Source organism: Cygnus atratus, chromosome 9 (assembly GCF_013377495.2).
Source record: "Cygnus atratus isolate AKBS03 ecotype Queensland, Australia chromosome 9, CAtr_DNAZoo_HiC_assembly, whole genome shotgun sequence".
In the NCBI taxonomy this organism is placed as follows: Eukaryota; Metazoa; Chordata; class Aves; order Anseriformes; family Anatidae; genus Cygnus; species Cygnus atratus.
Genome location: NC_066370.1, coordinates 16670464 through 16881287, shown reverse-complemented (window position 1 = coordinate 16881287; position 210824 = coordinate 16670464). Strand labels below are relative to the sequence as shown.

Below are 210824 nucleotides of genomic sequence, written 5' to 3'. Positions count from 1 at the left end.
ACAGCCAGCGGGATGGCCGAGCAGGGACGGGGTCCCTGGCTGCTGCGCGGGGCTGCCGTGGGCAGTGGGAGTTGATGGGTTATAAATCTCCTTGCTGGGCCCCCCCGTGGCAGAGCGGCTCACGATATATATGTTGGGGATTTATCTGCAATGCAGTTTAATATTCCCAGACCTTTGCGTGTGTGCGTGTGTACAAGTGTGCGTGGCCCCCTCCCCATGCCGCCCCTTGCCACCCCCATGCCCACCCTCTCACCTGGAGCCTTCTGGGCTCCGTCTGTCTCCCATCTCCATCTCTCCCTCCCTTGCACCCACCCTGGCAGGACAGGATGAGCACCCTGGGATGCCCGGCCACGGCTGGAGGGGGGGGTCCGAGTGGCTGGGATGCGGCCAGCACAGCCCACCAGCCATGCCCACTCTTGCCCTTCCTGGGTGCCAGCCTGCCAGGGGGTGGCAGCAGGGTCCCCGGACGGTGAGTGCCAAGCTCGGTGGCACTGCCAGCCTTGTGCCAGCCCCCCCCGGGGCAGGAGGTCCTGGGGACCCCCCCCCCCCTCCTCCCTCCTTACCCTTCCTCCCCGCCGGCGGGGATGAGGTAAGGCTGGCGGGTGGCACAGGGCTGCTCCATTTGCATAATAATCTCGTTAATGGAGCCTGGCCTGCGGGAGAGCCGGGCTGGAGACGCCACCCCCTCCCCGCCCCGCTGCCTCCCTCCGGCCCCGCCGCTCCTCCAGCCGCGGCGCGGGGCGCGGAGCGGAGCGCGGGGCGCGCAGCCGGACGGGCACCGCCGGGCCGGCCCGCCAGCAGCCCCGGGCAGCCTGCTGACATCCCCCCGGCAAGCCGGTGAGCACCCCCGAGCACCCCCCCGAGCACCCCCCCCGAGCACCCCCGGGCAGCGTCCCCCCGAGCATCCCGGGCGGCATCCCCCGGGCGGCATCGCCCGGCGGCGTTTTCCCCGAGCGCAGCTGGGAGCAGCCCCCCCCGGTGGGTCGGTGAGCAGGAGCTGGGCACCCCCGAGCGCCCCCGGACATCCCGGGGAACATGCCCCGAGTGCCTCGGCGAGCAGCCCCGGGGAGCAGCCCGGGGAAGACTCCCCCCGAGGCCGGCTGGCAGCATCCCGCGAGCACCCCCCGAATAATCCAGGCGTTATTCCCGGGGAGCACTTCCCGAGCATCCCTCGAGCAACCCTCGAGCAGCCCCAGAGCACCGCGGGCAGCATCCCGCCGAGCATCCCCCGAGCATCCTGGGCAGCGCGCCCCGGGCACGCCCGAGCATCCCTCGAGCATCTCCCGAGCACCCCCCGAGCGTCCTCCCAGCACCCTGGGGACCGTCCCGGAGACCGACCCCCGAGCAGCTCTTGCAGCCATCCCCCAGCACCCCGAGCCCCCCCCCCCCCTCGCCGTGCCCGCCACCCACCCTGCAAACTTTCCGGTGGTGGTGACGGCAGCACGGCTGCTCTCCGGCACGGGCACCGTCAGGCTGCGGCACCGGGGCACAACTTCACCCAAGTTGCTGAGGGAGCAGGGTCTGCAGGGTGCTGGGGGGGCTGGGGGATGCTGCTGCAGGGATATCTCCCCCATCTCCTCCCTGAGCAGCTCTTTGTCCTCAGCGTGTCCTCCCCACACCTGCAAATCTGTGTGCTGATCTGCGCTGAGCAAGGAGTGGGGGGGCTCCTTTTGAAGCCCCCCCTCCCCCCCCCCCCAATGCCTCCACCCTCTTCTCATGGACAGAGCCCCCCTCCCCAGAACAGCGACCGCTGGGCACCGGCTAGCAGAGAGGTGCTGGGGAGGGGGATTGGGGTAGGGGGGTGCTGTGAGGTGTCCATAGGGGCCAGACCCCCCCCAGACTGGAGTGAACTTTGTGTGTGCACACCGCGCTGCAACACGCTTGGACGCAACGCAATGCAACACGGCACGCCGCGACCCACCCCAACCCAGTGCAACGCGGCACGGCGCAACACGGCGCAGGGCGTGACAGCACAACCCAGTGTGCAACAGCCCAAACCAACCCTGTGCAACGCCTTCTCCCCCCAAAAATCCCCAGGGACCCTCTTACCCACGCTGCTCACCCCTCCTGGAGAGGCTGGGAGTCCCATGCCCCCCTCAGCCCATCAGGTGCGGTGTGGTGCTCCCCGGACCACCCCAGGCACCCACTCAGAGTGGGTGCCGTGCCCACGTTGGGGAGATGGAGCATTGCCAGGGGCTGGGTGGGACTGTGCAGGTGGGACCTGCCCCATCCCCAGGTGGGGGGACCAAGGGACAGCCATGGGGTAGGGCTGCCACCAAGCTCCCAGCACCAGCACCACCAGTGCCACCAGCGGGGCGCACAGGCAGGGACAGCGACGTGGGCAATGATGACGGCAAGAAGCAATCCCCTTGCTCCTCCCCAAACACCCCTCAACCACCTCCTCTGCCTTTTCCAGGAGCAGCCTGACTCTGGGCACCTCCACCACCTCCAGGATGAACCGGGGAGCACCGGCACCTGCCCCGCGCTTTCCCTGAGCCCCCCCGGTGCCTGCGGGCAGCCCCAGCCATGGAGAAGACCTACTCGTTGACGGCCCACTACGACGAGTTCCAGGAGGTGAAGTACGTGAGCCGGTACCAGAGCGGCACGCTGCCCAACGGCTTCGCCCTCCAGCTGGGCGCCGGGGCCAAGAAACGCGGCGGGGGGCTGCCGCGCTGGAGCCGCCGGGAGATCTGCCTGCTCTCGGGGCTGGTGTTCGCCGCCGGGCTCTGCGTCATCCTGACGTGCATGTTGGTCCTCAAATACCTGGCGGCCGAAGGGGACAGCTACTGCCTGGAGGGCTGCCAGGAGAAGAAGGCCTTCCTGCGGGCGTCCCGCTTCCTCAGCGCCAACATGGACGCCACCATCGACCCCTGCCAGGATTTCTACTCCTTCGCCTGTGGCGGGTGGCTCCGGCGGCACGGCATCCCCGAGGACAAGCTGGTGTATGGCACCATCGGGGCCATCGCTGAGCAGAACGAGGCCAAGCTGCAGGCGCTGCTGAGCCGCCCCGTGCGCCGGCGAGCCCCCGCCTCAGCTGAGAGGAAGGTGAAGGAGTTTTTCCGCTCCTGCCTGGACCGAGCTCAGATCGACCGGCTGGGCCCGCGGCCCATGCTGGAGGTGATCGGGGAGTGCGGCGGCTGGGACGCCTCGCCGGGCCGTGGGGACCTCAACGAGCTGCTCTACAAGACGCAGGGGGTCTACAGCGCCGCCGTGCTCTTCTCGCTCACCGTCAGCCTGGACGACAGGAACACCTCCCGCTATGTCATTCGGGTGAGGGCACCCTGCCACCCCCCTCCTCCCCGTGGGACGTCCCCCAGCCAGCACCCTGGGGCCGGGGTAGCACCTTTGGGGTGGGAAGGATGTGGGAGGGGACGAGGTGGGGTCCCCCCTGTGCCATCAGCTGAGCCCCTCACCCCGGTGTCCTGGCTGCTGTCTGCACAGGATGGGGCAGTTCTGGCTCTGCACTGGGTGTCCATGGCTTTGTCAGCCATCCCCACTCCTGTCACCCATGTCCCTTGCCCTGTGGTGCCATCAGGGCATGGGGGGGCTGCTTCTGGGTGGCCAAGCCTTGAGCACCCTGGGTGGGCACAGCGGGGGCACAGCAGTGGCACTGATGGGGACACTGGGGGGGGGCACCAAGCGGGCATGGTAATGGCACAGCGGTGGGCACGGTGATGGCACGGTGGTGGGCACAGAGGGGACACGGGGTGGGCACGGCAGGGACATGGTGAGGGTGGCGGTGGCACGGTGGGGACAAGGTGTTGGGCACACTGGGGGGGGCATGAAGCCTCCTGGGTCCCCATGAGCTGGTGGGGCCGGCACCAAGGGTTGTGCGTGTGAGTGTGTAAGTGTGAGCGTGCGAGCCAGGGGACAGAGCAGGAGGTCGCCTGTGCCGGAGGGGTGTGCGTGTGTACACTAGAGGGAGCGTGTGTCACGGAGAAAGGCTTTGGCTCCGACGGGTGTGATGGGGAAGGCGCGGGTGTGCCAAGGGTGGGGTGCCACGGCAAGGTTTGGGGTGGAGGGGAGCAAGGCGGCTCCAACGCCTCGCATGTGGACGGGTGTGACAGGTGTGTGACAGGTGTGCATAGTGTGTGTGACAGGTTGTGCGTGTGCGTGCTGTGAGACGAGGTTGAAGGGTGTTTGGCGGGGGGGTACAGTGCGTTTGGTGAAAAGCGAGTGTGTGCGTGCACCACCGAGGGGTGTGCGAGAGAAGGGCTGTGGGGGGGGTGTGTGTGTGCATGAATGGGGTGCTGGTGGGGTGTGACACAGGGCAGAAAAGGTGCAGATGGGTGCACGTGCGTGTGGGTCAGTGGGGATGTCTGTGCAGCACTGCTCATCCCTGTGCTTCCCGTGGAGCATCCTGCACACAGGAGTGGGACCGGCTATGGGGTGGGTGTGGGGGTGTATAGCCAGGACAGGGCTGGGGGTGCCCCTCTCCCCACCCTCTGCTCACCCTTTGCCCCCATCTCCCCCCAGATTGACCAGGATGGGCTGACGCTGCCTGAGCGGACCCTCTACCTGGGGCAGGATGAGGAGAGTGAGAAGGTGAGGATTTTGGGGGGCTCGGGGGCAGGGGGACAGCACAGGTGGCACTCACGGACCTGTCGCTTGGCACAGATCCTGGCCGCATACCGGGTCTTCATGGAGCGGCTGCTCACCCTCCTGGGGGCCGAGCACGTGGAGCAGAAGGCGCAGGAGATCCTCCAGCTGGAGCAGCACCTCGCCAACGTGAGGGGGGTGCCTGTCCTGGGATTTGGGGTGTCCCTGCCTAGCTCTGGGGGACCCTATCCCTTGGGAACCTCCAATCCCAGCACCTGGGGACCTTCATGATCCCAAACCGTTAAGGACCCCAAATGGCAGGTCCCCAGGGACCCCCCCCCACCTCATCATCTTTGGGACACCCATGGGACAACCACTTGGGGACCCCCATTCCCCATCCTTGGGAACCCACTCCAGGTCCTTGAGGACACCATGCCCAAATCTTGGGGAACCCCAATCCCAGGCTTGGGGGACCTCTATGCCCAGTCCTTAGTACTGCAGCTCCTTGGGGTCCTCATGCCCAAGCCCCACAGAGGATGTGGGCCAGCAGCCCCTCTTGCCCCGGTGCTGTGCCCATCCCCGTGCCACCCCTGGGAGGACAGCAGGGAGGTGACAGCGGGGAGGTGACAGCCATGCCCACCCCATGCAGATCACGGTGTCCGAGTATGACGACGTGCGGAGGGATGTCAGCACCATGTACCACAAAGTGACCCTGGGCGAGCTGCAGCGCATCACCCCCACGGTGCGTCCCCCTGCCCACCCCCTGCCACCCCCATCTCCCCCCTGCCCTGCACCCCGTGCTTGTCCCTGTCCCGTGTCCCCAGGGCTGTCCTGCATCCCGTATAAGAAGCACAACACCATGGTGCCATGCCCATGTCCCTAGAAACATCCCCCACTGCCTCCTGGATAAATGTGCTCTGGATGGTGACGACTCTGTCCTGTACTGCCCTGGGTGCTGGGGGCAGCACCAGGACCAGGCGTGACCCCATGGGAAGGGGAGGGGGGAGGCTGAAAGCCCAGTGACACGGGGGTGACGTGCCCACCCTGCCAGCTCAAGTGGAAGCGCTTGCTGGACCGCATCTTCCACGACAACTTCTCGGAGGACGAGGAGGTGGTGCTGCTGGCCACCGACTACATGCACAAGGTGTCCGACCTCATCCGCGTGACGCCCAGCAGGTGAGGGGGGCTGGCACCTCCGTGCCCAGCCTTGGAAGGGGGTGGCAATGGGGTGAGTACAGGGGGGGAGCAGTGGAAGGACCCCCAAAACGCCCCACGAGGCCAGGCAGGGCATGGTGAGCCCTGGGGAAGCTCCTGGAGGAAGGCACCACCACGGTTCCCACCAAGCCCCCAGGTCCCCAAGCTGGAGATCACCAGACCCATCACTGTGCCTGCCGCGGGGACGTGCACGGTGCCACCACCCCATCCATCCCTGGGCCCCACGGGACATGGCCACCCCAAGCCTGGCATGAGCCAGGAGGTGCCCAGGAAGGGCCTGATCCTGCCCCGCCTCGCCAGGATCCTCCACAACTACATGCTGTGGCGCATCGTGGTGGTGCTGAGCGAGCACCTCTCCACCCCGTTCCGCGATGCCATCCACGAGCTCTCCAAGGAGATGGAGGGCAATGAGAAGCAGCTGGAGCCGGGCAAGGTCTGCCTGAGCCAGGCCAACAAGCACTTCGGCATGGCCCTGGGCGCCCTCTTCGTCGAGGAGTACTTCTCCTCTGCCAGCAAGGCCAAGGTAGGCGCCCTCCCGTCCCCTTGCCAGGGTGCCCACCTGCAGCCCTGAGGGCTGGAGGGTGGCCAGGATGCGGTGGTAGCATCAGCGGTGCCCCGCCATAGGTGCAGCAGCTGGTGGAGGACATCAAATACATCCTGGACCAGCGCCTGGATGAGCTGGATTGGATGGATGAGGAGACACGGAGAGCGGCCAGGGCCAAGGTGGCAGCCCCCAGCGTGCGCCCCGGGCCTTGTCCCCATGGGAGAACGGGGCACAGGGGCCCTGACCCCACTGCCTGCTCTGCCCCCAGCTCCAGTACATGATGGTGATGATCGGGTACCCCGACTTCCTGCTGAAACCAGAGGCCATTGACAAGGAGTATGAGGCAAGGGGGGGAGCCGGGGCCATGTGGTGAGGGGGAGATGGGCCCTATGCCTCATTAGGGCTCCAGGTAGACCACAGTGGGGACACACCACCCCAAAAGGGACCCAGGACACAAACCCACCACTTGCACTGGCACGACCACGCTGTCCCATCCCCATATTTCCCCCATCCTCAGCAAGGGCTGGGGGTGCCCCTACCCCTGATGGTCTGGGGTCCCCAAAGAGGTGACGGGGACGCGGTGGCCCCTGCGGGCCCCTCACCCCAGGGTGAGCGGCCACATCCAGCCCCTGGCCACAACCCCATATCCTCTGTCTCCATGCCTCATGGGGGTGGGAGGATGCCCCAGCACTGCTCCCCAGACTCAGGGGGCTGGAGTCTGGGGCTGGTGTCCCCCCCGACATGGCTGTGTGCCCCCCAGTTTGAGGTGGACGAGAAGACCTACTTCAAGAACATACTCAACAGCATCGCCTTCAGCATCAGGCTCTCAGTGAAGAAGATCCGGCAGGAGGTGGACAAGTCCGCGTGGGTATTGCTTCACCTGGGGGGGGGGACGGGGACATTGGGGTGCCCCTGGCTGTGTGAGGGGGTGGCATTTCCCTGTCCCTCCATGTCCCCAGCATTTCCATCTCTCCTTGCAGGTGGCTGCTGCCCCCCCAGGCGCTCAATGCCTACTACCTGCCCAACAAGAACCAGATGGGTGAGGCATTGCCTGAGGGGGGAAGGATTTAGGGGGCACGATGTGGGGTCCCTTGGTGCCAGGGGATGCTGAGGGGGTGGGGTGGGGGCCGGGTTGTCCCCTCCCTGCAATGCTTTCCTGTGTCCCCAGTGTTTCCCGCTGGTATCCTGCAGCCGACCCTCTACGATCCCGAGTTCCCGCAGTGAGTGTGGGGCTGCTGGGGGGACAGGGCTGGGTTTGGAGAAGGGGACAGGTCCCGGGGTGACCGTCACCCCTGCCAGCACTGTGTCCCCCCCACACCTTTGTTCCTCCCCCCCCCCCCCCCCCCCCCCCAGGTCTCTGAACTACGGTGGGATCGGCACAATCATCGGGCACGAGCTGACCCATGGCTACGATGACTGGGGTGAGTGACCTCCACCCTGCTGGGGAGGATGGGGGGGGGTCCTGGGGACACTCAGGTCCCCCGGTATGATGGGTGGTGCTGCCTGCAGGGGGGCAGTATGACCGGCACGGGAACCTGGTGCACTGGTGGACGGAGACGTCCTACAGCAAGTTCCTGAAGAAGGCGCAGTGCATCGTCAACCTCTACGACAACTTCACCGTCTACAACCAGCGGGTGAGATTCCCCCCCCCCCAGTGACAGAAGCCCAGAAACTCCTCACACCGCGTCTGGGAACACCCTCGGGGCCCCAGATGGGGGAAACTGAGGCACAGCAGCCTTGGTGCCCCTGTGGGGACAGGGGGGCATCGCTGCTTACCCCGTGCTGCTCCTCTTTCGGCAGGTGAACGGCAAACACACGCTGGGGGAGAACATCGCTGACATGGGGGGGCTCAAGCTCGCCTACTACGTGAGTGTCCCCCACCCTGGGGTGTCACAGCCCCCGCAGGGCCACGGGGCTGCTGCGGATGCCACCAATACTGAGGGTGGCCCTGCCTGCTGGGGGACACGGGGCTTTTTTGTCGGCCCCCCCCCCCCCCCAGCCATACTGTGGGCACCCCCTGTCCTCCAGGCCTACCAGAAGTGGGTGCGGGAGCATGGCCCCGAGCACCCCCTGCACCACCTGAAGTACACCCATGACCAGCTCTTCTTCATCGCCTTCGCCCAGGTGAGCCGGTGCCCACGGCCAACAGCGGGCCCCAGCCTGGGTCCTGGGCTCCATGGGTGCCCCTGGTGCAGGGCTCAGCCCCGCAGGACCACACCAAGCAGTCCCTGTGCTCTTGGGAATCCTACAGTAACAGCCATGTGCCCCCCATTTCCTCTGGAGCTCCCCCCCCCCCCCCCCCCCCCCGATAACAAATGGATGTGAGGTTTGGGGGGGGGACCCCACAATCAGGCAGCCCACAGCCTCAGAAGACCCTACAATAACAAGAGTACCCGTTCAATAACGAACATGCCCCTAAGCTTTCCCAGCCCATCCATACCTCATATGTAGGCTTCTGGGAGACCCTACAACAACAAACACAACGAGGGCACCCCTGCCCTCACCCCCAGCAGCCAGAAGGGCCACCCCAGTGGGTGCCAAGGGCCCTGGGGGTCCCAGCAGGTGCCAGGACCCAGGGTCCCCCCCGCTCTCACCCGCGGGACCTTCCTCCCCCCAGAACTGGTGCATCAAGCGGCGATCCCAGTCCATCTACCTGCAGGTGCTAACGGACAAGCACGCCCCGGAGCACTACAGGTACCGGCCCCGAAATGGGGGCACGGCGGGCGCCAGCCCTCCTCGTGGCTGCCAGCTGGGGCGGGCAGGGCTGGGGATGCTGGGGTGAGGGGCAGGGTCCTCAGCAGGCAGCCCCATCATGGGGGTCCCCAGCTCTGAGCTGAGTCCCCCCACGGCCCCGGCAGGGTCCTGGGCAGCGTTTCGCAGTTCGAGGAGTTTGGCCGTGTTTTCCACTGCCCCAAGAACTCTCCCATGAACCCGGCGCACAAGTGCTCGGTGTGGTGAGGCTGCTGTCCCTGTGGGCTGGCACCCTCCTGGTCCCTATCCCTGCCCGGGTGCCACCCTCTGCCTGCCCCCCCTCCAGGCACCAGGGGCACCCCCCAAAATAGGCACCTGTTGTAGGGGGTGCCAAGGCAGAGGAGACACCTGGGGGTGGGGTATGAGCGCCCCACCCACAGGACCCTCTCATCCACCTCCCCAAACCCTTCCCCACATCCAGCTGCTCAGGGCAGGGAGGGTGCCCCAGAGGTGCTGCAGGGCTGCCTGGTGCCAAAAGCCCCCCACCCGGTGCTCGTCCCTGTGCCAGCCCCGTCCCGTCCCCATCAGCCCCACCACCGGGGTGGGCTGGGGCGATGCCAGCCTGCCCAGGGGCGCGGGGACATGGACACGCGCTGTATTTTTCGCTGCTGTTTCTGGTCAATAAAGCACTGGATATGCCAGGGGTGCACGGGGCCATGGATGGGGATGGTGTGGGGAGAGGTGGCAGCGGGCACTGACCACGGCACCACGGGATCATAGAATTATAGAATATCCTGAGTTGGAAGGGACCCACAAGGATCATTGAGTCCAACTCCAACCATGGTGGGGAGACGCAGGGGGCAGGAGCATCCTCCCCATCCTCGCAGCACCCGCATGGCGCAGACACCTGCACGATTTGTTGCCACGTCTCCTACCAGCTCCTGCCTTTATTCAACATCAAGCACGGGGATTTGGTGCCCTGTGGCCACCGCATACCAACGGGGCATGCTCCAAAGAGCCTCTGCCGTCCACTGGGGCACAGGGATGAGAGGCTGTGGGTCCAGCAGAGTCCGCGGGCACCGCAGGGCCATGGGGTCAGTAGAAGAGGGGCAGGAACAGGGCGGGAAGGAGCAGGGCCAGGGGGGTGGCGTGGGCTGGGGGCGCGGCATTGCGCTGGCGGCAGTCGGTGTAGGGCTCGAGGCAGGCGGCATAGGCCATGACGTGGGCAATGTAGGTCTGCTCCTGCACCCCGCGGAAGAGGTAGGCCATGGGGCCCTTGGCCAGGATGGCCACATCCTCGCCCCCGTGGGATTCCGAGGCGAGGGGCACAGCGGACTGCTGCATGTAGTCATAACTCTCTGGGGGATGGAGAAGGGGGTGAGCCGGGCGGTGGGCCCCATCCCCACCCCACCACCCCACCACGGCCCTGAGCACTCACCAGTAATGTTCTCATTCACATCAGTCCGGTTGCCGCCCACATAGCCCGGCCCGTTCCCATAGAGGATGGATGTGTAGCTCTTCAAGTCGGTGGCTTTTAGGGGGGCCAGGCCTGGGGAGAGGAAAATGGGGAGCAGGTTTTCAGCCCTGAAACCCCCACATCACCACCCCGGAGCAGACAGCACCCGGCGCGGGGCTATCCCTGCTCTCGGTGCCCTACCGAAGATGGAAGTGCCACGCAGGGTGTAGCCACCGAAGGAGAAGACGTGCGAGTGGTCAGCGGTGACCACGGTGAGGGTGTCCGCCTCGTCCGTCAGGTTACCCGCCCGGCTGATGGCGTTGTCAAACTCCACCGCTTCCATCAGCGCCTTCTTGGCCATGCCTTCGTGGTGCCCGTGGTCGATCCTGCCGCCTGCAGATGGGTGCCCGTGGGGGATCAGGAACCACCACAGCCCCACAGCACCCCATGAGGTGGGCCCTGCCACCCACCTGGGGACCCCAGCCCCGACTTACCTTCCACGAAGAGGTAGAAACCCTTGGGGTTCCTGCTCAGGATGGTGATCGCTGCCTCTGTCATCTCCGTGAGTGATGGGTCCAGGGTTTTGTTGCGCACCGGCTCATACTTCATGTCCATGGGCTCGAAGAGACCTGGCAGAGGGGACATGGTTGGAACAGCCTCGGCACCTTAAAGTGTCCCAGTGGCTGCCACGTCCTGGCGCAGGGGACATTTGTTACCCATCAGATAATTCACGTTGGGGTCTGCAGAGGCATTCAGCAGCTCTGTCCTGTTCCAGACATAGCGGGCGCCCTGCGGGTGAATCCCAGAGGGATCAGTGATGCCTGGCCCCATGCCTGGGGCAGCGGTGAGCGGAGGACTGTCCCCCTCCATGTCACCCACCTGCCGTTCTTGCAGCCATATGTCGATGAGGTTCAGCGCATCATTGCGCATCCCTCTTTCAGTTTCATCATTGGGATACTCGGGGTCCGGCGTCCCCGCAGGGGTCATGTATTTCCGACCACCCCCCAGAATCACCTGGGGGGAGACGAGATAGGCACAGTGTTCATAGTGATGTCCGGGGGGGGATCTTCGCCTGCTTCCCCCCACGGGTGGGCACTCACGTTGATGTCCACGTTGTGCACCAGCTGCCAGGCGATGTCCTTGCAGCCCTGATCGATGGCCTCCCGGGGCATGCTGGCATCCGCGTACCAGTTGCGGTCCACCACATGCGCGTAGGTCCCCGAGGGCGACGCGTGCTGCACCCGCGTGGTCGTCACGATGCCCACCGACTTCCCTGTCCCACCAGACCCCACCATGGAGCCCCGCACCATTGGGAAGCCCTCGGTGTGACGTCCCTTCTCCCCACCGCCCTGTGCCCCACGCTACCAGCTTTGCGGGCTCGCTCCAGCACCGAGATCACTTCGTTGCCGTTCGTGGTATTGCACTGGGCGTAGCGGGCAGCAGCGCTCAACCCCAACGTATTGTAGTTGCTCTTCACCCCGCACAGGTAGGCTGTGGCCGTGGCTGCACTGTCGGGGACCTGCCGGTCCACGCTGTACGTCTGCAAAGGACATGCAGAGCTCGCTGGCACCCCGTGCTGTGCTCCTGCACCCCTGGGTGCTGCTGTGCCAGCAGCCCCGTGGACATCACCGTGGCCCCATGCTCCGCACCTGGGGGACTTACCTTGGAGAGAGCCGTGTAGGGGAAAGAATCCAGGGCAAGGGGGGTCTCAGGACCCAGCTTCCCCTGCAACTGCCCATTTAGGATCCGGGTGGCTGTGATGCTGGGGATCCCAAAACCTGGGTGAGCAGCGAGGGTTCTGGTCAGCCTCCAGACCAGGCGCCCGCCTGCTCCCCGCTCCGCGGTGCGCCGGCTGTGGTGGCAGCCTGCCCGCCGGAGGTGCCAGTGGGACTCACCATCCCCAAGGAAGATGATGAGGTTTTTGGCTTCGCTTGTCCTGGGCTGGATCTTGAAGCTGGCCTCGATGGCTGCGGCTGCCTGCTTGTTCCAGAAGGATGGGTCCTCCTCCTCAGCTGGGAGGGGGCAGCACCCGTCAGTGCCAGCACACTCAGTCCTGGGCATCCCCATGCTGGGGTCTCTGTTGGGCTCCCGCCCGTGGGAAGACTCCCCACAGAGGAGAAGGTGCATGAAACCCATGGGTCAGGGTGCTGGTAAAGGTGGGGGGAGCCCATGCAGCCTGCACCCACCCAGGAAGGCAGCGGGGTGGCAACAAAAAGGGATGCAATGGGAAGAACTGGCTGCCAAGTGGGATGGGGACAAATGCACAGGGGTAAAGGGGCTACAAGCACCTCACACAGTCCCTCCTCGGCCCAAAGACCAGCAGGACCCTAGCCCCACAGGGGAAAACTAGCTCAAGTTCCCCCATAAATCAGAGACAACCCCCGCTAACCCTCCCAGCTCCCCTCCACAAGCCCTGCACTTTGGCCTGCCCTGGGGCAGCCAGGCTGGCACCACACATCCCAGGACGCCCGCTGCAGCCAGCCAGCTGCCTGTCCCTGTCCTTGTCCATGTCCCCGTCCCCATCCCTACCTGGGATGACAGCAGCGCCAAGGCCTGTCCAGAGGCCCAGGCAGAGGGCGAGGGGTGCCAGGAGCTGCATGGTGGGATCCGGGCACCTGCAACCCCCGCTGGCAGAGCCTGCCTTTCTTGTAGACCTCAGGGGGGACTTTGAACCAGGATCAATCTTTGTGGGGCTCAGCATTTCTCAGATAAACTGTCATCCTGCCAGATGGTTGGCACAAAGGCCGTGGGGATGGGCCACTGGCACCTCATTGTCACCCCACCTTATTGCTGGGGTGGGGGGACACGGAGTGCAACCAGAGGGACTCGCGGTGCTCCTGGCAGCTCCGTTTCTGGCCAGCACTTCCCAGAGTAATAAATGCACGGATGGGGACTGAAATGCCCTGCGCAGCCCTTGCTGAGACAGGACCAGCCCTCGTGCCAGGCTGTGCCTCAGCAGCTCAAAGCTGTGCAAACGCCCTGCTTCATCCCTAGGGGGACATGGCAGCCCCTCACCCTCTCCTTCACCCCAGTGCCAGTCCCAGTGGGAGTGAAGGGCCACAACCTGGGGAAACTGAGGCACAGGGCAGCTCCTTAGGAGGCAGCCACAGCTGCAAACCCTCACAAGGCAGATGAAGACAAACATCCTCTGTTTTATTGCATCCCTCGAGCCCAGCCACAGCAGGGACTGGGCACCCTGGGTTGAAGCAGGGCTTGGTGGGGGGGGGGGGGGGGGGGGGGTCCTCTCAGCCCCCCACCATGTGGGCAGCCACGCAGAGGGCCAGGAGGGTGAGCAGGGGCTGGGGGGAGCCCTGGGTACCGCGGGAGGCCCTGCGGGGTGCCCTGCACTGGGGCTCGCCTGCGTAGGGCTCAAGACAGGCGGCGTAGGCCATGGCATGGGCAATGTAGTGCTGCTCCTGCACCCCGTGGAAGAGGTGGGCCATGGGGCCCTGGGCCAGCACCACCACGTCCTCCCCGCTGTGGGTCTCCAAGTCGAGGGGCACGGCCGCCTGCTGCCTGTAGTCCTTGTCCTCTGTTGGGGGGGAGCAGGAAAATTGGGGCTGGGGGAAGCTGCCATCACCCCAGGGACACCCGAGCCACGTGGTGGCACCGGTGCCCATAGGACATTGTCCCCCCACTCTGTCCTTTATCCCCCACCAGGCTCCTACCCACAGCAGGGAGGCTGGCGGCTGGGCGGCCCCCGTCACGGACGCTGTATCCTGGCCCATTGCCGTAGAGGATGCTGGTGTAGGCTCGCTTGTCCTTGGCCTTCTTGGGGGCCAGCCCTGGCACGGGGAGCAGGGAAGGGCACTGTCACTCCCTGGCACAGCCACCGGTGGGGGCATGGCAGGGGGTGGGAGCAGGGATGCCCAGCGCTCCTCCCCGGGTCCCACCGAAGATGGAGGAGCCGCGCAGGGTGTTGCCCCCGAAGCTGAAGACGTGGGAGTGATCGGCTGTCACCACGGTCAGGGTGTCGGAGGGCGCCGTCAGCTCCCCCGCCCGCGCCACCGCCCGGTCCAGCATGACGGCCTCCATCAGCGCCTGCTTGGCCCGGCCGCTGTGGTGGCCGTGGTCGATCCTGCCACCTGCACGGGGAACGGGGCCGTCACCGCCTCACCACCACCCCCTGTCCCAGTCCCCTGGAGCGCTCACCCGCTGCCGGGACCCCCTCCTGCCCCCCACCCAGGGTGCCCGGACTCATCTTCCACGAAGAGGAAGAAGCCGTTGGGGTTCCTGCGCAGGATGCGAATGGCTTTGTCCGTCATCTCCACGATGGACGGGTCCGTGGAGGCATTGCGGTTCAGCTCGAACTTCATGTCCTTGGGCTCGAAGAGACCTGGGGGGCGGGGAGCAGGGCCGGAGGCTGCTTCATGCCCACGCCAGCAGCCCCAGGGCAGGGTGGCATTGCCAGTGGCGAAGGCAGCGATGCTCTTACCCATGAGGTGGCTCACGGAGTCCTCATCGACCGCATCCAGGCCCTTCTTGTCCCAGACGTAGCGGGCGCCCTGCCAGCGACAAGAGAGCCGATGGCGATGGCATGTGCTCCGTGCCCGGACGATGGCAATGGCGCCGCGTCCCCTCCGCGGTACCTGCTTGGTGCTGAGCCACTCGGCCACCAAGTCGCGCCCATCCCTCCTGGTGCCGTTCTGAGCCGGGTCCTCTGGGTATTCAGGGTCCGGGGTCCGTCTGGGCGTCATATACGCTCGCCCGCCGCCCAAGATCACCTGCGGGGAGCGGGGAGCTGCCAATGGCACAGGGGGCAGAGCACCGAGGGGTGCAGCCCCCTCCCGCTGTCTCTCACGTTGATGTCCGTGTTGTGCACCAGCTGGTAGGCAATGTCCTTGCAGCCGTCCCGCAACGCCTCCTTGGGCATGTCGGCGTCGGCGTACCAGCTCCGGCTGACCGAGTGCGCATAGGCTGCCCCGGGGGACGCGTGCTGCACCCGCGTGGTCGTCACAATGCCTACGGACTTGCCTGCAGCATGGGACAGGGTTTAACGGGATTCCTATCCGTGCCGTGCTGGGCTCTGAGATGGAGTTGCCCCGTCCCCCCGTACCCGCCAGCCTGGCCCGGTGCAGGATGGAGTCCACCTCGTTGCCGAAGGTGGTGCGGCATTTGCCGTAGGCGGCCGCCCCGCTCAGCCCCAGCGTCTTAGCATTGGTCTTCACCCCACAGAGGTAGGCAGTGCCCGTGCCGGCGCTGTCGGGCACCTGCCGGTCGATGGTGTAGGTCTGCAGACGAGCGGGGGTGAGCGGGGCCCAGGGCAGCACGGCTGCCCCCCCCGGCGCTGTCCCTCTCACCTTGGCCAGGGCCACGTGGGGAAAGGTTTCCATGGCCAAGACGCTCTCCTCGCCCGAGCCGCCGGCCAGCTGCCCCTTGTAGATCCGAGCTGCCGACACCGTGGGCAGCCCCATGCCTGTGGGTATGGGTGACAAAGGGATGGGGCTGGGGACAGTCCTGTCCTCCCCAGAAAATGCCCAGGGCTTGCCATGGCCACCCATTTTGGGAGGAGGTGACCTGCCGGCCCCATCCTCTCGCCAGCAGCTTGAGGACAGCTTTGTCCTCGGTGTGCTGCTGAGCCTGGCCCCGCGGGGGACACAGCACCCGGTGTCCTGGTGTCACCATCCCCACGGCTCTGAGCTGCTGGCCTCTGGGAGAGGCCGTGGTGGCCCTGGGCACCCAGGCCCTGGGACAGCCGAGGGGAAGGAGGTGACAGATGGGAAACTGTTGCACTCAAGGGAGGACACACGTCCTGCGGCTCCCCAGCCCCGGGCACTCACCGTCACCCATGAAGAGGATGATGTTTTTGGCTCGCCGAGCAGCTGGCTGCAAAGCCAGGGCCGCATCCAACCTCCTCCTGGCCCCTTCATTCCAGTAGCCCGGGGTCTTCTCGGCATCTGGAGGCAAGAGCAGAGCCAGGGGCGTGCGGGGCCCCAGAGATGCGCCCCCCCCCCCCCCCCCCCCCGCCCCGTGTTCCATCCCCATCCCTCACAGCCCCCTTCAAGCTCTCACCTGAGGCCGCGGCGGCGAGCGGGGCGAGGAGGAGGAGGAGGATGCAGGTCCCAGGGGACAGCAGCCGTCCCATACTGCCCACCCCGGGGTCCCTCCCTGAAGGCCACCTGTGTCCAGGGCAGGGGGGGGGACAGCCCTTTATGGCCCTGCCCTGTCCTGCCGGAGGGCTGAGCCCCTGCTGCGGGTGAGACGATGGGCTGATAACATTCAGGGACATCTCCCAGCCCTGCCCTCCCAGTGTCCCCAGCCTTCCCTGGGGGCACCCGTCCCCCCCCACTGGCAAGGCAGGACCTCCAACGTGCCCCCGGGGAGCTGGGTGGCCCTGGGGCAGGCGGGGTCCCCGAGGCTGTGCGAGTACCTGGGGCTCTCCAGCTCCTCGCAGGGAGGAGGGGACCCTGGGGACAGGCAGGGAGGGCGCAGGGCAAAGGGCTGTTTTTGCAGACACGCTGGGCTGGGCTGGATTGGTCTCGTTTCCCAGAGAGACAACCTGAGGAGGGGACGCCGGGCTGAAGGGTAGGGGAGGACACCTTGCTGTTGGTGTCAGTGTCCTCAGGTCCCCTCTCCCGGGGGACACCATCCCATGGTGCCTGCTGCAGAGCAGGGGCACAGCTCGGCGTGGCAGGAGAGCAGAAAACCCACAGAGGAACAGACTGATGTGACCCCGACCCTTGCCAGCATTTTGGGAGAGGTGACACAAGGATGCCAGGGTCATGGCACACAGACGCACTCGGGATTCCAGTAGCCCAGCCCCTGGTACCACAAGGCACCGTGACAGCTCGCCAGCTCTCTAGGTACATGCTGTACCCAGCCCTGATCCACCCCAGGGCCCAATCACCCATCCTGACCCGGGTAACCTGGGCTCAGCCAGGTCCCTGCTGCGGCAAGAGGCAGTTGTGTCCGTGCCAGGGCCACATCTGTCACCACTGATGATGCGGAGCAAAGTGTGGTGCCTGTGCTCCTTCCCTGCCTGGCACGATGGAGCCGCTCCCCCTCCCAGAAATCGATCCCTCCGTCGGTCGCTGCTCACAGCTGCCTGGCCCACGGGGTGATGAAGCGGAGGCTGACAGAGCAGCGAGCACCATGGGGACAGTGTGGCTGATGGATGAGGCACCCCACAAAGCCATCCTCACCAGACTAAGCCGTAACTCCCAGGGCTGCCTCAAGTGCCCGGGATGTCCCCAACCAGGGATGAGGGCAGCTGAAGGGCTGCTTGTGTGTGTTAGGAACGATGCAGCTGCTTTCACCCACAAGCCCATCCTGCAGCCCGGTGCCAACCCACGGCCACAGGGAGCATCAGCTCTGGGGGCTGGTGTGGGACCAGGCGGGTTGGGGACACAGGGACCAAGAGACATTGGCGCTGGGCTGTGAGGGCTGGGTGCTTCTCTCCCACTCGGTAGGGAGAAGCTGGGACACGGCGCATGTTCCTCGGTGTCCCAGGACAATCCACCTGCGAGTGCCACAACGCGCCGTGCTGGCAGCAGGCGAAGCGCAGCCTCAGGCAGGCGCAGAGCCCGGGACAGCCCCAGCTCGAGCCGAAGAGTCCTGTGTGGGATTAGGCTGGAGGCCAGGGTGCAGGAGGCTGGAGCAGTCACGCCCAGTGACTGCCAGTGGGGGCTCAGACTGAGGGATTAGCCGCCGCAGCGCGGGCCGGGAGCACGCACCGTCTCCCTGATCCCCACCTCCAGCTGAGCAAATACCAGGGCTTGGATTTCGCAAGGCTCTGGGATGCGACAGGGGCACAGGAATCCCCAGGAGATGAGCTATGGCAGGATTGCTGGCTGGAAAAGGAGGCAAAATAAAACCTGCACACAGACCCAGCATGGCTGCTGACCTGGCTTTATTTCACGATACACAGCCCAGCCAGGAACCCTCCTGCGCAGCCCCTTGGCTCCCTCCCCATCAGCCCACCCAGGGACGAGCACCCAGTCTAAAGCAGCCCTTCCGCTCCTGGGGACACTGGTCCCTCACCCCAGTCACCCGCAGTGGTAAAGGCTGGGCACCCACTGCCTTTAAAAAAAAAAAAAAAAGCACAAAGCTAAAAATATCTTTTGAGTAGAAATACTCTGGGGAAAGCCCTGGACCCTGCTCCCAGCCCGCCAGGCTGGGTTAAAATCCAAACCAGAAATAAAATGACAACGGTTTTAAAAACCAAATCCCCAGACTCCTTGTGGGTCCCCTCTGTCCCCCGCGGGTGCCGGTGTGGTGTTGGGGATGAAGGTTGCAGCAGGAGCAGCAAGGCAGGGCACGCTCACTTCTCCGAGCTGGGTCTCTTGAGCAGGGCACTGTACTTGAGGGGGACGCCCTCTGACTTCAGCACGACCTCCACCAGCGTGAAAATGGTGATCACCTTCAGCGAGGGCAGAGAGAGAGAGAGAGAGAGGAGAGGGTTTCTCAGCGGGTTGGCATCAGACCAGGGTTTGGTTTGAGTCGCGCTGGCTTTTGCGCCTGCGCTGTGGCACCTGCACTGAGCATGGGGCCGCACGCAGCAGCTCCGAGAGCCCCACAGCTGTGCTGCAGAGCCAGCTGGGGAACCCAAAGCAACTGAAATGAGCCTCCCAAAAACACACCTTCACTTAGCCCAGCCTGGTCAGGCCCCGATTTGTCCTCTGTGTGCTCGGGGCAGGAGCACGGGTGGCTGCGCCCTTGCCTTTAGGTCCCCATCTCCCTAGCGCCTGCCTGTGTCTCGCTGCAGAACGCACAGCATCGCCAAATGCAGTGGCCTGGCCGAGTGCCAAAGGCGAGCTGCGGTGTCCCCAAAGGACACCGAGCGTTTTCTCGTCATCCCATAACGAGGGAATGACCGCCCGTGCCTGTACAGCGAGAGAAGACCCGGGAAGGGGGCATATTTGGTTGAGAGGGATGCGAGGGAATCAAGACTGGAGAAAATCAATTCCTCCTGCTCAGGAATGCGCCGCTGCCTGCCGCCGCCTCCCTGCCCCCCCCCCCCCCCCCCGCAATCGATCTCTTCATGCAATTGTGCAGATTAGAAACGTAAATCATCGATCAGCTCTGCTCCCAGCGTGGGGATAACGGGCTGGCTGGGACAGCGGGCAGGGGATGCATGTGACCACCGCGGGGCCATACCCTGGCGTGTGCGGGCTCAGCCCCTGCTCGCTGCCTGCCACGTCCCCAAGGCCCAGCAGGGCCATCGCTCCTGGCTTTTAGTGAGGAGGAGCAGGCACGGAGCCACCTGGGGTAACCTTGTCCTCCCCGCTCATCCAACGCCTGCTGCTCCCGATTCATCATTCCAAGCAGGAGAACCTCACCGAGGCTTAAATGCATCAAAGGGGGCAGCGAGGAGCGAAGCCCAGAGAAGTCCTTCTGCAGCCGGCTGCGCACATCGCTGCAGCAGCCCCCCCGCCCACCCCGGCTGGCAGGAGCGCATGGGGGAAGACCCCCATGTCTGGGGGGGGTCACGTGGGGATTATCAGGGCTCTCCCTTGGCAATCCCGCCTCGTTGTTTCGCTGAACTGCCAAGGAACGGCATGATTTCACATCAAACGTCACAGTCTTAGCTCTGCTTCGTACTCAAGCCCTGGTGATCTCCTGAAGTTTGGGGCAGAAGGAGGTGATGTGTGGGGTGGGGGCCCACGTCTCCCCTCTGCAGTGGGGCGGCCAGCCCAGACCCCTGCCCGGCTTCCTGCAAGCAGCCTTCCCACTCCTGGCTGGGGTGAGCCAAACTGGGAAGCAGGTGTCCAGGGCTGGGGCCAGGCTGGAGCAGGGGGTGCTCAGCGCCACGGTGCCAGGGTGATGGCTCCTGCCCTTCAGCGTGGCTCCTGGGCAGTCCGGCTCATCACAAGGCTGCAGGTTTATTGACTCGGGGATCTGCTGGCTCAGGAGAGCTCAGAGCATGCTCCCCAGGGAGGCTCTGGTGTTTTCTTAGGAGGCGTGGAGGACTCATGGAGGGGTTTCCCCCATTGCTAAGTGTTTGCTTAACCAAAATGGGCCCTGCTCATGCAGGGGCATCATTTTTCTTGCAGGTCCCTGCTAGGGTGTAAGTGATACCCACTCCTGTAGGAAAGGAGGAGCTGAGGCCACTTCAGACACATCCAGGGGCTTCTCTGAGCCAAGCTGGGAAATAAAAGCGCAGCTCAAGAGGAGGCCAGTCCTGCAGAAAGGCTGCGAGAGCCGGGGAGCTCTGCTGACTCTGACCCTCCCGAGCTGGCAACATCTCCCCTTGGAGGGAAAGGATTTTCCAGGACACGCATCGTGTCAGCTGGAGGGGTCCCTGCATGGGGAGTCCTCTCCAGCCAGCCCAGAGCCCTCAGTGCAGGACAGGGTTGAATTCAGTCCTCCCATCCCCGCCCAGGCAAAGATCAAGGCAATCAACACAGCTGTGATTTTACAGCTATGCCAGACAAAAGTTGGCAGAGAGGCACCACTTAATCAAGCCAGACAAATGCGATTGCTCCCTTTGATTGAGTCACCAAGTTAATAGATGACAGGGACACAAGAGAGAGATTTCTAGATGTTGTTAAACCATTTGACACTGCATCTCAGGAAGTCTGACTTAAAAAAAAAAAAATTGCTCCTAATTGGGTCTCAGCCCTATCACACGGGCAGAAACCCGATGGCAGGGCTGCGCCAGCAAGGGGGGCAGGGTCTAGACAGGAGCTGCCTTAGGTCTGATCTTACTTAACATCTTAATTGATCATCTGGAAGAAGGAAGTAAACAGCACGGTAATTAAATTCATGGAGGAAAGTGGACTGGGAGGCAACACACACAGTAGATAGGGCAGAGTCTGAAGGCAGTGGTGGGGTCAAATGTGGGGGCAGCGATGGGGTGGAGAGGGCTGGATGCAAGCCCTGCTGGGAGAGGAGATGGAGGCTGAGGTTGGGCTCACTGGGATGGGGGCACAGAGGGACAGCAGGACTGTCTATAAGGCAGTCGTGCCTCCCAGAGCCATCCTTGTGAAGATCATGGGGTCCATGAGTTGCACACAGCTTCCACGCCTGCCCCATGGTCTTATGAGTCTGTCCTGTGCTGCGGGGTCTTACCTGGGACAGAGATTCTTGCTCCGGCTTCTCTGGCTCCCACATGAGTGTCAGCTCCGGCTTCCTCCCCACCTTCTGGAAGTGGAAGCCCAGCAAGGGCAGTGCCTGCAGGCAGGGAGCACATTGATAGCAGCCTGTGGCCCCCAGCACCTTCAGCCCCGCTTCCCCCTCGACTGCGGCTGTGATGGGAGTTTGACGCTGCTTTTGCCCAGCACGCTGCATAAAGTCCTCTGCAGCTCTGTAACAGCCGGGATGCAGCAGCCCATGAGTCTGAGCTCAGCACGTAAATCAGGAGCTGCTGCGATACACAAACAGCCCATAGATCACGCTATATGTCCTGTTTAAAGATGTCATTGCCAGCCATATAACCAGGTTATTAAGAGAAGCTGCTGTCACTAACCGCAGGTGCTGGCCTACAGCAGTGCTGTCACAGCCCCAGATATACCGCGTGATTAAAGAAAATGAAAATCAGCCTCTCTCCCTTTCCTCCCTTCAGCCCCACGTGGATCTCCATCCTCACAAATCTGCCTTTATCCCCTTTTAACAAGACTAGATCACCCGCAGCACGCTGCAGCCGCCTCTGGTGAGGCAGCAACGGCGCTGCCAGCGTCAGGCAGGCAGTTACGGCGAGTCACTTACGTTGCAGTAGATGCGCTTCTGGACTCCAAACTTCAGCACCAGGACATCGAAGGCCTCGTTCAGTACGCCCATCACCATGGCCTCAGACTCCAGAGGACCGCACTCCTGCCGGGAGACAGCGCAGTCACTACACCAGCGTCCCCACCCGGCTGTCTCCACGGGGAGCCCCATCTCACTGTGCAGTGTCTGGGGGAGCTGAGCGATGCGCACTCAGCGTGTCCCCTCTCTGCTGGCCTTCCCCCTGGCCAGCTGGAGAGCCAGGCAGCCAGGCAGCCCTCTGCCCTGGTGGTCTAGGCTGAGCCTTCATGGCGATAATTCAACAAACACCTCAGGGGAAGACGTTCCTGGCTCCTACCCTGACGAAGATGGCAAAGAAGAGGTCAGCGCTGAGCTCCTGCACCCTCTTGGAAGCCATCTTGCGGTCGTTGCAGTGGTCTGCTTGTCTCTGGAGGGCATCTTTCTCCAGCTTGATGGGGGCGCTGGCACCTGAGAAGGAGACAAGCGACAACATCAGGCCCATATTCCCTCCTCCAGAGATGCCCCACAGCAGCCTGGACCCAAATACCATCTCCCATGTCCCCGCTCGCCGAGGACACCCCTGTGCCAGGGAGCTGCCCGGTGGGATGCAGACCCCAAGCACCCTGCACCCGTGGCAGGCGAGGCAGGGACCCAGGAGCCCTGCCTGTGTGGGGGCAGCCCCCTCCTCCCCTCGCAGCACCCGGAGCTGCTCGGCGCGGCGGCACCCACCGAGCGAGGCGGAGAGCAGACGGTGCACGATGACATCGGCGTAGCGGCGGATGGGCGAGGTGAAGTGGGTGTAGAAGGGCACGTTCAGGGCGTAGTGGCGGAAGAGGGTCTCGTCCTTCAGGACGCCGGTGCAGAAGTACAGAGCCATCTGGAAGGGGGCGAGAAGTCAAGGGAACGGGGTGAGTGAGGGTGGGGGATGGACCCTGCATGGAGCTGGTGGGGTCTCAGGCTGTGAGACAGAGCCTGAGCAGCTGATGGTCCCTCACCTGCTGCTCCGTTTGGGCTGCAGAGAGACAAGGCGGGTGCTGCAGGAACTGAGCAGCACAGGGGGTGAAGCCCCAGCAACCAGTAGCTGCCAGCAGACCCATGTCCCCTGCGCTCCTCGTGCAGCGCCAGGCACCCTGCAGGGGTTCACCCTGGCTCGCCCCAAGGATTGCATTGACCTTCAAGCCACGCGTGGGTTTAAGCAGCCTCCTGCTTTGACTCAGGCCGTGGGGCTCTTTCACAAACCCCGTGTGTGCAGAGGAGCAGAGTGAAAGGAGAGAGCACAGCTCATCCTGTGCCTGCAGCAGATGCTCTCCCCGAGCAGCTCCGTGCCAGCCTCTTTGGTTCTGGGTCTGGCCGCAGGCTCTGCACACCCATCTCCTCTGCTCGGAGAGCACCAGGGGCTGGGATGAGCAGCTCTGCTGCCCGAGGAGGAGGAGGAGACAGCCCCGCTGCCATCCCTGCTGCTTCATCCCACGATGACAGCTGGGAAGCCGAGCGGCTAGAGTGCCCAGCTAAACCAACACCTGGCCCCGCGCCTTCCAGCGGCCTCTTCAGTGGGAAGCTCTCCTGGCTGCACCGCCCCTGTTATCACGCACGTTACAGCTTTTATTTTCACATCTGTGAAACACCAGCCCTCGGGGCTGGGAAAACAACGGGGCCGAGCCCAGGCGGGGAGGGGAGGCTGCATGGGTCAGAGGGGTTGCGGAGGGGTCACGGCACAGTGGCGATTGAACGAACCCGTTTAAAAATCAGAGCAAGTGATTTAAAAAAAAAACAGGAGTAGCCAGCTCTGATTACAGAGCCGTCCTGGGATCCACGGTTTGGGCAGCTGCATCCTCGGTTCTCCAGCCCAGCAGCGCAGCCAGCTCCTGCTGAGCAGCTCCGCACTGATCCGGGCAAGAAAATAAAGCAGGTTAAAAAAAGCAGCATCGGTCCCGGCCTTATTATGAGACCCAAGAGCTGGGATAGGAGCTGAGATGGCTGCCAATTTCCACAACCCCGCATTAAATTGTTTCTGATGGACTTCACGAAGTATGGTCTCCACTCAATTAGCTCGGCTCCCTCCGAACGAGGCTCTGCGCGGTCGGGCAGGGACACACGCTAGGCTCTGGAGGCTGCTGCGGGGAAAGACAAGTGCCCTTGTGCTGACAGACAGCGCGGCGTTACGGGGGGGTTCCAGCCACTGCTGCCAGGCTCCTGGGCAGAGGGGAGGAAGCTCCCCACAATGCCAGGCAGGCAGGGAGGGATGTCCAGAAGGCAGAATGCACCTGTCTGATAGCACAGGTCGAAATTTTTGCTATGAGAAACCACTGGGAAGCGCCCATCCCTGCCCTACACCCAGCAGAGAGAGGCACCCCGTGTCTTGTTTCAAGCTGGAAAAGATGCTGCTTGCTTCTTCCCAAGAGATGTGCTGGCCAAACCCCGCTGCGGCTGGGGCCAGGCCTATTTCTGACACCCTGTTGACAGCTCACGACCCTCACCGAGGCTACGAACAGCTTGGGTACCGCAGCAAAAACACTCCTCTGAGCTGTGGCAAGGTTTCGCACCGCAGGGAGCCCAGTCTGACACTTGTCTGATACCTGTCCTCAGCACCACGACAGAGCTATCCGGTGACACCAGCCCGACACAAAGCAGATGTTTTCCCATTAACAGATTTGACCCACAAGTGGTCTCCAAGCCGGGGGTCTGATTGCTGCGGTCCCAGGAGAACCGTGAAATAAATCAGCCCCAGCCAACCAGGGGTGGCTTCGCTCTTATGGACAGATTGAATCCCCGAGTGACTGAGCCCCTGAAAAATTATATGTCGCTGCTCTTTCATCTGTTACGAGCCTCCTGGCGTGGCAATCCAGGCGCTCCCGCAGACACACACGTTACCAGTTGCTCCCCATCTCCTCCTCCTCCACAAGGCTGATGCCTTGACCACCGGCATGCAGCAAAGATGGAAGATTCAGGGTGACGTGAGCACAGGTTCAACCTGTGGGCTGCTTGTTATGGCTGGCTTGACTGCAGCCTTGTCCCTGAAACACCAGCTTCATCACTGGGGGCTGAGACGTGTGCAGGGACATGGGTCAGCCCTCAGCGCCCTGGGCCCCTCCACGCCATCTGTCACAGCGATGGCTCAGCTCTCGACACCGGCACGGGCTCTTGCATCTCCACGCTCTGCAGCTGCCAGCACGCAGATCTCTGCTCTCCCCCATTAGAGGCCATGGAGACAGGCAGGATGGGGCTGGTTTTCCTTCCCATCTGCTCCAATACCAGGGGCAGACAGCAAAAAGTCCTCTTCCCAGGGAAAGCTTCCGCTTTGTGGCTGCCTGCCCCTTCCGAGGGGCACTGACACGGCTTTGCACTGCCCATCCTCTGCACTTAGCAGTAGGAACAATAGTGGGGATCTAAATTGCTTGGGGTTTTGGGGGAGCTGTGAGCGCTTGCCCACCAGTCCAGCTCACAGCGAGTGTGGTCAGGGAACGCGGAGTGCAGAGGACAACACCGTCTCTGTCACCCTGGCAGCCCCGCAGTCCTTTACAGAGCAGAGATCCTATGGACACACCGCTGCACGCACGTCCTGGATCAGATTGGGAAGTGGCCCTGAAGATGGGAGGGGAGCATCTGTTAACTTGGCTGATGGCTCTGGGCAAGCCTGGCACTCCATTTACAAACCAAACAACGCCTCAGCTAACGGCCACGTGCATGTGCTCATCCCAGGATCAAGACAGATTTGCGCTCCTTCTGGCTCATGCACAGCTTTCAGCAAGAAGAGCATCCCATCGCACATCAGGGCAGGCAGGAGCAGCGCTCACCACCCAGAGGCTGTCCTGCAGGGCCGGTGGGCTCAGCTGCAAACTGGGTTTTGGCTATTACGCGAGCGTGCCAGACAGCGGGTCTGCCAGGAGAGAGGGGACTGCACAGCACACCTGAACACAAGGGCACCTTCAACGTCTGAGGAGGTTGTGAGCCTAGTTCCTGCCAAAATCCCGTGTCTTGTGGAATATCTCCTCTAAAAGCTCCCTCTCTTGTTTCTTCTTCCCCAAACTGTTACCTACTCCCCGGAAGACTTCATTTACTGAGCCTTCATACGTCTTCACATACTGCGTTAACTTGTTAAGACGTGGCCCTGCGAATGCAATAGGCACCGGGAGGTATTTCAGAGCACGCCCGCCACCTCTCTGATCACAGAGAGAAGAACTGAGCAAGTCAGTGGGTCCCAAAAAGCTCGTCTCCTCCTCCATGTCAGCACAGAGCCAAGTTCCTTCTGCCTTGCTCATCCCTCCCAGCCAGCAGCTGGGCTTGCTCCAGGTTTGCACCAGTCAGCAGGACCACGGAGAGACCCAAGGGAATGCGCGTCACCTGTTAGCACCTTCCACCAGAAAAGGAAGACGTGACAGAAGGGACCAGGACAAACCAAAGCAGGACACAGGATGTGGGACAATGCAGCCAGCTCCAGAGGACACTACCTACAAGGCAGCACTCCTGAGCTGAACACACACACAAGGAGGTGATTTACTAAATGTTTTTGGTCCCCAATTCCGCTTGCAAGCATTAAGTCACTAAAGTACAGCAGGACTTCAGGCAACTGCTAATGAGTAAATGGAGCAAATGAGCTAATTAGAAGAGTGACAGTGAAATGAGCGATGTTGGGAGGATGATTCATTCCTGCAGCGATCAGCAGGCCACAGCAGAGAGACCGTTCCAGCAACATGCCCCTTTTCCCTGTGGGGTAGGACTTCCCTCAGAAGAGGCTGCACTATGCCCAGCTGCAAATACAGAAAGGCAGATGCTCCGTAAAAACTTTTTTTTTTGATGGTGATAAGCACCCAAGTAAGTGTCCTGAGCTGCAGACGCATCAAACATGACAATCACTGGGAGCAGCACAACAAGCCTCCCCTGCACAGACCTTTACAGAAGGTTTCTTGGCCTGGAGGGAGACCAAAGGGTTTCCAGAGTTTTCCTGCTTCTAAGAGCATGTCTGGCACCAAACTGTGATCTGTGGCCAGTCCCACACCGCTGCTTTGTCCTGACTCCTGTTTCCTTCTCTGGACAAGAAGCCAGTTTGGATACCATGACATGAGGAGCTGGCACAAACATAAGCCAGCTCTTCATGGTGCCCACTGGGTCCTTGTGAGTCTGCGAGTGTCCTGCATATAACTTCAAAGTGTAAAATGCTGAAACCCCACAGGGGAACTGTGGGGCACGAGGAAAGGCTCAGCCTGACCCTGCCATCCAGTAAAGCTCTGCTGCCCGGGGGATATCCGCAATGCCAGCTGCATGGGGCTGAAAGCACTAGTGGAATCTGCTGGGAGCCCCACAGCACTGGGATCAGCATCCATTCGCTCTCCCTCTACGAAATGATGAGCTATGATAATGCAGAAAGGGCCAGGGTGAAGATGGAGCCACAGCAGAGAGCTACAGCAGATGTGTCTGACAGCACGGTGCGGGTCTTACCTGCATGGGCCTGGAGAACATGTTGGTCAGCACTTCTTTCCTGGCTTCGGAGTACTTGTCAGCCCCAAATGTTTCATTTAAGCTTTTCTGGAGGAGAAGAAGAGACAGTTTTCAGTCCTGGCAAGCAGTGGCAGTAGGGGGAATCAGACGGATCGTACTGGGGAGAACAGCAGCTCATCCGAGCCTAATTCCTCTTTTCCCTGCAAGTCCTCTCGTAAAACTAAGAGCCCATGGAAAGCTGGGTTTTGCTCTGGTCCCATCAGGCAGCACAGCCCCACCAGGACTGCACACAGAGCTTCTGAGCACTGAGCCACCTCACGGGGCTGCAGGCAGGGAGCACAGGGACCGCTGGCTGCCGTGCAGCATGCAAGAGCGCTCGTAACCCCTCTCCCGACCTGTGTCTGGCTCCCATCCAGACACCGAGAGCTTCAGCACACGCAGTAATGGGACCCTGGGGAGATGTGGGGATGGGAGGTCACCTCCTGGGGCTACCAGCAAGGAAGGGGCTGGGAGAGTTCAGAGCATGGAAGAGGAGCTGAGCGCGCAGCCCCGTGTCTGCTGACATTGCTTGGTCACAGCCAGCGAGCGGGGAAAGCAGTCCCAGCCGATGGAGGGGCGTGAGGGAGGCCAGCGGGGATGTGCTTAACGGAGGATTATCCACAGTCCAGTTGCAACGAGTAAAGAAAATCCTGGAACCTGCGCTGTTCAGCTGGAGTTCAGCCTCGGGACAGAGGATCGCTCCGATCCTTCCCATGCTGGCTGTGCCTGACCTTTCCCAGCACTGCTGGGAATGTCCTTCCCATTCCCCGTTCCCTCCCCTCCCTGAGATGTTCAGCAGTCCAGACAGAAACACCTCCTTACAGAGCCACCTCCCCTGCGGTACAGAGCAAGTGACCTGCCCAGGATCTCCCAAGAAGGCAAAGAAAGGAAATCTGGGTGTCCCAGCAGGTGCTCCTGCACCGAGACATCCTTCCTATTGCTCTTCTTTGCACAGAGAGGAGGAACTTGGGCACTTGCAAGGTCTCCTCACCCCGCTCCAAGCTCTGAGCCCAGCACTGCCTGAGCAGGACAAGCTGGGCCACCCCTGCTCAGCACTGGTGGGGTCGAGAGGGAGTGAAGGAGGTGTTTTGTTTCGGCATGGAAAAGCTACTGGCTCAGCTCGGACTCATCCAGAAGAGCTTGGTGGAGCCTGGGGTGACTGCACGGGTGCTTTTTGTCCTGAAAGCCCTGCCTGGCCCTGGCACTCCTGCCCTCCTTCCTCCCCTTCTCTCAGCAGCAACGCTCTCCCACCAGCGCTGCAGGGGCTGGAAGGACGGTGGCCTCTCAGTGCTCCTCGCACCGCTGCCTCGAGGGGGAGCAGGGAGAGACAGGGCAGGGGACAAACCCCACGCTGCAAACACACCGTCACACAACCGCCCCCCCCTGTAGCCCCCACCAGGCCAGCGCACTCACGTGCAGGGTCCCCGCAGTGCTGAAGTCGATGTCGAGGCCGACTTGGTTGCAGAACTCCATCAGGTCTTTCAGCAGCTTGGTCTGGGGCGGCGGGTGACGGCGAAGCAAGGCCTGCTCGGGGAAGGAGCGGTAGATCTGATGGGCCACGGCCATGTTCGCCAGCAGCATGAACTCCTCCACCAGCCTGCAGCAGGAGAAACACAACCCCGGGTCCCGGTTAGAGAGGGGATTCCCCTGGGACGCGAAGCGATTTATTAGCTACTGGCCAGTCCAGAGCAATGGGGACTAACAGGACACGGGGGGATGAGGGAGCAGCTTGCAGTGGCTGTTAAAAATGAAGATTAGATGCGAGACTGCAGCAAATCCCCCCCCAAATTCTCACTTTCTAGCAGCGGTTTCCCCAGGGACTCGGAACAGCCTGCCTTACTAGTACAGGCAGGCAGAAGTCAGCGATAAATTGACAGCTTAAATTAGGATAAAATAATCTCCCTTTAGGTCATTTTATCTCCTGAAACGCTCGACAAGCAAAACAAACGCTGTGCAAGAGATAGCACGGAAAACAAACACGCGCCGCTCTCTTCTCGGTCCAGAGAAAACAGCGTCTCGTTGTTTCCATCCCAAGACCGACATGTGTGGTCGGGGCCCGCCACGCAGCCCTGCCTCCGGCATCCCGGCGGTGCAAGGACCCTGGGTGCTTCTCAGTGGGACCTCCTGGGGGTTGCCCAGGCTGGGCTGAGCTCCCCCCTTCTGCCTCCGGACTCACTGAGTGGAAATCCCCAGGGCCGCACGCTGCAAAGCGAAGCAGCCCCAGCGCTGGGGATCGGCTGTGGAGCATTACGGGTTTTGCTGCCCGCTGTAGGGCCGTGCCGTGGGAGACTTGTTTTAACTGGGCTCAGATAAGCAACGAGATGTGCTTAACCGGGCTTCCTGCTATTTGCTGCACGTATTCCCAAGGCTCCTAACCGGTCCTAATTGCCAAAAAAGATAATAGATTTCCAGAAGTAACCTCAGGCTCCACGCAATGCCCAAGCGAGCTATTACTGACGACGCCAGCTCGGCCCCACTGCCGCCACGTAGCAGTTTTGTAGGGCTGCCTTAGGGCATCTGGGATGGAGCCGGCGTCCTGCAGCCCCCTGCCCCTGCCGGGGGCAACGCCCTGGTGGGATGTGCAGGGTGCTGCGCTCCCGGGGTACGTGCTCCAGCTGCCATGCGCTCCCAGCCCGGGAGAACGTGCCAAAAACTCGAAAGAGAAAGGAAATAATTAAAGACGAGCCCAGTGGAGGAATCAGCACACGCTGGTTGTAATCAGCAGTGGAAATGCACATCTTTAATGGGAAGGAGGTCCCTTAACAAGAGCTTTGTGGGCTCTCCCAGCACTGGGAAGCTTATTGCTGCCGAGAGGCCAACGTTTCAAAGCCTTTCGGGAGGGCAGGAGGGACACGCTGTGGCACAGGCAGTGTGGGGAGGCACAGCCCAAATGGGAAGGGACTGATCCCACCCCCTAAAGCACCAGCTGAACGGCAGATGCTACCAGACGGTCACGGGATGGGGCAGCACGGTCAGCGTGCCCGCAGCCCCACGCAGGAGTGCCGGGGCCGTGCGTGCTTGGGATGGGCGACTTCCAAGAGGGCCGAGCACAGCTCTTGCTGCTCCTGTGCAGCTAAGCCAGCAGATGGCAACATCGGTCCCTCTATGGTCACCGGCGCCTGGGGGCTGTGGGACAGCACGGCCCAAGGGTGCTGGGCACCCCGGCTGCCCCAGCCATGCGGCGCCCAGGGGTGGGTGGCCAGGGGGCTACAGCATCCCCGTCTCACAGGTGTGGGTGAATCCAGCAGCTCTCACCCAGCCACCGCGCTCGCAGACGGCACGTGGGGACCAGCGCACGCTTGCAGAGCCCCAAGGAGACGTGCGGGGCTGTGCCAGCCCACGCTCAGACCTGGGGAGGCCTTTCTGCCCCAACCCAGCTCGTAGCAATGAGCAGCGAACAGCACGGGCTGCGAACAGACGCACACATGGGCAAAAGCTGCCGATGGGGTCCCTGCGCCTTCCTCAAGATGCGGCCTCGAAGGAATGAGTTGCAAAACCATTTCTGAAGACAAAGCAATAAACACCTGCGAACAGGATCTCCTCTTGGCCACAGGCACAACGTGCTTATCTCATGTCCTGGAGATGAGCACCACCAGCAAGTGCTCAGGCAGCCCCCCTGGTTCTTCTTCCTCCTGTTGCTCGCAAGTGTGAAGCCTTTACCTCCTACCTCTAGCGACACTTAGGGCTGGATGCAATTTTCACCTGATTAATAAGTTTTGTTTTACCATTTTAGGGCTTTGGGCTTTTAAATCTTCTGGGCATATCCTCGTTCTGACATTGCATCTTCTGAACTGAAGCTAATACCTGAGAGCCTTCCTGTCAGAGACGCTTTTCCACCCAAAGGAAAACCAAGAGATTTTTGCTCTGCAAAATCCCTCCCTCTCTGTTCTGCACCTCCACACCTGGAGAATCAGCCCCATGACAGCACCAAAGACAGCCTGCATTGAGACAAGGTACCTAGCGCTTGGGCTGGATTGACAGCACGGGCAGGAAAACCTTACTGGGAAGCATCCACGGGCTTTGCACCCACGGCAGGGTGCAGGACATGATCACAGAGGTTCGGAGTTGAAAAGCTCCTCATCTCGTTCACTTGCCCAAGGCAGGGGCAGGCTTTGGGAGACACAGCTGGGGTTTGCCCTTGCGAGGAGCAGAGAACACAGATGAGGTGTAACACAGAGGACCCTTCCCAGCTCTAGATCATAGAGGGGCCAGCACCGGCTGCTATCTGCACCAGCAGCCACGCTGCCACCCCGTAACTCATCGGGAGGTCAATGACAAGAGGGTTTTCTTTTTTTCTTCTTCTTCTTTTTCTTCTTTTTTTCTTAGAACAGCCGAGCTCGGAGCTTGGCTCGGTGCGGCTGGCAGACAGGAGCGCAAAGAAAAATATTTCATGGCTAAAAAAAATGGAGACAGAAAGGCTAGTCCATCTGAATGTGCACCGAATGAATCCCATGTGAAATGCAGCCTAACGCCATCGCTACAGTTTCCTCTGGATTAGCTGAGCTATCCTTGGCTCCCGCCTCCATAAAATCCCATAAACAATCTGATCTGAACTTTTGCCCTTTCCGTGCTCATGCGAGGTTTCCTCCGCTGTCCCGCAGAGCGGGCTGGGGGCTGGCAGGTGGCTGTCCCTCGCGGAGGTGCCTGCAGATACCAGCTGTCCCGCTCGCCCGGGCTGCAGGAGGGAGCGTTTCCAAACCTGTTCCATGCACCATTTAGCGCGTGCACATGTGAGAGGGAGGGGAGGGAGGGGTGGGACGGCTCGAGGGCTCTGAAACGTATGTAAGCATCTTCTGCCGGCTCTTTCAATACCCAGTTTTTGCTCATGAATTATGGGCTCGGTGCAGGAGTTAGTGGGTGAAACTCTATACCCTGCCTTATGCAAGAGGTCAGCCGGAGTGTATGGGTTTCAAAAGAACTCGCCTCCGAGTCTCAAACGTGATCAAAGCGTGCCAGCTCCTACAATCCACCAAGACTGCAGGCTTCTGAGATGGTCTCAAAACACAGGACTCGGTGCTTTTCAAAGCACCTTAAATGATGATGGCCACGGCTTGTGCAAGGCAAATAAGCACCTACCAAACCACCCAGCTGAGAAGGACTGATGACACCTCGACAGCAGCCCCAGAGCCAATATGCTGGGCTGTACCTCTTCTTGCACAGCTCCTGACAGAGCCGGGCATCCTTGGGACATGGGGAGAGGAGCTGTACATTCAGACACCGGAGCTGCTTTAGTACCAGGGCTATTATCTGCTCTGTAAAAGGTTAGCTAGACCCTTTCCAATCCCTTGACGTCAACCTTGAAAAACTACTCGCATCCTCAGTGAGTTGTTTTGTTGATGGCAAATAAAATATTGGCTTCTCATGCCAAATCTCTGCAGAGCAAAGCAGGGCAACTTACTGTTTGGCTGCTTGCTTCCATGGCAATGTGGCCAGGCTATCCAGCAGCCATCGAAGTGCCCACTCTCCCTGATTAACTTGACAAATGACATTAGCTAAGCAATGTTCGCCGCACGGAACAGACAAGAAGTACTTTGTTTGCAATGCAGTAAGTGCAGGAACAAGGCAGGCAGCTTGATTAAAGTGAAGCGACATTAAAACATCTGCCCCTTCCACCAACCAGCCTAACAGACCCGCAGGCTTCAGAGCAAATGACAGCGAGGTACGGCCGCACAAATGAGCCCAGCTCTTCCCCCGTGCCTTCTCCTTTACCTCCCTCTCCTCCTGCAAGATGTAACCGCCGGCTGCATCCCAGGCGATGGAAGTGTTCTCGTAGCTGAGGCGCAGACACAGAGAAACCCAAATCACCACCTAGCTCTCCCATGGGAGGGTTTTTCTTACTTTTGGCAGACTGGAGAAATTGGTCCCCTCTCCATACATAGCTCACTGGGGCAACCTGCTCCCAAAGGGACAGAGCTGAACCGTCCTGAGCTGGAGTCCAGCCACTCAGGTGAGCTGCCGCCAGGTAAACCCCAGTATCTCTCCAGCATCACAGACTCAGGCCAAATGTGACCGAATCATTTCTGCAGAGGTTACCAAATTTCTTTTCCCTATCCCACTACAAAACCCCATCTGTTCATTTCCATGCCGTCTGCCCCTCAAAGCATTTGCTCCCCCTGCACAGGGAACAAACCTTTTGCTGTCCAAACTCCTTCCCAAGCTCTGAGTGACTGTGCAGATGAGATTTCTGTCCCTGCTCTGTGCTTCGGCCAGACATCAGGGCCTCTGGTTTCTCAGCCCACTGCTACGTGTCTGCTTGCCAGCTCCATGCCGGATCCAAACAGTGAAAGGGCAGAAGAGCTGTGAAGGCATCACGCTTGGTTTGCGTTTGAATTGAACATTGCCATGGGAAGCTGATGCACAGAAAAGGAAGGCCTGGCCTGTTCATGCGTATCTGGGCAGGCTCTGGAGACACTGACGGATATACATCCCCTACCGAGGGCACTACATTGCTGAGAGCCCTCCCTCTCTGCTGGCTTGCAGGGGATTATCGCGGCAGCACAATCTCATAACAAACAGATCTACAGCCACCTCCTGGGAATGTGACTCTAAATCCTGCTGTGCTCACCAAGAGAAAGTCACCTTCCGCAAAAGGCTGCGAGCAGCACTGCGCACCGCAACGCACCCCACAGCAGCAGCAGCTGCCGAAGGAAAGTGGTAAACAAACAGCATCACAGTTCTCCAACACATCCTCTCCAAAGCGTTCAGTCCAAAGATGCTGAGTATGGTACGACTTTTTCTTCTTTTCTTTAAATCACGTACGTTTGTTTTTGATTACAGCTCTTCCACGAAGCAAAGGAACTCGAGAGGTTTCTATAAAAGCCCTTCTGAGAGGAACATCAGCTAAGCCTGCACCTCCTGAGAGTGCAGCCTATGACAGAACCATGCTCTTTGGCAAGTAGCTGGACTGCAGCTTGCAATGGCCCTTTTCCATCAAAATCCAGCAAGAATGGTCTACCGTCCTCCTAGTGACACTCTGCCTACCCAACAAACAGAAGCATCTTCAGCCATGCACTGCTGCTTCAAGAGTTATGAAAATTAAAACCCCTGTTTTCCAAGAATTGGATCGCAGCATTATACGTGAGCCTTACAATGTTGGTGTGGAGATCACTTTGCCAAGGACAATGGCCAAAAGACCAAAAGCCCTACAATTTTGGAAGAAAAAGGAGTAAAAGGCAAGAACACCGGTGGTTCCTGGCCTGATGAAAGTCATTTGTGCTCCTTTCACAGCTAGTGGTAGCCTTGAACAAAGCAGAGCTGAATAATGGAATTACTCCACTTTCTGAGATTGCTCAATTAGCTCTTGCTTAAAACTGTTAACATTGAAACTTGATGAGAATAGCAGCTCTGAGGCAGTTTCAGATTCATTTCTTACTAAGCTAGAATGGCTTTTCCCTCTAATGAACTCCCTTTCTGGGGTATAATGAATGCCCTTTTTATTAGCTATGGTGCCTTCCCAGTAATGGATGCCTAAAACGCAAATGCACGGGAGGGCTTTCTGAATACAAATGTCATTTACTGGCCACTCTCGCACCTTTAGACTGGGAATGCCATGATACCACTCCCTTCACTTTATCCAAATTAAGTGCACTACAGTGGAAAACTTTAAGCTCCCAATCCTGAAGCTGGGCCACCGAAGGCATTTGGCATGATTAGAAATTAATTGCTTAAAGCCTGATGTACCGGGTTTGCACACAGGGATTTAAACCGCAAGGCAAAACCTCAACCATTTGCCTTATTTCCTTTGAAATTATTGACAGGGCTTTACACAGAAGAGCTGACTTCATCTGGCAGCACAACGTCAGGCCAGACGTCGGAGCGCTGAGGGCAGCACAAGCGGCCACGGGGCCTACAGTGCTTCCTGGTACTAGGCCGCGCCGATGGCAACTGCTCTCCTCCTGGCCTCATGCTCCTCAGCCTCGCCTGAGATCTGTGTGAAGGGGATACAGGCAAAGCCTGCTCCTGTCCCAAAGCCTCCCAGTCCCATCTTGGCCTAAGCGGTGAAGGAAGCGGCATCTAATCGCAAAGAGGCTTGCAGAGGACGCGGTCTCTGCAGGCTGTGCCTCTTCATTAAACGTTAATATGACTGCAGTCTGCTCCTTTTCATGCAAATTGGCGACAACCTTCAGACACCTGGCATGAAGCTGAAGTGCCCCTCTGTGTCAAAACAGCATCTTCAGCTGCCGCGGGCCAGGGAGGAAAGCTTAGAACAGCACCCACACCCTCAACCACACAGGACATGGAGGCCCACCTTCAGCAGCTCCCTCAGCCCCAGCTGCAGCGTTCTCCAAATTTTTCTCAGGACTACCAGATTTTTGAGGTCACTGCGCCTAAGCATTTCCCCGTGGCGCAGACAATGTAAAGGGCTTGCAGTCCCTGTGTTTAGCTCCAACAGCCGTGCAGCTCGGGATTCCCAGCCCAGCTTCCCAAGGACCCGTATCAGATCCGGGGAGCCACTGGCTCATGGAGATCTCATCTCCCAGAGGAGCCCCAGAAGGATGGTCAGGGCCCTGCTTGCTCTCCACAGAGGGGATAACTGGTGACCACTAATGCACACAACTAAATGCTGTGTTCAGCATTTAATGTTCTCTAATGGGTCTCTCTCTAATGGGTCTCGTAGGGGCAATCACCACTTGGGCTGGAAAACCTCACTTTCAGGAATACTTTAGGATGCTCCCCAGCCACCCAGAGCCTGAGCAGGGACACAAGACAGTTTTCTCCAGCCCATGGGAATTGCTGGAGGGCAAAAAAAAGCAAAGCAAAGTCAGGTCTGGGACACCAACCAGGAGAGGGAAAATACCCCACAGAAGCAGGACTGAGGGCTGGCAGTCCACATTCCTGAGACGTACAGCTTGATAGGTGACTGGCTCTGAAAGCAGACCTTATGACAAGAATACTTTCATAGACACATAATATTAATGTCATCCAGAGTCCGGCTAAGAGGGGAATGGAAAGAATTCCTGAAGAAATGCAGACAGCCCCTCTCCTGACGTGAAAGTCTCCGGCCCCACACATCAGCCCAGCACCGCCTGTTATCAGGCTGCATTTCCCACTGAAACAAGGAAGCAGGAATGAAAGGCACTTTTCCTCGCAGTTAAAAGTTTACGCAAGTGATTTATGGGTCAGAAAAATTAGCAAGTCCGTTGCTGAGTGCTCCATACAGCAGCATGTGTTACATGGCTGCTGACCAGAAATGCCAAGACCCATTAGGTGGAAGCAAAGGGCAGCACGATGGAAAGTTTAAGATGCTTTTTGCCCATTTAATTAATTAGTCAGGTCTTTTTTTCCATCCCCTGCAGCCTTCATTAATGTAACATTGAAGTGAAGGAATATTAACAATTCAGACAACACATTAATATTAACACAACACCTGCAAAATGCAAATGTAAGTCCATTAGGTAAACAGATGATCTTAAGCCACTGAGGCAGAAATAACAATCTGACATTTCCTAGCATGACTATCCTGCAGAGATGCTGTCCATCACTTATGCTCCATTATAAAGCCATGGCCCTTGTATGTAGGGGGCTCCTCATCTGTTACTGGCCCCTGAAAGGATGAGAAAAACTTACATTTCCATTAAGACATTTACCAGTTTCATATGGAAAGTGTCTTACTAACACCATGTCATGAACCAGAAAGATCAAAAGCAATTTTTAAAAGGATTTTACCTCTGTACTAGCAAGGGTTGGAGATACAACCAGAAGCTGATAGCTTGTAAATATTAACCTACACTTGGGACTGCTCCAAAATCTGAGCTTTCTATTACAGTGCTTTAATCTGAGACAAATTTTCGTTAAGGGAGAAACAAACAGTTAATCACCTGGCGAACTGATAGTGCCCCAGGGAGTCACCGACTGCTAGAACTGGCCTCCCTGTACCATGTCCCCCCATCACCTAATGCTCTACCAGCCATTGCAGCTAAGGAGACTTACACCCTACATGTATTTCTCCTTTGAGTCTTTGGCTGTGCTTTTTCCCAGCTTACCTGACACTAAAGAGTTGATTACTTCCAAAGCATGAAACAAACTTAAGGACAAGTGGGAAATAAAGTTGGGATGAACATCCCAGACTGGAAGCATACCCAGAGATGGCCAATGACTGGGGGGAGCATCCATCTACCAACCTGGGTGTGACCCAGGGACAAACAAGTAAGAGTCTGCAAAAGCTCATGAAGAACTGAACAACAAAAGCAAGCCAAAAAAAATGTAGAAGACCAAAATCATGCACAGTAACCTAAATAATCTGGCAGCCAAAGGCAGAGGTGGCACAACGACCCAACGTGTCTCCCCTGATGTTCATGAAGTGAAAACCAGGCAGTGACTTGCTAAATATCCTCTCTTTTGTTCTGCACTTCAGGTCCAACCTCCCGCTCAATGCAGGATAACTTCAAAGTTGGATCAGATCGGCTTTTTCCACTTGAGTTCTAGCAATCTCCAAGGATAACTACCTCACAGCCCTTCTGGGTCCTTGATCCAGTTCTTAACCATGCTTCTAAGTGTTGTTTGGGCTTATAGGTAAAGAACTCCAGGAGGAGCCATCACCCAGACTGGCCAACCTTTAGCAAGGGCCTTGCCTGAGACAATTTCTCAGGAGAGACTGGCTGCAGATCAAGGGAATTAAAGCAACCACCAGGACCACCAGTTCTGAGAAGATCCATGTCAGGAAAACATGTTCAACTTCACAAGGTCCCCAGTGGGCACCCAGATACATCTGCTGCCGGCTGTGGGGCGTGCTGCTGGGGCTGCTTTCCAGGCAGGGCCGTGGCCGTGCAGCAGGGCTCACAGTGCTGTCCATCATTGCTCCTTTCCGACCTCAGATTTGCAGTTGTAGCACTGAGTGTGGGCAGGTTAAGGGGAATAGTTGTATCAATATGGACTGAGGGATCCAGCTGGCTCCAGGCGTATTATTCTTGGTCTGAAATGATCGCAAAGCACAACACACGAACGCTCTGGTTACCAAGACTTTCAAAGACATGGAAACCCTAAGGGGAGGGGAGCAAGGTACACGGGACACGGACACCAGATCGGGGTTAAAACAACTGACAATAGTTGGCAAGGGGATGAAAGGCAAAGGGGCAACACAGGATTTGGGGGTGCTGTTTTCTAAACAGGGACTACTGAAATACGCTGGATAACTTCTGTTTTCAGGCAGCCTCTTGGCAGATTAAAACGTCCCAGAAGGTTTTACATCCAGCTTCTACAATCTTAAACTAAATATTAGGTGAGAAAAACATGCTTCTAAAGAAAAGTCAGGCATAGCCCTGAGTGAAAAACAATGAGCAGGAGAACTAACATATCAGGTTTATTGAACATACAACCAACAACAGTTTTCTTTGCCAAAAATATAGCCAAGGGAATGAAATGCAAAGAGATGAGTAGGATGGAAAAGCTGTAGGAAACTCAGGCAATCTCCCTCGACCCCACATCTCCCCCAGGCATGACTCTCACCCTGCCTGGCCTCAGTGGGCAGGCCTGGAGCAACGCCGCAAATTCCCAACAGTGCCTCATCCCCTCTGCAGCGGGACAGGCTCAAGGTACGATAGGTCTTTTCCATCGTAACTTCTCTCCCTTGACTTTTATGTGCATTGATTCAAAAGCTACTTGATTTACTGGCATGGGGCTGTGAAGAGTCTGGCTTGGTCTGAGGACAGCCTGAGGTTAAAGGCAGCAATGCAGTATCGCCACCCCGTCCATTATAAGAAAATGTTCAAGCCTGGATTTACAGTCACGTTCCAGCGAGCCCACACATCACGGCAGGCTGAAATTAGCCTCATTTACACAATGGGGTTGAGAAGAAATGGCTAAACATCCTCCTGAAGTTCAGCACACAACAGACAAAGCCAAGCAGCATGGGAGCAGGCATTTCACAGCACGCTTGCTGCCAGAGAAGCGCGAGAGGAGGGTGCACGGTTGTAGTGACAGAGGTCTGCTCTTCTCCAGCTAGAGCTACATACAGACAGACGGACAGATGAGGTAGCTTCAATGAGACTACAACAGCTTAAGGAAGGACGTCCTGGGACCTTTTGCTGTACGCAAGGAAGAATCATCTCCTTAAAGGCCAGAGATGGATATGATGACTCTGCAGAGTTGGATGGGTAAGAAAGGACTTTGTTTCGCACTCTCTTGAGATCATACAAAAGAGAGAACAAGCTCTATTCACACCAAGATCTGCAAAAACTCACATGCTGCTGGGTAAAGATAGCAAATGTCTCAGCCCCTGGCTGGCACAACAGGAGAGCTAACCTGGTTACTCCTGCTGCTTCCTCCACTGCCTCATGTGGGTCACTCGGCTGCATCTAAGGCAAAGGAACCAAAGCTAAGTCCATGACAACACTCTGAAACTGTTCCTTTGGGCCAGGGTTTTACCAGTTCAGAGGAAGTTTGGTTAAAACGAAGGACACAGGTGTGATGAAGAAGAGCCCTTGCAATGCCACCTTCCAGGCTTCAGAGCTGGGAGCTTGGGAGCTACAACCAGAGTTCAGCGGCGCAGATCAACCTTCTGAAAAAATCTATCATCACCAAAAAGCAGACACACAGATCTGTCAGCACATTTGTGCTGCTGAAACCAACAGATCTCAACACTGGATCATGATAAGATTTGCAATATAGTCATCTTGCAGAGCCTTGCCAGTGCCTTTTAATCCTTGGAAAAGGAGCACTTCAGGCATCAAATCTTGCCTTTGCATATGAGTGTTGCAAAACCAAAACAAGCTCTTTTGGAGCACGGGGCATATCCTAAGATGCCCCAGAGCTTTCTTGTCCTACAGACATTGCATAGTAATCTCCACATGACAAAACAGAAATAAAACCATATATCCCCATGTCTTGGCGAGCCTCCAGTCCAGGCCTGACAGATACCTGGCCCTGGGTGCTGCATCTCTCCAGACAGCTTAACCCTTGAATGAACAGGGTACCTCCGTATATCTAGAAGAAGGAAGCACAATGTTAAATCTGCCTTTTGTTTCTATGCCTCCATCCTGCACTGGATGGCACTGCCCTCCCCTTTCCCAGTGCCTGGATGTGCCAGACCACACGGAATCACCACGGAAAGTCACCTGCGAAGACCTTGCTGTTGGAATTGTGAGGACGGCTCACATCCTCACAATTCACTCACTCAGTGAGTGACTCAGGTCCTAATGGTGGTCAGATCCCAGCCAGCCACATTCCTGCCTGGCAACCCAGCTTATCATGCCTTCATACTTGGCAATCAAATGGGAGCAACTCAGGTCCTCAACCTCTCTTTGGCCACCAGATCTACCCATTGGGACAACCATTTGCAAATCTGAGTAGTGCCAGCCTGACACAGCCCACGGGGCTGCAGCGCGCTGCACCTTCCAAGCTCAGACTGAGCAGAGAGGGCCCTTCTCCTTCCCCTGAAAACACCGTGGGATGGGAGAAGAACAAGGGGCCACAATGCCTGCTGCCCCCCAGAAGGTCCCTGGTGCTCTGGTCACATAGGTGAGAACACATGGAGCCCCTGGGGAAGCCAAATGCAGTGCCATGTCTTTCCTGGAGGATGACACCAAAAAGCTGCCCAGATCTATCAAGAATTGTTCAACAGCATCAGAGTAAAAGGTTTGGGGGTTTATTCAAACTGATGGATAAGTCAATTCAGGAGGAGGCCAGTGAAGCTCCATCAGACACTCTTCACTGGCCAGGTTCAGCAGGGAACAAAACCACCAACAACCACTGCCCGCAGCACCAACGTGACTGTGCCAAGAGGTGTTGAGAGAAAGGGGTCTCGTGCCAGTTAAAGCACACAATCCACGTACCCAGGAAAGGGCAGGGCTTACATGAACCTGGTAACCCACCTCAGGGGGTACAACAGCGTCTGCTATTGCCCACATTTCCCATGCTCACTTACTGCTGTCAGGAGAGCAGCAGCTTCCGAGTGTGTCCTTCTGCAGCAGGAGTGGCTCCAACCCCGTTTCGGCTTGCTCCACAACACACCGAGACAGAGCTTGTACTGAAAGAAGTGATGCGTGGACGGGCTGAACGTCAAGGCATGGGAAATGCAGCTTCTGGTACGTGCAGCTCAGGCACACCGCATGGCCTGTGAAAGCCACTCTCCCATTGTTATTTAACATCCTGCAAGTTGCAGCCAGAGACGCAGTCTCCCATCCGCGCCCCAGACTGGCCTGGGAATGGCTGGGAAGAAGAAAGGGAGCTTGAAATGAACTGTGGAAAGATTTAAGTGCTCTCACTGCTGCTTTCCAATACGATTTTCCACTTGGGGCAGGGGAAGGGAAGGAGGAGAGCCTGACAGCAGTTTAGAGCCAGTCACATTTGTGACAGGTTCTTCTTTTCCATTTCCAACCAGCTCCCAGACAGCAGGAGGACTTTAACCTTCATTAATTATCACAGCCCTATTCCAGCCCAGGGTTTCAGAGAAGCAGTGACGAACTCTTAGGACCTGTTACGAGCAGGTTTTGCCTCAGATTGTGCTATTCAGCTCAATGCAGTAAAACTTCATCGTTCATGAAGAGCTAGCGCAACTCTTCCTACAGCACCCCAGTCTGCAGCCATCTTGCACAGGCAGTATCAATGCTGCCGGAGAAGAGGATTACACAAATGACTTCTTGCAATGCAGACTCTGAGATCTGGTTAATGACCACTTAACAGACACATCTGTTGTACATCCAAGCTGCGCACACATGAAAAAGGAAGCTTAACAGGTGAATACACTGCTTCTGCTTCCTCTACCTGGCTATCAGGGAGCACTACCGTAACACTACCACCGCAGGAAGTTTATTGCCTTTATCAAGACTGATCACTGATCAGATCTGCATCTTAAAAGTGTGTATGTGTTGGCTAGGGAGATAAGAACAGCTTGCGTACACTCAGCCCTCGTGTAGCTGGGCCAAAGTTGTTGTGAAATATTGCTATACAGTTTCTCCCACTGCTTGGCTTCGGTACAAACTGTCGAAGACCACTGTAAGAAATCTACTGTGGACAAGACGTGCCTGCATGGGGACTAAGTGTGCCCTAGATCAGTGTTTCAGCCCGCGCCACGCCACCCTGTGCTCCTGGACTTGGCACCCATTGACCGTGTTCCCTCCTGCCCCGCTGCCAGCCGGGCTGAGCCAACCTCAGCTGAACTCCCCTGCAGACACCCAGCCTCTGCTCCTACCCACGTGCGCTGCTGGCTGCAGACACCGTCCCTTCATGCTTGGTGATGAGATGCGTCATTCTCCCTTCCCCGGTGACTGAGGACCTTTGCAGAGCTGCCCCCTCTGACACTGTTGGCTTGCAACCACTCGCAGGTATTTTTAGGATTACCCTTTGCCAGCGGGTAACAAAACCAGAGAGATGCTGCTGCGAGGATGCAGTCAGAGCTCTTCCTGGCTGCCCCAGAGGCACAGAGGAGATGCAGGATCCTGCTTCGGGTGCTTTGTGGCTCCCAGCCAAACCCAGCCCGGTCACAAGCAGGGCAGTCGTTCCCCCACTGTGCTGCCTGGAAGAGCTGACAGCTCCAGCCACGACAAACATACAGTATACAGCAGGTAAGGGACACGGCGGCGTGCCTGTGTGCGCACAGACACGTAGTGAAGGAGAAAGCAGGGCTGGCTGCGAATTCAAATTTGCAGCGATTTGGACAGATTGTGCCGGGATGCTGCGATTCACGCACCAGCAGCCCGTGGCAGCTCTGCATTCTGCTCCGAGTTACACAGGAAGCAGCCTGGGGAGCAATTACTGGGGTACAAAACGCTCTTGAGCTGCAACAAAAGGACAGAGAAGAGTTTCTCATCAAAACCCCTGGAAGTCTTTATCTAAGCAGGGTACTTCCTCCTGCTTAGACAGGCGAAGCCTGGGCAGAACATCTGCTGAGAGGCACGAGATGCCGGAGGGGAAACGTCCAGTGACATCAATCAGCAGCGAGCAGCCACCGCCGGGGCACAGCAGGATTGCCCCACGAGCATCCCCCTGCTCCCCGTATCACCACTTGTGACTGGCAGAAGCCATGCTCCATTACCAACCAGCTGTTCCTCTAACTCAGCCCTCCTCACTCCTCTGTTACAGATTTCCCTGAAATTGTCTGGAACTTTGAGGAGCCCAATATCTTTTTAGACCCAGCTGCCATGCCCGGGCTTCCTGCATGTGTGACGGTTCAAGTGTGTAGAGGCTCAGGACCTGCCCTCAGCTCCCTGCCAAATACCATCCCCATCCCCACCAAAGCTGCTGGCAGCCAAATCCCCGAGCAGGACACCCGGCTGCCAGGGACACAGCCCTGCCACTGCAGCACTCCCTGCAAGCCCAGCCCCTGCCACCAGCACCCAGGGACCAGGAGGAAATCCCCAAACCCCAACGTGCTCTGAAAACCAGGTCTGCAGCACTAACAAACCCCCCACGCCTCAATCCTCCCTCCACATCCTCCCGCACATGTGAGCTTTTATTCTAGGAGCCCCGTACACTACTCTAGGACTGAAAGGTAACAACTAACAGCAAGCGCACACCTAGATTTTCATTTCCCGTGTGCTGACAGTCTCTCTTTAATCCTACTTTCCACGTTTAAGGTGTTAATGGGAACCTTGATGCATTTCAGAGGGAACACACGCAGAGAGAAGATAGATGCCTGAGTCTAAAACCCTGCTCCTAGATTCCACATCAAGTGCTGGATTTGTTTATATCCATACGATACAATCTCCATAAAAGCAATCAACCTCCACCGAAAGGAGATGTTTCAATATCTGCACTGCCTTCACCCAGAACAGGCATTAGGTTTGCTTTTACGATGCAGGATAATATAATGGATTCTTTCCACATGTTCCCAAATGTTGTTATTAAGTATTGCTTCTCTAACAAAATACGCTGGAACATACAGTAGTACATGATGTGGCATTTACACAAGTCTTTTCTCTGTATAGGACTTGCTGGCTTTTAAACAAATCTGTCTCTTCCATACAATACAGAAGCACAAGATGAGTAATTATATTCTCTGCTTAATAATGTTTTTGCACTGGCCAATTTAACAGCTAATCTCCACAAACCTCTGAGATAGTCCCCCAGCAGCTACATTTGCATGTTGTAATCAAGTCTTGCTATTAAATCATACTTTGCAACAATAGCTGAGCTGTCAAGTACAAGCAGCGGCTCTCGTGCTGGCACTGCGCAGATGAAAGCCCTGGGTAAACACACACGAAGCAGCATCACTCTGCCACCTAAGAGAGCATCCCTGTGCGTGTTTGGGAGCTCTGGGATGGCTGCACCCACCGTGGGTCTTGGGACAAGCATCCTTCATCTGTCTGCTTTCCAGAGGGGCTGTGCTCTGCCTTACCCTGCGGGCTGCCCGCTGGGGGGTCCTTCAAAAAGTGAACACTCCAGGTACAAGAGCTGCTCCTTGGTGAGTGGGACAGCTCGAGGAGCCGTGCTGGGACTCAGACCACTGAACCCTTCAGGGCTAACAGCCCTGCTTCGAAATATCCTGCCCAGTTTTCCAGCTGAATCCAAGTTGCCCAGGAGGCAGCTCCGACGAATCCCCTGCAGCAGGCATCGCTGCGCCGGTCCAGGCTGCTACAGATGCTTTAAACTCCTACTTTGAACCAGACCCTGCGTCTCTGCACTCCCCTGCAACATGCTGCAAGCACACAGTGAATAGCAGAGACCTTGTTGAATGCTGCCTTTTGCAGCAGCTGTACCACAAGGCACAATTTTCAGCAGAGTGATGCAGATCAGCTGCAGCCTGGCCATATCAATGATGTCTCTCTGTCCAAATGATTCTTCCTACGCATTAGCACAACAGTTATTTCCATCTTGCCCTGCGCTTCCCATTTATCCAGAAATCTGACAAGGTCTCCTTCCTTTTAACGTGGAGACAGAGGGAGAGGAGAAATTTCTTGCTGGAGTCGCCTCGCTCTGCGCAAGTAGACAGATCAATCTCAATTCAATCCGTCTCGCTAATTGCTGGGGGCTGGAGCTGACCCTGGGCTGGCCGAGGGGGGAGTGACGGGCAGCCCTCTGCACAGCCTCTCAGCTCTACCCTGCCAACAGTTCACAGCAGATCTCTTTGGGTAACACGGACCCTGCCAGCTCATCCTTAGCCTGCAAACTCGTGCCCAGCCCTACACTGCAACAGAGCCGCCTCTCCGCTTCTCTAGGTGCACGTGGTTCTTCCAAAGGACGCTTCCATGCCCTGGACACCAGCGTGTTTACCTGTATCACGAGCACATTGAGGACTGCAGCTCCTCAAACGCTCCATCAGTGCGGGTGCCCAGTGCAATTCACGTGCTGTTTGCTGCCCTGGGGGCTGCTGCACGTCCCCGTGCCCTGACAGCTGGCAGCCCACCTCCTCCTTACCTGCCTGCAGGTCTCTCTTCAGTATAAAGCACCTGTGGATGTCCGCAGGGCAGACCCTGGGGAAGGATCAGTCCTTCCCCTGTTCTTACACACCTGCCTCGACCAGTCATTGCTGCCTGCTGTCGGGAGGATGTCGGGCTGCACAGACAGCAGGGCTATGCCAGTGGGGCCTTTCTTAGCTGCCAGGACAAGTGCACGTGCAGCTGCTTGCTAACCCGATTACACTGAGGAGATCAGGGTCTGCTTCTACTCCTTTCCTAAATGAACCGGGATGTCAGCAAAATGAGGTTATGCCGGAGATCCAGCATATACAAGAGCACTGCCAGGGCTGGCTTTCACCAAGGGATAGGGGACGTGATGAGCAGTCGGGATGTCGATCTCAGCTCAGCTCAGTCAAGAGACAGAAGCAAACGTCTACAAGCAGCCCAGGAGGCACGAGCAGGCAGCGAGCTGACCAGCAAGAGATGCTCAGTAGCAGTTAACCACTGCTGTGTTCAGAGGAGCAGGAGGGCAGAGAGCAAGGAGAGAAGGAGGGGAAGCAGGGGATGTGGAGTTGTTCTGCTCACGGGATCAATGCCAGAAGACAACCTCTGTGCTGGGAGCTGACCCTGGACCTGCTAACTCTGTGTGCAGTGAGCTGTGAGCAGCCCAGTGGGGTCACCAGACAACGGGACATTTCCAGAGAAGGCAGAGGCAGAAAAACTTGCAGGACACCTTGGCCATTAATGATACTGCTCAGCTAAAAGCATTTCTGCTCATCAGCCCCATTTTAGATGAGAAAGGTGAAGGACACAAAATTTAAGATGTTCAAAGCTGATCCGAGGAATTTAGAACCATCTCCCATTAAAATTAATGGAAACATTAATGCAAAGTACACGCCGATCCTCAAGCAGGTTCCTTCCAAGCAAGATCTTTCCATTAACTTGAAAGGAAGTGGTGCCTAAATCCTCTTACATCGCTGTGAACGTTTCAGGCAGTACTGGCAAAGCCAAAGCCATTAGGCTCCAGCTTGACTAATGCATGGCTAATTGGAAGAGGTGAAAGTGCTGAGCTGTAATGGGAACCCCATTCAGGGTGACCTCAACACAGCACACAAAACATGCTTAAGATATGAAGCTCTTTTTCTTGATGCAGAAGCATGAAGGTGTGGAGGGAACAGAGTCCATCGATGGATTGATTTAGCTGCTCTGAACTTTGAAAAAAAAAGTTGAAAAAGCAGCAAGATCCAGAGCAAAGGATGGCAGTAAAGTAAAACCACTCACCCCTGCTGCTCGGGAGGAGGTAAGGAGAGAGGCTTCCTCTCTCACCTTTTGATTTGCAAGGACGTCATTCCAAGCAATAAGGTTATGTTGGATGCCAGCTTGGCAGACTACATGGGGAGAGACTGGGACTCAAAGCAAACGCCCTGTACTTCCAGACGCAGCAGCTGGCAAAACCCAGCTTTGCAGAGAAGTGAGCGGTCTCACTGCTAAGCTGGTCCCTTACCCTGACTGCAGCAGTGTGCCAGGACTTTAAGATGGGGAGGATTATGACAGAAGCTGACCTGCAGAGCCTGGAGGGCTTCAGGTCACTGCTGCTCTGGGAAATCTGCTGGCCTGTAGGGTCTAAAACATCTTCCAGAAGCGCACATGTCCTTGAGAGAGGGAGAATTCCCTGGTGTTCTCTTGGGATGCTTTGCCAGGGGTTAATCTCTCTTGCTTTCATTGTGTGCTTTACTCCTAGACTGAATGCTCCAGCTTACAGCCAGTAGCTCTCTGAGAGAGAGCAATCCCAGCTGGCCGACAATCCACCCAGTTGCTCCAGCTTACACTGCGGATCCCCCGAGGAATGGCAGTGCTTAGTGCTGAACAGACTGGAGAGGTCCTGCCCGCGGCAAACCGAAAGCCCTCGCTCTCTCGAGGCAGAAAGCAGAGATCAAACAGCAGGCTGGTGAGGGGGACAGGAAGGTCTCTCTCCAAACAGAGCATCGGCACTGCCAGCACAACACGTGTTCTGTGTACTCAGCATCCTATTCATTGTCCTTGTTCTTACTTCACTGCCTGACATTACATGTAACTTTGCATCGTTTGGACCTAAAGCACAGCCTAAGCAACAGGAGAAGGCACAGCACGTGCCCTTGCCTGCTGCTCCCAGCGCTCCCTGCTTGTAATGTCACAGAGGGAAGTGCACAGCAAAACCCGGACCCAGGGAAGCCGCTCTGTACCGTGACTGTGCATTCAAGGACAGAGACTAAGCCAAAAAAAGGGGCTCCTTTTCTGAATCTGTAATTAAAGATATGCCTAGAAACCCTGCTGGGAGAGGGATGGTTAGGGTGCCTGGTGATTCTCTAGCCAGATCTCAGCTCAGGAGAGGACCTTCCTGGACACAAAGTCAAGCCAGCAACCTACGTTCAAGGTAAAAGTGAGAGGGACTTCTTGTGGAAGGAGGATGTTTGCTTTTCCCCACATCCTGCCCTCTCCCACATACCTAAGGGCTAATCAGGGACTTGTCCGATACAGTGCTACTGAAAAAAAAAAACCACATTTTTTATAGGTTAGCAATTGTAGCTCAGATATAGCTCACTGCCTTGGGCATTAAACAGACATATATAGACCAGGGAAATAGTGCCGAAATGGTACTGAGGGCTTCCAAACATATTGTTAAGCAAATGGCTGTGTAAACAGATCTCCAGGGATGACACAGGGAGACAGCATCTCTGACTCAGTCACAATTGCAGCTGATTTTCTCACCTACTTGACTGCCACTGAATACCCAGACACCTACCACTCACAAGGAGGTTTTGCAGCTCCTCACCAAGTGAGCACGCTGACACAGGGGAAAAAAACGACTCCCAGTTAAACCAGGGAGAGCAGGGGCAGAGCAGGGAGCTTACACACCTGGCCGGGGTTTAGGAACCCAGTCCTTCCCCTCCCTGGAGAATGGGAGAACACACCAACTGTCCTGGTACCCCATGGAGATTTAGAGAGACATCTACTGGTACACATGGGCTTTGTGGCATCAGGGAAAGCTTCAAGTGTTTGTTTGGAAGGGGTCACATCATCTTCAAATCCCACCTGCTCACACAGGGGAAAGGCGGGTTTCCTTGGCCACCTTTGCCGTCTGCAGCCCCCACACCACAGCAGCACGCCAAGGAGCTGGCAGTTACTATTTCTACAGCTGGCAACCTGTTATTAAAGTAGCTGGGTGTCAGGAGGAGGAGGAGACAGGTCTGCGTTGAGAAAAGCAGCTAAGTAGTACCTTGGGCAGAGCCCTTTGTAAGAACCCTTCTTCCACCTCGAAATGTCCATAGGGTCCCTTCTGCAGGGAAAGAACAACTCCCTTCTGCTCAACGCCTCGGGTGACAAACGCAATTTCGCGGTGTGCCCCAGCAGTCTGTGGCTGTGGCATACAAAAAGCCGGGCACGTATCTTCAAGGCAGGAAGGATTATGTGTCTTTAGGAGTTTTAAAGGTCAACGTGCAGACTGGCTCTCCGGGACGATTTAGCCCATGCTGGACCTACGCCAAAACAAGGAGCACTGGTTGATCTCCACGTTCGGTGACACACTCATTTCCCAGCCTCGCCTGGCCAACTCCAGTGTTTACTCTTTGGCAGGTGAAGCATCCACATCACCTGCCGACTCGGACGAAGTTTGGCACTGAAAAGTCAAACAAATAACAAGACACGGTATCAAAAGAAAAACTCCATCCTGCTTACTCATCGGCTCGGTACAGTATATCTTCTCTGCAGCGCTAACTCATGTCCCGGCTTGCGTTTTGCTTCCACTCCCATTCTCATCCACGCAGGAACACCTTCCACTAGATCTTGGTAGTGCTGTAAGCCCGGAGTAGGCTGGCTTAGTCTCAAACGCAGGGGCTAGTTACAACCCAAGTGGTATTCTTCCTTCTCAGCAAAGAAAATACAGGCTTAGTTAACTCCAGCTGCCTCCGATGCTTTCTCATGGCCTCCAAACACGGTTAAACCTTACCGCAGCTTACCAGGAAAGAGTCACAGGGCAGTGCAGCTACCTGCAACACGACAAGTCTTAGGAAATGGCTGCAAAATCCTAGTGATGTGCAGAGTTGAGGCCAGGGTCAGGCACAGAACAGCAGGGCAGCTGGACATGCCTTGTCCCAGCTAAGCCAGCTTGCCCAACAGGGCACCCTAAGGTGAAATTTCCACCACAGAGAATTTGACATGAGCAACTGGCAAAGCAACTTTTAGAAATTGAATTAATTTTATTTTGATCTGAAATCTAAACAAGGCATTTCATAAGCTTCAGGTGAATAATTGGTACTGGACAGCATCCATCCAAGCCCGAGATGTCAAGGGATTACAAGTACATGGATTTCCCCCATGAAATCCCTGCCTGCGACAAGACAAACAAGACAAGATGCCGCCTTCAGAGATTTCCCTGAGCCATGCAGGTCAGAACAGGGCAGCGTACATACCACTAACGAGAAAATCAGGTGCCAGCAGGAGAGGCAGTTGCTTCCTTTACACCAATACCCTGCGCTGCAGGGATGCATGCCATGAAAAAAACGTGCAACAAGGCAGGTTGGGTACCCAATGACTGTGTGAGCTGTGCAGCAGTTCTTTGCACAAACACCCCACTCTGCAAGACTCGACTCCTCAAAACAATAATAAATAAAAAAACCCACAAAACATACTGGGAAAAACCTGCCAGCTCACTACAAACCCACCAGGTCCATGCTAAAGTCCAACGTGAGGTGTATACCTGGGAGCTACATCTGAAAACAAATCAGTTGTGCTGTGTCAGCTGGTTTACATATTTTGTTCCTAGCACTCCCACTGAATAGCTCTCCCAGCAAAAAATAAATAAAAAAAAAAATAAACCCAAATAAATTCTGCTTTTCTGTATTAAAACAAACAAACAAACACCAAAACCTCCACCCAAGCTCTGTTTATACCAAGCCTGCCGCAGCCCTGGCTGGTAGCACTAAATGGAGTGAGCTAATGTGCTAGTGACAAATAACCCGTTCAAACAATTCAAGCATAATTATAGGCTGGCTCTCCTGATGTAACATTGGGTACATCACTGCAGATATTATATTCACCTTATGAAAAGATTGCAGAGAGGAGCTCGGTTGGTAACCCAAACAACATTATATATCACTAACCTGTCAGCATCAGGAGTGCATGCACCCTGGCATTTGAAGTCCTGGTGTTTTAAGTGATAATCCAATGTACCAGGCATCATTGATCTCTATATAAAAGGGGGCACCACTTTTCCTATCAACTGGAGCTATTTTTCACTTCTCATCCTCAAGAGTTGTGTGGTGCTGCCCGCAAGTGGCTACACCGCACAGCAGCTGTATCCGTAACGCTCCGGGTCCCTGGAGAGGAAAAATGATCAATACTCCCAGGCTGCCTTTATAAGAGGTCTCTAAGTGGTTCCATGCAAGATGCTGCTCCTCTGGGTTTAGAAATTACTCCGAAGAGAACATGAAAGCCCTCGCTGAGAATTCATAATCCTGACACACACGCACAAAAACCAGCTGCAGCAAGGAATTAAAATGAAGTTCGTTGTTGAGGTGCAGGCTGGTATATCGGCAAAGACGGCACTCCTGGCATGAGGAAGAGACCCGAAGAAGAAAACAATACCTGGAGGCTCAGGGAGCACGAAAACCATGCTAGAGGAGAACCAGTGGGGGATGAGGAAGCATTACAATGTTCTGCAAATATGACCCATGTAACAGGAATCTTGACAGGGATTTGCAGCTCCTTGGTGTGTCTGGGATGGCAGGGACCATGAGCACCGCATCATCTGAGGAAGGTGGCAGTGATTAGAGAGTCTTGGGGGGCAAAGAAAGGCACTTGAAGGGTCAGGCTTGCTGTGGGTAGGTGAGCAGAAGTGAGATGGGATCCAGAGAAGCGTCTGGATAGCGATAGTGAATGTGGAGGAGACAGAATTTCCTGTTTCTTAGACACAGACAGAAGACTTCCAGGGGGATCTCAGGTTGGCTTTGGCTTTTCCTGTACTTGGGATGGAAGAAATGTTCCACGACTACCCGTAACCTTTCTCGATCTCATCCTTCCCACTGCCTGGCAACCTACAAGAGCAGGATCGGCCACGCTCAGGTGCCAGGCACTGCTTCAGCACAGCTGGCATCGCAGTCCTAAAGCTGGGATCAGTGAGTTTGTGTGTCGTAAGACAGGATTCCTGAGCCAAAGTGGATGCAAATGGCCTTGATGACCTTGTACTGCCTGGGTGGGTTCTGCCGCTGGATCCTGTGCAGCCTGGGTGGGAAGGAATGGCAGCGAGCCAGTCCCGGCCCAAACACCAGATCCGTGCTGCAGTCACGCTGCAGGAAGGCTGGCCAGGCTGGCCTTCCCTGCCTGTGACTGTTCTGGGGCAACGTGACGGCTGACAACGTGCTCCTGTTCAGCATGTCACCGTGCACATGTCACCAGGCTGTCCCCCGTGTCACAGCCTTCCCAAAGCAGCCAGGTACGGCAGCCCTGTCCTCTGTAGAATATCCTGACTGATCCCCGTTAAGGAGAAATTAAGTAACATGGCTTAAAAACGAGAACGGAGATGGCTTTCATCTGCGTGAGGTCAAGTAATTTCCTCCGGGGCCAGGCAGGCTCAAAGGGCTGGCAGCCAAGGAGAGGGAAGTGGCTGGGTCTGAGCAGGAAGCACAGGGAAAAAGATGTCCCCTGGTCTCCCCGTGACTGCAGGGTGGGCAGCGACGACCTCTCTCCTCAAACAGGACCAAGCACTGCACCTTCACCTCTGCTGGGACTATTTATTGCCATCACGTCCCAATATATCACAGCAGGGGACAGGGAGCAGAGCAGGTGAAGGCTCAGCACCTCTTCTAGTCTCAGTCCAAGGCTCCCAAAGACCAAAAGCTCCCCCAGATCTGGAGCCTACGCCGAGACCAGCTCTGCTGAATGAGGATGCATTCATTCATGCAACTCCTGCCCATGAACTGTGCTGGGGAGGAGGCACCATTGACACCAGTCTCCCCAGTGCCATAGTGCTACAGGTAGGCAGGGAATGATAAGCTGCCAGGAGCAGGCACAAATTCCTTGATAGGGTTTCATTTCAAAGAGAACAAACTCCAATGGATTGCCCTGGTAAGAGCCTGAATGGTACTTGCACTTCTAGCCTAAGCGATAGAAATTTTAATTGCTCTTGTAATTATGCTTTCAGCAACCTCCAGCCCTTTGTTCGGAGAGCAGAGGCCAGCATTCACTGTTCTCCGGTGGCCCCGTCTGGCTGCAGCTTGGAACAGCATTTGCCACCTGGAGGGGAAGGGACGCTCCTCTGGTGACCATGGTGGCACAGAGCCTCGCCATGCCAGGATGCACAGCATGTCACTAAGCATGTCTTCTCTGGGCTGGACACAGCTCCAAGACGTGGAGCAGGCACAGATGTTGTGGTGCTTTAACTTCTAGGTGCATCTTTTAAAGACTGCAGAAGAGCTCTTATCCCCTCGGGTCCTGATCAGCGCTGTTCAGTCCTCACCAGGCCGGTGAGAACACAAACTCTACAATTTACCCTGGGAAATTGCTAAGGAAGAAGTATCATGACAACTGCCACGCTGTTCTGTGGATACCAAATTAACCCTGTAAAAGTCCCAGTGCTGGAGAAACACGGTCTCTGCTGGGCTGAGAGAGAGGAAAGCAGCACCGAGTCAATGCTTCGCATGCTGTCAGGTTCCTAAATGCAGTGCTCTGGTGGCCATAAAGGTACAGCGCACGTGAACTCCTCCAAAATCACTGAGGGTACAACCGGAGCCGAGCACACGTTTGGCTCAAGGGCGTTTTACCTGCAAGAATACGTCAACTGTAGCACAGACCTTCACGCTTCAGTCTGTCGGACGAGCAGCCTCCGAGCCCCAGGGCTGCAGGCACAGGGCACAGGGAATAAGCCTGGGCTCAGATTCAGCAAGGTTCTCCCTGGCAATGGATATCCTGCTCCCCAGGCCCCTTGTTTGGGCAAGCCAGCTATAAAACACAACGTACAGGACCTTGCAGGGAGGTGTAATGACGATTTGGATTTGTCAGGCACGCACAAGGTTTGGGTTTGCTCGCAAGTGCACTCATCCTGCCTGCACCATACTTTGCAAATGCACGATCCTGGCTGGCACCGCTCTGGTGCCTTGGCTCCCCTGGTTGCCAGAAATGCAGGTCACAGCCATACATCTCTACAACGACAGCTGCCAACGTGCTGCAGCTACTTTGTCTCATGCTGGACCACTCACGGCTAAAATCAACGTCTCCAACTGAATTGCTATTGGCCTTAGCGCTTAAACAAAACAGCTCCACTCCCAGCCCAGGAGTTTCCTCAAACAATGGCACTAAACGCACACACAAGCCTGGGGAGAGGAGGGTTTGTGTCAGAAAACACGGCTGCTGATTTTTGAGATATACCCCACACAATTAGAAACAGGGGATCTATAAACATCCTTAACAAAACCCACCAGGTCTGGGGGTTTTCTTCTCCTCGCTGTCCATTGTGTACCGTTGCCTTATGAACACTCAAAACCGAATGCTCTTCCCGTGTTGATTTTATGCTTTTGCACTTAACTGCACGTCTCCCTGCTGGCTTCGTGGTGCTGGAGATAGCAGCTCTCTTCCTTCATGCCTGCAGGGCCAAGGTGGTCGTAATGGGATCGGGTACTGCACACTAATTGCCGACTCACAGGTGGGAAGGAAGGGCTTTGTGCTCTTCTCCCAGAAAAGATCCCCTTTCTTTTTTAAACACACATTTCTCAGCTTAGGAAGAGCTAGGTGCCGCATGCAGATTTATTTCTTCCTTGTCGGGGCTGTTCTTCGCAGCATTTCAGCGCAGATCTAATTACAGGGCGTTGCACTCATTGACAAATTCATATACCATCCTATTTTGGGCTTGCCTGCAATAACTGGCAAGAAGCACAACTACATAGGTGGAGGTAACCGGTTATGGATTTATGATGGTATTCATGCAAAGAAACCCAGCAAGAACACAGAAATATCCTGAACTGTGCTGCTGCCATCGATTTGATAATGAGAATGTGATTTGAAATAAAAACATCGTGGGTGCTAATTCACTATGGGGCTAGCAAAAATAGGCAGAATACCTAGAAAAGGAGGACTCAGCTCCAAACGCATGCAAAGCTTGAATATCATCATAAGGTACCTTATAAAAGTGGCTGCTATAGTGCCCACAAACGAAAGGCCACTCAGCGAACCCACAGGTGAGCTTGAGCAGAGAGGACAGGCTGCTGCAGCTCCCCGTAGCTGAGCGGAGGTGAGGGCTGCCCAGGTGTGGATGCTGACCCCCAGCCCGCTCCCCCAGTGTCACCCCTGCAAAAAACAGCCCCGGGGAAAAGGCTGGCTGAGTGCCAGAGCCCTCTGTACCCAAGTGTTGGCCTTTTAACCAAATAAAAGGAGTGACCGGCTTTTTCAGACACTGCAGGACGAAGGGGCTGCAGAGCCTTGTGCATTTTAAAGGCGCTGGTTTTACAGGAGCTGTTCCCAGTTTCAGGTCGAGCCTGAAGCCTGCTTTAATCTACTTTTAAGTGGTACAAGCAGCTGTGCTCCCCGTGCCAGAACACGGGGCAGATTCCTTTCGGTGCACCTTCCCCTATCTGCTGCGTGCAATCTGCCGCGGGACTTACTTGTTGCTGTCCCGGTACTGATAGATATAACAGCCTTGAGGCATCCCGCTCTCCTGGTCCAAGGTAAACGAGAGCTTCAGCTGCAGAGAAGGGGTGAGGGGAACAAGAAGAGAGAGAAAAAAAAAAAAAAAAGCAACATTTTAGGCTGTGTTCTCAGTCATCACAGCAACTGCGAGCAAGGCTTGTGGGAGAGAGCTAACTCGCCGAGACTGACACGCAAACACCGCGGCCTGGAACATAGCGCGGGGTTCCAAACCTCAGGGCGAAGTCACATGCGTTGCAGAAACCTCTCGCTTTTTCCACCCTTTGTTACTCTAAAGTGTTTGTGGTTCTTCTGAAATGCATGGGTCATAACGGCTCGCCCCTCCAAACCCACCCACACACACCGCCCCTCACCAAAGCGGCTGCGGTTGCCCTCAGACACCAGAGAAGCGAGCGCTCGCCATCGGCAGCTGCAGTTCCCACGAGCCTTTCTCTGAAAACCTTCCCGGCTCCATCCCGTTTCCCCAGCGCATTAGAACAGAGGAGAAACCACAGAGGGAAAGGTGACAGATTTTTCCTTCTGCGCGGAGTTATTAAAGAGCTGTTAGAAGGGTTTGCAGCTTGGCCCCGCGTCCGGCAGGAGGCTGTGATGGGACCTGGAAGCGACTCCAAGGAGGCGTTCGGCAAGGGCTTTCGGATTTCAAGCACAGCCTCGGCTCCTTTTATTTAAGGGGGAAAAATGAATCCTCTCTCCACAGGGCAGTTCTGCAGGGAGGCTTTTTCTTCAGGATTTTACATGCTGAACTGCCCGGAAAACAGCTCGGGGCTGACCCCCACGAGAGGGGGCCCGGGGGAGCAGAGCCTCTTTCCCCAGGGGAATGCTGCTGGGCCCCAGGGGAGAGAAGGGCAGGCTGTTCCTGCGGCCCCGAGGTGCAGCCCCTGCGCTCTGCAGAGGGGCTGCAGACCCTCAGGAGGAGCGAGCAGGTCGGGTAAGAGGGGCAGCATCCTTCGGAGGAGGTTGCTGCAGTTTTTACGCACTGAGTGCTGTAGCTTTTTGGGGGGACAGACTATTAACAGCAGGGCTATAACCACTGCTGGATCGTGCTGGATCATTTCAGGACTTGAAATGGTCTGGGAAGACCACAGCAAAGGCTAAAAGTCAAAAGAGGTTTGTTAGCATGAGCCCGGCCTTTCTAAACAGGGAAAGGAGGAAGCGGTACTGAGCCGCTCCTTTTGATCACAGACTCTCTCCTCTGGGGTCCAAGGAAATTGCTAACTCAAATTAACAGCCTATTCAGGAATGAACACAGAATTAAAACATCTTTCTCCCGTAGGCTGTTAAGAAACCCTGTGTGCTGAATCATTAGATGGTGCACCAATTTTCCCTTCCCTACAGGGTAGCAAAGTCATACGCTGTGCTCTCATTGACCCAAATAAAACTGCATACCATGAAATCACGGAAAACTTCACCATCTTGGTCACTGACTTAATAACCAAGTCCAAGGCTGAGGCCAAACCCAGCTGATCTGCTGGGACCTCCATGCCCCTAACCCTGTAAACCATCCCAAAACACACCCCTGCAGCAGCACGTAACACGTGCCTGCACTTTGCATGTGTCCATGACAGAAGCACCACAATCTATGCCTTCCTGCAGGCTCTGACCTTCTGCAGCTTGGCATATTCCTCAGTCCCATCTCTGAGAAGGGTGTTTGAGGCAGGACTAGCAGGGCCCGCTGGGGACGTTTCATCTTCCTTGACATCTCTGCAGCCAGGCAGCAGCTCCAGCCTCTCCAGATGCTCCGACGGTGCACGACAGATGCCCCACAGGAGCAGGAGCTCAGCAAGAAACAAGCAATTTCCCCAAGAGAGGCGAGTGATCACCTTGCTTTGACAGAGGCAAAGGTCACTTGGCTACAACCAGAGTCCCCCTGGTTCAGGGAACTGAAGGAGGGACTGGGAACTCCCCAAAGGCATTTTCCTGGGCCAGGTTTTCCAAAGCTTTCCTACTAGAGTATCAGAAGGAAGGTCTGAGCCAAAAGGGACAGCAGTTATCACAGCCACAGCTCCACAGGCCCCGGTGCTCTGAGGGAAGGGCATCGCATTGCAGAGAAGAAAAACAAAAGAAAGTGCAAAATTGGGCCGCTTTGGCTACTTTTATCAATAGATCTGGCTGGGACAAACTGAGGACTGCCTGAACCTCTCCTTTACAGCTCTCTCAGCTAAGTGGCCTTTCGGCTTGCACTAGCCACACACCTTTGGCTACAGCCCACCTGGGCTCCATGCCCCCTGCAGCACTCAGGGCCAGAGGCAGTTCTGTGCGAGGAGGCAAGTCCGGGGGACGGGAAGGAAGGAAAAGGGCTGGGAAGGAAAACAGCCTTGTTTGGACAGGCTGCATGGGAAAGCTCCGGGGGAATCAGGTACGGGAGGGTGACCTTTCCACTATCTGGAGGGGACAGGGTCGCATGGATCCTGCCTAGCTAGAAAGAAAAGATCACAGTTCCCTAAGATAATGCGTTTTCAGCTTTCTGTTATTTTAACCCTTCTTTCTCCGGCTATGGCATTCAAGACAAATACAACACACCCTGCTTGGCAGGCTCCATCCTCTCTGCTTACCCACCAGTGCCAGGAAGGGCTGAGGGCGGTGTAAGGGGGACCAAACGTGCCTTGACCGCCTGGGGCATTGCTGTCAGGCGGGTGGATGCTGCTGTCACCTGCAGTGACAAGACCAGCAGAGAAATGCCGGGCTCAGGTTGTCACACGGAGATGGCAACTAAAGCTCTGTCCTGGCGGCTGCAGCTCGAGGCAGTCGTGATGTCGCTGATGCACAAGACCTTGCTCTTCCGCAGATCTGCCCCGTCACGGCCAGCCTGGAGGGGCTGTGACCATCACACCCAGGCGAGGAGTCGCACAGACTCCTGAAGGACCAGCCGAGCTCTGGCCGTGCCTGCCACCTGCTGCGCTCCAGCTGCCTCTGCTCGCTTGGTGCCCTTTGGTCTCCGCAAGGAGAGCGGAGCCCACGGGCAAAACTTGTCACAGAGCGGCTGAGGCAGGGAGGGAAGGACCAGCTGAGCACTGCCAGGAGGCAAGCTGGGATGCAGGGACTGCTTCGTAAGCTTAAAGCTGTCCACACCCACCCAACACGGTGCTGTTGGGTCCCCTCTGCTGTTGGAGCCACTGGAGGCTGAGTCCTGCGCGGACCATCCTTGGACACGTGGCCACGTCTGCGCTGCCGTGTTCAGCTACAAGGGTGCTCATGTCCCCAGCATCTCAGTGCTTTGGAAGATCTGCTCCACAGGTTTTTCCTGCCACCACAGATCCCCGAGAACAAAACTCCAGCATCTTTTCCTGCCAGCTCTCTGCACACCCAGCGCTGCTGCTCCTTTCTGTTCCTGTCTCCTCCAGCAGCTGCCTTTTCCTTCTGCCTTTGTTCACTAAGCACATCACAAAACGTCTGCTTACTTCTGAACTACAGAAGGTTGCAGGGCAAGGCTGAGGATTGGAGAGATGTCAGGAGCTGATCGACCGCTTTATCATTCCTCCAATCTGACTTCCACTGCAGCGATGTCACGAGACATCCCGAGCCCCCCAGACAGACAGAGACCTACGAACCAAACAGGCTTTTGCAACACTCCCTCTGGCACAGCTCTAACTCTTAACCAACTTGACAGCATTGCTCCAACACTGCAGGCTGCTTTGAAGCTCCTTTTTGTGTGTGTGTCAGAATGCAAAGACTTGCCATAAAGCCAGCAAATAAATACCAGGACAAAGGAAAGGCCACTGTTGTTCAAAACACAGGATTTGATGCCTGCAGGGACAATGAGGGAACTCAGTTTTCCTACAGAAATGCAAGTGCAGAGTGACCCCATCACACGGAAGGCTCGTCAGCTGAAGGGATCTTCAGCATTAAACACAGGAGATCATTTAATTTTACAGGACACTGCTGGGCTCTGCTTGGAGAGGAGGGGGAGAGGAAATTTCCCAGCGCTGTGCGCGATTTGGCTTGCACTGCCCCCTTCAGTAGCATAGCCCCAAAGCTCACATGCTAATAAAGATCCCTTTCCACTCCGATAGCTCTGCACATAAAGAGACGCCCGGCGTGGTGTGTGCGTGAACTCGATGGGAAGGGGAGCTGGAACAGAGCCACGCTGCGAACAGAGTGCTGCCGCCCAGGCGAGCCCCATCAATAATTGAGACGTCAGAGGCATAGGGAGGTGCGCGAATAAGAGCTGTCAAAAGGAGTAATTGGGATCTGCGAGGATACGGTGATGGATAGGCTCGCTCGCTACCAGGCACAATTGCAATACACCCAAATTGAAGAGGAGCAGGGCGCTGAAATTCACAGGGCCAGGCAGTTTGATGGGCTGCATGTAGTTCCCTCAGTGAAGGAGAGCATTGCACCCATGGTACCGAACAGGAGTGGGCACACAGTCTGGCCACTGGTGGACAGAGCAAGAGAGTGTACTTACAGCACGTGGCCGATCCCGGCAATGTTTGGTGGCGCATATTGCAGGCTCGAGGTGAGGGTGATGCCACCTCCTTGAAGAAAGTCATCTCCTGCCCACAGTGGTGCTGGGCACAGAGGAAAATGGCTCCACTCTAAGTTGGCAACATCCTCCCAGTCGCTATCCCTATGTCCTGAAATCCAGCAGGGGATGCAGCTGGCTGGCAGTGGGACGGCCCTTGCTCCTCCACCCATCAGACACCGATGTGCTTCACCTGCTCTTGGGCACCCGAGGGTTTCCACACGCTCCCTTGGCAGCAGGGAGCAGGCACCAAACAGGGCACGGACACAGACAGAAGACATCAGGGAAAGCAGAAAGGCTCCGGGCAGCTGCCCCACACTGCACGGACAGCTCTGGGCTTCCTGATCCCTGCAGGGACCCAGTGCCCTGCTCCGAGCAGACAGGTCTTGGTGGGGTTGTAGGGGAAGCTGTCTGTATTTTGGGGATTCTCCATTACCACAGAGGCCAGAAAGGGGGAATGGTGCTTTTGCACTGCCTTGGACCTCCAGGCTTGCCTGGGCTTTGGTGCAGCCAGCAGCCGTCCTCGTTTTAAAGAAAGTTTTAGACCTGCAGCAATTAGGGGCCCAGTCATGCGATAAAGCCCGGTAGCTCCAACAAGGAGAGAGCGCGAGGAGCAGCTTTCTGGCTGCTGAAACGCTGCCAGTACCTATATTGACTCGGCTGGGCAAATTCTGCATGCCCCTTGAGTAAATGGTTTGGCTTGGATCCCCCCTTGGCTCTGAGCACCAAACCTCCGTCATTAGACTGAAAGTTTTCTCTGCACATGCACCATTTCAGAGGTATTATCAGTTCAGCCGAATAACCAGGTCAACGATTTCAAACGTCCTGGGTTTGGGTCAACACGAGGGCATCGTGCTTTTGCCAGCCTTGGTTCTACTGTTCAAGGTAATTCCCCCAGCGTAGTGGTATTCAGGCAGAAAGAGATCACCCAGGGCAAGGAGGTGAAGCAGAACATGAGCCTGCACAACAAAACCCAGGGGACTGGATCTAAAGATTACACCGAAAACAGTCTCCTGAGAGGCAGGGGGTCTCACCTGCCCTTGGCACTCCCACAGTTATAACCCCGTCTGCACAGAGGTCCAAAAAGACTGGTATCAGCTCCCTCTCGGAATAAAGGCTCCCCTCTCCAGCAAGCTCTAGAAAGCTTTTTAAGAATAAACTTAGTCATCGAGCAGGTTTTTATGCCCCTCCCAAACTTTGGTTTTGACCTGAAAAAAAAATAACCCTGAAGTCCTGACACTCACTTTTCAAACCACAAAAAAACGAGCCGTGCTCCAGTAACGTAATCACAGAGTTTTCTGGCACCTCGTCCCTTAAAAATACATCCATCTGCCTGCACACAGGCCATCAAACTCAATCTTGTTCACAATGGATTTCCCAATTCCTGCGTGCTGGAAGGGCTGCAGCAGTGCTGGCTGTGCTGACTGGACGAGCCCTTACAGAAGCACAGCCTGCAAACCTCACAGCTGTGTTTTCACTTAAAGAAGCTGCTCTTGAGCACTTCTCCCTCTGGGTCGCTTTTCGATTTGCACTGCAGATCAAAATTGCTGCAGAAAGACCCTGGGTAGACGTTGCACTTCTTCCTGGTTGCCCCTCTCTCTAGAAGGGAATGGAGGAAGGACAGGATGGGGTAGCAAAGGAGACATCAGAAGTCCTCCAGTGGATAAAGGCAAGGCAGGGAAGCTTGCTGCCAGCTCAACTAATGACCTGTCACATTGGGTTGGTGTGGTTCTTCCCTTCTGGCTTCACAGACAGCGAACGTTTGGCCAGTCTCAGCACCTAGTTACAGGACTGCTGTTGCTACTGGTTGGAAGTCCTGAACTGGTCCTAAAGTGGTCCCATCTCACCCACTGCCTCCTCGGTGAGACCTCTTGTCCCCATCCCTCAATGGGTATTTTCCAGGTGAAGGTTTTAATTCCCTAGGAGGCTCCAGAAGCAGTCCCTGCTGCCCCGTGTCCTCAGCACTGCCAATCCCCAGGAGACTGAGACAAACAGAAAGGCAAAACCAGCTGTCCCATGAGCCTGCTCCTCGGGGAAAGCGTGCTCTAGAGGGGACATCACTGGTAGCTGCTCTTCCTCCCTCTTCCTGCCCCAGTCATCCACTTGAGACATCCCAACCCTCACACTGCAATGCACAGTGGGCACAGGAAGGGATCAGCAACGATCATGCTGCACCTAGCGTGCTCTACAACAAGCCAACGCACATCCCAGAGCTCCTGTATGTGAGATGACAGCGCTGAGATGACGAGCTCCTTGTCAGCCTAAGCTAACTTCTCCCCTTTCACGGGGCAGAAGAACACCTGGGTGTAAATGGACAGCACAGCAAAGGGTGACTTGCGGCAATTCCTCTCCGTCCGTGTTCCTACTTTGTTTTCCAGTCTCGAGGTCTCTCGTACAGGCAGGTTCTCTCTTACTTGCCGCAATACAACACATCACCTCGGGTTTTACTCACTCTGCACCACCCAAGCAACACATCTCTCTCACGTCCCTTCTGTCACAAGACATTAGCCAGCGAGCTACATCTATTAACAGGCTCCAAGATCCATGCGTGGGGCTAAAGGAAAATGTCAACCTGAAAGCCAACCCAACCTAGGAAAACGAGCTGAAACTCCTATGGGGCTTTACTTCTGGCCTGAATCCCTGCTGCTGCCTGCAATCCACCCAGGCAAACACAAGCATATAAAACACATACACAGCCAGGGAATCCCTAGCAGAGAGTAAGATGGAAGATAGCATTTCTCTTGCTTCTCCCCCTTCTTAAACTAACTGACCTACTTGACCAGCCTGGGACCCAACGGCACAATGACTTACTACTAAATTATTTCTCAGGCTGCAGCAGATCTTGCTCTCCAAATATCTCCCCTGGGACCCAGCGAGGACTCCAGGGTCTTCCCCTCCCAGGAGCAGACACCAACGCACATTCCCTAGCACATACAGGTGCTGCTTTGCTGTCTCATAGCCCCCCAGACCTCTGCTGCAGGTAGCCAGGTAGTACAGAAATACCAGCAAGCAGCTTTTACTGGATCCTCTGCAAAGACACATGGATGCTGTCATCAGAAGGCAGGCTGGCATTGTATCCTTGGCTTTTATTTCGCAGCTGCAACTCAAAGCTGAAGAGCCCTTCTGGGAAGATGGGGCAGAAGACAACTTTCAGCACTTGGCACTAATATAAACTTCTAATGAGTTTATTTTTAAACGCTCACACTTTGCTTGCACTGGAGGTTTAGAACACAGCATGCAATATGCGAAGAAGTAAAACCAGATTTATATAGAAAGGAGAACTGAACACTTCCATTCACGTTCTTTGTAATTTATAAACTGGATGAGCTCATTCTTTAGATGCATGATTAGGAAACCACACGACTGAAATAAAGATTATACAATTGCAAAAGGGTTTACATTGGTGGATTAAAAATATCTTCTTCAGAAACTAACGAGTTCTGACACAGCACCGCATGCTCTAGACCACTAGGGAACTGTCAATGAAGTTAAAGTATTTTCTACACATACATCAATTTTAAAATAAAAGCAAAACATCCCTAGGAAATGCCACATAAAAAACTGTGACACCAACAAGATGCATGCCAAATTTCACTGCTTGGCTGCTTCATGTTACTCAGAGCCTGTCTCCCAGACTCTATAAAGCGCTCCCAGCTCTTGCTGAGCTCCCAGAGCTTTTTCCAGCCCTGCTGGTGCTCTAAAAACAACAACTGACGATTGGATTCATCGTGTGAAGGAACTTGTCGCTTAATAACATAATAGGTCCTTCACAAGCTGGGCTTTACCTGCCTTGATAGAGTTCTGTGGCTGCAGGAAAGCGTTGCGCATTGAAGACTGATGATGCCTCCCCGGCTTTTCCACAAGGGAAGAGTTGGGTCCCGCTTGTCCAACCGGCCTCTTCTTCACTGTGAGCTACAAAAATTCACTTGGGAAAGCAGGAACTTGGAAGAGGAGGAGGATGAAGACTCTGTTAGGAGACTTGAGTGCAATCGGGAACTTGAAACAACCCTACGGGCTGCTAGGGAGGCGGCACCAACCCTTCTCTGAGCAAACAGCTTGCCGTTAAGCAACGGCGCCCTGTCAATGAAGAAGCCGATGGCCGGAGGGCAGCGCTCTGACACCACGCACTTCATTAGAGAGGGGAAATCCCCCAGGAGAGGCCAACAGCCCGAGCAAAAAGCCAGAGGTCAGCTGAGCTGCTGGGACCTACAACGGGTGTGAACGGGAACAGGTCAGACCTCTTGAGAAGTGAGACGGGAAACGCAACGCTGACACCGCAGCGCCGAGTCCGCGAGCATCCGTGGCTGGAGCCCAGCACCACAGCACCGACAGCCTGCACCCAGCGCTGCTCCTCACAGCACGAAGCAGGTGCTAGGATGGAAAGAGTCCCTCGGCCTCCTAATCCCTGGTTCGTAGGAAAGCTCGCTGTACGGCCGAGGCTGGCAGAACAGCAAATATGTTCGCTGCTCTGAAAATCCTGAGGCAAACAGGTCAACCAAAGAGGTTAAAGTAACCATGAAAATAAAGGAAATACTTCTCACTGTTAACAAGGAGAGAAACTTCAAGCATACAACTGACGTAAAATTTCCCTTAGTCTGAGAAGTGTCAGCAGAGCGGACACGTGTCTCTGTACACAGCATCTGTGGCCCGACAGCCACTCGTGTCCATGACCGGAGCCATCCTGCTGCCACAACCACAGCTTTTTCACAGGATGGGCAGTACAAAGCCCCTGTATATGTCATTCTGATCTGATGAGGAAAAGCGAAGCCTGACCAGAAAGGCATCACTAAGGCATTCCTGTCCCCAAAGGATATTCGAGAGCCTGAAAAACTTAAGAAAAGCAGTCGGTGTGCTCTGTGTTTGCTTTAGATGAAAAGTGACACAACCGAGTGGAAACCTCCCTCAACTTGCTGCTCGGTATGCTGTTACTCGTGGGTACTGCACGTAGCAGGTCATTACCCCTGAATGCTCTGTTTTGTACACCTGACAGTCATCTCTGAACACAGGTCGCAATTACCTTTGCAATTGGCACTGCTACTCTGCGAGAGCCCGAAGTCCAGAGGGAACAGCGCTGCAGAAGGGAGCAGCTCCCAGAGAGGCAGCAGATTCAGACACTGATTGATACCCGGCCCCGCTCAGGAACTATCACCATGAATAACACACAGCTCGCAGGCAGTTCGTTTCATGGAAAACAACAAGAACACCAGCAAAGGTAAAAGTTCAAGACCAAAGAAAGAAAACGTGGATCCGATGAAGAGCAACAGGTCAAAGCACCCTTCGCAAAGCGCCTGATCCGTCCTGGTTTCCAAGAACTGCTGCAACCTCCTGACAGTGAAAACACAAAGCAGTGGATAGGTGAAGCAGGCAGGAGGATGGGACGCTGCCCTGGCTTCAGATGGCCCAAGCCACATGGAAACGCAAGGTAAGAGCTGGGGGTGCAGATGTGTTGGGGCATGGGGCAGGAGGATAAATGATTCGGTGTCTCTTATTGCACCTGAGTACAGAACAACTTTTTTTTCCCCCAAGTTTTTCCCCTTGGGGAATGCTGATACACATTTTACAAATCAGCCCTGACACTATTTTGTGTCTTCCCGTAATGTGCCCAGTCTTTGTCATTGCTGTTGGGAGGATACGAGGAGCCGAGGGCAGATCGAACCCAGCAAATCCTATTTTCTTAAGTTTGTTAATGCTAACTGCTTCCCCTGCTAAGCCCCTAATGGAGCTGTGAGAACCCAGGAGCACGGATTAATTCGGCGTCCAGGTACTATCTTATGCCTGGAGGGATTTCCGTAGAGCCGCATTGGAAGACAGACGAAAGCTTGTAATACCCTCCATAGAAGAGATAAACCCATTAAAATATGAACAGCCCCTGTGCCGACACGATAAGAGCTCTGCCAGGTAACAAGAGAGATCACAACAGCATTTCTAAGTTGAGTTATTTTGGCAAGTGGTTAAACCGGAGCAGGGACTGGGAAGATGCAGAACGCCCTGATTGCACTGTGCTGATTCCTGGTGAGGAGCCCCGCTGTCCTTCCCCATCCTTCTGGGTGCTGCATCTCCTCTGCACGCCACGGAACACCTCCCGGCATCCCGCAGTGCCAGCTCTGTCCTCTTCCCGGTTCCTTCACCAAATCCTCGGGGCGTGCCACACGCGTGTAGGAGATCCCGAGCTCTCCGAGGACATCCCTGCCCGTTCCCACGGATGGCGAGAGCAGGCTGCTGCCGCTCGCGCAACCGCCGCTGGCTCCGGGGCTCCGGTGGAATTCCTCTGGCAGGCAGTGACCTGCTCCCGCTCACTCTTTCCTAGGGACCTCACAGCTCCTCTGTCGCAGCCTGGGAAAAGACGGAAGCGGGAAGGGATGAGGGCCAGGAGACTTGTCCCAGCGAGGCGTCAGGAGCGGGGTGGGCACCCTGCCCTCCCGCTAACCCACGGCCGCTTCCCTCCAGGCGGCTCCGGCTCTGGTCTGGACGTGGCTGCGCTTCAGCGGGGAAGCGATTTCGGCGTGTGCACGCCTCGGAAAGGGCTCTGGCAAGGTTCACTCTGAAAAGGTACGGTATAAAATGTAAAGCGTTGCTGTACAGCCAAGTTGATGTCAGAGCCCGCGACGGCGCTGTCGATCACCGGGCTGGAGCACTGGGGGCAAGATCAGTGATCTTCTTCCAGCCCGACTGCACAGCAGGCTGTTCATAACCCTCTATTCCGCACTGTTATTTAACATATGGAAGGGGCTCGACATGGTTTATGTTCAGTAGTTGTGGTTTCCAAGCAGTATTGCATTTCTTCAAAATGAAGATACATAACATTTTAGAACTATTTTTAAAGCCGGTCGCAAATCTGCAATCTTTTACGTCATTCCTCCTTCCTCCTATCAAACCGAGACCGTAACACACAGTCGCAGAGTATCGGCAAGCTCACACGTGAGAGCTCAGCTGCAAGAAACCGTGCATGCTAACACACGCACACACACGAAAGCTCAAAACTGCAATTCAGTTCAATCGGTACAAGCCATGTTTAAGGTTTCAAAGCCATCCGGGATGTATTCCACTGCTCAGAGTCGTGGGTACCAGCACACTGCGTGCGGGGAAGGAGAATCGAAGAACTGCACCACCCCAGGAGGTATTTATTCAACAATCTGCCTCAGCAAGTGTAAGAAAACTAAAAGGTTTCCTGCCTCTGGGAGTTGAGCACAGCAGCAACCTGATCATGTATCATTCTAAAATCTCATCACTGCCTTCCCTTGCCAGGACTGACCCCATCCACTCCTACAGCGAGTCACAAGACAGCTGAATCTCTAATTCCAATTTTTAACCTATACCTCTACCCTGCAGAGCCAGCTGGGGCACAGAAAAATCTTTAGAAATCATCCTTAAAGCCCCGCTCCCCAGAAATGCCTGACTTCTGTGGACCGTGTCAGCTCTTGCAGAGAGCTCTCTGCCTTTTGCAGCAGTTCTGCATACATCAGACTTTCCAGCTTCCCAGCTGGACGGACTCGTGGCTTTGCTGGGTTAATTTCGTCCGGTCAGTCCTGGAATGGGAGCTGTCCGTACCAAAGCAGTAAGCTTTAAAGGCAGAAACCAACACCATATTTTACAGAGACAGCCTCTGTAAAATTAGTTATTTATTCCAACAATATTAAAAGGAGACACGCAGCTTTCTCAGTCGTTTTTCCATTCGTAGTATTTTGTTTTGTTTTTTTAAACCCATGAGCCTAATCCTTAATTTCTCTGTGGAAAGGATGGAAGAAAAAGATCACAGGGATGAAGGATCAGCCTCCTAGAGCATCCACTGCACCGCTTGCTCTTTGGAGAGCTTGCTGGGTTTGTTGCTGGGATTTCTGTTTTAAATACATTCTGGAAGTAAATAAATAAAAATATCTCCAGGGGTCTGTATTAGCTTCTGAAGGAGCCCCAGACAATGCACGGGAGGCCAGAAAGGAGCCAGTAAATTCTAAGAGTGTAGAACAGGAGAAGGGATTTAGCCTGGTGATTAAATTAGGCGACGCATGAATACGTTCCAATGCACAACATCACTCAAGCGCTGGACAAAACATATGGCAACAATGGAAAGCGCTGCCCACGAGGTCACCTTTAATGTGATTAGCCATGGACGCCCGGAACGAGCTCTCCCCAAGTACCAGCGTGCTGACCCCCACTGCGCGGGGCCGAGAAGCACCCCCGAAAGCCTTTGAGGCCCTGAATCCCGCACCAACGGCTGCTACGTGTTAAGGGATGTGCCCAAGTCCATTGAAAGGGGGACAAAACCAGGGCACCAGCGGGAGCTGTCCCCGGGGTGTCCCGAGTGACAGCCGGGTCACCCCGCGGGCTCCCCCGTCCCGCTTGGACTTTTCACCTCGGCTGGCACCGCATCCGCCGGCACGGCTCGCCTCTTTGAAGGGGCAGAAAGCGGCTCATCCATCACTGACACGAAGGGAGTTAATTCACTCCTTTACAACTGGAAAGGCTGCTGCTGCGAGCAGGAGGGAGCGCAGGAAGAGTAATGAAATCCAAAAGGGAGCCAAATGATGCTTTCCTCTGCGAGAAGCCAGCGCTGGCAGCGCTTGCTGCTGGCACGGCCCGCGGTGGGTGAAAGGAGACTCTTTTGTGGTATGCCATTAGCTACTTCCAAGGCTTCAGTTCATGTTTACCACAGCCACTGTGTTACTTCACTTGGTATTTTTTTCCAGTCCTGTTGATTGTACTGCAGAATTGACTGAGTTCCTTTGGAAGTCGCGCTCACAGAAAGCAGAAACAAATTGCTTTTCGGACTCTTTTTTTTTCTTCCCTAAACCAAGCCTCACACTGCTGCTTTCCCTAGACCCAACCTAGGGCTGAAATCTCTCCCCTTAAAGCTAAAAATCAAAGGCTCCTGTTGGCTCTGCCCATGCCAGTTATCACCCAGCTACTGCCACGCCGCATGGGGACGTTGGTGCCACCGGCATGGGGAGCACGGAGCGATGCTGCCGCGACTGCACTAGAGGGCATCTGGCACCCTGGCATTTCTCGACACGGTGCAACGCTGCAGCTAGGTCCCGTAAAACCCCGTTACAGCAACAGATAGCAGGTTGTCTTGTGGACTGTAATGAGAAGAAATGATCAATGAGATTCAAGATAACCTTGCGCGAGTCCCTTTGCCTGAGCGCCGTGCTGTAATCAGGTGAGCCCTTCAGACTGCTGAACTCTTCCCCAGTGGACCTTGGCGGACTTGTCGGAGCTCATGAGGTTCCTGCAGGCCTTTAGTATTTCAGATTCCAGGCAATGACTAATCAGGGACATGTGAGAAACGGGCCCAAGGGCAAATTTCTTCCACATATTTCATATATGCATGGCTAGGTGGGTGAAAGGCATGGAGACAACCCCACGAGAGACTCGCTCCGATTACACAGGTCCCAGCAGCTCCAAAGTGCAGTGACAAAGCAATGACAAACACGGCACAGGACCATTGCCAGCTGAGCTCCTGCTATTGCCAGGAAAAGGAAAGGATCCTCTCCTAAAGCCCTTTCTAGATTTACATTTCCAGGATGCCATAGCTGCAGCTCAACCCTTGGCAAAGCACATTCCAGGCATCAGTGCACAGTCACGGCTGACATTCAGCACGCTGCGAAATCCCTCCCTGGCAGAAGGAAGAGTCGCCAAGGATCCTTCTAATAGATCTAATAGACGAGGACCACACGGCCTTTGACAAGATCTATCAACACATTTCCAACAAGACAAGGCAGACTGGGTTGTATGCTAATTCTAACAACATGTGGGGTAGCACCTCCATGAAGGAGGGTAAGAGTTTTTGTTTTGGACAAACAATAAATACCCTCCTCAAATGCAGCTCTTCAAGACAAAAATTAATGATGGTTGGGTGATATAGCTGTTGTCGCACCCTTTTTTGGCTGTTTAAGCTCTTCTTAGCAAGTCTTCCCCCTTTGAATTGTATTTTGTACTCATCACTGTTATCATTATTACAAATGCTATTTTGTATGAAATACTGACCCTCGGTGCTCAGCCCAAAGAAAGATACAAACAGCAAGAGCAAGGATAAACCAGGCCCAAGTGCATACCGAGCCAAAGCTGTGCAAAACAAACAAACAAACAAAAAACACTAACTGAAAGAATTTGGTTGTAAGAGCTGCCTTTTCTTCAACAGTTTTCCTGGAGGGCTGAAGCCCAGATGATGTTACTTTGCTCAACTGCTTGGGGGCTGAGGTAAGTTTCCTCTTTGCTGCAGTGCTCAGCTGCAGATGCTGCCATGAATTCAAAAGAAAGAAGGTCATCAAGTTCCGCTGTGTCTCCCTACAAAACAGGCAGATAAGGGCATGTTTAACACCTCCATCTGCTGAATGTCTTCATGCCAAGAAGCCTGTACATCATTTTGTTGGTCCCAGCCTCTCTTAGTATTTACTGTCTGCTCAAGACTTTACCCAGCTTCTTGGGTAAAAGCAGCCACAGCAAGCCCTGTCCTGAACCGCAGCAAGATGACCGATAAAAGGGGATGGGAAAGCTCCCAGAGAGATGCTTAAAAGTCCTTGGGCACCGAGCAATAGCGTTACTCCTGCATGGAGAACCTCAGAGTTCAAATAGGAAAAGGACTGAACAAACCCAAGCAAGAACCCCCATTATGAGGATGTTCATCCCAAAGGGTTTTACATTGTTTTGCATTCTTTTAAGAAAAGACTCACCTGTCTGCTGCCTCAGTAGGGTGCAACAGCACCATGTTCACGATCTTTAAACTGATTTCAAGGAACCTGTACAAATGCTTGAGAATTTCAAGAGAGATAACCATGATGCACGAAGAATCTCAGGTTGGTCCCCCAAGTAAAGGTTATTTGACAGCAGCACCCCTTGGCACCGTGTTACAGATCCATCCACACACCTACCTCTCACTCCTACCTAAACAAGAGAAACCACTAAATCTCCAGCTCATTTAATCACCTATACATTAACCACTGGCTTATTTCAAAAAAGGAAAAGAGAAAAAACAACGACAAAAAAAATAAAGAGCAAGGCGATGTGAGCACAGTATTAAAGACTATCAACCATCACTTTCAGTAATGTTTGAAAATAATAAAAAACAGAGAGCTGAAGTGAAAATTCAAAACCTCAAAGTAATTTCAACCATACATACATGAGAAGGGAAAAATTTATACATGATGCAACAGAAAAAATGACTCACTTTCCTAAATGCCAAAGCCTGGTTTAGTTCATTCTGTCTTCTATACCTGTTAAACACATCACTGAGAGAAATCATTTAATAAATTGCATTTTTTTTAATCCCTTTTTAGCCATTTAAGCATTTTATTTCCTAGTATTGTGGGTGAGCCTCTACTCTACCATGCTAATTAAAAGCAAAGCTCTAGCTGGATCAATGGAATTCTCTCTGGAAAGAAAGGAGAGTCTTGAGATTAAAACAGAGACCTTGAAATTGAGGTGAAACTGCAGCCTTAAAGCTAATACAAAACCTCCTGTTGATTCATGGGAGTGAGAATGTCTCAATCAGAGAGCTGATCTCAGCACTGCCACCAGACACCCAATAAGCTGCAGCTCCGCAGTCCCCCAAGGGAAGCAGGATCAGAGGGCTCAAGCCCCACGGTGCAGCTACTTTATTTCACTTGTCAAGGAAGGCACAAATTACATTTTGTTTCATTCCGGCTAGATTGGTTTTTAAAACAAACATACAAAAGTGACTGCTTGGTTAGTTTGTATTGCTGTGACAAGAACAAGTTTAAGTCCAGTTAAAGGCATTACCACAAAAACCCTTCACTGTGATTTTGCACGGGTGGTTTCTTCCAGATGTCTGAAGTCTCTCAAGCCACTCTAGCTCAGCACACTCTCGAGACTACTTTCTCACCGCCTCTTGCTTCATTTTCAAGTGACCATCAGTTTACCAGTAGCCCGTCTCAGATGGGAAACGGACTGCAACCGACTCAGCTGGTAATTAATTGGCAACACATCTCCTACCAGCACGAATCCAAACTGGAGCAGGCATTGCCTTCAGAGAGTATAGTTTAATATCACCATCAAGTTTTCAGACATTGACAATGCAACCACTAGTGAATACGGATCTTTGGGGAGGAATCAGAAGCTGTGTCTCGAGATGGGAGAAGGCAGCGGAGCACTGTGCCTCACTTACAGCTGAACGCAGCACCGCACAACGGAGCACACGCAGGCAGGAGGTCTGTATGAAATCCCAAGTATTGACAAATCCTGAAAACGAAGTGCAATGCGGACCAGCAACCTTATCCGAGATGTCATGCCTCACGGTCCCATTTTACGCAATTACATATTCAGGGGAAATCTCCACTGAATTATGCTCACATGCTAGAAGAACTTCCTTATTACTGTATGAAGATGGGGAGAAGTGCAAGATAAGTGATCTAGACTACTAAAGACAGATTCACAGTCATTTGCTTTCAAAGCGAAAGCAACGGGTTGCTCAACAAAATGCACTCCCAGTGAATCACTGCAAACTTTAGCAGGGCATATGATTTCAGGAGACATAGGCTTGGACTTGGAATGTTAAAAGATAAACCCAAAGATAATCCCAAAAATGGGCTTGAGCAGGCACTGGCTTCTTCCAAACGGGCAAAATGGGCTCCGTTCTCAGTTCAGCTGTGGGGATCTTGGCTAAGACTCTGGCAGTCTCATTTCAGAGGGCTCTGGAAGCCACAGGTGCTCTCTGAGCTTCTTTGTACTTCAGCATCCATATGTAACAGATGAGAAAAGATAGAGTGTCCCAGTATTTAGAAGGAGTGATCAGGCCCAGAGACACTCGATAAAATGAGCTGTGGTCATGGAAAGCAAGAATCTCCCCCCCCCACACCCCTGCTCTCACTTTGGAATTGAAATGAGAAATCACAGAACTGCAATGTCCGAATCTTTCATCTCATTCCAAATGTTGTCCTTCGTCATTATACAATTAGCCTTTCTTCCATTTTCTGTTAGGTGAAACAGAACTGGCTCTGACAAAGAGCTGCTGCATCTTCACCTATGGCAGACTGATCACATTTGAAGTTACATCACTCAACACACACTGAGTCCATCTGAAGAGAATGATGGATTAGCCACGCAGTCAGCAATAATTAATACCTGGGAAAAATCCCTTGTCAAGTCTCTGTTCAAATATGTGATAAATGGAAAGTGAAACAACAGAAGACTTTCTGATGACGTCTGTTCATCGCTGGTGAGAAAAACTCCAACTGGAAGGCAGGAGGACGGTCTGGGAGCAAAGATTGCTTCCTCAGTAGAAAAGGCAAAATCAGAAGTTTGTTCCAACACTCACCCCACGTGCACCTCTACACAAACATGTTTTCCTGGGTTTTGTGTTATCTGTCTTGCTGTCAGAGATACTGAAGAACTCAGTTTGCTTCTACTTTATTGAGAACCAGTTTCTCAATTCCTTCACACTAAGACAGCACCTGCCACAGATGCCCCCTCTCTCCCCTAGAGACACTGGGCACTACCTGAGGTCCCTATGAGCGAGTGACCCCAGGCTGCCTATCACACAAGCATGGGCAAGACCCTCCTATTCTGGCTAGTCCAGGAAACCAAGAGGTGTCTACTTCTCATGTGAACACCTTCATCCTTACCAGCAAGCAGCACGTGATGACTGCCAGCTCATCCTCTTTTCATAGCTTAGCAGCAACTGGATTCACTTGATGGAAGAAGCCAAGCAAATTGGGAAGTGTGATGAAGCAGTGCCCTCTGCAACTCTGTCCTGTTTAAGCACAACGGACCTCCACGGGACCGCAGCATGCCAGCTGACACACGTAGGCAAACTCTGCACCAGCAAAGCTCAGGAACTGAAAGGAGTGGGGAGTGTGAGACCACTTGTGAGATCACTGCTCACTTCTGGGTTGCAGAGAAGTGCTGGCCACAGCTGAGCCCCTCACACTGATGTGGCTTTTTTCTCTGCTCTGGACTGAGAAATACCTGCTGGGGAGCTAGGATGAAAGGCTGACCTTAACAGTGCCAGCAACAGAAACAAAAACCCAACATTTTTTATTTAATAGAAATAAACTGTCAGTAATGAACATGAGAGGATGAGAACGATTAGCTCTGGCCTGAGGCACCGGATTTAGCCTGGGAATCAGGAAAAGACCGTGCTGCCAGCTCTGCCACTGACTCACTGCATAAGCTCAGGCACTGCTTCACCTCTTCGTGCCTTTCCCATCGCCTGGGAGGATGGAGCCAGCCTCCCCTCTGATACCTGCTCTGATGCTGCTGGCAGACCTATGAAGCTATTGCTGTGACAGATAGCGTATCAAAATTAAAGCACAAGACTCCTTTTTTTGGAGGAGCTTCTGAGCTTTCAGATATATTGTGGATTTAATAAAACTAATGGGTTAAGCTGTGTTTGTTTATGAAAAAAACATTTGTACATGAACAGAGAACTTGAATATCTGAGCTAGTGGCTGAAATACTCTAGCAAGAATAGAGAAAGTCACTACTCACTCTTGCATTATGGATGGTAAATCAACACCGAGCACCACTGTGTGGGGAGCTCCTTCCCAAACGTACTTGCCCAGGCATCTGGCTGCGGTGGCTCCCAGCACAACGCTCTACAGCTGAGCCCTGCGCTCCAGCGCTCAGCTCCCCGCTCCTGCCAGAGCCAGCTCAACCACTTCACCACCTGCTCCTGCTGCGACGCAGCTGCTCAGCTCTAAAAGAACGATCAGGGAACGGCAGGATATGTGCAAGGACATCAATCCTACTCACACCCCTGGGAGGACTTCATTAAAATCCCAGGGCAAAAGACCCACCACAATTAGATTCTGAAGGCTTTCTACGCAAAATCCTGATTGAATCAAACTATCTTAAAACCTACCGGCACCCCAACCATCTCCATGAGAGCAGGAAGATGCTCAGCCAACGCAGACCCAACTCCCTAACACGATCCCGCAATGCCTCCCTGCTGCAGGTCTCCTCAGTGCGTGCGCAAATTGCCTGACCCGAGCCACTCGCTGGTCCTGACGACAACAATGACATTTCATATTGGCCTGCAAAGCACCACGATCCCCTCTGGTATTGGAGGAAAGACATTTTGAAAAACATTCCTACCTCACTAATGCACCTTTGCAAATGCATTTTGATTACTCCTGCAGAGAAGAGCAGGATAGCCCAGAAGATAGCTGTGGCCTTAGACACTCGTTTTGGTGTATTAACTGGGGCTATGCAAAAGACTTAAAACCCCCAAAGGAAATTAACCTCCAAATATATCTAACATCTCCCCAGCTGCCTAATGTATCACACAGTCTAAGCAACTGTCCGTAATGATCGTGTAGCACCTGCTGTCCCCATTCTGTGCATCAGCGATGTCTCTTTAGCCAGACATCAAAGAAAAGCAGCAGACAATGGTGGAATTGTGATAGAAGTGAACAGTGAAAGCTCCTTGTCAGTCCGTATTTCCATTTATCTTGCAGCACTGTAGGTACAGCTCATCCTGCCTTGTGCACTGTTGCTGTAGCAGCCTCTTTAACAACACAGATGCAAGGACAACCAGGAGGCAGGTTGCTGAACAAAGACACTTCCTCCTCTGCAAAAAGGTGTGGGCGCTGGGAGCGTGCAGGAAGGTACATGCAGCAGCCGTGGCTGGAGAAACTCAGCATCGCATCAGGGAGTGCTCTAGCCAGGATGGCCTTCCTGCCCCAGTTGCATTTTAACACCTGATTCAGATCACACTATCAGGGAAAACACAGGTGCACTCAGTTAACTGAGGTCCATACAACATTATAACCCTTTGCTGTCCCATTGTCCAGCGTTCCCATTGGAACTAAACATTAGTTCCGATCCAAAGCGCCTCCCATTGATACGCGTATATATGGAATTTAGGGCACCATGGCTGCTTAACTGGGGTAGAAGCATTTACTACTTCCATATAGCAAAAAGAAGAGAAGATCTGAATGCTTATCAAACAGATATGAGGCAGGAAATATGACATAAACAATTTCCCATAATTATTTCCAGCAGTCATTCTTATGGGAAAATTTTAATGGTGATAGTAATTCTTCTGTGACTCTTGAGATTTCCAATCAAACAGCATTAGCAGGAACTACTGTCTAAAAATGTGTTTCTGTCCTATCCCATTAGCCACAACTAAACACAAAATTTCCCAGCATACAATGTCACATCCTGCACATACAATGTACCTCTTCCTCTTTATTTTCTACGTGTGGATGGCTTGAGCCAACTTCTCAAAACTGTTGGCATCAAGTATGTAACATCTACTCTGAGAGCTCGTGTGACATATGACAGAGCATTTTGCAGCTGGCCTGCTGCTAGCACACATTCTTGTATTTGGCGTGTTTATGGTTGTTTTTCTGCTTCCTGCAGCAGCAATACTCTATTACTTCAGGAGTCCCACCAATTTTAATTAAACACAGCTATTCTCAAAGATCACTTATTACCTTATTCGCAGCGACCACTGGATAGGACTACAGGCAAGGTCTCCGGCACATGCAGAGGTACACCAGTACAATTTCTACTAACCTTTAAGTTATTCAAAATGATAAGAAACCCACTGGGAAAAGCATGACGAGATGGCACAGCACACAGACTGAGAGCAAGCAGAAGTGAGACCACTTTACTAGTAATTCAGTCCTTAAATTTGCATAACAGTATCATAATTGCCTTTTTTTTTTGCATTCACCCACAAAGCTGAACACCTGTTGTGCAGCAAACAAGGATACTATGACTCTATTCTAGCAAATAATTTGATGCCACTAACTAATGTGAATGCACTTTGGGTTGTTCTCCCAATGAACTTTGGCCCAAGCCAGTATTTTGGGCACGCAGGTGTAAGTGCACTGGCAAAGGCAGAATCACAGGCACAACCAAAACCACCACTCAGCTCACCCAGTTGTCATAGAGACAGATCCCAGGGTATTCTCATTTTAAATACACACTGAAATCCTTTTTAACCTGTCTCTTTGTAGGCATCTGTCCTCGTGATTCATTTATAGACTGCTGAGGCCAAAAAGGGAACCATTTATCAGCAGGTCTCCTCTACGCAAGCTCCTCGAGCTAAGGAGCTTTTCTGCAAACTTGATGGTTCTTTAAAAGCAAGTTTCTATCTGATCTCTGGCTAGTGTTTGTAAAAGCTGTGGTCTGGGGAAGTGAGCCAGCTTCAAAGTAACATGGCCAGGAAAAAAAAGGAAAGTTGTGGGGAATGCTCACTTTGGTTTTTAAACCAGGTCAGATCCCCACTCCAGTTATAACGTGGGTACACCAAGGGCTGCAAGGACAGCAGCAGGGTGGCATTTCATGGTCTGGAGATGGAGGGAGACAGGGAGCAGACAGTAGTGTAAATATCTGACCAGTTCTTCCTCAAAGCCACAGCACAAGGCACCTCTGGCCTTTACATCTCAAAGCTGCAGGTCCAAATGAGAAGGAAAAGAAATACATTAATCTCTGTCTGTGTGGACAAAGTTTCATAAGCTCCTTAGCAGCTGAAGGTACAAAGACTTTAAACCTTTAAAACTTAGTGCTCAGCAGCCTTCTGGAGCTAGCAAGCTGGAAGGCAGCACAGGAAACCATATTCTAGGGAAAAAGCCCCAAAAGGGGGCTATGGGAACAGCGAGATCCCACGGAGGAACAGGCACGTTGCTCTGGTTTCAAAGAAGGTCCTCAGACTCGAGGTCCAGCAGAGCAGGATTCCCCTCCTACAAACCTCTGCAGAGGCATGGAAGGAAATAGGGAAAAAAGAGTGGCAGGTATGTAGGTCGCCACCAAACTGGGGCAGGAATTCAAAAATTTCACAGCCCTAAAGAGACACACATATATAGTGATACTGAATCCACAAATCCTTAGCTTTCACGAGCATGCACTACCTCTGTAATTTGTCTCAGGGTTTTCTGTGTGACCCAGATATGCTATTCCCAAATTTTCCAAACAAGTATTCTTCAACAGTTGAGCTAGAGATTCCTGCTTCTAAAATTACCGCTAAAAAGAAAACCGTGGGCAAGCAAATGTTGCTCTCACACTAAGTCATAAAAATTCAGCAGCAATATTCAGGCAGGAAACCTTCCCCTCACCACAACACAACCAGGCTGACACTGCTGCGTCTTACCAGAGCCCTGTCGGGTGCAAGGGGTTCCCTGGCCAACCAGGATTTCTGCTGTTATAAAAGTATGCCCATGAATGGCTTCAAAAGAGAGATGTCCTTAGTTTTTGGGAATCAATCCTAAATTATAAGGATGCTATGGGGGAGATAAATATCATTCCAAAGGGGAAAGTGAGGCAGGCAGGGAGAGCAGCAGCTCAAGACCACCGTGGCCAGCGGCAAAGCAGGAAGGGAGATTCTTCCCCTAATGATTTTCTTAATACTAACAGGAAGCACAAGAGCACGTCACACTGAAAAATGGCAGGGTGGAAGTCAGAAAAACCCTCATCACTGTTCAATCAGGAGTGACCCCGAGGCAGAGCTCAAACATAACGCAATACATAGGAAAAGGGCTCATATCCCTTGGAAAAAAAAGCACGGGAATCATCCATGCCCAGCTACCCCCTCCCTTAATACTGTGGGATGACCATTTCCTTCACTCACATATTTATTTGGAGTCTGATAATTCATTGCCCCTAGTTTCCTGCTGGAGTTTGTCTTCCATTGTTCAGGATGTGCATTACTCAACAGGAAATCAGCGAGAGGTCCAGTGATTAGAAAGGTGTGTTTCCCATTCGGGCCCACCCTTGCTTGCCTGCCTGGGGCTGGAAGTCAGACCCAGTGCAGAACTGCATCCATGGGAACTCAAGGAAGTGGGGGAACAAAGGCAGAGGGACTAATCTCATTCTATTAAAAGCTGCAGACTGCTTTGTCCTGCCATATGCGCTGGACATGTCCACACACACACCCCTCAAATGCTATTTGCATTCAGGCCTTACAGTAACGGCTTTCTCCATGCCTTGGGGAGGGTGTAGTTTATCAAAATGCAACTCTCAAGGCAGTACTTGAAAAGAATAAGTACGGTGAAAGTGTCCCTTGAACTAAAACACACTTCCTTCTCAAAGACCATTACTTTCACTCTGACACTTTTGCCAGGGGAGACAGATTCCACACAGCATGAAATGCCACTTGAGAAATGCAATCCAGTTTATCATTTGGCTATGAACCAGGCTGACCAGGAAGCAGCTCCTTGTGGTGCCCTTAGAGGTGGCTTTTAACCCAGATCTCACCAACAATGCTCCAGTATCACATCCTTAAAGGCTCCATCATAACAGCACAGAGCAAAACAAACCACCACTGATCTTTTACAGGGTATTACTGGAACAGGATGCTTCCTTGGCCAAATCCTGCCGTCTAAAATGTCACAAGTGTTTTAAAAATATTCTCCCTGAGGTTATTTTGATAACAGGTACTAAACTCAGGCACATATGGTGCCCATTCAGCACGACGCTGCAAGAGTGACTTGTGTACCGCAACCAGAGGTTGACCTTTCTGGAGCACAGCTTCCAGTCACCATGCGTTGTTGTTCCAGTGCAGACATCACCAGGGCTTCCCCATTAGTTCATCAACGTGAAGTGCGAAGGCTGGTGGTTTTGTTTGTTTTAATGTTTCTCTTGCATTCACTGTGCTTGGAAAGAAAAGCGCAGGTTATTAACCACTGTATGATAAACATTAATGAGGGAAGCCTCTGTTCCAAAAGAAGGTTAAGCAAATTCTGTAGGAGTTCAAAGTGGGAGTCTGATTTCCAAAAATTACTTGAATCTGATTTAAGAATGGAGCATTTCCTACGAGAGGGAAAGAGCAAATGAGAAGAGGGGACCTTGAGCAAAAGCCCTTGGCTCCAGGCTTATTTATGTATGCCTAGTCAGTCCTTTAAGTCCTTTAAGTCCTTCAACAGGTTCAGGCAAGACAGCCTCAGCCACCACAATTCCTACACCAGATTGTTTATCCTGAAGTATAACCATATAACCCCCAACCTCCTCTACTGAAATTCAAGATACAGATGTCTCATTCTGCCTGTCTTAGACATGGGGGACATCACACTGCCTTCTCTTCAAAACAGCTTCACCAGACTAAGCCACGTGCTCTGTCAAGGAAGGTCACTGCTTACAGACACTGGTTGCTCCCTCTATACAATCAGACCATGTTTTCTTGCAACTGGAGACAATACTACAGCACAGAATAAAATGGAAGGATTGCAACATACCTCTTACATACAATAGTCCTGTTTATACATCTCGGTACACTAGCTCCTTTCTCACCAATATGATTATGTTGACTCATGCTCATTTTGCAATGTGAAACAATAGAGCTTCCTCTATCAAACAGTCTCCTGGTCGGGAAGGCCGCTGGGTTCTATAAATTACCAGAACCTGCTATCCACAAAACCTGTCAGAAGCCACCTAGGAGCAGCTGAATCTCAAATGCAAAAGTATTTTTGCTGCAGTAATCTAAAATATCTGGGTCTGCTTATTAAGTAAAAATGACACATACAACAATTGATACAAGATTATTTAAATTGCCCCAGACAGAAAACCTCCTCACTCGCATTTCTTCCTAAAACACACCCACTTATAAATATTAGCTTAGATTACATTTTAGTCATTTTCCCTGCCCAGAGAACTCCTATGAAAGCGGTGGAAAACATGAGTATTGCAGGCACAAGAATAAATGTAGAGGATAAGCCCTTCACAGTGTAATGTGCGTTAAGGATATCTGGAATGCTTGATGATGAATGACACTGTCATGACTTATTTCACTGTGTAAGTTACTTACCCAGTTTACTACAGTTTCGGGATTTTGAAAAATGCTGGAAGATGGACCACTCCTTAAAAAACAGGATTATTTTTCTTTAGATTCTACTTTACTTAGTGCTTTTGGTACATAATTTGATGCCATTTTTAAGATGACATTGGCATGCAAACCTGCCTTTCTATTCCAGCCTGACTCTCCCCTTGGAGTTTTCAGATTGATCAGGAAATCCTAAGGGAGTACAATAGGGAATTGCTTCAGCGGACTGAGAGCCTCTTAAAGAGGCTGGATTTACTCACCTGGTCGAGGCGCAGAGCACCGTCAATGAAGCGCTGTTTGCGGAGGTGCTGGGCAATCTGATGCAGGTTCAGCACAGCTTGCTGGACCTCAGCTACTGAGTGCTGAGGGGAGACAGGGGGTAGCTCTTCAGGTGAGAACACCTTCCCAGGGTTTTCAATCATACTCTGTGCGTGGTCGTAGCTTAGCTTCACACAGGAGCAGATGACTGTCCGTCCAAACCATTCATCAAGAATCTGCAAAACACGAAAGCAGAGACAGATCTGAGGACTCACTCTTCTAGATCGCAAAAGCTTGGGAGGCTGTAAAAATATTGGAAAGAATGACAAAAGACCCCAACACTGTCATCTTTGAGGAAATATCTTCTCATACTGAGGCCATCAGTAGACCTTTTGCCCACGTAGATTCTCTAGTGTCTGATAAGGTGCATAGGCACAATGAAGTCTTTCCTTCAAATAGGAAACTGCTTCATTCTCCCTCCTCTACCTGACTTCCCCCTTTTATAAAGCTCATAAGAACTACAGCCCATCTGGGAGCTGAAGTCAGTCAGCTGACTCAAAGCTTAATAGGTGCAGGGGTGGCAACAGACAGAGATATGCACACGCAAAGAAGGATCTTGTATCTAAAACACAGCAGATTGCATTCCACCTCTTCGACTGAAGTCTAAACAGCAGAGCACAAGGGGCTGGCCTTAAAATACTGTCTTGTGGCGCTGTCCTGTTAGGAGCATACCAGGGAGAAAGCTGTAGAGACCCCAGTGTCTGACTAGCACTTGTGAAAGTGCTCGAGAAGGATTTGAATGGTCTTGGAGGAGAAATGGCCTGTCACTGACCCGTTATTTCTCTAATCAAGCCTACAGTGTAAGGCCCAAACTCAAGCCAGAAAGCATGCTGAGCTCCCAAATTACTTTGGAATCTACAGGAAAACCATGGATAAATCTGCTATGAAATTATTAATTAAATCAGAAGCCATTCCCATTTTAAACTCCATAACAGAATATTGATGTAGAAGTAGCAATTCAAAACTATTAGCAGGAAGGATTTAACGTATTTTCAGGTGAGATATGTAAGAGTCCAACAGCTCATCTAGCCAGTGAGCAAACGCAAGGGGCAGAAGGCTCTTCAGAAAAGTGAAGAGCACTGGCATGAGGGCTCTGGAGAGGGATGCAGTCTGTGATAAACCCTTCAAAGCACAAGTGCTCAGAGAATGGAGAATTGTAATTCTACCTTAGTTACAAGTGCCACCTTCATCAGGGACAAGGTAAAGCCTGCAAGCGACAGTGTCTGTGGAGAACAGCCATCTCTAAGACAGGCTCATCAAGGATATTGCTTCAGAAAGGCAAATCCTCTTCTTAAAAGGAAAGGACTGAACCCCAAGATACCTCTGCTGTCTCCCTCCCCTGCGCCCCACAACATCAGTACAGTATAACTCAGCAGCTCAGACCTCCGAAAGTTACACGTTCCGTGTTATTTAAGCTCATTTTCAATTAGAAAGTATCCTAATAGATGGGATGCAGCACAGGATGTCTTGCAATGGAAAGTGCTCAGACTCTTGGCTCATGGTTATTGTGTGCCCCTCTACCTACACACAAGGAGAAAAAGGAAGAAAAAGGCACAGAGCGAGGCAAAGAGATGATGTAAGGTTGCTGGCAGCACCTGCCCTGTGCTCTGCTGCATCCTATTAAATGTGGTTCAGCTTCTTGTTGTGGTATGGGATCCACATCCACCAGGTCAGCAACATCTGATGACATCTGCCGGACCCAAAAAAGCTCCTGGTACTAAGCAAGACCTCTGATGTGGAAGAGGCTGTGCTGCTCTTTAAAAGACTGACTTCTGAAACTATTAGACGGTTGAAAATGGATAATTCAGACTTTAGCAAGGCGTGGATGGTGCTCAGGTGCCAAAAAGGTGCTGTTCTTTGTTGAGCAAGGCTGAGCAGCCTCCACGTGAGCTGAGCACCATATACCCTCCAACTGTAATAGGCAGTTCCTCCAGCTCCAGCTGTTAATTTCTGCATCAAAGGTCACTATCAATCCTGGCTCTCACTATTTTATGCTCCCAAACTAAACATTTTATGTTTGGAAAGCATTCTCATTTCGTTTTATAATGCAGGTGAGTCAATTCCATCCCACGCGTGCATGGTTGAAAGGACTGGGCACAGACCAGAGGGTAATTCTGAGGACAAGCACTTTCTCCAGTCCCTGGGCTAGCACCGACAGCCAGGTCTGAGGCTACACGGTGCTTTCTGCCACTGGTTTCCAAGAGCTCGTTCTGTCCTTCGCAGGAGGTAACAGACCGGATTTCCACTTTGCTGTCTGAACTTGAAGCTTTCAACAAAATCGTATTTTTCTGCTTGCTCAGAAGAGGCCAAATATTTCAGAGCTCCACTCACTTCCTTGTAAGATGAGAGATGCAGCGAGTTGGGCCCCAGGAATAGAACTAGAATGTCAAATCTCAGGCAGGCTACACTCAGGGCAAAGCATCAGGACAAGCAGCCCAATACTAGCAGACATTAAAATTCCTTCACTTCTCTGTTTCCTCAACTCCTTTTTCTGTTCTTGGTCCCTCAAAGGCAACCAAACAGTGTGATACAATCTCTGTTCCTGCAATGGCTCTCACAGGTGCAAATTAGACAGAGACAACCCTATGCGAGGACTCTCATTAACGTGCCCAATAAACCACTTCTCACCAAGGTTGCCTGGATGCGTTACACATGCCTCTTGCAGGCAAGGAATGGAGTTTTGGATGCATCCTGCCCTGCGCCGTCCAGTAATTCCTGCGTGCAGTGAGCAGAGCTGCCAGGCTGAGCCCTGCTGTAGCAGGCTCACTTCACTCTACCCAACGTCCAAGTGCCTCCTGGAAACACCCTCTGTTTCTGCCTTCAGCGGCCATCCAAGCAGCCTCAGGGTAACCACAGCCTCGCGTCCCTGGTTTGGAAACCCAACCAGAAGAACGGGCAGGCTCTGCTCCTGCAGGGAAAGCTGCACAGGAGGGGCAGAGCAGTGCAAAGGAGCAGCATTTCAGGGGGGGAGACCTGGGGAAGGTCTCCCCCATCACAGCAAACCAGGTGCACCCCATCCGCAGACAGCACACCAGTATCTGAGACGTTTGTAGGATTATGTTAAGATTTCCCCCCCTGGGTCTGGTCATTTTTGAGGGAAAGCTGTAGTCTCCAGCACGTCAGGTGATGGCATCCAGCATGGCTCAGCTGAAACCCTCCTGTTAGCACTGTTCCTGCAGTGAGGGTCTCTGAGGGTGGGACAGAGCTGTGCAAGGGGCTGAGGACCTTCTCCACGCAAGGCAGTGTCTGTAGCATGTCCTGGCTGATGACAGCAGTTCTGAGCCTGGAAAAGATGTTTGTCTGTCTAGGTTGTTTCAGGCTGAGGCAATTTCTCTCTGGTAGAAGGGACCAGCAGGGCTGCGCTTCAAGCACACCACCAAGCAATAACAAAAAGAAGAGTTGCATCGTTTGTTTTCAAATATCTTTCTGTTGACTGCATCTGAACAAGAACGTGCTGCGTTGTTCCTATAAACGCCCTGCTCTGCTTCTGGAGAACAGCACAGATGCAACAACATGGTTAACGCCTCTGCCCTGGGAAAGTCATCGTGGAGACATCATGTCACCATATCCCACCGGAGTCCGTATAGCACTGCTCAGGCAACATTTTGTTACGCTGGTGGAAAACTAGATTAAAAACTCCAGAATGCAAAAGTAACAAAAACAAGAAAGCGCCTGTCTCCCAGGAGGGCTGAGCCTGGCATTGTTTTTCTGAAAGAAACAAGAAATAAAAACCCCAACAACTCGTCAACAATCGCAGTCAAGTGAGGAGTCTCTGTGGCTTTTCCTTGAGCGAGGCATTAGCTGCAGACTGATCCGCTTTGGAGCAGTAACAGCAGGAGCTCGCCTCTAGCAGTGCTGTCGGGCTCTGGTCCTCCACATCAGGGCTCTCACCGATCTCCACCACCAGCTGGTGTTCAGAGGCCATGTGGGGGCCTTTGACTCACCTCCTTTCACCCAGCAGAGCTGGACAGCACGTGATGCTATTTGCGCTAACACCTGGAGATGCAGGAGACACTCTGTCCCAGCTCAGAGATAAGCTCTTATAAGAATGCCCTGCTGGGCAAAAACTTCCTCTTAGGAGCGACTTTTTCTCCAGGCTTCACCTGTTATTCAAATCAAGTGACCCCAGCCAGGACCAAAAGGCCTCCCAGGAGAAACCTGTTTGCTGCGATGCCCGCAGGCAGCCTGCTTCCCGCGGGGCAGCGTGGGGATGTCCCAGAGATACCCCTGCTCCTGCAGGGACCAGCGCCCTGAGCAGGCACAAGGTTGGTGCTGAGGTTCCTCTGCCTCCTCGCTGGCCAGACAGGGTCAGTCTGAACACTGTTTGAAAAGCAAATAATGGGTATATTGCAGGGAACGACACATAAGATTTAATTAAAAGCTTATTTTAATTAAGACTTGGCTATTAACTGTTCAAAGATTGTTCAGAGTCAATAAAGGCCCACCAAGTAGCTACAATCAGAAGGTCCCACGAGTAAGCACGCTGTTGCTACAGGAAATGGGATGTTTTTCACAGTGAAGAAATAAAACCCACCTCAGTGCCAGAGCAGGGACTAGCTGGAAAAATACAGATACAGGACCGTAACTACATGTTGTTAAAGCACAAACCAAGCCTCAGTATCCTTTAGGGCAGCATGGACAATAATAAGGAAATAAAGTTAATTTTTGTGAGAAATTACCAAACTGGCACAAGAAATACTTCACAGAGAAAGTTGTGCATCAACACAACACTCGTAAAAACAAATAATTCTGAGTACAAAACATGTACTTGGCATAGGCTATTTGCCAGAGTCCTCTGGGACAGGCAGGCTTTAGCCCTCTTAGATTACAGAGGGGACCCAATGATCACCAAAGAGGAGATTGCTGGAATTGCTACTAAGAGTGTAGCAGAGGAACAGGGAGAGAAATCAAGACCTGGGGAGAGCAGCAGGCAGCTGCAGCCAGCTTGCTGCACCGACAGACATCACAACTGGTCCCTGGGAATAACACAATGTTTGTGTAGGCACGGAGGCTGAAGGATGCAGAGGATGGAGCTGTGCCTTGCTGAAGGGCTATCACACTTTACATGGATCGATGTTATTTGCAGCACTGACGAAGAATGAAACAGTCTGTTTACCAGGGAGACCACAGAGGAATCCTCATCCACTGCATTGCACAACTGCCCATCAGCACAATGCAGGGCTGGGGTCAGGGAGAAATATCTTGTCCCAGACTATTAGCTGTGAATTGCTGCTGGAATTAAGACATTAAACGCATGAGTGTCCCCTGGCAAGGGACAGGAAATCTTCCGCTTTGAACATTCCTACAAATATCCTTCCTTTCCCCACCATGTTATGAGATTACTCCAGTCATCGGTAAGACAAGGTACAGTCCTACATACTCTCTTACTGTTCACCAACATGTTCTTTGCTGTCCACCCAGCTGCTACGGAATGGCATTTTTACCACTCTGTTTGCAATGGCAGGGTCCGAGCACTGAGGCAGGGCTGGCTGCTTAGCAGGATGACTGCTTGCTGCTTGAGTTACCTTGCCTTCTGGAGTCACCTTCCACATCACAGAGAACGTCAGCCTGTCTTGCATGGGATTGAGACTGCATAACTCCTCACAGAGCAGCTTGGGAAGCATCGGGATCACCTGGAAGAGAAGAGAGCCTTGGTGAGTTGTAGGCTTTTAGTGGAGACCTGCCTGTGGCCAAGCTTCCCTGGCCAGCTGGTAAAAGAGAGGTTCAACAATACAAGAAAGGAGAAAATGTGTTAAACTTTCAGGAGTGGTGTTCCTGCCACAGGGAATGCAATATCCTAACTCTGGGACCCACCACCCATGCTGGAGCTCCACCATGTTTGCTCTGCTTTCCCCTTCTTTTGCATTGCTTTTTTGACACTGGGAAGAACGAGGAAGGCTCAGCAAATAAGGAAACTCGGTGCTGAAGAGACACGGTCCTGGCAGTCGGGAGCTGGGAGCAAGGATCTGGGAACCGTCCTCGCTTCGCCACCGACGACTGTAACCAGGCAAGTCATGCAAGTGTGAGGCTGCTCCCTGCAAAGCATAAATGAAACTTCTCCTACGCATCACAGGAGCGGTGCACGGCTTTAATAAAGATTAAGGCATGCTTTGCAGCACAAACAGGAATGTGTAGATGTTGGTGAGACAAAGAAAAGCACCTGTTTTATGACTGTTGAACAGGGTGTTTGCAAACAGAGGGAGAACAATGATTATTTTACTAAGCTTAGCTCTGAACAAAATGTCAGCCAAGAGAAATCTCTGGCAGGGATTTTTTAGCATGTGCCCTAATTCCTTACAACTAATCAATTTTTCAGCTGCTGATCACCGAATTACCAAACCACATATTACTCTCCTGACTAGAGCAACAAAGCAAAAGCTCGGAGCATATTCACACTACAGCAAAGCTGAGCAGCTCCAAGTGTTTTTACCATCCCTGAGTTATTTCCCAGGTGAAGCCAGCAGTAAAGCTAATATTTAGAAGCTGTTTAATGAAGCAAACCTAATCATTTAGAGTTTCAAATGCTTATTTCTCTACTCGTTATTAACCTTTGTGAACAAGCAGTTACTGCCCTCAAAGAACTACCTTCTTCTTGTTGTTTATTCCGAGTGGTAATTTGGGCTGGCGCTTTCCAGAAAAGCACAGAAGAGAAATGCTCTGCTTAGCTGAGCTTGCCATCAAAATATTTCGGGTATTTAATTTAGTTTCCATTTTGATTGCTCCCCTGTGCCACCCAGCAAACAGAAGAGCAGCAGCAACCCCAGCTCTTCCAAACTCTCTCGCACCAATTTGGTGATTGTAGAGATAACATTTTCTATCTGGACGCCAGGGGAACGACTGTTCTTCAAAACAGCAAGGAAGAAAAAAGTCTCAGGTGTCCATGCTCTCCTCAAGTGCGCACACTTCTTATTTACCTTTTGCTTTGAAAGAAAGGCTCTTAAAATATTTAATCACATTTGTGGTTTGGCACCAGATGATGGCTATAAATCCATTCTAATTGCACTGCATATTAATGCCAAAAGGTTAACTGTACGGCCCCTGCCTGTCAAGGAGTCACTTTCAACATGAATCAGCAGCACTGCTTCAGCTGGAAGGGCACGAGGGCACAGATTACGATAAGCTGTTTCCCGCAACACAAAGGCCGTCGCCTCTGTTATTCCAGTTGTGAGAAGTCCACGAACAATGCTCATACATTCATAACTCACAGATACAGTACGTGAGGTCTGCCTCGCTGCCTGGAAGGGCCCGCGCCACAAGGTTATAAACTTAGCATGAAGGGTGCCAACCCCTACCAGAAAGGAGAGAAAATGGGTTTATGGGCTATCGGAAATCCCTGCATGAGATCGCCCATGACCGCCATGGGACCCCAAAGTTCAGGTCACTATCAACAAAGTGCTGGCACTTTAATAAAAGCTCCCAAACTCTTTTCCATCCAAATTAAAAGCTGCGGTTACCAGCCTCTCTCTCCCCTCACCGTCACCCTGTGATTGATTTTTTGGTTGTAACCGATAATGTTCTGTACTTACGGAGTATTTCTGTGCCTTAGCACATCCTCTTCCTTCACATCTCCTAGAGCAATAACAATCTGCTAGCACAACGCCTACATGAAACATGAAAGCCCATCCACAAAGAATAGCCCGAACGAAACAACAGGATGCTTGTTTTAAGTGTACTTGAGCAGGATTAATATCCGATTCAAGAGGCTATAATTCTATGGAAGGGCTTTCAATGATGTGAAACACAAGCAAAGCTTTAACTCAGCTCGTAATTACAGCACTAAACACTCACCAAGCAATTAGCTGTAACAAACCTACTGTTAAATAGGGAAGCATCAACCCCCGTTACCCTTGTTCCACAGGAGAGAAACTTTAGGCAAAGCAACTTAACCCAAGCCACACAAAGAAATCTCACAGGAGAGCAAGAATTCAATCAAGTTTTTTCTGGGCTCAGCGAATACACACATAATGTAAGACAATGTGACCTTGCATTGAAGGTATTTCAATTTTATCTACCTTACTGAATTAAAGGAGGAAACCTGTTTTCAGCATCATGACAGTCCTGGCTAACTGCCTCCCTCTGCTTTAACACTGCAATCCCCCTTCATGCTCTACATGGAGAATAAAGCAGCTGTTACAAAGCACAGAAGTTTCTAAGTCCTAAATGCACATTTCCTCTTCTGGTCTGATCCTTCACACGATTCGGTCGCAGTCTGAAAGGATTCCTAGCAGTTGCAAGCCAAGCATTTAACATACAAAGATGTCACAACTGTGTCAAATCGGGAGAGTGAGATGTTTGGGGAGTTATCCCAGGGGCTGCCCACAAGGAACTTGTGCAATAGGATTATTTTCATCTCTTTTTCAAGGAGACGCAGGATGAGAGGAGATTTCCCTAAGTACGTTTTTAATGCCCAGGGAAGCTTTACAAAATATCAGGGTTGCATAGCACCACCTCAAATAATCCAGAGGTTGCCCAGCATCCTTTAAATACTTTGCCCTTTCCATGACTGTCTGCCAAGAGCCAGCAGAACCTGCCAGCTGCCCTGAGGAGTGCCACAGCATGCAGAAACCCAGCTCACTGAACCACTGCTGAAGGATACTACCTCCCGTGGGAAGTGCTTTTCTTCTTCAGGTGCCTGTAGTAGGGATTGCATCCTTCAGCCTGATTTCACTGTAGCTAGAAATAAGGTCACTGGTGCTCATACAGGGATCGTAAGGCTGGGACATGGGGTGCATAAATGTAGTTGAATCTAGACATGCAGAGATTCAGCAGGGCAATTGAAAAAACTTTTCACAATGGAGAAAAAAAAGACCTGCAAGCCCTAGGAAACCCTTTCTGCCATAGAAAGTAGGGCTGAAGAAAGGCTTGGGTGGCGAGAGCTTGTCTGGTTTCCAAGCCCTTCTCTCGGCCAGACTAATAAAAGGCATCATCTCTCCCCACCAGCCCAGTAGGGCCCAAGAGATACTGGAAAGGGCACTTTGAGCGAAAGGCTGACATCCACAGCATTTGCAGCTGTGGGTCTGCATTTCAAATCAGCTTACAGACAGCAGATTCTCTCTCTGTACTTCCAAGTGCCACATGCGAAATCTCCTTAGGGCTGGCGCTGCTGAAGCTGGCTGCAGACGCAGCACTCCTGCTGCCATACAGCACCGGAGACCCGGGCAGCGAGGGAATGCCCAAGTAAGAGAAGATACCTCTGGGACTGAGGGGCTCCTACATCCTTATCCTGGGGTTATAGGACACGTGGGCTTCTTACCAAGGCTTGCAGTGCTGCTTAAACCTGGCTCTTGGGTGGCGGATTCCCTTCAGACACAGCAATGTCGCACCTCCTGCTTGTGAGAGCCCTTTGGGTTTTTTTCCTTTTGCCTCTCGGGCTAGCATAGCGCTTCCAGCATCCAAGTGTGAGTTTCCAGCCTCAGCCTCATTCCTCGGGAGCTGGGCAGTGGGAGGGAGCACAGGCACACTGGGATGATAAAACTCCCGTTCCCTTTAAAACCAGAAACATCTGCCGCAGCGACGAGGGACTCACTGGCCAGGAGCAGAGCAGGGTGGCTCTGATCAATGGGCTTGCCGTAGCAGCTTTTCAAGGAGCAGATGGGGAGTAAAAATCTCAGACAACCAGATAAAGGAAAAAGGGAACAAACTCTGGTTAAGCCTAGCCCCTTACTTTCACCAAGTCGCACGGACAGTTTTGCTCCCCTCAAATAATCGCAGTCTGAGGCTGGGTTCAGGTGGGTTACGACCACTGGTGACTCTGGTGGTGACCCCGTCTCCCTCCACCAATTTGATGGGGAGGGATTGTTTTAGCCAAAGGTTTCCATCGGCTGCTCTCCCCGGAGCCAGGAGGAGGCCGCCAAGGTCTAACAATGGGGTGGGCTCAGCAAGGCTATTGCTTACCCGCTACAAGACACTCACAGGAAATAGGCAATTTGTTTGTGAGCCAAGATTTCTGCCCGAGAGTTGTATCAACACTTCCATGAATTCAGACTTCGAGCAACTCTTTGTTACTCAGCCGGAGATTATCAAAATATCAACACCCTGACAACCTGCTGGTGTCAAAAGTGAATGTCTCGAAGTCCTTGGACTCGACGTGAAGATAGGCTTACAGATCAAATCTTTGATCTCAAGTATAAAATAGTACCAATAAAATATTATACGGATTTATGGCTGACCTCTCACTTGAGCTGCTTCACACCTAAAATAACACTACAGGATGTGCCAAAAAAGAGGAAACTGTTTAGGTTTTCTTGCTTCTTAAAACCTGATACACTCGTATTTCAAAAACTTTTGACTTTTATTAAATAGACTGCTAGCAATTACACAATAACTCCCCTTCTGGATACATGGTTCAGGAAAATTAAATATGTGGCTTTATTTAACTTCTTTGGGAGGATTAGCATGGTGCTAACCTCTAGCAGAATCACAGCTGTCTTAGGAAACAATTCCATCAAAGGAAAGCATATTTTCTACAAAAGTCACGCTACCATCTTGTTTCAGACAGCCTGGCTGCTTTCCTTTGCCCATCCCCTCTCTCCTTTTCATCTCTTGTAATTAAAATACTAACCAACACCGTGTTTTCATCATCTAACCTACTTTGTACTCTGAAAACGTATTCTCTCCAGGGCAGAAGTGTGGGTAAAACACTAATCCTGACTGCTAGGCCATGGCAGTTGAAGAGCAATGGGAGATTATGGCTGTGAAAAGGCAGTAAATAACTTAGTTGGCGTTACACATGACTGACTGGTGCTGGGGGGGGGGGGGGGGAAGGCACTTTGAAAGAACATTCAATTAGCTTTTGAATTCAACTAAATTTTCATGAAAAAAATCTTTTACGTACAAAAAAAAATTCCTTCTCCCTTCGGTAAAAAACTACATGCCTTCAAGCCACAGTATTTTGTCTTGAAAATACTGCCACAACGTCTCCCAGGATTACAGTTTTGCTGCCTCGCAGTGACGTTCCCCCTGGGCAAGCGGTGGCTGCAGTCACCCATCGGAGGTGGAGGCAGATCATCGCAGAGCCAAGGGCTTATTGCTGCAGAGACCACAGGGTTGGGAAGACTCCTGTGCCAGGACTGCTGTTTCCATGAGATATGCACCGCTTCCAGCTCCTGGAGAACAGTCGCTGGTAACCGGTGTTTTCCAGCCAGGCCACTCCTCGGTCCCCTCTGCATCGCTCTCACGGCTACTCCACACAACCCATGCCTCCAGAGACATAAAACCCATGGACCCCCTGAGACACCCTGAGGTTGTGCCTCACCACGTCTACCCCAAAATAGTTCTGAAACAGCTACTAAAGGTTAACAGGTTGATATCAAACCACTGATTTGATTTCAATGGCGTAAAGACAAAATAATTTATGATCTGGAAAGAATGGATAAAGCACAGGAAGCTAACAGAACAAGCATTATTACGAGACCCTCCCCAGAGAGCAACCCTGGGAACACCCAGGAAGGGAGGAGAAGAATCACCCACAACCCTGAGTACCAAGGATATGTTTATTACACCACAGATGCCCTGCCATCTGGGAAAGGGCTGCAGAGTCAAGGACTTCTACAACCTAACGGAAAGGAAGTGTGGGGAGAGAAAAAATAACCTGCCCTTAAGAGACTTGTCTCAATACTCCTCTTCATGCAGCTGATGTTTCAAGCCAGCACAGGAAGCCAAAAGCCAAGCTTTCTGGCTTCCTTTCACACACAGTGCCTGCAATATAGGAAGTGATTCTGCACATTCAACTTAAAATAAGACAAAAAAAAATCATGCACAGATGAAACTTGGGTGTTTCCTTTCCAATAATGTTAAACTTGAACTTGGTCGTTTTTAAAGTTCAAAAATCAAGTTTAACATTTGGTTCTGTTACCCAAAAATCTCTACAGTTTTAAATATCTTTTCAGTGTATGATGAGAGAGCATCACTTTGCAGTATTTGGGATACCCAGATAAAAGAAAAAGTCTGTGAAATACCATGGTACCTCAAGATGTGAGATGGCACAGGGTGTTTTACACCACACTCTGCTATGCATCCACATCTGGGAGGGCTTAGCCAGTCCTACTGCAATGAAGACAAAAATGACAGTCTATATCACGACCATATTGGCAAATTTCAAACCCGCAACAGCAAAGCAGAGAAGTTAAGTGGGATCTGTCGAGCTCATCTCAGGCTCAGGACAGTGCAAACACAGCCATAAGGCTTTGGGACCTGAACTAGCTGCAGGTGAGCAGAGCTGCTCCCGAGCTAACAAGCCCTGGCATACCCAGGTTTCTGCCCATAGACACACGGTTATGAGCTGCTGCTTCACCCAGTGCTGTCTTCATAAGTGCTGCTTTGTTAACTCTTGTGTTTGTCTGCATCAGTTTGCTCATTTCTGTAGGTTTGCTGCAATAATAATCACATTTTGATCAATGGCATCTGAAAATGAACCTTTAAAATGAATTTATGGTAAAAGGAAGGCAGTGCTCAGAAGAAAAAAGGAAAAGTTGTTCTTACCTTTTGCACTAAATAGACGCTGGTTGCCCTTTCGCTTGCCACTTTATCCAGTGCTGTTTCTTCCAGTACGAAGTAGCTTACATCCGCAATGTGAACACCCACTTCAAAGTTCCCTGAAATTGCACAAAGAAGTCAGTAGGCTGCAGGTGGAAATGAAGGAATTTAGGGGGCAGGGGAAGAAGGAAATAATTCCATCCAGAAGTCACTTTTCAAAGAAAAAAGAAAAAAAGAAAAAAGAAAAAACACAATTTTATGATCTCCACATTTTCTGCTGGGCCACTTCTGGCAGAGCAATTTTCTGTGATATATGAGTCCTGTGAGCTACCACAGAGCCAGGGCTAGGGCAAGGGAGACAGCAAGATAATGGATAAGAAACTGACAACAAGTGATTTTCACAAATCTTTTCTCATTCTGACAGGTCTGAATGCTTCTGTGTATAGATCCTTCTGACGTATTCTGTATTATTACGCGTATATTTAACTCTGTCCCCTTCGCCCCTTCTCCCAGTGCTCCCAGAACTCTTTTACCTGATGCCCAGAACTCACAAAAATGATATTTCTGTCCATCTCTTCCCTTCTGAGATGAAAATTGTGGACTCTCAAGACGCTTCCAAATTCACAACCACTGTGACTACAACTTACCTCATCCCCACGTATACGTGTGAATCTCAGTGGTGGGTATGTGAAATCCCTTAAAAGCCACGTGGCTACGTCTTCCCAGCTGGGATCTTGTAATAGTGAGCCTAGTTTTCATCCCTTTGCTGTCAGACAACAGCAAGCAAGAAATATGGAGCCCCACCTTGCAAATAGACAAGCAGTGCGAGACACAATTTCTAGGCCTGCTTTTGGGTTCTTCAAGCTGCACTGGCTTCCACTTCACTCTGGGTCAAGCCCAAACTGCTGCTGGTGTCCTAGAAAGTCTTAAATGATTTAGCATCAGGCTATGCAGAAGTGCAGCTTTCCACAGGAATACTCTGATATCTGCCTTATCCTTGGATTAGGCTTTTTATCCTCAAATGAGAGTCTAGCCTAAAAGCACCTTAATTCAAAAGTTAGGCTGGAGAGGAGTATTACTGAGGATTATCGTGAGGTTTTGGCAGTAATTTGAATTTGGAAGGAGCGATCATCCTCAGCTTTGGAAGTAATTAGTACCTTGGTCCAAGAAATTCTGGTTTGCTAATCCTCAAAGAAGCCTGTTGACCTTTGTTTTCTCTGGAAGGGCTAGCCTAGGATTTGAGGTGCTTATTTGTAGAGTAGTTCTAAGTGCAGCGGGTTCCTAATTATAACAGTTGGTTCTTTAGAGGAATTCACTCACTTCATGGTATCTATAAATATTTTCTCTTTCCTTTATTTTTCCAAAAAGACAACATAATAAGATACCATACCAGTTATAATCCTGTTTGTTTATACACCTCGCATAGAGTACTATCAAAGCCTTGAGCATCACATTTTTGAAGGACAAAATATTAACAGCTGCTGTCACTACACAGTGTATCTGCCTGGGTGCCCAGCTGATGGACGGGTAATGGTGCTAGATTTCAGCAGAGCGGGAATGGAAATTTATACAGGTGAAGAGGAAGCACGAGAAGGTTCACGCTCGTATCAGGAGAGCCACCCAGCAAACCGTGCCACCGCCTGGGAGTGCAGGTAACGCCGTGTGTGACGGTTTGACTTGGTAACAGCTCATCCAGCCAGTTTTACCAAGCCGTGTTTGCACAGAACTTTGAGTCTGGAAAGCATTATCTTGCTTTTTGTATACCTGATAGAGCACAGATGTAAAGGCAGCAAAAAATTCACATGGAAGACGGGAGCACTGGGGTTTAGGTTTGTCCACATAACCTACAGTCACTGGGAAGTCCTGCGGAGAGCAAATATCGTGGCAGCAGGGGGAGAGGGCAATAATCCCATCGCACTCCCAGGGCTGAACTCCACCACTCGGAAAGCTGGGAGAAAAGACTGCAGACTCGATGGTTCACCTCAGAAAGCTGCCTACAGCTGTGTTGTGATATTATCAGATGCCTTGAAAGCTGCTCTACATGGATTAGGCATCCAAGCCTGAAACTACTTAGACAGTAAGTCTTAGACCAACAGTTCAACCAGCAGGTTTAATATTACACGCATTCGAAGCCAACACACTCAGAAGGTAAAACAATATTGAACACTTTGAAGTCAATATTGTAATGTATTGACCCTGCAGGCAAATATTGACTAAAGGAAAAGGAGAGGGGGTCATTACATCATGCCTTTAATCGCACTTTAATTCAATATGTGCACTGTTACATACATGAACTTTTTGTCCTCAGTAGAAAATCGACAAACCAAGAAAGATCTCATTGCATGAGATAATAAAACGTGGAGTTCGCCAATGAAAACACATTGAGAGGAATTAAATTTCACTCAGGTTTCCCACCAGAGGTTCTAAAAGCCGGGGTCAGCATGAGCCCCCTGCTTTTGAACTTTTAATAGAAATTCTATCTAAATATTTTGTTACATCCACTGACATAATGCAAACTGGCAGCTCTTGGGTTTGTCTTGCTCGAGCACGGATCGCCCTATCTCCCTCACCCCCAAAAAATTCAGACCAAGAGAACTTGAAGATACAGACAGCGATCAACCCATCTGATTTCTCTCAAATATCTGCTTCTGAATGTGTTGTGCAAAATGCCAGCCTAAGCCTGCACCGAAATACCTGCCTGCTGCTCTCTCCTGGTTTATTTGCCAACTGAAATGTGTTTCTCTAGCCACAAAGTTCTTTCCCTGGCATTCTCTTCCAGATCCACAAACAGTTTTTCTAGTCTCATTAATTTTTTATGACAGTCACAAAAGGAACATTTCACATTGTGAGTCTTATGTTATTTCCCAAGGAAAAACAAAAAAAGAGCATGTGGCCTGAATGAAAGGAAAAAAGAGTTAAAGCACCACTCCTTTATTCAAGAAGTTTTGTCAGAGAGAGCAGAGAAGAGGAATGGTGGACAACACACGGACCACACACCACACTCTGCTACACGCTGCCTACTCCACGTTCATTTTGATGACAAAATCTACATCTCCAGCAAACAGAGGCTTCAAGCCTTGGCATGTAGCTCCTCTGAAATTCTTGCAGAGAAGAGTACTTTACAAGCCACAGACTTGCTTCAACCCAAATTTGTAATTTTCCTACAATGAACCTAAAGCTGGACAACAAGCCCTAAAGCTACACTACTCGTTTAAAGATTTTTTTTAAAGGTGTCTACATAAAAATACACAGGAGATTAAGCATGACACTTCATATGGCTGATATTTAAGCGAGAGCTGAAGGGAACACATATTGCAATGAAAAATGCTTTCGGCATTTGGATGACTCCTTTCATTCAGGGTGCAAAAGTGAGTGCAAAATTGTCATCCCAAACTCCATCACCGTGAAGCTGCTACATGGGAGCCGTTTAGCAATGGGGAATGCAGTTAGAATCAAGCAACGCGTGCTTTATTAGCCAGCTGTACCCCACTAGCCTCTCTCTGCAAACAGAGATGGATGGGAGAGAGGACACAGAGAGGACAATTTCCCTTTTCCTTCACCATGACATAGGTTGCTAGAACAGCAGAATAAAACAATCTGTGTTTCTCCAAGCTTCTAGAAGCCTGGCTTTTCCTCTAGAAGCTTACCAAATGATCGAGCTACTCACGGCAGGCCTCCCCAGAACAATGCTGCCCTAGGCACACAGCAATTTTAGAGAAAGTTCAGCTCCTTGATCCAAGAATCTGCTTTATTTGAACCCACTCCAAAACCTTGTGTACGTAACACTGATACGATGCTAAAATCAAAGGAGAATGGTTCAAGTGTGGCACCTTACAGAACAAAGAACAAGCTGTTCCTTTCCTTTTTTCCACCGATGATCTCATCCTTTAGGACAAAACAGTTCAAAGAACTTTTTTCCTTCTTTACTGAGAAAAATTATAAACGAAAGGGATTAGCAAGGAAGAGCTGGAGGAAAAGGAAAAAGACCTTTCAGTCTGTAAATGCTCCATAAAAACTGCCAACCTAGCAAGTTGTATCAAGTATTTGCCCAGGAATTAGAAAGTTGAGCTGAATATATTTGAACAGTACGCAAGTTAACACAATGGCAGCAAATCCTTCTCCATCTTCAGCAACCCTAGTCAATCCTAGTACAAATGCAGTGAGAAAGACCAAGCAAGCTCACATCATACCCCAGTGTAAACAAATTTTAGGAGCATGGAACTTAAAAATGCAACTCCTCAAGGATAAAACAGCAAAAGGTAATTCTCTACCATGCAGACACACTCCCCTTTATTTCCATCTCACCTTCACACATCATCATTCTCAGGAGAGAGGACAAGCACTGAGAGAGTGTTATGTCAACTTAAAATTTAATACCAAATTTTTTGTATTAGCCGGCATTTCTCAAGCTGTCTGTTACCCCTCAGTAAGGGATCCATAGGAAAGTTCAAAGCCAATTGCAAAGTGTTTGCTCCGGCCAGAAAACAGCCAACCCCCCAGCTGCTGCCAGCAGTTAAAGGTAGCTGACTGTTCCCTGGCTACACCAACTCTGGCAGCAAATAATTACAGCTCTTCCCCATTCCCCTGCCCTGGGGGGACCTGCTGCTGCTCACTTACCTGCAAAGCAGTATTTAGTGCCTTGCAAAAGTACGAAAAACTTGTATAAAGAGAGACAGACGAGGCCTTTAACCTACATGTGCATTTTGCTGCTGTTAGTAGCCTAGCGCAGGCTCTCATCAGGGCTGAGGTTCTCCTGTGTGGCTGTTGGGCATAGGGGCAAGGACAGCGTCTGCAGGAGAAGCTCTCCGACACAGCAGGGCCAGCCACAGGGGCTGCAGGCGGTAAGAGGGGTGCACACAGAACAAACACAACTTGCACAGAGGCAGAAAATGGCACTGATACCTGAGGAAGCTGCTCGAAGTAGCTAGGGATCATCACAGATGTTGAATATGAGCCTTTAAATGAAGGACCCGACCCAAACACCTCTATTTCCCTTCCTGTGTGTATGTACTACACCCGTACACCAACGGCCCAGGAATGCAGAAGCGTCCCTCTTGGCACGGAGACAGAGACAGAGAAAAGAGAGTGACTGCCCGAGTGGGAGAAAAGAGCAAGAGGGAAAGGAAAAAAAAATAAAAAAGATGTAGAAGAGATTAATACAAAAATTAAAGTGAAACTGTGGAAAGAGCAAGCTATTTGTCTTCTCTGCAGTCTGAAGACATAGGTGGGTGGCTTTAATTCTCAGCTGAGGTTACTTTTCCACCGCAGGAAGCCAAGCTATTGTTCAAAAAATCAGACAGTGTGCTTTATTTTTATTTTACTTATTTTAAAATAACAAGGAAAGTGCTTAAATTTTACTTGTGTGCCCTAGAGCGATTTTGCTTTTTGAAAGCACAGTGCAACTGAGCATAAATCCATTAACTTGTTTACCAGGAAACCCAAGTTTTAAAATTATCACATGATGTTGCTTTATCCAACTGAAATGCAACTAATTACACCTTTTTTAAAGCAATTAATAGCTTTTTCTTTCTCAAAAGGTCTCTTCCTTGGCATAACCTCATGAAAACACTCTGGCAAAAGGAATCAGAATTCCGCATCTCAAGAGAGCGGGACAAGTCCCCAGGGCACAGAGCAGCAACTTTCCCAACCAAGCATAAACATGACTTTAGTAAATGTTGCAATGACTTGAAAATAGGAAAAATCGTCTGCCCAAACAAACAATAAGCACCTCTAAAGGGTAACGATCCACAAAATACTATGTACTCCCAGGCTCTGCTGCCAGCTTGGCCTCCAGAACCTGTCCAAGCCCCTCTGCTGCTGGTTTGCATGTGAAACGTCCCACGGAAACATCCGCCTATGCCTTTCAAGCCATTTGACCTCTTCTTTAAAGCCTGCTTAGTCACTTTTTTTCTATGTTTGTAGCACCTGGAGACGTAGCCAACATCAGGCCCCCAGCTCCGTGGGCTGCACATTCCCATGCAAAGGGAGAGGGAGCAGCAGTTCACGCGGCACGGCAGCACGCCCGCTCCACGTGTCTGAACCAGACTGGAAACAGCAGAAGGGCTGGGTCTCGGCTTCTGCTTTGCTTCCTGAAAACACAGTAAAAATTGCTTCCTTTCTATCTCGAACACTTTAGCCTTTACAGATCACATTTACCTCCTTTTCTTCGGGAGCTGGGGTGATACAAAGATGAGGAAAGCTGAGATTTTGCTCATTCGATCACACAAATTCAGGAGCTGCGAGACGGGCCAAATCCTCAAAATTAGTAGAACTGAAATTGCCCCTCGTTCTTCCAAAATGAGACACAGGATGAGATCACAGGTTAAAGGGAAACAATCTTTACTTACTCCTCCCATATCGAAAGTTTTGGCACTTGCAGGATTTCTGAAAGTATCTGAGAAGCCACTGATACAAATAGTGATGTTGCAAGGAGCGATGCTCTCAGTGATCCCAAACCAGGGAACATTCAGAGCATTTCTTAAAAACAGATGGGGGAAAGGGGAGAATGACACCACACACACACACAAAAAAATAAGTTAAAAGGTCAGTGGGGGACTTCAATGAGTCTAAACTCCAGAATGATTCCTATCTGCTTTGTAGTGACTTTTAAAGCACGGTTTTACTCAGCTCTCGTAACTACTCCAACCTTTGGTACTTTTGTCTCTGGCACCGGCTGACTGTTACGGAGACGACTGATTTTACAAACCAGCTTGGGATTGGCTCCAGGTACGGCACAACGCAGAACTCGTGCTCATTAAGTGCCTTTAGCGATGAAGGACAAGTGAAGATGAAAAGCAGAAAAATGTTCTAGGAAAGGAGCTGTTCCTAAGCTGAACGCTTTTTTTCCATGAGCCCATCAGCAATTCTTTAAATAGTTTCAGAATTATGAGGAGACCATCTATTACTGAATTAAATGCTGGGAGCAGGTCTTCCATGTGAATTGCATACAGTTTTTGTCTGTAGCAGCTAATAAATTCAGCAATGCCCTAAACCCACTTGGTAATAGAATTTAAAAGCTACCTTTTATACTGCAAAACAAAGCCAGTACAAGCCCGTAGTAGGGCACTTCACACATTGTGCGTTACAGAGCTCTGAGTTTTATACACAAACCAGCACAGCCCAAACCAGTTCAGTGCTGTTTTACATGCTTTCACTATGGTTAGCATTAAATGTTCTGTGAGGCACATACTTCCCCACGCTTCCCAGCCCTGAGGAGTAAGTTCAGTGAAGGCTCTTGGTCAGCAAGAAGCATTCCCAGCCTCTTAGAAGAGCTGGAGGTCAAGCCTCCCATGGGAACATGGGGTAGATCTTCATGATGGTTGTGTTCTCCAAACGGCCAGCTTCCATGAGGTGGAAAAATCTAAGCTGGTGATCAGTCAGAAGTCGGGTCTCCAGACCTCACAGAATATACCACGGTATCAAGGCAGAGAAACCCAACACCCGAGTGTCCTCTTCTGCCAGCAAACCCATGCCAGTTCTTCACCTTGTGACAGGAGGTGCTGCCATCCAGAACGCTGCCTACACCATTCCTGAAAATTGCCTTCAAACCTGGCGCAATAAGTTAGGAGGAGAACAGAAGAGCTCTTCTGTGCAAATGTTACCACTGCGCCATTAAGCTGGATACTTTCACAAAGAAGGAATTCTCCTGGGGGAAAAGCACTAAATACTCAGAAGGACAGAATTTACGCAGCATGTGCAAGATAAAATATTTAATCGTAGACTGAAGGACACAGGGAATGATATCTAACAGAATAAGCACGCAGCAGAAAGATTTGTTCACGCTGCTGAACAAGAAACAAGGAGTAAAATACAGATGAAAGACAAGCACAAGTATCTTAACAGTAAAAGTAAGGCCAGACCACGGGACAGTTGGGGACAGCCAGTGTAATGATGGGAAACGAAGAGATTGTGACATTTGGACCAGAGGACCTTGGAAATCTTTTCCAACCTTAACGATTCTGTGATTTCTGTGACGCATCAGCTCAAGCCAGCATTGGCAAACTCAGACGCGTTCCCTTATGCGCTGACGCCTATGCCCAACCTTTTTTTGCCCGTGCAGGTTTTCTCCCCACTCCTATGTTGGTATCTGTTCACAGTGCAGAGGGTCACGGGTAAGCTAGTTTCCTCCATGCCTGCACGAATGCCTACCGGTCTTCGTGAGGTGCTAAAGCAGCAAGAGAGGTTTGAAAAATTGTATTGATTCCTTTGCAAGACTCAAGTGCAATGAGTAAAATGAAGGGGAGGAAGAACCCCAAATACATTCGATTTCCCCACGGAATGCCAGTGCTTGCCTCACGGTCACCCCTGGGAGAACCTCCAGAGGACTGCTTGTGACTTAGGCCCACCATGAATCTTTGCTGCTCGGAGTCTAACCCAAGCGCTTGGCAGATGGATCTTTTCCCTCACACCAAGGCAAGCTCTCAAGCAGGTCACCAAGGCAAATGTGTTTCTGTGAACTCAAATTCCTAGCTCAGAGAGCACTTGTTGCTGGTAGATAGGAGTTACCAAGAGAGACTGCGCTCAGCTCTCTCAAACACCCCCTAAACAGCTAGGTTTCCAGCCAACGCGATGAAGGTAAAAGGACAATTTCTGGCATTCGCACCGTGATTTGTTTATATCTCTATTCCAAATCCCATTCAAGAGGTTAACTCTATCAGGAAACCAGCAGCCTTTGAATTTAAAGAGATGGGAAGTGGCACCCAGCAGCTTTCAAGATGAATTACAATCATTTGGGGTGTAGGATGGCGTCCTGTTCCTGAAATGAAGGTTTAGAGTGGGGAGGGACCAGCCTCTCTCTACTGTTAGGTCAATCTCTTTTGTGATATCTCTACTGAACCGGTGTAATCCAAGGCTGAGTGAATATTCCCAGGCATTCAAAGAGACCTTGGGATTCAGTGCTAGGCCAAACACGTACAAGGTACTTCCCCACTGAGCAGCCTTGACATCTCAACTTCTTTAAGAACAGAAGGCAGCTGCTGAGATTTCACTCTTAGCCATCCAACTTTTGGTTTATTTTTGGAAGGATTTCCAAAATACTTCCACCTGCACCTTATTTTACACTTTGTGTTACTAGCATAATAGTAAACAATCAAGAAAAACTGTAGTGAATTACCCTGTAAGAAGACATTCTTTCTGTTCAGATGGATCCTTAAACAAACCCCTGCACTGCAATAAACGAAAAGTTAAGACAACAGTCCAGTGATTCACATGGATCCTGCCATTTTAAGAAGTTGGTAACAGAATATGTACAGCAATAACATCTTTGTCGCCTGCATGCAACAGAACATGACTGAAGTTAGCTAGGAATAGGTTCCCACACAGTTATTTGTACCCTTTTTATCTTCCTCACACATCTTTGGATTCTTATCTGCTTAATTTACTGGACAATCCTGCTTTCTCTAGTTCTATCTGGTCATCACCTATCATTTGTAGTTCTTCTCTAAAGAGCCTCCTGGTCCCTGAGGTCTTTTTTAGTGAAAAGAAATCCTAGACAGATTGCTTTCAGATCTGTTTGTACGGGAATTTCTGGATCCCCTCCCTTTTACCCATATCCTTAAATGAATTCTATATATTTTTTCTTCGATATACAATTGGGCACTATTGTTTTTAAGTTAATATCTACACATGCTAGTGATATCTGCCAATCTAGGAAAACTCGCGCCTCTAAATCCTTGGGGAATTGTCCCAGGTCCTGAATTTATGAACTGAAACGATCCAAAAAGTGATTTCACCCAGAGCATCTCTCCTCAATGCAGGAAAATATATCCACTTTTAAATATAAACTTTCTTATTTTGCATCCCCATGCCTTATCTGTTTAATAACCTTGTCTGGCGATTAGGCTCCCTCTGTTCCCCTTTCAACCACCATCAGTTTGGAGCAAGCTCCTCTACTTCTAGGCCAAGCTAAGGGGAGCACTGTGCTGTTCCCTTGTCTCACTGATTTCCAAAGAGATGTTCAGAAGAGGAGGAGTGACGCAATCCAGCCCTCTGATTCCATTCAACTCTGGCCTTGGAAATTGGAAGTGATGTGTGTTTCCGCAGAGACAACGCCACGTTACGTTAAAAGAGGCAAAACACACTGTACATGCTGCAATTTCCCCAGCATCACACGGGAGCACATTGTGGGACACAGCATTGATCTGGATTTGGCAGAGATCCGAGAGTATTTTGCGTATTTCAAAGAATCTGCAACCACAGACCCTTGATGGGAAGAAAAAAAAAAGGAAATGTACCTGTTTCTAATCACTGCAATACGTCTTTTCCACTTTGCTAGCGACACACCATATAGATCCTTAACAAAAACTCAGCAGACTAATCAGCAGGTAACAGGAGAGCTGAGCTAATTACATTCGATATCAAAGGAAAAACTGCCCAAATGTTACACACAATCCCACTCCTTGTATGTCTTCTTTATTTCTCCCACATTTGACTCCTGCAATAAATTTAAGTAAATTGCAGTTTATGGTCATTTTATATTTAACTCATACATTGATGTTTCTGTCATTTTCTCTCTAAACCATGCCTGGTACCCATTCATCCTATACTCTTACCTTACAAAGAAGGAAGCATGGTAATTTCGTAATGTAACTTTTGATTCAACACTAGTCCATTCTTCAGTGTTTATCTTAAGCAAATCAGCCCAACAAGACTCTAATTACAAAATCTTACTATAGTCTGTGCTGCAGGAACCAAATGGATTAGCTGAGAGGTCCTGTACCAAGTGTTGCTACAGCAAATTTTACCCTACAGTGTCCCAAAGTGTCCAGAGAGACAAAGCTGAATAGAAGATAGCGGGATTATTTGTCTTTAAAAAATAAATAATAATAATAAAGTGTACGCAACTTTGCAGAACAAAAACAAAAAGCAGCCCCAGTGTCTGCAGGCCTGCAGCAGACAAGGGATAACTTTAACAACATTGGTTGGTTTTTACCAACATGTATGGAAGACTCCTTGAACAGAGATGCAAGTCCTCTCGCTCTTCATGTTTCTGAAATCTGCAGCCCACAGCGGACTCACACGTCAGCTAAGGAGGGAGATCATGCTGCACTCTTCCCAGATGTGGGTCACTAAGAGAATCTCTTCTCTTTGCTTAGACCCTGTTTTCAAGACACTTAACTGAGGATTTTATTGCATTCCCCTTAGGTATATTTGATTTAAATTCACCAACAGGATGAATTAATTTATAGGGGAGGGAAAAAACAGGGAGCAGCATGCTGTGGAAATCTCATTTGCTTAGGTCCTCAGGTAAAAACCAGGAAGATTCAATGAACATATCTATATATGACCTTGCTTCCAAATACAGAAAACCACTGTCACTAAGGCAAAAAAAAAAAAAAACAGGGCAAACAACCTGCAGGATATGTTTCTGTTCTGCACTACAACAATTCCTCCTACAGTAAAACTTCAGAGTACCTTTAGAGTACCTTTAGAGTACCTAAACTTGAATTACTCTTTGAAATTGAGGGCTACGGGAATGAAAGAACCGCAAGAACCATGTTAGTCATCAATAAACACACAAGAAGATGTACAGAGACCCTGACAGTGTAGCCCAAAGAAGTTCTTTGAAATCAGCATCCAAAGATCTGCACAGAGGTGAGACAACCCCTCCGAAATGGACCCCAGTAATTCCCGGTAACTCCTTTCCTGTCACAGCCTGAAATTTCAGCAGATGGAATTATCTGCCTTTAAAGTGGTTACATTTCACCTCTCTTCCTGCTAGTAAGTAGCCTTCAAACACAGCACAACTGCTTCAGTTGTGCACATTACCAGAAACATATCAAACGACACTTGCACATTATTCCCAGAAGAAGTTTGGCAAGTGCACGAAAATTGCCTGGTTCCACTGGGACGTGCAGGTCACGTGGGGAGCTCTTACACGCTGAGATCAGAACAAATCTTTAAACGTCTGCACCCTGGAGGAAAGCGCTCAGGCTTGAAAGCCGTACGCTTGCTCTCTGTGAACAGTGCGCAACAGTTGTACGAACCCAGAACTGCTCCGCTGGACGCTCCTGGCTGCAGCCGTTCGCCGGGAAACGTGCAGAAAGAAAGGATCACAAAAAGAGCATTGACTGAAATGAACTCGCTTAAAACCTTAAGCTACCCTGAAACAACTCGACAAACACCGTAGAAGCTAGCTGCAGTCCAGATCCATCTTTTACTCCGAGATGATGCTGAGTCATCGAAACGGAGTACAGTTCGTTCATATTTCTAAAGCTGTTACATAAATAACCCTGTTTTCATTCTTTATTGGAGCTGATCTCTTAAAATATACACCGACAAATGCAAACAGCAAGCTTACCTCCCTACTGCTATCATTAAACAATAAAGAGGAGCACGACAGTTAATCAAAAGCAGACTCCAATAGAAAATCCTCTCAAAACCAGGCTGGCCCACTTAAGACATATATCCCTGTACGGTTTCCAACTGCTGCAAGGTCTTACTGTGAGCTCCATTAAAAATAAAGCTCTTCCCACAATCATCCCTCGCTTCCTTTTCTAGTGACACCCTGCTACTGGATAGTTCCTTATGACGGACTTATGGATTACTTCTAGAAAAAAAATCAGCTTTTACTGACTACATAGCATAGGCAAGTCCTCCGTCCAGCGACTGGAAGGAGGTTATGCTGAGAAGTTTTAAAACTAAGCAAAGGTGCAAACACAGTCCCCATCTCTCTGCTTGCTGCAAAAGATCCTTCGTGGCAAAGAAATTGCCACAATCTTGAATAAATTGGCAATGAATGTTTGAGGACAAAGACCATTTCGTTCTTCAAAATCTCCTGAAACGCACTGATTAAGGTGTCTAATGGGGGATGTGTGAGCAATGGGTGTTTGGGGTTTTTTTTGTACTTTATATGGGTACTAATAAACTAAGAGAAATGGACGTTTTCAGAATTGGGTACTGCGTTCTCTGTTGATTTTTGGAGAACTCCTGACATCATGAGGATGCCAGATATGTGGTTTGCTCATGCCGGCTTTTTTTTTTTTCTTTTTTTAAAGTGTTTAACATATGGGCAAAAAAGATGGAAAAAATAATAATTTCTTGTAACTGGGTTTACATTTGGAATAAAAGATGTGTTAACTCTTAACACAACTTTGTCCTCATGAGACATGAAGTCTTGCCAGCCCTGGATAAGCTCTTTAACCTCTAAAACAACTCTTTGTCATAATAATTGCAGCTAGTATAGCAACTTTTAAAGCCAGAAATCCCTCAGGGTACCTCCAAAATATATCAAGAAGATCCAGTAAGTGCAAGATTAATATTCCCATAAGAGCTCTCCTTAACACAGAAGGGCTGCAAACAGAAACAGCTTTGCAAGCAAGTAAACCCAAGGGACCCCTAGCACTGGTTTTTGACCTTTCTAGATCACAAGTTCCTGAAAATTTTCAGTGAAAGTACAGATGTCAAAAAAATAAAAGATAAATCATGTATGCTGATGGCTTTATACCCTTGCTTTTGCCATCCACACTTCACGGGCCTATAGCAGTAGTCCTTGTTTTCCTGTAGCAGTTGAGGGACCCCAGGCAGACGATGACTAAGGCTATAGCTGCACAGTGGGCCAAACAGTAACAAATCCAGAGATTCAATTCTCATACAAGAAAATGCCCCAAGAACTTGTGAAACAAGATGGATCTGAACATCTCCTACAAAGGACAGGTCTGAGGGCTGAAATCCCCAGAGCTGGAAGGTGAGGAGAAGTCTCCCCGGCAAGGCAGGGGCCTGTGCCATCCAGGATCTGATAGCTGTGACCTAGCTCAAAATGCTCCTTCCCTCCCTGGATGCAAAGTAAGGACAGCAGTGAGGAGTGCATGTGTCAGGTAATACAAATACACACGTTGCTGTTACTGTCTCCTGCAAGGAACAGAGACTATGTGATGCTCACTCCCTGGCTGAGGATCTAGCACCCTGTTTCTGAAGCTCTGGCATTACACTGTGCCTTGGGCAACACGCTCTGCAGCTGCTTCTCTGAGGTGACACCTCAGAAAGGGGCACAGGATATAGGTAATATGCCAAATATATGGGAAACATACTCCTTACAGGAGGCTCACAAAACGGTATTTAGATCGGGGTTTTCAGATCATTAAGTGTTTCAAAAAATTCACCTTTGGCACTCAGCATTTCAGCGGTGAGCCACAACTGTCAGAAAAAGGTTCGGGAAATGCTGGAGGAAGTTTGTGCCTCAAACAGCAGCACATTGGGAGGAGAATGGACAAGAGTCCCTCAGGATGGTTCTTGGTTGCTTTTATTACTCATCTACACATAAAAAGATCATGCAAGGAGATGTTTGCACAACATCAGTTGTTGGACGTGATTCCAGCTAGCAGACTGGACATCTTTGCTTTAGATAAATCTCCTGCTTTCAACGAGCATTTAAACATCGCAGCACAGACACGATGCTGACATTTCATTCCCGTCTGCCTGGGGACACACCGAGCAGGCCGGACAGCTGCCCCGTCTGCTCGATGGATGCAGAGGGTTTCCTGCAGTCTCTCTCCTGCTTTTTGTGCCGCTTGCTCCCGCTCGGCTCCTCTGCTCCCTCTCGGAGTGCTCAGAACTCACCAAAGACCACGAAGACTTGGTTTTCTTGTCCATATTTCCTTCTGAGCCACTGGGTCTCCTTACAATAAACAAGACATTTCTAATTTAAAGAAAGGCCATTTCCATGGTGGTTCCTTCCACACTGATGGAAAATCTGGTCCTTGGGACACTCACCAGCCACAAAAGATGTCATGCCAAGGGGGTGATGTTCCTTGGCCTAAGCCCTGCTGGAGCATGGTGCTGCTCCCACAGCGGGGCTGAGGCTGGCAGGAGAGGCAGGGGGCACGGTGCCCAGGGTGGGCACAGAAAAGATCGCTCTTAAAGGAGGCTCCAGCTCAGAGCGCCTTCTCATTGAGAGGAGTCCAGGGCGGAAAGAGCCTGCTGGAGAATGTACGGCTCCAGCCAAAAGGCAGAGATCCTACACAAAGGGCTGCTGCGAGCAGGCTCTTAATCACACTTTGTGATTCATGGAAAATGATGTGGGGGCGAACAAAGGCCTGAGGGCTGGGACAGCCCCCAGTGGGTGCATTCACTTGCCTGCTTTTACAGCGCCTCTTGGATTTGCTCATCCGCGGCTCATCTGGGGGAATGAGGAATATGCACAACGCTCCCAAGAAGGACGCAAACTTTCAAAAGCCATAAATCCACGCTGGATTTCCCACTCCATAAGTTTTGGATACAAGCCACAGAAACCTTAACTTTTACTCTCAGGAAGTTGGCCATGCCCTGACAGTCAGTCCCTGACTCTTTCAGGGTTTCTTCATGTCTCTTCTAAATCACACTAGCAAAGTTTATTTTGGGGAACTGAGAGAAGAGAAAGGTTCCTGTACCTTCCACTTTTGTTTTATTTGAAAAGCTGAGCTTTGCAAACCCTCCCTGTGCAGAGTGGCCCTGTAGCCCAGTCCATTTTACCTTCCTTCCCCAACTGCCTCATTTTCCTGAGAAGACAAAGTATTATCTGGCTGCAGAAGCATCCTCTGTCCACTCAGGATAAGTACATCAGAGATCACCTTTGAAAGAACAGGGTATGGTGGGAGGGGGAACGGCGCCTGCTCCCGGTCACGTACAAGTACACTCATTCCCTGGAAGCATGGCTTTGACGTGACCCTCTCACATATTCCTTAGCCTTCACTGAAGATCAGGAAAGGGCAAGGAAAATATTCATCTGGGGAATCCAAGAAGCCAGCACAGGCCTTAACACAGCCCCTAGGAGAGGGAGGAGTCAGAAAAAAAAAACAGGCCAAGAAGACTTGGGTGGTTTTTTGGGTTTTCCCCCCTCAGTTTAGTTGCATGAGAAGGACTTGTTCCAACAGGGCACGTGGGGCAGCACTGCTGCGATCCCACCTCTGCCTCACAAGGGGGCATTTTGTCATCAAACTACAGAGCTCCCACAGTCAAGCAACAGCCTGGTAATGTCTAGAAGGCTCTTGGCTGGACATTACAGGTAGAGGATCCTTTATGCGCCGGCACTTCTCCTTCCTCCCAGGTTGCAGGAAGAGGGCTCATACAGCACTTTCTGCAGTATGGGAGAGAAAACATGCTCCACAACTCTGCCTGGCAGATATACCAAGTCCCAGGCATGAGCAATACTGTCTCTGGGAATGAAAAATTCTTGGTCAAACAGATATTTTCCTTGAACATATTCTCCAAATGGCTTATGGATAAGAGAAAAATGCATCGCAAACCAGTTCAGTGAATGGTTTTGTGCAGCATCTAAAATCCATGCACATGTAGGTCAGTAGAGGTTCAGATGCCAGAGTTTCAACACCTTAGTTCTGAGTGACTGTGGGATCACAACACTCATAAATCTACAGATAATTCGCATGATGAAGCACAAAGAGGGAGAACAGAGTTAAGTTCAGGATCTCTCAAGAAGACTGTTTAAGTTTTCTGTGAGACAGAACAGCAATTTTTCCTTAACCTTGTCTCAAAATTGATGTATCAATATAATCAGAAATAATTTTATTGGCCTCAAATTTTCTTGCATCTGGCTTTATTCTGTGTTTGTTTTAATTAGTTCTATAGCCCTGTAATACTATTCTGTACCTGTGTCTAAATGACACAATTTATTGGTCACGTTACACAGAATGAAATCAACCAAAAACAGGGAATCATGCCTTTGATATTATCATATTGTGATGACTAATAAGAGCAAGCAAAACTAAACACAAAGAAAAATCGCTTTATCTTCTTTATTAGTTGTGGATATGTTAATCAAATCATGTACTATTTCTAAACCAAGCCTGTTACTGGATTTCATCAAACTAAACGAGCAGAACTTGGATAGCAAAGTAAGCTTACAAGAGTGAAGTTCCTTTAGTCAGAATCATCAAGATTTGGCTTCTGGAGCTTTACTTTCTGTTCTGCTGGCCTATGGCATAGTGAAAGTACAAATAAGGCAGAACAGAAAGCTTAAAAGGCAATGAGAAGAGGAACACAACTTATAAGGCACACTCTGCTCATCTGACTACTCCCAGCATCCCATAAGCAAACACCAAGAAGCAATTCACCCAGTGACCTTCAAAAACCAGGTTCCTTTATCCAGGGACTACGTGCTTGAGGTCAAAGTTTTACTAGACTTCAGTATACGAGAGTGGTATATTAGCTATTCAACTGTAAGTCCCTTAATAACAAGGGACAGCTGAGATCTGCTCAAATCAAATTATAGTTCCAATATGCAAAATATTGTGGTTCTGCATTTCCTGACACCAGCATTATTTCAGGCTGCAGCTTGAAGATATCTGCTCTATGATTTCTGAAAACAAGCAATTAAAACAGGAGAAAAACTTATCACTTACTCATATTTGGTAAAGAATACTACATGACAAATTATATATATATGAACATGTCAACTGCTGAACATAAACACTGAGCAGTATTTTGTAAAATATATCTCATACCGTCAGGGAGTTGTTTACAGGACAAAGCATCATCAAGATCTTTGGCAGTTGATGGGTCGATGGTGAAAATGCATTCTTTCCTATCCAAGAAAAAAAAAAGGAAAATTTATCTTCCAGTCATGAGGAAGGTATCAAAACACATAGACCAGAGACATCCAGACAACAATAACAATGTTTTCAGAAGACTCAGGCTGTTGAAACATCTTCCAAACTAATCTGAAAGTCTAAATCTAATGCAAAAAAGAAGTTTTGGAGAAGTGAAACTCCTTGATGTCAGTTTTTTGTTGTTGTTTTCTTTAGTTTTTCTTTTTGGAAGAACTGATTGCTTTTAACAGGTTTCATCTCACTGCTGATTTTCCGCCACAAAAACTAAACAACTGATCCCATCAAGTTCACTCTAAAGAAACAAGCAGGGAAAAGTCTCGATGCCTTGCAGATAGAGGAAAAAGAGATGGTCCCTAATTGTAGAGCTAAATTAACCACAAATAACCCACAGCCCCATGCATAAGAGCAGGTACTGGAGCATCTGTGACTCCGTGAGCACAGCTAGCATGGAGCAGAGGCAGCAAAACACTCACAAACCAGGCTGTGTGATAACTAAAGCAGGAGTGAGTCTTTCGTTCTCGGTGCAGACACTGAAGGGTTGCAGTACTTTATAACATCTATGTTGCAGATCATGCACCAAAGGGAAAATCAGGTTCAATATGAAACACTATGAAAGTTAAAGAATAAAAGAGCTCCCAATTAGCTAATTAGATTTAGCAAATCAACATGGTGCTTAGGAAAAGCTGAACACCCCTCCACATATGCCACAATAGGTGGCACCTGGAATAACCAGCCTTGCCCTGGACAGCTTACAGAACTTGTGTCCCCCAGCAGTGGGTGGCAGGGACACTGGGAACGTACCGAGATAGACAGTTATGGTCTACGGCCATGGAGACAAGCCAAAATATAGCATCTGACCTCAGGCATCATCGTGTTCAAAGCACAGAGACCTAAAACCTGAAGTAGTCAGGATAAAAAACCAAAACCCTTTCTGAAACTCCTGCTCAGGGCCTCCCTTCACTCTAGGCTGCCCTACCGCACCTTCCTGCCCAGGCCCCTGGCCTACAGGAGGGCGCTCCCAAGCACGGTGGGGAATGTGAGACTAGACCCAAAAGAGTGGTGGATACAGCAAAGGAACAGGTTTGCTGGTTTGTTTTGCTTTTATCTTAACATTTGGAACAAATTCAGCCCCTCCCGAGGTCAAAGATCCCTAAGCACAATGGTACAGGCTGAGGCTGCCAAGGAAGAGATCAGACAGCTGCTTTTCTTCTCGCCGCAGAAAGACTCGGATCACGGTGGCACCTCCCTTCTGGAGATGTCTAATGAGAGCACATTTGTTTTTCTTACCACACAGCCACTGATATCCTCCTGGGGTGGCGGAGGTGGGAGGGGAAAAATTACAGCGAACCTTTAAATGAGCAAGCGTCACACGGAATTAGCAAGTCTCTGACTTTTTGCATGGGTGCTTGCACAGCGAGAGCGATGGCTCTATCTTTGCAGGCCTATCACTTCAGTGCTTAAATGCTCTGGGTGGTATCTGTCGGTGTCAGACAGCTGGCAGCGTATATTTATATAATTCCACCAGGCACACTAAATAGAGATTTTCAAAGACATAAAAATCAGTAAAGCACTTCACTCCCTTCCGAGACTTTGAAAATCTTTTAGAATATGCTAGCTTTCAGATTGGACAGCAAAGCTGCCTTAATCCCTCGACGCACATTAGTTTCTGAGCCTTCACATGCATCCAAACAAATTACAGATCGTGACACTGAAAGATATCAAATCTTTTCAACTACACGGCGACTTTGATCTGTTGGTGTCTAGCCATCCGGCAGCAGGAATCGACTAATTTGTAAAGGCTTGCAAGCGTCCTTGCTTCCATAAATAAGGAGCCCTTAAAATCCCAAGTCTACCTAAGGCAGGAATTTCAGGATCTCTCCTCCCCAGGGTACCTCACCTCAGGGAGCTGTGTGTGTGCACAGATACACAGCCACCACAAGCAGCTTGCAGGCGTGCACGCGTCCACGCACCGCAGCCTGGCACCGCGACTGCCCCCCAGCCACCTCGAGTAAATCTTCCTTCAAGCTCCTTAATTTAAAAGAGCGAACAGCAGCGAGCAGAACCTAATGGCTTGATTTACGCTGACAAGTGACCAAGAAAAAGGGTAAAGAGCTTCTTCAAAGAGAAGGCGGGTTCCTGTGGCACGGGAAGAGATAGCTGAGCCCAGATGTTCGGGGCCCACAACCGCAAGCCTCTGCCACCCATTGAGAATTGTAGCTGCAGGCGGTTTAAAGATTAGCAGATTGGTTTCAACAAAGTGCATATTTGCAGCCTGCCCTGGAAAGAAGTGAATGCAAAAAGGCGGGTGCCAAATCCCGAACACATTTATACAATGGTAGCAACTAGCAGGGCTGCTTTGCCGAGATGTGTTTGGCCGGGGAAGGCTGCTGCAGAGGTCGGCGGTGGCCCTGGTTCAGAGCACACGGAGCTGGGCTGGGGGTGGCCCCATCCCCCCCGGGCAATGCCTGGTGCGGGGCTCGTTGCCGCTCGGGGCGCGCTGGCCGGGCTCCCGCAGCCCCTTTGCGTGCAGGCACAGCTCTCAGCTGGGATATTTAAGCTCACAGATGCAAAGTTGAAGAGGGATCCAGGCAAACAGTGATCTAGCATTTCTCAGCAGCACCTCTACATGCAGCACAGCTGGGATATGTTTTACCACCAGGCTCAGATCCGCTTCTCCTTTCAAACTGCTCAAGGGACTTGAACTTGTAGCTTGTCACGGGCAGCTTATTCTGGGCACAGACTGCAAGGTGAGGTAAGAAAGTCACTGAGCAAGTAACACAGGGAACGATACTCCTTGGCACAAGGGCCCTGCAGAAATGTTGCAGGCCAGGTAGTCACTGGGACAAGAGACGCTGATTTGCAAGCAGAGCTCAAAATCCGTGGCAGTGAGATAATTCTGGCACAAAGGAGTACACCTGACTAAAATGTTCTAAGTGAATTCTGCTTACCAGTAATTGCATTATTAAGTGTGATGAATTATATTTCTGGTTTTCAGCTTTTATTACTGGAGAGGTTTCAGATGGCTACAGGAACCAGGGCTGGCATGTTGGAAAGAAAACAATCCACCGAGCGATGGGACTGCAGCACCGGGCACGAGTGCAGCACCCCCACGTGTGCTTCTCCAGGCAAGCTCTCAGGAAGGCCTAGGGCTCTGCTGTCGCCTCTTGCTTTTCCTCCAGCCCTGCCACTGTCACTTTTTATCTCCGGAAGTCTTCAGAGCCTCCTCCAGTCCCAGGGCACACCAGCAGCAGGCAGAGACAAGGGACAAGAGGAAAGGCTGGGGTTGGCAGCGCAGCCGCCCCCTGCCCCACAAATTGTCCCCTTCCCTTGGCACTTGCTCCAGGCCAGGTCCCCCGGGAGCACCCCAGAGGCAGGCTGACAAAACCCAGCCGGGTGAAGAAATAACATTGCCCCCAGCTATGCGGCAAGTCCGCTCGGTGAGGAGGAAGGAGCCATTGAAATTCCTCCACTGGCCATGCTGGCCAGCTGTACAATACCCCAAAGGCTGTGGCACAAAGATCCCGGAGAGATCAGACCACATTTCTGAGCGTAACCAATAACAAAACCAACCTGCCGTGGGTTGTATGGCTAAACCTCAAGGCAACAGCACTTCTCATGCACCTGCTAACAAAGACGTTGCTTAAGCGCAAGCAAATATCACGGCTGCACACAGGCATATTTGCATTGACCACAGGTAAATACAAATTGGCAGCTGTCGCCGGCTTCTGGAGGGCTGCCAAGGTGACCTTGTGGATTAAGCAGCCCGATCATTCCTCTCCCCCCCTGCTTTAAAAGCCCCGAAGGAGCCATCTCTCATTGTCATTACACCTAATAAAAATCTGTTTTATTCATTTAAAATTGTCAAAACATACTTTGTAAAAGTAATGAGATGTTCCAAGTCCATTTGTTCCAACAAACACACAAGTTAGTTAGTGAAAGGAAACTGGTTTAGGAGATAGAGACGCACACAGAGTTAAGAGATTTTCCGGTCTTCATGCTGAAAAGGGCTGGAGATAAACGTGTCTTTTAAGAAACCCCCAGCCTCCACACGCTAACCAAAAAGAAACATTTCAGTGTGCAAACTTCCACTTTTTACGGGAGCTTCTTTGTCCGAAACCTATGTTTAATGTGGGTCTGCAGAGGTGGACTTGCTCTGGCATGGAGTTTGTGTCGATGGAAGAATAAAATCTTTTTCTCCCTCCTCCAGGTGGCCAGAGGATTTGCGCACTGGAGCCGGGCCATGCCTACAAGAGTTTTGGGGGAACGGCTCGCAGGGAGCGCGGTGGACCCGCACGTGCCACTCACGCCGTCTGCACCCTGCTGAAGCCCCTTCAGCACCGCTGAAGGCACAGCTCGCACGCCGGCCCCGTCTGCCATCTTGCAAATCAACCATCTGGGGAAAAAATGTGCAGAGCAGAGCGCTCTGTTTATTAGACGGTAACCACAGCATGCACATATACAAGCTGGAATATCAATCCTAATTTAAGGAAAGCTAATTAAGTGCCATTTCTCTTTGTACACCTTAAGGAAGCCTAATTAAAGTGGACGAGCGTATCTGCAGAGCGGTTAGTCTTCTTACCTTTAACAGAACCTAAAATAAATGGCTATTGCCGCAGTAGAGGTAAGATAAACAGTCTGTTAGTGAGCTAGAATTACCATCATGGTAATTACAATGTTCGCAGATCACAGGACTGCAACGGCAGTTTGTTTTTCTCTGTGTAAATAAGTACATCTATGCAAAGGTATTCACAAGAATCAGCAGAGAAAATAGCATACAGTCGGTGCTGCAAGGTTTGTTACAGTACATCAGTATAGCTTTTTGCCAGCTAAAATCATTCAAAACTCAATAAATCAGTTGGAGCTCGCCATAAAATATAACACAAGGAGATCACAAGTCCCAGTGGTCAGTGCTCCATCTTCGCTCGAGTGGAAGCCTGCTTGCACCAAGACGAAGCACTGCGTTTGTAAGCCATGGCCTCAGGCTGCAGCAGAAGCGAGGTTCCCGGCGTGGCCGGTGGTTGGGTGAAGTCTGGGTGTTACCCGCGTGATTTTCTGTGAAAGCAGCTCGATGCTGCTAATGCAGGAAAGCGACGGTTTGTGCACAGCAAACAAAGCAGCGCCACGCAGCCGTGCGAACCCTGCTAACACAACTGGACAGCCTCCCCAGGCAGCAGCGTGCCAGCAGAGATGCTGAGCCCAGATCTGCACCACTCTAACAGACGCCAACAACCGTGAAACAGTTCAGGGAACTGCGTGTACCCACTGGGACATCTGAAAGCCCTCGATGAAGCAAGATGTTGCTCTTACCAGATGAAGTGACCGTTCGCAGGAGGCAGAGCCCGAAAGAAGCAAGCAGACACCAGCTACTTGGGAACCAGGGAGGGCTGGTGCCTCTGACAGCAAGCCCGAGCACCTAAGGAAGGAGCTGAGCAGGGAACCACCAACTTTCTCCCAACAGGGAACCCAGGCAAAGGGGCTGAGGTGGAATTAAGGTGCCTGAACACCTTACTTACCTCCCTGCCCTGACTGTCTCCCAAGGGCAACCTGCAGACTGAGGCAGCCTCCTGCAGCATTCACAGGTCATTCACCAAAACCAACGCATCCAAAAGGACTACAAAAGACAAAGAATCCACCAGAAGCCACAGCATCCGCTAGCAGGGAGAAGGTGGCTGCAACCTGCTGGCTGCAACCTGCTGGCTGTGAATTCCCCACAGGCAAACAGCGCTTGGCTGCAGATTCAACCGGCTGGGTGACCACCAAATGCTGACCTCCCGTCCTGCCCCGGCTCCTGCTGCCAGCCCACAGTCCCTGAAGCATCTCCTGAAATCTTTTGCAGAAGCATTACCCGATTTCCAGCGCCCACGCTGCTGCAGCAGGAGGGGAGATGCCAACGACCATCGTTTTGTTTATTGAAGTATAGGCATTACGAGCCTTCTTTAAACTTGAATATGTCAGTGCTGAGACATTCACAGTAAGAGTGACTGCATGTCTAGACACTTGCAGTGCATTTACATTCTTCTAGGGACTCTTTAGATTGTCCTGTTCTCTTCACTTTGTGAGTGCATACAATAGCTGGGTGGGACCGAGAGCTCCACATCCCGGTTTACCCTTATTAACTTCAGCTCGAAGCTGGCTTTTTAAAATTAAGCAACGAAGGCACTTTTAGAGTCCTTAGGCTCTTCAGGTCATTTCTAAGAACCTGCTGAGCTCTATCTTGGAAAAGCTAAACAGACATCATTTCTCAGAGCTGGAAACAGTTGTTTTAATTTGGAAATAGGCATCCTAGAGCTGTCAACTCACTCCAGTGAAAGCTACAAACGTTTTTTCACACAACAGCCCAATTGTTATGGCAACCGCAAAAATCAAATCTCATCCCTCAATCCCAAGTAAACCCAACTTGACCACGCTGTCTGCGCAGGTTCGCTATGAAGTGCCAATAAGCATGGGACCCGTTCCACCGATGTTCATCACTCAGATGGGTATGAGACACTTTCGCAGGGAGAAATTTCAGAGAACAATCAGTGCCTGAACATCGAGATTTCGACATCCCACTCCCAAAGACATCTATTACGTGTGGTGTCTACCACATTTGTCACACTTGATGTGGGCAGATTCCAGTTAAAGCCCTGGAGTGGCTGCTTCCAAGACGACTGCTTAAAAGGAATATATTAAAAAATATGCACGCAATAGAATTGCCCTGACAAATCTCTGAAGGCACTCTGAATGCCCTGTAACACACCGACAAAGATACATGACACACCACAAAACTCTCTTTGCATGGTGCATAAATTTCAAAATGAAGTGAAATTACAAAATAATTGGAAGCAAAAACTGCCCCCTCCAAACACTAATTATACAAATCCCACAAAACTCCAGCACACCATAAAATGCATTGAAAGCCCAACTTTATACATCAAACCTGTGCTGTTCTTTTTAATTTCTCTGTGTTTATGTTTTAGCTAACATCTTGTTCTGGTTCAGAAAACAGACCTTGGTCCAAGAGAGCAGCTAACAATGGCTCCTGATGTATTGTACTTCTACAACAATAAACATTTACATTTTCACCAAGGACTGCTCGCTGGATTGCCGAACCGGAATCGGTTATTCCTTCTGTGTATTTATGGCCTCAAAGTAAGGAGGAAGAAGGTAAAAAAAAAAAAAAAAAAAAAAAAGAGCACTGCAGTCTTGGAACATAACTAAATGGTTTGAAAAGCCAACTTATATATAACAGAGATCAGAGTGTCTGAGAGACCAAGCACCAGCAATACTTCCTACAAGTCATGCTGTAATTGTGCCACAAATATAATGAGGTCTCTGCACCACCACTATCCCACGCAAGAAGGTGGAGTGTAATTGAAAATGCACTTGCATTATATAAACTACCTTAATCATAGATGCACCGAGCTAGAAATGGAAGAGACATTAGGTCATCCAACCCCCATAGGTCAGAGCTGGGCTACACTTGACAATACATTTGCGAGGACTTTCTCCAGTATAGTATTAAGCATCTTTAGTGATGGAGTTTCCAGTACTTTCTTTAGCACTGTAAGCTACATTCTATTTTAGGTTGGACAGGAAAGGTTTCCTCTTTGTTTTACCCTACTTGTCCTCATAACACCCCTTCGTATCCTCCCACCACCTTCAATGATTCTCGCTTCTTTTTGGTCCACGTATTTTAACCATTAACTACGTCTTTCACAAACTTCTAGTTTCAGTGTTGGCAAATACACACTGCATGGTTTATCCTTCCTTTCAAGTTGGTCCCTCAGCTCCCAAAATACCTTAGTCTTCTTTGGACTGCCCCACTTCTAAACCATGCTGTGACGTCTCCAGGACAACTCTGCCTCATACAGAAAACACCTTCATGTGTGCCATCTGTATTATGTTTGCTTCTACCTTTTTAGAGAGTGAGGATCTGAGAATAACCTGGGAACAAGGATCCATCACCCAAAACCTTCAGGGCAGTCAGGTCAGAGAGCATACATTGCTCACTCAACAGCTTACAGCACAGACCTTGAGAAAAAGGACTTCTTTTTCAAGAAAACAAACGTTTTCTCAGCTTTGATGACAAAAGTGTCCTTCCCTCCTGAAGCACGAGGAACCAGGGGGGTTGGAACTAGGTGATTTTAAGGTCCCTTTCAACCCCAGCCATTCTATGAACCATGAAACTGGGACAATGACTATGGTATGCTGTCTTACAGGCACCATTTCCCACATACAAAACCCAACCCACAAAGGCCAGACAAGATGTGGAAAGAAAGAGCTCTGCAAAGACATGAGAGGTGGGCTGAGATGAGACCCCACTGCGAACACCACAGTCTGTAAAGGTGTAAATAGGTCTCCTAGTATTCAGGATCAGAAAGAAGCCATGAAGAAAATGTTGTTCCTTGTAACGACCAGCCTGTTCTAGTGATCAGTGCGCGGCCCTGAAATACCACAATGGGGATATACTGCCTCACCTACTTCGGTTCTGTGTTTCTTCATCTACAGCAACAGAGACACACCCTGGCTGACACCAGGTCTTGGATCTTTCATCTCCTGACTACGGAAGTGCTATCCAACCTGTAGTAAGAGAACAGCATCTGTGGTATCAGGGAAAGTGGCAGTATCCAGCACCTCTGAACTGGGCAGGCCACCTCACATATGTAAAGTGACAGGATGGGGCACTCTTCTGCTCACTGCACGCAGTTAAAGCCCACCTTGTGATCCAGTAGAATCCAGTAAGAAATGGACATGTTCCCAACCTGATTTAAGATTTTTATCCTCATCTCCCTGTTATTCCCTCCATAACATAAGCAGCCAGACAGGAACAAGATTGTATATATAGCAACCTAGTTGCAAAAGTTATTACTGTTTTCCACAGCGAAACACTCTTAACTAAGCAAGCTTGGTTTTGATGGCCTGCAATATCAGAACACAATAACCCTGTCCAACTGCACACCACTGACTCCACTTCGAGCTGTGCTTCCAATGACCACACGCGCCTTCCTGTAAGGAAAAACACCAGTGATGTTGCCAGTGTGTCTGTACACCAGCCACTGGTAACAGCAGCATCTGACAGCAAACACCATGCATCATTTTGCACAAAACAGTGTCACCACAATTGCTGTAGCTATAGTGTAGTAGAAAATGTTATGAAAACAGAGCGGAGGACCTGAAGAAGCCAACTGAGTGTCAGGAGCAGGGAGCTGAATCACATCACTCTGACAGGAGCGCTGTTTTGTTCGGTTTTACTTACTCAGCTAATGGGTGAGTACTGTGCTAACGCTAGCTCTCCTCACCAATCCAAGAGCACTGTTCCCCAGGCTGCCCGGACAGCAGAAGTACCAGAGCAGGTACGGACATCATCACTCTTCTGGACTCGGTCCTGTTAGAGAGGGACTAGATCTGACATCCTTAGACACCGCTGAGTAATCCTTTGTGTGCCTTCTATCTCCCTATGGAGAACATTGAATTAGTCACAGAACAGCTCAGTGCCCAGCGAGAGGGCAGAGATCATAATCTGGCCCTGTTTGTGTCTCTGCTCCACGCCAAGATAACAGTCAGGTCTGCAGCAATGTTGCTTATACATTTGCTAAACAAGCCATTTCTCAGTTTCCATCAGAAACCAGAGCATTTTTACATATCCTATTATAGCTGAGTAAGTCTTGCTCTACTTAACACTAGCTTTTTGTAGTGGAAAATCTCCAGGAAACAAGCTGTTTAATGATGTTTTATCTGCCTTGCACTCATTTCAAACTAAAGTATTCCACCTGCCTTGAAAAGACATCTGTTTCAGAGGCTGATTGCTTTCCTCCAACTCCTTGCTCAGCTCAAGGCTGCCATTTTTTATTTTTATTTATTTAACCATCACCTCTCATTTTATCAGCCAATAATCTGCTTGGGCAACTACAGCAAAGAACACGCTGTCAACCCTTTCCTATAAGCACGGCTAATCCCTGTTACAAGCTGCACCACACCTCAAGAAAGGATCAGCAGGCAGAACGACAGTGCAGGTACTGCCCTTCTGCCAGAGCTTCCCCCTTACAAACAGTGCCAACCACAGAGCTTCCCTCCACAGCAGGATGCAGAGACACAGCACAGCACTTTTCCTCCCTTATCAACCAAAGGAAGGATGCTACATTTCTGAATGGGCAGCCAAAATTACAATTTAGCCTTTAATAGCTTTGATAGCTTTAGGTCAGTTGCAATTTGGGTCACAGCGTATTGAAATATCAAGACGCAAACTTTAGCTGAAAGCTTCATTGCACTCTTTAGAGCTCTTTGTCTGCAAAAGCAAAGTTCATTAACTCTGCACTAGCAGGGAAGCAAGTGAGCATTAATTGTCCCCTGCCAATGCTGCGGATCCTTGCTGAACCCCATGATGATGCCCTCCAGGCCTTTCAGCAGCCAGAAGGCTGCTAAAAAAAAGCTCACGCTCCTCACAAGAGGAATAGAGTTTTGCTGCCATTCAGAGATCTCAACAGAGAAATGAGTTGATGGGAATGTCACCAAGCTCAAAGGGAAAAGCAAAATCCTGCACACCTGGGGAGGAATAACACCACGCACTGGTATAGGCTGGGGGCTGACTGGCTGGAAAGCAGCTTGGCAAAAAAGGACTTGGGGTCCCGGTGGGCAATGAGTTGAACATGAGCCAACAACGTGTCCTTGTGGCAAAGAAGGCCAACAGCCTACGGGGCTGCATTAGGAAGAGTGCTGTCAGCAGGTCAAGCGATGCAGTCCTCTGATCCTTCCCCTCTACTGGACGCTGGTGAGACCGCAGCTGAAGGGCTGTGTTCAGTTCGGGGCTCACCTGTACCACGAAGACACCAAAATACTGGATCAAGTCTGCTGAAGGGTCTCAGAGATGATCAAGAGATTGGAGTGTGCGACTTTAGAGGAGAGGCTGAGAGCTGGGACTGCTCAGCTGCGAGAAGAGAAAGCTCAGGTGGGGACATCTTACCCGTGTCAAGAAATACTTGATGAGAGGGAGCAAAGATGACTAAGTAAACAGAGCCAGATTCTTCTCAGTGTATCTAGTGACAGGATGAGAGGCAATGGGCACAAAACACAAAAGTTCAATTGAAAAATTACAAAAACAAAACAAACAAACAAACACCTTTTTACCATAAACATGCTCAAACCCCAGAATAGGTTCTTCAGAGAGGTTGTAGAATCTCCATCTCTGGAAATACTCAGAAACAAGCGTGACACAGCCCTGAGCAACCGGCGTTGGAGTAGATGATCTCCAGAGGTTCCTTCTGACCCCCATCACCAGTGATTCTCATGAGTTCTCAAAGTTCAGAGCTTTTCAGTTGAAGTCAATCAGTTTCTGCTCTTCAGACCACATCCATCTTGTAGATATTTCAGAGTTTCTTGCCACAGCACCCTTTCTCTGCTCAGTATTTTTAGCTCATTGTTTTGTATTTTGCCAGCTGAGAAACTGCAGTTTGTAATTTTACCTTCAGCTTCATATTTCTTCTTAAAAGTGAATACAATGTCCTGTTTATAATAATAAAATCACTAGTTGGCAGGATGACATCAAATGGAAAAAGAGAAAGCAACTGGAAAATTTAGAGCAAGCAATTTTGAGTGCCAAGTTTCACATTTGTAATAGTCCAGCGGAGGTCAACAGGCTCACTTATTATTAGGCAAATGGTAAAGAAATAGATATCCTCAAGTTCTTCCATGTTAGACTATATAAACCATCTCCACTTGAACAGGCTCTGGTGCTTTCCAAAAGAGTGATGTTATACATTTTCCACAGTAACACCAACAATGGGAGACATGCAAAAAGGCAGAACTGCTTTGCAAAGAACGGCCTTTTTTCTCTCTCCAATATTTAGGTTTTTGTTTCCCACTATGATCGGACTTTCCTGGCTTTAGTTTCTTGTCCCAGTTAAGCAGTAAAGGAAACAAAAAGATATGAATGAAATTAGAAACATTTGGAACAAGTCTTAGAAATAGCTTTTGGGTTTCTTGGATTCCTGGCTACACCTCTTCAAATGGCTTCCTCCTCCAGTCCCCCATCTGCTGCACCCACCTCTGAAATTTGCATTTCCTCCTTTGCATTGACCCTCTTCTGTTCACAGGCTGTGCTTTGTCCCATACCACTGAACCACTAAGTGCAAAGCAAAGCAAACAAGAAAATGAATATTACATGTTGAAACACTGGAGATGATGGGAAAACGGTTGGAACTTTGCACCCATCAAAATTTGTCCCTTTAACACTAATCCTCCAGTATTTCTCTAAAAGCAGAAATGAAACATTTCTCACACTTCTAAGGAGAAGAATACCAACTCCGGTCAACCTGAATAATAAAATAGTCCAGTCCCATCTGTGTTATCACATTTAATGCCTCCAGAAGGCAAGTTTGCTCAACCAGGCCATTCTGATACTTCATGAAACTTCATGCTCTCTGTACAATACAACTGTGGTATGCAATGGAGATATCTAATATTTGCCTAGTGCTTTTCATTAGAAATTTTCAGTGTTCTTTACAAACAATTAAGCTGGGAGTGCCCATGAAATACTTGCCTCATTTCACAAATAGATAAAACCATCCAGGTAAAAAGCAGATGTCCATGGCAAAACTGAGCATAACTGGCAGAGCAGAGAGTTAAATCAGCTGAAAGGTTTCAAAGCCATCCACGAGGTTTGGATCTTTTCTGCCTTAAGTAATATTAAAATATTATGTAAACCTTTCTTTGTGAGCCATTACTGGAGAAATGATGAAAAAAAGATCTCCTGGAAGCAATTCTGCACAGGCTATGTAGGTGAGATCACAGTTGCTATCCAAACAGACTATGCATGGCAAGAACACGCTTCCTGTAAAACTGAAAGACTTGCAGAAGATCAAGGAACATATTTACAAGATGGCATGGACAAAGTATCCTTCCCTCATCTTGCCCAGCCTCAGCAGATCAGTGAAACACATTGCCTTGCTTTCATCTAAAACCACTCTCACAAATGCCTCTGGTACAGAACCTCTGCCTCAGTGCTCTGCACGCTGGCTCGCAAGCAGACCTGACCACACCAAGGACACGGCTCAACAGAAGACAGAAACTGCCTTTCGAGGAGGAAAGAGTCATTTCACGTGGTGAAAAGAAACTACAAAAACTTATCTCAGAAAGAGGGAACACCAGAAAACCTGAAACTTTGCTCGGGTCTCAGCTCCATATCCCAAAGGCTTAATTAATAATGTTAGAAAATTTACATTAGTGTTTTACAGAACCAGAGAGGATTTACTATAGACAAGAGTATTTTAAGCCAAACTCGAATTTATGTTTACCGTAGTCAGGTGAACAACGTGTAAACTGGATTAGGGCGAGCTATTTAGAAGTGTTAACATGACCATTTCAGGAGGAAAGGCGAGCCTTTACTTCACTGTAATTTATCTAATAATATACTCTCAGAATATTTACAGTGCTGTACAGTAGCCTGGGAGATCAACATGCACAAAGTAGAGCAAAGCTAGGCTCTCAGGGGCAGGTGTTGTTGAACAGTGCGTGAGCACCCCTGGAAAGCAAGGCACAGCTCCCACACACATCCAGCTCAGGTGCCTTCCTCTGGATGCTGCCCTGGGCCAGCGTGTATCAGCCGTTTGCACCACGCCACAGACCACAAGGCACTTACTGCCAGCAATATGAAAGCTAACATTTAATATCAAGGTATAGCTGAGCACTTCGGTTTGTCAGGAACAGTCTCTCAAGGTCTGATGGGAGAGACCAGAAGAGAAGGCAGCCAGGTCTCTAACTGCAGGACTCCACTCAACTAAGTTCATGCTACATTTACCAATAAACTCAACTTTTTTCCAGGTAGATAAACCTCTCTGCGTGATGAAACAAAGAAGAAGATCCATCTGTATTTTACTTTTCATAACAAAAAGCCTCACGTTACCTTCCTTCGTATGTGTTTACACCACAAACTAGTTAGTCAGCAGTGGGGCAGTTGACATTAAAAGGATTAGTACATTAAGCTCAAATAATTGTCTTAAAAATCTTGACTGTTAAATGTTTATATTTGAGAGGATCAAAAGGAAATCTACTTTGTAGTGTGCACTGTGGTCGGGAAGGGGCAGAGAGGGATTTAAATGGCTTAACTGCGAAACTGTTATCACCTTGATAAGTCCCAGTGCAATAATTCAGCAATAAAAGGAACAAATGCACTTGGAATTTGTTTCCAGAAATGATTGTCTGACTGGAGACAAGTCAAGCTCTTTATTTGCTTGAAAGAACTTGGTCAGAAGAAACAGCGAAAGCTACTGAAATGTAGTCAAGAATATAAAAATAAGCACTTTCCAGTGGCTTCTGAACTGCAGCTTTCAGTATCTTTTTTTTTAATTTTTTTTTTTTTTTAAGGTAGCTGAAGTCTCCAGTCTGGATCTGGTATATGAGTGTGGCCACTAGTCAGTCAGGAGCACAATCCTCCCTTGAATTATTCCATTGTTTGGCAAGTGAACTCCAGTGAAGCTGAAGCAGTGGGAAGGTCACAGGCCGCAGTGCAGGATTAGGTCCAAAGTAACATCTGGAGTCCAGGTACAGATACAAACGGCTGCAGTTTATCAGCTTACCCACTCCAATTGCTAGCTGCCATGCCAATAACAGATAAACTAAGAGGGAGAGGAGCTTCAACCACTGCACACAGTGTCTTGAGGAACCATGCTCATGGGGCTGTTTCACCCTGAGGACACGCAAGAAAGCAACATTACCCTGAGCTGCTGAATCTGTTACCCATGACACAATGAGACCTGCCAACCGAGACAGGATACTCAATTACACGTGTGGGAGTGGAACACACCGTATCATCTTAATAACACAGTTATTGGTTTGCTTTCTTGCAACTTCCTTCCTTTACTGCAAATCGAGGTTTGAAACAAACTACTCTTCTTTTGTCTTTAAATCTTTTCTAGCAAAGAGGTCTCTAAGCACAACAAATCATTATGTTTGAGCAGACCAGCAATGTCACTGTCTACCACCGTAGAGTTCCCGAAAGTCAATGGGAGCATCACAAAGTTGTAGGGATGGGTAATGTGAGGTGGGTGGACAGCATGAAGTTGCCAGGAGGACTGCGTCTGCCAGCTGCTAACCTGATCAAGAGCCGTCAAACTCCCCGTGACACCAGCTCTTCAAAACAGAGAACAACGCTGAGACTAGACAGGAAAACGCAGGACAGTCTCTACCTGTGCTTAAGTTTCAAAGTAACCATGTCCAAGATCATTCGATCTGCCAGGCATTCAGAAAATATCTGCTATAAAACTACCACTAAAATACATAATACATTCCAGACAAAAACATAAAGCTTTCAGATTAGGTGCCAAACACCAAATTTTCAGTTTTCAATAGTTCTTTTGAGAAAAAGCCTCCTTCCCTCAAAAAATACTTCTTCAAATAACTGATTTTGGGGATTTGTAGGTAGTTTCAAAGGCATTTTTTCCAAGCTAGCACAGGTAACACGTAACACAGTACATGTAATAAAGTCAGTGTCTCTCCAAAGCGTGATGAAATCAAAACAAATCAAAACAAAAGAATGCCGCAACAACACAAGAAGGAGAGACAGACCAGGCTTTTTGTTGTTACCTTAAATCTCTTCTTTTGGCCAGCTCTCCCAGCGAGATAGACCAAGGAAGGCTTTGGGGAAGACATTCCAGGGCTTCAGGGGAAAAGTCAGAGAAATCCACACCGTACTCTGTCAGGATTCCTTCCGTTTCCGGCTCAATCTCCCCTGCTTGACCAAGACTTTTGGCCAGCTGCCTGCAAAAAGAAGGAAAGGGTTGCTTTTTTAAGTGTGTAATTACAACTGTTGCATTACCATCTCTGCAGAGAGGTTGCCGAGCCCTCAAACATGCTCCTTCACCCATTGCTTCTCCCTTTGTTTTGGCAGAGAACTTGGCAGGAATTCAGACCATACCATGACTTACGTCTGCTGGAGATGCAAAACATTAGCCAGACAGTACCCTGGACTATTTTGTATATCTCATTTTAAGGAGATGTTTTATATTACTAGGTTCTCACAGAGGTAAAAGTGTCAAATTTTAGAAAACAACCACATTCAAAGGGGATGAGAAAAGTGCAGCTCTCCTCACAGGCAGTTCTGGCTTTACAAAGGCTTCTTCCCTGGAGATCCTCCTTCCTCCCCTCACCACTTTAAATGTGACTGAGCCCCACCACCTGCGGTGGAGAACAGGTTCCCACCCAACCCCAGACAGCTCAGCAGAAGAGAGCAGCCGGGGAGCTCCGCACACTGCTCTCCATACCAAAAGAAACATCGCCCTGCCTGGGCAAAGAGATGTCCTGTGAAGACAGAGGTGTGAAGAACCCATCCTACTTTTCTTACAAAGAACTGCACAAACAGACATGTCCCCAGTTTCTCATTCCATCCATTTTCCAAGCTCTTTTCCGTACCTAAATGCTCTTTGGAGTCTGTTCCTCGTCCCCTAGCTAAGCAGAAGCCTCTGAACCACCATCCAACCATAGAGGAGCCAATGATTTAGAAGCAAGTCGTAGACAGGGAAACTGTCCCACATGCTAACAGCCTTTGCTGCAGTATTCTGCAGGTGTGTGGATGAGGCTGCTGCTCTGTGACGCTTACAGGAAGTTTCCATCTGGCCCAGTGCAAACCGCACCACTCATTTCCCTGTGAGCTCTGGTGTCCGACAAGTGTTTGGTTCTGGATGTACTGTGCAAACCTGGACTACTAAGGAGTGGGGCATTTGCTCCTTCCCTTCCTGGTTACAAGCATTACAGGAGAACCCGTCCCATGGTGGCTCTCCTCCCCTTTCTCATCCCCAGATTGCTCTACAGTACACAGAGGTAATGATTTTTATTTTTTCTAACACTTTTTTTTTTTTAAATATACTTCCATTAGGGTGAATGGCACATTACGGGCAATAGAGATAATGCTCCTGGTCCAAGAAAATTACAACTGAAATTAAGGCAAATCCATCAAAATATGACAAAAGAGAGGGGTAATAACACAGTGCAAACACAGCCACTCTAATAAGTGTTTTTCCACTGCATAAAATACACAATCACGATATTGATCCTTCTGCTTTAATTCTAATGAGTGAGAACAGGCACTAATTGCTTTCCAAAATTGGGGCCAAAACAGTGTGCTTGTCATTTGGACGAGCAAGATGCTCTCAGGGCTTCAAATGTGCCATAAAGCCACAGAACAAACCCCATCCGTGCAGCGCAAGCAAGCCCATCTTCTTTATGGGAGCAAAGCTATCTCTCTTCACGACGGGAAGGGCTGCGTAATAAACCTGTCACGTTGTGTAATATGCTGAAAAGGATTTTGCGCTTTGTGGTGTGGTAAATTGTAGAGTTCACATTGCCCAGCTTTAAAATAAAAATGAAAACAAGGATAAAAGATATTTCCCTCCATTGTTTCAATTTTATGTACAAACTGTACGGCAGAAATACGTGCGCATTTGGCATCTAGGCTTAATTCTCTGCTTCTACAGCTTGGTCCCAGTCTGATCCTTATTTTAATGTAAATAAACGAGGCATCAGTTTTATCTCCCTCTCTCTCAGCACTAACAATAAACCAGAGAAATTACCACTTCATTTCCAACTTTTAATGCAGAGCTGGGAGACTTAGGAAGGATGAGTCTGCTGCCCCCCAGGAGCACCCACACCAGCACCACGAGCACGGAGCCTGCGCTTCAACCTCGTGCCTTGCACCAAACTCCGTAATGCAAAAGAAGCATTTAAGAAGCATTTTGACTCAGATAACTTCCCTGACCAGATGGATAGATTTAAAAAAAAAAAAAAGAAAAAAAAAAGAAAAAAAGAAAAAGGAGGACATAGTGCCCTACCAAAAAGAAATGGCATATGCTTAAGCTTCGGTTGCCCCTTCTCTCTGAAGGGCAGAGCAGGGAGGGCAGCACACCAGGAGGGTGGCTGGAGGTCCATACAACAAGTCATGGAAAGCACCTTTTAATGCCAGAGTGCTTTCCAGCTCAGTTTTGAAACCCATGTTCTCTTGATCCGTTTACTGAAATTAGATTATGAACCATAAGGGGTTTACCCAGAGGTTTGATATAGGACTAATATTGTTTAATAGTAATTAACATTTGATTTACAGTGTTCCAGGGAACATTTCCCAAGTACCTTGAAACAAGAAGTGTACGACGGACTTTAATTGGGGCCATGTTACAGTCACACAGACATGATGACTTGCATCAGAGCAAAAATCTGACAGGATAGCATGTGATCAAAGGTAACGCATATAGGATCATCGACGGCCCCGGAGTAACAGCCAGGCTCGCTCATGGGGCTCTGCGGCCACCAAGGGTAGCAAGAATAGTTCAAGAGGCTTATAAACAACAAGAGGCACAGGGGCCAGGGGCGGTCAGACAGTCACGCCCCGGGAGTCACAGTGTCTGCGACACCCCAGGCTTGCGTGCGTTTTTTCTTCTCCAAAATGTTAGAAGGTAAGAAATTATGATGGTTACAGTCGTAAACATTTCTTTTTCTTTGACGTTGATGGGAGAGTATTAGAGCACCCTGGAGGGCCGCTTTAATACCCTCGTGCTGACGTCAGGCACAGGTAGTACGCAGGCAGGGAAAGCACCGACAGGAACGTGCTGCAGTTGGAGCTTTGGGAGGCACGAAGTGAAGGGTACCAGCTGTATCTGCAAGCTCACTGAGTTGCTCCGAGCTGCCAGCTCACCAGAGCTTGATCTCCCATGGGAGTGTGCCTGGGGCAGAGCCACCCTCCCGCTGCCATCTGCCCCTTTGCGGTGACACCGATCGAGTCTATTCAGCCAGCCGTTCCCACAAACATACATTTGAGCCCTCTCCATTCCCCAGACTCTGCTGAAACTTGCCAGCATGGTCAAAAGTTACATGATAAGAGCTCTCCAAAAAGACCACACGTAATTATATAAGGCTTGATTCTTTCTGAAAGCCGGGCAGGCTCCCAAACGGGAGAGAATAACTTCAGTAAGAATTTAAAAACCTTACTGAGTCTGTCCCTAGAGCAGACTTGTCCACAGTCATCATACACAGAGGGCTTCTTTCAGCAGTGGGAGAATCACAGAATCATGGAATGGGTTGGAAGGGACCTTAAAGACCATTCAGTTCCAACCCCCTGCCATGGTAGGACACCTCCCACCAGGCTGCCCAAAGCCCCATCCAGCCTGGCCTTGAGCACCTCCAGGGATGGGGCATCCACAGCTTCTCTGGGCAGCCTGTGCCAGTGCCTCACCACGCTCTGAGTAAAGAACTTCTTCCTTTTATCTCATCTAAAGCTGCCTTCTTTTTTTTTTTTTTTAGTTTAAAACCATCACCTCCTATCCTACACTTCCCTATCTTTCCTGTACGCCCCCTTCAGGAACTCGAAGGCCGCAGTGAGGTCTCCCTAGAGTCTTCCATTCTCCCAGCTGAACAACCCCAGCTCTCTCAAAATGTCATCAAAGGAGAGGTGCTCCAGCCCTCTGAACGTCCTACATGTCAATAAGTCACCACTCCTAAGGGTAGTTTTGTGCGTGAGGGGACAGCAAGGAAGGCCACCAAGGAAGGCCAGCAAGGCAGGCCCCCCAGCTGCTCCCACCACCCAGGCCCTGGAGCTCACAGGCTGAGCTGCACAGGGCTGAGAAAGCCCTAAGCTCCCAGTGGAAGGTGGCTGCACGGTCATGGAGCCACAGAGCTGTGTCACCAGGCTGTCAGCACCTCCAGCTCCACTTCAGCCGCCAGGCCACCCGCCATCAGAGCGCAGGAGCAGCATCGTGCTCCCCACGCTGGCGGGGCCATCGTCCCACGCTGCAGATCAGTGTGGTGATCAGCTGCACCAAGGGAACAGCTTTACTCAGAGACAATCACTTCTGCAAGGTGTTTTTCCACTAGAGCTATACTGCTCGGGGATCACACCTTCGCTCCTGCCTTACCGTGAGCAGCCCAAGGTATCTAGTCATTGCCCCTCACACCAAATTCATTTTGGATTTCAAAAAGAATGGAATAAAATGCCCAGAAATGAGGGGAATTCAAACTTCCTGGATGGTTTTGGGAAGAGCAATGAGTGAAACAGCATCCTGCACTGCTTCATTTTATTGCAAATCTCATGACAAATCATGTCACCTTGACAGACCAATATCTAAGGCCCTGAGCTAGAGCAGCCACAAAACCCATGCATCACTTTGATGAAAAGCTACACAAAGGGAATCTGTGATTCAGTTTTTTATTTATTTTTAAATAGTTTAATCCATCATCATACTGTGGTGGCAAGAAGTGAAGACTCCACCTTAGCCATCTCCAAAAGTGTGGAGATGTCTGGGCTAATGCTCCAAACAGCCTTGGACTCCATCACTGACAAAAGGTCCCCAGAAAAACAACTGTATGTGGTAGTACCTGTAATATTTATCTGAAAAAGGAGACTATTTTGAATCTATTTTGCTTTATCTGCTACCTGAAGCAGGTAGAGTTAAGTGACATTTCATTGCCACAGTAAAATCACATCGCATGCAGAAAGGAGTATGGCAGCACACACTCATGGCATCGCCCGTGGGACATGGAGCCACTGGGTCCTCCCTGCTCCTTCCCACAGCATGGTCAGGGTGACAGGGTGGCCTTCAGAGGGGACCACGTCTCACTGGTGACCACCAGGTGGCAATCACGACACAGAAACGCACCCCCTCCCCATGGGGACCTCCAAGGGACTGCCAGGTTTTCCCCCGTGCAGGTGACCACCCTGGGCGGCCGGTGTCATGGAAGCCCTTGGCTAGGCCAACCCACTGCTCCAGCCACACACAGACACCACGAAGACCAAAACACACTGGGAACTGGAAACACAGCTCAAGCTCCCAAGTTCCCAAGGGAAAAGGAAAGCGAGGAAGGTGCATGACCAGCTTGCGGGAGTTCAGCTGCAGGATGGAAAGTACCTGAAAACACCCGAGACATCCAGGACAAATTACTGCCAACTTCAGCGGGAGTTTTCCCTGTTGCACTGCCAGTAGACTTCCACGGCACAGCATGAAGATCTACAGGCTCCTTAGTCCAGACACCTTCAAAACCATGGTGGTGCTGCCAAAGGCATAACATGAAGTCTGTGGGCAGAACTAAGGGGTGCACTGTCACAGCAGGGACTGTCCCCAGAGCTACAAGTGACTCATCCTCTCAATTCCCCTAGTGCAGGCAGTGGGGACTAGGAGCATTTGAACCCAAACAGCATGACACTGCTACAAGGGGCAACGAGAACAGGAAGGAAAACTCACTTGACTGCCTGCTCAGGAACCATTATATTAATGGCCCATTCTATCAAACCAGCCACAACAACTTTGCAAAATCGGCTGTGCCTGTATCAGAGAAGAAGAAACAGACCCAGGAGGATGTGGTGACAGCTCTCCAGTCAACAAAAGTGAGGCTGGGGCTTCAGCTTCCTTACCTAGTCACCGGGCCATGAAAGTTCAGAAAACCAAGCATGCAAAGAGCTGCTGGTCACCTGCTCACTTCTCCTTCAGGTGGGCTGTGACTTGCAAGACAGCCAGCTTATAAACGAGCTCAAAAACCAAACATGGACTTCTGGGACCTTCAAGAGGTTTCCTTGTATTGCAGTGTCTAAACATGCACATATTTACAGCTTAAAAAAATACAAAATGGGTCACCAAGGTTTTATGCTCCCATCTCGACAAGGCACTTACTGGAGTACAACTGAGTCCCAGAGGAAACGACTATGTATGAAGACAATAATGGAGGTTTTCTTTCCTGACAACACCCTTTACATCTTGGAAACTACCAAAACATCCAGATGAGAATATACAATGCTGTCAGAAGCTCAAAATAAAGAAACACGTTAGCCAAAGAAAAAAGACATTAGCCCATCCTCCTAATTTCCCCTGTTTCTGCTAGAAAGGGGGGGTGTTCATGACAAGATGCCAAGCAGTACAATCACCCTCCAGTCTTTTCTCTGTTGGAGTCAAAGACGACAAAAAACCTCTGCCAACATGAAACTTAGTCCCAGTGAAGTTCACAGCACAGCCAGCCCCGAGTTAAGTGGGGCTCAAAGGGAGGCCACTTCAGTTCACGCACAGCAGTTTAGCTAGGAAATACGGGGTGACCTAACCGCTCATGTGGCTCTCAAGAAGCACATGTGAAACTTGCTATTACTGGGCACACAAAGCAGCCTCAAATGATAACAAACTTAAAAAACAAAACAAAAACAACCCTCAGGGAAACAGGGACTTCAGTTTAGTTTACTTTTAGTCTTAGGGCTGATAGGTCCCTGCCAACACAGTTAACTAAAAAAGAAAAAAAATCTTTATGTAAGTTTAAAGTTTTACCAGGAGTTTGAGTTGAGGACTAAACACTACTGTGCTGACACAGTACATCATCTGTGCTACTCCATCACAACAGTTTTGCAAGGGGAAGAGAAAGCGGCTTTATGCCCAACTCCCAACTCCCACTACTGTACATATTCCAGATTACATCCAGATCTCAATCACCTTTAAAATTTGGCCACAGCATTGCCACAGGTCAGAGCTAACTACTCTGGATCACCAACTAAATCAGGACTACTCAGTTTTTTCCAAGATAACTAAAAAGATTTATTAATGTCCACCATTACTTATTGAGGCCATCTCAATAGGAAACAGTGTGGTTGCTCCAGGTGGGTGCTTGGCACACAGCAGCTGTTCCCAAGAAAGAGAAAAAATGTTGAGAACTACAAGGTCTTCATGAAGGAAAGACAAAATGAACTTGCAATCTGGATCCAGCTCAGCACAGGCTATTTGAGTAACCTGGCTTAAAATCTCCTCCTTCACAGCAGTGCCTGTGTTTTGAACTCTTGACAGCAATGGCTTTACAGTGCCTCCTAAAAAGCACAGAGTGCTTTAGGAGCAGATAAAATTCTTGATTTCTAACATCGTTCCTTGAAGCAATGCAAATTTAAATACCACAAAATTTGTGACTTTGCTATTTAACAGCAAAGGCTTGAAAACCAGATGAGCCTTGCTGATACTGACCTTCTTCCTCTGGCAGTGACATGCCTATACACTTTGTACTCTTCTTACATAAAGCATGAAAAACTGAAAGGATGCCAGCACCCTACAATGCTTGTGCTGGCCAGGCTAAGTACCTGTGTGTGCTCCCTTTAGTCTGCAAGCTCTCTGAGTAAAGACCATACAACTCGTTAATGCTGTGATGTGCGAACACACTGAACCAAGTACTGAAAGAAGTTAACGTTACATAGCCGTGAGACATAACTAGCAACAAGCTATCCTTAGCCTCATCTGAGCTCCTCCACTAACTACAAGAGACACACAATACAAGTATCTTGTTAACAGATTCATGTCTCTATTGTATGCAAACCAAGTGAGACCAAGAACTCTTGACTGAAAATCTCATTTATGTCTACCTCCAACAGCAGTGACATACCCTGTTGCGAAGTTGCTGTCTTCTTTCCAGTCCACTATCCGGCAGATGAAGAGCATATTTGAATAGTCCTCAGGTCTGGCCACAAAGTCTGAAGGGCAATCAGCTAAAGACACGTAGGCCCTGGGCACTCTGTGGTCCACAGGTGAGAACATGGCACACTTCCTGAAGAGTTCACTATTCTTGTCTGCCAGAAGCTTGATGAAGCCTGTAGCTGCTCGGGAATGCTTCTTTTCCAAAATATAGACCACCTGGAAGAGACAAAGCTTTCTACAGTTAGTACATTCAGAGAAACTTACTTTCTGCAGAACAATAGGGATACACAGAGCCTCAGCAGCATAGCTGGAAAAAAATCACATGGCCTATATCCTATATTTCACTGTCTGTGTGTATGTGCGTGCATGCATTTTTTTAATTGAGCCCCTATTTACAATGTATTTTCCTTGCTATCTTGCTCATGGCTATAGAAGAGCTAAGTGCCTTCCAAGTGCTAGCTCTCCACAGCAATTTTCTTGATTACAGAACAAAACCAGACACGAAGCAGATGCTTCCAAATGCAGGGAATTAGCCACAACATACAAGCAACTCCTGTAAAATCTTTCATTTGTATCCTCGGCCTGTGATTTCAACATTCAGTGCAGAACAGGCCAGTCCAAAAACGGTGCCTCTGGCGGATCCAATGCTAACCACAGGAAAGGATGTGCTGTGGGGAATTTGGCAGTTCTCTCCTCTGTGCTTTCTGAAGTTAGGGGTTATTTTACCTTTATACAAGACGGCTTTGAAAAGAATAATAAATTACAATATCATTAAATAATTGTTCCAGAGAGGTGTTCATCCAGGCTATATTTTTGTAGACCATAATAAATCACTGGATAACAGAAATATTATAGCTGATTTCCTAAACTTATACAGATGAGTCCTTCCAGAAGGTTTCAGGAGCTGCACCTCTGTGCAATTCTGAGCACTGGAATTGCCACGCTGGATGAGACCAGCGGGCAGCCCAGCCCAGAACAGGGACCGGAATGAGAGGCTGCAAAGGAAAGCACAAGACGTGGAAAAGACCTGACCCAACCTGACCCAGTAGTCTTTTTCTGGTCTCTTAATATTCAAAGATTGGCTCAAATCTTGAACCAACAGCACTAACAGCCTTTCCAAAGTCTGTAAGAATTAGTTCTGACAACTCTGGATATTCTGACACTCATATTAATATCCAAATGTTTTTTTTCCTGAATCTTGCTAAGTAATTTTGCCTAACAAACAAAGGGAATTTAAACTAGCATAATCAGTAAAAATAACAACACATTTCAGTTTTATCAGATTGGACAATTACTCTCTTTGAAACAGGGAATGTGATTCAAAGATCAACAAATGGAGGCTACAGGAGGCCAGTGCTGGCCTCCTTCTGCCTTTGGGAGCACACACATATGCTTGCCACTCCCCACGGAGTTACCTTAGCTGTCCTTTGAAGAAACTTATCCGGGAGGAGCCTGGGATCATTCACCTTGGGTGCATCATCTTGTTTTGTTTTGTGCACAGCACCGATCCCAACAGCCTTCACTGCATCAAATTAGAAACACAACAGTTACTGTAGCACATTTCCATCATACACTTATATTGGACTTTTTCTTTAAATTACAATACAAGGTGCATGCATTAGACTTATCTGAAAGGAGAAAGGTCTTAAGTGCTTGAATAACTAAGGATTAAGCAATTATATATCCAGACTAGAAAAGAAAGCAGATATATGCTCACTTACCATGCAGATCTGCTGAAAAACAAGATTCAAAACAAACTTCACAAACACAATATATCAGCCATAATAAAGAAAATGGTGGAAAAAACGTTCTATTTCTTAAATACTAAGAACTGTATTAATTTCCTGGCATTTCTTAGTTGGAGTCATTAACATTATATAAATAGTCCTTTAAGTACATACAGTCATTTAATATTTAATTTCCTTAACAAATGTTATGCAAGGTTATAAAGTGCATGTTTATCTTAGAAGCTGAAGCCACATCTACGGAGCTGCCCCTCTGCAGCTGGGGAACAGGATTATTAAAAAGTCTTACGAAAGTAATTGCTGCGTATGATAAACAGCCACACTCCTTCCCCCTGAAACTCCTTCAACAGATACCAAGAGTATTTAAATCAACTGTCAACGAAATTGTAGCTCACAATTTTCACAATGAGAGTGTCTGTTACAGGCGGCTGGCACACCGAATGCTTTTTGTATTTCCAAACAGCCAGCACAACCTTTGCCATGGACAAGGCTGCCCCGTGTGAGCCAAACGACTTCTGAGAGCCCACGTTTGTTACTGTCAGACCAGTGGTTTTAGGATGTGCTCTTCTCTGGAGAGCTTCTGGAGGATGGCTGCCATTTTCCACTTGTGCGCACCGCATCTGCCTCGAGCACATGTGCTAAAATCAGGCCCTGAGCGTTCAGAAGAAGCTTGCTTTCTTAAAAAGTGGCACCGGCTGCAAGTTTCAGGGGACGTAGCTGCCATTGCTTCCCTTAGAAGCCGCGAGATAAAGTCAGCTTTCGCTGAAGACCGTGTACCACACGCACGCCAGAAGGCCTCGAGGAGAGCAGCGGTGACACCCAGACCCGGGCCCCCAGATGACGCCCATCTGTCCCGCGGGGACCCTGGCGGGGAGCTGCCGGTGACATGACGGATGAAGGCCGCGCGGCTCCGGGAGGGGAAGGAGCAGCTGCTGGCAGCAACGGGGGCCTGTGTGGAGCGGGGGGCGGCAGCCAGCCCTGAGGGGGACGGCTGCGGAGCCCCCTCACGAGGGCACGCTCGCAGATGGTCCTGCCGTCACGGACGGCCTGGATTGCCTTCGGGCAATGCTACACCAGCAGTCGGTTGACAGTGACAGCTACCACACTAATGACAAACTCCGGTTCTCATATGCTGCTAATTACCCCCAGCCTTGCCTTCTGATGTGAAGCTCCTCAGACTTGGGCTCTCCTCTGAGATCATCTTTTTATGAAGTATCTGAGTGACTCTGTTTAGATTTATTTGATCTTTACTGTCTTTCCAGCAAGGATGAGAAGAGAGCAGGCAGATATTTCAGCGGTTTAAAAATAAAAATCTACTTTCCCAAAAAGCAAGAAGCAGTAACAGCAGCAAACCCCTTTCTCTCGCGCTCTTCCTGCTGGAATGAACTCAGGTTTGCCAAAACGGGGGTTACTAAGGGATAAATCCCCCACAGAGTTTCACGGTGACAAACAAGTTGGAAATAAAATTGTTTGGATAATTATAAACAGTTTAAAAAGTGGAGATATCCAAGTTACACACCTCATTGCTTACCTCCTCTAAGATCACTGTCAGCTAGAGGTTGTACCAGGAAATCGGTTAGTAAAAAATAAGAGCAAGGAGCCGTTCTGTTTTCTTAAAAATTTTCAAGCCATCAGTTAATAGTCAAGGGTTTATGGTGTGCCAGCCATAAAGAGAGCTCGGACAAAGAACGGGACGATCTGAGACAAAGAAACATTGGCAGGCGCAGAGGGCAATGAGAGCTTGGTAGCCTTCCAAAGGCTGGGCACACAGACACACCTGACACAAGCCCAGGGCTTTACTGGAATAAACTGCCCCACTGCACGGCACATACTGGTTGGAAGAGCAACCAGATCTAAACGTGTCTGGAAAAAGCAAGACTTGTACTCACTGCTTTCCCAGCCCAGCAGAATGACAGCACCGACTCGAGGCACAACCGACAAGAATGAGAAAAGCACCATGCTCGAGGAATACGGCCTTATTAACACTGACTTCTTTCCACTTTTCCTTCCAATTCCCATCTCTCCAGAAAGTTGCTTGCATTTTTTCACAGAAGCAGTCAAAAAAGGAGCCAGCAGCTGCGTCCTTGGGAGGTATCACATACACGCATACAAAAGCGCAGAACCACCAGGAGGGGCTGTCGCTGGGAGCACAGCAAATGGGTCACCAGTGTGTCTTTCCCCCGGGACAAAGAACAGGCAGGACTGCAGCATTTCACCCCGCTGGGGTGAAGCTGAGCTCCATGTGAACTCAGGACAGGTACCAGAAGGCATCTGAAGTCTTGCTGTGGTAGAGCTTGCCTTTTTCCTTCACAGCCAAAATCAACCGTGGGCCTTTGGCTGGCTGGAGAATACCTTCTTCCTCAGGGGTCTCTCCAATTTCAGCATCCCTCCCAAAAAATCCTGGAGTTTCTACTAACTCCATCAGACAGAGGCTGGGATCTACAACTATACCATCAACAGAAAGAAAAGAAAGTAAATCCCAGCTATCTACTTATACCTACCCATCTTTCTGCATCAACTTTCGTATCTAAAAGGTCATCACATGCATTTACTGGCGGGCAATGTTCCTGAAACTAGGGACAGGAAAGCAGACACCCAAGGAACTCTACTTCTGGGGCCAAGAGAGGTGGACTTTTCTTATAGCTCGTAGCTGCTCTTTTTGAAGTCAAAATTCTGCTGGTACCAGGGCTGCATCTAATGCTCAGAGGCCTCCGTTAGCAGTGAGGGCTCCCTGTGACAAACCCCTCTGCTCAGAAAGAACTACCCATATCCACAAAGGCCTCCTGGCTCCGTTGTGAAGTTACTGCATGGAGACCTGAGTCTCAACTGAAGTATCATGGCAGAGAAGCTGCCACAAGTCTGTCACCTGAGTCCCCTAAATACAGTCTGACAGCGCTTCTCCTTCGCTGCACATCCGCCTGCTCCTCAATGAAGCTGGAATTTGATGCGTGGGTGGGTGGAGAGTCGAGGCTGCAGATGCCGGTGGTCTAGAAGATCTGAGCTGTGAGACACAAACATCTCCCACAACGGGCAGAGCCACGCAGGCAATCCTGAAGGAGAGCTAACTTGAGAGAGGAGCAGGGTTTTGAGCAGGGGAGGTGGGAAGAAACTCCTTGCATTACGCCAAACTAAAAATGAATTATTCTGACCCCTTTACCGTAGTGGTTATCCAATGACCATTCAATATTTCCACCCTGGACAAAGACATGTTTTCTGAGAAAGATTTACTATGTTAGCTTGGGCAATACTTCATAAGCTTATCTTACAGTGAAAACACTTCAGCAACTAGGATCCAGTGAAACTGCATTATAATCTCAGTGTTTTCCTTTCAGCGATTATCTGACAAACCAAAACTGTAATAGTCTTACTTTAAAAAAAAAATTAGGCACTAGATACAAAAAGCAACTCAAATTAGTTATGTTATTACCAACAAAGCAGATCCAGAACATTGTGGAATTTGCCTCTCTCTGTAAGAGATCAGTTGAGGCAGCTTCAACACACAGTTACATTTTCTGACAGGCATTCCTAGTCAAACTTTTTTTTTCTAAAGCCCCCCAAATTTCCTTTTACAATTAAATTACCATGACATTAAAAGGTGACCAAAAGTCAAACTAGAATTCTGATTACTTGTGACAGATCCAAAAGTATTTTCACTAGGTTTGCATTGGTCACTGTGGAAATCTGCAATTCTGTCCAAAAAGAATATAATTAAAGATGCAATATCCACTTGAAAATGAAAATATATCTAAGTTTCAGATCTCAAAAACAACTCACTGGAAAAAAAATCTTCTCTCCCTGGATGGAAAGAAACAATTAAAAAAAAAAAAAGTTCAAAGTTTGCTACTTCAGCTAGAAAAAAATCTACTTGAGAAGTTAGTTGGCTTACTCTACATGGCCATTTCTGAAAAAAAAAATCAGGCGATGTTAGTGGTATGAAGCTTTTAAAAAAAAGAAAATGCTACTTTTCAGTTTAGTGCTCAAGTACCAGAACATCTGTAAACCTTTGAAGAGCAAAGCTTATTCCTAACCAAGCAACAACACCTAGGTTGTCTGCTTCAATAAGCAGTTTTCAGCAGATTATGTTTTAGTACCAAACACATGGAAACCGATGTAAAACAATTCAATTGATTAAAAATACCGTCTCAAGGGTTGCGTGTCACACTCAACAGGATGCATTTTTGGAACTTCCGTCTATACCAACACAGGAGACGTACGGAAACGAAAACTCCCTTAAACCAAAAAGCAACACATTCAAATGCACGCGCACGTTTACCCTAAACGTGCATGTTTACCCTATACGTGCATGTTTACCCCATACGTGCACATAGCTATTGTGGCATGATCTTCATTTCAGGGATAACAAGAATGAAACACGTTGCTGCTGAAGGTGGTACATGGGCTCTTCACATTCTGTCACTGATTATTTATTGGTACTGAACAGGTTTTTCCTCCAGAACACAAAATTGCTGGTACTAACCAATGGTTCACATCCATACTCAGTTTTCCCCTTCACCAAGTAAACGAAAATGTAATTTTCTGAGAGACAAAAGAATCTGGTTTCTTAAAAACACCTGTCCCTGGTCAGATGATTTCAGCTCCTAGAAAGTTATTTTGGTACCTATACAGGTATAAGCTCTGAGCTCCTCCTGATCTTGGGAGATTTCTCCTGCATGGAGCCTGCAGCCCACGGGTACGAGAGCTCTCTGAAGTCTCACCCAGCAGACCGCAAAGCCTCTTCGCCCTCCCAGCCACCCACTGCCACAACACCTCAGGGGATCCCCCTTCTCTGAGGCTGCTTCCCTTCTGCACAATTTGAATTTAAATTCAAAAGTAACAACGGGTTCAAAAGTTGAGTGAGTGGGACAGCCAGCGTTATCACATAAGCCACGTGTACTTTAGGTGACAAGGTGCCCTCTTCAGCTGTACCTCCTCTGTTTGAGGCTAGAGGTGTGCTCAGCATTAGCAGCTCAGCAGGAACAGCACCAGCACAACACCGTTTGACCTGAAACCCTGTTACTACTTGGGCAGCAAAAGGGCCGTTTCACTTGGCACCCGACACTATCCAGAACTAGAACTTGCTTTAAATAGGCTGGGAAAATACCACACAAGAAGCAGTATCCTGTGAGCATTACACACACAGAGCTTTCCACCTGTGCTGGAGGGAGCGCAGTTGACTGTGACACGCCTGGTAAGCCAACAGCTTTGGAATTCAACAAGTGCAGCCTGTCCAAAATCAGCCTAGCAGCTCCCGTGTGCAATGCAAGAAGGCTCCGCAGGTATAAAAGCAGAGCAGCTCCAAACCACGCGGCACCGCCGAGCAGTCTCATCACTGCGTGACAAAGGAACACAAGTAACTTCTCGGAGATGTTTGTTTCAAATAAGACGACTCACCCCGCCACAGCTGTTCATGTCTAAACACCTGAACTCACACATCTGCATGCCCAACGACTCACTGAAGGCAAGGACCGGGAGACTCAGATGATTAGCAGGAAGATTTTTGAAGATGCACAGATGGGAGGAGACCCTCAGAGAGGGAAAGGAAAGGCACAGTAACAGATGTGTACAGTGAAAACACGAGCATCTGCAATAACACAGAGCAAAGGCAATGTGAAGAGGTGAGTGTAGCTGGCTTCCTTACACATGCAATGCAGCCAAGCATGTAACTCTTTACTTGTATTTAGCCACCTCCACAAGGGAGGACGGGGGAGATGGCAGAATGATGAGACAGAATTATCACTGTTCCTTAGAACCCTCCAAGCCTGACCAACAAAGACAGCATCATTTTGGGAAGCTGCCACCTACCCCAACAGATCAAATCGTATCTGTCTCAGCAGCCATGAAACTTTCCTACAACCACAGCACTGCTATTCAGACCTCTGACCCTCTTCCATCCTTGAGAAGCTGCCGGTCAACACGGGGGCTGAAAGCTTTATTGCAACAGAAATAAATATCCAAAAAATCAGGTAGTGTTGCAGTCTACATAAATGCAGTTTTATTATATTATTAATAGTAAAATTAAAATGTTACAAAAACATTTCCATTAACCGTTTTGCCTACTTAATGTTCTTCCTTCCTGCATGTGCATTTGTTCCTAAAGCGTGTGTCCAATTTTACTATTGCATGGAAAATATGTTAGCTGAATGAATCCTAATCTGATTCATCCTGGAAATCTTGCTGCTAACAATGACCATACTCTAATATGTTTATCTTCACACCCACCATCCATTCTCAGTATCGTGCCCTCTCACTTTACTTGACCTAAACTTGTAACTCAAAGGAGAAACACAGGTGAATTCAGGAACATATGGTAATATGCTGAACTTAATCTAATTCAGCTTACGCAATTGCATAAGTGTTGTGGTTTTGTGTTGTGTTTTTTTTTTTCCTTGCTTAAGAAGTCATTTGGGGGTCAAGATAACTTACTAGGAAAGAACAGCATAAGAAGCTTTCACAACATTAACTTCCATTGCAGGCTTCAGCTGTGCAACAAAAGAATAACTGAGGCTTAGTCAGCCTGTATCATTTAATCAATGCTACCATAAAGCCCAATTTGTTCAACACCAATTGAACACTTTTCTGAAGCTGTACTGTTTATTCTTCAAGAAATCTATGCTCTCATTTACAAAAAGTTATAGATCCAGAGACCCACAAACGTGAACTTAGGATAAATGAATACAGAGCTGTCTTGAGCAGCTGAAACAGCTCCAGCTTCTCTGCTGGTTTTCCAGGCTTCAGCAGAGTGAAACTGATCTGATTTTTGACAGTTCCACCTCAAGGATTTCTATTAAAAGCCATGTAACTGAGAAGATTTCCTGGTGAGCTTTCACTCTGCTGTGGCCTAGAAATGTTGAGAGCTATGCAGTGGAGACGATCCGTCTCCAGAAAGCTGCAGGCTAGGAAAGAAGCATGAAGTCTCCTCAAGAGCACTCAGAGTAAACAGAAGCCTCTGAAGAGGAGAGAGAACATTTATTCCTTCTAGCAGCCAGTGAGGTTGGGAGGCTCCAAATTTGTCATAGAATTCATGGCAGCAAAACTGAAAGAAGGGGGACCCAAGCAGAGTGACGGGACAAGCACACTGTCCAGATTCTCGTCACCATCATCCTGCCCTTACCATCAGACTTGGCCAAGTAGAGAAAGAAAGAGTAATATCACCTAAACTCCTACACCAACAGGAGACAGCATTAACTGCACAAAGGCTCCAGGTTGCAAGAGGAAGGCACAATTTTAGGTTATCATGTCTGACCTTACCAAGCTTACCAGTGACTGATCAGTCCCATTTGTCTTGAAAAGGGACTGACCAGAGCTCACCTGGCCGCTGCTGAACACGCACGGAAACAGGACTGGGCTGTGCAGCAGCTACAACCCAAATTCTGTTGACCCTACTTATTAACCACCAGCTACTTGATTCGATTTTCCATCGCACAATTGGTCGAGTCAGCTGTCAGTTTACCCTGCCCGTAAATGAGCTATTTCTATTCAAGCTTCATTACGTCAAGGCAGGGAGCAAGCCTCGGACATTCACACATTCAAACCCTGATTTGCAGAAGTGTAGCTGCAAGGGGAAATCCTGAACAAACACAGCTCTCTGATTGCTGCCAGGGCAGCCAGTCCCCCAACCTGATTACTTCTGCGAGCCACCCCGTGGGAAGCAGGATATTCTGTGTATCTGGTAAAGTAAGATCTCTCATGAGAAGAGCTGAAAAAAAAGCTAAGCAAACTAGTTTGACAAAGATAGCTTTTGGCACAGTGACACAGTTTTACAAACTTTTATTTGAATATCCTTTCACAAAGAAAGGCTGAAGCGCTTTTATGAGCACAGCTGCCATTCTCCAGAGTACGAGTAGTTGCTACTGTTCAATTGCTGATTTTTCTTTATCAGAGTGAACCGATTCCAATATTTAACAAGAGACAGCTCACATTTGTATGACACTCATGTGACACAGGTCTGTATAGGGATACACCATCGTAAAGTATTCTGTACAGAACATCTTGCACTTTTCCTGGGCTGGGAGGATACAGAAAAGTTTCTATTTTTTATTACGTATTGACATGCAGCATAAGGAAAATCCTTTTACAGCAGTGAAAAGTCATAGAAATAACCTATCATTTAGCACCGGGCTGGAATAAAAGTTACACTACCTCTGTTCCAGTAGGGAATGACGATTAAGGAAAAGAATTACAGATCTGGCAAAAGCTGTGCCCACTGGTGGATGACTTCTTCGGATAGCAGCGACACAGAACAAGCTGAGGTCTCAGGATAAAACACAGAGGACTCGCATGTCATGAGATACCAAGCACCACGGAGAATTAATGTTTTCTCTGTACACAACATTGTTCAGACTCGTGCCAGGATATTATGCCTTGCTCTTTGCCTGCATTTCAAGAGGACACAGGAACTCCAGAGAGGGTTTAAAGGACACTAGTGAGCGAGCTGAGAAACCTACTTCAGATTTGACACTCAGGGTGCTCATTCTTGCTGTCTTTGTAAGGAAAGAACAAAGAGAACTTTTTTTTTTCAGCATGTAAAAGTATTAATGCTGTGGAAATACAGTTGAAATTGTAATGTGCTAGAGGAAAGGGATTTCCATCTTTGCTAAAAAAGACCTACATCCAACGACCAGAACTTAACATTAAGAAAATCTAACTTTGGAACAAAGTAATATTGCTTTTTGTGTGGAACAGCTTGCAGGAGAGGAAAAGGGCTCATCACTTCCCCGATCAGAGACCTTTCTGAAGATAATCTTTAACCCAACTTCTCAGCGAGAAAGGTTCAGAAAAGCAGAGCGAACTAGTTTGACCAGGACAGTTTCTGGCACAGCGACACCGGTTATGAACTTTTATTTAAAGATCCTTGAGCAAGGCAATGCCGAGACACTTTTACGAGCATGAGAACATTCAGAACTAATTTCAGGCTGCAGGCTGACAGGCTGAATGCGATCATCTCTTCAGCCCTGCGGACTTCCCTATTGTTCATCCCATCCCTTCTTGGGTCTTTGGGTGAGAAGGGCAGCAAGCCTGGCTCTCAGACCTGCAGCACTCCAGGGAGGCAGACCCAACGCCGGGTCTCAGCCCGCAGCACCATGCCTAACCCTTCCTGCCAGCTTGGTGTAAGTCCCACGGAAGCCCCAAGCGCGACACCTTCAAGGAATTCAGCCCACTCAGACCTGGGCCACAATCAACGCACACAAAGCTTCATGCTTCAGAGCTTCTGACAGCAAGGGCCAAGCTGAAATTCTTTGCCCCAGTGTGTAATTAGAGATGGTAATTAGAGATGGACGGGGGACTGAGCTCTGAAGAAGAGCAGAGCCACAGTGAGGGATGGGACCCAAGCCAGCGTAGAAAAGATATCAAAACCAGCCCGTGCTCCCAGCATGACCCAGAGTGCTCTGATCTGAATGACCCGTCTACTTCTGTTCTTCATGGTTCATTCTGATCAGCAGCAGCAGAGTAAGTGAGCCAACAAAGATGTTGTGTAATTCTACTCTGCCGTCAGAAAGGAAGAAAGCTGTCTTAAACTGAGAGGCAGCAATCTGCAGAACTTGTGTGTGTGCACAGAGAGCTCAGCAATGACTGGTAAGGTGCAGAGCTACTTTGGCTTTGTCATTTCCCACCAGACCTTCCCCCTCTCCCCGCCCCAAGTCATTAAAATTTACTTTTTAAGTGATTAAAATTTACTTTTTAATGTATTAAGGTAGTTATGGTTATATTTCACTTCTAGAAATCTGTGGTTTTCTTTGGTTTGAATTTTTTATTTTTTTTTATTTACATGTAAGTCCCATAGATATATGGGACTTCTTATGTATGTATATATATACACGCATACATAGAAAAAGTACACGTGAGAACACAGTGGAATATTTCTTGATTTTTTTAAACACAGTATCTTTGATGGCATCTTTGTTCAGCTTGAAGCCTTCCAACTTCCCTCTGTTAGGGGAAAAGAGGAAAGCCCGCAAGTGTTTGTTTCAAAGTTGCACTGGCCACAAATTATTTCTCCTGCTCCCTTCTTCACATAAGACCACGCAGTGACTGTGTAATAAAACCTCCAATGTAATAAATCCTCCAGTGCAACGTTCTCACAGAAAGTAAATAAAGCACCGGTTTTGGTGGGTCAGCAAGAAATTCCCCCACTGTAGGATCTCATCTCCCATCCACCTCTGTTTTGCTGTGGCAGCTGTTTCCAGCAGAAGGGATGCAATGTAAAGGCTCTCAAACATTTAGCTTGAAACAAGCACAGTGGGCAGCAGCAGCCAAGCAGTGCTTCCAGGAGAGGCCCAAGTCATGCAGGGAAGGCCACTTCCACCCGCTGCAAAGCGCTCTGCCTTCTGATGCCCATGTCCTGTTCCAGTGGATGCCCTAGGAAGTGCAGCGGGTATTATCCCCTGAGGCTGAATTCTGCCTTGAAAAAGTGCACGTTTGGTCCTTTCAAGAAGCATTTTGAGCCACACCTGGCTGTCCTGAGGGCAGAATTTGGCAGGATCTCTTCTTTTTTCATGACAGTTATCACTGATGCTAGAACAACTATTGCTGTTTTCCAGGCAAGTCTTAAAATCTGGATAAGCGATGATATGAGAAATTGTATGAAAGACAGGAAACAAGCCAAAGCAATCATCAGCTGCTCAAAAACACCTTAAGAAAATGCAGCATCATAAACTTTATATGTATAAAGAAAGGAGGGCATTAAGCAGCAGAGCAAGAAGAAACTGGAGAAAAATCCATGTGAATTGCATAGCCAAAGAAGCTGAAGCAGCTATTAAAAGAGTCGATAGCAAAATACAAACTCAGCAGAAATCTAACTGGCACAATCGCACCAGCCACAAGGCCTGTTCAGGATGAACAAGGAAAGGCCTTGGAAATAAAACAGTTGGCTAACGCAACTGCAATGGAGAAATAAGTTGGATTTCCACCATGCAGACAGCAAGCTGGTCTAACATTTGCCATACAAGTATTCTCCAAAGACAGAACTAAATGGCAAAAACCACTCAGATGGCACAGATTTTAAGAGATGATTTGAGAGCCTCCAACACAGGTCACTCCAGAGCATCTTGAGGAACTGATACACCAAGAGAAGCAACTCCCATCAAGCCTTTACACCAAAGCACAGTTATACAGATCTGTATTTATTTTAAATGCTGGTGTCAAACTAGACTGTATTTCTGACTTTTAATTTGCCATTGCTATGAGAAGCAAAAAGCAGAGATGCTACAGACACGTGACTCAGTAGCACATTAGGAGATTTAGAATTGCCAAGCCAAAGCAGCAGCTTGACAGCGCACAGCTAATAACATGGTGTCCAAGACTGGAAAAAAAAAGATGGGGTTAATTACTAGCTACATAAAACATCTGTGGGCAATACAACTAGCTCCCAACACAAGCCTTGCACTGGAAAGTAACGGAACAAGATGGAAGTTGGTTCATGTATCTTGGCAGTAACTCAAAGACAGTGGAGGTACCAGAAGGAAATAGCATCGTGAACGGGTGAGGTGGCAAATCCATTCATGAACTGAAACCAACGTTTTGTCGTAAAAGCTACAACACTTCTACACAAGTGTTATTTCCATTTTTATTAACAGATGGGTGTGAAAAATGGAAATCTACCAACAGTATAGGCAGAGGTCTGTACATCCTCAAAAGCAATCCCTCAGGAAAATACGAGCTCTTAAATAGAGCAGCTTTACAACCACCACCATGAGTCGTCAGAGACCAACAACCACTTATATCCTAAGTTGCTGCTGTCTTTTCTGGATGACTGGGACATGCATCAGGAACACACCAGGATATCTGTCCTGGCAAATCTTTCACCTGCAGCTGAACGCACATGTTAAATGCTCCAATTGTCAGAATCCTTTCAACGCACAGTTCTTCAGGAGAGGAAATCTTAGGAGATTTAGTACCAGAAAGGACATGCGAAGAGCAGCACAGTATAGTCTGGAACAGGGGAGCCTATTTTATTTTGCCTTAAGCAACACTTGATGGTTTGGATGGGATTCAGATTCAGAATAAAATAGGTTTGCCTTCAAAACAGATCACATAATTGGCTTTAGGTTTTAGAGCAATTTTCTTTTTAAATGGACCAAATCTTTAAGTTGCTCATAACTCAACTGTTTGAAAACAGCAACAAACCTAACTGCCCCCAAGGAAATATATTCCTATCCCCAAACTGAGACGCATAGATTGGCCAGCCAAGCTGCAATGAAGGAAACTGCTACAGCAGCATTTTGAAGAAAACAGCAACCAGCAGTCCCCAGACAGCCCTGAGAATTGCAAATCTAAAGGTGTGACTCCTGTTTCACAGATTTACTTCACATCAATCAAAACTACATAAAACCCAGTCCTTAATATCCATTCAGAACTATGAAGGCAGTTTAGCAGAAAGGGATAGAAGCGATAAGGCATTAAGCTTTTATGCTTGTATTTTATATCTTGCAGCAAAGCAAGCAACAAAGTAATACTTCGATGGTTTGCTCAAATAAAGGTTTAAATCAGCACTCTGATCTACTCACCCTTTTCACCAGTATCCAGGGAAAGTTTCTTAATGTCATCAGCCAACACATCCTGCAAGTGGTCTTGTCCATGCTCTGCCTCATTATCATCAAACTGAGCTTCTATAATGACATCCGGACTTTTAGCATCGTCTTTTGCCGTCTCTCGAGGAACGCAAGTCCCCAGCATATCCTCAGGGACATCTGATTCACGCGTGGCTTCTGTTTCTTTGTCACTACCATCTGGCTTTATTACCTGAAGGAGCAAGGGATTAAAAAAAGAGGCAAGCTAAATCACTGGACTGAAGAATGAAAACATTATCTTTCTGTTTTCATCTGCATCCCCAAGGAGCTGACAATGAATTGTGGGTGGCTGGTGGCACACTTCAATTGCCATGTAATTAGCCACAGATATTGCACAATCAAAAGAAGTACCTCGCTAGGATAACGATGGGAACGGCATGGCTTTTGCAGTACCTCAACTGTGACAATAAATGTATCCAAAGCGTATCTAGAGCATAACCATACCGCTCCTGCCAAGCCTCTAATCAGCTCTCCAGAAGTTGGGAGTAAGCAGAGGGATGGAGGAGGATACACCACACTTTAGTGAGCTGCTGAGGCCGTTGCTTGCTGCCATACACTGAGCTATCCTGGGGAGTCCCGAACTCAAGGGGTTCCAGTGAATGCCAAGATCATCTCAAAGCACATCTCTGGCCCCAACGCTGTTAGGAATGGACTGAACAAGTTCAGACCAGAGAACACTGCGTCCTCTGACCCGAGGAGGAACCGGACTGGGGCAGCTTGTTAAGGCACCAACGTCTACATTTATTTTAGGCTTTTGTTTGTTAAAGGCACACAGTTATTGCTGCTACCTACATAAACCTCCTAAATAAGTTACTGAGAAGTATGAACTCAGTACTTAACCACCATTTCAGACAAGCACCTCTGACCATTGCTGCAGACTTGTCCCCGTTTTAGTGCCGCAATGGCATACGAGGAGGAGAAACCACGCACACAATCATGTCAAATGAAATCACACACAACCCCTGTCCAAGTAAAGCAGAGCACAGACCTGGATGGCATCCCTCTTCGCACGACAGACACGGGAACGGCTCCATCTCCAGCTATACCGATCAGAACAGTTCACACCTTGGACAAATACACTTTTACAAGCATCCTCCACACAACCACCAGCGAGTTGCAAGCACCCTTGAGGTCCTGGAACCTAGGTCCAGGTTTTACTTTCTAAAGCAGTGCTTAAGTTTCCTTCAAGCTGCAGTACTTTAGTGTGATACGCAGATCGGCATGGGTTAAGGCAATAAGATCACCAGCTACTACAACCACAAAGAAGTGGGGTAACCCCGTTCCAACGCCCTCCCGGCGACTGAGCTCCTCTCCAGCTGGTGCTGGCGTTCACTGCTCGAAATGCTCCCCTCTGGTCCCCAGCATCACTACCCTGGTGCATGACCACAGCAACTCCCACCACCAGAAAGGCAAGCGAAGGGACCTTATAAAAAAAACAAGAAGAAATCCTTTCCAGTACTGCATTTTAAATGATTGGTGTAATCATTAGAAATAAGCGTAAATAGCCGCGACAGGTCCTCGCTGAAGACAACCATTCCAAAGGAGGAAAAACACAACTCAAAAGGCTCCACAATTTATTTTTTTTAGTAAGTAAAAAGCAAATAGAACAAATCAGACCTGTACAGGCAAGAATTTCACAACTTTAAACATACGAAGCTACATCGATGCTTTCAAGCAGTACCCGTTTCTTTGTAATCTCTTCTCAATATGCAACAAAATCAATTTTAACACCGGGTTGAATTCAAGCCTTTAAAAAAGCCCTGAGATGACATTATTCTGAACTCTTGTTACCTTTTGTGACTCTGCTTTCCATCTTTTTCTTTTAATATGTATATAATTTGTTACCATAGCAGATTTTGAGTCAAACATTAAATTGTGAAAAAAAAAGGGGAAAAGTTTGGCAGAAGGTGGGAAAATGGCCTATTATTAAAGCTGGCTACATTCGGTACATAAAATACTGACACACGATGGTCTGGGCAAGAACAGTCTATTAGATTAGAGAGCTGACAAGGCTCCACACGCTAGTGACTCTGCCAGTGTGCCTATCCAAAAAGCAAACTAGTGTCAACAGTAATGCTTGGACCCTCCCATGGTCAGATATGGATGTATTCAGCTCTTAAATTTCAATTGCACCAGATGTGTGCAAGTGTGCAACTGCAGCAGGAGTTCATTTTCTCCAATCCCTTCAGGCTTTGCCTGATTTTTTTTCTTTTCAAGTCATTCTTTGGAAGTGTGGGATGTGTTTCTGGTGCTAAATCGCAAATCTTTCTATATCTAATGCAGCTAACAACATCAAATATATTTGAATGATAGGAAGCTCTTCTCCAAAGACACAGCACTGAAAAGCTTATGCTTGAAGAGTTTATGTTGCATTAAAGAAGGCAGCAAATACTCATTTCTTTTTAAATGCCATACACTAAAATCAGCGTGCTGCCCCCAAGCTAGGATACACCCTACTGCCACTAGCTAGCACGATACGCCAGCTGGGACTACCTAAGCCCCCAGTCACACATTTCCTTACAGATTTGCAAATGGATTTTTAAGTAAAGTTTTCCAGAGTCCACAAAAACACGACCTCCACGCAGAACAGAGACGCGAAATGTCCAGATGCTGTCAAGCATGGGTGATAGGATTTGTCTTTTTTCTCAAGGCCAAGACCGATCAGTTAGGCTGACCTCATCCATAACAGAGCGGGGGATTTCACCCAAAAATGCTTACATCACACCAGGAATCTAGGGAAGCTGTACATCACAGGACTGGAAAGCTGCATAAGACTTTACAAAATCAGGAGCTCAATGGATACAATTATTCCCGTTACGATGATCTCCTTGTTACTGGCCAACATGAGCTCACCACACAGATTCCAGAATGCAGGATGCTGCTGTATCTGAACAGCAGTGTATTGGATCATCAGATTAACCTTTTCTTACGCACAGCATTTTGGAAAACAAACTTATGATATTGTACTCTATTTCTTGTCGTGCTATTGAAGCTCATACATGAAATAATGCAGACAGACAGAATAAATATATCAGAACTTAATCAGAAAAGCAGAACGAATCAAATACACAATTATGTAACTCTGTTACAGTCATGTGTGGTGCAGAGCACAGCTCTTTGCCAGTGCAGCTCACTCTGCATGGGTCTCCAAGGAGGGCATTCCCCATCGCTGCACACGTATGACATGTGTGACCCTGCTATTGTGCAAACATCCCAGGGTGCGTGGTCAAAGCCCACTGAAGAACCTTACCTTCCTGACCCAGGAAGTCAAACGTCAGCCTCAGAGTTATATTATTTTCATATGCTCCTTAATCAAAAAAATACCTTGTAAGAAGCATTTTCTTGAAAGTCAATTGCTTGTTTGAATGTCTGATCCTCAAGATAGCGTCTGAATAAATTTTCTTCCAACTTTAAACAAACATCCATAGCTGAACAAGCATCAAGTTTCTGCCCCACAGTGATTGGTTTGTAAAGTCACAGCTCACTGAACACAAGATCTTTGAATGAAAATCCCATCTCAACCATAAACGTAATAAAAAACAGCTAGTGGGCAAGTGCATCCTGGCATGAATCTGCACAATCTGGACAGCGGAGTGATTACCTCGCTGCATTCAGCCCAGCCTTGAAGTAGCCATCAAATGAACGATTGTCCTTACTTGGGAGGAATTTGTTCCAACAGAAAACTGAACCGGGAAGCCATGCATCTGAAAGCACTACGGGTTACCTTCAGAGCTACAGGAGAAACTGCTTTCTCTGCCAGAAGCAATCTTCTATCCGCCCTGTTAGTTCCAGGCTTTTCACAGACTTTCCACTTAAGCCTCCCATCCACTCTAGGACAAACCCCAGGCCTGTTTATTCTCAGATCAGGTATGGTTTTTCTGATGTTAACTGTTGCCACTGAGGAAGCAGCAACTCATACATGGCTTTCATCTCTCTCAAACTACTGAACTCGACCAGGGACTTGCAACCTCCACTGAGCTGTTAACCCCCAGGTTTTTTCCAATAGATGTACCAAACCCTTAACGTATATAACCCTGATCCCAATAGGCTTGCTTGTCTTCCTCACTCAGCTGTAATCCTTACAAGCCACATGTGGATCCGCACCGACCAGGAGATGTGGGTGACTGCTCGACTAGACATGGCTGGACGTACACAGCTTGCATGGCTGAAAGCTTTCCACGTAGGGTCACTGGTTTCAACAGAGGCTCATGCAAAAAGCTCCCCTTCACTGATAGGGTCTTGCAGGTAAGGAAGTAGGAACATCTTCACTACAGGTATTTTGGATGCAGATTCAAAGAGTGAAATTTATCTCGAGGTGTTTGTATTAAAATGAGGGACTACGATACAGAGTTTTAGACATTTCCACTAGAGCACACTATTGTTGAGATTATTCAGGTATAACTTGCCCACCAAGCTCTGGGACATCACTGTTACTTGAAGCAGAGAACATCTTAAATTGTTCTTTAAACATCGTTCTTTAAAATTGTGTTCAGTTTTCTGAAATCGCTGTCCTTTTCCACAGCCGAACTGTTTCAAAAATTCAAAGACAGCATTTGCTTTCACTTAAAAAAGCAATAACAAATAGATACATGACTCATTCGTAAAGTGTTTAACTGTGTTTAGATTTGACAATGAAGGAGGACGCTTATGGCATTTATCATATTAGCTCAAGTAGGTCATTTAGAAGCCCTGGGAGGCAGCCTTCTGCCACTCCAGAATTCACCAAAGTCCCCAAAAGAGGTCTTGCTGCGAACGTGCAGTAGGAAACCCACAAGTACACAAAACAACCCACTGGGATTTAGGTTTCTGGTGGGATTCCACAGAGGCCTGCAGTAGGCCAAGCATTCACAAAAATCGGAAACTAAATATTAAGTCACTGGTAATAAAACTCACGGATGACAAAGACTTGCGGAGCAGTCAAGTCCAATTGGTGAACGAGGCTGATCTGAATCCAGAACGTTTGAGAATAGCCAAAAGTAAACTCAAATATCTAAGAATATGCAACACATGCCTGCAAATGGGTCTGCCTTGGAAATCACCGACTGAAGAGAATGTGAAAGGCTTCTAATGAACAAAAATCTCAGCAGTAGGATCCCCTCTATTATAAAGAGAACTGTTATACAGGGTAAAAGTAATCTCAGGTTTGTAACGCTGCGCCAGTGGGAGACACTAGGCTTGCGCAGTGCACATTTTCATAAAGATATTGTAGAAAAATCGGAAGAGATAAAGTACAGCTTTCTACACTAAATCAGTCAAAACCTGGCAAAACGCCTCATGAGTAATCAAACCCCGAATGTGCAACTTATCCAAAAGATTTCCGAAGTGACGAGTCATTTGTGGTAACTGCCTTCAGTGGGGCAGATGGGTCCAAAGGGGCTCCTCAAGGTGCTGCAGATTCACCAGCAAGTAGAAGCTGAGGACAGACTCACAGCAGGCAGGAAACACCTTGAGCAGGGAGGATAAAACATGGGAACAGCTACAAGGAAAGTAAGGTCTTCAGCCCCAGCCTATCTCCTGAGGTCTGCAATCAAGGCAAGATGCCTTTCTTCCGAAAAAAAGACTTTGGTTAAACACAAGTTCTGCTTTAGCTGTAGACAAGTTATGAGCAATGCTGGGTAGGGAGGCAAAGTTGAGGTCAGAGCCATTGGTCTTCTCTGGTGCTGAGCCTTGGTTAAGCAATAAGTTTGAGAAACAGAAACAGGTTGAAAGGGGTTATTTCGAAAGGAAGACAGCTGAAAACAGGCACTTTGGACCAAACTGCAATCTCACACTTAAAAGAGACCGTTGCCACCACAACACTAATACAAACTCCACATTTCATACCAATTCTGCGAACACCTGCATCTGTTTGCCTCCCAGCTTTTGCCATATTAAACAGGCTTCACTTAAACCTGGTTCCCTAATGTTCGCTCACGAGGGAGCAGGAATGGAGCCTGGCTAGCATGAGGATGCTGTCACAGTTCATACGTACATGCTAGAGCCAAGCTACCATAAATATTAACAAGGAAGACCTTTGCTTTTCTGAAAAGAGCAACCCAACAAAGGCTGGCTCACTCGAGCTCCTTCTTGGCTAAAGAAAGGATGGTACTTCCAATAAGAGAAAAACCACCTGTCCCAGACACCTTTCCTGCTCTTTGTAATCTCACACACACCAAACAGCTCTGGCAAAGACAACTCAGTAAAGACGACTACTCTCAGTAGGAGCAATCATAGCATTACTTTTAAAATAGTGATAATGCTAGTGTTCGGGTTGCTTTTTTGTGTGTTTTTGTTGTGTTTTTTTTTTTAAACAATCTTAAATTCTAAGTCACTGGAAACACTTGCTAACAGCCAGCAGGATAGCTATTTTATATTACACAGCACGTTATAGTTTACATTCCAGACACATCACATTGGACGCGATAATCATACAAACATCCAAACCAAAACCTCTCCTCCTGCCTAGCAGAAGGCTACTCGCTGCCCAGGGGGCTCTGTTGTTCCCAGGTGTCCCCCAGAAGACATCCAGCTTGTGGATTCAAAGGGGCAAACTATCTGAGTACGCAAAGGCTTTTTTGAAGCAGCTGACACCAGCTGCAGAGGGGAGACAGCACGATTAATTACCGAGCGTTCTCAGAGCTCTTCTCTGACTTGTTCCCACTGCAGGAGGTGAGAGAGAAACAAATGCAATACAGCATATGCATTTTCAAAACAAAATGCAGAGACAGCTCTGCAACACGCTCATCTTCTCCTCATCCTCCCCAGCATCCTGCATCAATCATCTCCTCTCAGACTAAACCCCAGCAAAGCGAGTGTTTGCTGCGGAGTTAACGGAGGAAATCAGACGGTGTGCAGGGTTAGTCCAGCCCCAGCAGACAGCCCTGCTGTACAGTTCAAGCAGGGCTCGTCCGTCCTTCCGAGCAGGTAGGGGACTGCGGCAAGTGCTGAAGGGCTCGCACAGCACGGGGGATTTGAGCCCACACACTGTGGGAGGTGGGCAGGCCACCAGTGCTACAAGGCACCTCCACATCACCTCCGGCACCCCAGGAAGCCTGTCAGCCCTGCCTGAAACAAGCACTGATCTGGTCAGAGGAAGCGACTGATAACCTAAGGAGCAGAATTAACTGCAAAGAACGTTATCTCCAAATGGCCACCTTTTCTCACTGCTTATCCTGTTTCCATTACTAACACTCATTCCTGAGCTGTTCTCTCGTCTTCTCTCTGTGCTTCAGCCTGTACTTAGACATCACAGGTTAGTATGCCCCCCCCCCAAGTCCTTCTACCCCCTCATACAAATAACTAGAGTGACAAGTGGAAAAGCATCAACAGGGAAAATTCTCAAGCCTGACCTTTCTGAATCCCCAAGCCAAAACAAGAGCTGCCTCCTCACCATGCGTCCCCACTCCTTACCCGGTCTCTGACCTATCATTTGCCTCAGAGCTCCACACTCACAGTGCCCTGGCCCTTGTCCCACACCTCCGGTCTGCTTCCACACATGTTCGGCAACACTTCATTATCACCAAGCAGGAGACACTTGCCTCTGCCCTCGTCTCTCCTGAAGCTGTTCCCGCCTTTCAGCCCCTTCCTGTCACGTCTCTGGTCTCCCCTGGCCCACCTCACTGAGCTCTGGCTCTTGCGCCCCTGCCAGTAGGATACAGGGTCCTACAATCAGACCACGTTCCCCAAGTTCACTTCATCTGGTTCTCCTGTAACACAGAAAATTGCAGCTCCATCTGTATGCTCCTGCCTTTTGTATCCTCTAACACTTGCCAGGAAAGGAAAGTCTGAACAGTCTCTCCCTGCACAGCACAGGCACCCCATGCCGCCGCAGCACCCGTGGCGTGGATCGCAGCACTCCAAAACTCCAAGAAAAAACTTATCTGTGGACTTCATAGGAAATATCCGAGCTCATATCAGGCCCCCTACCCTCAAGCTGCTCTAAAAACAAAGCTGCTAAAGATCCTAAGGACCCCATGATACATCTTGTGCAACCTTCCCCAAGGATTATTTGGGAATACCTGTGACGGAGATGTCTGAGCATGAGGGGATTCACACGTCACAGCTGCTGTGTGATATTTAGACCTCTTGAGGTGAAGAGTATCAAGAAGAAAGAAGACGGGTAAGCATAGCGTCCCTGTGCCTGCTTGCAGGGAACACTACAATCCCCTTGGTAGACAAGCCAACCCGTGAAGGATTCCCAACAGCATTACAAAGAGCTGTGTATTATTATAGCCGGATCAACAAACCTGTTCCACACTTTCCACTCCAGCTACCACCCCCAGGATTTGATTTGGTGCTAGGCTTAAAGCTAAGCCTCTATTTTCAGAATACCTATGGCTATTGCTCTGACCTTCCCACACACATTCCCCAAAACACAGGCGTCCCTGGAGCAGAAGAGATACAGCAAACACCTCATATCCCGGCCGCAGGCTCCCAACCCACACACCACTCTCCTGGACGGCTGCGTATTGTCACATTTAAACCAGGGATGAATATTTAGCAATATCCCAACATCTCATCTGTATGGCAAACCTCCCTGGTGAGAAAAGTTTGACCCCAGGGAGGTGCAGAAGATCTGGTTCAGCATCCAACCTTTAGCACACGCAGGACTCAACCCTCTCCTACACGCTCATCCCACAGTCAGGCTCACAAAATCCGATGAGGCACACGCAGTTCCTCCATCTCCTACAAACAAACTCTTTTCATAAAAGAGGCCCTTCACACTGGCAGCCTCCCTGCTGGACCCCAGTGAAATGTTCCTTGTACCTTGGGTCTTTGTATTGCCTGCTCCTCGCAAGACCTCCCACTTTGGTGCATCTCATGAGCTGTGTGTTGCACTCCAGGCCACAGCGAACTGGAAACGAGAGTGTAATGCACAGGGCCCAGCTATGAGGTTGCCAGAACATATTGGTTTGAAACATCACAGAAAATATTCGGCTCCATATTTTCAACAGTAGCCAGGAAGAAAATGCATGGAACAATTTTGAGAACTGTTTTTCAAAAGTCATTTAAATCAAATTATGCCCCATCCACACTGGCAGCAAAACCCTCTCTGCTAACTGGAACTGGTTTTCTTTTCTTTGTGTGTGTGTTCTTTTCTTTTTGGTTTAACTTATTTTTTAAAAACTGTCTCCCAGCCATCTTTTTCTGGTAATGTGGACAGGCACTGCAACACTACAGGAACGGGTGCCAGGACAAAACCTATGATGCACAGTCCCTAGAATAAATCACTCAAGAGGGGTGGATTAGAGAAAGAGAGCAACGTAAGGTTACATCTTCAACGATACGATTCTCTGAAATCACTGCATTTTCAGCAAACTGTTGCAGAAAGATATCCAGCTTGCAGCTGATGTAAAGAAGCAAGGCTTTTGGATCATTTGCAGCTTCAAAACAATACCCTGAATCAATATATTTTAAAAGATGTAATTATTACACAGTGCTTGCATGTAATCAGAAAAGAATCTACTTGTGCTGAGCGTATCGTTTGAGAGCTCCCATGCCAAGCAAATCCACACCACTGGCTCACACAAACCCAAAGTATTATCCACTGCTGCCTTTTCTTTTTTTTTCTTTTTTTTTCTTTTTTTTTTTTTTTTTTTAAGTATGTATGAAAAACATATTTCCTGGAAACAATGATACCCTTTGAAGACATATTCAGCATTTCAAACCGAACAAGCCTGCACCCGCACGTGCCCGTAAGAGGAAAGTAGGTTGACAATGCAAACTAATCGAAATGTACCGCAAGGGCTATCCAAGATATTTGCATATCTATACCTCCCAAGGCTATATAGGTTTGAAACTTCTCTCCAAATTCTATAAAAATGATTTCTTATGCATCTAAGAAAATCTCTTACTTGTGATCAGCACTTTAATTTATCAAGGCAGGAAACAAATCAACCGAGAGTTAACACGTCAGAGCTTGTGCCTTAAGCCCCTCACTTTCTTGTTTCATTCCTTTTGATTGGGCTCCGAGTGCCAGTTCCCAGGGGTCTCAGCCCTGCACATGTTTTGGCACACTTTCAAAGCCCAGAATGGTACACCTGGGACAAAGCACACACTGTTCAGGAAGTGCGCCGGGGCCAAAAAAAGCAATAGAAATTTCCACAGTTAACTCGCATTACTGTTTGCCAATAAGCCTCCTATTATGAAAACCCATAACTGGAAACTGTCATATTACAGAACAATTTATGGAAGTTTTCAGAGTATATATGTCCCAGTGGGAGCTTCCTTTGATGTGTTCCATCAACCCAGGTCTGCTTATTTATTCATGCAGTGGAAGAAGAGCATCAGGAACCTAAACAAGTCATCACTGAAGCGTCACCGAGACTCCCACTCTAGGAGTGCTTCAAATAGTTCTTCGCTTCTTCGTCTTCTCAGTCATTCATCTCTATGGCTGCATTCAGTCAACAGCTTGGCTGCCCCATCTTTGTTTCATTTCATTTTCTGCAGAAACATTCCTGCATATACATTGTCATCAGCCGCTCCTCTGAGGACAAGGAAGGCAAAACACAGCTGCTTTGGGCTGCCTGCATCCTGCCATGCTTGCCTCAATCCCATCAGATGAGCTTGGCAAAATTAAATCCTACTCCCACAGTCTCTACCCTGTCACACCAAGGAAACTGGCACCTACATCGATTCCTAAATCAGATTTCAATTGCATCAAAACAGGGCTCCAACCAAGAACAACAGTCTCATCTGGAGCCAGCATGATACTATTAAACTGCATGCATACAGCCAGTGCTTCCTATGCAGATACCCGCACTTTGGTGCAGAGGTAAAAGGATTTCATAACAGATGCTGGAGAGGCATCCCAGGAAACTTAGAGACTTTTAGCAAAAAAAGACTGAAAGTCTACTTTAACTTTGTTTTCTATACAGGAGTCAGCAGGTACCATCCACCAGCGTGGCTTCTCACTGAGCAGCTCCAGCCTCCAGGGAATGGGTTGAGACATCAACCAACCCCCAGGTCAGTTATTTCCACGTGCTGCGCTGCTGCTGTTTCCAGTCATGCACATCAAGATCACCGTGGATCCGATATGCTCCCCATCACTCTCAGACAGGCACTGAAAAGGCTCTGTGCTCAGAGGCAGCTGTGGCAGAACAGGAACAGCCCTGGCTGAAGAGGAGAACCACCTGCAGAGGAAATGAGTTGAAAGAGGTAATTCCTGCGGGCATGCTAAGAAGGGAGGGGGGAAATTCAGATGATTAAATGAGGATAAAAAGATAACAGCCTCCTCTAATGTTGAGAGCTTTCTGTGTCCAGAAGACAAGCTGTGAGCCAAACATACTCCTTCACACCTGATACCAGCAAATTGTGACTCTGGACAGCATCTCACTGCAACACAAAGCACCAAGTGCCTGCAGACAAGAGGAGGGAGATGACAGCAGCACATTTTGCTCAAAGATTCCTGCAAATACACAGGGTTGGTTTTCAGACTGGGAGAGTTCCCCGCCTGTGACCTAAACCTGCTACAAATCCATTTCTTTGGGCTTCCTGACTTAGAGACCATTGCACCCAGGCACACAGATGGTGGAGTTTTTCAGTGCCTAGTTCAAAAGTGCAGAGGGGACTGACTGTGCTGACATTAAATCATTAGTGCAGCCAGGAAATCCCAGACCTCCATATCTATCTTACACTTCCAAGAGGTTCCTTACTGAAGTGCACAAGGAAAGCAGTCCCGCTCTCAATTGCCCATGCCTTTTGGTAAGTCATTCAAAACATTTTGCCTATTTCGCACCGCTTGCCACTGTGCTGGGCAGATCTGCGTACTCTGTCCCAAAGACATTACAGCTGAATTTCACACTGCTAGTGAGGCAGAATCCAAGTGCGAAAAGCAGGCTGAAAATAGCAAAGCAGCTGCATGGATACGTGGGAAAGCCACAAATATAAATACTCGATCAGTTTTCATAAATTAAATATCCTGGGTTGTTCTGCTTCATGGGCAAAGCAAGAACAAGTCAGAGAAAAGCATTTAAGCCGGCTGGGTAGGGCAGGTGTCACAAGATAAAGCAAGAAGGGTATTTCTCCACTCAGAAAATGGGGATGAAATTTGGTTTACATGCAAGCATGAGGATTAATGTTTCCAAATACTTCACCTAGGTTCAGAGCATTATGTTATGCTTAGGGCTTATCAGAAACACTAACACACCAGCTGGCTTTCTATCAGCTGAGGGATGCTTCCAGGGACTAAGGCTTAACCCCACAGAAGGCATCCAGGTGTTCACAGCTATAGAGCAGACTTTCATAGCAGGTACTCACACGACTGAAGGACAGTGTCAGTTTATTTACAGCTGCTAGTAGAGATTAGTAAGCCAGGATGGAAAGAAACGTCCCACAGTTCCAAAAAAAGAAGCACTTGTATTTGGGAGAGTGCAAATTCTTACTTCCACACACAAAGCAAAAAGGCTTGTGCTCTGAGGCTTAACACTGAGAGCAATTATTGAATTTCGATTTAAAGATCACCTGAGACATCATTCTATTGTATCACATTTGGGAGTATCATTAGAACAGCAAAACAGAAGCAAGATTATGAATGACTACAGTTATAACCACAGCACAGTTACCTGTTCGTGTCAAGCTTTTACTAATAAGAACTTTTGACAATTTGTTTATCCACACCTATCCAAAATTAATTCATACCTTGGTCACGATATTTAAAACTGAAATTTCAACTAGTTTAGAACCAAATCCGATTCTGAAATTTATTATAATGTGAAAATGCCTATACGAGAGAACTAAAGTTGCAACACCTTCACCAAACATACAGTAACAAAACCAGTTCACCAAGGTGCTCTCCAGATATTCAGCTCTGCTGTGGCTTTTCCTTATTATGTAGCTTTATCTGTACACACACAACAGCAGAAGTACCAAAGAACTAACCTCTTGCAGAAGGGAGTCACAAGCCTGCCACAACAGGAGACATGTAACAAGGAGAGACACAACAGCACAGTAACTGGCACATCTTCAGGGAACAGGTACACCTCTTTTCCTTTTGGAAGGAAGGGAACTGTCCATTAAAAGCATGGGTTCCACACTACTCCTTGGCAAAATGCATCCTTCCCAGGGGTATTTGTTTTCTAGCTGTGCTCAGTTGCCCCAGGGAGAACCAGGGACACAACGTACTCGGTCCTGTACCAAAACACATCCAACATCTCCGCATAGAACTTTGAGGAAGTTTTTATTGAAGATAAAACACATGAACAGGAGGGAATAAATGAGAACAATAAGGCTACGCGCAGACTGCCTTGGGAAGGAGCCCATCTTAACAGGAGCTGAAGCAACCTCGCTTCAGTTTGTGCTTGCAACCGGGGGCCCAGGGTGCAGCAAAGACACTTCTCGACTCAGATGGGTGATGCTCAGCATTTTGTTCAGATGGACGATGCTCAGCATTTTGCTGAGGACCTGTCTTACTGCAGTGTTTTCTCTCCGTCTAGTGAAAACAATCAATATCACCAGGTTTCCTCTTGAAAAGGAGACAGGGAAACGACTGCTGGCATTTGCGTCATATGGATCTGCTCAAATTACGGAGTGATGAATCTTATTAAAAAGCAAGCACTTCAAGCTAAATGCCCACAGCCAGTTTGCTTGCATTTACCTTTAGCAATATGGTATGCTTCATTAAATTTTGAAACAGTGTTTATTAGAAGAGTAAAATGCATCAGCATCCTCCACCAGGCTCCTCAGCTAATTTTCATGACATCAGCATCCAGGTTTATTTAACCCAGTGAAAATATACATTGATTGAACATGGTCTCAGAGCAACTCCCGCAGCACTGAAAAATTCGGTAAATAGGAAAAGCCTATTTTTGCTTCTTTCCTTCAGAACAAGATTTACCATGAACAAGATATATCCCATCCCACCTTTGCGACCAGCAATTCATACAGCTTTTCCCTGCAGTAAGCACTACGAAGCCACCACAGTTCACTTTTTTAATGCCAGGCACCTTCTGGTGTGATTTTCCTGTGTGGCAATGGATGCTGTTCTAGCAAAACTCTTCCACAGAATGAACCAAAAGTTAAGGCCAATTGTTATAATTCAAATTAAGAGTGAATGCAGGGCAAGGGACTAACAGTGGAGGATTTCTCTAGTACTTCTCTACAGCCAACCTCTAACATGAGATTTCTGTGCATGTTTCTCTTCTGTAACCTCAACTCACAGAGAAGTCCAGGTTTTCTTTCTCTCCCAAAATTCATTAAAAAGCCTTATTCGAGCTGAGATCTTGTATACAAGTTCTCTGCCAAGAACAAATTTTTACAACTGAGTTTTAAGCTCCTTTTAAAAAAATCCAGGAATTTATAATGGAAATAGTGACAGTGCCCATGATCACAAGTACAGAAACATTATTGTGATAGGTAGTTCCTACCCCATCCAAAAGGAAAAGTTGGTCTCTCAATTGAATTCCACTTCTGTTACAATGGCCAGTTATGAGATCAGGAAAAAAACAGGTGCAAACAAAAAAAGCCTGCAGATTTAAACACTGCTGATGGCAGCACAAAGCCATTACCTTGGTCATTAAAGTCTGCTTGTGCATGTTTGGTTTTTTTTATTATTATTATTACTTTTAAGAACATCCTGAATTACTTTATAACTCATTCCTCCTGGGCAAACTCTTCTCCTAGTGTTCATCACAGGCTAACTTGGCAAATCTTTGAATTGTGCTTCCAAATCCTAATACCTTAGCCATTCCCAGAAATGATTAATACACTGATCTATATTCAGTTGTGTCTGTTTCACCTTTTGGCTCAGTCTGACGAAGCCCACTACCACACAGATACAGCTCATACAGTCACACCAGCTCCTTCTTGCTGACAGCCTACACCTCTGCACTGCAACTTGCCGTGAAATTCCCCCTCGAGATAAACTTTGCTTTCCAGTAAGAAATGCATGGCTGCATCCTGTAACAAACCCAATCTCGCAGGCTATATAAAAGTGGTGATGAGCTGCCTAGCTGCAGTCACTGGAAGAGACTGACCTCAAAGAAAGGAGCAGTGCCCACCTGTAGCAATGCACTCCTCTTAATATTCTGAACACCCTTCCACTTCTCTTAACGCATACACAGTAAACACTGCAACGAAATGCAAAGGAAAGTAGAAATACAAGAAAAAATATGCGCTTGGTTGTGTTAAGAGCTACAAAGCCAAGCTGCTAACAGGCCATGTGGGAAAAGTGCCACAGCCTGAGCTCTGCAATGTCAAGTGTTAACCCCGTTTGACACTCCTGCAAAATTAATCTGCGAATGACAAAATTCAGAAGCACGGCTCAAAGACATGTGACTGTGAACCAGCCTTGACACCTGCTTATGTCATTAATAAAATATTTAATATATTAAGAACACTCGGTCTTCAAAAGCACTGACTGGTGTTGAAATGCGTTAGTCATCCAACAAGAGCTCTCACTTCAACGCTGGAAATCACAGAACAAGGACACCAAATCAGACCTTTGCAAGGTAGTCAGCTCAAACAGGACGCCTGGGCCGTGCTACCTGCAAACATTCATTACTAAAGTTTACAGCTTGCCAGGCCTTTTTTACCAGAAAGGAAGGAAATATCTCTCCCTTCTACTACATTGCGTGGAATTATTTTGAGTCAGAGAGGCAACTACATTGGTCTTTCAACACACTAGTTAAACAAGCCGGGTAAATTCAAAGCTGCTTCGTACGGTTCTGCTGAACTCAAAGCATCTTTCACTTGATCGATTTTCTCCCCTGGGTAAAAGTCACCATGGGATAACACTTAACAACTTTCTTTACCCAGAAGGAATTACTTCAAGAATATCCACACAGGCAAACTGTACTATAGAAAATGTGTTACTGATCTATTGTTTAAGCCACTTGAAAGAAGAAAAAAAAAATCAAAGACCTGCACCCAGCAAAAAGTCAGGGCTTTCCATAAAACTAGGGAGAATCTAAATTTGTGTTCATTACTATTATGTATGTCATTTAAATAAGCTGTTTCCACAGCAACTTCCATCGTGCAACTTAAGAGGTTTCAAGAAATATTTTCTTGAAACTCTACAAATGATAGGACTAAATCTCAGCTTCATTGCAGGAAAGTTTGGAAAGCAGCTTCTAGGAACAGCACCAGGAGTCTGCATCTCACTGAGTGAGTTTATGTTTATGTTGTAAAAAAGCAAAAAAGTTAGTCCTTTTATATATACTCACTCCTAAGATACCAGGATTTTCTTCATAGCTTAAGTTAGGCATGAAAGTTCTTTGTTATGATTGGTTTTATCACACTGAATCCAAACGCTCTGGGTTATTAATCAAATCTTCTGACAGGTCTCCAGTAACGAAACATGACTTGTAGCTAACAATGATTCAACATTCATCTTGAGCTGATAATACAGGAAAGGAAGAAGGACAAAGTTCTCAGATCTTACCCAGGCAGCTCACGGCTTTAGGAAACCCCTTCCATTTGCTTTCTCACCAGTAAAAGTGGTGTATTTGCTGGCTCTGACAAGGCAAATTTTCCACTTGCCTGCTCCCATACTACCACTGTCAGCCATCCCAAAGACTGTTAGTGCCCTAAGTATCTATGTTGTCTGGAAAGCAAGGGACATGTGAAAAGCCATACCCTCTTAAGTAAAATGTTAAGTCCTCCACTTTTTTTTTTTTAATTACATACCTCCTTAAATTTTCCAACATGTTTTGAAAGTTGGACTTGATGATCTTGAAGGTCTCTTCCAACCTAAATAATTCTATATAATTCTATGATTCTATGAAGTGGCTATTCACCCTTAAAGCTAATTTATTATTTTACCAACCACAGCATTATCTGAGGAAATCACTTCACACAGCAGTTTGTTCTTGGGCTGCTGGGGATCCGAATCCAAGCCCCTCTTCTTCATTTGTCACCCAAAGTCACCATTTCCACCTCCACAGCTGGGCTATACTGAGCCCAGGCACTGCGGGGACAGAGTGTGCATAGGGAGAAGGTAAATGAGGAAGGTGTTGTAGGGGCAGAGAGGGGCACTGCTAAGTGTTGAAGCATGAACACACTCTCCTGTGCTATTCTACCCACAGACTGCTGAATAAAGTATCTTCATAACCCCTAGCCCCCCACTTATACAGCACCAGGGGATGGCAAATGACACCAGGAGGTTGCACACGAGGCACTAGGAGCAGCTGTGATTCTTGCTTAAGAATTGCAACAAGCTGGGGGATGCTTGCTCCATGCCCTATGACACCCTCCTGCACACACACACACCTTTTGGTGGCACCCACGGCTCCGTGGGCACGCTGCTGCGGCAGCACGCCTCAAACCCCCACTCCCTGCCCTGCTATTTTCGGAAGTTAATGCTTTTGCTGCCTTTTTGCAGATGATTAAATGACTTTTGCGGTCCCCGATCCAAAACAAATTAAAAGGGATACAAGTCCAAAAACATCCGGTGATAAGCGTGTGCTCACAGTGAAACAATTACCCGGAAGGATTTGCCTTGTTAAACATACAAAAGGTTATCGATAACCTACCGGTTCACACCACTTCTTCCAACTCTGTGGAAGGAGCGTTCCCCACTCCATACCAACGCACCTGTGCAGCTTGCCACGAGCAAACACAGCCAGTCACCTCCACCAAAGGCATCTTTCCTTTAGGGAGCATGATCATACCAACTGCAAAAAGCTTCTGAAGAACAAAGATTATGTGCAACGCAAACTTGACTTCAAACCAAGTATGCGATCAAACCTGCTTCCTTGTAAAAACTTTATAAGACTCCATCATAATAAAACTTAAGTTACTGAATTCTTAACTAATAATTTTCTCTCTAATTTGGCCACTTTGTAAAGTTGTCTTAAAGCCTCCCAGAAGTTATTTCACTGCATTACGCACAGTCCTGCAAGTAACATTAAAATGTTCTACCCAAACTTCACCATATGGATGGTTTTCATAAAGTCTTAAAACAGTTTTGCTTTCCTTGCCAGAACAATTTGTACACCCACAGTTTTTCAAAGCCTTACTCCAGACAAATTAAAAATAAAGCTAATACTTCCAAAAAATGGATGAAAACCAGTTTCATTCTTACACATTCAACCATATATCTCTTATTCATCTTCTATCATGGCTTTAGGAGCTGCTCCCATCAAATTCCACTTCAAATGATACTGAAGAAAGTTATGAATTTGGAAGTGAAAGATGCAACTTGAACATCTAATAGCTTCAAAATTGCCAGCGATATAAAAGAATGAGCTAGGATCAGCAACATCTACAAGCACTCAGAATTGACCAGATCTCTAAAGGAAAAATAAAGTTGCCATGACTGTTTGAAATTAGGAGTCAAGGTAAATTAATATACAAATCAGTCTCACTACAGACACTGTTCTCACCTGTATAAATATTTTGCATCAAGTCACATGAAACATATGGATATGGCAGCTACAGTGAAACAAGCATGCTGCAGCCCTCCAATACAAAAAGTAGTCTGTTTTATTTTTCTTTAATGATAAAATACAGAACTTTCACAGGTCTAAGTTACTCAAGCATATTAGCTGGAAACTTTGCAGGCTACAGTTCTTGTAACTACGTATTACTTGGGAATTTAAAGCACTCTTGTTCCTTTTGAACAGTCAAAAATTGCCACACAAGTACTACTGTACTCATGACCTCTACAGGGAGCAGCTCATTCCTGTCTAACAAGCCAACAACTCCTTAAGATGAAGTTTCCCCATCACTGGCCTAACATGCTCATCTATCACATCAGAAGAGTCACGTGCACATGTATGATTTACTAGATTCTAGAGGTATTCACTTTTAATAAATAGTTAGCTTTTCCAAAGAGAACCCCAAACTACCAAAAGCTCAATCATATCGTGAAAACTCTGGGTCTTCCCTATTTTTCCTCTCCCCTCCTCTTGTATCCAAATGGCAGCAAACATGTCGAGTTGTTATCCTGGAGTCACCAGTTACCCAGCTCCATTCTAGAAGAAAATACTTTTACTTAAGTCCTTCCACAGGTACAAAGTGATATGAAACCACTTCGACACGCACATTTTACTTTAATTTGGAAAAAATCACTAAACACTTACCAAATTTTGTCCATAAAGCATTGGCTTCAAAACAAACCTCTAAAGCTAGTTTTCTGCCCAGATCAAGTTTTACTGTAGAGTTGCACTCAATTTTCTAAGCTTGTAACACAGAAAGGTTGACTAACCTCAACTTTAACTACAGTGTTTACAAAAGTGTAAATATAACGTAATGTGCAACATACTAGGGCACAATTTAAGCATTTTTGCAGTGAAAGTTTTAAAGAGTCCTTCTTGTCTGTATTCACTGTCGTTTATCAAAGACACGTGAACTGGGCTTTTCATTTTAAACTCAGTTATATTTGCTTCGTCACAGTCATAATATCAAGAAGACTGGAGTAGAAAAATCCCACTGTTTTGGGGTAGAATTTTTTTCACAACATGTATCAAAGATAATTAATTCTGTTTGGAGTGGGGGGCTTTTTAACCATGAAAAAAAGGAACCATTAACCATGAAAAAAAGGTTATGTATACATCGCTAAAGATACAAAGCTTCCCTGGCTATGGCCTGGAAAAGAATGGAGTTTTTGATAAGCCTGCATTGTTTTTCATTTCAGAGCTGAAGGGATGCAAAGCAGGCAGATGTCCTTCCTGATGTCCTTCTTTCTGAAAAAGACTTGAAAATTTTAAAAAGGTGGCAGCAACTAATAAAGCAGCACAAACCAAATTTAAAATTCCACTTTGATGTTTCACTGCTTTTTTATATCATAATCCTATACTGTACAGCATGTCCAACTACGGATGCAGCTAGAAAAACACTTGACCCTAAAAATGTTTGATGCAATCTAAACAAAGAGCATTTCCTAAGGTTTCTTGCCAGCCAGGACTCAGGAACCGCGCTCTATACCTCCTTCACGCCACTTCTACAAAGGGAAGAGAATTTCTTTAACAGACACTAGGATGCAGAGCTGCTCAGTAGAGGCCAATCGTTTATTCTCATCTTGGTTCCTCATCTCACTCAAGCGACACAGATCCCCCATGCAATCAGCTGCTTCTGTACGAAGTTAAGGCTAAGAAGGAGAGGTACAAAATACGACCTTTAATCCCTGAGATGTGGTAGTAGGGAACAATCCCTGCCTGCTGAGCAACAGAGGTGTTGAGGCAAGTCTACAAAGACAAAAAGAACAGGATGTGAAATTTCTGAATGAAGAATATTTGACAAACACTTCTATCTTTCTACAGTAATCGATCCCTGGCTGGGGAAACCACAGTGTTTAATCAGAGAGGGTGATACACAAGCGTTGGGAGCTCCGTTTCCGACTACCACAAAAGCCCAGCACAGAGTTATGTATATTTTGTTGTCTGCCGTTTTGTACAATGCCCTTCCCTCAAGCACTGACCCTCAGAATACATTATACATTGTTAGAGGAGATTAGTTTAACTGCAGATTATTTTTCTTTTTGCTCTCACAAAGCACTTAAAAGAAATTAGTGCTTGGAAACTGGAGCTCTGAAGCACAGTATAATAGTTTATTTACGATCATAGCAGCTGATTTCTCAAAGACAACCCTCAGGCCCCAGGACCATTCCCATGTCAATAAAGTTGGCTGTTTTAGTGATCTGCCACTCAGTCCCAAGAACCCAGTGCCATTAACCTGCTCAAGTGGCTTTGCTGGAGCAGAAGGGCGGACAGCTAATAACTGCCTACTGGACAATGTCGACTACTTCAGTGACAAAAAACAATAGGGGAAAAAATCAATTTTGATGTGTGCTCTTGGTTTTGTTAGCACTAGCAAAAAGTCCGCCCAAGGTCTCAGTCAGCTCATAGGAAATTACTGTACAGATGGAGACACTGCCCTGACAAGGCCAGCCTTCCCCTCCCAGCCTTTCCTTTATTTGACAGTTACGGCTGCCACCACACCTAGTCTTTGGGCTCCGTTATATCTTAGCCACTGATAGGAGTCCCCCCATGGGAAAGAAGGATGGTGGGACTAAAATGATGTCAGGTACCATGAAGAACATTTTCCCTTTTTGCTTCACAAACTTTTGAACCTTACAAGAGTGTAGCCATCCGCTTCTACAATTTTTTTTGTTCCTCTGCTAACGAATTTTAACAATGCATATCCTGCCAGGAAACATTACCATGCATTAGTGATAAAGCATTACATAAAAAGGTAAACTAAGTTTCCAAGACGCGAATCTAAGCTGATAAACATATTACACTCACAGTTCAACAACTGTGCAAAAAGTAAAAAGAATAAACAGTTTTAGAGAAAGCTTCAAGAATATGGGGGAAAAAACAGGAAGAGTAGATAATGTAATGCCACACTGTCAAAACACTGCCCTGACTATGTATGAAGCACAGCTACTGAACTAAATCAGATTAAACTAATGGCCATGCGTTTAACTTGGGTATGTCTGCACAGTACAGCACAGGCCCAAAGAGGTGAGCTCAAGTACCAGATGGCTTGCCAACACAGCACTCACCCATGGCATTAGAGCTGCTTCTGGGCTGGATAAACAAACTAGAGCCAGGCACGAGCACTATTCTGCTCGCCCAGGAGGCAGGGGTGGTGATGCTGTGCAGCTCGTCAGTGGCTGAGGCACGCTGACTGTCCGGTGACGCAGCAGGGCACACTCACTGGAACGGATCGCTGGAACGCTGTCTGGGCGCTGCTCGAATATGGAGAGGCTGAAAGAAATTAGCAGAGAGGTCCTACGCTGCCTCTCTAAACACAGCCACCAATTAGACGTTTAAGGGACAAATACATTTAAGGGACAGCTGCGAGATAATGGCTGAGCTGAAAGGCCTTCTCCAAGCTCCGCCATTGCTGGGCCGCTCTGCCAAGGCCGCAAGCCTAAAGATGAGGGGACGTCACTTGGTTAGAAAGACATCGAGCTGTTCCCAAGGAAGTCAGACTATGCAGGGCATAGTTCCCACAGGATTGTCACACAGGGCTGGGCTCTGTGGATGGGAGCTCTTAGAGAGGATGTCTGTCACCACACAACCTCTCGTCTTTGTGCCTGAGGGGAGAAGAGTTGAGCCTGAAGCTAAGCCAGCTGTAGTTACTACACGAGAGACATGGTCAGCACAGGAAAGAACAGACAGGCAATCTGACCTCAAAAGAGGTGATAAAGCCTTAGAGGAAACTCATTTTAACGAAAATAAATATATCAAGGAAAGCTGAGAGGTGGGCATGCGGCCACTGTACTATAATGCAGAACCCCCCACGCCACCCCACTCCCCTGCAGCCGTTAGGTCAGGAGTTAGGAAAAGCTGCTGACATGGCCTTCCCACTCCACACAGCTCCTTTCCCCAGCCAGGCACAACCCAGTAAACACTATACCACGAGGGATTTAAAGAGACCATAGCGAAAGATGCCGATTTCTACGCAGGGTACAAACAAAGCGGTCAACGCTCATTCCAACAAACGAGCAAAAAGCCAGGAGAACACCACAAGAAGGATGTCCTGACAGCAAGCTAATTAGTCAAAACATAGCAGTTGGGATTTCCAAGCACCAACAAGCAGTATGCAGGACATACACCTTTATTCAAAAACACAGAAGAGGATATTTCCAGATAGAACAGAGAATGATGTCTGGGGAATTCTTCAGTCACTTTCGTAACCAAAATACACAAGTGCTAGCTAGATCATGCCAAGTCTTCATTCTCACACTTCCAAAGCTGCTCAATTAAGAAGTATGTATTTTGGCACTGCTTTGTGTTTTAAAATAATATAGACAAAGCTAAAAAACAAAGAAATGCTTCAACCCCAGAAGACAATAAACCCAAACATGGCTGAACCATTAGCCTACCGAAAACCTGAAAAAAAAAACCACACAAGACAGACTGACTTTTATGAACTAGTTATTGCCTTACCTGACAGAAACCAAAAATAAACCTATAGAAACAATGAGAAAGACAGGAAACAAAAGCGATGCCTTTTCCAGCATAGTTAGAAGATGAGCAGTCTGTCCTGCTGTATTTTCCTAGAGTCACTACCAAATCTTTTTTAATGCCTCCATGTAGTTGAGGCTGGAACAAAAACTGGAAAGCTCAGATAGAATCTGGGACCTTCAAAAATGCACACCTGCTGTCTTATCAGTGAGCGCATGCTGAGAAATGATGTCAAGTGCACAACTACTGCAGCAGTGAGGAATTCGTTAGGAAAGACAATCAGGAAGCATTTTAATTTATCTTTCAGTGATTTGAGTGGCACCTCCAACAAGAAATTTGATTAAAAGAATCACTTGCAATTCTTCAAGGTGTTGCAGAAAGATGCTGCCACAGATACAGACTCCAGGGCATTGATTTGTATGTTAATTGGATTAAGGATAATCCCAAGTAGCTGCTGAAATAAGACTCCTTGCATTAGCAGAAACACTTAAGAAAACTGCTGTTGATGAATGAGCCTTACTGGTCACTTTCTACTGTTTGGTAGCGCACCAAGAACAGACTCATTCCCTGTTCTTGTGATGTGCCTACCGGTTAGGGCATTAGTTTCAAACTCTGAGCAGAAGGGAATCCTCCCATAGCAAATGATGTCAGGGAAGTAGGAGAGCAGTAGGAGGCCAGCAGTTCTCCTCAGCCTGGCTGCACTTTGTCTCACCTGGAAGAAAACAGGAATGGTGTTTTGGGGAAGGCACAACCATCCTGGCCCTTTACAGCTAGCAGCATGCCGATTCTAAACCTATTAGACTAGAAGTAACTTTATCCTAGCGAGTTACAAATTTCCTTCTGCCAACAAATTTAAGGCATCCCATTGCTGATGACAAATACCTTCCTTATCTCCAAGAACCACTTGGTTATAAACAAGGTCCCACATCTTGCCCACATAACCTGTTGTAGAAAAATCCCTCACTCCCATACCAGCGGATGCTGCAATTCTTCATTTACATAAATCATCTCTATTTTAGATCCCCTGTCCCTCTGATTTATGGCTTTAAAGAAAAACAAACATGAGTTAAGGAAATAAGAGAAAAGAGTTAACGAGCCAACCTTAACAGCTTTGACCACATGCAAATACTGCAGCCATTTGCCTTTTTTCTGCCAGCCGATAACAAGAACAAACATGCAGATAGATATGTAGCACTCTTCCGTCTCTTCAGAGCCTAGGATACTATCCAAAGCACCTCATCTAGGGACTTTAAAGATCAACATCTTTTTAGTGTCATAGAAGTTCTTCATTTCTCCAGCTATCAAATCAAATTGGGGGTGCAATCTCCTTAAAAAAAAAAAATCTTGTTTGCTTGGGGCCTTTCTTTACAGTATAACATTCACTGTACAAACTTTAGGCCAGATAGGACTTTTATCATCAGTATGCTTTACTTAAACTTATGTCTTATTATGTGGAACTGAAAGAAACCCAGACTACTGAAAATCTGGACAGTCTTTCAAGAGAACGTTTATAAAAAAGTTGAGTGAGTTTAACGTGCGTGACATTCCCAAAACCAACACCATCACAACAACAGGTATCCTGACACTCATATAAGGTGCGGGCTCCAAATACTCATGTGATATCATCAAATACGTCTCCAAACTGGCAAAAAGCAAACAGTTCTAAGAAATACTAATTCCACAGGAACCAAGGACTAAGAAAAGTCCAAAATGATAGTGGTTATATAAGAGATTGGATTAAGAATAATCTACAGTGATGTGTGGATATTTACAGAAGACTTGGAAGAATAGAGTTTAAAACAAGAAGAAAAGTTAGTTGTTAAAGGAAACAATTTGCTGTACTAGATTATATTCATGTGACCAAGAAAAAAAATGAGCAGTAAAAGAGATCAGGTATTAAATGTTGGCTCGACTCCTGTTCTAAAGTTCAGGTGCCCCCACGAGCCCTTCCCCTCATTCAAGATGCAGCTCCTCCAGAAGCACACTGAAATTTTGTGGTTCTAATTCAGCTTTAAGTCACTCCCATCACTTGGGGCTTATCTGCCTTTATTCCACTGGGGATATAACGACTGACTGCATGCGAGATGAATAACTATTTAATGCTTGACTGTTCACCTAAAGGTAACATTTTTGTCCTGTTATATGCATCTATGCAGCCAAACCACATCTGTGATGTAATTCTGTGCTGGTAAAACAGGATGTAGTCAATAACAAGCTTGCCTTCTTCCCTACCTAATCATTTTGCCTTCTAATATCACTCTCATCCAGCCCAGAAAGAGGAAGGATTAAAAGGACACTAGGGTGTTCAAAACTATTCGTGTGATTTCATTATTTGGGGTCCTGGTTTTGGCTTTCCCATCAGACAGAGGCAGGTATTGACAGGAAAAGTCTTTCTCAGGAAGGTAAGGTTGCTTGCAACATCCCAAAAGCTGGCATTTCTGCCTCCTTGTTTTACACATTTGGGGGAGGCAAGGGAATAAAATCAGCACTTGGTCACAGCAATCTCATTCAACCTGTATCAGGTTAGTAACTCTATCGTTAAACACCCTAAAAAGCATGCCAGATCTTGCTATTAAAACTCACTGCATTAAGACTTTGATTCACCTCGAGTGGTATTTGATTAAGAAATTGTGAAAGCAACATCTGGAAGATCAACAAATTTAATGCTGCGTATCTCTCAGTGAGCAACACTTCCTATTTTCTCAGGTTTTTTGCTACCAGTCTACTATATTACTCTTCCATACCCAGCCTAAACAAAGCCAAACAAAGCCTGGAAAGAGCCATGCCAGCTCAGTGAAGGTCTACCAGCCCCAGCATTGTGGAATAAAGTGTGGTCATCCAACAAATGGCACAATAAGAAAGTATGTAATGAAGCTTCTCCAGCGTCTTCCAGTTTTCCAGGGAGGTGGGTGCACATACACAGGTACAGCCATCAGTTTATGGCCCTCACTGCAAAGTCTACAGCAAAACAAAAAAACAGCTGCCCTTTCTCCCTACAGCATCCATCAACCTTTCAGATTTGTTAAAGCTCTGCTTTTCTGGACATCTTCCTAGCTGGCTTCTTAAGCTTCCCACTCTACTCCTGGATATTCGGAATTCCACTTGAACGCTTTTAACGTGCCAGAACACTTACTATTTCAATAATGACTTCTCCAGAACTTTTTTTTTTTTTATTATTATGAATGTAATGTTTCCAAACAACATTCTTTGAGACTCAAACAGTATTGCTGTGATAACCCTGTAAGAACCCTATCTCCTCCTGAGTTACTGTTATCCTTACATTAGCTGGGAGATTTTGAGAAGAAATTGACTCTCAGAAGAATTTGGTTGAAACGAATCATTATTCACTAGGGCAAATTCAAAGCTAGCATCCCCTCTGGACAACTGATAGTTCATAGGTTTACACCAACAGTTGGAGGTGGTGGCTTGCCAGGATACGTAGCTCTGCTCAAGTTATACACGGTGATATTTGTGACTTGTTTGAATCAAATTGTTCCTTCTCTGTTTGTTTGTAATTATGCCAACAACAGTCGCAGCTGGAAAAAGTGAATTGTAGCATATATCTTCTGTACAGAAGGTGTTTAAATATTTATCTGATGTACGGCCTTAAAAGAGGCAGTTCTAAGATTTCCTGCTGCGTTGAATTTTATCTGACACTTCCGTCGAACACAATATGCTTTCCTGAGCTACAAAGAATGACTATTGCCATCACTCAGACACTTCATGACTAAAACACGGGACCTAACACCCAGCAGCACACACCATATGTAAACCAGCAGTCCTACAGCCCTGGCCATGGAGACCTTCTGATAGGATCAAATGCACCACCTGAAAATACTGCAAAGCAACACTTCAAGCCAAGGAGGAAATAATTCATGAAACAACAGCAACAAAAGATACCATGTGCAGGCACTGATTTTTGGAGAAACTGGTAGGTTAATCTCTTCTTATATTATTTTATGCACATTTTATATATGTAATATATATTATCGTTTGAATATACCACTGCTGCAAATAGATGTAGAACCAGAGACCTCTCCTGTGTGTTGTAGCAAGCAGTAGGAGGAAGCAATAGGAGGTTGGCCCCCAAAATTCCTTTCAGACAATCTTGCGCAGAACAAGTCAAATATGCAGCATAAAGTCCTTATGAGTACTGTTTTCAGACGAAGACTCTGAAAGTTCACCCATAGCATGCAATGCGTGAGACGGTTGTCATGAAAAACATTCCACATTATAAACTACTATTCTAAAAGCACCAGAGATTGGGCCAGGAATCCAAGCCCCAAGTGATATCAAGTGACTTATTATGCTATTTCCTTCTACCAAAGAAATTACATCTCGCAAGAAAAACCAAAACAGATATCTGAAATAGAACAAATTCTCTCTGGCAACTAAGCAGAAGGTAAAAGAGCAAAAAGAGGCTGTGAGGAAAGATGGGTTAGGTTTATCCTTTATACCGACACTTTGCTGCCCTCCTTGATGAGCTTGAGAAATATTGCTGTAATCATCATATCAACATTTTTTGCCTTCCAGTAATTATGTCACTGTATAATTGAAGCTCCTGAAATTGATGTAAGCACAAGTCTATAAAATATAATAAAAACCCACGGGTGGAACTTAAAGTAGTGAAAATCAGTCAAGAAATAAAAGCACTGCTTTTCTTCTTTATCAGAGTAATTGACAGGGTCTGAGGTAAGTTCTCCATCACTGGTTATCTTTTATCATGACGTTCTTCCACAAACTGAAGGCGCAGATTCAGGTAAGTCCTACAGCCTGAATTAAGAGGGGGACAGGCTAGCTGACTGCAATGATACTCTGACTTCATTTGTTGAGTAGGTTAAGTACCTGGAAAAACAGTCTAAGTCAAATACCTTACTTTGCAACAGCTAAATATTTGAAAGTTACCATAGCACCTCAATATTCCCAAGATGTAACACAAGAGGACAAGAGAGAAACTTCTGAAATACCGCCTCCAAATGTGGTCACTGCAGCACACGCCGCTCTAGCCTGGTACAGAGCCAATGGCTACCTTCTTCTGGAGCACAAGATAACCAAAATTCTGAGACAAAACATCTCTCCCCCAACCAGCGGTGCCCCACTGAAATTGTTGGCTCTTGGGCCAAACTAATAGCGAGCACAGAAATATGAACTGACAAACTGATCATCACCGAACACCACACAGCTCTCCCGGAGGACGTATGAAGAAAAGGAGCTTTCAGACCAGACAAATTAAGCACGGGGGAGGACCACAGTAGCTCATCCAACCACTTGATACACGCGCTGGGAAGGACATGATGTTGAGAAATTCAAGCCTGATAAATTTCCCACCACTGAGCCAGGAAGCAGAGGGTTGGAGGAAGAAAATACCGCTTGCCACTCAAGAAGGTATTGCATAAAGTATAACCACACGTCTAGAATACTTCAGCATTCTCTTGCATTTCTCAGTGGCACCACCCATTACAGGCTCAGAAGAACACAGCACATCCCTAGAGACACTTACCTCCAGAGTTTTTCCTCCCACTGGCACTTGACCGACAAAAACTGACTCACTGGGTACAGGGCAGCTCACAGCTATCTCAGCTCTTCAAGCAAACACGCAGATTTCTGTAGCCAAAACCTACCACTTTACCAGCCCACAAGGTTTTCCCCCCTCCTCTGGGTTACACATAAGCTGAACTGAGGTTCTCGGTCAGGCAAGCCCTGCCTTTGCTGGGAGGCAGCATCACACCGACTTTGCACTCGGAAGGTCCGTGGCAGGACTGGGCTGCACTAGTCAAGGGAAAATCTCCCCCAGAGCATCCAGGGGCCGTCCAGGGTGCTTAAAACACCAGAGGCACAGACCTGTCAGGCTTACAGCCTGTTATCTTGTGCAAGACACAGGTTTACCAGCAAAAAAGGCAGCTCAGTTCTCAGCGGAGTACAGACTAATGGGGTGGGAATAGCGAACCATAAAAACGATCAGCACGCACATCTCAATCCTAACAAGCCAATATGTACAGAGTCTGTAAAGGCTCTTCAGAGAGCATCAGTTATACCATACAACTGATTTACATTTTTCAAGGAAATAATTGAAGCTGTTCAGCTTGCTCCAAAGGCCCAATGGGAAGGAGAAAACCCTCAAGATACCTATGTGGCAGCTTTGCAGCAGCATGAGACTAAACAAATGGAAAAACCTAAAATAGCTTGCGACGGTTTATCATTAATCAGTATGAATTACTTGGCAGAATGCAGTATCTTTCAGTGCAACTTTGTGGCACCTTTCCCAAAGAACTAATACAAACACGAGTGCATAGCAAGAGATTCAGGGAACAGGGGAAAAGGGATGTCATCGCTGATTAAGTTGCTGATGGCAAGAAACAAAAAAATAACACTACAGAGGGTAGCACCTGTGTGGCTGAAAAACATGACTGGCATGTTCCAGCTGCTTCATTTGGCAAGGTTAAATTCACCACAGAAGAATCATAACCATACTACAAAACACTGAAGTCTTCTGAATTGCCTCCTCGCACCGTTCTCCAGACACCATTTCTCCAACAGTTTTATTTCAGCATTTGCCCAGATCGGATAGAATATTTTGAACTCTTCCTCTTATAAAATCACTCATCTATTCACAAAAGAGCATTACTGTTGAACATATGAAGGTATGAGGATATAAGAGAGGGGCATTATCTTTCTTCAGAGCCAGTGATATAACTGTAAAACTGCAGAAAAAGCTTCCAGCCCAGACAACTTGTATCAAGATTACAAAGAGACCCTTGTGCTGGCAGATCCTGGCAGAAGATCTAAGTACCCAAACTATTCCATTTTTGCAACTATATGACACAATCTAAAACTAAATATAATTTATATATAGGCATTTGGTGCTCCAAATTTACAGTCATCATCACAGCCTTTCTGAACTCTGATTTGGACTCTTGAATAGATATCAAAGCACTTTTGCTTTGACCCTCAGCGTTGGTTTTCAGAGGTTGCATGGATAGTAGCAGACCTCTTTTCTATGTTTGCATATGGATATACCTGTAATGCTTTAGTTCCCACTTATGATCACCTTCTGCAGAAGGTAGTTTCGCAGTTACATGTCTTTATATATAACAGGTCATTAACACACTGTATGCACCTTTAAAAGGAATTGAAAAGTTTTAATGGGTTTCCAACCATCACTCCGATTGCTAGTAGATTTAAACAGAGAAGGTAAGTTCCATGAATGACCAGACTGCAGACCTTGCATTTGCAAGCCTAAAAATCATAACTCCGCTTCAGACAGGCAGAGAAGCTAGCTAGAATGAGTAAAAAGCACCAGCCCAAAATAGTTCAGACTAGTCTCCACCCTGCTGGAATCACCCTCATTATTACTTTTGTCCAAACAATATACAGTAGTCCTTACATTCAAAGAATTCGAAAACGTGTGTCTGGAAAGCAATTTGACAGTTAGGTCATGCTCACATGTAAAAACCCAAATTACAAGTGCTGACAGTATCAGTATCTTACACATCCCAGAGCCTACATCTCTAGAAAAGTATGAACTTTCCTTACATAAAGGTGTTACAAAATCTACCTGCAAACAAAATAAGATCATTTAGATGTTTGAAAGGACTTTGACCTTAATCATTGAAAGAAAAAAATAGAGAGAACATAGTGAAATTCTGAAACATTAAAATGAAATTCTGAAACATTAAAATGAAATTCTGAAACATTAAAATGAAAAAACAATTTTCCCATATTTGTATCGCTCCAGCTATTTTACACATTAAGTCATACAATGATGGGTATTGCCACAAAATCTGGAGCTGTATCAAGATGAGCTCTCCATGGACTGAGGACCCACAAAGCTGAGAGAGGTCATCATTACTAAAGCTTTGTGAATATTACTTGTCAAATACATGAACAATTGCAAATACCTAATCAGAGCTATCCAGCGCCACAGCATGAAAACAGCTAAACAGCAGATATCAAAAGTTACCTCTTACATCGTGCTTTGAACCAGCCTTGTCATTAAGCTTCATACATCGATAAAGGATATTCCATGCAAAGAGTGAGGTTTCAATATTTTAGGTGTTGCTTCTTTCCAAGCGTTGTAATAAAATATTTTATTCTGTAGCAGCGTAAACCACTATTTAGCTAATCTGATTTGGAGGAAGTTCTCTAGTCTTAGGCCCTAATTTTAGTGAAAACAGTAATAAGCTCTTTCCATCAAATCACAAAAATATACTGGACTGACCTTCCATTGTTCCTTGGGAAGCAGTCTCACTACCACGATGTCACCATTCAGGGCTCTGTTGCGAGCAACCACTCCATCAATAAAGATATCACGAGTCCCGTCCTAGTCAAAGAGGAAGAAAAACAAATGCCACAGCAAAACGAGTTGGTATGAGGTTTAAAATACTATCATCAAAAAAAGACACCTTGGTGAGACAAACATCCTGCAGTTGTGCACAGAAATGAAATGGATTCACCAGATGCTCTTCAATATGCAATATCTTTCAGCAAATAAGTTCCTTCATAAGTATGTGCCAGCACAGTAGTTGCACAGTATTTACTCAAGACAGAGCCAAGCCTTCAAAACGTATTGTCTGCAAATTCTGTTTAGTTCCTCTACAATTACTCTTGGGAATGGGTAGAGCGTTTTCTGCAGTCGCAGTTCTTCAAGTATTAAGTTCCCAGTTCAAGCACTGCAAAAGCTATCGCTCAGAACATGCTTACAAGACGGTCTGCAAAGTGCCCCGTGCAGAGCTGCCTGCTGCTCTCCTGGGAAAGCAAGGGAGGAAGGACAAGTAGTGCAGGACAAGCAAGCCAGTCAGTGAAGGTGGCATGGACTGAGGCTGAGGGGGTAGTTTCTTCTTTAAATGAACTAACACCATATATTCCACATATATTATTTGGTGTAACTAATGTTAGAACAGATTCAAAAAAATGATGACTACAGATGCCAAGTGCAAGCCAGAAGATCATTTACTGTAACAGGCATGTTGGGACACCTTCTCTCAAAACTCTTTGTTAACATCCTTGCACAAGAGCTTCTACTAATTGTAGACACTGATTATCCACCCCAGACATGTTTGGCATTCTGCTAATCTAGATTTGGATTGGAAGATTTTCTTCAGGGGGTGAATAAAGATGAAGTTTTCCAAAGATGCTAACGCAGAGGTTTTAGTTTTTAAAGGATTGCTAATTTTGTCCTTTTTGGCTTATTACCTATAGCACTCTTGCTGCTTTCATCCCTATTCCCCTGTAATTCAGTATATGAAGAAGTCCGTGCATCTGCTTACAGTACCACGAACGTGTCAAACAATGTGAGCATTTAGTTTCAACATGAGCAGTCACCACAGTTTTTCTACAGAGGAAACTTTTCATCATTTTGAAGTACAAAAAAAGAGGATGAGTTTCTTTAGATTAGAACTTCATTGTCCTTCAATGAAAAAACAGCCTCACAGGAATTAAAATCTCCATCACAACTTCAGTGCCTTCTCGGATACACGCTCCTGAATCTCAAATGCTCAAGTAAATCTAATCAGAACTACAAGTATATTCAGTCTCCAAGAAAAACTTCTTTTATAACCTGAAAACATGAAGCCTTAATATCACAAATATCTTACTCTGCTTAGATACCAAAACAATAAAACAGCAGAACCCTGCCATGATGTGAAACTAAGGCTGTCCTCCAAGAGACCAAATTACTCTTAGAAAGAAAAGTAGCAGCAGCTCAACAGCTGTGTGAAAGCTGCCTCCCATGACAAGATGCAGAAAAATTGCAAAGCCTCTTGGACCAACATAATTCAAATTGGAAACCGTTCTTTTCAAAAAAGCCAGATTTTTTACACATGGTCTTATTCGTCATTTCTCCCCACCCCCTTCTTTCTGCCCAAGCTTCTTACCTAAATCCACCACACGTATAAAAAGAAAAGTTCAAAGTCACTTTTAAAGGAAAATGCCTCTTCTTTTTTTTTTTTTGTCTGTACATGCAGCTGCTCTATACTACAAACACAGGCTGGTATTCATGATGATTTGTTTGTTCTACACTTTTTTCCTGTTTTCTTTCTCCTGCATCCAAGAAAATGGAAGGCAGACCCTTTCCTCTACTCCGTATAAAAGTGCCTGATGTGTCACACCACTTAAAGCTTCGTCTCCATACTGTGCAGGAGCCTGATCTTGAATTACAGCCACTCTCGCTTAATACACATATATATGCATATATATACACACACCTGTTTTACAGCAGTCAATTTCAGTGCCTACAACAACAGGTGTAATTAGGAGTTTGCCATCAGCTTTGTTTCTTGCCTTGGGGCAAAACCATTTCTGTACCTAGAGCTCCAGGCCCATGATTCGGGGTGAACTTCCATACCTCCAAGAACACCTGCATATCCCACTTTTTCCTTCAGTGTCCTGAACTCCACACAGCTGGCCCTTCCAATCACTAACAAAGTTAAAATGGAACCGAACTACATCACAACGCAATCCCTTGCAAAAATCTCAACTGCCCTCCAGGTGCAATGGAGCAGGGCACTGGTACTACTCAGTGGCCATCTGTGAGTATCAGTGGCATGTCTCTGCCTCCATCAGACAAGAGGAAGACCTGCTACCCTTTCATCTGCTCTAGAAGTGTTCCACAAACGCAGCCCACCCACAGACACTCTACCACTCGTGCTCAGGAGTATCGTTCTTTAACTTGACAGTGTCGTCATTTCAGACATCACACCATGGAAGGCACAAGATAGGCAGAGATTTAAATGCTCGTGCCCATTCTCCAGGAGTTTTTTTAAGAGAAAGGCTCCAGGCTTGCCCCTCAACTCTTCACACAACAATGAGACAGACAGAGCACATTTGCAGCAAAAAATACCCTGGGACTTCTGCTGTTAGAAGGTGAACAGCTGTTGCATTTGAACTCCATGAAGCCGTAGCCAAATGAGAGCTGAAGAGAAAGGGGTACAGTGCCCGAGTCAACAGCAGGAGAGAAAGGGTGATTTTTCACAGCTGTAGCTCTTGCAGCATCTGGCAACGATGGGAAGTCCTGCAGAACACTAAGGCTGCAAACCCTCCTGCTACCCTCCCTGGCCACTGCTGTTATATGAACGATAAGCTTCCTGATGCATCTGTCGAAGAGAGGACCATGCCCACACCAGCCAGTCAACTCTATCTGGGTGTGATTCTGCTTGTTACCAGGACAAGGCAGATTCTAGGATCCAGGTCCACAAAGAGAAATGAAGTAGAAAGATAAGTGAGATAACCTCAGCTAACCTTCCTTTGCAGGACAGCGAGCAATCTTACTGCACAAGGCACCAGGGGCAATTAAGGGTAAAGCTTCACATGCAATTAAACTCACAGGAGTAGCTGGATTTCACATTTAACCAAGTACTTTGTAATTTCAGAGAATATATTTAACAGCTTACACTTATCACACCTCTGAGGCCACCTGTAAAGAAAGAATCTCAGTTCCTTGATCACTTACACACTCAGTCCTGCTTTACTGATGTACTAGAGAGCTGCTCTGTACTTCTTCCTCTAGTTCGTGTTAAGAATCTGCTTGATGCACCCCTGACCTTTCTCCACCTCTGCGATCCCAGTCTTCTCTAACACAGGGGGCTCCGAAACATTAACCCCGATGAATAAAGTGAATGGACACTGCCACAAATTCCAAGGCTTTGAGTCCAAGCTCCAGCACAACAGCGCTGTCAGTAGCAGGGGCAACAACAGGGTCCGCGTTTCACTGCCTTGGTGCAGGCCCTGCCTTCTCTCCCCCACACCAACAAACCATTTTAATATGAAATTCTCTCTCTCATTGATAGTAACACTTTGACCAAGTCAGTTCCAGATAAAAAGCTTTGGCTATGCCAGCTGTGAGGTCACCTTCCTTACTGGAAGTCCTTGAAATTGTGAGAGCCCCACTTTTCTGTCAAAAAAAAAAAAAAAAAAAGGAAAGAAGAGAGAAGAGGCACAAACCAGTCCCGTGTGACAAGTACATCCTAAGCCAACCAATATATAGTTAGTGCAAAAGCGGGCACATGAAAGAGAATCACACGTATTATTTCTGGAATGACTTTTCAAATTAGCTCATGCAGCAGATCGAAAATGGAGAGCATATTTGTTTAGGGAAGATTAACTTAAATCAGTGGAAAGACTATAAAACGACTATAAAACTTCTGTAGCCATAAAGCAAGGGTTTACAATTACGCTATGTGGTGGTCCTCAAATCTGAGTTCAGCTGGTTTCTGTGGCACCCAGTGGTATCCCCAGTTTCGGCACAAGTAAGTAGTTCTTTGAGGTACGAAAAAGCAAAATTTGTTTGGGAATATCTGATTTAAAAGAAAATCCAGATCACATTCAGTTATTCCAACACGTTCACCTCTGAGTGACCTTTCATACACAGCATAACTCCTGTATTAATGCACCTTTACTTATGAACTTTAAAGCATTATAAAATTACACTTACTGGAGATGGAATGAAGGCTTCATGGTACTTCTTAGGATTTATTCTCAAGGGTCCCTTAAAAAAAAAAAAGAGAAGGAGAAAGATTATGCCTGAATCTTATTAATTTTATATAAGATCAGTTAAATTAGAGAGCTGTGGGTAATACATCTACTGTGAAACACGAGAGATACATCTAAATTTCCATTATACATTTCAAGTCTTGACAACTTAGCATCCAAGCAATTTCTAGCCAAAAGGCAGTTTCATGATAGGCTTAAGCTGATCTACTACAGTCTGTCATGGAAGAGATGTTGAATCATTAGCTGTTGCTGCTACTGGATGAACTAAGGATCCAAGCCCTCCTGTTCCCTTCACATATTTTCTGCTGAGCATCCACCAACTTCATTTAAAAACAGACAACCGAAACCATTTGTTTTGCTCTGCTTTGGAAAAGGAGAGCGTTGGCTTTGCTTATTTTGGAGAACAGGAGGTAAAAGGAAAAGATGACCTGCTGAGGTTGCAGGTGCAAGCCTTTTGAGGCTCTGGCTGTTTAAGCAGTTCCTGCAGACAGACAGTAGCAATAACCCTGCGATAAAGAACATTTTCATAGATGAATCAAAATAATTTTCTAAAATCAAACATTTCAGGTCTAGAGCATTAAATTCTGCTTAAACGCTTTCAAAGTCAGTCTGTCTTAAACACATTTGAAACTCTCATCTGTCCATTTTGTCTTTATTATCTTCCAACTCAAAGTTCAAGTCACCTGCAACAAATTCATATCATCCCTCCAAAGTAAACCAAGCAGTTCCTTGCAGTCAGGCCCATCCAAGAGAAAGGGAGAGCCAAACAAGGAGTCACAAGCTATGCAAGTGTGATTCCCTTCCCAGGAGGGTCCTGGGAACTGGGATTCAGGTGGCTGCAGTTATAACTGAGAGCATTTGATTCTTATGGAAATACAGCTTTGTTAACTAGATAGCTGCCTTAATGCAGGCGTTTGCTTTGTGATGAAAAGTTAAAACTTTCTCCATTTGTGTATTTGAAATAACACCGGCCAATTTGTTATGTGAGCAGATTCCATCCATTTGTGCTTCTGAGTTAAGCAATCATAGGAACCTCTCCCAGAATTTTTTTTTTTTTATTCTGGGAAACACTCAGACAACAGGAAAATAAAGCTAATTACATGTGAAAGTTTTGCTGCCTTGAAAAGGAATTTGCAGATTTAGGAAGATTTTCATTGTTTTTATTTGCTTAAGTTTGGAAACACTAGCACCATATATTCTATATTCTTTAGGCATTATTTGAGTACTTTGCTGTGATGTTTTAATTTTTGCCTTATGTAACTAATACTAATGAGCACACTAGCCATGTGGCAAGCACAACCCAGAACAAGAAAAAAAATAAACAAAAACAAACCACTGGTAGCAACCATGGGGATACTTTATGCCTCAAGATACTTTACAAAGATCTCCCCATAGTCTTTTCCCCCGTTATTTCCCAGAATCAACTATCAAAAACGATACACTCTTAGTAACAGAAGCTGCTATGGAGAGAAAGGAAAAACTGAAGACGGGTGGTTGCTCTGCTTGACAATGAGTCAAATAATTCCCATAGCCAGCATCTACCCAACAGCACAAAGCAGATGAGGGGATATCTTGTGTTACTCTGGAGAACCCAGTTGAACAGTTTGGGACAGCTGTCAATCAGCCAGGTGCAAATGCCTATTATGTGTGTGAAAAATCATGTTTTGTGTCCATGGTCCAGAAGGCACCAAAGGGGCTACATGCACACGAATGCCTAGCTCAGGCAAACACACACAAAAAAAGTGTTACCGTGCTTAGTGTAGTGGGTTTCTCTATTTTATATGCGCTACCTAATTATGATCAGCATTAGAATTCTTACGTCAAGTAGCATTAAAATACTCCAGCTCTTTCTTTCAAGCAAGGAACTCCCAAAATTTATCTTAGAAAGCAGATGGGCCCTATTATCTGTGCCTATGAAAATCCTATTTACAATGTTGTACATTTCACGCTGTGATATCATATCTGGAACCAGTCACTCTCCCCATCTGTAATGAACAACTGTTCTCATATGTGTATTCGGGGGTGAGGATCTGGCTGCAGAGTCTCATGATGTCACACTAATGTTATATTATTTTACAATAGCTCACGAATAATAGCTGCTATATTTATCAGTGTTTTTATGTCAGTAGGGCCTTTGTTTTGAAAAGGAAGAAGAAAGGTTTGGAGGAAGGTTTCTAAAACACTTTCTGATGATTCCAGTCAGCTTCACAAAGAGTTGCCAAAAAAGTTTCTAACCTCAACTTTCTGCAGCAACATACAAAAAGGTCATGATTTCTCGAGTTCCTCTGCTAGAACCAGGACAGGCAATACTCAGACTAAGCTTCAAGCATCTCAAATCAAGCAGTGTGTACCAGGTATCCTAACACATACGCCTCAATTGGTTTGTATGTGTCCAAAAAAAAAAAAAAGTCATGGTTCAAGTACCTGCCTGCTACTGAGGCCAACTTGGAAAAAACAGCCCACAAAAATCAGGGAAACCCCAGCCTTCATACGCACAAAGGAACAGCTCTCCAAGAAAAAAAACATCCTCTTGATGGCAACACAGGCCGAGAGCCTCTGCATGGTGCGTACTCACTCCGCCTGACCCCAGCAGCCCGGCAGGGAGGGTCTGGGAGACGCTGGAGGCGTGGAGCAGACATGAGGTTCTGGCCGGCGCATCGCAAGATGATCACGGTCCTTTGGGTCAACGTTCCTTAATGCACAACCTGACTTCATCTGCTGTGCACGGCCAACACCATCCGCTTACGTAACTACACAGAAGTTATTCAATCTTGTTTGCCTTCAGAGCAGCCTCTGTGATTCCAATTAGCCTGATACGCTTGGTGTTTGCTCACTGCAGACAGCTTTATGGACAGGGAAGTGGGAAGTCTAGGCGCTCGTAAGCACCTGTGCTCAGATCCCCTTATCTTGTGGAAGGACACTTCTGCACATGTCCCTTGATTAAATGAATCCAGGAATCCCGCAGGGCACAATTCTCCATGCAACTTACTGAAAACTGAATTATGTCAGATATAGTACCAGAAGTCATTACGACTATTACTATTGACAGACATCAGTGCCCATAAAGATACACTTTTGTTCTTCCTTATTTAGGACTGCTTAATCTTCATGCCACTTGTTTCATCTAAGAGATTTCCCACATCTGCCAGTAGTTTGGGCTTTCAGGCACATTTAGTTGCACTGCTCCATTGCCAGGGCGCAGCAGCATCCTCAGAGCTCACAGTGGGGTCTCTCCTCTCTAAGACACCTCTGATGTTCTCACACCAGCCAGACCCAGTGTTTCCAAAATGTTCCAGGGGACTCCCCTGCTCAGAGCTGTGCTTCTGACTGGCTAGCACTCAAGTTTGCTCAGGACCATCGTATTCAGACTAGCAGGTTTCCTTTCTTCTGCAGGTTCTCGTGGAGCATTTTTGCAGGCTACCATGCCAGATTAATGCCTTGCATTTGGGGACTAAAGCAACAGGCATTTATTGACTGTCTCTTGCCACTGTACAGAGCAGTGCTGAATATTTGTCCATTCACTGAAAGTGCTTTCAAGATCTCACCTATCCTCTTCAGAGCTGCAGTGATGAATGGTCTTGAGGAGATCATGAGGATGAATGAGTAAAAAATGAGAGATACTGAGCTGGGATGCCCATGATCTGACACTCAGCCCTAAATGATTAAATACAAACTGTAGAGCTTCAGCTGTTTCCCTGAGACATGGAACTGGGTGAAAGGAAAACAGCTACAGCCTAAGAGTACATATGACTCTTAGAGTCACACAGCACATGACCTAGCGTAGACACTATGCACTTCCAAGAATTGGGGATTCTTTTGCCAGATAGCATGCAGTCACAGGTCTCATGGGACTTAGTACTCCACTGGGATTCTCAGGTAGTAGCCATAGTCTGATGTGCCTCATCTGCAGCTGCAGTCGACCTCACCAGCAGTCTACACACTCTTAATTGCGCTTAATGCTGTCAGGCTGCATTACCAAACAGGTACCAAAAACATTCCTGATGGTAAGGCAAAACCTTTAGTTGTTGCCATATGCCACTGCAGCCACCTCAAATCAAATGAGAGGAAGTCCCAGCTCAAGGCTACCGTTTCTTCCCTCATCACCTGCTCCCCAGCGTGGATGCCTACGAGATTCTTTAAAAAGGCACTGACCTGGGGCCTGGGTAGCCCAGAGGAGCACACTGATAATCAGCAAGGATATGCTGTGCAGTCATTTTTCTGAAAGCTAAGAGTTGATCAGATTAGTCTTCAGGAGGGAATTAGGCTATCTTAAATGTGGAATCCTCAACACACAACAGAAATTACACCATTATATTATTATGCAAGAATTACTATGCAATTATAATAAGAAATCAAACAAAAAAGGTAGGTAATGCCATTTGCAGCTCTGATGTACTGATGCAAATATCAACCTCACCAGCATTACAACACAAATTAAATGTCAGTGCACCAGTGGGTGTCTGGGTAAACGATGCCTCAGCATGAGTGTCTGTCATGCCCTCGCTGACTTCCACCTGCCTTTTCCCCAGCCAATCTGACCTCACTGGGGTGCTGGGTGTGTCTTGAGCATTACATCACGATGAAGACTATTACAGCTGCTGTTGTTGGAGACTCCTCTTCTCCTGCACCTCAGTCTTGCCTGCTTTTATGCAAAACTCTTGTGGGTAGCTGGATCACAGAAACGGCAGGTCCAACCCCCATTTTGCTAGATACTGGGAGAAGAATTGCTGCCTACTTATGGCTTCAATTGTGCTGCTCCAAGTGGAAGCAACAAGTCCAATCTTTGATGGGCACAGAATCTGCAAAATGGGAACTCGCTAGCTGTTCAAGGCAAATAACCAAAAGCACACAGGCAACTGATTTTCTAATACAGTGATGTGCTCTTCTGCTCCATCTACTATCTGTGCCTTACTTCAGTAAAGCCACGCTGTCATCAGAGGTTGGGGCAGCCCTATGACCTTAAGGGAGCACAAAGAAAATTATGCCCATTTGATATTAATTTAGCCAGTTGTATCATAGCTTATAACACTTTACTGCAATGCCATGGTAATTACAGCCCTACGAGACCTCAGGGACCAGAGCATTACCTGCATCTCCCTTTTTTTTTTTTTTTTTTTTTTTCTGGGAGGGAGACTTCTGGGAAGATTTGGTAGAAACAGATTGACAAAAGAAAAGTATATGTGGAAGAAAAGGCATCGGCACCTCACTGCCAAGGACTAATTAATGTCTTTGTGAGGAATTTCAGCAAGAAGTATCTTGCTAAGGCTATTCATTTTCACTTACACTGACAAAGATAGAGGCTGCCAGCACCTGCTATGCTTTTGATTGTCATTGTTAAAAGTAACAGTCTCCACAACAGCCACTACTGTGGCTGGCAGATCATCCCTGCAATTCATTGAGGCCGTGGATCCGGAATTTTACAGAACATCTGCAATCAAATCAAAAACTGTACTGCAGCTGGTCATAAAAAGGTTCACTCCATTTCTAGAACCTCCAGAGAAAGCAGCTACAAGCGGTGTATCAATTCCCTGTCACGCAATTAACTGACATTCACTTCCAACAATTGTCTGTGATTTCCACACACTTATCACATGAGCATGGTCATTGTATGTTCTAGGCACCTGAATTAGCTCTCCCCTTTTCAGTCCTGCTGAAACATCCTCCTTTGACATGTAGGCTTCAAATATACTCTTCTTCCTCCCTCGGGTGGGTTTATTTCGATTCTTTCTATCGTTTGATGTCGGGGCAGCAGCATAGGGTCCTCCTGCAAACAGAAATTCATAAGTGTTATCTTGCCCACCAAACTTCTCTACATATCTTAACAGCAGCTGTACAAAGGCTCTGTACCCGAGCTTGAACTTTTGAGAAGGGTTTGCCTAGAAATACTGGCACCCGACTTCAGAGCACTGAAAATCCTGGAATGATCACATTTTACAAATAATTAAGTCTTCTACAGATCATTTTAGAGTTAAGAGCATTCATCCCAGCCCATCTTTTAATAGTGCTTAGCACATGCTTCAAGGCAGCTTATTCCTGAAGCATGTACGCACTCTGCTTTAATACCTCTGGGAGTTCCCAGTTGTCTAGGATTTATTCTGCTGTCTGAATTGCTCATTGTTTCTGTCTGCGATTCAGAGAGTTGTCTCTTCCTATCGAAGTTCTGTGGAGCTCTTGTAGATTCAGAGTTGTTTCTGGTCCTTGCAAACCCTCTCTTTTCTGCACCTGAAATCAAACACAAGTTTGAAATAACAGAGGAAGGAGGGAAGAAGCCCATTGCCAGCTCACGGTCCTCGTGAAACTCATGGTCTGCAGTGCTTCAGTACAAGTCACGATTGTGAGTCATGCTCTTTATCCAAAAGAAACGATGTCTTCATTAGTTCATTTGTAATCTGTTGGCTCTTCATGCCTCTTAATCCACCACCAACTTACTTTAGCATAAACGAAACTCTGGAAATTACGATATTAAAGTTGGATACAACCCTTCCAAAATCCTGGGAAATTCATTAGAGCGTATAAAATGTGAAATTGTTAAACTGTTTCCAAAGCCCCTGCCTCCACCCCATTAAGCCCCCACATAGTGAGAAAATATAACTTCCCTGCAACTTGCATTTAAAATTACGTAGTTCAGGGAAAAAGGAAAAAAAAAATCACAACAACCCACCCTGTACTCATTAACTTTCAAGCTACCAGAGGCAGCAATGCACACGATGACACTGCAAAGAAATGCCAAGGCTCCGAATGCCCAGCCTGCTCAGAATAGGCCACGATCGTATGAAAATATTCTGCAAAGACTCACCCCTTCCTTCCCTGCCATCACCTCAGACCCTTCCCTACAGCCAGGAGAGCAAGCAGCAGCTTCCAAAGCGTATGCCAACGCTGTTCCACGGATCAGCACATTGGAATGCAACCCAGCGCCGTGCAGCTGCCCTCTTGGCCCTCCACCTGGATACTGAACATGTCATCACAGCTTTGCCTTCCAGCCCCTCCTGGCTACGCTCCCTGGGTCCAAGCTTGTACCTGCAAGTCAGAAAATGTGCAATGCCAACTTATTTGCTAAGGGGCTATTCAAGTTACAAGGCAATTTATTTTAATTTCTTTTTTTTTTTTTTTTAATGCACAGTATCCTTCACAAACTGAACTGGAAATCGCTTTATGGAATTAAACTGAAGCAGCGGGAAGAAAGGGTAAACAAAACACTACTTCAGCAGAGAGCTTTAAATATACGGTACAATAAGAAAAATCTGCTACTTTACCGGGTCACAGACAAAGCAACTTCCACATATAACAACTGGGAAATCAGCAGGAGGAGGGAGGGATCCTCCTAACTCAAGAGAGGAGAGACCAAGACAAGAAGCGGGACAGCTTGAGGTGCTGGCTCAGGCCAGCCCACAAAAATAATCAAATGCCACAGCAGTAGCTTCAAACGGGATGCTGAAATGAAGAGGGAACCTACGTGTTAAGTAAGGATAAGGATAAGGGCAACGTAGCCTGGCCTCTTTCTACATGATCAGCCGTTTCACGCTCCCTGCACACGCTTTCACAGAGGAGACGAGGGAGGCTGCAGCTGTGACACGACAAAAACACAACTGCAGATTTAGACTTCAACGGGTGCCCAAGAGGCGATGCTACCTGTACAGACCCCGTTATACGGAACTAAAATCATTTGATTTGCAAACGCCTGATTTGCAACTGCCCTAAGGGTCAAGGGATTAGGTTCAATAACAGAAACTTAAAATAAAAACACAGGCTGGAGAGATCTGAGCAGAAGAGCATTTGAATTGGCATCACTGCAGGCTCTGGAGAAGTTCTTCAGAGACATTTTCGTGAAGGAACCTCACCTAAATACCGCAAAGAGAACAGGAAGCAGGATCTTAGGAAAATGACAAAAAAAAGCAAGGCCCTAGACTCAGCAAGGTCAGGCAGCCTGGCCCACTGGAGGTCCTTAAAAACACGTGAGGCAGACGTGTGTCAGAGCCCATCTGAAAGAGTGTGTTTTTCCTTGAGGTAGCGCAGGAGGTTACACGAGCTCTCAAGGTCCTCTCCAACCCTTGTTTCTATGACAGTGAGTCACCGAAAATACTATTATGAATTAGAGAACTCAGGATAAAGAGAAGGCTAAATCTTAGCAGGTAATTAAGGAGGAGCTGGAGAAAAAACAGAGAATTAAAAAGCAGGAAAAGGAGTATCTAGCAAGTTTGGAAGTGAGCTGAGAGCCAGAGGTGGCCTGCCGAGAAGAGCTGCCCCAGCACTTGCTGGGGCTGTCACTTCCCAAAATCCTGGGCCACCGCTGCCACAAGCGATGCACCACAGCAAGACACGGAGCAGCTCCTCTCCGTGCCAGTGGGAGACACCAGACGCAGTCACACACTTCCAGTGCTCAGGCCTTCGGTTTGCTCTTCAGCCGTCTTCTTCATTCACTCAGGCTTGGACTCAAATCCAGAGAAAAAAATGTACTCCAACGACCAAGTTGTGCTTCAACGGAGCTGGCTTGCAAGCCGCTTTACACGCAGCCACTTTGGATAAATATCTGACCGCGTTGGCCTCGACATTTACAGCTAAACAAAACCAGCCCTGTTACAAAGCCACAGACAACTGTCACAATTAGCACTCAACTGGAACGCCTCTGATTCCACACCAGTGTCATTTCTCGTGTTTCTCCTTTTAAAGGGGAAAGGAAACCACAGGTTGCCATCTGTTTCAACCAGGCTCAGAATTTGCCTCTTTTATACACCTGTCCCTTAACACTGCAAGTTAGAAATATTTCTCACGATGAGCTTTCCTGCTGACCAGCATTAATTAATATTAATTAATTAATATTCTGGTGGACAAACAGACATCGTTCTACAGAGCAAACGTTCAACAAAAATCTCGATAGATAGCGTAGGGTACATTGAGAATATCCTTCCTGAAATAACTGCAGGGACGGAATTGGTGCAACTCTGTTCCAGCAGCAGGTGTGGCAGGATGCCTGCTTTTTTCTGCGCTGTTACAGTTGTGTGATTTGTAAGATAAAGTTTAGGATAAGGAGCAGCACGTAATGCACTCTAGGCATTAAATATTCGAAGACTTAAAAAATAAGTAAACAAACAGCATACAGAATTTTTTAAAAAACTTCAGCAGAAGTGAGACTGAAGTGGAGTGGCTGGGAGCTGAGGGCGGTTGGGAGATCCCAACCGGGGTGGTGAAGCACCAAACGTGTGCATGTGCAGAACCACTCAACAACTGAGTGCAGAGCAATGCTAGTGCAAGACACAGACGCACCCACAGCACAGCAAATACAAAGTGGTCAGGTACGAGCTTCTGACTGCACGGATGGCACGGAGCTGCTCTGGGGATGCAGTCCCCAGGTCTTCTAGAGGCGGTGACGCTGTCAGCAGGAACTAACAGGAGTTACAAATTGAGGGAAGGGGGTTGGTTGACTGTTCCTTACCTGAAGTCCTCTTGGGGGGAGACTTTGGCTGTGACAACCTAGTTACCCGGCACGGAGGCTCCCTACAAAGAGGGGCAGAGCTCCCTACAAAGAGGAGCACCTAAGCAGGAGGAGGCAGCGGTTCTACATGCACAGCAGGGAAGCGCCAAAATCTAGCCCCAGGGGAGCACTCTGGGAAACAAACAGCTCCCACCTTCATGGCAGGAGAGGCACGAGAAGTGTGTGGTTTGAAGACAGGCCCAGCCAGAGACTTGCTTTTACTCTGATGCAGGCACCACGAAAGGAGCAGAAGGGATGGAGCCGGAGGCTGGCTCCAGCTGGGACCCGCAGCCCAGCACCCGGAGCCCGAGCCCCGCTCGTCACACCTCCGCTTCAGCGCAGCGACATTGCGCAACGGCGCTTTTTGATCTTTCAGCCTATCTATTCATCTTATCTCGGGGAAAAAACTGCACACGGCAGCTTCCCAGAATGATCTGATCTGCCTTACAGGAAAAAGAGGCAGTTAGATGGTTCAGTTTAGCTTATTTCAACATAATTCAGGCAAAATCACTCGATAGCTTAGGTTTAGGAAATTACTGCATTTAATTTCACATCTATTAGTCAGTTGATCAACTAGATGGTCAACTAAATCAACTGATATGTTCAACTAAACGTGAACTTAGCAAGGCCAGGGAGTCTTTAATTTTCATACTAAAATTTGCATATTACTTCCTTTAAGAAAGGACCAAGATCCTAAATTTGATTTGCCAAAACTAAAACGTTTCCAACTGCCTACTAACACGTGGCAAGCTGTTTGACTACTACCAGCAGAGACGGAAAGGATTTCTTACTGAATTTTCATTAGCACATGCATGACTCCTTGGATGCAGCCCATCCAGGATCCAGCATCAACTGGTTTTACCTGAAAACCCAAAGTAAATCCCAATATACGGTCACCTCTGTATAGCACTCCCGTTCCTGTCAAAGGACATCTACTTTCACTCGCCATTTTTACCTCCTGTTACACGTCCAGCTGTCACCAACCCAGCTCTCCTGGCAGGGACAGGAGCACCTGAGAGCGTCGAACCGTCAGCATTAGCTGGAAACTGCCCCATGGGTTCAGAGGTCCCACCCCACCAACAGCCACCTCGATGTGTTCCTTCTTTTTAATAAAAAAGACGTGATGTTGAAGGGAACTATATCCCCCATTATTATGAACTTTTTCAGCACTAAATACTTCCATCTACTACTTACATTATCGGCCCAGGACCGGGCATCAACGTTCCTGCTGGCTCTGCCATTGCTAAGGGGATTTTCCATCGCTCCCCGGTGTTAGATCATGATCTACATGTGCAAAGGAATCTTTCAAATACCATCGCTTATCCAGTTAGTGTAAGCATGAAAAGAAGCAGAAGCGTATCCCAGAACTGATAACATGCAATAGAACAATCTGTTATCAGTTAATGAGATGCTCTCAACACATGGTTACTAAATATTTGTCCGTATTCCTCCAATGGTTCCCTTCATAGCTGACACATTGGGATGACTTAAGCCAATTTCCTTCAAACCTTCCAAGAGGTTCCCTGACATTTAATTCTTCAAGAGAGCCCAGCTATGCAGTTATTAAGCCACTGGAAGGATACACCCATCAGCCAGAAGGCACGGCACGGCGGCTACCCGTGGTGACCCAGCATTGCCCACCCAAAACTCAAGGATTAACCCACTAAAGGCAAGGAGCACTACTCCAACACCAGCCCCTGCTTAGCTCTGCGCTCTCGTCTCAGCCCGGCTGAGCTAAACAAAGCATGTTCCTTCCCATCCCTAGTAGGGACCCCAGGAACAGAGTCCAACCACAACACAACCCCAGGCACCAGCTCACAAATCGCCAAGTTCAAGCTGGCCCTTGGGCTCCTGGCAGAGCTTGCAAAGCAAGTTTTGGAAGCCAAATTCTGTCTTTTAGCAAACGAATGCTTTCTGCTACCCGCCAAGAAGTCCTGCCTGCAACTTTACTTCACTATGGAAGCTGACATGTAACCGGGCACATTAACAATCCCAGAATGAAAGTTCAGGCTACAGAAACCCTGCCTGGTTTTGAAGACATCTAGGAACCCAAAAATCCCAGATCCCAGTGTTGATGCAGCTGTACCAGGCAACTACTCCTTTCTTTCTCCAAAGTCGAATAAATTCTACTAGCAAAAGCATATTTTGCCAGTACAAAGTGCCTTAACATCAGGGAGGTTTTGCTAGGATCCCCACATCTTCCCCTTTCGTAGGTGTGAACAGGCAACGTAAAAGCTATTTGATATATTCTGCTGCTCATCGGAGCCTCCAAAAGAGCTCCCTCTCAAAATCCAAAAGCTGAAACATGTTTGTTAAATTGTTTTTAGCTTCTAATGCACCGGCAACATCCAGTACATGCCATTTCATAGAAGTGACTAACTCATACCCCAAGCACTTCAATGACCACTACAACATCCAGGATCAGATGACCTCACACGGGCAAAAACAACAAACACCAGCAGAGAGACCTCAAACGCGAACTATGACAATAAAAACTCGTCGTAGACAGGTCACAAGTAACCAGCTATTTATGTTTTCAAAAATATTTTGTGGATTTAAGAGATTAAATGTCCCGCTAATGGTAACAGCCAAGTACTTTTTTGTTCTGTTTCGTTTTAGAAGGAAAAACACAAAGACAGCTGTCGGTGTAGCTGTTCAGAGAAAGACTTCTGTACCAGAAAGAAAAAGGATACTCCTTGAACGGTATCTCGAGCAAAATGCTGTGCTAGTGGCCCAGCAACACAAACAGGACCAAAACCCACCCACCACGCTCCCCGTGAGCTCAGCTCCACTCCAGCCCGTGCTTGGGATCAGAGGGAGCTCAGCTCCCCGAGAGCCTCAAACCACAGCCACCTCGATGCATTTACAGCAACGGGTTAAATAAAGCCGATGGTTCAAGATGAAAGACAAAGCAATAGGGAGAAATGAGGATGTCATGGGAAAGAATTCATTAGAGATTTAGGAGTGGAAAGGCAAGACTTGGAGATAGGCTATCAGTTCGGTGAGGTTCCATTGCAGCAAAGACTTTCTGGAGATAAGCCCGGTAGGCAGTATGTCAAATGCTCAATCTGTGGGCTAAGAGAAAGTCTGAGAGCACGTTCTCCTTACCACAAGCAAATAAAGATCTCTGATGAAGCAAACCCAAATAATCCTGACCTGAAGGTTCTGCAACACTCCCGTGCTGCACCGCAATCCAAAAAAATCCAGGACTGCGCCACGGAGCTGAAGGGAGATCCTACAACACGACCACGGGTCCTCCTAAACTGGAGAGGATGTAGGAGATTTGAAGTTATCTTAATTTAAAAGTAGGTAAATTTCTGGGAAAGGGAGTATCTTGGTGGAAGAGGACGGTGACATAGCAGCACTACAGGGATTTGGGCAGATGGCAGATTGCATAATTAAGTTTAAAGTTAATTAAACAGTCATTCAAAGAAGAGAAACAATGCAGACCTACATTTATATGCGTGGGCTCGGCCAAAATGCAAATCATATGCAAATGTCCTGAACTGAGGGGATGATGTATTGAAATTTGGCTGCCAGGCCTCGCTCCCATGCCCACCAGTTTGCACTAACTGACCCATTATGACGGGCCACTGGGGCCCAGCCACGGCTTAAACCCGAGCTTCCCACAGTCTAGACAAATCAAAAGAGAAGACAGCCTGTGCACACACCTCTGAAACCTGACTTCAGAAGTGATTCAAAGCAACTGGTTCCTCCAGCAGCAGCCCAACTGGTCACCAGTAAGAGCAGCCCCGGCCGTGCCGGCCAGCAGCTCGCCCACCAGCGCGACCGCGCTCATGCGCCAGGACGTGGTTCAGCCATCGGCCATCTGCGCACCCGGGAACAAAGCCGGAGCATCCTCTCGTCCTGCCTCTCCGGGAAGGGTGATTCTCCCAACATTTTTGGCAGGAAGTCTGCCAAAACCTGCACAGAAGGGTTGGAGGAAAAAGCACAAAGGGAATCCTGGCCCCATGGGGGACAAAGGCATCCTGCGCCCCAGCCGGTGACCAGCGGGATGGAGAACTACAGGCTGCCATGGTTTGAGTTGACAGGACCATGAGCTGCTTGTGGAGCTGACCATGCCACTGCATTTGGCTGTAAAAATTCACACCCTGGAACATGCCACTGAGGATGAAACATCCCCACTGAGAGATGGAGGTAGCAAAAAATGAAGTGGCACGTCCATGGATACAAAGGAGAGGCAGAGGCAGAGACAGAAGCACGCTTCCAGACTCGTGCCCAGCTCACTCTGCATGGTGGGAAGCTCACGCTGCCGCTGCTGTTTTGCTTTAAGCTGCACGGGCTTAGTCACAACTATTGTGTTGTACGCCCTCAGATTTCAATATGGACCTAGGGAAAATGAAGAATGGTGTTGCTGACTTTGGCTTTCTGAAAGGGCCCGCGCTTTGAGGGAAAAAAAAATGAAGTGAAGAAAAATGCACAATGGATTCTTTCTGCTGCAGAAAACAATGCTGTGGAAACTGCTCCCGCCTGCCAAGATCATGTGCCCGCGACACCGTGCTTCCTCTTGCAAAACACTTCCAAGCATCCTCATGCCTGCAAGACTCTGCCTTCAGTAACTCAGACAGTAATTGCAGCTTTATTCAATTCCTCAGCGAGGTTTGTGTTGTAGGAATACTACAAGCGCAAGAGCCAAAGATACCATTCCAGGCTCTGCACTAGGGGTTGGTGACGAAACTCATTTAGTAGCAATAGACTAAAAGTTTATCAAAATAGTTACTGTGCTCCAGCTGCGTGCGGCAGCTCAGCGGCGTTGTCAGGGAGGGGATACAGCTCTTCTGGTTTTCAGGACTCTCTGTGAACCTGCTCCACCCTGCCCGTGACCTCCTCACCACCTACCCCGCCTGATGACTGCGCTCCTCCAGGCTTCCACTCCTGCCTCGGGATGTGGGTCAGGGCTGCTTCCACGGCCCCCCGTCCTTCTCTTCGCCCAAATCGTCTTCCACAAGACATTTGGCTCTTTGTTTCGTCCAGCTATGATGCGAACAGGCTCATTCAACACTTCAGGAAAAAAAAAACACACTTCGAAAACATAATACCGTGGAAGTTCTCCCTTTGATTTCCCCAGGCTTCAAGCAAGCTCCTCGAAGATCAGAAGAAGTCAAGAGGCTTTGAAAGGCACCTGTCAGGAGGTGCTAATGCACTAGGAGATGTTAACAGCTGAAAATGAAAGAACTGCTTTCAGATTCATGCACATCCCGAGGTTACCATATGTGCTGCGGAATAAAACAACCTGCTGAGGAACCATTCCCCGTGCTGCCCGCTCTATGTATTAGGTACGTAGTTCATGGCCCTTAGTATTGTGGCGGAAAAAAAGGTTTAAAAAACATACAAATGGAACAAAATGCCTCGTTGCTGCCAGCTTTTATTTACAGAAAGGCGGAAATAGTCTCCAAGGCATGACCTGCCCCATACATCTGTGGGCTGCAGCTGCTAGCGTTGACATCCTCCTTCAGCACCCGGGAAGTTTTTATTTTTGTCACCAAAGACATCATTTTACGCGGTGGGTCCCAACATCTTCTTTTCCATCCTGCCCCAGCCAAGTTACAACTCTCCATAGCCTGGATTTCCCCACAAGAGGGAGTTAGGGACATGCGGCCCACAGCACTTTGCGGAGCAGGGGCTGGAGGCGGGAGGGCGAGGGATGGCCACCAGCACGCAGGCCACGGGAGCCACAAGCAGTGGCCGGAGAGCTGGGCAGCAGCGAGAGCCCTGCAGCAACCAAGGCCTGCAGAGGAATCGCAATCAGCTGCTGATGACTGCTGCAAAGCGTGTGTTCTGCCTCAGGACCCTGTGTAAAGATGGTTCAGAGATGGTCTGAACAGGCCGGAGCTGACTGGGGTGTGTGGCTGGCCGACCTCGTGGATAGCAGAGGACAGAGGGCTTTCCGAAATTAAGTCCTGTTTGAACTACCCCACGCTTTGGAGTAGGGGGGAGAATTTCTTATCGAGGCTTTTAAATGTGCCAGTACGAGCCCACATAGCACAAGCCTTGGCAGAACTGTTCCAGTGGTCATTTACCCTCCCTGCTAAATTGTGCTTTATTTCAAGCCTGGATTTGTTTAGCCTCAAATGCATTATATCATAATCCGCTCAACTGAGTAGCCTATTACTGAACATCTGTTCCCCATGTAGGCAATTTGCTGAGAGCTCACTTCCTCCAAGCATCTCTTTGATAAGTAAAGCAGGGTTCCTCACATCATTCACTCGTGATCCCAGCGTTTTAATCTTCCTCGTGGCCCTCCTCGGAGTATTCATCAATTCATCACCATCCTCCCAGAACAGAGGGCATCACCACAGGACGCAGCACTCCAGAAGCTGCTGCTGCTGCCGTGCCAAAGACACACGCAGCCCATACTCCATCTTGCAATTCCCATGCTCGTACATTACCCTCTTGGCCACATTTCACAGGAGGGGGATGTTCAGCTGATTAATCCATCAAAAAGCTCCAAACTTTTTTTTTTTTTTTTTTCCAAGCTGTTGCTTCCCACACTGGGCTCCTCGCGCTGCTCGCGTGGCTCTGCGCAGGCCCAGGACATGGATTTTCTTCTGCCTGCTCCCAGCGCACCGAGCGATGCAGGCGGCTGCCAGTGACCGCCCCCATTACTCAACGCTCCCTGCAGGCTCCCAAGAAACTCTCGGCCATGGTTGCGTGTTCTCTTCCTGATCATCGACAGAAGCATTAAACAGCACAGGGCAGAACGCGACCCTGTAGGAACCGGCCACACCTGTTGGTAAATGCGGCTATAAATTGAGAACCGGTCATTAGTTCAGCCAAGCAGCTTCCAAGCCATTACACCCGGGCTGTGATTCTACCAAGCTGCAGCTCAGAAGAAACTGACACCGAGGGAACTCAACAGAACCTTGGCTACAGAAATCGATGACAAAGTTGAATAGCAGTTTGAAAACTAATTAAAATTTAAAATCAATTCTTGGAGTAGCCCACCGTGTTTGTTTTTTTCCTGGGACTGACATCCCGCGGACAGACCCGGTAGTCTGAGCTACACGATGGACGCCTAATTTCAGAGAATGGAGCTAAAGAAGGAAAAAACAGTCAAAAAAAGCAAGTCAACAGTAACAAGCATCTCCGCTGATGAACACCGGCACGTGAAGGATGCTGCTGCAGGGAGATAAAGGCTTTGCTGCTGGATGAGAGGGCTCCTGCCACAGAATTTGGTCCCGCTGCAGCTCGACGCGCTCAGGGCTCTGGTGACGGGCACGGAGGGCGATTATCAGATGGGATACCAAACCCACAGACGCTGCACGGCAGGATCTCATCTCCGCAGGAGAGGATACATCAGATATTAACTCACATACTAGAGCTGATGTTAGCCAAAAGCACTAGTTGCACAAGCTTCAGGAATGCAGCATTTTTCCTATCAAAAGCAGCCCAAATTTATGTTCGCGATGACGTTGCTGAACCATTAGGGAAAGGAGCATCCTATCTCTCAAGTGTTTCTCAGATGGGGCAATACAGTAAATCCAGCTTTCCCTTCCCTCCCATATCCTATTACTATGATTAACATCACCTAAACACTACATTAGACTTGGCAAGATTAGCTACATTTAAGAGATTTCCACAGCAACCAGCATTCTCCATTTATTGAGCTGATTCTGTGGCCTCTGCTCCATCGCTGGCTCACATTTACGGGTGCCAGATAGGGAGATAGCAGCATTCTTGAGCACTGAATTTCTCCACGCAAGAACTGGAAGGCTCGCCGCTAAAAAGTAACGATCTTAAACTTGCCTTGCAAGGAGGTTTCCCTTCTATCGTTTTTCCTTCAAAGCTCCTGCAGAGAAACAAAGGCAAATACAAAATGTGCTGCAGCGTATGACAGAAAGACAGAAGCGCTGCGATTTTGCCATCTTATTAAGCCTGGTATTTCTTGATCAGCTGTGCCCATCAAGCCCGCAGGAAAGCCATTCCAAGACATTTCCGTCACCTATGCTGAACCTTGCAAATGTCAGGGTTGCAGCCACAAACACAACAACTCCATCCAACAGCAACAATTGGGTTTTTTTTTTTTCAAACTACGATGCTAAACACCAGCCTGCTTGCCAGAGACACTCCTCTGTGGAAGCTGCCCAAGCTTGGTTAAGTATCACAGACCGGGCAAATAAATGCCAAGCGTCAGACAAACAGTAAATCAGCAGGGGCCACGGGAATCTTGCGCTGTCTCAGACAAAGCATGCTGCGACCCAGGAGCTGGCTGTTCCCTCTCGGGGGGCTGCTGACGCTGACAGATGGGCAAGGCGCCTCCGCCGCATCAAAGCTTTTCGTGAGGAGAGCCGCAGGAGGCTACCTGGCGGTCGGTGGGGGTCTTCTTCCCAAGGAGGATGGCTGCAGGTACAGATGGAGACGGCGTATCTGAAAAATCTGAACTTATTTCAGAGCGATCAGCCTTCAAAGGAGCACCAGCATCCTGTCCCACCCCAGCTTTCAGCACCAAGAAAGCTGCCTCCCTCTCAGCTCTTGCAGCTCCTGACATCCTTCGAAATTGAGCGTGGTTGGGAGACGGCCTTCCCAAAGATCATCCTGCACCCACCTTTGGAGGGCACTTTTCTTACGCAGAAGCTTGTTTTTTGGTGGGTTTTCTTTAGATTTTTCCAGCAGACTAACAGCAGCATTCCCCCACAAACAGGCTGAGGAGCACACGTACTCAGAAAGCAGCCACAGCCTTCCTGCCCCAGCTAAAACAGCTTGTTCTAAACTACTTACCAATAACGTGATACATCACAGGTATTTAAGACAAAGTTTCACTTAGCAGCCATGCAAATCTCAGCTGCCAGCATGTGACAGACAGATGCTGCAGAAAGAGTTAGTACTTCTGTCCTCAAGGAAAAGGGGGTTTTAAGCTCTTTTATGGCAGAAACATCAGGCAGTGGTCTGTCTGAAAAGAGATTCTTTGTTGACTAATGCCGGATTGAAGTGGGAAAACCCTTAGAGCCTTTGATCAAAAAACAGAAAACAACCCAGAGGTCTTCACGAAAGACATTCTGTTAAGGGAACTTTTTGTTAGGGAAATTTTAACACCCAAAGACCCTAAAGGATTGGAGATCTAGGGAAAAAAACTAGCAGGGAAATCGCATGAGATGAAAATCTGTAAGCATCATAATTTAAAGTGACGTTTTAGACTGATTTTCTGCTTCACTATGGTTTAAGAAACTTCAGAACAGGTGGCTTCACAGCGATTATGCTCGCATAGGTTGGAGCCGCGCAGAAAAGGAGCCTCGATCTGTGCCTACATGCAGCAACTCAGACTGCTGAACCCGTACAGCGAACCCCATGCGCAGCTCCACAGCTGCTACACCTTCCAGACAAGGGACAGCAGAGGGTTGTTCAAATCCAGAGCTCCCAATGCAAAGCTCTTTGGGCAACCCAGATGGTGACAACCTGCACTAAATCTCTGCACAACGCCGGGGAGCTGGGGCAGGGAGAGGTGGGAAAGCCCCCCAAAAGAAGGACGAAGATTAGCTCTTGGTACAGGAGCTACAAAAACTACAAAGCCAGCGGGAGCTCAGCAGGACTTTCTGCTGGAAGCCCCACGGGTAGGAGAGCAGGCAAGGGGCATAATGTCACAGTAGAGACATCTCTTAACGAAGGAAAAATAAACTGGCCATATAGGAGAGAGGACGGGTCCTGAATTTCTCCGAACAGAGAAGAAAGCAAGGCGCAGGGGTGCCCATATGCATTTTAGCGTGTTGCTTCAATCTGCATTTCTTGCTTCATCCCACAAAGCTATTTCGGGATTTTTACAAAGCCTCTGGTATGCTTTGTTTTCAGGCAGCTCTGAGAAATGAAACATCTTACAGCAATTATAGGAGACCCATACACAAATACGCACACACGCCAGTAGGAGCTATGCAGCAGATCCTGAGGACGCACAACTGCACAAAGCCAGATGATGCTTCTCTATGCCTGCATCCCAGCTCCACAGCTGGGAAACAACCTCCTGAGCACCAGACGAGGTGGAGGAAAAAAATGATTTGAGGAAAAAACGGCAGGCCCGGTGCAGAAGGAACCAGCCTCATGAGTAACAGGATGTTTCAGCCTGCTGTGACGAAGCATCCTCGCTGATAAGTGGCAGGTTCCATTTGCTAATTACAGCTCACTCCGGGACAGGGCTATTTTCAAGTTTTAAGCATGTTGCTCCTCAAGTTCACCCAAAGCCAGAGCTCCCAAGTCAGCCTTTTCGCCCACCATTCATTACTTTTTAAGGGCGACATGTCAGTACAGCTGGACAAGCGGCTGACAGAGCAGCACTCAGTAAAAGCAGGCACTATCTGCAGGGACTGCCGTGGTCAGCCTCCTAATTACCTGCTGCAGAATTATTTCTGTCCTCCAGGACAGGGCTTGGGACCTTACCGTACGGACTGACAGCAGCAATCACGACAGGGAATAAAACAAAGTGCAATTTCAAATTAGCTCCTCCTGCAAAGCAGCCCCCCAGAGGCACTCGTGGGCTTCGCTTCTGGGTGAGCGGAGAAAAGCACCAGGGGGATCGTCAACAAGGCAAGCTCCCTTTCGAAGAGCCAGAGAGCAATTTGGGCCAGTCTACACCTAGTGGTTTTCCCCCACCTAAGACAAGGAGGTGTTGGAATTAGCAAGGATATCGCCGGCAGCGAGCTCCAGGGTCAGTGACGCTTGCTGGGGCTGCACAAACCTCTCTGCTTGCCCCCAGGGCCGCAGGAACTGCTGCACCACTGAAAGGACACCAACAGGGACCTGCTCCTCGCTTCCTGAAGCCTTCTACAGAGCACTCAAAGGGTTTTTTCAGCCCTCCTCCTCCTCAAATTTTAGCGCTTTCAGTTTTAGGCCACGGCTAAACCTGAGCTGAAGAGCTGTTAAGAAGAGGACAATGAAACAAAGCGATCTAAAGAGAGATGCTTGGCTTTGAGATTAGCTCAAAGAGCCTTTTGGTAAGCCTACTGCAGCCCAGCAGAGTTAATTCGTGAGGAAACGTCACCACTGAAAAGGTGATACGCCTCGCTGCTGTGACAGAAGCAATTCTTGCCCCCAGAGTTTCACAAGCCTTGATTTAAACTGATCAAACCAGACACCTGCCTCTGCAAGGGAATATGACATATAACAGCATCAAGAGAAAAAGACGAGCTTTGAAGTGGGAAAATATTAATCTGGTAGTGTGATGTGTGAGATCTTCTACTTAAACGCTTGCATTAAACCTTTACTTCACTTCAACGGGAGTACTAAAATATACTCACGCTGAACAGAAAAGACATCTGTCCGAATCAAATTACGTATATTTTTTCCTCTTTCTTTCCTCCCCAGGAAACTGTTTTCGTGCCCCTGCAAGCGTTCTGGAGTGTGACCAGTCTCAACTTACACAGGAGGGTGGCTCGGGAGGCATGCAAGGAAAAGAAAAGGAAGGGTGTCTCTTAAGCAAATAATTTCCCAATAATCTCCCCCGCAGTGTGAGTTTTCCACCTGGGAGGTCAAACACGATGGCCAACGTTCTCTGCTCTAGGTCTCCACACTAAGTTTCTAAATAGCTACTTTTCAAAGGGGTTGTAAACCTCGCTCCCAAGAAAGCAGGAGGGAACTGCAGGTGCTTACTTCGGAAAACCAGGCTACTTTTAGATGAAAATCCACACGGGCAACTATTGTTTTCATTGTTACAGCTGTAAGTCTCCCGGACTTTTCATTTAACAGACTTTTTACAAAAGCACTTTCTCAAAACTCGGGATTCCTCCACTTGTGGTGGGCAGCCCTTCTGATCCACTTAATTTTTTATGTTTCTCCTCTTTAGGCAGGTGTTTTTATTTTCTTAATACCGGAGGGGCTTTCCAGGAGGGGTAGGAAGGGTTGATACATGACTTTCTCCCACGGCAGAAAGATAGAAATTAAAAAACAGCTTCAAAGAATCACAGAAAACAATGCACAAACCACCAAAGTTTGCTCTGAACAGAATGAATCCGTTAAAGACACGTCACACTGAATACACTTATTGATTCGGGCCAACTTTCAGAGTCTAAAACGCTGTTTTACAACTTTGCCTTGATCCTTCAGGGTGGTGAGGACACTAAAAATACAAAACCTTGTGGCTGGTGAAATTTACAACATATATATTCCTGCAGAAATCCTCACCAAGGATTAGTGCCTCAACATCTGGCGATGCGTTGGACACAAGCCCTGCACTTACTCCAGGAGGGCCCAAGAGGACCTGACTCAGTCTCCAGGGGCCAGGCTTGATTTTGGATGAGGAACCAAGAAAACCTGAGGACACTTCTCAAAGCTGCAGCACCTAAAGCAAGGCCGTCTCCAGGAAGCAGCCCATCGATCTAGCATGGAGTGGCTGCAGCAACAGAGCTCTCGCAGCGGTGTAACAGCTGGACAGAGGTGCCCAGACCCTTTCCATTAGGGTGATACTCCAGGCAAGGTGCCACCAGGTCACGCTTTCCCACAGAAGTGACAGCCCGTGCCACCAGTGTGCAAGCTTTACAGCAGAAGCTGTTTACTTTTCTTCCAGCAGGTTATTTTCTACTGGCTTTGATTCCCTGAACCAGCAGGAGGAGGAGAAGGGAAGGGCAGCCCAGACTCACGGCAGCCCTGACTTAGATCAGCTCATACGGCTCTGGGTCCACATCTCAGGCCGCCGGCCGTACCCGTGCAATTAGCTGGCACAGCGTCAAATTCGACTTCTGTAAAGTGCAGCACCCGACACTAACAAACTAACTAGTCCAAACTAACATTAGCATGGAATTTGTTAGCTGCTCTTCCTTACTCTCCAAAAGCTACCAGTTAGCTGAAGGGTAAAAGGCAGTCAAGTCCCTTACAACAGCCAGCGTGACAAGCACGGAATTGTTACCATGAGACACACCAGAAAAACCCTCCCAAAAACGAGGCTCTTCCATAAATGTTAGCAATCTGCTTGTGTTCAGTGTCTAATTATGATCTGTCTTGAAAGAACTCATGAAAGTTTACCAACTTTAGCACATAATCTAGCACATAATTCTACTGTCACAGCCTCCAAAAATACAGCAAGCCCTGTAAAAAGCGTATTACTTGCCACTCTTGACTGATAGGGCATAGATTTGCAAGTGATTCAGTTAAACATTTACTTGATTTCAAATCCAAACGTTGTGATAGACCTCAGGCCCCTCTCATACCCAGCTGAGAAATTGATCTCTTCTACTTGTTACAGAGAATTTAATGCAGTGACATTTATGAGTTCCTCCAGTAGTAGTTCATAAGATCAGGCTATTTCAAGTATTTCACCATAAATATCATTCAGAGGAAGTTTTAACCCATTACATCAGGAGATCAAATTTAAACTGCCTGGCTTTGGCTGCTTGTAAATGCTGTGATTTTTTTTTTAATAAAGAATTTTATCTCTGTAAGTTGGCTTTTTGCCCTGACCATTGCATTTAAGAGGCACTCGCTGTACTATTGCAAGATGTATTCTCTTTGTTACTAACAGTAAAATTTACTAGAGTCAACACCCTGTATCAGGAATTAGATATTATACAGGCATCTTAGCCCCTGAGTATTAGACAGGCTTGGATGCTCTACAGAGGCTAAGCAGCACTCCAGATCCAACGAAGCGATGCAGAGGGAACTGTGACTTCGCCTTGAGCCAGCTGAGGTCCAGCAGCCTTATTAATTTGGACTCCGCCCCACAGAAATTGGGCTCTCCTAGTCTTGAGCTGGTCCTGGAAGCAGCACAGCCACATTCACAGAGCCTCTGCCAGGGGACCGGGCCCTGCCAGCGCCAAGCTGGCTCCACACGAAGACATTTGCACATGCAGCGTGGCGTACTTGTAAAGCAGGACGAAGCCACCCCCAGGTAACTAAGGGCTGACTAACTCGGACAGAACAGAACTGGCTCGCGTTAACTCCCTCATGACTAAACCATCACATTCAATTCCAGGGTAATTGCAGCAAATGGACCAAGCAGGTCATTAGATCGAACTCACCGTGGACGTGGCCTGCAGACAAGTGACTGCTTTTCCTGGCATTTGCTGCCGGCACATCCCCACCAGACTGCTCAGTCACCAAGTGTCCAGCCGCTGGGTCCGTGTTGGCAGGGCACCTGCCTCATTTCTTGTGTTTCTTCCTCCACATGTCCTCCTCGTCCTTTTCGTCAGAACCAGACGACCTCTGCAGAGCTGCGCCGTGCCTCAGGCTGGTCGACGCTCTCCCACCCGGGGCATCGCTCACGTTTAACAAGTCGCCTGCAGCTCCATGCTGATGCACGTAGTAGTCTTCCTCCGCCTCCAGGTCTCCTTCTAGGTTAACGTTGGCATTTTTTCTATGAGAACACCTGTTGAGGATGGATTTCTCGTTCTCAAATCCCCCAGGCATGGGCTGTTCCAGGTGAGGCGCTCTGCCTGGTGAATAGCTGTGCACGTTCAACCCGTTCCTGGCCAGGTTATCCTTCGCCAGTCCTCTCCTCAGGGGTGGGTCCAGGTCCAGGCTGAGGTCGTTGCAGGTGCCGTCTTCCAGCTGCATCTTCTGCGCAACGTGATTCATGTAGGACCGGAATCGGCCGCTGTGGTGCTTCTGCACGAGCCGAGCGTAAGCGTTCTTCTGCGGGACGGCGGGCTTGCTTACTCCTTCCTTGGCACCTTGGGCAGAAGCGCTTCGCACGTGCCCCTGAGGATCCATAGTGCAGCAAAGGGCCAGACTTCAGAGTTATAAACAAACACAGGGGAAAAGAAGGGTCATTTTCTTGAAACAAAACGACAAATAATTGCCTACGCTATAAGAGGCAAACGTTTAGTGAATGAGAATGTGTTGGTCTCCACAGAAATCCCAGGGTGCTAAACTGCTCCGCGGGGGGGACGGGGTTTCACGCTGCAGCCAACACCTGCCCTGTACCAAACCACTGTTGGTAACCGAGTGACCACAGCCTGCAAGCCATAGCTGCCCCCAGGCCTCACAAAATGGGGACTTTTGTCCCAGCGCTGACACCCCAAACATAACTGATTCCTTTAATCCTCCCTTCTTTGCCTTTCAACAGCCCAGCTAAATTAAGGGAATAACTTGACAGACTGCCAGATGTGCCAGTGCTGAGGTTGTCAGAACCAAACCTTGTCACGTCCAACCTGAAGCCTTTGAAAATAACTGCATCCTCACTGAAGTACCTACAGGCTGCAGTAAAAATCAGGTATCGCTTGTTAGCTCACCTGCAGAGTGAGGCACTCTGGTGGATTATACAGAACATTTGCTCCGAAAACCAACACTGACCATTTCAGCCTGTCTTACTAGCCAAAAACTTGTTCCCACTGTGACTGACGTAAACTAAACTCCCTCACACAACTAAGTATCTTGCAAGAGCCCGTAATTCTTAGTGATTCTTAGCGACACACTGGCTCCCATTCCGTCTAGCCCCCGTTTCTGCAGGGGATGTTATGCCCTCCACCTTTGCAGTATGAGTATGGAGCTTAAGTAGATCAGGCTTTCAATCCTCTTTGAGCTGCTTTAGCTTTTAAGCTTTTGGAGTGAAACAATCTAGTAAATTGTCCTCAGCTCCTATTAAGGTAAACTATAAGCGTGGACGGGACAAATCAATGATTTCTGCTGTACCTAACACCAAAGAGGAATATAAAATATATTGATAATGTACACCAGGGCAACTGTTGTCTCCTGCAGGGCCCCATAAAAACGCCTTCTTCCCTTCAAGGCACGTTTGAAGCTGAACAGCTGAATTTCACCCCAGCTGTTACGGTGAGAACTTCGAGGCCGCACTGTCACCTTTTCTATGCCAAAACTGAAAGGCACTGGGCTCGGAGCTAAACTAAAGGACATTGTCCATGAAACCTTTCTTTCTTCACTTCCCTGAGCACAGGAGTGTTGGCAGGACAGAACGCAGAGTTCAGCAGAAGAGAAATTTATATTCCCTTCCCTGCTCCCACCACGGTGGAATTTTTCTTCGCCCTCAGCCAGCTCTCAGCTCCCTTTTGCTGCAGTTGCACGGAGGACGAGCCCCCACGCAGTCTCCTGTACCCACACACTGCCTGGGCATGGGGCACCCGGCGGAGATGAAGGGTTGTGGAGCTGCCTCCTCCTCCTCGGTGCCTGCTCTGACCCTTCCAGAGAAGCAAGGCGTGTTGCGACTAGATTTGCTTAAGTAATTGGGCACGGATGTGAACAGACTTCACAATACAAAGCAAAAATTAAAAATCCCTGAATCAATAGGAAAAATTCTTTGTGTGGTTTGTGCTTCTCGTTCCTAAGATTTTCCATTGGTGCTGGCCAATAGCTAAACTTTTCTAATAGACTGACCTGCTATTACAAAACCCTCGCACGGGGAGGTCTGCAGCGGGCTCCCTTTTTAACGTCACCTTCGCCAGCTGCCAGCTGAACAGAAGCAGATAACATTGACAAAAGCCTGCGAGGCTACTCTCCAAACACGGGTTGGGGCGGACAGGAGTTTGCCATCTTTATCTACAAGGAAAGAGCAAACACCTGCCTCTCGCCTCCGGCTCCATTTCTGTAAGGTTAGCCACGTAAATGGAGCATAGACAAAAAAAAAAAAACGGGGGGGGTGGTTACAGCCCCTGCACACCACTCTTCGGTTATCAGCTTCCCAAGGGCAGCCACCCAGGCCGCGGAGGGAGGGCAGAGGCGGGCGAGGAGCGCGCCCCCCTTGCCTTCACCCACAGGGGCAGCGGGGGGGCTCCAGGCCGGCTGTGCGGAGGGAGACCCCCGGGGGTCAAGCCCCCCCCCGCTGACCCCATCCCCACGTGGCTCCCCAAAACCCGGGCAGCGGGGGGGGGGGTTGGGGCTCCTGGGGGCTCCGCGGCCAGGGCAGCCCCGCCGGGACCCCCCCCCCCCCAGGGGACCGCAGGGGCCTGGCCCCGGGCCCTGCCCCGCACCCCGGAGGGAGCCACGGGGGTGGGAGGGGGGGGGGACACCGGGACGGCGCTGCCACGGGGCTCGCAGCGCCCGACAGCCACCGGGGAAGCGGCTCCGTCCCCCCCTCCGTGCCCAGACCCCGGGCCCGGGCTATCGGTCCGAGGACGGGGGGGGGGCCCCGTCCCGAGCCCCCCCCACCCCGTACCGGCACTCACCGGCCGCGCCGCGCCGCTCCGCGCCGTTTAAATGTCCCGACGCCCGCCCCCCCCCCCCCCCCTCCCCGTCCCGCCGTCCTCTTCCGGGTCGGAGGCGGCCTACGGGCCGCGGCACGGCTCACAAGGCCTCGCCGAGCGAAGCGGCCGCTCCCCGCCGCGGCCGGGCCGGCAACGGGGCCTCAGGAGGGGCCGTGGCGGGGCGCGAGGGGTCCGGGCCTCGGCCTGGGTTGTGGAGGCGGCGGCGCTGTGG

General features: G+C 48.7%; 4 protein-coding genes across 5 annotated transcripts; 1 reads left to right on the top strand and 3 right to left on the bottom strand.

Moving 5' to 3' along the window:
* The first annotated feature begins 2526 nt into the window (after positions 1-2526).
* ECEL1 (endothelin converting enzyme like 1) lies at positions 2527-9256 on the top strand. Of its 2 annotated transcripts, none has more exons than XM_035544861.1 (17): positions 2527-3270; positions 4477-4545; positions 4618-4728; positions 5189-5281; positions 5591-5715; positions 6055-6277; positions 6379-6477; positions 6567-6641; positions 7059-7156; positions 7279-7337; positions 7467-7518; positions 7652-7719; positions 7808-7932; positions 8099-8164; positions 8327-8422; positions 8916-8992; positions 9157-9256. In XM_035544861.1, exons 1-17 carry the CDS (start codon positions 2527-2529, stop codon positions 9254-9256), a joined length of 2280 nt encoding a protein of 759 aa, XP_035400754.1. The 2 variants fall into 2 exon arrangements, with proteins under 2 accessions (XP_035400754.1, XP_035400753.1); XM_035544860.1 differs by having other exon boundaries at positions 7059-7162.
* Positions 9257-10084: 828 nt separating this feature from the next.
* Positions 10085-13044, bottom strand: LOC118247118 (intestinal-type alkaline phosphatase-like). Its single transcript, XM_035544859.1, has 11 exons — positions 12975-13044; positions 12341-12457; positions 12108-12223; positions 11811-11985; positions 11546-11718; positions 11325-11459; positions 11162-11234; positions 10940-11074; positions 10647-10838; positions 10424-10538; positions 10085-10343 (listed from the first exon to the last, which is right to left on the bottom strand). Exons 1-11 carry the CDS (start codon positions 13042-13044, stop codon positions 10085-10087), a joined length of 1560 nt encoding a protein of 519 aa, XP_035400752.1.
* A 646-nt stretch (positions 13045-13690) lies between these two features.
* Positions 13691-16430, bottom strand: LOC118247186 (intestinal-type alkaline phosphatase-like). Its single transcript, XM_035544960.1, has 10 exons — positions 16226-16430; positions 15746-15861; positions 15502-15676; positions 15247-15419; positions 15035-15169; positions 14881-14950; positions 14649-14781; positions 14339-14532; positions 14114-14230; positions 13691-13977 (listed from the first exon to the last, which is right to left on the bottom strand). Exons 1-10 carry the CDS (start codon positions 16428-16430, stop codon positions 13691-13693), a joined length of 1605 nt encoding a protein of 534 aa, XP_035400853.1.
* A 1848-nt stretch (positions 16431-18278) lies between these two features.
* Positions 18279-210607, bottom strand: DIS3L2 (DIS3 like 3'-5' exoribonuclease 2). The gene is given in 22 exon segments (XM_035544858.2): positions 18279-18804; positions 21456-21557; positions 22092-22196; positions 22447-22577; positions 22839-22986; positions 27546-27632; positions 28998-29181; positions 55486-55565; positions 80967-81200; positions 86550-86657; positions 93505-93617; positions 110934-111013; positions 126597-126770; positions 134391-134638; positions 135838-135944; positions 148671-148905; positions 179784-179885; positions 183993-184046; positions 189673-189815; positions 190115-190273; positions 207476-208185; positions 210575-210607. Coding segments are annotated over 21 exon segments (3384 nt in total). The 5' UTR covers positions 208167-208185; positions 210575-210607; the 3' UTR covers positions 18279-18705.
* Between the last annotated feature and the right edge of the window lie 217 nt (positions 210608-210824).

Coding starts and splice junctions, on each gene's coding strand:
- LOC118247118 (XM_035544859.1), bottom strand. CDS start 13,044: ATGCAGCTCCTGGCACCCCTCGCCCTCTGCCTGGGCCTCTGGACAGGC. Junction 12,458..12,974: donor TGGCGCTGCTGTCATCCCAG/GTAGGGATGGGG, acceptor GCCCCCTCCCAG/CTGAGGAGGAGGACCCATCC. Junction 11,460..11,545: donor TGCACAACGTGGACATCAAC/GTGAGTGCCCAC, acceptor GTCTCCCCCCAG/GTGATTCTGGGGGGTGGTCG.
- ECEL1 (XM_035544860.1), top strand. CDS start 2,527: ATGGAGAAGACCTACTCGTTGACGGCCCACTACGACGAGTTCCAGGAG. Junction 4,546..4,617: donor AGGATGAGGAGAGTGAGAAG/GTGAGGATTTTG, acceptor CGCTTGGCACAG/ATCCTGGCCGCATACCGGGT. Junction 8,993..9,156: donor CACGCCCCGGAGCACTACAG/GTACCGGCCCCG, acceptor CGGCCCCGGCAG/GGTCCTGGGCAGCGTTTCGC.
- LOC118247186 (XM_035544960.1), bottom strand. CDS start 16,430: ATGGGGATGGAACACGGGGCGGGGGGGGGGGGGGGGGGGGGCGCATCT. Junction 15,677..15,745: donor CCCACGTGGCCCTGGCCAAG/GTGAGAGGGACA, acceptor GCTCGTCTGCAG/ACCTACACCATCGACCGGCA. Junction 14,782..14,880: donor CTCCGTGAGCCACCTCATGG/GTAAGAGCATCG, acceptor CCCGCCCCCCAG/GTCTCTTCGAGCCCAAGGAC.